At 43.7% G+C, this 225,995-nt stretch overlaps 22 protein-coding genes and 1 non-coding gene across 27 annotated transcripts in view; 14 read left to right on the forward strand and 9 right to left on the reverse strand.

Moving 5' to 3' along the window:
• The window catches only part of LOC6546994 (uncharacterized protein DDB_G0287625), a 12,821-nt gene extending 2,497 nt beyond the window's left edge, over positions 1–10,324 (forward strand). The window contains exons 2-5 of the mRNA XM_001976000.3: positions 5,199–5,244; positions 6,817–6,949; positions 8,087–8,202; positions 8,414–10,324. Coding sequence (XP_001976036.2) covers positions 5,199–5,244; positions 6,817–6,949; positions 8,087–8,202; positions 8,414–10,324 — 2,206 coding nt within the window. The remainder of the gene's footprint in view (positions 1–5,198; positions 5,245–6,816; positions 6,950–8,086; positions 8,203–8,413) is intronic.
• A 32,334-nt stretch (positions 10,325–42,658) lies between these two features.
• LOC6546989 (uncharacterized protein DDB_G0288805) lies at positions 42,659–100,386 on the forward strand. Of its 5 annotated transcripts, none has more exons than XM_026980300.1 (6): positions 42,659–43,818; positions 45,020–45,309; positions 57,293–57,338; positions 79,305–79,428; positions 93,808–93,926; positions 95,818–100,386. In XM_026980300.1, coding segments are annotated over exons 2-6 (2,274 nt in total). In that variant the 5' UTR covers positions 42,659–43,818; positions 45,020–45,307; the 3' UTR covers positions 97,801–100,386. The 5 variants fall into 5 exon arrangements, with proteins under 5 accessions (XP_026836101.1, XP_026836102.1, XP_026836103.1 ...); XM_026980301.1 differs by having other exon boundaries at positions 42,659–43,798; XM_026980302.1 differs by having other exon boundaries at positions 42,871–42,893.
• LOC6546992 lies at positions 64,891–65,561 on the forward strand. Its single transcript, XM_001975998.3, has 3 exons — positions 64,891–65,169; positions 65,236–65,338; positions 65,390–65,561. The coding sequence occupies exons 1-3, from the start codon at positions 64,921–64,923 to the stop codon at positions 65,509–65,511; spliced, it is 474 nt and encodes a 157-aa protein (XP_001976034.1). The 5' UTR covers positions 64,891–64,920; the 3' UTR covers positions 65,512–65,561.
• On the reverse strand, positions 73,914–75,599 carry LOC6546990. The gene has a single exon (XM_001975996.2). The coding sequence runs from the start codon at positions 75,597–75,599 to the stop codon at positions 73,914–73,916; it is 1,686 nt and encodes a 561-aa protein (XP_001976032.2).
• Positions 100,387–110,844: 10,458 nt separating the features above from the next.
• LOC6546988 (guanine nucleotide-binding protein subunit beta-like protein 1) lies at positions 110,845–112,827 on the forward strand. Its single transcript, XM_001975994.3, has 3 exons — positions 110,845–111,087; positions 111,618–112,131; positions 112,196–112,827. The coding sequence occupies exons 1-3, from the start codon at positions 110,950–110,952 to the stop codon at positions 112,513–112,515; spliced, it is 972 nt and encodes a 323-aa protein (XP_001976030.1). The 5' UTR covers positions 110,845–110,949; the 3' UTR covers positions 112,516–112,827.
• Positions 112,828–112,895: 68 nt separating this feature from the next.
• Positions 112,896–127,724, reverse strand: LOC6546960 (sine oculis-binding protein homolog). The gene is made up of 4 exons (XM_001975993.3): positions 127,293–127,724; positions 125,870–126,012; positions 115,703–116,165; positions 112,896–114,855 (listed from the first exon to the last, which is right to left on the reverse strand). The coding sequence occupies exons 1-4, from the start codon at positions 127,372–127,374 to the stop codon at positions 113,084–113,086; spliced, it is 2,460 nt and encodes an 819-aa protein (XP_001976029.1). The 5' UTR covers positions 127,375–127,724; the 3' UTR covers positions 112,896–113,083.
• Positions 127,725–129,504: 1,780 nt separating this feature from the next.
• On the forward strand, positions 129,505–130,129 carry LOC6546959 (LYR motif-containing protein 2). Its single transcript, XM_001975992.3, has 2 exons — positions 129,505–129,707; positions 129,809–130,129. Exons 1-2 carry the CDS (start codon positions 129,669–129,671, stop codon positions 130,040–130,042), a joined length of 273 nt encoding a protein of 90 aa, XP_001976028.1. The 5' UTR covers positions 129,505–129,668; the 3' UTR covers positions 130,043–130,129.
• On the reverse strand, positions 130,066–132,180 carry LOC6546958 (membrane-bound transcription factor site-2 protease). Its single transcript, XM_001975991.3, has 3 exons — positions 131,837–132,180; positions 131,348–131,785; positions 130,066–131,280 (listed from the first exon to the last, which is right to left on the reverse strand). Exons 1-3 carry the CDS (start codon positions 131,909–131,911, stop codon positions 130,267–130,269), a joined length of 1,527 nt encoding a protein of 508 aa, XP_001976027.1. The 5' UTR covers positions 131,912–132,180; the 3' UTR covers positions 130,066–130,266.
• A 185-nt stretch (positions 132,181–132,365) lies between these two features.
• LOC6546957 lies at positions 132,366–132,991 on the forward strand. Its single transcript, XM_001975990.3, has 2 exons — positions 132,366–132,641; positions 132,698–132,991. Exons 1-2 carry the CDS (start codon positions 132,426–132,428, stop codon positions 132,887–132,889), a joined length of 408 nt encoding a protein of 135 aa, XP_001976026.2. The 5' UTR covers positions 132,366–132,425; the 3' UTR covers positions 132,890–132,991.
• Positions 132,992–133,476: 485 nt separating this feature from the next.
• Positions 133,477–140,551, forward strand: LOC6546956. The gene is made up of 6 exons (XM_001975989.3): positions 133,477–134,279; positions 137,146–138,112; positions 138,203–138,655; positions 138,714–139,319; positions 139,382–139,508; positions 139,577–140,551. The coding sequence occupies exons 1-6, from the start codon at positions 134,247–134,249 to the stop codon at positions 139,956–139,958; spliced, it is 2,568 nt and encodes an 855-aa protein (XP_001976025.1). The 5' UTR covers positions 133,477–134,246; the 3' UTR covers positions 139,959–140,551.
• Positions 140,552–140,935: 384 nt separating this feature from the next.
• On the forward strand, positions 140,936–149,898 carry LOC6546955 (nucleoprotein TPR). The gene is made up of 5 exons (XM_001975988.3): positions 140,936–141,251; positions 141,852–147,993; positions 148,048–148,376; positions 148,435–148,568; positions 149,076–149,898. Exons 1-5 carry the CDS (start codon positions 141,101–141,103, stop codon positions 149,361–149,363), a joined length of 7,044 nt encoding a protein of 2,347 aa, XP_001976024.1. The 5' UTR covers positions 140,936–141,100; the 3' UTR covers positions 149,364–149,898.
• A 158-nt stretch (positions 149,899–150,056) lies between these two features.
• Positions 150,057–150,851, forward strand: LOC6546954. The gene is made up of 4 exons (XM_001975987.3): positions 150,057–150,266; positions 150,317–150,402; positions 150,453–150,585; positions 150,640–150,851. The coding sequence occupies exons 1-4, from the start codon at positions 150,158–150,160 to the stop codon at positions 150,699–150,701; spliced, it is 390 nt and encodes a 129-aa protein (XP_001976023.2). The 5' UTR covers positions 150,057–150,157; the 3' UTR covers positions 150,702–150,851.
• A 391-nt stretch (positions 150,852–151,242) lies between these two features.
• LOC6546953 (extensin) lies at positions 151,243–151,927 on the reverse strand. The gene has a single exon (XM_001975986.3). The coding sequence runs from the start codon at positions 151,866–151,868 to the stop codon at positions 151,272–151,274; it is 597 nt and encodes a 198-aa protein (XP_001976022.1). The 5' UTR covers positions 151,869–151,927; the 3' UTR covers positions 151,243–151,271.
• Positions 151,928–152,744: 817 nt separating this feature from the next.
• LOC6547063 lies at positions 152,745–153,443 on the forward strand. Its single transcript, XM_001975985.3, has 4 exons — positions 152,745–152,958; positions 153,026–153,108; positions 153,173–153,311; positions 153,364–153,443. Exons 1-4 carry the CDS (start codon positions 152,856–152,858, stop codon positions 153,441–153,443), a joined length of 405 nt encoding a protein of 134 aa, XP_001976021.2. The 5' UTR covers positions 152,745–152,855.
• Positions 153,444–153,903: 460 nt separating this feature from the next.
• On the reverse strand, positions 153,904–154,941 carry LOC6547062 (caspase-6). Its single transcript, XM_001975984.3, has 5 exons — positions 154,871–154,941; positions 154,770–154,811; positions 154,506–154,710; positions 154,063–154,453; positions 153,904–153,991 (listed from the first exon to the last, which is right to left on the reverse strand). Exons 1-5 carry the CDS (start codon positions 154,901–154,903, stop codon positions 153,913–153,915), a joined length of 750 nt encoding a protein of 249 aa, XP_001976020.1. The 5' UTR covers positions 154,904–154,941; the 3' UTR covers positions 153,904–153,912.
• A 132-nt stretch (positions 154,942–155,073) lies between these two features.
• On the reverse strand, positions 155,074–172,734 carry LOC6547060 (midasin). Its single transcript, XM_001975982.3, has 13 exons — positions 172,469–172,734; positions 172,192–172,412; positions 171,171–172,134; positions 170,950–171,113; positions 165,714–170,892; positions 165,494–165,653; positions 163,622–165,438; positions 157,173–163,559; positions 156,984–157,110; positions 156,446–156,917; positions 156,280–156,385; positions 155,531–156,214; positions 155,074–155,475 (listed from the first exon to the last, which is right to left on the reverse strand). Exons 1-13 carry the CDS (start codon positions 172,583–172,585, stop codon positions 155,299–155,301), a joined length of 16,575 nt encoding a protein of 5,524 aa, XP_001976018.3. The 5' UTR covers positions 172,586–172,734; the 3' UTR covers positions 155,074–155,298.
• Positions 172,735–173,175: 441 nt separating this feature from the next.
• Positions 173,176–174,739, forward strand: LOC6547059 (protein cutoff). The gene is made up of 4 exons (XM_001975981.3): positions 173,176–173,842; positions 173,908–174,040; positions 174,102–174,315; positions 174,449–174,739. Exons 1-4 carry the CDS (start codon positions 173,305–173,307, stop codon positions 174,692–174,694), a joined length of 1,131 nt encoding a protein of 376 aa, XP_001976017.1. The 5' UTR covers positions 173,176–173,304; the 3' UTR covers positions 174,695–174,739.
• A 59-nt stretch (positions 174,740–174,798) lies between these two features.
• On the reverse strand, positions 174,799–178,306 carry LOC6547058 (protein disulfide-isomerase A3). Its single transcript, XM_001975980.3, has 4 exons — positions 177,958–178,306; positions 176,202–176,642; positions 175,794–175,907; positions 174,799–175,732 (listed from the first exon to the last, which is right to left on the reverse strand). The coding sequence occupies exons 1-4, from the start codon at positions 178,104–178,106 to the stop codon at positions 174,967–174,969; spliced, it is 1,470 nt and encodes a 489-aa protein (XP_001976016.1). The 5' UTR covers positions 178,107–178,306; the 3' UTR covers positions 174,799–174,966.
• Positions 178,307–179,370: 1,064 nt separating this feature from the next.
• Positions 179,371–182,812, forward strand: LOC6547056 (elongation factor 1-alpha 1). The gene is made up of 2 exons (XM_001975979.3): positions 179,371–179,477; positions 180,848–182,812. Exon 2 carries the CDS (start codon positions 180,868–180,870, stop codon positions 182,257–182,259), a length of 1,392 nt encoding a protein of 463 aa, XP_001976015.1. The 5' UTR covers positions 179,371–179,477; positions 180,848–180,867; the 3' UTR covers positions 182,260–182,812.
• LOC6547057 lies at positions 180,394–180,468 on the forward strand. The gene has a single exon (XR_046742.2). It is a non-coding gene; the product is annotated as a small nucleolar RNA snR61/Z1/Z11 (small nucleolar RNA).
• A 470-nt stretch (positions 182,813–183,282) lies between the features above and the next one.
• On the reverse strand, positions 183,283–191,183 carry LOC6547035 (microcephalin). Its single transcript, XM_001975976.3, has 9 exons — positions 190,828–191,183; positions 190,400–190,655; positions 189,815–190,036; positions 189,558–189,750; positions 186,155–186,298; positions 185,765–185,856; positions 184,374–185,694; positions 183,867–184,085; positions 183,283–183,805 (listed from the first exon to the last, which is right to left on the reverse strand). The coding sequence occupies exons 1-9, from the start codon at positions 191,018–191,020 to the stop codon at positions 183,392–183,394; spliced, it is 3,054 nt and encodes a 1,017-aa protein (XP_001976012.2). The 5' UTR covers positions 191,021–191,183; the 3' UTR covers positions 183,283–183,391.
• LOC6547036 (zinc transporter ZIP11) lies at positions 186,686–188,618 on the forward strand. Its single transcript, XM_001975977.3, has one exon. It carries the CDS (start codon positions 187,180–187,182, stop codon positions 188,203–188,205), a length of 1,026 nt encoding a protein of 341 aa, XP_001976013.1. The 5' UTR covers positions 186,686–187,179; the 3' UTR covers positions 188,206–188,618.
• A 340-nt stretch (positions 191,184–191,523) lies between the features above and the next one.
• Positions 191,524–200,030, reverse strand: LOC6547034. Its single transcript, XM_001975975.3, has 6 exons — positions 199,622–200,030; positions 193,664–193,802; positions 193,434–193,591; positions 192,595–193,246; positions 192,106–192,478; positions 191,524–192,041 (listed from the first exon to the last, which is right to left on the reverse strand). The coding sequence occupies exons 2-6, from the start codon at positions 193,769–193,771 to the stop codon at positions 192,037–192,039; spliced, it is 1,296 nt and encodes a 431-aa protein (XP_001976011.1). The 5' UTR covers positions 193,772–193,802; positions 199,622–200,030; the 3' UTR covers positions 191,524–192,036.
• Between the last annotated feature and the right edge of the window lie 25,965 nt (positions 200,031–225,995).

Here is a 225,995-nt window from a genome sequence, read left to right on the forward strand (position 1 = left end):
ATCTCAGCCGCCAGCCAAATTCTGGCCAGTTGAAAATACATATGTATAAAGGAAAAAAGCGATAGAAACGAGTGCGTACTATCTTATCAGCAACACGTTCAAAATGTACGCCACGGCGTACTACGCGTTCTACGTTTATACTTAGTGGGCTATATCTTTGCATACTCGTAGGTACATGTATATACCAAATAATAACAATACACCGAAAGCCATGGGGCCGTCATGTGTTTATAGTTTGTTTTGGTTTTCGCATGGTTTTTGAAGACCAACAAGTTCGGCCCCTCCAAGGGCTCTATGAAATTTTACTACGTTTCGCTGGCGCTTTTACAACTCCACGATAAGTTGGCTTTCCTGAAAGGCAACCGAAAATATTTGCTTAGAGCAACAGGGACGGCTGATTAATTGTTCAATTTATGCCAAATATTTGCATTGGGCATCACAGCTGCACACTGCGATAGTCGTTGCACCTGACCCACAATGCTGGCCATTGGTTGTTTTATTGGCGTTGTCATTGTTGGCTCAGTGTTTCGTAAAAGGAAAATAACAACACCAATACAAAGCAGCACAAACACACCCACTTTTGGAGGTCCAATGAAAAATCATCGGAGATAAAACGCATCGAATGTAGTATTTTGATGAATTAGAAAGTTTTGTATTTGCGCCCCAAAGGCATTTCTTTGAATCCCCCAAACGCTAATCAGCTTAGCGATTGATTTATCTTTTCGGTTTATTGTCTTGGTGATTTATTGGCAAGCGACTATCGGCGGTTATCAGATATTTACAGTAATGTAAAACTGGCTTTTATAGAACCATAGCGCCCGATAAGGTGCACCATTTCGATATATCTAGCGATCCGCTTTAAAACCATATCAAATGTATTTGCTTAGCCATTTAAGCTGGCAATTTAGCTGGAATGGAAACCGAAACACGCGTTTTCTCCCCAGTTCAGGTGCAAGGCAATAATTATTTGCTTCCAGAAAAGGTGTCATATTTGAGTAGCCCGCTCAGAGCCCTAGACAAATTCAATGGATGCACTTGCCTCTATGTTTGCCTTCAACTCGCCATCGTCTCATCGATTTCGTCGCCATCTGGCCATCTCTTTCTGCAGCCCTAGCCCCGTCTCTTTCGCTCTGTCTGGGGCGGTGTTGACACTTTGGGAAAGTTGCTGAATGCCTAACAAAGTACATATATATTCGCTGCCACTTAAGTAGCCCGGACTTATCAAAAGGGCTGAGAGCACGACAGAAAGCCGCTTATCACCTCCGACGGTGCAGCTGTCCTGGTGGCGAAAATCGCATTAGATACAACCCTCTATAAAGCGGTATTGTAGTCGGAATAGGGGGAAAAGGGGGTGGTCACACCGAGCAAAAACACGCGATGTTTATAATCATTAATAAAGTTAGCAATACAATACTGCATTCAGTGCGAACCATCAATCAAAACAACTGTCAAACAATTAATGTTTATTAACCGTTCCAACTCACTTGGGGCATAGCTCTTTGCAACAAATTAACTGGTTCTAAACTTTTCTCTCCACAAAGAAGGGCCTTCGCCAACTGAAGAACCCATCACCTGTTTTTCCCAGTGCATCCAGAGGTGAGAAGGGCGGCCTGCTAATGAGGCGAGATTTGTGTGGCGGCACGTCGACTTTTTCAGCATTCCAGCACTTTTCTGCCACCTCCCCCGCAGCCTTGACATCGAATGATTCGTCTCCTATATTGTATATCTACTGAACGGTCTGAAAACAACATTAGCTTATCGCTGGGGTACACTGAACTCTCACGGATTCCCGTTCCCGTTCCCGTTCCCAGTGCTCGGTTGGTGTTGGTGCTCCCTGCCCTATTATATTTGGGGCGTTGCTTTGGTGGCTACAAGTTCAAGAGGTTTCTTGGGCCGAGGGGGCAATAAGCGAGTTGAATGGGTAAGAGCACTCTGGGTGCCAAAAGTATGCAAAGTTTTTGGCTTGCTGCGAGCAATCTCAAGTCTCAACTCTTAATTAAAGTAGTCTGGCAGGGGGGCAGAAAGCAAGTTTGGCTCAAAGCTTGCGCAAAGAGCCTTTAAACAATTAGTGATAATGTTATAGAAATTTTTGCCATTTGCAGCCAAACGCTTATTTATAATCCAAACCAACGCTTGATTTGCATATTGTTCTACATCTCATGTCGCATTGAAATGCATACTTCACATTCCCAATCCCAATCCGAATCCGAATGCGATTCAAATAGCACCTCCCACTGCCTGTTGCAGTTGCAACTGCAGTCGCTGCTGTGCACATGCCACACATAAATATTTTCGAATAATGCCCACCAGCTCGGCGCCCTGCTGCAAAAACAATGGCAACACAAAACTGGCAACTGTCGGAGTCAGTTGAGCACTCGGGGCACAAAGTACGTTGCGTATCCAACCCTTCCAGTTGGAACTTCATTAAGGCGGCACAGAGCAAACACGTAAAAGTTGCAGTTGCAGCCGGAGTAATCAGAGGGGGTTTGAGGGGTTTCGAGGGATGAGGCTCGGGGTTGCTCGGCGAAAAGCGCAAGGTGGATGATGTAAGAGTATTAAGTAACAGCCAGTTCCCCGTTCGAGCCACCCTTAAAACAAAGGAAAAATTGCATTAAGTGCAGCCGGGCAGGCCAAATAAAATAAAAAAAAAAAAAATGAAACAGGGGTGCCCACCATCATCGTCATCACGATCGTTCCCATCGTCATTACAATCGAAATCATACGCACAATTGACAGCATAAAATTTCACACCAGAACACGTGGCAATCGAGAGGGAAAACCAGGCAGTTGCAGGACCATAATTACACGATGGATTACCCACAACACGTGCCCGCAATCAGAGCACCATGCTATCACTTTCCCGCGGTCTATCTGGCAAATCTTTGGGCCAATTCATTTTTGTGTCCAAATACTTTATGGCCTAATCTAATCGGCTGCGCATTCCGCAGATGCCACATGTATTTGGTTTCCATATGTGCACAAGCTACGGGGCACAATTATGCGGCTATAAGTGAGCTGGAAGCAACAAGTGTTAATGTCTAGATGCCAACACGTGCCCCGTTCTCGAGAGTCGGAGATTCGAGGCCCAAACTAGTTTGCATTCGATTCCAATCGAATCCATCGAATGGAAAATAAAGAGACCCGCTGCTTAGCATTTTATCGTTCGATGCGATCGCGGCGAAGCACTTGGAGTTTAATTTTAATTTTAGTTTCCAGATTTATAAGTGTACAGCCGGCGGTGGCCGAAAGTCCATGCAATCGAGTGGACAAACTAATTAAAGGCCTGAAAATGTCGCCGTCGATTAGATTGCACATGTCGAATGTGGTCGCCGTGACGTCGTTGGTATTACGAAAGGAGGCTCCACTGTTTCGATTTCGAGACTTTGTGAATGAAAGCTTCTCGTTGGGGTGGTCCGAGCAAAAGCAAAAACAAAAACAAAAACAAAAAAACAGAAAAGAAATAGAAAAATGTGGGCACGTAGCGAAGGAAAACTCTCAATCCAAAACTATTGCTATTCAGTATTCAGGGCAAGGAAACTGGGCACTAACCAGAACCCTTTTGGCTCTGTTCTGGGCTCCTGTCTGCATACCAAATAAGGTAATTATGAGTCGCAGAAGGGAATAAAAGTGAAGCACAGACAGAGGCGACTGGCCATAGGAGCGATATCGAGTTACATACATGGGAACCGCCGATGCACGGCGAGAAATACATAGCTAGTAGCGGCGATATATTTTTAGCTAGAAAATGGCAATTTACTCCCGACTTCATCACTGCAATACAATTTCATTCTTCGCAGAAAAATATGGTTTATAAAATGGGGGAACTGATATATTATAGCAATCCAGAGCGATTTGCCATTTCTGATTTCACAATTCATCTGGAACTGTTGTCATTGTTAGATAGTCAGCTGTGTTTTTCTCTCTGTAAAACCGCGGTTCATGCGTTCGGTCCTTTTGTCTGGTCTTAGAGAACTTCTGAACTCTGGAAGTTTTGGTTTTGGCTTCGGTTTCAATTTCAGTTTTGGTTTTTATGTGGTGCGGTTGCCAGGCCCCAAAAAAACCTTTTCCTTTTGTCTAACTACCCAGCTAACTGACATTTCGTAAGCTTCTCCTATTGATCTGCATAAATTGCAAAAGCTTCAGCTCCACTTAATTGCCAACAAGCATCAGCGTAAAAAGAATACTAAAAGCATTTGAAAAATGTTGTTCCTTCGGCGGTTATTGTGAAATTTCATTGAGAACGCCCGTGTGTTTTCACATTTCAAATGAACTTTATTGTCTGCTGTGAAATTGAAAAATGATAAGAATCGCACGCCAGCAGGCATTTGATTTGGCAGAGTTCTTTTTGGCTTTATTTTCATTTTCGGGACTGCCCACTGAGAGGGTTAGGGATTGGGATTGGGATTTGGCACTAAGGCCCTTGCAAGTCGCCTCCTCCTGGGGCAGTTTCAACTTTTGACTCTCGTTCGTTGCATATTGATTTCTCGAGCTCGATGCTTTGCGTTTTCACTTTTCAAGCGCAGAACAGAGAGACCTTCGTCCTAAGAAACTACCCTTCTGGGTCTTGAGTTCTTTTCTTGTTCGGTGTTTATTTTTTTGTTTAACTTTTTTTTGCTTTTTTGTAGTTCAGTTCAGTTCAGTGCTAAGCTGAAATCAATGACCTTTTGGGCCCGGGGATTAGTTGGTCGGGAAAGGAAATATGCAGTGGCGGAATATGGCAAGACTTGTTCGGCCGAATCGATAAAATAAAACAAAAAAAAAAAAAAGGGGGGGAAAAAAATAAAGCACATTTTCCTCTGGCGTTTTCCGAGTGGCCACTTGTGGTCACTTGTGCTGGGGTGACATTGAGCCAGAGGCACTGGAAGGGCTCTCCATGGAAATCCGATGGATACGTGCCGCATTTTTTTATTTAAATACATTTTTAGAGATCTCACGATCGGCCGTTAAATGACTTAATTGTTGTTTAAGACGGAAGTTCGTCTCGGAAAGCAAATAAAAAAAAAAACAAAAAACAAAACGAATAAAGCTGAAAACAAATCAATAAAAGCAATAATAATCATTAATAATAATCTGTAAGATTTATGCAAATGTTTTTCCTTTGAGTCACTCAACTCTTTATTTATAGTGGCTAGCGTAATTTTATTGTGAATACTATTGAACTCTGATACTCATCTCGCTTATTTTTCGCATACTTGCAGGTTCCACAAGTTCATGCCCAATGTCAGGACTATTTTTATACTGATGGTGAGTTTTTGTCCCACTGTGACTGCTTTGATTTTGTATTTTTACGACCAACTTTGCTGCATATCTTAGCAATTTAATGGGTTATGAATAACTTTCGCAGGGGATTTCTGCGAGCTAGCATAACTTAATATTTTCCTAGAATAGTTCGGGCAAAGCCTTGATCCAGTTTTGGTTATTGGATGGCCAAAAAACCATCTGGAAATCTTCAATCTCAATCGAAAGCTGCCTTGCTTTCAACACACTCTGTATAATTATCTTGAGAAATGTCAAAATATTTTTATTCATTCAAGAGATTGAGTGTGTGTAATCGAAATCGGAGTGGGGGCGAAGCCATTCGGAGTTTTGATATGGGAAGCGTGTGTACATTGGAGTGGCTCTCGGTTTTGTGGGGTCTCTCCACTTGAGGCGGCCCATAAAAATAATAATTATTATTATTATGATTATGATTGTTACACATACACGCGGGGGGCAACGTCATTGAACTATGGAAAGGTCGCACGGCATTCTCAATTTTTTCCCTTTTAATTTTTTTCTTTTTTTTGAGTAGTGCAAACAGAAGGCCCCGCTCTCCTTCCATCCATCTATCTGAAAAACTGTCAGTCTGTCTGTCAACGATGATGGAAAATATGAGCCGTGTCAACCACTTGCACACCGCGAAACGATAGGTTAAGTCCCGATAAATCGATCGGCACGCGTCGATCTCTGTGCTTAGATCAATTTGTTTTGGATTGTATCCACAACCTCATCGTTCACACACCCAAAAGTCCTACTAAGCCCTCTGCCGAAGTCCAGCGTTATTTTTGGCCATTGCCCCATAAATAGCTAGGAATGGTTCCTGGTCGCTTTTGGTGCCGTGTGGTGAACAGACCTTATAGACGATATGATGATGTATGGGATGGTTCTTTATAAGCCCCGATAAATACTCGAGTTGCACTCGCCACACTTTAAATGTCATATGTCTGGCCCATTCGTTTGCTTTGCTGATTTGCTGATTTGCATATTTCTTTATCTTAGAATGATTGTGATAGCACATGAGCAGTGGGTCGCAATTCGGTGGTCCAAAGGTCGGAAACGTGCCAATAATGATGGACATGCGACATACACGTGTCAGGTGGTGAAATATATAGTTCTGGTAGCTTGCCCTATGGTCAGGTGATTTCGTAAGGTTCCACGAGCCATGCAAATGAATCCAAATCACACGCAGATTCCACAATCATTGTGGCAAATTCCAAGCAATTAAATTCCCTAATAGGACATTTTCTTTCAATTTAAATGCATGGCAACGAACTTGCCGTATCTGCAGAATGTCAAAGCTTAGAACAACATGTCCCATTGGGAAACCAATTACCTGGACTACCATAACACCGCCATAATGGCCAGTTGGCCTGCGGGCCCGGCTTTGAACATAAAAATTTTGTGTCGCATGTGCGGGCTCGTCGTATTAATGGAAATTTATGGGGCAAAAAGGGTTACTCGGGGCGGGATTACGGGATTAGTGGCCAGATGGGGCTGTAATGCAGATGAATCGTCCATTAATCGAGGTCCTCTCCACTCTTCTCTTCCCTCTTGCAGAGTTTTGTGATTGCTACTGCGAGGCCAGCAGGCGCCGCCAAAAATGTTTTAACATTGAGCAAACACAGCGAACTTGCGCTGCACATCAATTCGCACGGCAAAGTGACCGCCGAGAACATTTTGCGGACATATCGTAAGTATTGCTAAAATATGATGTACCACTAAGATATTCCGAGCTGAAAGCGAACTGGGACGGCTCCTACTCTGGCGTCTCGCGTTCATCAATTACCATTGGCATTTAAATTAAATTGGCATTTATACAGTACTTCTATGGATGCGTATGCCTGCAGATAAAGTGCGGCCAGCCTAAAGTGAACCCATGCCTGATGTAAAATAAAAAAATACTTTTTTAAGTCATATAATTAGAGTTTTTTGTTTGACTTTGTAATTTGATGGCACAATGCGGTATTGTGCCATTTGAAAGAGTCAAAGCTAGCCAATCTCGCCGGTACCACAATGTACATATCTTGAACTCTGTCTGGGTCTGGATCTTCGTCTGCGGCTGTGCATATTGTGTGCTTAATTAAATTATTGGTAATTTAATATTTGATTGATGTTATGAACCGCGCCGAACGGCGCCCATTGCGGTTTCGTATTTGTTTTGTTTGTCCGGCCGCTCTTAATTTATACGAAATTCATTTGCTGCGGTTTCCAAGCCCCCGGAGCTCTGAAGTTCAGGAGCATTCATAGTGGGTTGATGACTGACCGAAAGTGACAAGATCAGGCGCCGCCTTGCGTCACTCATGAGTCCCAGGGATTTCCAGCGATCCACTGCCGCAACGCGTAAATGAAATCCCAATCCGGTGAAACGGAAACCAAATGGTCAGCGTGGTATTTTATCTTATCGTGCGGCATGCGCTACTGGTGCAATATGATCGATTTGCTGGGTCTTCGAAGGTCTTTCCCGTGGATCCGAGTCCGAGCCCTAGACCAAGCCAATTCGATCGGAATTATCAGACCTAGCTCAATTTCAGGGTTAAAACCTTTCGCTTGGTGAGAGTTCAACGACTCAGCGCCGGTAATTGACTGGGGCGATCTATTGATTCCATCGAGTCTTCCATCGAAAAGGCACACACTTTCATTCTAATCAAAAGCCCCTTCATAACTTTATCAAAAACCTTTCAGTTAATTGGGTTATCTGAAGGCGCTTCAAGTGGTTCCAGTTCCAGTTCCATTAAATATTTACACAATAGCCACCGCATGTTTGTTTGCCAATAATTAATTAAATTTCGGACTTTGTCCTATCTCTTTTTGTTTTATTTACTCATAGAATACTTCACCATGGAAGCTGTCAACGATGTGTTCAGCTTGGATTTCAAAATCACCATCTATTCGGCGGATGTAGACTACTATCTGTGCTTCCATCACGGCAGACTGGTTGGAAAGGTGAGTTTTCGCAAAATGTTAATAAAAGTTGTACCTTTGCTTGAAGTTGAATAGGTTTCTATGATTATGATAAGTAATGAATTACTTCCTCGCCTTACAAATGTTTAATTTTTTGATATTTCCGTTTTTGGGCTCGGGCGAACTAGTTATTAATTATGTTTTTAAGTCCATACTAAGTCCTCTTTCCCCTCTATTATCTTTTATTCTACAGAGAGACGCCACAAAGGACTGCCACTTTAAGGAGGGAATATTCATGGGCAATCAAAACTTCAGCAGCGCCTATAATCCAGTGCTGCGTGTGGGTTTCAAGGGGAATTTTAAGCCAATTGGCCTAAAGGATTTTTCCAAGCCGAAAGTGATGAAGAAGGCCATACTGTTTTTCTTTCCCTTGAATGAGGAGAAATTCAATTTACATTTGGCAGAAGTGTTGAGCAGCAGCACCACCACCACGACCACAACAACAACTACATCAACCACAACAACACCACCACCACCCAGTACCACAACAACAACAACCACAACAACCACACCAGCCAGCCCAGTGGAGGTCACAAAACGGACGCGCCCCAAATCGCGTCGCCCAACAAGTATTAATAGCAATAGTAGCAAGAGCAATATCCCTGACATAATCAGCAGACACAGCAGCAATAGCCTTAAGTCCTACAACCAAGCCAATAGCAACAACAACAATAATGAGCTGGATCTGCAGCAGCAACAGGTGATCCTGCAGAGGAATCGCAAGCTCCATCGCCGCCGGAAGCTGCAGCAAAAGAAGCGGCAGCTGCAACACCAGCAACAGCAGCAGCAGCAGCAACACCACCGTCGCCATCGGCAATACGGCACAGTGGGTGTGATGGCCAAGCCGCAGCCCAAAAACCTGGATGGGCGTCATCATCATAACAATGCCACCATGATGGAGCGGCGCAGACGTCGTCTCTTGGAGCGGCAGCAGCACAAGTTGCAGCGCGAGCTGTGGGAGCGCGAGCAGCGCGAGGCGGGCGACAGGGAGCGGGAACGCGAGCGGGTGGAGCACCTGCCCAAGGCCACTTCCTCGGCCTCGTCCTCCTCCTCCTCCTCGTCGACGGCCACCTCGACCGCACTGACCGCCACGGCCGCCTCGTTGGCACCCAGCGCCTTCAATCTGGTGGCCATCATGGCGGCCAGTCGTCGCAAGCGGGACAGGCGAAAACGCTCGGCGGGAGCCGCTGCCGCTGCCGCTGCGGGTGCGGGTGCGGGTGCAACAGGTGGAGGTGCAACAAGGGGCGGTGGCAGCAGCAGCAGCAGCAGTCCGCCCGATGCCGACATGCAACTGGTTGAGCTGCCATCGCAGCGACTGCAGCAGCAGGATGAGCAGAGCCCACAAAACGAATACTCAAAACCATATGTTAATAGTAACTTAAACTTAGATGTAGACCTAAACGTAAACGTAAAGCAACTAATTGATAGTAATAGCGTTAGTGTTAATCATGCAATACCTGCCTTGCCAAAAAACTACAACTACTTGTACAGTAACGAGCATTATAATTTGAATACTAAAAGTAGCACGACTGATTCTAGTAGTTTAGACGTTAGCACTAAGTTCGATAGTCCAAATAGCCATAGCCCTAGCCATAGCCACAGCGCGTTCAATCAGAATATTGACAATAATCTTAAGCACTTAACCGATCGAATTGAACTTGCCTCAGCTGAACGCCAAGTTGAGACAACAGTGACCCCCCAAGGTGAGACAGATACAGAAACAGATACAGATACAGATACAGTTACTACCGAAACTGTTGTGCAGAATCGCAATCATATTGATGCTAATAATATAATCGACGATAGCTACCCGAACGACGAGGAGCACGGAGAGCAGATTCTAAAGAAACTTCTTCGTGGCCTCAGGTTGCAACAGCAACATGTGCAGCAGCAGCAACAACCTAATATTGAGAACCCTAACGAAAATATTAACGTTGTTAACAATAATCAGAATCATAACGATGGTGGGCTGCTGACAAACAATAACCATAATAGTAATTACAATGAGCAATTTGCGAATGACGATGAAACGATACGAATTCAAAATAATAAATATGAAACACATATAGTACAATACAAACATGCGGTATTTATTTGGCAATAGTAAGGGGGATTTGGTCAAAATTCTAGCACTTTCAGCATTCAGCATTGAAATTTTGCTAACATAGGCTGTGAATGTGGGTGAGGTAAGTATTTTGTAGCCTCGATTTCATATAGATTTATGGAATACATACAAGGTTTCTGCTTAAGACATGACGTACGTGTTTTTCCCACCATCTCTGGTCTGTGAAAATATTTCCCCAAGATCATCTCGCCATCCGGAAACATCTATGCCAACATATTTGTGGTCACCCAATTCGGCTATTCATATGGGCATTCCAGCAAATCGTACAAAAATCGACGGGGCGATATCAAGACATAATTCGAAAATCGTGTAACAATTGATAAGAATCTACAACAATGCGACAATGTGTAAATCTCCTGACTGCCTGACCTCAATCTGCTCGGATAACGATAAATAATGTGGCGGCCAGAGTCGCCGCAAAGTCGCCGCAAAGTCGCCGCAAAGTCGCCACAAAGTCGCGTGCAAAACGCGTGGGCGATTTTCGAATATTTCCAACACATCTTCTTTTGTGCTGCGATCACCAGCGATCGCTGGAAAATGTTTGATAGATGTTCGGGCCATGTTGACACTGCATAAATCATAAATACAGATTTCATATTAATTTATGCAAAGTACCCGAGATGTATGGCGTGTCTGAAATTAATTAACCAGCGCTTTCTGTGTCGCAGCGACACATGCAAATTCGGCTAGCTTTTCAGGCCTCACATCGGATTTATCAGCAACCTGCGCTTGAGCTGTCCAATCTCCGGCCAGTCCGACAGCTCTGGCCCAAACAAAGATCTCTCTTGGCCAACTGGCGCCGCGTGTCTGTGATCGCGCCCCTAAGCGAAATGTTAAAAAAATTTACAAAAATAAATAAAAAATCGTAAATGTTCACAGCGAAACGCGCCACGCCAACGCCTTAGACCGCAAATGCCGCTAATGAAATTTTATTATACTCTCGCAGCAATAATTTATAAATTTGTTTAACAAAAAATAAATTTGTTAAGCAATAAATTTAAATACGCAAAGCACTTGCCACTTTTCTATGGCGCTATTGAGATACATTTGTGGATGGCGATAGAATCTTCGGTTTTCAAGCTGGGGAATTTGGCATTGGGTATATGGGTTTTTAATCCAAGGCTAGTTCGAATCGAGAATCTTCTATTTATGCTAGAGCTTTGATCTAGCACATGTGTCAGTTAAATATCCTTGAGTTTGTGACCAACTTCGAGTTTATTTGGGCTACTGCTGTTATTTATGTATTACGATTATCTAGTATTGGTTTATGGTTTGCTGTTAATACGGAACTTTTCCTGGATAATAATTCTCACAACACGTTCTATCACACATGTTTTTAGAAACTTAAATAATTGACCAGACCCACCCAACCCATGCTGTTGAGCTTGAAGCTTTGTGCGGCATTTAAATGTTACACCTTCCCAGGCTGGATGAGCAGGTTTTTTTTTATTTTTTGGTTGGAGGGGAAGGAAGTGGAAATATCAAAAACCCAAACAAATAAAAATCAAAATTTGCATTAGAATACGTCTCGGTTTGGCGTCAAAATAACTCAAAAGCAAATAGCTCACTGGTTTTGAGGTGAATTTATGGCCCAAGTCCAAGTGCAAGAACAACATGAGCAAAGTCGGTTAGGAATGTCGGTAGATATCGTATGTATTTGTATACATTGTGTATATTTTATTACTTTCTTGTATACAAATTTGTTGCTTGGGTATTTTCGGCCAGGCGCCTTCGAAATTTCATTCGAATTTTGTGGTTACACTTTTTTCTCAGCCCTGCTTTTTGTTGTCGTATGTTTATTAGCCAAATTAGCGTGTCAGGTGAAATTTAAGCAGATTTTAGTTGAGCATCGCCGGCTGTTTATGGGAAAATGATTAGATCCGCTTATGGCCAGCTATCGGTGAGCTGTTTTTATGCGTTTATTTTTATGACACTTATTCTAATGAAGAAACATTTTAAGCCATGGCTTAAGTGACGGAAATGCCGGCGCATCTGGCCAACTCCATACCCTTCTCTTCACTTTTAGAGACATTCATATTCATGTTGATTTTTTAACCATTTTTCAAGTGCAGCTTACGCGGGTATTAAGCCAACTTTGACGACAGGCGGCAATTAAGTGGGATTAGTTTGCATCTTAATTTAATTGTTGCAAATTAAATGAATTTGCATAAAGGAAAGGTTGCATCTGATGTACATAGCTCATTGATATCACATATATATTTCCTATAACTTGCTATCTTGATGAAAGTAAACACTTCGCAAAATCTGTTTCGCTTTATAGCCATTATAATGATAATGGCAAGGCACTAAATTCGAAAACACATCGTTAATGATGACCAAAAATATATGCGACGCTTTTTAACAATTTGGCGCCATTTAAATATTAACACGATTTTTATAATGCAATAACTAAATTCGAAAAAGTCTGTCATCTGTCTTCTATATATCGACAACAATGTCGGCGATTTTAATAGCATCGTTAAAACGAATATCGAAAGCGAACCATGACGGCATCAAAAAACGCTTTACGACTTCGCGCCTTAGAAGCAGCTCGTTCTTTTTCATTGGCTTTAATCGGGAAACAGTTGAAGGAATTTTTTGTGCATTCTATATACGATCCGATCCGTTGGGTGGGAATTCCGATAATTGCGAGAGAGGGAAGAACAACCGGTTTGTTCGGGCGGTTCGGGGGGTATGGGTTAAAATTAAAATCTGACGCGCACTCAATTAAGTTTATTGCATTGCAAATCATGTCCGTAACCCATTTTTATTACGCTCTGAAGGTGTCAAGATGATTTGTCAATGCTTGGCCACGCCCTCCCACATCTCCACCCCCCAACTCGCCCTCCCCCTCGTCATCAGCACTTGACCATCGTAAAATGCCGCTGAACAGTTAGCCCAGACACTTGGCCATCTGTTGCTGTGCCACTTGCACTGACGGAATGCTAACTGTTGCTCCCACCTCGACATTAACTTCAACTTCGACGTCGCCTTCAACTTCGACTTGGATATAGAATCTGTGGGGGCACTGAGAGAAATTCTCGTGTAGAAACCATTTTTAGGTACACAAAAATGCAAAGTGTTAGCTTTTGATCAAAATGTTTGCTAAACTTGAGACAATCAAGTGTTAGAAGTCAATATGTGATTGATTTGATTGAAGGCTTACTTATTAATCAAGCTAATTTACTTATCATACGAATACAATAGGACTGCCCTTTTTTCAGATACAATTTGACGACAGATCGCGGGTGTTTCAAGTAGATTCGTCTAAATGTGAGTCCAACAGCTTCGTCTGGCTATTAACCGCACACTGACCTTCCCCATTGCAATTGGTAGTTGGTAGTTGGCAGTTGGTAGTAGGCAGTTGGCAGTTGGCAGTTGGCAGAACTTGGCTTTTGGCACCTTTTGCGAAGCCAGTTTTCGCCGGCAGTCCACTTAGTATGTGCCTAGTGCACACAATCATAACTGTGTGGCTCGTCGTCAGTGGCTCATTGTGTTTAAGATAGGTTTTCAGTTTTTTCACATTCTATTTCTATTTCCTATTACTTTTCTTTTTGTTCTTTTCGTTCAGGTACTTAACGCCCCTCTAAAAGTAGGTTAAAGTCTTTAAATATTTTAGTGGCCCAGTTTTTCTCAATTTTAAATGGGTTCTACTTTACTGAAGTGGGACTTATGTAAATGGAAATTCGACACTGTTCCCAAGGAAAGTGTATAGTTGATCAATTAATAAATTGATCAAATGATTCTAATTTTTCTACCAGCTCGCATTGAGCTCTATTGCAATAGATCACATTTTATTAATCCCCTACCCAATATATTTTGTTGTTTGCAAAAACAGAAAAATGAACTCCTTGTCTCGGCAATTTGCCTGTACTTAGCCAAAATATTTCAAATATTTGCCAGCAGCTGGAAAAAGTGTCTGCAGTTGCCGAAACCGCAAAACTAAGCGGCATGTTTACGTGGCAGCCACGTCACAGACATAAAATATTCATACAACATCGTGTAGACTTGGTGTTTTGAGTCGGGCTTTTGCAGTTTGCAGTTTGCAGCCAAGGCAAGGTGGAAGCCAAATTGAAACGGAGGCTAGCCAGCTAGATAGTTAGCCCGCCTGTCAATCCCTCATGGACTAAAGACTTAACTAGTTGACAAATAGCCCAGGTGGCAGCGAAAAAATCTACATAAATTCTCACCTATTGCGGCAAACCCAAATCGAAGGCGATGGGTATGGGTATGGCCACCGATACTTGTATTTGATTTTATTTTTAATTTTTGAAAGTGCTTTCCAACTCCCAGACTTTCAAATGTCCAAGACATACCAGCTCTTTTGTTGGCCGGGCCGAAAAGCTTGGGCTTTTAATGATTCTTCGCGGGGCCTCTTTCCTTTGTCGAACAGCACCTTTTTGTGTCCAACTTTTCATTTTCAATCAGGCCTGTCAAATTTGTCAAGCTCGACGAGTTTTCAAGTGGTAGGAAATGAGCGGGGAAAAGCCGTCGAGAAAAATTACAAAAATGCATTCGAAGATGCGCATTCCCTTCGCTCCTAATCAATGGCATCTAATTAAATGGCGTTGATTGTTGTTGCCACTTTGACAAATTGTTGTTGTTTATTTGTCGGCCTCTTGGTTTTAATGTGTTTTTGATTGGGTCGAGTCGACTTAGAGGTTTCGGCCACAGAGCCCTGCCTTTCCTTAGGTGTGAGGCATTTTGATTTATTCGCCCCCTAATCAGATAAAGTAAAAAGCTTTCAGTTTGAGTTATATGCTGCCTGGTTAACCGTTACGAAGTGTTGTTACCCATTTTGTGTGTTAAGACGGTTACGAACCACATTTCGTTGGTTTGCCAAAAGAAAATCCAGTTTAATCTCTGCGGAGGCTTTAAAAACAACGATTCTCGCAATATTGTTGAGTAAACAAGATTATCTTTGATGGGTTGTGGAAAATACACATAGAGTAGAAAGCGCAGAGAAGAAAATGTGGATTATATTTGACTTATGTTGAATTTATGCTAAAAGATTCAAGCGGAAGCTACCTTCGATATAAATATAATTCTATGAATGAACGAGGATATCACTTTTAAGCCATACTTAAAAATGGCTTGAATAATTTCAAATTAGAGTTTGGAATAAAGTTTAGAAGAATTTACCCACCTAAACATACCAGCTTATCCGAAGTCAGCCATTTTTAATAAGTGCTGAAATAATTGGTGGTATAATTGAGCAGTTTCGAATATGAATTGGTAATTACGTCAGCATATATACCATAAAACCTCGTCTTTCCCCGATCCCCGATTCAGTGAACTGAAAGCATCTCGCATGCGATATTCTTCTCCTCGCACCAAAACTGAGGTGTCAATATGCCGTTCTATTGACGCCCTCGAACAATAACCCGAAACAAACTTCAAAAACTTGTGCCCGGCACTCGACTGAGTGTCACAGAGGTTTCAGATCCAATCGATCGAGGTTTTGTTGTTCGCCGCCCCGCCTGAGAACTTGATTGGGCCGATCAATTTGATGATCGTGATCATGATGCCGATGCTGATGACTTCATGGCAGTCAATCAGGGGACCGGCGCATTTGAATAAGCAAAGAATATTTTTAAATAATTTCTCGCGCCAATATTATTCAAAATTTTATGACTTTTCCAATAAAAAAAATAACTCGCATGTGACTCAACGGGACAGGGATTTTCGAGGGAGGAGCCGATGTGGGAAAGTGTCAAAATGTTTTGTCGCCTCCTGTCAGCCTGTCGACCAGCCCTCTCGGAATTCGCCGACTGGTTTCCCCACATAAAGTATCTGAATTATGCAGCCGTAAATTATGGTTGGGAAATGCAGGAAATTAGCATAAACCTTGACTCACCCACGACCAACTGCTGAGCGGACTTTGTTTTCCCGCGATCCAGTTAGAAAGTAGTAAAAGTTCGTTAGCCAGAACTCTGGTCAGTCGCTACAAAGTTGAAAATGTTAATTTTCCAAATGCGTTTCTGTTGTTGTCATGGGCACTACATGTGCGACATGATTTTGACGATTTGTAAGCTGTGATTCAGTGATCAGCGATCTAATGAGCCCTAATGAGCATTCTGAAGGGTTAGACGGATGCTGAAAAGTTATAGGAATATGAATGTCAAGCCAATTGGCTTTTTTATATTATACAGGCACGCACTAAAATATCTCTAAATAATTGTTGTATGACTTAAATTTAAGGTGGGGACTTAGGAACAATATTTTCAGCACATACATAGAATTGCCACATCACATGCCACCCAAGATTTAACCGATCCCAATCCCAATCCCTTATCAGCGTGGCCAATTACAAGTAAAAAAGCAAAGTGCCAGATAAAACACTTCTGCCCTCGGATAGCACACACCTATCCGGAGCTCAGTAGTTAGTCCAGGGAACTGTTGCGAAAAATGGAGAAGAAATAGCTGTGCACAAAGGGAGCGACAGGGACGAGGTGGGCTGAGGCGATAAGAGGAACAGCCAGGTAGAGTCCGGATTCCAAGCTGGCCCAAATGTCCAACGAATTGACAATTTATGTGACAGACCGTGCATAATTGAGGCCTTTGGCAATTGGCAACTGCTGTTGGCCAGGTACGCCCGCCGTGTAATAGGTATGTAATTTTCTTGGTAAAACTTAATTTCATTGATGTCCTTGCACAGGATCGTCGTGTGCCTTTGGCCGCCGGCTCTTCGGTGGAATATCAAAGAATCGAAACCCATACAATTGCAGTGATTTATATGACCATTGATAGACTGTAGATTTTTATAGACTACAGCCAATTAACAGCTGCCTCCGACTTCCGTTTTGGTTGACGCACTCAATCTATTCCCTCTAATTGTGGATAATTGCGGCTAGCGCCAAGGTCGGATGATTGATTTGTCCGGGCCATAAACTTCTTGAAAGCGGACTGTGCCAGCAATAAGACATAGTCCCGGAAAACGGAACAGACCTCTCTGCGTGAACCCATCTCAAGTGTTATTGCCGCCGGGCACTAAACCGACTTAGTAGCAATTCTCTATTGTTAAGCTCTTGGTTTAGCGATAAGACATCATTTAGCCAAAGTTACCAGTTCTAACCGGCTGTCCACTTATCTACAAAGTATACTTCCCGTTCCAGTTACACCCACTGCCATATAACCAATAGTTTATATAGTCATTTAAACGGACGCACCTCTGATCTATGTTATGGTGCTCCCTGACTCAACTCGAATGATAACTCTAATATAGTTCGCGAATTCTGGGAAATTAAATTGCTGTGGTCAGGGCTAAATCGAATTTGTGATTAGAGACCAATTTAACAATTGCGCAATTGCGGAACTAAATTGGAATTTGCAGCTTTTTGCGCACTTATAAATAGGACGTGTAAAGGGATTCCCCGCATTTAGGGTAAATACTTGTACTAAGTAGATAATACGATGATCTTCGGTGGCTCACGTGTATGATTGATACTCACACTACGTGTATAAGGCGTGCCTCCTGATAGTTCACATATTTTTGGCACCTGACTCAAAAACTGGGCTGTCCAATTGCACATATCTGGATATGCGATAACTTGGCCTTGACCTAGCACCACAAATTGGAATCTAGAGTCTAGCGTGTTGACCACGGCAACAGGATAGCCTTTCGCTACGATAGGTCTGCACCATAAACAAAAAACAGCTAATGGCAAAGGCATTTTTACCATGACCATTCACCAACGATAAACCAGAACCAATAGATGAAAAGCTGACCAAGGGGAGGTCTGTGGGCCAATAAACTGGGCAAGTGGCGTTTGCGTAACGGCCCCATTAATGTCAATAAAGTCGCATTTCCAATCGATAAGTGATAGTCAGACGAAGGTATTTATTTTGGCCAAATTGCGACTTAATATATCACCAATTAGCCACTTTACGTTCAGCTGGCGCCCGCAATGGAAAAATTACCAGATGCCTCTCCGAATCTTGTTGCCAACTTGTTTGTTTCGAAACTAACTTTATCTTGACCACCTAGCAATAAAGGAAGCACATGACGTTCTTCAGATTTTAGCTTTGAGAGATCCATAAACCAAAAATATCGAGTGACTCTTTCTAGTATCATTTAATCGAAACGTGACTGCCCAGCGCAATAATAAACCCCACTAGTTATTTTTCGGCTCGCGTCATAAATACTTTTTTGGAATTGCACGGGAAGCGAACTGAGGCAAACTTTTATCTTCCTCAGGGTTTATTTTGTTTTGGAGAACTCCTAAGACCCGGCTGTAATACCCACTTGACAACCTCGAGACCGCCGGCATGCCTTGAGATCGTGCTGGCTTTTCCTCTCTTAGTCGATATACATATATAATATATATAGGAAGGCATATTATATCTGGCCTGGACTTCGATATGTAAACCTGTGCCGAGGTTTACAGGTTGTTTGCGCGACGCAAAATGGGGGCTTAAATGGGACCTCCAGCGATTGTTGGCCATTAATGCGCCTGGTAAATGCCACAAACGCACCGCTTCTGACCAATTGCACCATACCATGTAGCTCCCAACTTCTGGTTATCGCCGCCGATAATTGGTTATGACAAGTGCGAAATATGGAATATGGAATATGGAATATGGAGGCGTTAGTTCTTCTTGCGGCGATAACCGCGTAGCAAAGTGTAAACATCCGCACTCGACGCGTGATCAGTGATCACAGATCATTCGTACTGGCTAGTTGGGTAATTTCCTTCCAACATTCCACGTAATCTTAGCCAACACAATGCGAAACACCACCTGCGATAAGCTGCGGCCCGAAAATAGGTTGCAAAATGGTCAAATACGTAGGCGTTGAAATTCCAAAAGGGTTGCTCGCCTTTTAACTGATTAGTGCTGGCTGTTGAAATTTTCCCGCATATTTGTAATATGATTTCATTTCGCGAATTTCCTTTTCCAAGAATGTCCTAATCAGATGATTCTAATCGAGGAATGCTTGATACCACGAGGAAATAAATTCCATTGATTGAAGTTTACAGTGCATGAAAAACGTTTATTTCAAGATCTAGGAAAAAAAAAAAAATAAAAAAAAAACTAATTTCTAAATTTGAATGCAGTTTTTTAGAGAATTGCGCCAGAAACATTTAGAGGTATGCCACTTCAAAATCCGATTGAGATAAGTTGAGTTATGGAATTTAGAACTTCAGTCTTGGGACATTTCTTAACATTGTTGAATTTCTACACATCATAACATCAAAAAAATTACAAAAAAATGAAAAAAAAATTAATTTCTAAATTTGAATGCAGTTTTTTAGAGAATTGCGCCAGAAACATATAGAGGTATGCCACCTCAAAATCCGATTAAGATAAGTTGAGTTATGGAGTTTTGAACTTCAGCCTTGGGACATTTCTTACCATTGTTGAGTTTGTACACATCATAACATCAAAAAAATTACAAAAAAATGAAAAAAAAATTAATTTCTAAATTTGAATGCAGTTTTTTAGAGAATTGCGCCAGAAACATTTAGAGGTATGCCACATCAAAATCCGATTAAGATAAGTTGAGTTATGGAGTTTTGAACTTCAGCCTTGGGACATTTCTTAACTTTGTTGAATTTCTACACATCATAACATCAAAAAAATTAAAAAAAAATGAAAAAAAAATTAATTTCTAAATTTGAATGCAGTTTTTTAGAGAATTGCGCCAGAAACATTTAGAGGTATGCCACATCAAAATCCGATTAAGATAAGTTGAGTTATGGAGTTTTGAACTTCAGCCTTGGGACATTTCTTAACATTGTTGAATTTCTACACATCATAACATCAAAAAAATTACAAAAAAATGAAAAAAAAATTAATTTCTAAATTTGAATGCAGTTTTTTAGAGAATTGCGCCAGAAACATTTAGAGGTATGCCACATCAAAATCCGATTAAGATAAGTTGAGTTATGGAGTTTTGAACTTCAGCCTTGGGACATTTCTTAACATTGTTGAATTTCTACACATCATAACATCAAAAAAATTACAAAAAAATGAAAAAAAAATTAATTTCTAAATTTGAATGCAGTTTTTTAGAGAATTGCGCCAGAAACATTTAGAGGTATGCCACATCAAAATCCGATTAAGATAAGTTGAGTTATGGAGTTTTGAACTTCAGCCTTGGGACATTTCTTAACTTTGTTGAATTTCTACACATCATAACATCAAAAAAATTAAAAAAAAATGAAAAAAAAATTACTTTCTAAATTTGAATGCAGTTTTTTAGAGAATTGCGCCAGAAACATTTAGAGGTATGCCACATCAAAATCCGATTAAGATAAGTTGAGTTATGGAGTTTTGAACTTCAGCCTTGGGACATTTCTTAACTTTGTTGAATTTCTACACATCATAACATCAAAAAAATTACAAAAAAATGAAAAAAAAATTAATTTCTAAATTTGAATGCAGTTTTTTTGAGAATTGCGCCAGAAACATTTAGAGGTATGCCACATCAAAATCCGATTAAGATAAGTTGAGTTATGGAGTTTTGAACTTCAGCCTTGGGACATTTCTTAACATTGTTGAATTTCTACACATCATAACATCAAAAAAATTACAAAAAAATGAAAAAAATTTAATTTCTAAATTTGAATGCAGTTTTTTAGAGAATTGCGCCAGAAACATTTAGAGGTATGCCACATCAAAATCCGATTAAGATTAGTTGAGTTATGGAGTTTTGAACTTCAGCCTTGGGACATTTCTTAACATTGTTGAATTTCTACACATCATAACATCAAAAAAATTACAAAAAAATGAAAAAAAAAATAATTTCTAAATTTGAATGCAGTTTTTTAGAGAATTGCGCCAGAAACATTTAGAGGTATGCCACATCAAAATCCGATTAAGATAAGTTGAGTTATGGAGTTTTGAACTTCAGCCTTGGGACATTTCTTAACTTTGTTGAATTTCTACACATCATAACATCAAAAAAATTACAAAAAAATGAAAAAAAAATTAATTTCTAAATTTGAATGCAGTTTTTTAGAGAATTGCGCCAGAAACATTTAGAGGTATGCCACTTCAAAATCCGATGAAGATAGGTTGAGTTATGGAGTTTTGAACTTCAGCCTTTGGTCATTTTTTAATTTCTTTGAATTTCTACAACAAAAAAATTACAAAAAAATTAAAAAAAAATAAATTTCTAAATTTGGATGCAGTTTTTTAGAGAATTGCGGCAGAAACATTTAGAGGTATGCCACTTCAAAATCCGATTAAGATTAGTTGAGTTATGGAGTTTTGAACTTCAGCCTTGGGACATTTCTTAACTTTGTTGAATTTCGACATTACCACATCAGAAAAATTGCAAAAAAATTGAAAAAAAATAAATATCTAAATTTGAATGCAGTTTTTTTTTAGAGAATTGCGCCAGAAACATTTAGAGGTATGCCACTTCAAAATCCGATTAAGATTAGTTGAGTTATGGAGTTTTGAACTTCAGCCTTGGGACATTTCTTAACTTTGTTGAATTTCGACATTACCACATCAGAAAAATTGCAAAAAAATTGAAAAAAAATAAATTTCTAAATTTGAATGCAGTTTTTTAGAGAATTGCGCCAGAAACATTTAGAGGTATGCCACATCAAAATCCGATTAAGATTAGTTGAGTTATGGAGTTTTGAACTTCAGCCTTGGGACATTTCTTAACATTGTTGAATTTCTACACATCATAACATCAAAAAAATTACAAAAAAATGAAAAAAAAAATAATTTCTAAATTTGAATGCAGTTTTTTAGAGAATTGCGCCAGAAACATTTAGAGGTATGCCACATCAAAATCCGATTAAGATAAGTTGAGTTATGGAGTTTTGAACTTCAGCCTTGGAACATCGGTAGAGTGGGTGTGGCAAAAAGTTCTTTGACCAATTAAGACTAATAAGAAAGTAAAAAAATATTACAACATTTACAAAAAATGTGGCCGTGACAGTTTTTGCTGTTTGTGGGCGTTAGAGTGGGCGTGGCAACATTTTGAAATAAACTTGCGCTGCGTCTATGCCTCTGAAAGTTGTATGTTTAATCTTTTTTTTAGATCGAGCCTTACATACGGACAGACGGACATGGTCAGATCGACTCGGCTATTGATCCTTATCAATATTGATCCTGCCTGTTACAAACTTTTCAACGAATCCAGTATACCCTTTTACTCTACGAGTAACGGGTATAAAAAGTAATAATTAATTGTAAAACCGTGAAAACCCGTAATTGCGAATACGCAATAGCTCTTAACTGCCGATTTCCGCTGTATCTATATTTATACTGATAATACTCGAATATGTTTTGTGTTCAATAAATTTATTGTCTTTTTCCTTCCTTAGAGTGTAAATGTTATTTTTAATTTTTCGCAAATTTTTCGAATTTTTTTGTTAGCTGTTGGCTGCAATCTTTATGATATTTTCTGTTCCAATTTCGTTGCCAGAGGGAAGTAAATAATTGCATAGCCTCTATTTAAAACGTGATTCAAACCTAATCGCTTCTGGAATTGCCAATTTCCTTCCGCTTCTCATGTGCAACATTTTCCACTTCCATTGATTTTAAGGGAATGTCAAACCCCTAATGAGGCAGAAATCTTCAGCAAAATGTCACAAAGGGGAAGAAGGCGAAAAACGCCGAGTCACGGGACGAATGCTGTTCCAGTATTTTGCCGGCGGCCAAAAAAGGTGAAAAAGGTGAAAGGTGATGGAGGGGTGACTCGGTGGCAGACGTCGACAGGACATTTGTGGCCTTTCTCTCGACCATTCTGTTGCGTCATGTTAAATAAAAGCCCGCCGACGGAGAACAGGACATTGGACATGGACTTGGCTTCCGGTTAACGGCAACAAAGGATCGCCCTGCAGCAGTTGCGGTTTTTCAATTGAAATCAGCCAGGACGAGACTCAGCACAGGACAGGAACTCAACCCTGACCGCAACGTGCTTGGAAATGAATACACGGCCAGAGAAAATAAACCCAAATGCGGGGAGTTGCCCCGCGGCCAGTTGCAGTCCTCCAAATGCGGCTATATGACTGTATATCCGACAATCCGGCTGGGAGGAAGTATCGCGGCCTTCCTGTCCACCCGAGTGACACCAATATTTAGAGGAAGTCAACGACTAACTGGCCTGCGAGTTATGACAGTGAGGCCTTCAATTGTGGGACATTTATTTGCCTTATTACTAACTAAAACATTAATCTATCAAAGATCACAAATAACTCCCAATCTTAAACTCATATGATATATGCATAACTTTATTTTAATTTTTTGTTTACATATCGAACATCTGAGTTCCGTCTTGCCATTTTTGGTATAGAAATGTTGATGGTATGTGGCAGATGGAGAATCGTCTCATGAAAGTGGCCCTGTATTCATCACGATCGCCGTTCGCATTCCATTCCGAGCGGGAAACGCACACCCAAGAGGGGCCAAAGTTTGGACTGTCCTAAATTAACGTCTGTGTGCTAATTGACTGCCCAAATAGTTGACTCAATTCATTAGCCCTCGACTCTGGCTACGACTTGGGGTTTTGGCAGAGGCACAGGCGGCGGTAGAGTCGGTTCTGTCAAGGGCTCCCAAATGGCATGGATCTGGGCTTAATTGCCGCACCTGCATCGCGTGCCCATAAACAAAAACAAAGGCCTCAAAAGCAAATAAGTGTCAGTCAGATGTGTGTCAATGATACACATATGTCGTGTGCATTTATGGCAAAAGGGACAGCCTTGATATACACTCGTATATCCTTAACTACAAATTGCTGCTGATTCTGATATCGCTTGCAGCACATGCCATGCAATTAGTCTGCTTCAGGATACATTAAGTGCAGCAGAGGTCCTGGAATATCAAATCAATCTCTGAGTGGATATTTGGGCGGAGAATTTCAAATATTTTCAGTAAAATTAAAGCCAAACTCTTAGGTGCAGCGCTGCAAATATTTTTATTGGCCAGTGCACAGACTTGTCAGTGCAATATCGATACTCAATCCGCACTTAACCTCCAGTCAATGACAATTATCAACCGATTTTAGTGATAGTTATCATCCTAACCCACCCTGATCCCATGACCCCCTTGGCGTCCCCCCCACTCCACAACTAATTTGAAGCGTTTTTAAAAAATCTGCATAAATTAGTTGGGTAAATAATTTTGCAGCTGATGACGCGCCGCAGCAATTTGAAATAAATTAAGTCGAATGCGGGGAGCAGGGGGCGAGTGATGGGGGGCCCATTGCCCCGGCCAAGTGACGCTAATGGCCACAACAAACAAACCAAACGATGCAACTCGATGGTTGATAGTCGCTGATGATAGTCGCAGTTGCAGGGCCAAACTGCAGCGGCAGCAACAAATTGATCAATTCATAAATAATGAAAACGTTTAGCCGAAGAAAGTGTTGACGTGGGGTGGCGGCGGTGGGGGGGTGTGGAGGTTGGGGCTTGGCGTTCACAGCTCCACTAACGTCAATTTTAATCGCCTATGATAGGCAGGCCAAGTGCACTGGGCGAAAATGCGCGAGTGCGAGTTTAAAAACATATTCACTTGGTAAGCTGGAAGAGTAATGTGTTTTAGGCGGAATGTACAATCGAATTCAGTTCCTCAAACTTGTTGAACTCTTTTCTGTCAGTGCACGCAGCGATTGGCTAACTGTAGCGCTGCATATCGATCGAGACCCCCCCGATGTGGATCGACACATGAAGTGAAGAGTTTTGCACTTGCGTTGGCGATTGTCACGATCGATGGCGACGGCGACGGCGAAGACAACGTCCCTGCCGCCAGAAATAAATATTCAAATAGGAAATCAAGTTCCCCCCACCAACCAGCCGGCAGCTCTAAGCCCCATACCAATAGCCCGCAACGATGGCCACTTGCATCCGCAATCGGTTGCGCATTCGCTGCTGCTGCTGCTGCTGCTGCGTCCCTGATGCGGCTGCTGCGACTTTGTCGCCGCTGTCAGCGTTTGTCAAATGAATGCACCGCAGAAGCCAATGGACGGCGGCAACATGGGTGGGCACCGCAACTTGGACTTGCACTTGGACTTGGACTTGCACTGGGACTGGGACTGGGACTCTCGGCGTTGACAGTTCCCGTTCCAGGGTCCGATCCCCTGGCCAACAGACTCCCCCTCTTCGATAACGAAAAGCGACCGGATAAGGCGTTTTCTGCATTACTTTGTTCATTGGAATTTTTTGTGATGCCGATGCGATGCGATGCTGCTGGTAGAAATTAGAAAAACGCCCATGAAATGGAATTCTTTTGCGGGCACACAGCATGTGGCATGTGGCATGAGGCATGTGGCATGTAGCCAGCCAGCAGGCCAACTGGCCTCCAATTTTAACATTTTAACCGATTTGGCGCCTAATTTGGTGCAAAATTTGATTTCCGAGGCGGCATCGTTCGGCTTTTTAGAAAGTAATTGTTGCGTGGGTGCTTCTTTCACCACTGCAGCCGAATGTGGCTTAAATAAATGGTCATTTGATTGCCAAACCCGTTTGGAGCCACTGCCAAAAAATTTCAGCTTGCTTGGAATTTAGAAAAGGTTTCCAATGTTAAATAACCAAGTTCCCGTACTTCCTGTTGCAATGACTTTACACATCTTTAAATCTATCGGACTCACTTACCGACTTATCAAATGAAGATTACTATTTCCACTTTTCCGCTCACTGCAAAACTCACTCCTGTGGCGGTCAAGAAATCGTTTGATAATTTCGCAAATAGTTTTGGTCCGCATTTGATCAAGTCGTGGCCTTCTTAAAGTGACTCCTAAGTGGGTCATGAAGTTGGAGCTTGTGGAGTTGGTTAGCCGCACCAACGATAACCAATCCTTGGGGCTGGTAAATCAAGTGCGTGCCTGCCATAAATCAAAAGCGGAGCACAGGATCTGCCCAAGGGTCCATCCACGAAGGCATGTCCGACCACTAATAAGTAAAATGAAAAATGCGCCACGCCCCCGGGCCACTTAATTGTTGGCAAACAAAATGAATGCATAATTAGTTTGCTGCCCAAGATGGCCACGATGGCATAAGGTTAGTTATTTATGTGGGCCAGACCCGTTTGCCCGACCCTTTATGCATATTATGAATATTTCTGGCCGGGGCTTCGAGTTAAATGCATTTTTAATAATTTCATTAGGGCCACGTCGAAGAATTGTTCGTCGGTCAATCGATATGCCATAATTTTAATGATCGCTTTATAGAGACATTGGCCATCAGACCAATCTCACAGAAAAGAGAACCCTAGATACTTTCCCATCCGATAAGCACGTGGAAAATTTATACGTTCGTTTGGCATTGTCAGTGGCGTTTACCGTTGGATCTATCTCACTAGGTTTCCTCTGCTTTCTGATGGCTTAATTGGAATTTATTCTATCATCGCTTTGATCAATGTCTGCTGGACTCTTCCCAGAGTTTGCCGATAGGAATCTGGGTAGCCAGAACTTGGGCAGCATAAATTTTGACTTAATTTATGCAGTAATGCCAAGGTGAGCTTGTAAATGCCATTCCTAAAAGCGCGTTCTAATAGAATGAGAAGTATTTCCCATAAAAGGTAGCTTATTACTGGCTAGAGATAACGTCTCGAATATCTGCCACTTCGACTTATTAATAGTCGCAATTAGCACAGTCTAATAATCCTAATGACTTGGCAACCACTTTGATCGCCTTCGTCCTGCGGCAGCACACGGAATGGGACCATCTTCCAGCGATTATGGACATATCATACCATCTATATTAGGTTGGGCAGGGTGGGCAGAGACCTTATCGCCGGCATCGCCGGATCTCTTAGAGATCCTGCCTCTGCGATAAGCAAACTCTGGAAATCAATTTTGCTGCGTTGTTGTACTTAATTAAAAAAGAAGCGGCGGCCCGAAGGAGCAGAAAAGTGGAGGATGGGGCAGGGAATTCCTTTGCATACAGTTTGTTACCTTCAACTCAGCGGCTGAAAACTTAATTTGCCAGATGTCTGAGTGTGTGTTCAATTAGCAGCGGAGGGCACCTGTTGGATCCTCCTAACCCATCCCCACATTTCTACCTGTGCGATGCCGGGAATTCCTTAACTAATTTCCCTCTATTTCTCCATACGAATGGCCGCCGCCTCTGATAAATCAAAATTCCTTTCAGCATTGTGTGCGGTCCAGCCAATCAATGAAATTTGTTTCTCTCCCTTTTGTTTCACTTTTTATTTGGTTTTTATTTTTTGTTATCCCTCGCAAAGGACTTCTTGGTCGGCTATTAATCAAATCGTTGTATATATATTATTTATTTCGTGACTTGTTTGGTGGCCGCATATCAAAACACTCACCTAAATCATAATTTCAATTGTTGCCAATGGCGATGGGAAAACCAAAGAAAATTATTGTTTTGGTTAAACTAATGAGTCAGCCAATACACATTTTTTCTGGGAAATTTCTTGTTCAGGTGTATCGCTGCTTAAGGTTGAATACAAACGTATTTAATTGTACCTATAGAAAATCAATAGGTGATTTATTAGGGAACGTTTTTGATTTTCCCTAAGCTTAGAGTAACATCTTTCGCGATTTGACCATATTTTTACTGCTCCTTGATCGACCTTACCTTCACCTCAGCACAAAAAGGAATTATAATGAGACCCATTCAGGCAGCCTGGAGATCCTTATTTCCAAGGTTGGCACTGGGAAATTGCCACTAAATCACAACTGTACATGCAAAGTGGCCCGTAAGTATGCAACTCTTGTTGGCTGCAGCCTGGAAAATTGCGGCTGAAATGTGCAGAAAATGTGTAAAAGGTGGCAGAGATTTATGGCCGGGCCCCATTAGCAAATAATTTCCCCATTCAGAGCGTAAGGCCAAGGCGAAATTAAATCAATTTTAAATAGCAGACAAAGTAGGGGGCGTAACGAAACGGCTTTTCCGCCTCCAAATGGTTGGCAATAATTTGGCATGAAATTTCTAGCCGTAATTTATTGTCAACCGCAGTTTGCCTGTATGTTCGTCCTTTCGGCCAACTTTTACCTGAGAGGAGCACGCACAATGGCACACTTTCACCTTTCCCCGAGTTTTCCGACATTTCCCTCTTCGGTCACCGCAATTTGCCGCCTTAATGCAGTTTCCTCCTCCCATTGTCTCCGGCTCTAATTTGTGTGGCATTGTTGCAGGAAAAACAGCTGGTGCTATATGTTATTTGGTACGTATCCTTGGCACGGGTCCAAAGTAGCACGCTTTCCCAATTGATCGGAAAATTGAGGGGGCGTGGGCGGTGCTTTTAATTGCAACGTAGCTGCACTTCTGCATTTTTCTCGTTAATTCCAGTGATTCAACCAACGAAGGTGACTCACCCAAATCGATGGACCAATCTCAGCCAAGACCCGCATTTCCAGCTAAAATAATCAATGAACTATATTTACATATCTTCAACAACCAAGGAAGATGGAAAGCGAGGAGAGCAGCGAACGGGGAAAATGTTCTTTATCTAAAGGCGCCGTTTGAAGTTTATGTTAGACGCATTACCTGGCAATCGACTGAGAAAATTAGCTGGGCACAGAGAAAAACATTTTCAGATCTAAAAGTTGAGCAAAAACCTTATATTTGCTTTACTCTTACTTTACTCGCATTTGTCATTTTAGGCTTACATGTTTTCGCTATGAAATGTCTTTCAGTTCATTGATACCTATTCAGTTGTAGTTTTCTCTCAGTGTGGCCATGCTTGTATTCCAGCTCTTCTTATTCCACATCTTACACTAACGGACGCCAAAAACATTTAGTCAACTGGCTCTGGTTCTGCCTTTGGACCCGGATCCCCAGCCTTATCGCTGGCATTGTGAACCACTTGAAGCCCATGGAGAATTGAGATGGGCATGAGGAGAGGAGGAGATGCATCCACTAAATGTCTGGGCTACCAGACTCCTGGCACGGGCTATATTTTCCCATATTCAGGGTGATTCGATGGGCCATTTATGCAATTGGTTGCTTTACATTTGCATTTATAGTGTTGTGAGTATATTTTTACATTTAATGTAAATGGAAGGTCAGTAATGGGGAGCAATTATTTAAAAGAGAATTTATCACAGAGAATATATGGTATTTTACAGAAAATTTATAATAAGTTATATAATAAGTGCTTCTAAATACGGGTATACTTTATAAGGAATGACCATTCAAAACTGATATATAAATAGATATAGCTCTTTAAAAATAAGTCCGTAAGCATATATTCACTTGTTGAACTGGGCAAAACATTCCCATTAAGCGGCGGAGTATTTACACACTGAAGCACTGAAGCACGCCCTTGGGAGAAGTATCTCCGAATGCTTATTGATTTCCTGGCCCATTCAACTAATTGGATCCTTAGCACTGACACGTTTTGGCCATTGACAAGTGCGCGCTTCAATTTGGCACGAAAATAAATGACTGGCAATTAGACAATTGGCGAATGCAATGGCACTTTCAATTTGCCCGTCAATCGCACGTGACTTTTGCCCGGCAGCATATCTCATATTTATGGAGCTGTCATGGATGAGCATGTGGCTCAAACGGAATTGGGAAATCACAATCACGTGCTGCAGTTGCCCCGTTTGGGTTTCGGTTTCATTTGTCACAAAAGGATATTCTCGTTTTTTGTGTGTCGCGCTGTGTGGCATTGGCATTATAGTTCCAAGTGTCATAATTCATAAGAAATGTATGCCAGCTTTGTTTGTTTGTTTCCCCGCTGTTTTTGTTTCGTAAAAGGTGTCCTGGCTTATTGACTGCGCCAGGACTAAGTGACATTTGTGATTTTGACATGTGGACAGAAAATAGAGGCGAACAAATGGAAGTTCGAGGCACATCAAATATTGCTGGCAGTTTTGTATTATACAAAACTTTTCTCTCTCCGAACTTTGCGTTATCAAAACTTCTTGTCTTAACTTTCACTATCTCTGAAATAACAATGAGCTGAATCGAAACCCTCAGGAAGTTCAAACTCCCTTCAAAACTTTGCTCTTATGCGAAAGGTGGCTTATCTACTTGTTGGCCATCAACTTCCGCAAATGGCTAAAACCTATATTCGAAGGCAAACTTAAACAGCAATCTAAAATCCCCTTACCAGCATTTGAGGCAAGTCAATGAAAGGCGGATAAGTTTCGAGTTTATCAAATCACACACATGACTGTCAAGTGCAGAAAGTTCGCCCAATTTAAAGGCAACTTCAAATTGAATCGTATGGCAAACGATGAGTGAAATTTATTCACCCTTGTTAGATTTTCACACACAACGATTTCCACTCCGCGGCCATTACCATTTTCACTTTAAGAGGGGAAAAGCTCCTAACTCGGAAAATGTCTTCACTGCCACTGGTGGTTGCGAATGAATTGCAATATCGCTTTCTTTCGGGTGAGAGTGAGGAGCTCCTCCTTTGACTTTTCCAGCTCCTCTGGGTGCGATAATTCAATGAAGTTTCAGCAACTTTTTGCACCACATGCACCTCATGTTTTCCCCCAGTTGTTGCATGCTAAAATGTTTTCCCTTTGCATTTGCAGACACTTTTGCTGCGTCTTTGGCTTTTTCTTCGTTTTTCCTCAGGCAAATGCGTCGCCATGAAATTTTAATCAACTTTCTGCTTCCGTTTTCTGCTATTTTGTTCTTTTTTGCACACAAAATAGCAGACATGTCTGCCCCGTCGCATTTCCGCTGTTTTCAGGCGCAATTGGATGGGAAAATTGGGTGGTGCTGAGCCAAAATAAGGTGCAAAGCACACACATAGCTTTGTGGTTTTTCGAAAAAGTTCACTGAACTTTTTATGGCATTTCAGGGACTGCATTATCAAAGGTTGATTTTCATATTTATTTTATTTTTTGGTTGGTTCGAACTTATCCCACAATTGCTCTTTGAGCGCTTTGATAGCAAATATTGTTTTATCGGACCAGTCGCCCATCATGTTGTAATAGAAGCAATCGATTCTATGTGATTGCCTAATGATATGCGCTAACAAGCAATCGCCTTGTTGAAACAATCGAAAATATCACTTAATGTAGCGTAATTCCCAACTAATCTATTGAGTAATTCCCAGGGCTAACAAAGTTGGGCTATGACTACTCAAAGCAGCTAAACTGAAACACTTCGCAAACACTCGTGCCCACTCAACACATGCGGATGATATAAGGCCATTACCAGCTAGCCATCGCATTTCTGGCCACCCGTAACACCAGTCGTTTGCCAATCAATTCCAAGAAGTTGGTTAAAATACCAACACAAGCCAGCCCGTCTAATCTGTGGGACTAACTCTTGAAATCATTCAATTAGGGCTTTGAGTCGCGACAAAGGCTGATGTGCCAACTTTTGGCAGCCAGTTGGCTGCGGGTACCAGTAACTCCAGGCGCATCCAGGACCCAAATCACGGACTCATAAATAATACAATGCCAAAGGGATACGCGACAAATTCGAGGCCTCCGCCGATGCCAACTGCCAGATAATTGCCGGCAATCAAAGCTTATTGAAACGTGACACAGAGCCCTCAGGCTCCCAAATCGTCCACTTCCACAGCAGCTGCCTCATCTGGCATGTGGGAGGCGGGGTGGAGTCCTCATCCTCATCCCCATCATCATGCCAATCCTTATCGCCTTATCCGTACACCCACCCGGCCAGAACGACCTCGATTCCTCCGTCTGCCAGACACCGAGTCGCCTACACTAAAACTTTTCACAATCGTGCAAACAAAAAACCAAGTTGCCGAAATTCTCTGAATGAATGTGGCAGAACCGAAATAAGTTTGTCCTGGACAAAAGTTATATTTTTAGTAGCCAGACTTTTGGTCGGGGGCTGGTCCGAGGAATAAATCTGTCCAGTGAAGCCAAAGTTTGGTCATAATTATACTCTTTATAGGAGGTATAGCGTGTTAGTCGTATCTCCAAGTAAGATGATAATAGTCATTCTTATTGCCACTTAAAACAGTACTTGTAATAGGAAGGTTAAAGCAATATTGGTATATAAAAAGGACGTTAGATACAGGAGCTGCTAAAATTCAATAGGAAATTCATATTTTAAATAGAGCAACCGATGTCTTCTTAGCCTTCTCTTCCCTAACAAGTTGAAAGCCTATTCAGAATGGTAGGCCCAATTATGGCTGGCTTGCGTTTAGGCCTTGACTAAAAATAGCTCGAAAAGCCGTCGAGGGCTCCTGGGCTAAAACTAATAAAACGATGCGAACAGTATTGAATATTTTATGGTGGCGCCGCCTCAAGTTGACCTCAAACATTTCGGATACATAATGCATAGATGGGCAAAGTGTCGCCAGCTTTTGGCTCCGTCAGGACATTTGAATATGACTATGGCTACATCCATGACGTCGTTGTGGGCTGTTGGCGTCAATGGGTTTGTTTGCTGGGTTATTGTTGGCAAGTGCATTGCGTAAGACGTGCTCCAAGTGGTTGCGCTGACGCCATAGAAAAACTACCGGAACCAGAACCCACCTACCAAAAATGCCCGACACTCGAATACCCTGTGCGTCCTTGCGGTGGTTTCCTTGATGGACAGGGGCAGACCAACTGGCGCTGGTTGGACTGAAGCCAATGGGAGTGGTGTTGAGTGGATTGGCCCAGTTGGAGCCGCTCAGTGGGGCAATGGGTTGAACTTTAGGTTTATGGCCATACCTAAAACATGCAGATTGAATTGGGAGTGCTCTGTTAGATATCATAACTATGTGACATGTGCAGTTGGCACAGCTTCTATCTATCTCATATAAATTGAATCCGAAGCGAACTAAGTTACGGTAATAAATAAACAATCCGTTGTATATTAAACTATTGAGGCGTTTCTTGATTGTAACGCTTATTTAAATTCCTCAACTTTTCGGTTAATTGGCTTCAACTAGGCCAGCTTGCGGCATATTTGGACCATAATTGAAGGTTGCCAGCGCGGGCCGGAAAACCCTTTTGATCCATGATCAGGGCCCCGAAACCGAAGTTCCCATTCATTGCCCAATCCGAGCAGTGCAATTAGAGTCTAATAAGACGCAAAACACTAACGCCATGCGATGCATAAAGTACAAGTAGTAATAGCACGAAAAAGAAAAGATCCAGAGATTCCGGAGGGACGTCCAGTGGAGTCGAGGCGGCCCGAGAACAACTACCACAAACTGGGCAGAGATAGCCATCTAGTTAGCCAACAAATTGCATAGACAGTAAAGTGGAAATCTAACACACCCCACCGCCTCACCCCCCAGAATCGGCCATGAAAATGGTGAGAAATTTTCACAAATTGCGCCAGGCGATTCATTTCGCATTGCTGGAGGATGGGGCTGGCTTTCTGGTTGCGTCCGACCATGAGGATGACGATGAGGATGAGGATAAAGTTGGGCCTCGAATGGCCGGCTAATCCAGACGCAGGCGGCGGCCGCTTTGCTGGATATGATTAGGAATTTAAATGCTTTTGAATTATTAAATTAGTAAATATGCAACGCCCGGCGAGAGGCGAGATCCAAGATCCAAGATCCGAGATCCGAGATCCGAGATCCCAGATCTCGAACCAGCTCGCAGTTGCTGGTGCAGGTGCAGCTGGACCCGAAGCTGGGGCCAAAGTCAGGCTTCTGACTCAGGCAGGCTCCAAAACCAGTTAAAAGTCCATTAAAACGCCAGGGAGAAAAAGAGTTTGCCCGCAGCCAAAACTGGCACAGTGGTACGAATTAAATTCGTTACAAGACTGTAACTTAGTGTTGGTTTTATTCAACATTGTTAGTAATTTTTGGTAAATCATTCAATTTGAATAGTAATTATTTACGTTGGACCCGTGTTTCCATTAAATGGCAGATAGGAGCTCATAGACTTTACGATATTACTATTTTAATTAAAGCATTTATGTTTTTTACATTTAATGAAGCGTTGATTAGTCTTATTGATAGTCAGTTAAATGTAGTGAAAATACAGAATGCTTTCTAGATTGTGATGTAATTTTATAGCTGAAGCCAAAGTTGCATTGGCAGAAACATAGAATGAAATAGATACATTTTGAGTACTTTTGAGATGATGAGATATTTACATTTACATTTTTTTAATTTTTAATTTTTTTAATATTTTTTGCTCGCATTTCAGCCCAGCAGCCCCACTGTGCGACGCTCGTGGTCTGCGGCTGGCGGCTGGTGGCTCAGCTCGTTTTGTTCTTGCCTGCTCTGCTCGCTGTTCGACTGTTGCTTTTGTTGTAATTACACGCCCGCCCAGTCGCCGCTGAAGTCGCCGCTACGCTGCGTGTAATCGAATCTATCAATCTATGAGATAAATCTTATTTTCTAATCTTGTTATCGTGCGCGCGCCGCGATCGACGGATCGCTCTGGACTCGGCCAACTTGCACTGGGACTGGGACTGGGTCTTGCCTCACTTTTAAGCCATTGCTGGGGGTTTTCTTTTCTTGTTACTTTGCGCTTTTGCTTTTGTTTTTGTTTTTGTTTCTTTTCGGCTGGTCAGTAAATTTTGCACAGCATTTCCGCCGAGCCACAAAACACTTGTGCATAAATTGACCGAATGGACAGCACTTGTTGGTTGGGGCACTCGAAACTATTGACGCATTTGCCATCTAGCTAACTGTTTTGCTGCAATCTATGTGTATCAAACTAGACACAGGTTGTCTAACTACCTATAATTCATTTTCTTGGTGCCCATTTTTCATACTACCTGCCGCCCTAAATAAGCAATCAAAAGTCAGTTGCTAACTACTTTAAAAGGCCCTCAGGCGGTGCTCTCAACAATGCCAGTTTAAACTAACTGCAACTAAAAATAGTCCACTTGTATTTATAACCACTGAAGGGAAGCGGCTAAGCCAGCAACAAAATATGAAAAGCAATTAACTTCGAGATTAATTTAAGCGCGCTTCAAACATTCAACGAAAGTATTGAGCAACTAAAATAAACGGTAGGAATGGCAGCCAAACAAAACACACACGGGTTAAATGAGAAATAATGCGTACACTGCGAGAACCGGTAGACGAACTGATCCAAACTACTAAAATATAACTTCATGAAAGCTATCTACAAGTGTATTAAAGGATTAGACACCAGGTAATATTTGGTTTATATGTTCTAAAGTATCATAAAAATACTAAATGGGCCTTTTTTTATCAGTGTAAGAAAGTCCAGGAGCGGGGGTTAGCCAGAACTAGCGCCCTCGAAAGGCGAAATACTCTGTTTATCGCAAGGAAGCCGGCTCCTTCGGTGGCTGAGTCCGCTGTCCAGTTTGGGCCAACTCCCTTGGCCAGGTTCTTGATGCCAAAGTGGCAGAGGAGTGGTGTGCACACGGCACATTGATTGAAAAAGATGAAAAGTGCATGAAATGCTATGCACTATTGGCAGCTGGGACTCGACTCAACTCGACTTGGCTCGAATCGCCTCTCCTTCGCCGGACGGACAAACAGACTGCTGGACAAGGGACGTGGGACGTGGGAAGGGGTGCGGGGTGCGGGATGCGGGGTACAGACCGAGTGGAGGTAGGCAATATTTAAACTAAAATGAACAAAAGATGCAAAGCGAAGCCGACACAATCTGTCGATGCTGATGACCAACAACGATGGCGATGATGAAGATCGTAATGAGCCGAAAGAGTGGGGGTCCAAGGAATGGGAATGGAAATGGGTCCACCGATCGGCCAGGTTTTTAGGAACGCGTCGTAGCGTGGCATGTTTACTTAACGAAACCAACCAACCCATTCCATTCCATTCCATTCGATTCCCAGCTCCCAGCTCCCAGCTCCCAGTCCAGTTCCCATCTGCCAGCTACAGCCCAAGACCCAGTCCCATGTAAAAAGCCACTTGAGCATTGGTCAGCCTCCGCAGTGGAAGTGACGGACCAACGGACAGAGCAACGGACAAACGGACAGTCAAACGGACAGATGGACGGACGGATTCGACTGCTGAGGTCAAGTGTAGATTTTAATTTTTTGTTTCAATATGCACATTCCCCCAGCGATTGTTCGCGCTGCTGTTCTTGTCCGCTGATGAATTATGTGAGGAAGTTCCCGCCAAGCCGCCAACCCGCCGGATGCCTCGATTCTGTTGTCTTTAGCTTGAGGGGGCGAGGCGATCGTGGAGCTTAAGTGGAGCTTAAGTTCGAGGTACACTTGATTCAAGGACAACAACAAAGGATATTTTTCAATGACTGCTAAATATTTATTTTATGAAATTTATGTGAGTCTGACAGCGCAGTTAAAAATAGAGTCGAATTTTTGAGTTTGTAGGAACTGCTCTATGTAACTCTGCGCCCGAGTAAATAGGCTTTTATGCACTTTTGTTTTTTCAGAACCTCTCTGTGCGGCTGAGAAAAGCTTCGGTTTTTAGTATGCAAAAAAAAAAGTTTAAGCCAAAAGCAAACAAATCCTCCTCTAAGACATGCACTAAAACATGAAAAACTCAGACAAAATGCGTCGGCCAAACTGTAACATAAATCAAATGTCGCCCATTTGCAAAGGGCAGAGCGCCGTGTGCTGTCAGTTATTTTCGAGAGTTTTGGAGGAGTCAAGGAGTCGTCTGTGGGGCAATAAAAATTGCTTCCTCATAAAAATTCCGCTAAAAATATTTCTGGGTTGGCAGGCAGAGGACCTAAAACCGACACCTTCCAACGGCTGCAAAATGTTGTTAAACAATGAAAATGCCCCGACTGCAGTGGAGCAAAGAGTTACAAGAGTTACGAGAGTTACGAGAGTTACAGGAGGAGTGGGTCCAAAAAGGGGGGGGCCAGAACTCCGTAGAAGGCGGACTGGCAATGCCAATAAACTGTTGTTTATTTTCACTAGCGTCGGCGTCGCCGCAGCAGCGCATAAATATAAAAAAGGGGAAAAAGCACAAAATACATCCATCACGATGGCTCCAAGTCCAAGTGCAAGTACCCAGTCATCGTCGTTGTCGTCGGCAATTTATCTTTGAAATCAGCGCCTGACTTCGCTTATATCTCTGTTTCCATCCTGTTTTTTTTTTTGTTTCTTGTGGCATTTTTCTTTGCTTGTAATTAGATACGCGCTAAAGCAACCCACACAGCACAGAACAGGTGAGCAAAATCTACACAGAGGTGAAAATATCCAGTGGTAACCATCAAGGAAGCCCCAAAAGATATGTTTTAAGATTTGTCTACAAGAAAGTGCACCATGTGTGTATGTATTTAACCAATCAACAATCATAGGACATAAGCATTGCATTTAATAAAGATCCTTTGGCTTTGGGGCCAAATTTTCCTCTCTGTAGGCAATCGCGCTCGTTCTGCTGTGGGCGTGGCCGCGAATTAAGCCATATGCAAAGCCCAGCGACTTTGAGTCGATTGTGGGCTCAGCCACGCGGGTTAGGACCCAGTCCCACTTTCCCGCTTTCGAGCAGACAAAGTCAATGTCCGAATCTGTGACTTTGCATGCGCAATCAGTGCAAACAGCCACCTCAGGTCCCCAAGCCCCACAAGCCCCACCTTCTGTTCTCTTTGGGATCTCGGACCCTGTTGAAGTGCTAAAATGCAAATGCAAATAGTTGGCCTCACCAATGTGCCTGCATCTGCATCTGCATCTGAAGCTGCAACTGCAACTGCATCTGGCAGTCAAATCATTTGACTTGTGGTTCTCGACTGGCTCTTGCACTTGTTGTTATGACTTTGTTATGTGGTGTTACCTGGTTTAGGTGTGTTTGGTTTGGTTTTGGCCGCGTCTTGTGTGCTGCCCCCATTGTTCAGTAGGTCAGTCCTTGGGCCTTAAAGTGCTGAAGTTGTTTTGCGAACTTGGGGTCTACGTAGTTAGCTTGAATGCTCTGCGACTCTTTATTTATTATCAAATTTATAAGTCACATGTATTAAGCAGGCTTTCCTTGTTTTATTGCAGCCATATCTTCGGGCATCTTGTATACGACTTGGTTTAACTATGAAATACACCGGTTGATATGAAACACTCAGTTTTGATTTGTGGTTCTGAGCAAGCAACTGATTGATTGGGTGATCTAGACAGTAAATAACATAAGCACTAATGTGCGAGTAAGCCATTTTTGAAAGTCGAAAGTTTGGCCTTTAAGTTTACAATTACCTGTCAGTTGCAAGTTATCGAATCGACTATACAAATGCTATTAAAAATGTGAGAAAGCCTAATCGCTGCTTAGTTACTATCTAGTTCCCACCAAATTCGCGGAATTTTTTCGCATGGCCATGTGGAAATCTAACGACTCTCGTTGGGTGCTGTAACGCCTTTAAAGGCATTCGATTTTTATGGATTCCCTGCAGCATCCCAGACACTTTTCCTATCCTTTACTAGGCGAATCTTCCCGCCCGGCGATTGACCCCGGAGCACAAAGTTTGCACTTAAAAGTAAAAGCTTTGCCAGCGAAACGGCAAACGAAACCATGTTGGGTCAAGAAAAGCCAATACACGGCTCTATGAAATCTATGCAAATGGAGAGACCTCCGGTAGGAAAATATTTACCTAATTACCAGCCACAACGGATGGACACATAGATACGAGTATATGTGCTGGGTTGACATCCAGCTAGGCAGGCTAAGCGCTACGAAACTCCGCCACTCAGACGGTAGACATATGCGAAAATTGACAGCCAACAGCGGAAAAACAACAAAAGACTGCGACGCGAGTGCTTAAAACAAAAAGTTTCCACTAAAAAGACGCAACAGTAGTGACTGCCAATTGAAGGTGTAATGGAAATGGAACTCTGGCCTGTTGGTCACTGGCACTGAGCGCCCAGTGCCCCTCGTAATACTCCTATACTGAGGACTGTCCAGTCATGCGACGCGTTGTTTACGCGGCATAATGAGTTATTAGAAAACGTTTAATAATTTGCATAAGTCAACAGGCAAGCGATAAAAACTTGTACTGAAAATATGAAAATACAGATGGAGTTGGGAAAAAACGGAAAAAACGTAAGTTAAATACGCTCGGAATTTGACAAAAACAAGACGCACATTCTGCGCCATAGTCGGAGTGGAAATACCCTTCAGATATCCTGCTACTTTACTCAATATTTTCAATATTTTTCAAAAAGCCATGTTATGCATAATGGCATTATCGAAAGTCGCTTTAATCTAACACACTGATCCCAACTTTATGGGGTATTAAAGGAACTTGTTTTCGATTAGCGTACATTAGGCTGCCCCACTAGTTCATGATCTTGCTCCCAGTTTTGTCCAATTTTTGTTTTGGTGGCTTTTTTATCCTCCCATTAAACGACTTTGACATTTTTGGTACGCGCAATTGCCAAAAATAAAAGCAAAATATTGGGTAAAAATGATTGGAGTGCCCGTGGAATTCGCTGTGTAAATAAATAGCAAAGCGTTTTGTAAGCTGTCCATGATAAGTATCATAGCTCTGCCTTTTTTATGAATAATTGTATTTTGCTTTATTTTAGTACCGGATTTGAGGCCAAAGTCTAGTCTGGAATCATGAATAAAGAAATAGTGCTTTAATGATTTGTAATTCAGTAGATAAGATACACCAGAAGTATGGAAGAGAACACGTGTTTCGGGGTTTTGTTAAAGGCAAAGGAATGGTGAGGAAACAAAATTTCATTGTTATCGGTGGCGTTTATCTATGGTCGTAAAACCCAGCCCGAACGACTTTTAAAATGAATTTATTTTATGTCTATCACTTTTGATCATAAATATTATCTATTTTTAGCTTCCGCAGTAAATGCACAACTATAATTAATTTTGACATTACCGTCAAATTTAATTATAGAATTCATGATATTTGCGTAACTGTTCGTTGGATGAATCAACAAGGCTTATATCATTTTAACTTGTAGTATTATAAGCCAAATCGTGTTGGCAAGTTAATTGATACATGCATTTTTTATTGAGTTTGGCCAATCTTCTTATATGCATATAAAGCGGTACCATATTTGCACTTTATAACCAAGTTATTTGTTGTGGCTGGCTGGAGTTTATTCCCTAATTTGCCAAAGGAATCCATGGAATTCCCCGGATATCTTATCTCCTGCGCCATCCCATCTTTCCGCTCTGCAGATAGGCTTTTAACAAGGTGCGATAAACAACAAATTAATGCCCTGGCACGATGACAGTTCCGCACAGTGAGCGCCGGAATTGAATTCCACATAGCGCTCGACGGGCGCCAATGGAAATGCGAAAGGAAAGGAGCTGGCCTGGCCAAAGGGATTTTCGGTTTGGGCCTGGTCCGGGGGAACAATTCATAATTGTCATATATTTATTGCTCAGATGCTGCGCGCTTGATTTTACGGGCGCTTAATAAAATGAATTTTTCAACACACAAGCCATGGGGATAATGATCGTTGGCGGTGTCTGGGGACGCCGACCATCTGATAGGCCATTTGATCGAAAGCTTCGATATGTGAGCGCGCTATCTTCCCTCTCGCCCTGCCCCTGCATCCCTCTCCCTCTCTCTCTCTCGCTCCCGCGCCGGCGCATTTTTATTACAAGCGAGCGCCACCCGCTGCGCAGGCGTGTAACTTTTTTCTCTTTGTTTTTACGATGCTGTTTTCGCCGTTCGCCGTTCGCCTTCTGCCGTTCTTGTTGTTGTTGTTGTGTCCTTCGGATCGCTTTGTCTTTTGTCTAGAGCGGGTGGCTATTGCCCTCCCTTTCTGCTGCGTCCACGCATGCCTTCTCCCTCACTCCATGCACTCTAAAAAACTCTCCTGTTGTGGCATTAAGTCAACAAAGCACATCATAGATCAAAATGTTTATAATAATGCAAAACTATTTTTAACTAAAATGATTTTCGCTTTAGAAATTAAAGTTTTTAAGTTTTAAAAGCTTAAAGTTATAAAGGTTTTAAGCTTTCCTTCAGAATAATACTCGCTGTTGGATTAACTACACATTTTTGTCTTGCAACAATGAATTTCATTTGTTCTCTGTTCTTTGGCACCTTGCACTTTCTCTCAGTGTAGCCAGTTCGCAATTTGTTACTCCTGGCGTGTTCACACCATTAAAGATGGCCCAAAGAGAAGCTGTTTTGTTCCGTGGCGTTCAAATTAATAGGCCTCGGCCCGTAAGGATCTATGATTAATGAAGCGCGACTATCGCTGCCTTAATGCTGTCAATATATCACAATATGCACAAAACACTCGGCTAACCGATTACCGTCCCCGGATCACATAAGGTGTCTATAATCCCAATCCCAATCCCAAACCCAATCCCGATGATATTGCGTGAGCTGGACATCGCGTGAGTAATCAGCCGCATGTGGGTAATGATGATCTCTACTCCCTCCAAAAGATCCTGCCCCAAAAAAAAAAAACAAAGCAAAAATGCTTTCAATGCCAACGACTTGACTCACTGCCACTTTGCAACATGTTGCTTGGATCATGCAACACTCGGCCAAACTCAAACCTGTTGTTGTTTCTTTAATGAACTACCCATGTGTGTGTGCCAAAAGTCGCATGGGAGAGAAGTGCGATGTTTCGATTGGAACTAAGAGGCCCAAACAACCCCCAGAGAAATAATTGGGGTGACCAGTTTTGATTGGCTTTAAATGAGTTTTAAATAGTATGGAAACGCATTTTTAATATATTTATTTAATATTTATTTATTATCAATTAATAATAATTGATTTTTTTGTTATTAATTAATTAACGCTTACAATGTTTTTTTCTAAAGAGTAATAATAAAAGCCTATATAGTATCAATAATTAGATTTATAAGCAGTCATCTATCGACAACGATATTCATTTACAGAGGTGATCTTTTGTATTTTCTAGTCATCTTCTATAACAAGATTTATGATGTTAGTTTTATAAATTTTTTTAAAAAGTGCAATAATAGTTTTGAATCGTAATTTGTATATTAAGTTGATATACTTAAACCTATATAAACTAAGCCGTTTACATATGACTAAAAGTTTCAGGATATATGTACTTGCGAGCTTTCGTAAGCTTTTCAGCGCAGAAAATGGTCACTCCACAACTGCAGGCAACCAAAAAAATGTTTACTGTTCAATCGAAATCCACCCCTAGGAAAAGGACTCTTCTTTCAGTTTCGCAAGCTAAGAGCATGTGACAGAAGGCATAAAATCGCATGCAATTTTTAGCATAGACCGTTAGCTTCTCTCTCCTTGTGCCTTTCTCTCTGTTTGGCTTCCGCAAACTTGAAAGAGCGAAATGTTTTCTCTTCTTTATGGCAAAAAGCAGCACCGCAGTCGACGTCGCTGCCCAAAGCTCCTGTTGCAATCAGCTCGCTCTCGTTGCTGTAGTTGTTGTTGTTGGTGTTCCTCCTCTTCCATCCTCTTCCCCGATTCTTCCTCTTCTTATTAGCCTCAAGTGGTGAGCATACACCCCGCCGCCCAACCCCCCACGCCACCTTTCCCAGGAACTAATAAAAAACTGGCCGGTCTCAAAGTCTCCCGAGTATTTGTTCCAATAAGAAAAGCCAATGCTCTGCTTCAGTCGGCGCTGGCGGCGGCCGCGACGCTGGCAGCGACTGCAGCCGAGACAGCGAAATATTGTTGGCCAGTTTGGCATCGCATTTAGTTGGGTTCGCAACAACAGAACATAACAAACCGCAGTCGCGAATCGTGCGAAATTGGAATCGAAATCAGAAATAACGAACATATCGAGTTAAATTAACTAAATAATAACATTATTAATTAACAAATTAACATTGTGCGTCAACAAAACGTGAAGAAGAGTGAATTATTACTTCAAAAAAAAAACAAATCATAGGAAAACAAATTTAAGTGCTTGTGAGCTTAACACCTTGTTGCCCACCCCACAGTTTTTATTCCGCTTGTTTGTTCTGCGGTCGAAAGGCGGGGGAAAGCGCTTTTCCCTGCGTTCATTTGAGCCCTTTAAGCCGTTTAGCCAGGATCTGAGGGAATAGACGAAAACGAACCCCTTTTTGGCTTAGCTGGCAGGACTTAAAGTATGGTTTTCCGCTCGAAACTTTCGGGGGATGGTAAAGTGATTCATAAATAGGTGGAAAAGTTATGGGCACAGTGAGCCCCCATGCAAGGAAACATCTAATATACGTAGGGCAGTAAATATGCAGAATTGTTTAAAAATGCATATGCGCTTATACATTAATATAAGTAGAGAAGCAGTTTTAGTTGAACAATTTTCATGGAGATTTAAATTTTCTCTGAGCGCTTTTATTACTTTAAAATAATGTTAATTCTGAAATCTGAAACCCTTTCTTAACGTAAGTATTTAAGCTTATTAAAAACGTTTTAAATGAAGCCATCAACAGAGATCTTCAGTTCCACCAATAAATCCAGATAATAGTTCCTTACTTAAGAGAGTTATCCCGACCATCTGATCCTTGTTGCTCAGCAATATTTTAGCAAATATTTCAGAGCTCTTCGCTCTCCACACAAGTAGTGTCTAGGTCCTAGTCCTGTTTCGCAGGACACGCACGTGTTGTGGTCTTTCTCTTAGTCGCTCTCTTTGCGCAGCGGCGCAGCGAGAGGTCGCTCTTTGACCGGCTCTGATTCTCTCGGCCCATCCGTTTCTCTCAGTGTCGCTCTCCAGTGTAAAACTGCTTGTTCTTCCACGCAGTTTTGACACTTGTGACATTTTTGACACACAAATCAATTGTTACGTGAATTTTCAGCGCTGCAGCAGCAGAGGCAGCAGCGCCCATCGACATCGGGTAAACGCTCATAAAATCGGGTAAAAATTTCAACAAAAATCGAATCATTTTTTTCGACATTGCAAGAGTCGAATCAAAATGTGGTTAACCGAAAAATTGTGATTTTCGCCGTGTCATCGAGCCGAAATCGTTGCCTACTTTCGTGCGCTGCGTGTGTGTGACATAATTTGCTGTTCGCCGAGAATTTTAACTTAAGGATTCCCCACAGGAGAGACTCGCTATCGTGACCTCAGAGTGCATAACACACCACTGGCCCGAGCCTCCCCCTTTTTGGGGGCCTTCTTTTCGCTGCAAATCGATTTCTGTTTCCGGCATTTTTCACGTGGCTGCTGCTGTCCGCCTTCACTGGGAGAAAAAAGTCCCTAAAAGAATTCCTTTAATTACTATTTCGATCTTGCTTCGAAGTCATCGCTAAACTCAAATTACTGGCCGCTTGTCAATGCAAACTATGTATTTTGAGTGGTTAGCTTTAAAGTCTACTCATTTTGATTCAAAATCAATCACCAAAAACTGTTGAAGTTAAATAGTAGTTACAACCATTGAGTCCCACTTTTTTAACAAAACTTGTATTTTTTTGTGCTCATTGTTAGAATTGAAATATTCAATATTCCTCGTAGTAAGTTTGGCCAATTTAGAGGGCCTGCTTCGATTCGAGTTTTTTCTTAGTGCCCCATCGTCTGTTTCGTGCAGTTTTGGCATTTTGCTGCCGTTCTGGCTTTCCCGCTGTTGTTGCTGCCGCCTAACGATTTTTCCCGCAAACAACACGGCAAAGTGAAACGTGCCAGGCCAGAGGAAAAGCCAAAATGAAAAGCCCCAAAAGGCGGCGAGAGAAACGAGAGAACATTAACAGCAAGGTGGCCGTAATCGTAAATCGCGAATCGTAAACAGTTTTCTGGGCGCTGCGGGGAACCAGCTGAAAGTAACAGTCAGCCTGGTTTATCGGAATCGTTTTTGATTTCCTGCCTTTGGCCTGTTTTCCTACTTCCTATTTCGTATTTCGTATTCGTTGTCCGTATTCCGTATTCCGTATTTCGTATTCGGTGGTCCGTAGTCCATTTTCCGTGCTCTGCTTCTTGCCACTTGCCACCATTCGCTTTTGGGGGTTTTCCTGCTCGTTTAGTTTCGGTTTCGGTTTCAATTTCAGCCAGTCAGTCAGCTGCTGCTTTTCACGTGGCACGTGTCGTATGAGTAATATTTTTCGGGTGCCCTTTCTCCGCTCAGATAGCCACAATGATCAAAGACTGTTTAATTGATATATCAACTGACACAAGTAAATAAAGTAAAGTGCTTAAGTCAATCGCAATTGCAAGTGTTCAAAATTCAAAAGCCTAACACCAAAATTGCCAATATAACCGCAGAAAAAGACATTGAATAATTGGCTTTAAAATCGATTCTACGAAATCGCATTCTAAATGTTCGACTGGATTAAATTTAACAAAGAAGCGTAGACGAAATACGAATGCAAATTAGATGCAAAATAAATGGGTAAAATGAGGTCAAGTAAATACGATGTAAGTATGCCATCATTTATTATGACTTAAGATAAGTTAGTTGTGTAAGATTCCGAGTTGATAGCTTGATGCAATGGTGATAATAACCATTTTCATTTACCAGACTAACAATTAAGTTACAAGCAGCATAGCCTTTCACTTTCAGCCTGATTATTTATGATATACACTGAGCCAGAACAGACTCTCGCTAACTCCCCCAAATTGGCCATCAATCTTTGCCTTCCCTTCCGCAATTACCAGAAATCTGCCCAAAGCCAATTGAAGGTTATGCCATCGCATTCAGACTCCAGGTGGAGAACTCAGCTGGTCAGCGAACCAAAAATTTACATAATCACTTAACTCATGGCCCACATTTCAGGTGATTATCATCGGGTCGGTGGAGAAACAATGGCCAGGCCAAAGATCTGGACATAAATTAAGTCCAGAAACGGAAAACGGAAAACGGACGAGCTGTCTGCCCTTAATCTTGAATTACAAATCGAGTGCAATTATCCGACGGGACGGCTGCAATGAGTCTCTCGAATTGGTTCTTGGTGCCCCCCTGGCAATTTGTTTTCACACTTTACGATTTGCATGGCCGGATCACTGTTTTCGATAAGCGTCGACAAGGTTTCCCTGGGAGTCGGAACCTGGTTTCGGACTGGCTCCGTTCCATGGAGACCCATTCTCTAGCCCGGGAGTCGCGCATTCCACTTTCCACGTCCAGCGGCATTTGCGTGCCCAGTTTTCCCCTCCTTGACGCTACTGTGTGCGCGCCTTTAAATTTCGCATTTAATTGATTTGTCAACACAAATGTCCGTCGCGGCTTCCTGGCCAACTAAGCGGCTTACTCGCAGCGACTTGGCCTAAACACACGAGTTATGCCGGCATAAATCGCCGACTTTACTCTCTGACTGCCAATCGAGTGCAACTCGAGTGCTGGCCCAGGGCCAGGCGATATGTTATGATTCCAAAGACTTCAAAGCCGCATCGGCGCATCGCTGACTGCAATCATCAATCACATAATAAGGAGCCGGCAAATGTGCATCTCGGCTCACTCAATCCGCTGAAAGTTGCAAACTCATTCGGAATGCCCATTCGAATGCAGCTTCTGTGTGGGCGATGCTTACGTGGTCGGACTCCTGATTCTCGATGGGACGCACTCTGGAAAGGAGCAAGTGGGGATTGGCACAGTGGCGAGCTGCTTTCCAAATGTTTGGACGACTGAGAACTGATTTATGGAAGTTACACGATTTAAGCATATTTCATAAAATTGATCACAGAAAAATATTTCATTAAGTTCGTCACAGAAAAATATTTCATTAAGTTCATCACAGAACAATATTTCATTACATTCGTCACAGAATAATATTTCATTAAATTCATCCCAGAATTATATTTCATTAAATTCATCGCAGAATAATATTTCATTAAATTCATCACAGAATTATATGTATTTCATTAAATTCATCCCAGAATTATATTTCATTAAATTCATCACAGAAAAATATATTATTAAATTCATCACAGAATAATATTTCATAAAGTTCATCACAGAACAATATTTCATTAAATTCGTCACAGAAAATTATTTCATTAAATTCGTCACAGAATAATATTTCATTAAATTCATCACAGAATTATATTTCATTAAATTCATCACAGAATAATATTTCATTAAATTCATCACATATTTCATTAAATTCATCACATAATGGCGATCTTACAAATAGTTGCTAGTTAAAGGACACTTGCGAATGTGTTGCAAGTATCTGCGATTGTGCCACTGTGTTTGTGGCATTGTCTCCTGACACTTGGCGACATTCCTGATTCGCCTTTTATTTTTAGGTAGCGCCAATGCGCCCTCCCTGAATCTGAATTATGTTGTCATGTCCCCCGGCTCTTTGTTTTGCCCCTGCTCCGTGTGGCTTTGTCTTTTGGCTTTGTCAGTTGGCTTTCGATTTTCTGGCTCTCTGGCTTTTTGGCTTTCTGGCTTTCTGGCTTTCTGCAAAATGCGAACACGCGCCCCAGCACGTGGGCGAATAATTTCTGCCGCCGTTTGTGTCTGTTTCCTTTGATATTTTTTGTGTTTGGTTTTGTTTGGGAAGGGGGAGCTCCATCTGTGCGGCGCTTATTAATTGTGTGCGAATGTTTGCACAATTTGTCAATATTATCGCACAAAACATGACCATTGGCAGCCGCCCCCGCACTTCCCCCTCCCCTTCCCCGCTCCCCTCCCGACAGCCTTACATCTTGTTCAGCTACCAAAAATGGTTTGCCTAAGTGATTTGTGATTTATGGGTTCACTCGATTTTCGCTTGCACATTTAATGGGATGTGGCGGGAGTGATTGTCACTCATTTTTCTACACGGCAAAAAAGTGGGTGAGCTTTCTAAGCACTACAAATCACGGCTTAGCTCGCTTAACGTTAAAAAATGGTTCGCCGCATTGAGAGAATATATTTAAATGGCATTGAAATGAACGATTCACTTGCAGCTCCTGCAAGTTGTGCTTTCATTGATGGAATGGATATTTCCCTGCTCTGTATCTGTATCTATCTCTATCTACCCGATATATAGATAGATATATCTGTCTCTGGCTGCAGCTCGGTCTTTGGCCTGGGGGCCTGACTATTTGCCAATTCCCCAGCCCCAACCCGCTCACGTCTGGCAATATGCTTTACGACTTTATAATGCCCGGCTAATTGGGTCAACCAGCTCGTTGGGCAGGGGGGCGGTGCTGGCCGAGGGGGTGGGGCAAGCGGTGGAGAGGGGGAGTCGACGCATGTTTCAAATGTTTGATAAACGCGTTGTGGCATTGCCTCCTGACACCACTCATACATATTAATGCCAGACGACGACAATGTTGAATATTTGCGTCTGGTAGCCAACTGGGTGTTGTTCCCCTGTTGGCCAAAACCCACGGACCAACTAACGGATTGGCCACTGGGATATGCGATCTGGGATCTGGGATCTGGAACCTGAGTTGAGTGGGCGTTTCGGAGCACAAAGGAGCTATGATTAGTGGCAACTGTCCTGGGCTGTCACATCGATAATTTAACTTAATGCACAGGATTTTCGATTCAAAAAAATGGTTGTAGAAATTATGTGTTACCATTCTTGATCTTTTAGAATCGATTCAAATTAAGCACTGAAACTTTATAAAATCGAAATCGCGGAATAACCTCCACTTGACGTAATTAAAAATTTAAGGTATTACCTATTTCTACATAGGCACAATATTTGAACCACTCTTTTCTTACATCTAACTCGGGCGACTCCAAAATGATGTGGCTCATGTAAGGGGCGTCTCCGCTGGGTCGACTTAATAGAAAGCGAAAACTCGACAATTTTCCACGAGTGCCACAACTCGCTGGCCGCTAAGCCGCGAAAGTAAATAATCCAATTATCGCACACATGCGCGCCCATAGCATAAATAAAATCATTTGATAAGACAAGCCGTAGACCACGAAGAGGGGAGAGGGGAGACTAGAGGCCGAAGACTGAAAACTGAAGACTGAAGACGGCAGTCCGAAGACTGAAGACTGCAGACTGCAGACTGCAGACCGAAGACCGGGCGGGGAAATTGCATAAACATGTTTGGGGAGCCGCTCACCGAGGAAGTAAGTCAGTCAGAAGAGAGTCGACTTTGCATTTGAAATACGCTGCATTAATATGTCGATAAATATTTGCCAGCCATCGGGCGACTCTCTTTGGATCCTCGCTATATGTGCAGCTATACAGCGAGATGGCCATATAGCTGGCCAACAACTCAATTAGATGGCAGCCCGGGTTGGCGATGGCTTCGGAGTGCGGGGGTCTGAAATTAAATGGCATAAAATATTTCCGCGAATGATCATCAGCCGATCCTGACTACGATCGTGATCATCATGGGCACACTTGGCGCAACTTTGTCGCCTCTTCAGTGGGCTTCCCTAGAAATTACTCTACTTCGCAGGGTATATTGGACTAAAGCCCTAATGACATATAAAGGTTCGGAACTTTGGCAAGCACCATTTGCTAGTTTTCTTCAGTGCTATTATAGAGTACTATTATATTTCTGGAGCGACTAGGCGCTACTGGGTACTCCCAGTTCGATTCTGCGGCACCAGCCACCCCATCCGCGTGTCCGAGTCCCCCATTCCGCGTGCATTGTGTCAATGTCAGCAATGTCTTTCCATCTTTCCATCTGCGTCTGCGTGGCGTGTCAACAATTTGACAGACATTCATCAGCGTTCGCCACTTTGGAGCTGCCTGTGTCGCATACTCAATCAGCAAGGGGAAGTCGAGTCTGGAGCTGCAGTTGGACTCGGAGCTGGAGTCGGAGCTGGAGTCGGAGCTGGAGTCCCAGTTGTCATTTGTGCGGTGTGGCTTTTGCCTTTGTGCCGCGTGCGCATAATTGATTTTTTCGCGGCGATTCGCTGGTTGTTCGCTGGTCAGCTGCCTGTGTTCTCCTGCTGCCGTTGTCATATTAATGTCAAAAAGATTGCACTTGATCATGAGTTGCATGTTTGCCAATTTGTGCACACAGGCTACGTGGGCTGCTGCTCAGCGGCAATTCTTCGGCAGAAGAATTCGTTCTGTGGCGCAGAATCATGGGAAAGCCGAGTGAAAGGAGTGCGGATGGTTGCACTTGTTCGTGGGCGTTGTTCCAACGCCATGGGAAAATATTTTCTCAACTCTCCGCTCGACTGCCATTTGTAATGGGAATGCACACCGGGTGGCAAAAAAAAATATTGATACTGCCAAATATAAACAATTGGGAGTATTATCGATTAAATATCAAAATACCAGCTGGCCTAGACATACACTAAAAATAAAACGTGCGTCAAGCACTTTATCGTGGGCTTTGCTTTGCATTCCACGGCGCATAACTGACCTAAGCTACCCGAACAATTAATGGGTGTGAATCAGTGACACTTGGCATGGGCGATATAACTTAAGGGCCTGAGCACCATAACTAGTCGGGCTTATGACTTGGTTTCTAATGGCACAGCTGGAGTTATCAGTTCGCACCGAAAGTCACGGGCTCACTGTAATGCAAATAATTGTGCCTTCCGTGAATGTTTCATACATTTCGTTGCCTTTCATCATCGTGGCATTCGGAACCTGTTATTTTCCAGTGCCCCTCTAAACGCTGGTTTCAACCACTTCCTCCGAGCACTTGATGATATGTTCTGCCCAGCTCAATTGCCATTTAATTACTTCATTTAGCAAAACCAATAGCAACGCCACTTCCACGGAGGGCGCCGCACATTGCAGTTGCACATGTTGAATGCAATTACGGGCAAGGCATTTAGACGCCAATAATTATTGGATATTTATATGCCAGCAAGTTTGCCAGACGCTAAAAGCCCATTCGAGTGGCTTCCAAAGGGGGAGTCACCCCGCACATTGCATTGACATTGAATTGCATCTGCTCGAATCTCCAACTGTAAAGTGCCATCAGATTGTTTGCCCACTTCCGCCCCTTCGTTCGTGCCACATGCCCCATTGGAACTTACATGTGTGTATATGTATGGCTAAGTTGTTTTCGCTCTTGGCTCTTAGCACCCACTTTATTAAATGACAATTCGAGCGGCGATGATGTTAATGCTGCTCATGGGGTTGGCACTCAATGAAAATTTGATTTGGTGCTTGAGAGGCGATGGGAATCTAAATATGTTCGGCTCTTTCAAGCAATTAGGGCCCGAGGAGGAATAAATATTTAATTGACTCAAATGCATATATATCATTTTGAATCAGACCGAATCAACTGGGATCATTACGTTTAATTTTATTTAATCGAGTGTTAACTGCACTGCCTTACATACTATTGTGAGTTTTCTCCTATCAGAGTTTGATTTATTTTAAAGTGGCTATAAGACACATTTATTCTGACCATTACGAGCGTAATATTACGTTCTTACTCAGCCAAAGTTGCATTAAGCCCCTTATTCTCAAGACCCCTTAGATCAACACTTGTCGAACGGGTTTCCATCGCCGAAGCCATTAACCCGTTGATGTAATCAATCCGAGGCGCAACATATTATTCAATTAAATCGAACTATTGCATAAATCTTGACCAGCAGTCACCCCGTTGGCTTCCACACCCAAGAGCGGGCCATTCATCAAGCACTGGCTGCGCTTGTCATTATGTCAAGTTCGTTGAGCAATCCGCTAAACCAGAGTTGTAATCAGAAACGGCTATACAGCCACCCCAGCCAAATCCCCATCGCCATCCCCATACCAATTCCACTCAGTGCCACTACCAAGTTGTCGCTGGCTCATAAAAATGGCAATCACATTTGCATTGCATGCTCGACCAATGTAAATCGGACATCATACTGCGCATTTCCAATTCGATCCGATCGTTCAGTATTTATTGCTGGGAATGGGAAGGGCTGAAAGGGCTGAAAGGGCTAAGCTTAAGCCAACAAATCCGCTGGACAGCACGCAGTTTCCCCGGAAATCTGTTTACAAGTGACACGGCCGACTATTTATAGGGTTCTGAAGTTCCCGAGGTTGTGTGTTTGGAGCTTCGAACTCCTTGAGTTGCCAATCAGGCCGGACGAATCTGAATTCTATTGGAACTATTTTCACTTGAGTGGCGGATTTTCCTGAATTACACAGATCTAAAGTTATAGATTATAGATAATGTACCTTCAAAGCAAATGCTCAGCACCCATTGTTTGTGTTTCCTTGCAACTCAGACGGAACCTCTTTTCCTTTGCCCTCGAATTTGATATTCTGGGCTAAGTAGTTTGCGATTATCTTTCACTGGAAAACCACACCCTGACATAAAGTTAATTAAAAGCTTTCAACGCCTTTGACACTTGCCGCAAATGTCGCGGCGCCCAAATGTTGCTCCCGTTGATAATGTTTCCGTTTTTATTAGCTTGCTACCCGGTGTCCTTGTGCCTGGAGTTTTCCACAATTAGTTCAGCCAGCAGCGGGCCATTCTGGCAATTAGGAAATTCCTGGCTACGTTTGCCGGCTGCTCAGTGATTTTTATCACATACATTCTTTATCGCGAATATCACAACTTCATCAGCAATCAATGCGGCCAGCAACATGAGAGGCGGGCAGGCAGACAATTAGCCATAAAATTAGCTGCAAGTTGACTCAAGGAATGCGCTGTCGATGGCCAAGGCGCTTGGCGGTGGCAAATTGAAAACAATTTTAGCTATTTGCATATAAATGCAACCTGAGACGCTGCCAACCAGCAGCAGCCGACCAACAAAAGCTGCCACAACTGCGGCAACCTGCACCTGCAATGTTGCCCACCGATGTTGCCATACATGTTGCAGGCCCACTGTGGAACAAAGTTCCAAGACTCGCAAAAAATATTACATAAAATTGTACTTAGTTAAACAAAATCATTGTTGTTACCAAGCTAAGGTACACAACATATTTAAGCATTGTTACTAGGGACAAGTACAAAAGGATTAAGATTGCTTTAAACACTAATGAGTTTCTTATCTTTTTTACTTATTTCCTGTACCCCATTTATTAAACTGAGCTGTGCCGAGCAAGGCTTATTGAAATTGCATATTAAATTAAATAATTTAGTTGAACGACCATTGCTAATACCATTTGAATTAGCACACAGAAAGATAAAGGAATGTCTTAGGGAAAGTAAGAGAGCTTATTAATGTTTAAGTGATCTTAAATCAAACCTAATTAGGAAATATGTGTCCATGCGTTTTGTTCTTGTGAGATACTTGCTAATGAGTTTTTGATCACCTTATCGCTTACCTGTTACCTGTTACCTGTTTTTGTGCCGTTTCCTGCGGCTAATTTGCTCCACTGTGCCAGGCTGTACAGTTTATTGAAATTGCATTTGCCATATAGTTCATAATGGCATGTTCTCCGACTGTGGTCAGTACTAAAGAGATAAAGATTGCTGAGGGCGATCGGCAACGCTTTTATCAGCTCAGTGGTATAAATATTGATACAGTTTAAGTAGTGGACTTGGCAACAATTCACGTAGCCAGCGATGGATGAACCTCACGTGGTCGTGTATATTTATACATTAACATATGGCTTGGAAAAATGACCAAACACTTGTGGATGTTGTTAAAATACTTCCACAAAAGTTCAAACTACATTTCACGCCTAATTTCATCTGACAACAACAGCGGCGAAAAGTTGGGGCACATTTTTACACATTTTCTTGGTGCTATTTTTTTTTTTGCTTTTTGTGGCTATGGTGGGAACGGGGGGTGCTCTGTGGTGGCTGCTGTGTTAATTTGAGACATAATTGCAAGCTCGCCAGGATGAGTGGGGCGGTGGATAGGGGGGTGGCACGGTGGGGCGGAGGGGACAGCTGCGCCGACTGGTTATGACAGCAATGACAGCTGCGGCAGCGTCGGCATTTGAATAATTTGCAATTAAACGCTCCACGCGGCTCAGCAATTAAGCAAGGAGTCAAGGGAGGGGGCAGGAGAAGCGGCAGCACACAGGGAGAAAAATCAGATCCCGGTTTAGCTCCCAAGATTCCATGCTATGCAAATTCATAAAGTTTCTAGAACATTACATTCTGTTTTGTCATATTGCTATGTAACCAGAATTGTTTTGAACACCCTTAGGTACTATCGATTTCTCATGCTAATTATCCTCACTGTAGTTGTGGGAGTGGGAGCAATGGCAAGCATTTCCCGTGGCCAAAAACGTCACACGGACCACACGACGTATGCGTAATATGTGCATCTGATGCGGCGAGCCGGGCCGGCTTTTGAACGGGTTTATCTGGTAGTGCACAGGAGTTGGCCTGAGAACGAATGCAAATGTCCATGTCCATCAGCTGTCCGCAGCTGCTGAAAGTTGATGGCCCGCGATGAAGACAGCGGACCGGTCAAAACCAACACCCAACTGTGTTTCCAATTAAACGCCGCTTAGCCAAACAACCGAGCAACCAAACAACCAAACAACCGAACAACCGAACAACCCGATCAGCCAAACGTCAGCGCTACTTTCAGTTTGCTTTACGGTTAGTTCGTGAGTTGGTCGCACTGAACTTGAATCCGCTTGTGGCAGACAGTTGGGGCCTGGAGCCCCAAGAGCCCCCAAACACCAAGATCAGATCCAGATCCAGATCCAGATCAGAGCTCTGCGATTCGGACCAAGTGTGATACGGACTGACAGACCGCCTAATTGATGGCCCGCTGATTGATTGATTGATGGACTGCCGATTGATTTATGGCCATCGTGGGGGGCTGAGTTAGATTTCCCGCTGAACTGGAGTATGGCTGCTATAATCAGTGTTAATCCGTGACCATTTAAGGCGCCTGATAATGTGGTGTCCAATTAGAATTACTGCCTACTGTAATGTGCTCTCACAGCATAAAATAATACGGAATAACATTCCATGCTTAAATTGCTTTGGGTAAACAAACAACCATTAGTTATTCACCGGAGTCTGACTAACGACTGCCCCAATTATTTTAAATATGATTCGAACGCACGGAATGCTGCTGTTTGAGTTGTATCCAAAACAGTAGTTGGAAATGTTGTTGTTACTCTTGCTGCTACTGTTGTTTTGCGAATCGTTCAGTAAGCAGTGCACTTCGTCATATTTTCCAAGTAAATGCTACTTTTCCCATTCACAAAAGCTATGCGAAGTAGGTTCACCAACACGAGTGCAGAGTGCAGCAAGGAGTTCTGCTCCAGCATCAGGGGATGGCTGACCGCCAAGGGTGAGCTGAACCTGGACATCCAACTGAACCGCACCTTGAGGAATGGATTGCGGACAACGATTACGCTGCTGCAGCTGATTGATGGCAAGGAGCGGTACCAGACACTCTTCAGCTACGACATGGACACCTGCAAGACGCTGCGGGAACTGCTGCAGTCCAGCTTGATGAAGGTCTGGCTGAGGAACGTGTTCAAGTACGGGAACCTGGCCGAGCGCTGTCCCATCCAGCCAGTGCGTACTGTAGCTCAATTTGTTCGAAGGTCTGGGTCACAAAGTTTCTCCTCTGCAGGCCAGCTACAATGTCCGCAACTTTCAGCTGGAGAACCACAGCATTCCGGCTTACTTGCCAGCGGGATCCTACCGCCTCCACGACACAAATTACTACGGAAAGCCCAAGGGCAGGCACCGCCGTTCGGTGGCCACTTTCATACTGGATATAAAGTTCTATTAAATGGAAATGGAAAATGCGCAAGCGATTGCGAATGCGAATGCGAATGCGAATGCAAGATGCTCAAGTGGGTCACGGGTGGGGCTAACGAGTTTCAACTTTTCAAGGCTGCTTTTGGCCTCCTGTGAGCTGTGGAAAGCCAAGTTCATGCCGATAAAAGTCTGAGAAAACGACAGGGATTGCCCAGCGAAATGCATGCGAAAATCGCACCCAAGGTCTTTCTTTGGGCTGTGAATTCCTGACAGCCCACATGGGCCTGCTCCACTTTCAGCCGGGGACATTTGCCATCTGACAATGCAGGTCTTTAGCTAATTGCATAATAAATTCAAGTGAATTTATGGTGCTGCTCCTGCAACTGTCCTTGCTCATTTGCGATGTCAAAAAGTCGCTCAATCCAAATGATTTATGCATCCATACATTTGGCTCCAGGCTCACGTGTTCGCAGTGTCCTACATAATATTATTTTGCCATAATTTAGTGTGCGTGGGTGTTCCAGTTTGTGGTTTCAATTATCAGTCGAGGCGGCATGAAAAACTTCGGGGAAGTACAGATCAGTCGAGGAAAGTCGATAAAGTTTTGAGTAAATGGTTACTTGTATTTACACAATGTGTTATTTGAAAAAAATTTGCTTGGAAGTTGTAAATAAATCTTAGAATAGATATACTTTCCCAACTTTATGCAGTACGTATAAATCATATGATTTATTTTGCAACCAGTTTCAGAAGAAAGACAAGTTCGAGTTTAAGTGGAAGATAAATCTTAAGATCTTACCTTTCTAAGTTAAATCTGTGGAATTTCTCGACAATTGCTTGGGAAAGATAAAGTAGTTCATAAATCTTCTAATGTGATTCACACTTGGTATTTGGGTATTTCCCTCTGGCGAACTAAAATATGAATGCTACTACCAAGGCAATGACGAAACTCTCAAACCAACATAAGGAGTAACTTAAATTAATTAGAATATAAACAAGATAGAATGCTGTGGTCGAGTTCTCCGACTTTCAGGTACTCGTTACTCAGCTAGTGAAAAGCAAACGAGAAATTTCAACATTTTCTGGAATATCGGTAGAAATTGCGGAAAAACGATAAAAATTACAAAAAAAAAATTCTAAATTCGAAAGCAGATTTTTAGAGAATTGCGCAAGAAGATAAGTTCAGTTTACAACTTCAGCCTTAGGACATTTTTTAATTTTTCAGAATTTCTACAACATCATCACACCAAAAAAATTACAAAAAAATTGAAAAAAAATAATGTTATAAATTTGAGATCAGTTTTTTAGAGAATTGCGCCAGAAACATTTAGAGGTATGCCTCTTCAAAATCCGATGAAGATATGTTGAGTTATGGAGTTTTGAACCTCAGCCTTTGGTAATTTTTTAATTTCTTTGAATTTCTACAACAAAAAAATTACAAAAAAATTGAAAAAAAAAAAATTTTTAAATTTGAATGCAGTTTTTTAGAGAATTGCGCCAGAAACATTTAGTGGTATGCCACATCAAAATCCGATTAAGATAAGTTGAGTGAAATTCAGCCTTGGGACATTTCTTAACATTGTTGAATTTCTACACATCATAACATCAAAAAAATTACAAAAAAATTGAAAAAAAATTAATTTCTAAATTTGAATGCAGTTTTTTAGAGAATTGCGTCAGAAACATTTAGAGGTATGCCACTTCGAAATCCGATTAATATGAGTTGAGTTATAGAGTATGGTAGTATACTTTATATGGTCGGAAACGCTTCCTTCTGCCTGTTACATACATTTCAACGAATCTAGTACACCCTTTAACTCTACGAATAAAGGGTATAGTTAATCCAAGTCTGACTTTTAGAGTTAAGCTTTAATTCTAAATGTTTCTAAGCACCTTTAATTCTTTCCAGGTTACCACAGCTTACGGTCTATGCCAAGATTATTTACCTCCTGATGGTAAGTGGAAACAGGCTTTAAACATTATAGTGTTGATGAATGACACAATCACTACACAATCATCTGGAATCCTTGACTGGCTGGCCAGTTCATCACACGCTTTCAAGTCCATTCAATCCAGCAGATATTCAGATATTTACACCGCCAGCGGGAACTCAAATATTGGCATGGAGTGCCCTTCAGGGCGAATATTGACGCGTGTGCAAATATTCGATAATACTATCAAATGTTGTATCACGTTATATCATCATCATTATGCCAGAGAGCAACAAACTTGGCCAAAGCCAGACCAAGCCCACTTTTCAGACGAAAAATAGTGGGGGGAACCCACCGAAACTATGCCAATTATTTTATCAAAGGGAATTTCCCTGCAAATCAGGGCACACCATCGATTGTTTGCCGTTATCAGCTGCGATTGGGCAAATATTTGCCAGAAAAAAATAAAAACAATAATAATAATCAGACATCTACATTGGAAATGTCGGGTGAATACTTATGAAAATGGCAACAACCAAACGCTAATTAAATAATACTGTTTCTCCAGCCGGTCATGGTTGTTGCTTTGCTTCGCTAACACTTTTAATTTATTTGGCAATCAATTCGAAGTATCGACTGGATGTCGGATGTCGGATGTCCCCATGCCAGTCGGGTTGTTAATGTGCCGAAATAAATAACTGGAATACCTGGCATTCCTGGGCGATGTCTTCGCCAAGTTCCGTTTGCCAAGTATTTACAGCAAGTATTTGCTTATTTGTTCTAAATGAACAACAAAATGATGTTGGCATGAGTTGGCTCGAGGCAGCGACTTCGAGTTGATTGAATCGTTCAACGTTTTGAGTTTCTTTATTTTTTGTTTTTTTTTATCGTACCGCTCAGGTATTTCTCGTGCCCTAGGCATTCCACAAGCCTCCGCCACTGTCTGAACCTCTTCGTAAACTCGAATATGCAAATTGTGACCTGGTGTGATTAATTTTGGCAATAATTAACATCCGAAAAATTCCACTTGCACTTGAGGCGGATGTGAAGATGGCCGAAAGAGAAGTGCTAATATTTTTCCAAATTTAGGTTTGCATATTGTAAGGAACAAAGAACTTTTACAAGGACGAATATATTATTTCTCTAAAATGATCCTTACTTTCAAATTTACGTTCCCATTTTGCACACTTTAATACTTGCCTACTCACTTTAAGTAGTTATTAGATCGGGTAATCACAAAACCTTGGTAAACTTTTACTACTCAATGTAGAACCTTGACTTTTCTGGCCCAGCGCACTCGAAGTACTCCGACTTGGCCAGGATTGAAGCCTTCTTTATAGCTGATGGTCCGAATTTAATACATCTAATGCAAGCTGAGTGCCTAGGGGTTAATATATATTTACTGGGGAATCGCCGTTGGCAATGAACGTGTGCCGAGCAAATAAATGAGCAATCAAGGGCCAAATTAGCGGCGCCTTTAACAGCTAAACTGGGGGCTTTCGATAGCGTTGGTTTTGATTGGCGCCAGGTGGGGCAAGTGTGCATCGAAGAGGTGACTTGCATCGCCATCGAGACCAGACGAAGGTATCAGGTTGCAAACTCAGGAGAGCTCCACTATCAAGGCTTCACTTTAGTAAAAAAAACTAGTCCCTTATCTTGCAGATTCTATTTTCTGGCAATAATCGCCCTCAGTTTTGGCTTTTAAAGCTTAAATTCCAATAGAAATGTTAGGGTTATATAAGGTATATATTTGTGCGCATTAGTTCCCTTCATATGAGCGTGAATTACAAAAACAATCGTTAGGTTTTAATGCAATATTAAAGGTTTTTCTAGAGGGGTTTTACAGTGTAATCAAGCTTGCTTTGTGGTGTTTCCCAGCCATTTAATCTGCTTTACTAACCATTGTTGTGAAGTTCATCAGTGAGAGAAGATAGATAGAGAAGTTTGCACTGAGGTATATAAGGATCATATCACACGACTTACATTTTCTTCATTTCCGCCAAGATTCCCGACTTGGAATGAATGTGTACCTGGAAGTATGAGTTTGGGCTTCATATCAGAAATAAGCGAATATGGATTAAGATTGATCATTGAGGTTGATGCCTACTTTAGCCTTTAGTTGCATTTGTGCCTTAGTGGCCTAGTATTAACACGTTTATGGATCAGACTTGATAACTTGGCTCTGCCAACAACACTGCTCTCCAGTTTGGGTTCTTGCTTTATGGGTAAGTTAACCACTGCCGGGTATTATTGGGTGCTGTTTAATTTCCTTTTTCTTGTTGCGTAGCCCCGAAACAGCAACGCTTATCAGGAAATTATTTCAAAACGTTAATTGAATTGTCAATAGATGGGGAGGCAGAACCGCTTTTGGTGACTGGGGCCTCTGGGGCCTCTGGGGCCTCTGGCAACAGGTGATAGTCGAGAAGGAAAGGTGTACGAAAGATATACGCCCGGAACATATACTTCTTGGTATTGCCTCTATAAATACCAAGAGCCAAATGTATGTAAGTCGGTCTCTAATTGCATTTACCAGATAAGAGTTTTGTGGCGGGTCGAGTTTGGTGGGCTTTCTCGTTATGGAAATTCGTCCAAGGCCACCATAATATCCAAGCCAGCTAACTTGTTATTATTATTCTCAATATCTGGCATTCGTGATCGTTATCTTGATCGCCATTGTTTTGGTCAACAGCGGAAAGTTTCGCTTTTAGAAACGTTTCCAAAAACGTGCTCTGCGATAGGAGAGTGCGAATAAAACGTGTTTCCCATAATCACTCTGACTGGCATTGATAAATCGGGCTACCTCAAGAATGCCACAAATTTTTGGTGGTAGCGGGGTGAATGATAGCTGTCACATGAAATGGGATTCCCCAAAGCTTCAGGGTTACCCAGAGGTCAACTTAGCTTAGGGCGCTCACCATCAAACAGTTTCTTCCATTTGAATTAGAATGCATATTATTAGATGCCAAAATCGAGATACATTCCGAAATCAAGCTGCCAATCTCGAAACATGGATACACAGTGCGTCCCAGACAAATGATTAAACAACTTTGAGATATGAAAAGTGGACATGAGGTCTGAGCTATTTGGACACAATTTGATATGATATGAACTTCATAGTCGTAAATTTTGTTTCGATTCCTCGAAAACAGGCACAGTTGAGACCTCTTGACATTGTCAGTGGTTTTGATTTATGCTACCCGGCAAAACCTTCGAGTGTGGTATCGATTTGCTCTTCAGCCATAAAAGGCTTTCGCTGTAAAATGTTTTTCCGAATTTCCCGCCACGACTTCCGCTTTCAAAGTGGAGTCCTCCCTTTGTTCCACCAATCTGCCGCTGTTGACTTGGCTAATGTGTGGGTAAATATTGCACTTTTCCCGGGATTAAATGCTTCCTCGGACTCGGAGCCTTAATTGATATCCAACAGATAAATTCGACCGAATTTGGCGCTTTGTACTGAGGGTCCTATCCATCGCTATCATATCTCTAGAACGTTACAAATACCAGCAGTAATTGGTCAATCGGCCAATCTTGGCCAAGCTCTTGCTTGGAGCTCTTATCAATGTTCTGGCTGGAACCGATAATCATCTAAACGTGGTGCAAAGCAGCAACCAACGGATGCTCAAGCCCTTATATAAGCTTTCTGTTTTTGTTAGCAATTACTGTGCTGACCAATTAAAATAAATGACACGTTAAGATAGCCTCTTTACTGCGCAGATGTTTTTGCGGGCACTCGCTGTTATTACTTTGAATAACAAATTGGTCTGGCGAATATTTGTTTTTTTATGTAAATATTATTGGCGCACGCGAAATTGAGGGAGCACAGTGGGCCAAGTTAGTTGGCAGCCGGCCAAGAAGTATTGCCCCACTCGGCGAACCTATATAATTTATACATTAATAAATGCTGCACAAACAATGGATTTATCAATTGGCGAGTGCCAGTCGGGAAAGTTATCAAAAGCACTGATAGAAATGAAGTACATGAAGTTGTGGTTCTGCTCACCTTAAATTAATCAATTTCAAAATGTTAAAATATTTGGTAATAATGTTTAATACGCAAATTTAAATGTAACTTAAAAAAATTGCTTTGGAATACCATTGCTCACTTCACTGTAACAGCCATTTGGTTCCCGGGGTGATGGGGTCATAGGGCAGTGCTTGAAGGATGTGCACCCACCCACCTGCCGCCCCAGTCCCCCGGCCACCTGACCCCCGCCCATCAGCCACACTGCCCATCCGATAGCAGCAGCAGACTAAGCTCGCAATCTTATCGGAGCTGCTCTTATTGATTAATATAAAGATACTGACAGCCCAATCGGCGCAGTGCGGTGGGTATCTGTATCTGTATCTGTATCTGTGCCTGTATCTAAATGGGGAAGGCTAAGCACAGGCCCTCCGGAGTTCGTGGAGCACCTTTTCCACCTGGCCGGCGCTTCGAGCTGACATATAGAGCAAACAGAAAGACACAATTATTTTTTCATATTATTGTTATTTGTTATAATGGCAGATAGTGGGCTCCTTTTGGACTGTCCTATCTGACACGCATTTCTCTGCCTTTGGCGCCCTCGCATTGTCGATAAAGGCGGCATTGAATGAGTGACGGTGCACTGAGCGAAATTCCAGCGCCGCGGCTTGCTGCTTAGCCCCAGCTATTTGCGCACTTAGATAAGCGCCTTTTTGGCAGCCCATCAAAAGTGATAATCGATTGCTTCTCAGGTGGTTTTTGTTTGCTGCTTGGCCTTTCGGAAGCTTTGTGTTGGGGAGCGTTTTAATGGGCGGAATTATCGCGAAATGGAATTTTAATGGCTCTTGTTCAATGAAGAGTCTTCCGGTAATATGGCCATACGTAAACACAGCCCCTTGAATATAGAGAATACCATGTTTGCATGATTCAAATTAAAGTTGTATTTTATGCCAGGAATAACTATAACTAATATTCAAGTAAATACATTGAGTTAGAACAGCTAAAACTGTTCAAATGAACCACCTTTTTATGACCAACATCTGAGTAGAATAAGGTGATTGCTTCCGGTATCCCAGCCTTAAATGGGGAACCCCCACGATCACTTTCACTGCTGTGCAACCAGCCCGAGCACTCCCACCTGTCATGGCAATAGCTTATGTCAACTGCAGGTGACCCACTTGTAGATCCCCTGACCCCGCATATAATACCATCCCATAATTCAGCTCATAAATGGCCCCCGCAGGAACCAGGGCTTCATTTTTGGGTTATACGCACAGAGAACTCTCCCTTTTCGACTGGCTTTTATCGCAGTCCAAACTTCCCGTGTATCTCAGTGTATCCCCGCCCCATTTTTATGGAGCGTTCCGCGGCCAGTGGAGCGCCAGGCGGCCTTTTTGTGATTGTGATTGTGCTGACAACAGAACCAGGCGAAGAAAGACAGCCGACGAGCTTTTTATGATGATGATTTGTGCCATGTGCCATATGGCAAATGCCACATGCCATATCCATGCGATACAAGTTACCATGATTCGGTGTTTTGGCTGCGTCTGAGCTGGAAAACCGTTATAAACACCACTGTTTGAGCTGCATAATTACTGCCTGTTGTTTATTTCCTGTAACATGCAAGGCGAAGCCCCACCAGAAACCTCCCATCTCCCCGTCTGAAGACAAACAGAAAATAGGTCTATTCATGGGGCTTATAAAGCTGTTCCGCTCTTGCAAAACGCATTTTGTCTTATCAGTGAGGCAACTGTCGGCTAAAGAACCGAAAAGGCTCTCGGAATATTCCACATTGCGAAGCATGATATTTGTCTATCAACAAGAATGGAACTTGTTTTCAGGTCTAGCGACTCAGGCAGTTTCCCTCACTGAATTTTTGTGCAACTCTGCTTTCCATGGGCCAATATTCAGTCATTTTCTCTGACCTCTTTTAGTTTCCGTGGGTCGAAAATGATAAATATTCCGTTGTGCAAAAACAAAACTAAGTAATAGGGAATTTACATTGCCTTCCAGTGGGCTTAAGTTCTAGAATTGATGACGAAATGGGCTTTGAAATGGGAATGGAGGTCTTAATCGGGGTTTCAAATGTAAATATTTATACCAAAGGAATTCCAAATGCTTGCCATGCAGCCAAAAATATTCCACCAAAGCTTTGGATGGATACGATATTCAACCGACGACGAATTATAATATGCATTGCAAACTATATTAGTAAAATTCGTGATTGATTTCAAATGCTAAAATAAATATACAAGAAGGGGAATTGAATTTAAATTTAAAGTCATGGGGTGCCATGACTTCGATTATGTACGTGGTTTTGCAATCGTCGCATTTCGTTGGCCCAACACAGCGGCACGAGAATCAAATCAATTAGTACGCTTGTCAAATGCCATGTTGTATTTTGGATTAACAACTGAAGCAACATATTCGGCGATATCGATAGAACGATAACAAACGACGCGTGGCGAGCTCAACTGTACTTAAGAGCACTTCAACCTTGTATTTTTGTATTTGCCCCGCTAATATAGTCATACCTGAGGATCAGAGGGGGAAGCGAATAATACCCAGGCTTGACCACATTTTATATTGGCAACTGATGCTATTTTTGGCTATTTCCGCTGGTGGGGAATAAAAAACCGATCCATTTAGCTTGACTCCAATCCAGTTGACCACTACGCAAGGGTCTATTTTCGTGCCTTGGTTCCAAAAAAGAAATGCTGTCCGCGTTTGTTATCGCTGTAACTTAGGTCAGTCCCATTTGGAAACTATTGGAGTACAGTTGCGCCCAATTGGCTAAGACAGTGCGGCCTCGATGATCACGATGATAACGCGGCCTAATTAAAATACCAGCTCGATAATTGGGCTGAAGTACGGGTACTCGAGTACGGGGTCCACTCGATCGCACATTTTGCAGTGCCGAATTCCCTTATCGATCGATCCAGGCGAACGACCTTGGGTTATGCAAGTCCCTGCAGACTTTGGCCAAATATTTTAGCCGTGACTAGGCGAGAGGGCCTGGAATGCTAACTGGTATCTGCTATCAGCTATCAGCTATCTGCGCCGCTTCCGCGTCACTTGATTGATCAAAGAATGTTCAGGCAGGCAAACCCTTTTCGCTTCTTGTCGCTTTTGCGTTGTAAACCAAAACTTGGCGATCTGAAGGCCCGACACTCGAGAGCCCCGGCGGCTGATGTTACGTCTGATTTGGAGCTGATAAAATGCCAGGGCGTTTATTGTATTTGACTTGATTTGTTTGGCATTGTCTCCGTCTATCTAAATGCTGTCTACAGAACTAGAATTCCCGGAATTACCGATGGCCCAATGCTAGAGACGAGTGTGTAGGATTACGGGCTACCACTAACTGAAATTTCAGTTAGCTGGACACTCGTTGCACCGACGGTGATTCAGTTGCAAATGGACTCTTGGCCTCCCATCTATGCGAGTGGCAATTATTCATTCATGGAATTCATGCTGAATGTATTAATATTTGACGGAATTAAGTCTATCACTGACTGGAAAATGCATTTAAAAAGTATGCAACAAAATAGGTGGTGAGTTCAGAAAACCAACAAAAAGGATGATTAGTCAAAAGTATAAACCGAGAGCTCCGTCATTATCTTTCAGTTTTGCCTACTTTGAGGAAACATGGTTTTAAGGAAATTTCTGTACTTTTGGCCCCTGAAATATGGCGTTGTTACAGTGGGCATTGCCTTTGGACTAACGGACTTCATCGTGGGCAGCATTGGGTGGGATATGGTTATCTCAAACAAGTATCCGGATTATGTGGTCGAGTTCTTTAGAACCATGGACACCCGAGTCTGCGTGGCCGGATTTGCAACCGTGTTCTGGTTGATGATGCTCAACCACTTCCTACTGATCTATGCCGTGTTTTACGTGAGTTCGAATGAGTCAGTTCAAAATCTAAGCAAGATCGGTCTCACAAATCCGTCCTAAACTCAGCAAAAACTTCTGTTGATCGGAACTTGGCTGTTGATAAACTACATGGTATTTTTGTTTACCCTCGTCACCGTGTTGTTGGATGGCTTGCTGATCCTCAGGATAAGTATGTTGGCAATCGGATGTGCCTCAACCAACTACAAAGTTGTACTTTAAGTTACCCTCGGATACTGTCTGATCGTGGTGAAGGCCTACTACAGTGAGTTGACTGTGGTTGAGGACGAAGCTTCCGAGTCCAGCGACGGAGCAACTGAAAGTGACAACGACTCAAATGTCTGAATTGTGAAAATTTCCCAATTAAAGCAGCAATAAATTCGATTACGGCAGTATAAGTATACTTCTTATTAAGTGATATCAGGCCAATATACCCAGGTGAACTAACTCGCTTTTTTATGCAGTAAAATCAAATAGAAACCGATAAAACCGATACAATTTTGATATTTTTATCGCCAATCCGAACTCGGTAGTCTGTACACTCCCCTTTTTTTAAACACGCTCGTTGTGTGCATATCTTCCTCCTCCCTGAAAGGCAAACAGGATTAAGCGATAATGAAACTGCACTTTCCGAAAATGCCGTCAAAAGCCCCGCTTCAGACTCATTAAAAATCCATTAAACTCGATAAAAATGAGAGGGAAGCAGGCTCCCCAGAAAGAGCGAGACGGAAGGCGGAATAAGCATTTCTTAATAAGCTTTACACACAAATGTGGAGCACTTGGTGACAGTTCCCAGTGCGTTTTTGGGTTTTTTCCCCCAAAAGGGTGAAGCAGCAAAACAACAAAGCAACAAAACAACAAAAAAGTCGAAAGTCGAGGGCCGGCCACTTAAAAGCTCATTTTGTGAGTGCATTTCGGTGTTGCATTTGCAAATAAATCATTCGGTTTCCAATCCCAATTCCGATTTCATGCTGCTCACGAGATATGCAAAAACTGGACGAGTAAATCAGCTTCCGAAGCGTTTTAACTACAAATGAGCCAAATGAGCGCTGATCACGAGCAGCTTATGGTCACGCATTCATTATGAATTAAATCGCATATCAACGGATAGTCCGGAAATACGGATAGAAATACCTAAACTCAACTGGTAGGATTTTGTATAAGTGGTGTGGCATTTCTAGTGCATGAATCACACCGAAAGCCACTGATAAACGCAAGTAGGGTGATTTAAATATGCACTTCCTTATGAATATGGCTTCACTTTTTTGAGATACATGGATCGTTTTGAAGTGATGACTAATATTTCGAACGTTTGTCAAGCAACTGTTCCGCTCTACAACAGCAATAGCTATTCAAAAGTAAAGTAAACACACATTTCCAATAATACAATATTTATTTAAATTGCATCACTAGCATATAAGTATGACTATAGAGAAGTGACAAATAGAAAGCCCAATTCAGAGCACAATCATAATCCATTTTAATGCCGTGACTCATCGCAAGAGCCCATAACTCATGTTTGTACTAACATGCAGCTGTAATGAGCAGTTATTTAGAGAACCATAAAACCTATTTACCAGATACAGATACGCCTGCCAGATACAGTTGCAGTGAGTTGAATGACACCCTCGAGTGCAGCTCACACTCTGTGTCAAACATTTATCAGGCAATCGATAAGGAAAGGAGCTCGCTACAAAGTTGGGGATAAAGTTATCAACGACATAACTCCCGATACAAAGCGGTTCGGTTTCACAACTTTGTTTAATGATTGGCATAAAATTCACTTTCCGACTGCCTGCCGTGCGTTTTATGCCCTGGATCTGAATCGGGGTCGGAGTCCTAAAACTCCTGATCCAAGCTGCCGACTGCTCCTCTAGAATTTATGCGGTGCCATTAAAGAAGTGTCCATAAAACGCTGAGCTTAATTAAAACGCCACGTAACGCGTATCCACGAGGTTGGCGTCTAAAGTTGAGCTGCAAATCGCGGGCAGGCAAGCTATATTTATGGCTACAAAAATCGGCATCCTTTTTCAGCGCCTAATGAGATTTTCTCAAAAGCAAAAATCATAATTTCCACGCGCAACGAAGCGCAACAAATTGCCCTTTTGCCAGGTGGGCGTGGCACTTGCCACAGTTTCAGACTCAGCTCGCCACACCCATTTCAGAAAATGGGAAAAGAAGGGAAAAGCGGGTAGCTTGATGCAAATAAAATACTAAATATAATTATGCAAGTTTCCTAATAGGATATTTATAAATAGATACAATTATATTTTCTGGGAATTTGCCTTCTTTGGACCTTGACTGCCTTTTCAACTGCTGCTTACCTCATTATCTGATTATTCCGTAGGCAGTTGACAAGAAAATCAGTTCACTCTCACTTTTAACTTCACTTTGAAGGCAGCAGAATGACAAATTTATGGACGCTGCTCAAATGTGGAATTGGAAAGTAAAAATGCTGAAAGTGACGCGTTCAGCCGTAAAAATAAGTGATATTTCATTTCCATTTAAAGGAAGAGTTCATTCGCTAAATATAAAGCATACACAACGGAATTTGTTTTGTCATCGTTAAATAGCAAGTATCTGATCGAATGCAGAAGGAATTTCATTGTTCCATATCAGAATCTTAAATTTGCTCAAGCAAATCTAATCGTGCTGGACAAGTAAAGAAGTCACTTACGAGTATATTGTGATTACACTTCTATTCAATGCCCGAACTGCGAATCTCTTTTATGACGGAGAGCGAATGCAGATTAGGAAATCAATTCCTACAATTTGGCTTCGTTCACAATTTGCCGCCACGATTATCTCTTGAATTTCCACAGGCAAGTTGGCAAATATCAATAATCCGCCGCGTTGTACCGCTTATGCAATGGACCGCGGCAATTACAGCAGATTTCTTTGCGATTGCCCGCCCATCGAGGCGCAAGTAATCCAGGGGCGCTGAAAATCCGATACCCAGTGGATCATTAATATCTGAAATTTTCTGCACACTTAGCAAGCCACGAGATACAGTATCTGCGGCTCCTTGGGACATAGCATATCAATTTCACCCCAGCACGATCTGCACCCCAGGAGCTTGATATCTGGGCGGTCAGGACTTGGGTACTGAACCCTTTCGTCGCATAAGGCAACTTAATTCGCTTCCGTTGGCAATCCAAACAAAAAGGACAAGGAGAACGCTTAGGGATAAGTGCACTGAAAACTGAACAAACAGTTCCTTGTCGCGCATTTAATAAGATGATCAGATTCCTATCTACATCTAACATCTTCAGTACTTGTATTAATATTAACTATGATTAAACTTGTAATTCAGATTTAAAACTGAAAATGCTTCTGCAGCCACTTTGGTTTCAGTGTAGCAGCTACAGCAGGGGAGGATTGGCAGTCCTTCCGACAGCTTCCCTTGCGGTTCCCCTCCCGTCCTGCCCCTCTGCCCCGTATTTGTGTGTCAGTTGCCAGTTTCGCGTCTTTCCGCTTCCGTTTTTTTTTTCTTACATTTTATTTTCTTACTTGCCACTGACGACAGCGACTCGACCGAAAGCGACCCCATAAATCCGCTCACTGTTTGTCTTAGAACGCCCCACGCCCCACTCCCCACTCCCCTTTTCCATCTCCAGCTGTCCTTTCTCGTAACTTTTCCTCGTCGCCAGTTGTCCTACACACATTTATTTTCCTTTTAAATGTGTTTTTGTTGATTTTATTGCATCGCTCAGGCAGTTCAATGAACGCATTTGCCGGCGCCATTTGCCAAGTCATCCGCAGCCCCATCCCCATCCCCATCCCCATCCTCTTGTATATATGCACACCCCCTGCTGTGGGGAAAAGCCCTCCTTGGCACGTTATTTTTCTCAAATTTCGAGTATTCCAACATATTACATTCTCATACTCGTTGGGGGCACGCAAACATTTTGGCGTACATTTCCGCTGGAAAATGGCAGCCGAAATGCCAAAAGGCCAGCGGACCAGGTGCCGAAGGTGGGTGGAAGTGGGTGGAAGTGGGCGCTCTTCGGGCGACCCTTTGCAGCGTGTTCATGCCTCTTAACATGCAACGGGGGCGCAGTGGAGCAGAGTCATGGCTAGACTTGTTACCCAAAGGCCACTTTTTCAGCCACCACAGTGGCGCAAACTTGGAAGAAAACTGCATTCATCCTACAATCAAAACGTATTTAATATATTTTTATGTGATTTACAGCAGTTATTTTATATTCTCCTGTGACTAAGCCCTTTGTATCTGTAAATAAACTCAGCAATAAACTCTGACCCACTGTTGAACCATCCAATTTCGCCTTTCACCGGACTGATCCATTATGCTATTACATTTACTACAATAACCAAATTACACGTCTGTCGAGGGGCGGGCACTTCCGTTCTATTGATTACATTTGCATTTTGATTAACAAATGATTCGACCCCTGCCCTGTTCCCACCCCCACCCCCACCCCCTTTGTGCATTCGGTGGCGCATTATTCACTGGCATTTGAAATGCCTGGGGCAAGTGTTTAGATTTGCTTTAATCACCTTTATTACTTGTCAAACACGATTCGCCCGCAGGCCGCGTTTTCCGTGTGGGCTGGATGTTGGTCTTTTGTTGGTTTTGCGGTTTTTTGTTTACATGTTGGGAACAACAAATGTGTGTAAAATTCAATATGCTGTTGGCTCTGCGGTTGGCCCGAAAAACTTGATACCAGCGGACGACACGTGCCCGAAAACCGAAACCCGAAAGCTGAAAACTGAAAACTAAAAACCAGGAAGCCGCAAGATCCTGTCCAGATAGAAGGGCGTGGTCGTAAACCAATCTGGAAGGGAATCAATTAGAGCTCATTAGCCTGGCCCAAAGCAAAAATAGCCAGGAATCTCGCCCGATAAGTTAGCTGTCCGCCCGTCAAATATAAATACTCGTATGCGGATAATATACGATCCGATAGCAAAGTCCGTCGTGGAGGAGCGGATGCCACTGGAGACGATCCGATAGAGCGGGTGTCATGGCAAGGAATTTCGCAGCGATTTATTTACGATTTATTTTGATTTAGCTATTGACGGAATCTTTATGGGGCTGCCACTAAGCGCACCATAAATCTCCGCCTGCCGTGGCGCTTTAAACCAAATTCGCACGTCATCCGGCCGAGTATGTGATATGACCCAGTTGTCCCGATTGACTGATAAGCGTGGTTTCTGGTAGTCTGGTACTCAGAATACTGCCCGGTCATCAAACACTAATTAATAAGGAATCACACAATTAAATATATTTCTCAAGGACTCTCTAAAAACAGAAATACTTGACATATACTCCCTACAAGCAATCATAACTCAAGAACACTGATTTTTATTTAAGCTTATCTTTTCGCCTTAAAGAGCACCAGAATTCTGTGTAAAGAACTGGCTGCTATAGAAATATTCAATCTTCCAAATAATCCTAATCACAGCAGTAGCGTTCAGGTAAATAGTTGTGTGCAGTAACTCAGTATAATTGCTCTGTTGAAGGTTTTCCAGACCATCTATCTTATGGACTTCCGAAAACAACTTTCACCTGCGCCAACTGTCAAAGATTTCCTTATAACTGCAGGCCACACGATACCCGAGGCGTGACTCATTTCCCAGGCATTTTCGCATTTTCACCTGGCCAAATGGAGGCTCGCCAAAAGCCGAATGGCCAACTAGCGCGTGGACACCGAGTTTAATCGTAATCAGTCATTGATATTGATTGGGCGATACCGCCACCCACCACCCACCGCCTCAAGAAGGCCGCGATGATTGACAGTAAATAGCGGCGCCTAGTGTGTGCGAGTGAGCGGGCTGCTGTGCGAGGGAGAGGGCTGCTTGGGAGCTGGTCAGCAGTTGGCCACAAGGTTCAAGTGGGGCCAACGAGGAGCTGCCAACCCGTTCCACAGCCGCATGGGGCTGTCAACGCGATAATCAAGTGCAAATATTTATTTGCCAGTGCAGCGTTCGAAAGTTAATTAATTGAGTTTGCCACGTTAGGAAAAGGCATTTCCGGCATCATGCCAAAGATACAAAGCACCATTGCGAAACCAAACTTGTTAAGACGAAAAAGCTCAATTAAAACATTGAATAATTAAAAAATTATTTGTACGTAAAGGTCGAGTTTACAATGTTTACCATATATGCTTACCATTTGGAACTAAGAAAAGTCACATTTAAATCTTCAAACCTGCAACTTAGCCACTGTATTTATGTCTTCATTGTATTAATCAAATCTCCCTCGAAATTGAGAAACCAAACGAAACGTAACAAAGCAATTTGTTGCCAAATGGAAAATTAAATTGTTAAGTTTATTAAACGGCATAGTTGGTTGTCACGCCGATGTCAAAAAGGCCAAAACGGTAAACGGCTAGGAAACCAAAAGAAATAAAAATAGCCAAAATGCTTTTGGCCGGGCCTTGAGTTGGCTATGAATCTGGCCAAAACGGCAGCTTGGCTCACCCGTAGCCATTAGGCAGACAATAAGCTGCGTCTTTTTAAATGCCTGTCTGTGGCAGGTTCTCGGCGACCGGCGCATGCAATTAAAGCCAAGCCGAGTAGTTGGCCAAGAGGCTAAAATGACCACCCACGCCGTCGGCTGGCCAATTAGTTTGATGAGCGTTTTCAACTGCCGTTGACGGCAAATGGGTAGAGCAAAAAATTAATTAGCTTTTTGCGGTATCCGCTTGATTGGCCAAATTGACAGTTAGCCCTGCGAAAAGAAGCCAAAATAAAGATTGATTTGAGTTGGGGATTGGCTTTTGTTGTTTCACTGTTATAATGGCCAACGAAAACCTTTTTACTTAACCATTAACGTAATGTTTAAATGAAGATAACAACTCAAAATAATACCAAGTGTCCCAGTGTAATGTGGAAAAACACCTGATCGAATATTCCATAGAATTTCCCCAAAAAACAACTCATTCATCTCAAGAGGCCAGCACTCCAAACTTAAAAAAAACACCAAAATATCTATTAATTGGTGGTTTTGAGTGGGTCCAAAACACATCCCAACTATCTCGATGACAGAACTTTTATTTCGCTAATGAACAGCCCTCGGCTTTCACTTGACAACTTAACAAACTGCGAGTTGTTTGTAAGCGAATCTTATCGGTGGCCATCTCCGTACACATTCCTCGTGACGTCACAGCGATATCAATCCGGTAATCTGCAATGGCCCGTGACTTTGGCCAATATTTTTCACGCAACTTCAGTTGGCTTACTACTTAGTCGCAATGTAGGAGCTGCTGTACGGCTCTGGGCCGTTGGCAACAGCCTGATAACTGGGCCGAAACAAATGAGCAGTAATTGCTTACTACTTTATAGGGGTATGGGCCATGTGCCCTAAAGAGGTCCACTCACAAATGGAATCTGAGTCACGGCAGTGATGAAATTGTGTCTCCAAATTATTCAGGCAACAACCTTTGCACCGAATCGCAGATATCGGCCGACTGATGGGGTGGCAACTCAACCTAATCCCACTTAAGTTTTCTGTTATTTTCACTTCACATTTGGAAAGTGTAATTATCTTTTGAGTACTGAACGTGACTGGAGGAATCGAAATGTCAGCTTCGAGCCCACAGATAATCCTTATTGGTTGACCACATGCTTACTTTCAGTTCAGGGCTACAAGTTCTAACAGTAAAACGATTTAAGCGTCAATTTATTTGATTGTAAACTATAGTGAAAGTCCTATTCGTAAAGGGTTTTTGTCATTGACAATAGTTTTCTATGCTGCTGAATACAATAAGAACCCATTTTTATTCGAACCTTCCCGAAATAGCCCCTTTAAGCCGTCTTATTTCACACCCACTATTCAATTGCCAATCATCTCACTGTCATGCTGCTAATTTCGCCGGACTTTAATGAGCTTAAAGTGCCCCCCAGTGGGGCAATCGAGTCCAATTCAACACAATCCGTGTCTGTGCCAAAGTGCGTCAGCTATCAACCAGCGAACCAAGTGGCTGTCATTGGTCGTCATCGGCAGGCGGCAGGAATCAGAAAGCAGAAATCAGGCGTCCACATCGCACATCGCACATCGATACTGACAATGGCCCATTATCATCGGCGGATTACAAGGATGGCAGGGAGGACACAAAGGAGCGAGGAGGGGACTGCTCACGGTGCACAAATCGTCATTGTCTCGTCGAACAAAGGGAATCACAAGAAGCAGTGGCACTGCCCCATCCACACCCACACTTACAGCCATGTCCATGTCCATGTCCACGTCCTTAGCCAAGTCCATGAATCGATGGCCAGTGGACCGCGCCCCCTGCTTGTGTTTCGCATCCTGGCCGGGAGCCATTGTCAATCAATGTTCAATCAACTGCTGCATTTTTGGCAACTTCCGCTGGGAGAAGTAGAGTAATGCCGTCAATTGACACACTTCTTGTGCACTGAGAACAACGCCAGTCTTAAATGCTAAACGGGTTAGGGTTAACTATTCCGGAATAATTTCTTACAGGTTTCTGACTAATGGGTTAGTGACTAATTACTATAAAAGAAATGTAATCTTCTAGAATGTTTTCCTGCAGGTTTCTGGCTAATATAATATTTAAATTATAAGGATATATTATAGTTTAGCAGTTGGTTTTTTCGAGTGTCCTGGCAACGGATGTCGCATGCGGGTCCCCATTCTGTTGCTTTATTGTGACCCTAATCGCTTTAAATTGTGATACACTTAGGGGTAGTTCCGTTTATTGCGTGGGTGTTAACCGTTTTTACGGCCATCCGAACTATTGCCATTCCCGAGATTGAGAGTAAGCCCATTAGGCGAACAGCTCGACCAGGAAACAGATCCCGGCGAGGGCGTGTCCGCCGCCCAAGACCATGGCAGCCATCACTATGTCCTCGAGTCGCAGTGGTTCGATGGTTTGGGTTTGGGTGGGCAAGAAGTGCAGGAAGCCAGCCTTTACGGCCAACTCGTGCACATCATCCACCAGTTTGTTCTGCAATCCGGTCTCGAACAAGCGCTGCACATGATCATTGTAGTGTTTTTCCAGGACCCAGTTTTGCTTGATGACCTGAACGGCCCAGGTGTAGCCAACGGGATTGGATAACTTCTGCATCCGGCGTCTGCGAAGGAATTTCTGTTGGTATAGGTAGAAATCCATTCTGTCTTCCGAGTCCACATAGGCGTAGCTTGGATCCAAGCCATTTCTCTTCTCCAGGTGTAGGGACTCCTCGACCAGAAGGAATCTCTCCCTCAGCTCCTCCGAGCTTCCGTAAACTGAATTGGGTCTGATATTGTGCGTCTGGAGTAGTATGCTCACATTGGCCGCCTTCAAGTCGGCCACGTTTTCAATGGGTCTCTGGTACAGTTTGGTGGTCAGCATCATGGACAGCAGCGCCACATACAAATTGGACAATACAAATCCAATGGCAAATAGCAGGAGCAGCAACAGCAATTTGGAGCCTCTCGGAGATTGCGGCAAAGATAGTGCCCGGTTCAGCAGAGTTTGCACGGCCAGCAGGAGGTACTGACCCACATCCCATGCCCCGAAATGCAGGCGATGAAGCAAGGAACCCATTAGCGCTATATAGACCACGATTATGCCAGTTCCGATCCAGACGTACAAGTCAAAGGGCCTGAAGAAGTAGTAGAACTTCTCGATGGCGTTGCCAAATGGCGCCATTATAACCACACGATTCAAGCGAACTGGCTGACTGGTGGCGTACATGTAGGTCCTTATGAAGATACTGCCACAGGCGTCGATTTCATCATTGCTGACCATCTGCACACATTGCGCGGTGGAATAGCGTTGAAACCCGCGAAAAGGATTCGCTTGAAAAGTGGCATTGAGCTGATCGGCAAATAGCTTCAACATTGTGACAATACTGCCTTTATAACGACTCGGGGAATTCGGTAGTTCATCTTCATCCACAAAGCAATGAGGCGGATCGTTGGTCACTAAGACACGCAGTGGATAACCCATCAAGTTGCGATTATACCTGTTCTTTATATACTCCTTCAAGTTTGTAGGCCTTATCTGCAAGTAAGGATAGGGATTTATTGACCAAAGTTGGTCCTGCGAATTATAAATAAGCAAGTGTGAAAAGCCTGCATTCCAGTAAGCTTTGCATATATCCATATAACTGTGTACATTTTCTTTATCTTTATCTATCAGTAGTATATCATTGTATTGCCTATCCATGAGATAGGATCTCAGCACATCCAATGTGGCCAAATTCGAATCCAAATCCCTTTCAAGTCGTATTATAAGAAGCACAGGCTCGTCGTGATAGGTTTTAAACTCCTCACTAATGTTCCGAAGTATTACCAGTTTCGGGTAATTGTCATCTGAACCTGGAAAATCATTTGATTCCTTTCCGAAGCCGATGTAAATTTGGATTTTTATATTAAGTTCAGCACTCAATTGTAATATGGTTGTGTCAGGTATACACAAAACTATCCGCATAAGTATGATTATGGGAATGATTCTAAGCAGCGACATCTCGAAAAGCTTGTAAGTTAATAAAAGTTCTTGGAAGGACAGGCTGCGAAGTTAGCTCGCTTGGTTAATTCAATTAAGCCAAATAATTAGTTGGATAAACTTGTTATGAGCAATTAATTACGGACTTGGAAAGGCGTCAAATGCACGTAATTAATCTTCAATTAGGTGATGAATTGGATTCGTTGTTACAGCTTTAAGAAGGGCTTGTCAAAATAAAGTGTAATGTGCTTACATCAAGTTAAAAACTGTTTATTTTAAAAAATGTTTTCTATTAAGCTTTAAGGATACATTTGTCGTAATGTCTTCGTATTTATTAAAAACATGAATATATAATACATTTAATAATTCTAAAAATATATATAAAATCATACCATAAAACAACTATTATTTTAGCATTGTATTTGTTTCTCTTTCTGAGATTCAAGCAGTTAAACACGTTCAAAGATTGACGTTACAGATTTTTAACAGAGCGGCCTGCGTTAACAGTTCGAACCGCTGCCAACAGGTTCGAACGGCAACAGCTGTTAGCTAACATGGCGTGTTGCACGCTGCTCTCTGGCCGAATATCGCATGCAATAAATATCACACTGCAGCAGCAATGGCCGTGCTCACACACACACGCGCAGCGACTTTCACGGGGCGCAACAACAAATGCGCAAGTTTTCAAACTGCTTTTGATGTGTTTGTTGTTGCTGCCGCCGATGCTTGCCGCTGCGCCAACTAATGTTGCTGGTTGCGCTTATGTTGCTGCTATTGCCGTTGCTGTTGCTGCTGCCGCTGTTCATGTTGCTGCTGGCGTCGCTGCTGCTGCTGCTGCTGCTGCTGCTGCTGCTGCTGCTGCTGCTTGTGTGGAAAGGAAGAAAAACACAAAGCCAAAAAATGTCGCACGTTTCGCTTCGGTTTAGTCTCGATAATTCAATCGCCCTGCCAAGACGTTCAACGTCTCGCTGCCGCAACGCCTTTAGCCGACATTTTGGCCAACGTCCCGTGCATTACGCGCTTTACACACCCTCATGTAGCGAGTAATAACGAATAATAAAGAAACGTGCCCCAATAAAATATCGAAACAAGAAATACATATTGTTTTATGATTACTATTTTTGCAAGCGCAAAGCGGAAGTACCTCGCGTGTGTGTGAGTTCGCGAGTGTGCACATGTGTGTGTTCGTTTGTCGGCCAGCAATGAGTTTCGATTTCGACTTCATTTCGCTCTGAATATTTCACATATTACATAGAGGGAAGAGCTATCGGTCAACTGATTACACGGGGCCAACTACGCCGAAACCGCCCAATGTCAGCCACATCGGTTAGCCAGCACGTTATCACCCAGCGACAACTACGACACCTCTGAATTTTAGTTTACTGCTCTGTGCCGGCAGTAAATGGGTTAAAATTATGTACATTAATCGCCGAATGAATGTCGAATCAGTTAGAGAGACTGCTGTTTTTTATTGTGAGTATTGCCAGTGATCGATGGCCGGCCAAGTGAAGGTGAAGTGGTTTTATTTGATTATGCTTGTAATGGGCTTTAAAACGATTTGACTGCTTTTCGGGATACTTCAGTACTTCAGTACTTCAGTACGGGGATCCAACATAACTCTTCCAGAACTAGAATAATCCAGAATCTCCGCCAAGCCGTTAATGATAAATAGAACATAAAGTACTACTAGACTAGACTACTAGACTTTAAAACGAGAATTCGGGTTTTGAAACTTAATTATAAATATGTTTGTAGTAATCATTCCGACTTAGCTTTTGCAAAACCATTTTAAATATATGCTTTTTTGCACTTAAAACATGTGCTAAGTTGGCCAGCCTGCTGTTTGCTATGGCTTCCCTTTGGCAAACTATCTCTCAAAAATGTAATTGATTGATAGGAGGAAAGACACTTGCCAGACAGCGACCCTTGTATTGCCACTCGAGCGGCAAAGCCCTCGAAGACTAAAAACAATAACTATCAAGGCCTCTCGAGTGAAAACCGCAGCCTCAATCACGGCTATCGGACCTCGAGTTAGCCAAGTTACATGGAACTCCCGGGCCAAACACTTCCTCAATACCCAGCATAAGCCCACCAAACACTCCCGCCCTCCAGTTGGTAGCTTCAAAATCTTATCAAGGCGCTCGCTTTGTAATGCTATCGAGCACCTCCTCGCCTCGAATTCCTCGCCCTGGGTAACCTCGTTTCTCCATAGCCAGTGTGCACGCTTATTTTCCCAACCGTTTCTGCACTAAGAAAAATCCAGTATACGTTTCGCAGTAATATTTAGTCGTATTAACGGAAGGATCATGCGCTGTTCACTGTGACATTGCAAGCTTAAGTGTTGCAAAGAACTTTAGTGCACTATGTAACTCATGCGCATTTTGCGACAGTGTATTTTAAGGTGCTCTAGGTGGGTGGCAAAAGGAGGTTGGGCGGGGGCGTGGGAGGTTGGGAACCAAACTAAAGTGAAGTGGTAGAAAGAGCCAAGGGTGGCGGGGCTCTCGACGGGTTAGGGGCAGCCAAACGCATTATTTTGTAATTATCGACAGAGTTCTAATAAATAAAGCGTAGCCAGGCCCCACACAAAAGAGTTTGGTTACTTTTTCTGGGTTGATGAAATTATGAATGGAGATAAGGTGTGGCACATGTGGCAGAGGGCGGGGGCAATAATACTCAGAAAAGTTGTAACTCTCATTCATTCAGATACCTCCGGCAAGGCTGAGCACCTACTAGCTTCAAAATGTATCTGTCGACTGCAGATAGCAAGCCTGGAGTAAACAAAACGTAATTTAGCATTGTAGCCGACTTTTACAATAATTACCCAGATATGCCAGATATAGTTGGTCCCATAAATCTGCAAATAAATCGTATGTGATGGCAATAAAAACTTCGCAGAAATGGTCGAAATTACACGGTCAAAGTCCTATTTACATCAAGCAAGCCCAGAAGCACCTGACTTCCATATATCGAAGGTAGATCTGGGTCCGACATGATTTACAACCTGACCTGGCACAATAACACAAAAGTCGGCGGAAAAAGGGGTAACACACAAGCGCCGCCCGCCTGCGAAACAATAAATTCATTAAACCAAAGCCACGATTATTAATGAATGTAATAAAATACCAAAGAGACAACTAATCAAACATGATAAATTACCGAACAAAGGGGCATTTTTTGGGGGGACAGGTGGGGGTGGGCAATGGCTACCGACATACGCCCCTCCAGGGGCGTCGAAAAGGGGGGCACTCAAAGATGGCAATCGAAGAACAGGCAAACAAACAACATGAAATACTTTTGTGCTCTGTTTGCACTGCGCCGAGGGTATCAAAGTATTTGTCGTGACATCGTGTAAACATTGGTATGCAATTTAGGTGTGATATTTTGTAGTTATTGCTGTTGGTCCCTTTCTGCCGTTTTTATCTGATAGATACAATTATTGATGGCCCGGTTGGCAGATAGTAAAACGATAAGGCGCACACACATGGAAGAAACAAGTGGAAATTGCATGAACCATATGTATCGGGGAAAATGTTAGAATGCAGTGCTAAACAGCTAATAATAAAATAAAAATATACTTTTTAAACTAGACATTATAGCTGGCTTAAAGGCTGGAGAATGTAAACAGTTTCAGGGCGAAGTTACCATATTTCAAGCTTTTAGAATATCCCAGAAACCTCTTTGAACACATTTTGAAAAACTTTATATCCCGCTTTGTATATCTTCCAGGTGGTGATTTCAGGTGCATTATGTACAGTAGAAGATTACGTAATAATGTCACAGTGTGCACACAACAAAGCCATACACCTAGCTGCGGAAGGAACAGTCTCAGTGACAGACACTTCACAGATACGTAAGTATTCCAATAAATTTACTACTTAACCCCCGCGTGCCCCTAACACCTCAAGTGCCCCACTGCAGGTCTCCTGTTCGGATGTGTTTTTTGTTTATTGACACGTCTGCAGGAAATGCCATCACATTGCCATCTAATTTACAATTTTCTACTCTTTCTTTTCGGCCGTGCCCTCGAAACCTTTCACAAAACCATATACGGCATGTATCCCGAGAAATAGAAAATATTTCAACAATTTCCAGTAGTTTGTAGCTGCTGTTTGTTTGCATTCGATTTCCATGACAATGGGTCGGCAAAGGTGGGCGGGGGCATTCCACTTGGCTTGTCCAAATGTCGGTAACAACAATAACAGAAAGTGCTACAGTTGTTGAATATTTTTATACTGATCTATTCATAATGTTGCCAACCGTCATTCGAACGCGTGACGAAATCCACTCGAGATGCTGTAACAGAGGATGGAATGCAAATGCAAAGGGAAAAGTAGTAAGCGTATTAATCTTGTTGAAAGATTGGCGTTCTCTTTGTACCTAGCCCATGAAAATAGCAAATTATAAGTGTGTTATTTTCCACTAACTGTCAGTTAATAAACACTTTACCCACTCCGCTTTGAGCCGCAGCTATATGAAATACACATTTCCAAATGCAACCTTTCTGGGGCACGCATAAAGTGCGTAATTTATTGCAAAAACTGGCAACAAAGCCACTCACACCGGAGAAAAATGTAAAATTTGCTACGCTTTGGGTCAACTTTCACTCGACGCAACAGCAACCTTTTCTTGGGTCTGACCATGGCCAATTAGAGCCGCTGCAGCTGCTGCCTGAAAAGATACAGAGATACAAGGACCAGCACGAGCTACGTAGCCTCACTCAGCAGGATAATAGGGAGAGAAAGGACAGGACAATGGAGGTTCAGAAGAAGCGAGCAAATGCTGGAAAATGCAGCGACAACAGGTGCAAAATTATGTCTCGTTTGTTGCGAGTGCGCGTGAAAATTTCCAGCTGGCCAGGGACAGGGACAGGGACACTTAAGGCCTAATGTGCGAAAAGTTTCTTTGTCAATTTGCACGCCCTCTCACCAAGCGACCCTGAAAACTTCATTCATTTGCATGGCTAAGCTCAGGTAGTCGGGGATTATCCCTCGTTCTACCAAAAACCTCACTGCATGCGGGTTTATCCCACTTGTTTGGCTGGGAATTTCCTCGGCGGATTTACGTTGGTCAGCCAAATCCCCGGTTAGCTGGAAAAATATGGCAGAAATAAGGGAAGGAAGGTATGGCTGCTAATGAATCCTGACATCTCAATCAATTCTGGGGGAATCGCAGCGGCAGGGAGGTGGAACTTTCACCACCCCAAACAAAAAGTGAAAACGCACTCACCCGAAACCACAACATTTCCCATTTTCCCATTTTCCAAAACAGAAGCGTCCAAAACACACGTCAATAAATCACACGATCTCAATTCAGACCAACAGAAGGCGAAAATTGTTGAGGTGGCTGGTGTGGATTGGGATGTGTTCCCTAGGAGCGCAACTGCAACCAGGGACCAAGGCCATAAAACATTTTATAGCTCATCATGTGCGGTCATAAATCTGGGTACGCAATCAGTTCTGGCCAGCTCCCCTATACACACACATATTCCGGCCATTTGTATATCGGATAGCTCAGGGCGTTGCCCAATCAACACCTAACCCTTACCCTTGTCCACGGGGTTGCATGTAACAAGTAACGCAACCGTTAATTTCTTGATCAAATTAAGCCCAGTCCGCGGCGGCCTTTTTGGGAACTCCTACCCGAATTCCACATGAGTGGTCTGCTGGGGGCCAAGCTTCTTGTTTGGCTGGCAGTTCATTACAAATGTTTAGCATTGTTCAGCATCGTTGAAGGCGGCAGCGCCAGTGATCAATCAGATGCTCTCAAGATTCTGTAGCTTCGATTACCCAATGTTTCCAAGTTTCCAACAAGTGAGAGATCGTGGATAATCGCCTTCTTCACCACACAGTACTGATGGGATCTGCAAGAAAAGATGGGATCTTCAAGCTTCAAATAAATACTAAATATTAGTTTGCATATCACTGAGCTTTGTTTATAAATTGTAGTAAATTTGAATGGCTTTGTAGCGATGTTTCACCTTTAAATTCCATTTGCCACTGTTGTGTCTCTTACCTTGCGTACCTCAATCCTTGTTAATCCTTTTGCATCTGCACACAAACTTGAACCCTGTGCACCTCGGCTTACTTTCTACGGCACACACTGCGATCACACACAACTTGTTGTGCTGTTCCCAAAGAAAATCCCTCAATGACTTTGCCGCCCTGAGCCCGAAGACCGAAAAGCGAGACCCAGACGAAGAGGTGCTAATAATGTGGGAAATATTTAGCACCATCATTACAAACATCATTAAAATATAAATAGATGTGTTTAACATGAACACCCAAAAGGGAAAAGCAGGGAAAAGAACGGCCGAAAACATGGAACAGAAAGTTCGACTTGGTCGAAAGGAAATCATGGCCCGAAAGAAATTCCAAGAAATAGCACATGGTGTCGTTTTGGGGGGTATGTGTATGGGTATATTGAACCTAGGGGCTCTTGCTCCGATCGCGCAGATTCATCAATTAACGCCCCTGTGAGGGAGACGGGTGACGGGGACGGAAAGAGACAGATAGCCCCTTCATTTCGGTCCAAGACGTCAGCAAATAAATGCATTTCCGTTGGCCAGTCCACAAACAAATTTCCAAGAGACGCCGCCGCAGCCAAAGAAAATGTTGAAAAATTCCCAAACAGATTCGACTCGATATTCTCTTACCTACCGCGCGACCAGAAAGGCAGAAAACAGAAAGAAGACGAGGAAAAAGGGGCTCAAACGGTTAAGAAAACATGGTCAACAACAAAGGCGAACAAGTGTACCGCTTGCCGATCGGCAGTTCGACAGTTTTTGGTCAATTGCTTCACTCGATCGTTGGGCAGTTTTGGAACAGAGAGATATGCCAAAGGGCCTGCATTGATTTCCACTTAACGCTTCAAAACTCAAGTGGCCACAGTCCAGGCCACATAGTGTTCTCCACATGCACATGCCATTCCTTTTCGAGCCAAGTTTACTGTTGAAATAAACGCGCTTTCGTTCCTGGCTCTCTCTGTTTCAATATTATTGTTTCCCACAGTTGGTCAGAAAATATTTAAGCGCCAATTTGATGTAGTTTTTCTTGTGCCAGTAGTTTTTCCTCTTCATTTCTCCCATTTCCTTCTGGCCCGGTCAAGTGTCCCCCTTGAATTTGAATAACAATGCCGTTCGGCTCGGCTTCAAAGCTGGCTTTCTTTCCCGAATTCCCCCCCCAAACTGTTCCCGGCTTCGATTTTGGTAATGAGCGATTGGGTCGTTTGATCTTCAGTTGGCAGCAAGGAGCCGGGTTGTCAGCAATTACGCACTTGACGGGAAAATCGGGGCTGACAATGGAGCTGGAAGGAGCTGTTCAATGGGGTTCGATAGGGGGCTAGTCAGCCGATCCCTTGGAAATCAAAAGTTCTCGGAATCTGTTGTTGTCTAGCGTGGGAATAGAGTTGTGGCCACAGCGACATCGTTTTGGAGTTGCGAGGCGTTGGGAAACCAGAGATGAATGGGTCTGCATGGGTCATCACATATCAACAGGATCCTAGGACGTGAAATAATGTAGTATGCAACTTAGCATCCGACCATCTCAGTCACCGTTGAAAGTAAAACCCGGCTAGCACTGTTTAGATGCAAACATGCAACCGAATCGTGTTCTAATCAATAAAACCCGCCACATCCGATTATCTGTGAGATAATCGAGTCCAGACCCATCCCAGACTCATAACTGTAGCACACTCCATGCCGCACACCGTTAAACTGAGCATTTTACGAGCCCAAAAGCAATCCAAAACCAAATCCAAAGCCAGAACCGAAAGCCATTAAGGAAATGCCGTCGCGGATAAAACAAAACGCCGCCGATCACCAATCGCTGTTCCCTGATCCCCGATCAGTGTGGCAATAAATTCATCAAACAAATATTGCTAGGCCTGCTGATCGACATGAATATTAAAAAGCACAAAACCATAATCAGGGCATTATGATCAGTCGCTCGGCGATGGTCGTTGGGTCCTGGAAACATATCAATCTCCCCGAGCCAACGTTGTTGCCCTCCTCTTTTTTTCTTTTTTGTGGTGCACCCATTAACTGCCTGCAGACGACCTAATGGACAAGATCTTTCGTCACTCCCCGAAGGGATTTACCTTTTTGTGCCGCGGCGATCGATCGATAGATCTTCGCCTGATCCGCTGTCGCCGATGTGTGGTTGATCCTTAAATACCCTTTAAATTGATCTTAGTTCCCCCAACCGCATTTATCATCACTTATATCGGCGGCCCTTCCGCTTTCCGATGGAGTTTAGCCGGGTCTGAGTGCTCCGATATGCTATCTATCCATCTGTGGATGTAATGGAAGTGGAGGATCATCATGGACTCACAGGACTAGGCTGCTGCTGAATGAAAAATAGCTTTCAAAAAACAAGTCCTTAAAGGTACAGCACATGGAATTAAAATGGTGCACTGGCTCGAAAGGGTTTCCCTCTACATGTTGGCATAAGCCAGTTTATTTTTGGAAACCCCCTTTGGGTTGCATGACTCACAGCCATTCCTCAATCGATAATCTCGAGTGTCTGTTCAATTGATTTAGCCTAATTTATTTTAAGCATTTCCCAGAACAAAATGTTCCGTGTCATTGGGCAGGAAATGTCGCAAGCTCTTGAGGCTTTGTGTATGTATATAAATTGTGGTCAAAGCCAAGACATCTGTCAGTTGATCATTGCGGCAGAACGGAAATGCATTCATTTGTCAGTGGGCTTGTGCTGGCCAAATAAATCAATTCACTTGGCCGGCTGCTCCCTCTTCGAAATTCCTTATTTTCCACCCAGTGCCGCCGCGACTGCCACTTTCCAATTACGTCAAGAGTTTAAAGGAGCAATTCGGATGGAGGTTTTCTGCATCGCGTGCAGCTATGTAAATTCAGCTGGTCCTGCAGTCGGAATCGAATCGAGTCTCACTACCGTTTAATGAGCTCGCGATGGTAATGGTAATGGTGATGGCGATGGTAGTGGTTCACTTTGCATGACTCAAACTTAGAGTCGAACTTCAAACGGCCGTGTTCCTGCTTCGGTTTTTGTTTTGGGCATGCAAATGGGTCTTTTAATCATACGAAACCTGTGTATTTTGGGCAGTTGTTAATGGCAGGAGGAGTTGGCTTGCGTGTCTTTGGCCTGTTCCCATCGACACGCAACGCAAACCCCCAGAAGGCCCCCAACCATCCATTTAATTCAAGTATCTGCTAGATGACAATGCGTGCCTGCCGACACCTTGCCAACTACATTTGTAGTGCTGGTAATTGTCGATTGCGGGGGCAAATTGACTTTCGATTGGCACATAATTTAGCCACTGACGTAACCATGAACTTGGCTTGGCTTCGGGTCTAGACCACACCCAGACATTTTAGCCGGAATGGCGAAACGTAGCTTTTAGCTGGGCCTTTAATAGAGTTATCCTGCTGCCAATCAGGCGGCACATAAAAATGTTCTCTTATCTGCTTATTAAAGGGCCGCTGTGCCGCAAAACAGGATTCGAGTAGCATTTTGGCCACATCAAGAAAACTGAAGACCCAGCGGAAAGGTTCGGCGGACATTGACCAAACGTTTTGGGGCCAAGTTGAGCCCAAATTATGAAATGAGTAGGAAGCGCCATTAAGACAAAAAGTCATTAAAAGAAGCGGGAGAATGGAGTAGATCTTCAAGGAGACGAGAGAAGCCGAAAGATTGAAGAATTTACCAGTTTAGAGATACTTAAAAATGTTGCTTTATTACGAACTTTTTAGTCTTTAGTTTCAAAATGTGAAATCACGATACATTTACACTATTTTTCTTACTTTAGTTACAACATTGCTTATACTTATTTGGGAATTACCAGCCGATTCATAAGTGGCTTTAAAGTAAAATTTCTTTTTAAAGGACTACAGATGGAGCTTCCTTCCAAGATCACTTATGCTTCAAAGTAGAGAGTGTCAAGTTTAAAAAAATGTTTATTTATCAACAAACTTCCAGAAATATGGCACAATGTAACACATTTTCCCATTAACTGATGGCTCCGTCAGTGGAATCTAATGCAATAGAGAAATATTTATGTATGGAACGAGAATCCTCATTGAGTCAAATTTTTCAAAAACTTTCCCATAGCTAAGATTACATGCTTTTCGCCATAAAACATGAAAACGGAGCCCCAGTATCAACAGCTTGGCTAGTGTCTCATAACAGGTTTATTTTCCAACGAATCAATTTGCAGATATTCCCAAGAAGGTGGAAAAATAATTTGAAAAGAGTTGCGATCCCACTTTTTTTACGAGCTCCTTGCACCTGAGGCCTTAATTAAGTCCTGGCCGAAAGAGCCGGCTGTGCCAAGGATCTCCGGAGAACAAACAAACAAAAGTTAAAGTCGAAATAATGACGCGCGAAAAACAATAAAACAAAGGCACTGAGCACAGCGAGCCGAGAAATAATGCTGGCTGGCCAAATGACAGACAATAAAAGTGGGCTAGGACTCGGGGCAAAATCCAGCTGGCCGCACTTGGCACCTTTTTGGCCCGATCCTGTTGGCCACACAGCGTCAAATGGCCAGCCGGGCGGACAAGGACATGACGTTTTTATTATGCCCAGCGTCTGACTTTTGCTCTAGGCCAGCAAAAACAAAAACCTGGGCAAAACCAGGAAAAGATAGACGGCGCCCTGCCGAGTAACCCGTGACCACGTCGACATACATAGATCTCCTCTGGTTCTGGCCCTAAACTTTTGTTTTACGGCCCACGGGTTTAGGGGAGCGTAAATCAAGAGGTGTTATCCTTGACGCTGAGGGGCTCCAGGGTACCAGAACTGCACATGCATTGCTGTTCGAGGTTTCCCAGCTCTTCTGGCAATTTCAGCTAATTAATGGCATCATTATAGCGCTCCGTATCCCTCGGACATGTTAATAGTGCTCTCTGTTTACTTTTTAGCCGTTCGGAGGGATAATTATCTTGTAAGTGGTCCAGACACGCCCAGCCATTTGGATCCTGCGCCAGGGTAAACAGTTCTGCATTAACCAGAAAATTTGGGTGGTCCCGCTGACGACTCTAGTCCTATGGAATTGGTGAAAGAGGCGGGCAGCTTTCGAAAACATTTTCCAGCAAAAAAACCTCAGTACTGTTGAGGATGGAATTTATTTCAAGCGACTACACACCCTATAAATTCCTAAAGATTTTTGCTAGCGGTAACAGCCTAGTTTCAAATGCATAAATTGCACCAATGTCTTTCCATTTTGTTAGGCAATTAGAATACCATTCAAGGAACGCGTTGATAAAGAACCTCCAGTTTTGAGCACTTAATTAAAAGTGCATAAATTTGCCACTCTAATTTCGAACAATAAATTTGCACCACCCCGAAGTGAGCGGAAATTCAATTACAAATCCATTGCGAGACAAAATAGCGGCAAATTAATTCGGTATATTTATGGGGCTGTGCCGAAAATCACCCCATACATAACCATAAAGACGGCTTTATCTGCTGTTAACCCATTAGTTGACAAATTTTCGCGGGACCAGCTCTTCGGTCGACGATCGGCATGAAACCCACGCAGCTTCCTGAAGAATTACGATCATTGGCCAATCGATGGATATTAGCACCTGTCTGCGTAAATCCAGCGACAACTATATCTTTATTTATGGTGACGTAATCAATGCCTTTGCATATATTTTGGGCATAACTCAGATCGTTCGCGTGCGTGCATCCAAATGTTAATGGGCCGGAGTGGCAAAATTCGGCAAAATAGAGAATAAAACTGAAATGGCTGAAGAAGTGATAAAAAGAAGTGAAACAATTCAAATTGTCACAATAACTCAGCGAGTTATGATCAAAAGGAAGCCAGCAAAATTTTACTACACATATACCGGCGACTGTTGCAACTGCAAGCTGCAACTGCAAGCTGCAACTGCCGCAGAGGAGTGTTAACGTATACCCATTAAATGGTATACCGAAAGGCGTAAACAAGTGACGGAGACTGCAGCCGTCGGCAAAATTTATGTGACCGGGTTGACAATTTTTGCAAGTATTTTTTTCTTTTTCTTTACCTTTATTTTTATTTTTTGGGTGGTGCGTTTTTTATGCCTTTTTCTCTGCTTTTTTAATTTTTGGTCAGCTTGTGGCGCATTAGCGGAGCCATTTCAAGTTGGCTAACACAAACACGCAGTTTAAACGGCTTGTAAGTGACCACGTTTGCACTTAATTAATAAAGTCCGCAAATCCATGCCACAACGCTGACTTTGTTGCCATGTTGCAACTTCGATTCGCTGGCGATTCGAATTTGAGTTAGAGTTTGCGTCCTTGCTTAGATAACATTGCAATTAGTGTTGCTCGGTGCAATATATTCTTGTGTTTATTTTAATAAATTGCCATCGAGCCGGGTCGGCTTAACTTAATTAAATGCCAGTTTCAATTTATTTTCCATTTACTCTCCCTGACTGCCTGGCTGCCACAATGAAAGCGAAACCGCAGTAACAACAATATCGCCGCATATCGGCGCGTAAATAAACAAAAGCGGGCTGGGGGGAAAAAAAAAAAAAATTAAAAAAATATATACACATGGAAAAGAAAAATTGCCTCTGTGGCTGATGGAACTATCAATGTAATTTAACATTCATTCGCCGCCAGCAGCAATTAACTGTAAATAACATGCGGAGCGGGCTGCGTGTGTGGTCTGCAAAAATGGTTAAAAAGCAAATAAATAAAGTACCACTCTCCATATCGACTACAAAAGCGGCTTTTTGTGATTGCCCTTGTCATCGAACTTGTCCGCAGGCCATTCGATTGATAAATGCTTCTACTCGTATGCATCCAGGTGTATCGATATCGGCAGCAGGAGGCCTCTGAAATAACAGTATACAGTATCTGTAGGATGAGTAACCTTATAGTTTCAGAAGTTCAGCACTGAGTCACTGCACTGACTTGCAGCAGACAGCCAGTTCATTGAGTTTGCATTAATAAATGGCACTAATTATTGATTCAAAGTGACGTGCTTCCCCAGGAAGTGACTAATCCATTGCGACCACGTAAGACTGTAAGCATTTCAGGAACATAACGAACTCCTAACTTTAGTCGCAAGCTATAAGTTCCACTTTGAGGAAAAATCTAGAGCACATAAAATGGCTATTTTGATAAAATTCAAGAAAAATTCTTGAAATGTCTGCTCTTATAAGTTTTATCTCGCATTTTTCTATAATTTTAATTGCTTTTTCTTGATTTGGTCGACCACAAAATTCAATCAGAGCCACATAAATTATAAGCAAATAAAATTCGGCGTGGAGTCCACAAAATTTGACCCAGAAATGCGTGGCGTTGACTCCAATAAAAGAGATCTTTCCTTCACGATTGTTTCTAGGGGCACCACCCACATAAAGAGCGAAAAGAGAGTGCCTTTTCCTCCCACCTCCCTACGCCTAAGGTACACTGCACAAAATTGTGTTCGTATTTTGTCTAACAATTATCGATAAGTTAGCTTGGTTTCTTGAATATTTGTCTACTAAAAAGAGTGAACATAATTTCTCGGGATTTAAACAGAAACTTTTCCTTGCCATGGATTGTTTTTCTTGTTCTAACAACTTGATTTCAAAAATGGAATTTTGATAAATGACTGTCTTTAAAAGTATGCAATGGTTTATTTTACAAAGAATACAAGCTTACAAGGTTAACTTGGAAGTGAGGATCTCTGTAGAACAGCACTTGTGATTGTGGCCCCGCCTTTTCTCAGTGTACTGTCTGGTATTGTGGGGGCGACAACTCGTGCGCTAATTAACTCATTGACACCGTGCCCCCAGGGACCGTCGCCCCCGATGCACTGCATCCAATGCCCGGGGCAGCGATTCGGGTGGCGTCAGTGGAAAAATCGTGCGTAAAACTTGAGTGCGCTCCACATTAAATGGCGCTAATTTCGTGGCATTCGAGTTGGCTTTGGAGCAGTGGACAGCCGTGGGCAGCTATGGGCTTCCACTGGCCAGTGAAAATGGAGCTGGAGCTGCAGCTGGATATATGTGGAGCTGGAGCTGGAGCTGGGAGTCGAGGTCTGGTCTGCAGGGCGTGCCAATGCAATTAGCATTAGTGCAGTTGCCGCGAGGAGGGGCGCAGTGGAGCAGTGGAGGTCGAAGCTGATAAATGGCTGCAAGTTGAGGTTTGTTTTCCTTTTGCCCAGGCCAGGGCAGTTTGTTTGCCGCTCTCCGCTTACAAAACAAACCGATATGCCAGCCGCGGCACCAGGCGAGCAAATAAAGCGGTTTCTTCCAGGAAACGTGACAAAAACGCCAATAACTGCGAGCTCCAAACGCGTACTATACCGTATGCTATAGCCATATAGCCATATAGTGGCTGCCACTACGGCGATTCCGATGACGATGCCCATAGCAATGCCAAAACCAAAACCAAAACCAATACGAATGATGGCCAGGGCCACTAGTTGCGGCATGTGACAAATCTCACTTGTTTGTTGACTCTGCTGCACATGCAAAATGCAATTACTGGGGGCCGACTGTAATCTAAAACGCTTCACCCAGACCCGACTCAAGACCCCAACCCCAGACTCCAGAGTCCAGGCTCCAGAGCCCAGTGCCCAGTGCCCAGACTCCAGAACCCAGGGAACCCAACTGCAATCGTCAGCGTAAAAGTTCCAGGAATGCAGTCAGCGAAGTGAACGCCTCAGACGACATTCCAGGAACTATTGCAACTCATTGGGGCAATGCTCTTGGGGGAAGTAATGCCCAAGAGCCAAGGATAACCCTTGGTTCCACATCAACAGGATGTGGAGGATTGACATGAATTACCAAACTATAAACTGAAGATCAAGTAAACCACACTCTTAATTAAAGAATAGTTAGGAGCTCTTATGTCAACATAACACTATAAAACATGATACTAAATATATGATACTAAAATATTACTATATATACTTAGTATTACTATATATACTTAGTATTACTATATATACTTAGTATTACTATATATACTTAGTATTACTATATATACTTAGTATTACTATATATACTTAGTATTACTATATATACTTAGTATTAAAAACGAAATGGGAGCACGCTGATTTCCTGCCATTTGTTTGCATTTACCTAAGTCTAAGATGGTGAACCAGGTGCTAGTGAAAGTAGAATCGGGAAAGCAAAATCAAATGCGGCTGGACTCGATAAATAAGCCGGGGAAAGGGCCCGTGATTATCATAGAGATCGATAAGCTGCGAGTTATGCTTATCAGGCCGCAGAGTTGAGAGTCGGCAACGCCCACCGATCTTTCTCGATCTTACGATCCACGGAGATCCCATAACTCAAATCGAAGATGGGGGCCAGTATCATGCTGATGGAATGACAAAGTGATCGCTCCGATGGAACAAACGCGTGATGGTCTGGGGTTTTGGCCATGTCCATATGTACACGGATGGATCGTAAAAAGTGTTTTCAGATTTTCGTTTCGGTTGTTTTTCGTACATGTGCCGCAATTACGAGGCATTTTGACGCCCCAGCTCGTTGTCGAGATATCTGATTTTTGTTTTCTGTTTTTATTTTGATTGGTTTTTGATTTTGGATTTTGTTCATGCTGTGCAGTTTAGCATTTTATGATTTTTTAATTTTATGTTGATGAAGCTCATTGCTTGCATATTTGATTAGCGCTTTGGCCGTTGTTTCTGGTTGTGTTTTTTATGGTTTGTTTGTTGGCCGGGTTCTTTGTTTTCCTGATTATTTTCATCTTAATGCCTGATTCGCCTGCTTAGGCTTCCCTCTGAGTGTGTCATTTGTTACATTTTCGGCTTTTGACATTATATATCAAGATGTGTTTTTACTGTGTCTTTACTGCCCACAAAATAAGGCTGCGCACAGCTGGTGGGCCAGCCCATATAAAGATGGGTATTTATAAAACTGAAAAGTATTAAGAAATGCAGGAAATTATTAACTGCAATTTTGAAAATGCACGTATGAAATTCTTGCCACTTGCTTATGCTTTTTTGCCAGTTAGTGACGCAAATCCTAAGGCGTCGCAGCCTTAAGTTAGTGCCAATTAATTAAATTAAATTAAATTATGGCCAGCAAGCCGCTGTCGTTCAATGCCGCAAATGCTCATAAATTAGAACAACCAGCCCCGCCCGAAATTCTATATCCATCGGTTTAATTCGGAAACAAATCACGCCCACACATATTGAGCACTATCGATTGCATCTCAAACCGCCTTTTCTTGGCTTTATTTTGCCATATTTATGCTGATGCATTTCTCAGTTGAAACGCCCTGTCGAAAACTAAACTAAACGAAACGAAATGAAACGAGACGAGATGGGGCGAACATTCCACTCACCATGACTAATAACTTAATTAGAAACTCGGCAGAAGACGAAGATTTGGTTGTTAAAATCTTAATAACTTGCGGCAAAAATGCGACCCGATCGAAGCTTTTTATTGAGTGAAAAACAAACCCGTAGCGGAGATCTCTGAAATATCCAAAAAGATCGAAGCCCATAAAAATTCCAAGGCCTAAAATGCATTTGATGGCTGTTTCTTGTGAGTGTGTGTTGTGGACACTAAAATAAACATTTGGCTTTTCTAGTTGGGGTCTCAACTTGCTGGAGGGGGCAGACTGAAGCTAGAAGTTGGGCACCGTGGCACTTTCAATGTCAAAGTCATTGGGAGTTCAACGATATCGAGGCTTGGGTCTTCTAATGGATTAAGCCAGCCACAAAGACCACAAAGTAGAATACCGTTGCTCATCTCGATGGACTTGCACTTCCTGCTCGAAGTTGGCATCGCTTCAGAGGGAAAAGGCAAACTGAAACTGACACTGCGAGTGGAAGCTCACTGAGAAAAACAGATCCCTACATTTCCTATTAATTGCATTGTGTGTAGCCGTACGTAAGGGTTTGACAAGTACTTTTGCCAACGGAACCAAAACGTAAGCGACTCATTGATTCTTATTCAAGAAAGTATCGTACTCCGAATTATAGAATATAGAATATAAGGAATATTTTGGAATATGTATTTTTATAAGGAATGTAAGGAATATTTGGAATATGTATTTTTATAAGGAATATAAGGAATATTTGGAATATATATTTTTATAATCAAAAGCCCCGATTTTGGGCCACGTATTTTCTCCCAGCGCAGCACCTAGGCGCACTCACAAGTGCTGGCTGCCAGAGGGTGCTCCACTCGGGGTTTGTGTCACCAAACTAATGAAATCAATAAGCTAGACGAGCGGCTGGCCGGGCGGTGAATCACAAGAGTCCCAGGAATAGGAAAACAAAGGGAGCTCCCTGGGGCAAGAGGCACAAGTGGCTGTCACCGGCGGCCAAAGGTGTGAAGCACAAAGTCACTCAAGCCCGCAGCTCGCCTCGGCTTATGAAATATGAGAGCTAAGAGCCGAGATGCCACAGTTGAGAACTCAGAACCGGGAACCGGGAACCGGGAACCCAGACCGATGCCAAGACCAGGAACGGCTACTCTTGCCAAGAATTTGTGTGCATAAATTTAATTACTAGCAGAACGGCAGAACGGCAGAATGGCAGACGACTGAGACCGGGTCTGAACCCAGTCACCTATCAATCTAACTCGAGTGGCTTTTCTCTGGCTTTTCAAGTGCTTTACTTATTAGTGACTTTTGTGGCCACAGCCCGCCTCCACCCCCACCTCCTCCTGTTCGTCCTCCCCGCTGAAGTTCAATAGCCTGTCGAGGCCAGGTACAGATACAGTATCTGAAATACTGAGCACAGGCGCAGATGCACCGCCGATACTCCAGATACATCAGTTTATAATTAGCGGATACTTGACTTTCCGAGGTTTAATGCATTCGCCGACTATTTTTGGGAATCTGTTTTGGTTCAATATTGATTCCATGTCCTTCTACATATTATTAAGAAGTTGTTTATAGAACATAAGTGTGCAATAGCTAAGAAAATCCAAGTAACTGCCAAATGTAATATTTCGTGAGCTCAAGTGGTAGGCTTACTAGTATTTAATCAAACTATTTGACAACCTCCCATCACTGACGACATCCATTAGGTAGCATCCGCCAAGACGCGTGTTTCGTTTAAGGTCAAAGTTCTAGAGCTACACGAACTTGTATCTCGAAGTTCGAGATAAACCCCTGCCGGCACCCATCGTTACCTTCCGTTTTGGCACGCTTAATCACTTCGACCAGGAGAGCCATGTTTGCCTTTAATTAAAAATGTTTTGCCCGCCAAATATTTACATCAATTAAAAACACTCGCCGGCTGATTAACTGATGGAACTAACGTGTTGTTTTCGATTTTGTATTTTCAGAAAATATAACGATAGTCGGCTTCCCGGATTATCTGAACAACGAATTCAAAATAGCACTGTACGCAAAAGAAACTCAAAGATATTTGTGTTTCAACGACAATTGGAGATTAGTTGGCATGGTGAGTAGAAGTCTTACATTTGGGAAGCCTCCCTCGAGGAAAGAGATCCATATACCCGTGATATATAAAAAGGCATCGCAAAGATGAAAGGCCTCTTCCACACGATTTGTTTATGGTTAGATAAAGTTTATGGCCCTATGGTGCAAGCAAATTGTTGGCAATAGCCACAATTATGTGCTTGACAATATTTATTCTGCCGGTTTACACGGTATATAGATGCTGATATAGCCAAGGCCCGCTGCGGCTATTTTGATTGCATTGCATTCGTACCTCGCATACTTGAATAAAGTACAAAGCGCCAAGTGTGGACAAGTCATTTTCCCATTTTCCGTTTCTCGTCGATTTGTTTTTATGCAAACTAACTGTGCAAACACTGTAATTTATGACATGTTCCACATAATGGTTTTATGCAAAGCGATCGCTTATACGACAATAACCATATTACGGCGACCTGGCCAAATTGTCAGCCACAATGGGTGAAAACCTGTTGCGGTTGCACCAAATCTGTCGGCGGGCTGAGCAAAATATTTATTACAATATCTTTGTAATTTGTTTACGAATTCGAAAATGCGAACAATTTCATATGCAATTACTGCCGAGTGTGGCACAGATTTTGAGATACGATTACGCGGCGTATGCGTGATATCGCACGGAGCAATGATTGGCAACTGTTTGGGCATACGGACGAAATGGAAAATCAAATTTTCGAGACATTGTAACATTTTGCCGGCGGTTTCAATGCCACTAGCTGAAGTGCAGCCACTCGAGCTATGAGATTTTCCATCATAAAAGCCAAACAACTTGTATAGATATGTCTAATCAATCAGACGAATGACGCGGCACTTGATTGCCTCTGTCATGTGGTAATGGCTAAAACATTTCAATGTCCTTTTCGCCACTCACAATACAGTTAGTTAGCTAAACCGCATTCGAGCTGTAGGCAAACAATAGAGCCCCTAAGGCCACAATTCTATTCTACTGCTTTCGATTGCGACTATGACCGCAAAATCCATGTTCAATTAGTGTGCAAATATTTGCCGTGATTTACACTCCATTCGATACCTTAGCTGCTTTTCTCGAGAAGGTTAATGTGTGGGCCGAGGTCGCACAGTCTGAATGTGAATCACATATTGATTACTCGATCACTCCATCCCATCCCTTCTCGAAATAGAACAAATGTGCTCACCCCAAGCACTACGCTCCACTTGACCAGTGGTGAGAAGCTGCTCAAAAATAGCAATTATGAGCTATAAATATGCGAAGAGCCCACGAGTTGTCCGTCGCCAAGTGCGGCACAAGTCTTAATTGCTGGGAAATGTTTCATCTGCGTCGTTTGCAACACTTTGGGCCGCAATCTGACGATCTGTCCGCTGATAGCAGAAATGGCCAACATGGCAGCAACACGCGCTCAACGACTTGGACTTAGCGTATGGTCCATTTGCTACCCTAGAGCTATCATGCTACTGGAAGCAACTCAATGTGCTGGAAAAGATGGCAAACATTCATTTCTTTTTGTAGCCCTACTATAAGACCTTTAGGATAGTTGGAGTAAATACCAAAATAAAAAAATGTTCCAAGGCCTTTAGGCGACGATATCCCCACCGATTGAGCAGGCCAGGGCATTCCAACATCCAAGTCATAAGCCGCGATTCATTTCGTTGTCGTTTTGAGATTTCAAGTACTTTATAAATAAATAAACAGAGGGCAAACTAAACGTTCGCTGTCATCGTTGCCGATACGCATATCACAATATCCACCGCATATAACACCTTAAAACTGTATATGAACGGAAATGCCGCTCATAAATTGCATGTGAAGTGCACGGAAGCCAGATCGCTGTATCGCTATATCGCTATATCTATATATCTATATATTTGTTTTCTGGTTGCAGAGGGAGCTGCGAGATACCTGCTATTTCAACGAGACCATCGTGCACGGTTATTTCGTGTTCCGTTCCGTTGTCGATCTGCAGCGACGAGTCGGGTTCACGCACCGAGGTAAGCCTGTGGGGCCCAAGAAGAGCGTCAACGATGCCTGCTACATGTTCAACAAGATCGAGGCCGAGCAGTTTTTCCGCCATCACCATAACAATGGCAACAGTGGCAACAACAATGGCAATGGCAATGGCAGTGGCAGTGGCAATGGCAATGGCAGCAACAACAGTCGCAAGCCCCCGCGCAACAACAAAAACAATCGCCACAAATCGAATAACCAAAATCAAAAGTTGCAGCAGCAACAGGAGCATCATGGCCATAATAATAATAATAACGTTATTCTTAATAATAGTAATACTAGCTTAAGTAGCACTAACAAAAAGCAACTAGCAATAAACAGGCAGAGGCAGCAACAGCAGCAACATCAGGTGCGACATCACCACAATGATCCATCGCTGCTGCTGCGACGACAGCAGCACGAGAAGAAGCAGAAGCGGCGCAAGCAGCAGAAGCAGCAGCAACACCAACAACGAGTATCAGCTAGTCCAACGAATCCGATGCCTGCAACACCCACAGCAGCAGCAGCAGCAGCAGCACAGGCAGCAACAGCAAACGTGGCAGCCACCTCCCCGGCAACAGCAACACCCTCGACAACGGCAGCATTGAGCAGCAAGCGCAAGGGCCGGCGAAGAAAGGCCAAGGTCAGGCCAAAGGCACCGCAGCAGCAGCTGCAACTGCTTGCCACGGCAGCAACAACGCCCTACACCGACGACACCCTGTACGGCAGCAGCAGTAGCAGCAGCAGCACGGCCTTCGAAGATTTGGACACCTACAATAGCAGCAGCAGCAGCGGCAGCTCGGAGCCCTGGTCCACTTGGTCCACGATCGACAGCTTTAGCGGCAGCAGCACAACAGCAACATCTGACGACAGTATTAGCAGCAGCAGCAGCAACTACGACGCCTGGGCCACCTACATCACCGAAATGGAGGCAGAGGCATCCGCCATGACGCCCGAGATGGGCGGCAACGACACCGAGTTGCTGCAGTACGAGGCCGAGTTGGTGGACGATCCGGAGGCGGCGTCCACGGCGACAATTGAAACCAAAGCAACATCAGCAACATCAGCAATGGCGGCAACGGCGGCCACATCTACCTCGACAGCGGGCTCCCAGCTGGTGATAGAGCAGACGCCGCTGGCCAGGAGCAACATCAGCAGCAGCAGCAGCAGCACCACCACCAGCACCACGAAAGCAACACCAATGGCAACCAGTCAGACTGAAACAGCACAGAGCACGCAACAACCAAGCAGGCATCGCAGCCACAGCAGGGAAGATCGCCCGGATAATTCGGACATGTTGCTGGCGGGCGAGAACGAAGTGAAGCCACAACAGCCACGCAAGTTGCTGTGGACAGTGCAACCACCGCTCGCAACACGTGGCAGCACGCCAGCAACACTGATGGCGACACCAATGCAGCAGCTGACCAGCACGACAGCAACGGCGACCACGACACCGGAGCAACATGTTGCACCTTCGCTCTTCAGCGTGGACAAGAACATCAACAGCAACCTGAACAACACACTAACGGAGGCTTCACCCACGGCAGCGTACACATCCAGCATTACAGCGGCAACAACCATGAAGAGACCCATCCGGAAGTTCACCCAGAAGCTGATGGCCACGCCCTACCACCAGCTGACCTATGTGCGCAACGCGGGCGGGGATATCGACATCGATAATCTGGACAACATCAGCGTGTATCCCGTGCTCTACAATGGCGACCTGGAGGGGAACGGCGGCGGCAACAGCTCCGATGGAGGCTTCAGCGGATTCCTGCCCACCTCGACCACCTCACATCTGACGGAACCGATTCGCATCGGCATGAACAGGATCAGGCCGAATAAGACACTGCATTGGTTCACTCACCAGAGATTTGCGTAGTAGTCAGGGATGGGCGCGCTTTGGCTATTAGATCTTTAAAAGGACTGCTCGAATTGGTACTTTCACAGATACAAGGCCACTACAATTAATAGTGAAGTATTTGAAAAAATTTATCGGCACATAAAAATCTCAAGTCAAAATCAATGCATACAATCAGTTTGACCATCAACTCTGTGAAATGAAATAATAATTTTCAAATTGAAATCTTTTAGATGCATTTTAAAACACGTAATCTTGTGAAGGTGAAAAGTAGAACAGATCCTTTGGAGACAGACATACCTATACTCAGCACTCAGTTTTCAAATGAATTTAGGCAAAAGCAAGAGAAAACCAAGAAAAGTATGGATAAATATTTCAAATTACTAATGAACTGATACATATATATAAACATATATAGAACTCGATATACAAAGGAGTTGCTTACTGTTCAGTACCTCGACTCAGACAGGACTTTGCACTTGCACCACGCCTAAAAGCACACTACAGAAGCGAAACCGGAAGCGGAAGCGGAAGCAGGCGTGGAGCCGATTACGATAACGATAACTCAGGCCGCACTTCATCCAGTAGCGAGTACAGTGAAGACTCCACCAACTGCACTCGGGAGGCCGCAGGCAACGAACTCGCAGAACTGCTACATAGTTATAAATGAAAAGACAATAAGATTTTTATTTACGAGTATGTGCTATATAAACTATCAAATCGATGAACCGAAGCGATAGCGATAATCGAAAAACCAAATGCTAAAATTGTTGAAATGGAAATTATGAAAGCGCGACATTCAAGTGCAAGCAAATAACGTTTCGAATGCACTGAAAAAGCGTAGCGAACTTTTGATTTACTAAATCAATTAAATATATTAGCAATGAGAATTAATAAATACAAATGCAAACAAAAATCGATATATATATATTATATACATATATGCATATATTTTCAAAATTTTATAACGAACCAAAAACCAATTAGCAAACAAATTTAACACGGTGAACGGAACACGAATGAAGAAGTTTTTTAAATTCATACGCAAGCAGAACTAAGAGTCGGTAACGATAACGATAACGATAACAAATTCGCACAGCAAAACACTTCCAAAAATGAAAGGTTAAAACTAAATATTAAACAATTTTACTAGGCACAAGCGAACGAAATTGGGTTAGATGAAACAAAAAGGAAAACTCCATTCAAAATAAACCGAATTTTTTAAGCAAATACAAAAAATTGTTGAAATGGTCAGCATGGTAATTGATTTTAGGACACAGTTTGTGGCCGATATCCAAATCGAGGGAGGATGGAAACAAATTTTGAATAATCGAAAATTTTAAAGAACTACTAACGTATGTATCCAGATATGTACTGCAACCAAACACCAAAATTCACACTGAATAAGCAACGTTATATTTATTAATTGAACAAAACTAAAAACTAAAACTACGAATTGAATCAAAATACAGCAAAAAGAAACCAACTGCTGCTTTTCTACATACGAATATATATAAATATATATATACATATATATAGGCATATGTGGACGAACATGGAAAAAGATAATGCAAAAATTGTTTCTCATATATTTATATTAATATTTAAAATAAATAGTTCAAACATATTAGCAAACCAAATACGCGAAATTAAAACAATTTGAGGGAAAATGCGCAAGCACAGAAACAGAAAACTGAAGCGTCAAGTTTATATGTAGAGATATGTATGAATGTAAATTTAAAGTGAACAAAGAAAACCCAAACAAAATGAAGTTAAAGCAAGATGCTTAGGTGAAAATTTAATTAGTGTGTACTTAAGACAAGAAACCATTTAACAATTGAACGATTAATTATTAACTTAACTAGGCATTGAAGCAGCACTCAACTAAATAAAACCGATACGAAACCGAAAACGAAACCGAAGCGAAACGAAGCCGAAAACACACACAACTCGAATTGAACTACTGTACTTATTCGTATGCGCGTTGCTGTAATATAATAAACAAAAAATTCTTATGTTGAATCGACGTCGATTGGGAGAACTCGATCAATCGATGACTATATCTACCACAGCAGAAATTATTTATTTAACAGTGTATCGGAATAATCGAATCGAGTCTATTGGACTGGAGCGGGGACCGATTGTCATTTGTCATTTGTAAATTCATTTGCACTTTTCTTTCTACTAATTACGTTTAATTAATGGATTAATCATACACCTAAGTTAACACTAAGTTAACACTCATCATTGTACATTGTAATATGTTTTATTCCTAAGCCGAGCATTAAATGTAATTATTTATGTATAAAAGCAAAATGATTCTTTCGCCCATGTATAACACTATCTCCAAATCTGTCCCCCCCATCCTTCCTATCTCTTTTAATATCTATCTTATATATACGAATATATAAACGACTATTTAATTGCATTTCTTTGTATTAAAACGAGTAACAACACACTAGAAATTGAATAAAAAGCCTCAACAAAATATTCAACACTTTTCATTTCTCTTGTATGTAAGTTTGCTTCATTTTCAACTTTTAAATAAATGCTCAGTTGTTTCCTTTTTGTTGGTCTACGAATGTGTGCAGAGAAATCGTATAAATAAAAAATATATATAAATTCAAGCTAATGTGGTATTTTTAATCTGTTTTATTGGATGGACGTAAGTATACGCATTTTTGGACATCTTTGCTATAGTTAAAAAGTAGATTGATATTCCTTTCCCTTTCAGAACCATTACATTTTAATTAATAAAGTATACCTCTTTATTAAAATAAAAATTCTACTTTAGTTTGTATGGCAATTTTGTTCACAGTGCATAGGAATAGATAGATATATCGTAGTCAGACAGTGCCTGATTTCGCAGAATATCAATTGCACATTCCTGGCCATGTCGGAGGAACTTGTAAATTGCGGCCAAGAACGAGATGGGTGGTCCCCGCCTCGGGTGACAAATGTCCGCCGAGGGGACAATGCAAGGGAGTCGACCACCGACGCAGAGTCCTCCGCCGAGCAGGTTCCTCCTGCTGAAGATGACAAATCACAAGTGCTGACATTTGACATCGGTGCTGGGGGATTAACATGTTATGGCCAGGGCCCTCGACTCCTTGGGGCAGTAAAAGTGTTGGCCATCGCCCAAGGCAAACACTGTTGTAATGGGACCTGCGGAGGGGCTCCTCCGCCACTTGGACTCCTGCTTTTCATGGCCAGCAGACCGTGGACAGACCACACAAGTGGCCAAGTGGTGGCTACTGCTTTGCATAAATGTCCCAGGTCCATTGGTGCCCTATCTCCTTGGCGGCAGCCGCCTCATCGGTGGCTTGTTTAATTAAAAAATTAAGTTCCAAATCCCAGACCATTAAAAAGATTTTTATTTATACCTTTTAATTTCATCAATCGTTGCGACGGCAGGTGCCGTCCATATCCACATCCATGTTCCTTCCCCATTTACCCAGTCGCCCGGCGGAGTTTGTTTTCTTGCCTTCTCCTTTTCAGCTTTTAACAGGAAACAATTTCATTTGCGGGCAGAAATTCTTTTCAAATCTGCCGCCGTTGAGCAAAAAGAAAACATGCCAAGAAATAATAATAAAAAAATTGAAAAAAGTAACTATAAGGTGACTGAGAAAAACCAATCGCTGCTCTTACTAAAAGTACGTGCACTTAAAAGAAAGGGTAGCTACATAGCTTGAAATCTGCTTTCACTTTTAACCTAGCATTTGGATAGCTAAAATATTAAAATATATAATCATATTAAGAAAACTTATATTACATTTTGGTTTGTGCTGTTTCAAATATTATCCCATAGCTATGCTATTTACCCTTTAAAAACGTCATATTGCATTTATTTCAGGGCATAACAAGTTCGATTTGGGCAACCCAAATCTTGTGCCCGTTGGTGAGCTCGGTTTCCTTTTTGGCCAGAACGTTTTGTTGGCCGTTCGACATTCGGCCAGCCCGAAAGCCAGGCCAAAACCCACGGGCTGCGAGCCAGTTGCCTTTGGCTTTCAAGGCGACTGTGTGGCTCAGATTTGGTTTATGAATGTCGCCATGTTGCAAGGTGGAGCAAGGCGGTTCAGGGTGGCTCGGGTGGTTCGGGTGCTGCAGAGTGGTGCCGTCGTACATTCCACACACAGAGCGACAGGATGAAACTGTTGCCTGCATACGGCATGCATATTTCGTATTTTTAGTACAGCCATTTAACATCATCAACTTAAATATGCGTGCAAGATTTATGCACACGTCGCTCGGCCAAAAAGGGGCGGCCGTCTGGCCGGGGGCGTGGCCTGGCCAGACCTGGAATGGAATGGCATAAAGAGCCATCGAACTGGGCCCAAAATGAGTGCGGCCAGAACGAGCACGTGATACAAAAGCGTTTGAGAGGCCAGAGTCATGAAGCTTCATATATAATCCGATTGATTCATTAATTCGTATTTCCTATAAAGCCTAGACGGGCAAAGCGAAATGTGTGGTGGAATCTCATTTAGTTACTACGATTTGTCCGTGAAGCACACAAATCCATGCATCTTAAACCAAATAGTTGCATAAGCAGCTGGTAAATTCTCCATAAATCGCAGCGCTTGTCAATTGCACAGACATCCCATCTACCAAACTGACATTTGCATGTGCTCACTATTTATGCATTTCCCAAAGTAATAATCAAGTGATTTCGCGACGGGGGACTTGAACTCGGATTCGAACTCACCCACGCACCGCGCAAAAGTACGAGTATCTGTTCTGTGCAATTGAATATCGTCATTATGCCGCGCTGTCCGATCGAATGACATCTGCAACTTGCACAAGCTCCGCGATACTTTATTGATTTCTGCCGGAGCCGAGCTCTTTGCGCAATTCCGCGCTCGGATCCAAATCCGAATCCGCATCCGAATCTGAATCTGAATAGTGGGTAACTGGGTAAACATCTTCACCTGCTGCGGCGCCGGTGGCGGCCAGTATTTAGTGGCAAATAAAACCAAATATTGAATATGAAAAAGTAAGCGACGTGGAAATAGCCAGTGGCGCCAACGCATTTGTTTATGGCCGCCACATTTCGATGATAAATCGACGATGCCGCGACTAATTACGCACGGAGTACTGGTAGGATTGGGGTCCAGATCGGAGTTCGAGATCGTAGTTAATGCCCCGAATCAGCAACTAAATTTGTCGTGCGCTTACGCTCAGTTTAACCCAGTGATAACCGGTTGCTCTTAACGATTTCCATTTATTTGTACTTGTCAATGGCAACATGAAGACTTTGATTTCAAGATTCATTGCTCGCCGCATACTTTGGATTGGCGTGTGCCTAATTAACTGCAAATGAAAGACCTGGATTACTTGGCCAATGCATTAACTAAGGCTCAAAGACTTGACTTCAGATTTTGTTTGAGCATTTACAACTTTTATTGGGTGTGCCGCTTATGTTGTAGAGTGTTTCATTAACCACTTTTTATCTAAAGTTTTATTAAGAGTTTTCGGTGACACAACCAACTCTTAAAATACACACCATTTTTAACGCATTTTTGTTTTGCAATTTGCGGGCGCTAAAAACGCTGTGATCACTTGTTGGCCATTTTAATAAAAACCGAATAATTTGGCAAGTTTTTCTAAAAAACATTAGATGACTCCAGCCAGTAGCCAAACTCGCGAATAAAAATATAATAACAATTTCCAAATGCTTAATAAAAATATGAGTTTTGGAAACGTTTTCAGTACTAGTAGCAGTCAGTGAAAGAAAAAATATTTTAGTAATGATTTTGAAGAATTCTCAGCTATAGGTTTCTAAATACTCAACCACGGAGGATGCCATGTCCAGTGATCATATTACCCAACCAACACTACCAAATTGAATATCGGAAAAGCCAGGAAAACACATTTTCTTAACGGCCCGGCGTCCCGTGACAATCAGCAGACCATTGGTGGTCACCTGGCGAATGCCAATTGATAAATAACTGTCATTAGAGCCGAAGTGCGGCTCATTTTCTCATTTTCCCATGGCTCGGCTTAGTTGGCCGTAGTCCAGATCATTTTGGCCCGCTGCAGCGGCGAAAACTTAAGCTATAAATAAAAATTAATGCTTTTGAATAAATTGTGCCGGCGAAACGAAGCGATACCCCTACTTAGCATATCGGGTCGGTATCTTTCTGTTCAGTTCGACTCAGTTCCATTCGACGGTGCCTCGGGGTAGGCATTTAGCAAAGTGTCAGTTGCGAACAAGGTTAGGCTTTGGGTATTAGAGGCGTCCCACGTCGCCGTCGGGTGGTTTCACCTAGCTCCAACCTGACTAGCACCACCGCAGAGTGTGGTGGCTCGCTGGCTCGCTGGCCAGCTGGTTGGGTGGGTGGTTGTACTTGCCGCTCGCGGGTTTTAATTAATTTGGTGCAACATTTTGCACTGGGCCGAGCCCAACAGCCCGACTTGGTCAATGGGCGCATATATCAAGACAATCGGCTGATTGGCAGCCGCATACATTACCCGCGTCCAGGTGGCTGAGGAGTGGGGCTGGGACCCACCTGTCAGCGGTGCTTATGATTAACTGTCAGTTGTAACTGGTTGTGATGGATTTATTGCTGTCAATTTGACAAATCAATGCAGCAGTTGGCGTCCATCGAAGGCGTTCATTGGGGCGACGAGTTAATTGGGAAATCACCGAAAGAGGAGGGCGAGGGGAGTGCAGATTAGGCCAGGTGATGATGCACGATTAACTGGCTGGACACTGATCCCCCATGTTAACACACCTTTCAGTTCAGTGGATTACGGGGCATTAGTCTAATAAGAAGTGCACTTCATTCAAAAGGATTTAGTTGTATTTCATATTAAATAACTCAAAACTTTACTTTGAAAAAATTTATATCTTATATGCATAGGATCACAAGCAAAGAGCATTTACCTATTGCACTTATACTAGAAACCCATATTTCTTAGGCAAATATTTCCATTACTTTACATATTTATAGGTAAGTGTTCTGAAATCGGGAAAGAAACTGAATAATTAATTATTTTAATAAAATGTATATGTTTTGCAGACCAAGTTGTGTACTTATATGTATTCTAATTGCCAATATAACTCGTTTAAAAACGATGTTTTCATCTTCACAGGTGCAGTTCAAAGTAAGCGCCTAAATCTTGCATTTCCAAGCGGTTGAAAATCAATCGGGCAATCTAGCAAGTTTGGATTGAATTTTGACTTAACAACAAGCAACTCCTTGTTAACTTCCCTGCTTAAAATGGATGAAATAGAGAGAGAAACTCGAGATCCGAGGAGACCAGTTTGGGCTTTACTACCGTCTGTCACCTGATGGCAGCAAATATTAATTTACCGATATATCTTTTGCCAGTGATTTTGTTTTGCTGCACAGTTGGCTAATGAAATCGTAAGTGCTTTTATCTCGTAAATAGTTGGCTGGCCGGGTTCGGTTTGGGTTTGGGTTTGGATTTTTGGAGTCAATGGTTTTCCATTCCTGTTTGTCTACCGGTTTGATTTGCAAACTGCGGCATTTAATGAGCCACTGGAAGCTGCGGCGGTGGGAAAAGCAGAAGGACCATTTGCACCCAAATGCCCAGCTAGTGGGTCAAACCCAACGAGTTTCACTTTCAAGGAATCGAAAATCAAACTGACAGCTGGCCTGTGAAATATGTTAACGCCATTTATCAAAATGCCAAGCAAAATTGCAGCCCAATTCTGAGTGGCTGGCTGGCTGACTGACTGACTGACTGCAGCTTGAATTTGCTGGGGGCTTGGGGTCTCTGAGGTTGCGGGGTTCTCCAAAGACTCAGACAGCCACTTTGTGTTTGTGTCAGTCAGTCAGCGTCTGTTGGGTCACTCAGGCACAGCTCCAAATGAATTATACGCACTTCAAAGTTTCCACACATGCAGCCCCAACAGCCGCAGCAGCCGCAGCAGCAGCAGCAGCACGCAGCAGCAACAACTGCAAGTTGGTCGCCCACACAGCTGGCAAAATAAATTATCATCGAAGCTCACATGCCCTTAGGCGGTGGCCATCCCAGTGACAGCCGGCTGATAAAGTCATGGTCGTCACTCCGACAGTTACAAATAGTTTCAGAAGTAGGTAGCGCCAGCGGATTGGGTTCTTGTGGAAATTTGAAGTATCACAGCTCTTTGCAGGTCCAGAATGGACTGGGAGGTGTAGGATGCACCACATCCGGAGCACAGATTTCTTGTTTCTTATTGATAATACTTTGACATTTGCACAAGCTTATTATTTAGATTGGCACAAGTACTAAAGCTAAACTTCTTATTTCCTAGCGATTTCCATTACATTATTGTGCATTTTCCGCATGAGAGTATAACTTTCGCTGGTTTAATTTCTTTAACTTATTTTCCGCGTGCGACTGCCGTCAATATTTCATGCAGCAAGTTGTGTGTAACTTTCGGGCTTAGTTGTTTGCACTTTCGGCAGGTGAGCTCAAAGTTTGATGGCCCTGAATAATTGATGTTGCATGCCACGCAAGACAGCTGTCGCATTGGCTACGGAACTGGGTCACCTAATCCTCCGGGGCGCGATGGCAAATGTTGCGATTGTCGTCGCATTTAGTGGCTCATTTCGATTCGGGGGGCTGGCGCAAATTGCAGTAATTAACAGGCTCATATTTGAGGTGTTTATCGGATGGCAAGGAGGTTCCACTTCCAGGTCCCCAATTACCCATGCTCGTATCCACCATGAGATGCTGATGCTGATGCTGGTGGCGATGGCGATGCAGATGGCCTCGCCCCATGATGACGGGCTTTTGGCACCGCAATTTGGTTTGGGGCCACAGATAAATTGATTTCGGTCGGTGAGCCGGCGTTTTAATTAAACGAGCGCCGTTCATTATGCCTCCAAATGGTAATGGAAGCCGCACTTTCATTCATACCCAATGAGTGCATTCATTCGCACTCAAAGTGAGTGCTGATTGAACCATTAACTCTAGCCAGCTGCCCAGTGACACCTCTTGTCATTCAAACTGCGCACTCGCCTGAAGAAGATATTAACTTCATAATTGATAATTGAAAGTAGTTCTTGGCCGCGATAGCCCCACCTCAAACCATCCCAACCCTCCGGTTATGTCAGCCAACAGCCTGGCCAGTAGCAATTTGGGCCGCTCCCGTTTTCCATCCAGCGTTGTCCGCTCGGACATGATTATATGCCCTCGGGGCCAGCTCCGCATTGTGGATGCATTGGGGAACTGGGTGCTGGCAGCTGGGAGCTGAGAACTGAAGCCCGGGACCTGCACTTGCAAATGAGCTGCATTTTGAGACATTAAAGGGCACTTAGCATAATGATTTACAACTTTGATTCACGCAATTAAAGTGGAATTTCTGGACAACTGTGGAGCAAGTATGGTGGTATAAGTGCGGTATCAACTAAATATGAAAAGTAAGGTTCACGTATATCTGGATTTATAAAGCAGCTATCCAAGACTTACATTTATTTATTCACTAAAGAAATGCTGCAATACTGCCTAAATAAGTGCTGCAATTAGTACCTTAGCATAGTGTCACCCAATAAATGAGTGCAACCTTAAACTTTTATTGGCCGGCACACTTGATACCCAAATTGTGGCGTCCACTGTGCCGCTTCTGCCGGTTCAATGGAGCTGAAAACGCATCCACATCATCAATGGCCGCAACAACGACCAGAACGACGACAACAATCATGCCCGGAGGCAGTCACACGGACAATGTTATTGACACCCCAGCGACAAGGTTTCGATTTCAGGCCCTCCAAAGTCCATGTCCAGTGTGCATTGGTAGTGCCCCATCCCAGTGCCTATCTCCTCGGCATTCACACCCAGGATTATGGGCAGACGAGCGCATCCTTTGTCGACGTGTCCTGCGCTTGATTGGCACTTTTGCTGAGTGCGTCTGATTGCCGCTCCGAGAGTCGGAGGCAATCAAGTGGAATGTCCAATGTCGTCGGCGATATGTGGGTGCACCATCGCCAGGTGTCATAACGCACTGTATTTATGGCCATGGTGGGCTAGAGACAAAACGGGCACAAATATGCTATCTAAAGTGGCATTTCATTAGCCAAGCCCTCGTCGGGCTCCATAAATCAGCCGAAGATCAAGTGGCCATCACATTATCGCATCCAATCGGATCTGGCAACCTGCGGGTCTGCCAACTTCTCACTTCTCTGGGCGATCCGTTCCGTTCCGTTCCGATCCGATCCAATTCGATTCGAAGCGATCCGGTCTGGCTGCTCGGCGGAAATTGATCAATTACAGAGAGCACTTCGCCTTGCGTTGCCGTTTTGTGGACCAGTTTTTCCCGTCCGTCCGGCAACGGATAATTTGCATAAATACGAACAAAGTTCAGACGCGAGCTCAAGTGGCCCAAAATGTGACTCCATCTAAGTTTGGCCACCGATCTCGAATCCCATATATCCGAGGCCTTAATCTCGTCGTCGTCGTCGTCGTCGTCGCTGGCCGGCATGAAAAATGGCCGAAACGCCTTTAGTGTCAATTTTATGTTATCGTTTGATTTATAATAACGCTGATAGACGTCGATATTTTAATTGATTGCGCTCGGCCCAAGTTTCCAACTTATTTCGGGGAATCTGTGCTGGTTTCTACACTGATTGCATCAGTCGCGCCAATCACTTTCTATGGGATTATGGCAGAAGACAAAGGAAAGCTGAAGTATATAGTCTAACTAGTCCCGCAGTCTGCTTAAAGATGTTTTGAAAGGCGTGAAGATATTAGCTTACAATTTTATAACAACAAAATGCAATATCCTGTTTGGATGTGTCAACTTTCATTCGCTGGTAATTTGGTCTGTAGACATCGGTTTCATTTTCCTACTGAACCTGGAATTCCTCCGCCCGGCGATCTCAAATCAAAATACCAGCACCTAGACCGCGCTTCCTTTTGCCCACCGAGTGATTCATGGACTTGGCAAAGTAATGCGAAATAAAAACTCAACAGGAGCAGGAGTAGGATCCAGATCGCAGATCGCAGGGGCGAGCCAATCGCGCAGGGGGAGTAGAACAAATCGCGGCCTCCATTTCGAGTAGATGAAGCTCCATTAAGGTAGCACATAAATAAGTCGGGTAGTCATCCAAGTGTCGTCCTCTGTGGCCGGGCCATTTAATTTCCGACTAATAATGACAACCATATAAAGTTATTGGTGGCAGGGGCCGGAGCAGACATTGTTTGTCGCGTGATAACTTCATTTCCATGGCCCGCCTCGCAAATACGCGGAATACTCGCGCAGCGGGGTACATGGTTACCGATACCCTCTTGAACGCTCTGGAATACCCTGGGATGATCACGTATGCGTGTCCTTTTCCGAGAGTGGCGGCCTACACCAGAGACCGACTCTGTCAGCATATATCAGCCTAAGCCTGATTAACTATCGGCCAAACGGACGCGTATGTGTGCCAAAACACTTGGTATACATACGGGTATTCTATCCCGAAATGGAATTCCTTAGAAACCTGTAGCTCGGAGAATCGGGGACTTTGGGCCATCGCTGCCCCAATGTGGAGCTGGGGACTCTCTTTCTTTTTGCTGGCCAAGATGCCCCGAGTGCGATAGCGAAAATTTATGACTTCATTAAGGTAACAAGCCAATATGTTTTCAACTTCGAACTGGGTTGGGTTGGGTTGGCTTATTGGAAACGTTTAAGGAGTTTTATGAGCTCGTTGTTCCCGTTCCCGTTGCCGTTGCCGTTGTTATTGCTATTGTTGGTGTAGTCGTTGACCCATTTCAAATGGATTACCCAACATGCATAAATAGTTTAAACGCCTCACTTCCACCGATTCGTGCCTTCGGTTCTGTGGCGAAAAGATTTATGGACTTGTCGTTCAGCTACCTCTGCCCCCCAGCTCCTCCTTGATCCTGTGGGAGACAAAAAGAATTAACCGAGTCGAAAGCAAATGAGCTGGAATGGTCATACGGGCTTGAACCCTTTTTATGATTGCCTCGGCAGTTAAATGAACTTATAGCCGCATTTTCAACTGGGGCCCAAAAGGGTTGGCTTTTTTTTTTGTTTGCAGGGTAGGGGAAAACGTGTTAACTTGTTGCATCCAAATCGAATTACGGGGTGCGTCTGGTTGTCTAGTCAACTGCGGAAAAGTGCCATCTAAATATGGAAAGTGAGCACATGTGAAAAATATCGAGAGATTGTGGCTTTGTTAAGTAAGCGATTTTCTTCACAAGCAAATAATATTTGGCTTAAAAATAGCTTCACATATTTTTACACTTTCTTCGTTATTGGCACATATTTATAATGTTATATCTTTACTTTTCTTCGGTACGAGATGTTTATAACTGAACACATTTTGCACTACCAAGATGTTAAAAGGAATCCTTGCAATTGAATATATGAACAAACAAATATCTAAGCAAGCTTTAAGTAAGGAATTGGAAACTCCTCAAATTCATATTTTGTGCCGTAACCGAAACTGAAAAATTTCAAATAAATTCTTGCACTCAATTAAAATATAGCGCATTTTTTTGGGACCGTAAATCATTTAGAGCCTGCGGCACAACAGGAGTCTTCGGCTTATTTGCCGTTTGCGCTGGTGTTGGCTCGCTAAAACCACTTAAAACTGTCAACTTAGCATTGATTAACGAGCTTATGGCATGTTTATTTTGCGATCTTTGTTGCGGACGGCCGCCAGAACGGACTCCATATATGTATGTGCACATGTGTATATCATTTTGGGCCCGTTTTCTTCGCTCGCAATCTGGCCAAGTGCGCGCAATCTGGCTGACAAGTCTTTTACGATTCGGGCCTTAGCGTCTAGGCCACATGAGAGACGAGAGACCGCTGACTAAGTCCATTAAAGCCGCGTAAGCCTGCGGTGCACGTTATGTTTTTTAATAGTCCGCGCATTTAGCGACTTAATGATTTTTCGCTGTAAAATTTTAAGCCTGTTTTCTCCGCAGAGGCTACTACTGCTCAATGAAAAAGTGAGATATTCGGCATGGCTTTTGCGTTGCTGCTGTCGAAACGCAAATTTGAACTTGGTGAGAAGCGCGCGCCCAGGGCGCCCTCTGGTGCATTTTTGCGTAACTAGTAATGTGGCAATGGTAATCGGCAATGCGCCCGATTACAAGCCGATAACAGTGATGATATATTTTCGAAAATCCCCACAACGGTCACTCTACCACGAGACCAAACAAAAACAAACGCAAATTAGTTAATTAATTTAAATATCTGCTACTATGGCTGTGCTACCACCAGATCCTGTATTCAGCCTGCGATCCCCCGACATGGGAGCCGTCAATTCCTTGTGTTTCCAGGAGAGCGACCGATTGCTGGCGGGAACCATCAAAGGCAGTGTTTTCCTCTGGGATTTGCAAGTGAGAATCTTTATCGCATTATTCACGTACATATTTATTTACAAGCCAACTTGGCATTAAATATAAAGCAGCACAAATGACACAGCAAGTTAAGATATTGAGCGAAAGTATTTGATTCTTTAAGTAGTGCGAATCATATGAGTTGCTTATATATAGGCGGGACAAAAGTCCGATCTCTGATCCAACTTGTAATATTTATAGCAGTTTCACACTGTCAGGTGCCAAGTTTTAAACAATTAAATTTATAAGCGAGTAACGTATTCTCTCTTTAACAACATATTGCTCTAATGGATATAGCATAATATATAATCTTAAAAGCTACCTGTCAATGGTACTTAGGCAGCTAGAATTGCTCTGTTCAATTTGAAATAATTATCAAATTGTTATCTTATGGCCCCTATGATAAGATTATCCCACTTGTCTTATAAATTTGTTAGTTTTAATTTATTAAAAAAGATTTTTTTTTTTATACTTACCACAAAACATTGTAAATATGCTTTATTTTAATCAAACAACAACTTATTCCGCAGACCAACCGCTCCGCCCTGCACTTTGAGGTGGGATCCGACCCCATAACCAGCCTGCACCACACCCCGGATCGCCTGGTGACCCAGCAAAAGGGTGGAACCATCACCATGTTCTCCATCGGCGGCAGCAGCTACGTTAAGGAGCGCAGTATTCCGGGTAACCACATGGGCTTTTGCAGATCTGCCTTGCACACGAACACCAGCAAGACCAACGAGCAGCTGCTCTTCTATCCCTGCGAGGAATCGTCCATCGGAGTGCTTCACGTTACGGATGCAGCGGCCCCCACGCAAATACTGGTCCCAGACGATCCCCAGCTGCCCAAACTGGGCAGCGTCACCTGCTTCAAGCCCTTCGAGTGCGCCTCGCAACTATTCCTGCTTGCTGGCTACGAATCGGGACACTTTCTCACTTGGGACATTAGCTCGAGCGTTATTTTGGATGTGCTGGAATTGGCCCAAGATGCCACGACTGTGGACTACGACCCAGTCACGAATCGTGGCATTGTGGGTGGCCCAAGTAAGTCTGAGCTTGAGTCCAAATAAATTTACTAGCATATCACAGTCGTGTCCTTCTGTTACAGCGGACAAGCTGATTAGTTTCAGTTATCAGCGCTCATCGATGCAGTTGCAGCGCGGCTCGGAGCTGTGCATCAAAAATCCTGGGGTGAATTGCGTTCGCATTCGACCCGATCAGAAGGTGTTCGCCAGTGCCGGCTGGGACGGCCGCATTCGGATCTTCTCATGGAAAAGCCTGCGACCGCTGGCTGTGCTTACGCAGCACAAGAATGGCGGCGTAATGGACTTGGCCTTTTCCAGCCAACCGGTGGCCATGTGGCGGGCTCCCATCATGGCAGCGGCGGGCATGGACAGCCAGATATCGTTGTGGGACCTCTACAACTGAACTATAACTTAGTCTTAAATGTTACAGTGTCTGTTACAGACTACCACGACTGCAACGGTTTAGCGATCCTCTTGAAATAGCTTTACTTTATAAGTATTTTTTGAATAACCTTTGGATATTTGCTTCGGTTCAGTAATGTTTTGTGAATTTGGCTACTTTTGAAGCCAATTGAAGGGCTTGGCAACATATCTACGTGTCCGAAACTATTTTTGTTACTACGGTGAATTTTGACAACGCTTGAAAAAGAATATTTTATGAAGTGTATCTTATTAAAGTTTATAAAAAATATATATAAATAATATTGGCCATCTAGAATACATTTATTTGCCTTGTGAATGGACCAGGCCTACTTGCAACCAATGATTAAACACATATTATATAATAAGTTATATTTTAGTTTATTAAGAATCAAATCTGAGTACCGCATGCACTTTGTGCCTTTCGCTGCATTTCTCTTCTCCTCTGGACTCTATTTCCGCTTCCGCTTACACAAACACACTGACACACTCACACATACATAGATAAATACATTCTACTACTTTTAAAGGGTAAATCCTAAGGTCTATGTCTACTTTTTAGCTTTAGCACTACCACTGTTGCTGTGGCTGCCGCTCATATTGCACTCTGCTTCCGGGTCCGGATCCGTATCCGCCTCCTTGCTGTTGCTGCCGTTGCTCTGTTCGCCATCGTTGGCCACTTCCGGTTCCTTAAGACCCATTTTCTGGAAATCGCAGTCGATGATCCTCTTGCGCTTGCGCAGCGGTCGACTGCATTCGGCGGCCGCCTCTTTGGTTTGAATCAGTGTCCGTTTGGTCTGCAGCCGCGTAATCTTCAGCTTGGGCAGCTTCTGGTTGTCCGACTCGGGTTCGGATTGCGTAGAATCCCTGACGATGCAGTGCGTCTGTTGCGGTGAAGGCGAAGATTCCTGTGAAATTGATGGCGAAGCCGCGTTTGTGTCTCCATCTGGATTTGTCTTTGGTATGGATTCCTTTTCATCCTCTTCCTGATCGTTGTCCTGCTCCTGGCGAGACTCAACTTGCTGCTCCACATCTGGTTTCTCCTCCTCCAGCTCACTTCTGCTTTTGCTGCAGTCCAGCGGCTGTGGTTGCTCCTGCTCCTCTGGGTTTTCCCCTCTGCTCGGAGCAGACCGCTGCTCATCGAAACGCTTTCTCTCCTCGGGAGTTAGGTGTGCCTTGTAGAAATCTATCACTGGCAGAGGAACGGGTATGGGTATGGGCAGGGGGATGATGATCGGATAGGGCACCATCACGGTCACCGGCGGCACAGCACCCAATAGAGACCCCAACTCGGGCATTTGTGGTGGAAGCGGTGGCCCAAAGGGCGGACCAAATCCACGGGGCATCATGCCGTGCGGAGGCGGATGCATAAAGTGATGCGGAGGCGGCGGTGGACGCCCCGCAAACGGATGTCCCATGGGCACACCATTCGAGGGCGTGGCGAAGTAGCTGGCCGGGATGGCTGTTGCTCCCCGTGGAAGAGCTTGCGGTGGGGGCACCTGAGGAGCCTGCTGCTGTTGTGGTGACTCCTGCATGCTGGGCATGGGCGAGAGCGGAGGCAGAGGTACGCTGGATCCACCAAAGTCAGCCGTTAGAGTGGGCGGTGGCTGATGCGGCTGCGATGCCTGTTGCTGTTGCTGCTGTTGGTGCTGCTGCTGCTGTTTCTGAAGCAGACTGGCCACAGTTTCGGGACCCGAGGAGGAGGAGATACCGCGACGCTTGCGACGACCCAACTTTCCAGCCAAATGTCGCTGGACAGGCGGTGGCGGAGGTGGAGGAACTCCGGCGGGTCCCGGACTCTTCTGGGCCAGCAACTTCGAGACGGGCGCCACTGAGATCAAAGGTTTGCTGGGATGATGACTAGGCGGCGAGTCCGGACAGCGACTGGCAGCCGGAGCAGGTGGCGGACCCGGAGACACCGAAAGCGTGGAGGCAGGCGAGGCCGAGCGGCTTCTGCAGTTGCGTAGCCACAGATCCGGCGTTATCAGCCCAGCCTCGCTGCCCGCATCCATGGCCTGATCCCGCAGGTGCGGATGCATGTCCAGGTGGGCCTGGGTTTCGTGGCAGAAGATCTGCATCTTGTACTGGTTGAGGCACTTCTCCGAGCAGAACTGTAGCTGGGAGGCGCCGTCCTGAAAGTCCACATAGCTCACCGCGTGGCGGACATGCTTGCACCAGTCGCAGGTCTTGGCCTTCTTGAAGGATGCCCTCCGGCTCTGGGCGAAGCAGGACTCGGAGCAGTAGCGCGGTCCGTCGCAGCTGGTCAGGTAGTCCGGCGCATTCTCCGCAATCGGTCGGTGGCACCAGCAGCAGTTGCTGAAGTCTGTTGAAGATGCAACAAATAAGAAACTTAAATGCCATTGAACGTCAAAGTTATTTGGAAATACTAAGTATATGCTAAGTAATACTAAGATATTAAATCTCTCAAGATATTAAATAATAGCTTATTTTGAAATATTTTCTCTTTTCGAAAACTGAAATGGCTAGCCTGCAAGCAACTAATGACTCGAATCAAACAAACCCCATTTTGAAGCAAAAATGTTCTATTAAAAAGGAAATTGATTCCTGCCAAACTGCAAATTTGATTTCCGCAAGCATCCGTACAAACTGAGCTCCAAGTATCCTATTCCTAATATGGCCCGCTTCTTCCTGCTCGGCGCTAGACCAAAATGTGTAAACCATATTTGGGTCTTAATGAATCTGTTATTCGATAACGCAGCAGTTGATGAAAAGTTAGCACAGTTTCGAGCCTGCCCGAGCTCCAAATGCAGGCGGGGATTGGAGGGACTGCAACGGTCCGGGGCACAGCAGGCAAAGTTATCGAGTTCCCTTCAAAAAACAAAACGCACAGGCGGATGATGAGTGCGTCCTGGCTGAGGGTGCGTCCTTGGGTCGGTTACGAAATTTGTGATTTTGACTTTTGCTGTCAATTGTCGGTTGTGCCCGGGTGGAATTATTCATCGCAGGTACCCTGGAAGCTGGGCTATTAACTGTACTTGCAATTGATTTACGAATTGCATTGCTTAGTACACACTGTAAGATCTAAAATATTCAAGCTACGAGTCCCCTAATCTTTAAATTTAATATCACTAATGCATTATACAAGTACCAAACACTGAAAACAAATGCGATGGTTTGGTATTTCCCACTTCTTTGGCATACATACGCACCTATTTTCTCCTCCATGTGCGGAGCTCCCGCTGGTTTCCCGATGGAGTGCGGACTCTTGGAGTCCTCCTCCCGCGAGCTTCGCGTATCGTGGTCCGATGGCGTGGTGGTGGTGCTGCTGCAGTTCAGGAGTCCGCCCTTCCGGCCACTCCCACTCCCACCCCCACTCCCTCCGCCGCCGACTCCGCCGCTGTTCTTGTTGCTGCTGCCATTGTTGTTGTTGTTGTTGTGGTAGGCCGCTGCCAAGGAACTGCGACCACTGCGCAGCAGACTGGCCCGCTTCCGCTCCAGACTCGGATGCGGCTCCATCTGGTGGAGATGGTGGCTCTGCTGATTGGCCACCGCAGCGGCGGCGGCACTTTGGAGCAGGCGCGACGTCTTGGCGGTCAGGTCGAGACGATCCACGTCCACACCCTCGAATCCATACCAGCCGAGCAGCTCGTTCATGGTGTTGTGCGCGAATTCCTGGAAGGGACAGACAGAAACAGAAAGATGAGTGCTGGCAAGCTGGGAATCGCTGACACCGGTTCCCTGGATGCCACTTACATGGCACTTGGGTAACCCGATATTCGGGAGATCGCATCAGTAGTTCACTCCAAAAACTTTTCAGACAAACTCTTATTTAATTAAATGGCGAATATTCCCTAGTGTAATGGCCTTCCTTCATCTGATTACCATAAAACACCTTAATCAATCGAATGGATTAAAAGTAACTAAATTTTTTTTAGTGCATTGCCATTAAAGGGCAGCTGAAACTTCATTTAAGAGTCAGGCAGGTGAAACTTGGTGGTCGACTACTGGAACATAAATGTTTAAGGGGCAGAGTGACGAGGGGTGCAATCCAACCTGGCCGAGCGCAACTTTCACTAATTATTGATTACCTCTGCCCGTTGACCTCTGAACCCAATGTCCAATTATGCGAGCTCTTATCTAACCGTATCAAAGCGTTTCTCCCGAGGCTGGAAAGTTGCAGTGTAATCGATAACCCTGCCGGAATCACCCACGCATCAAACACCTCACACACACTCCGGACTCTCCACAAACATATCAGTGCACAAACGGGTGGCAGATAGCTTCATTACGGCCAGAGGGCCGGACTAGTGGGCTTTTTGGGTGGTGCCGGAGTGGGTGGCATTTGCATACTTGCCTTGGAGGCAGTGGAGGGGCATCCACCCCCTGCCGTGCCCTCTGTTTTGATTATCCCTGCCTCGATATCGATATCCAATTCCTTCGGACATTCCTGTCGCTTTGCGTATGTCTCCTGCCTCATTGTGTTAAATTGAAGCCGAAAAATCGGGCTCAGTCTAAAGTCGAAGATGCAAAAACATTTGTGGCTTTTGAAGTTGGTTTTCTTTTATTTTCATTTTTGTTTTTTGACTGCCTGCTGCATTCCCATTCCCATTTCCATTCGAATCCCAGTCCGAAGGGAGCTACATGTGTGTAGCACACTGGGGATCGGGTTACATTGAATTTCTCATATTCGACGTGGTTTTCACCCAACAAAGTCCTTTGGCAGGGGCGGTGTTTAAGGGGCTCTGCAGATATCTGGTAGGAAATAAGGTTCTCGACAAGCTAAAACCAAACGAGAGTAGGAAAACTTAAAGTTGTCCACCGAATTATCTTTCCTGTGGCATTGAATCTTGGCTGTTGTTGATGATGCTAGCCAATAAGAAGTATTATCTTAACCCTCATTGATCCAGTCAGCTAAATTAGACACATAACTAATTTGCGTTTGCATTCTGTAACCCTTTGGTTTTAATTTTCTGGTAGCTGCTTCTGCGGAATGCCAAATTGCTCATACGCCATGTGGCCGCAAGTGGTGTCCAATGTCGAGTTTCTGGGGAAGTTGGTCCGCGCAAGAGAGCCACAACCACAATTGGCCAATGCTGGACAGATGATTCATCGCCTCCATTGCATCTATCACAAGCTGCAGACAAACTGGATATCCCCGGCGTCATGCGATACTCTTCAAATTAAGCGTTGCTGCCAACTTGCTGACAAATGCAAGTCGTCTAATAAGTTGCCGTCTCCCTCGCACCCCCCTCGAGCGCCCTCTCTTTCGCGCCGCATCGCCCCGTCTCTTTCGCGGCGCAACACCTTTTCCTCTCGCACTCCATGAACAGCGCTCACACGCTCGCTTGGCTATTTTTCCAGCAATTCGCGTATCGGTGACAATCGCATTCGCATTCAGGTTTTACGCTGCTGTCTGTCGCTGCGAAAAGCGAGTAGAGTATCAAGAATTCGCACGATAAAATCTCCGGAGCCGGCTGCCCGAGCCGAGCATATCAATTACACGCCTCAGGTGCGACCTCGTCCAGGTGGGATGGAATGGAATGGAATGGGATGGCGGATAGGGGGCTATGGCGACGCACGCTCGGCTCAAGTTCAGCATCTTGCAGTAAGCGTAACCGGAGGAACGGAGATACATTCGACTCCACTCCCTCCGTCTCGCTCATTGTCGCATGCGCCGTCTCTTTCGGCCGCTCGGTTTTTAGTATCATTTGTCTGTTAATTTATGTTCGGTTTTTAATTTCTGATTTGTGCGTTCGTTCAGTTTTTCAGCTCTTTGCTGCCTGACAGTGGCTCAACGGGTTCGAGGTGGGCAGGGGGAGGCGGGGCAGCGGGTACATGCACTGAACGAAATTGTGCCCCACTAAGCAGAGCTTTTTAAAATTGTAAACTCGTATATAATACAACTCGTATAATGCATACAATTATTTTAATAATGAAACCCACACCTATCACATTTCGTGGTCTTCATTTACCGTTGCAGCTTTGATGGTTGGCATATGCCATTTTCTCCCAGTGCACTTTACGTCAGCGACATTAAAACTCTCGCCCATGCTTGAAACTCTACACCGAAATGCGAATAAAAATCAATTAATTAAAAACTGAAATTTTATGCCGGCTGTTGTTCTTGACGGAGTTGGGATCTGATTCGCTCTGCCCGCCCAGAAATACTTGTGTATGAGTTCGCATGTATTAAGAAAGATACAAACACACGTCTACCTTTACATTTCCAATCGAATTTCCTTTTCCCCCAATCCCAATCCCAATACCAATCCCGCCCAGCAATCAGCAATCAGATCTGTTCGGATTTTTGGCTCGCTTTTCATTTGAATTTTTTCGTAATTATTGCCCAAGAATCCAGTGGATACATTTGCAACACTCATTCTGCTTCTGACGCTTCAAGTTTGTTGTGCTTTCCTTCATTTTGCAAAATCTCAACTTACAAAAACATATCATATTTTCGTTTTTATTGTGAATCGTAATGAACCGGCTTTACGGGTGAGAAGCGGGAACTGGGAACTCCAATCCGATAGTCAAGTTCTTTGTCTGGCATTGAGTGCACTGCAAACAAGCAGAGCTTGGTCTTGGCATACCTATATTCTATATATTCATACGTATTATAAAACTGAGCTGTTTATGCAGTTTTTTACTAAATAGCCAGAGATCTAGATAATCTTCTGGTAATTGCTATAAAGTATAAAATCCAATAAGATCCATGTAAGATCCAACGCCCCTATATCTCCAAACATGTGCCATCCCCCGCCAGTGGATTAAGAGTACTCCCAACCATCGGTCTAAATGGATTTCGGTTTCCTGACCTACATCCAGGCCCATCCGAAGACGTCCAAGGGGCCTATCCCGCTGCAGTGGAGCCGCCTGTTATGCGAGTGGCTCGCATTAAAACACGTCTTGGGTTACCGGCGAGGAAACCTAATAGAATAATGTAAAGTACCCGGCGCGGCACTGCTCGCAGTGCCAGAGCAACGAGACCCAGACTGACTGGCTCACTGGGGGATGAGGAAGGAGGGGCTGGTGGATTGGTGGGTTGGTGGGCAGGAGGAGCGGCTGGAGCGGGACTGGCAACCCAATACGCTTATAATAACTCACCCTGAACCCAGTAAACTGAACTGAGACTAAGGCGAACTAAGGCCGAGCTGCAGTAGAACTGGTGTCCGGACCGAATCCGAATCCGAATCCGAGTCCAATCCCAAGCCCCTCAAACACCACCCCGAAAAAGTATATACCCGTACTAGCACGTGAGTGTATATATGGTCGGCCAGTGGAAATAACACCCAATGGCAACAAATTCTAGAATTACGCTAGTTTTCTCAGACACACGTATGTACATGGCTTTGGGTTTTGGGTTTTGGGTATTGGGTTTGGGCTTGGAATTGGGATTGGGTGTTTGCGAGGCGAGGCGAGCACAAAGTCGGTCGGTTTTGAGTTTGCTGTAATCGAATATCGATAGCTCAGGATTGAATGACGCGCGTCCTTCTTTTGAATTCTTACATGACATACTTGGCCTTTGCCAAGTTGTTTGTTGTGTTTGTTGCTTTTTCTGAGCGAATTTTCAGTTCCCACCGCCCAGCCCCTTCGGCATCGAAATATTCCATTTCATTTTAATGTACACCAGATATGGGTGGCTCACTGCACAGACGGAGATACAAGTATACTCGTAGGTATATGATATGATATATGGGAGCTCAAGGCACCGCATAGAGGGGGTTACGAAATCGGAAACCAAAGAGCTGGATATTAATGTGTGCGGTAGGTCACATACTCGTAGACCAGTCTTTAAAAATATATATACGAGTATACAATTAAATTAACTAGATATCAGTGGCTTACTGAACAATCAAGCGAGTTTCCATTTTTGTTTTTCAACGTCAATGAATCAATCATCAACAAAGTTTAGAGTAAAATGCGTTGCAACTGACACCATTTGTGGCTTTTAGGCAATTAGATAAATCATTGGAAAATCAGGAAATTGAACAGCATTTACTGTTTGTCTTGGGGCGTGTTATAAAAGTTTCATTTAACTGGCATTCATGGAGATTAAGAATATATTAAATGGTTAGAAAACTTGATAGCTGCCACTCTTCACCCGCTGCAATTCGGACTACCTGCCCACCTGGCAGCGTGAAGGGCTTTGGACCACCTGCCACCTGCCACCCGCCACCCATCCACCCGCCATTCACCCGTCATTTACTCCGTCATCCAGCCATCCACATTGCCTCTTGGCCACTCGGGTTCGCTTTCGTAGTGCTGGGCCATCAGCAGTGGCTCGAATTAATTTAACGCTATTTTAATTCGAGCTGCTGTTGCGAGTCGCTGGAAGGGAGTGGGTGGGTGTGGTCGGGGGCGGGGGCGGGGGCGGGGCGTGTTGCATGTGGCAGGCAGCACAGGGTGCCTCACGTTACCGTTGCCAGTGCACTACAGTGTGAACCCCCGAAAACGCCCACCTCCTGGCACCTTTGAGCTCTGGTTCCTGGTGTTTTGTGTAGAATTTATCATATTCTATTTTGTTTGTAACTCAATCTGCGGCGCTGTTATTAAAGTTCTGCTGCTGCGGCAACATTTGAGCCCAGTTGCCACCGTCGCCCCAAGCCGCCTCCATTCCGCCCGTGCTCCTGAGTGGCCGCCTGTCATAGTGTCATCGTCATTGTCATCTGGATCTGGCTCCCCGCCGGCTCCCCCCACGCTCCACATCCCCGCACACCCGCTTGTGCGAGTGTAACCCAATCCCTGCTGCCGGAACCCTGGGTTATGTGCATAGAATGTTGCTTGGAGTCTGCCAACACTCAACTCGGAGGCGATTTGTAGGTGATGAATATTATGTGTGCAACAGAGGCGACAATGTATTAATCACAAATTATGGAACTTCCTGCACAGAAAACAATAAACTAGATAATGATAATGAGGTAAACACAACAGAAAATAGTATAACCCATAACAAATTCCCAGTATAACACAGCATTGAATTTTGTGTTATTTAAGGAGTCAATTGTAATTAAAAAATAGTTGCTTAAGGCCTCCACTTAAACAGGACTTTGTTTACCATGCTTGCCGCACATTCCGCCCACATAGAGTTATTGATTTCAGTCATCAATGGCCACCTTCCCCACTTTGTCACTCTTCCTACTTCGCAGGATAATGCCTAGTGTGTGGCAAAGACATCCTTTTCAGCAGATACGTACATATATATGTGCCTATATAGTGCCCAGCCTCAGCTTTGGCTTGACATCGGTCGCAAAGCGGAAACCTTGAAGGATATCGCCTTTCCATTGTCCTATCAAGTTGCACCCATGAAACGCGCTCATATTCCTCCCCTCCGCCCTTATCCTGTATACCTCCTCCTTCCCCCTCACATACAACCCCATACAACCTCATACAATCTCAACTCAACCGATATATTGTTGTTGTTTAATTACGCTGTGTGCCTTTGCCTTTGGGCCATTAAATATAAAAATTTGTCCTGGCTGCTGTCTTTGCAGCAAATGCAGCTTGTAATTATGGCCAGGAGCTGGCGGAGAGGCCAAAATACTGAAAGCGATACCCAAACTGGGTGAGGTAAGCAAAAATAAAAGGTATGAATTACAATATTTTTAATTGATATTTTCAGTTAGCAAAGTGTTGCACACTGAAAGCAGGTTGGGCGACATTGAAAGCAAATCTCAGCCGAACACGAGAAGAGATGATTGAGCTATGATATAAATTTTCAAAGAGGCTGCTTCCTATGATGGAACTTAATTACAAAACAGGAGAGAATGCTATAATCGAGTACCCTGACTATCAGATACTCGTTACTCAGCTAGAGGAAGTGCAAACGAGAAATTTTTACTTTACGAGTAACGGGTATAATTACAAAAAAATTAAATTAAAAAAATTGTTTATATTTGAAGCAAATTTTTTAGAGAATTGCGCCAGAAACATTTAGAGGTATGCCACTTCAAAATCCGACTAAGATTAGTTGAGTTATGGAGTTTTGAACTTCAACCTTGGGACATTTCTTAACTTTGTTGAATTTCTACACATCATCACATCAGAAATATTACAAAAAAATGAAAAAAAAATAAATTTCTAAATTTGAATGCAGTTTTTTAGAGAATTGCGCCAGAAACATTTAGAGGTATGCCACTTCAAAATCCGATTAAGATAAGTTGAGTTATGGAGTTTTGAACTTCAGCCTTAGGGCATTTTTTAATTTCTTTGAATTTCAACAACATCACATCAAAAAAATTACAAAAAAATTGAAAAAAAATAAATTTCTAAATTTGAATGCAGTTTTTTAGAGAATTGCGCCAGAAACATTTAGAGGTATGCCACTTCAAAATCCGATTAAGATAAGTTGAGTTATGGAGTTTTGAACTTCAGCCTTAGGGCATTTTTTAATTTCTTTGAATTTCAACAACATCACATCAAAAAAATTACAAAAAAATTGAAAAAAAATAAATTTCTAAATTTGAATGCAGTTTTTTAGAGAATTGCGCCAGAAACATTTAGAGGTATGCCACTTCTAAATCCGACTAAGATAAGTTGAGTTATGGAGTTTTGAACTTCAGCCTTGGGACATTTCTTAACATTGTTGAATTTCTACACATCATCACATCAGAAATATTACAAAAAAATGAAAAAAAAATAAATTTCTAAATTTGAATGCAGTTTTTTAGAGAATTGCGCCAGAAACATTTAGAGGTATGCCACTTCAAAATCCGATTAAGATAAGTTGAGTTATGGAGTTTTGAACTTCAGCCTTAGGGCATTTTTTAATTTCTTTGAATTTCAACAACATCACATCAAAAAAATTACAAAAAAATTGAAAAAAAATAAATTTCTAAATTTGAATGCAGTTTTTTAGAGAATTGCGCCAGAAACATTTAGAGGTATGCCACTTCTAAATCCGACTAAGATAAGTTGAGTTATGGAGTTTTGAACTTCAGCCTTGGGACATTTCTTAACATTGTTGAATTTCTACACATCATCACATCAGAAATATTACAAAAAAATGAAAAAAAAATAAATTTCTAAATTTGAATGCAGTTTTTTAGAGAATTGCGCCAGAAACATTTAGAGGTATGCCACTTCAAAATCCGATTAAGATAAGTTGAGTTATGGAGTTTTGAACTTCAGCCTTAGGGCATTTTTTAATTTCTTTGAATTTCAACAACATCACATCAAAAAAATTACAAAAAAATTGAAAAAAAATAAATTTCTAAATTTGAATGCAGTTTTTTAGAGAATTGCGCCAGAAACATTTAGAGGTATGCCACTTCAAAATCCGACTAAGATAAGTTGAGTTATGGAGTTTTGAACTTCAGCCTTGGGGCATTTTTTAATTTCTTTGAATTTCAACAACATCACATCAAAAAAATTACAAAAAAATTGAAAAAAAATAAATTTCTAAATTTGAATGCAGTTTTTTAGAGAATTGCGCCAGAAACATTTAGAGGTATGCCACTTCAAAATCCGACTAAGATAAGTTGAGTTATGGAGTTTTGAACTTCAGCCTTGGGACATTTTGAGCTTCCACAACATCATCACATCAAAAAAATCACACAAAAATTAAAAAAAAAAAAATTTCTAAATTTGAATGCAGTTTTTTAGAGAATTGCGCCAGAAACATTTAGAGGTATGCCACTTCAAAATCCGATTAATATAAGTTGAGTTATGGAGTATAGAACTTCAGCCTTTGGACATTTTTTAATTTGGCCAGTTAGACTCGGCTATTGATCCTGATCAAGAATATATATAATTGATATGGTCGGAAACGCTTCCATCTGCCTGTTACATATTTTTCAACGAATCAGTATACCCTTTTTACTCTACGAGTAACGGGTATAAATATCACAGAATTTATCTTATGTGAGAAGTTATACCAGATATGAGTATATCGGAATTAGGGAGATTTCGTATTTCGTATAGTATGTACTGCGCACTCCTGTAGTAAGTTTACTAGTTTTAAAATACGTGATCTGTTAAATTTAAGGAAGCTACATGCTTATATCAATTTTAGTCTTATAATTGAGTGTGTCAGCAAGCAGCTAAAGCCTAAAGTCACAATTCCATTATAAATATCATTATACAGGCATGAGTAGCCACATAGATATCCGTGTAAAGCCCACGTTTACCTAGAAAAACAGTCGCCAAGCTCAGTTCCCAGCGGATACCCAGTTCCCAAGCCCCTCGGCAGCCCCATTCATTATAATAATTTTGGCTTGGCTTTGTTTTTGTATTCGTTGTTGTTTCCCCTCTTGATGCCCGACAATAAGTATCATTGCGCCCAACTGCAAGTCAGGGGGTATGATTTCAATTCGCCGATCGGGTTACACGTGCTGCAAAAAGTTGCTCTGCGACTCTCTGTCCCTGTCTGTGGCATTAAATTAATTTCGCTCATTTGGCGGATGAAGCACAAGCGAAAGGGGCGTGGTGCGGTACGGATTCCGAATCGGAATCGGACCCGCTCACTCGTTAAAATGATTATAAAAACTTATCAATATAAAATTACCGCCAACTCCCGCTCAACTTACGAGCTCGTCCCGTAATCGCGTAATCACAATGCCAATCGGAATCCGAATCCGAATCTGAATCTGAGTCCGAGTCTATTCAGCTGCAGTGACCGCCAGCAACTCCTCTTTCAAATTCCGGACCCGGATTCAGAAACAAAGTTGCATGGAATTTAATGCAGCACTTTTCTGCGGGGGCGGGTGTTGCATTATCATTGCTCTTGCATAAACATTTCCGAATACCCCAGCAACCAACTGAACTGCACTGAACTGCGCTGAACTGAAAGCCGAAACGATTTTTGGTTCTCTGGCCCCGGGATTTGGAGTCCGATTCTTCGATTTCAGCGCTTAGTTGGAAGTGCTATTTGGCTGGATCCACTAGCTTGTAAGTGGAAACTACGAGTATGTGCAACATGCAGTTTTCCCAAATAATTCTGGGTTCGTTAAGTATGAAAAGGGTGTATCTGTTCTGCGGCATAGGTATGTACTTCGAGGATTGCTTTAAAACGAAAACCCATGATGCGCATTGCTAATGATATTTCGATGGCAACTAAATTATCGCCTGGATGCGAAATACACTTCAAAACTACTCTAACATAAGATATAGACGCGCAACTGGCGAGTGGGTGTTATTCACCTTTCCCCCATCTAAACATTCAAACACAAATAATAATAATTCTGCGTATATGCAAGTCGCAGCTATAGAAGCAAAATGTTTTGCCAAGAGAAAGAAAAACGTTCTTATTTTTAAATTCAACGCAAACTTTGTCAGCATCCTTGTTATTGAATACTCGGCGAAATAAAGCGCAGACAGGGGCAATTAATTAGACAAGTGGGCAAGAAAGTATCTCAAAGTGTTCATTCACATCCACTCACCTTTATCTCATCGCTGGGCAGTTCTTTTTTGATCTGAACGGGAATCGCACTCGAGGATCCCACGTTGGCATCCCGAGAAGTGGACGATGGCGACGTCTTGGCGGACATTTCAGTTGGATGCGGTTTATATCTTTTGGGTGAAACTGGAACACAAGAGAGACCAGGGGTCAGAGTGGAGCCAGCAGATACTTTTTAGGTTGTTTGATTTTTTGTTTTTTTTTTTTTTTTTGGGGGGGGGGTAGTGGGGGGTGTTCGTATTAATAGGGCGCCGAGTCATTGATCTTGCCACTGTAAACAAATGAACTTTGGCTCCATCAATCAATGGATCGAACTGCTCGGCCCACAAAACAATTAATTACAGCGGTTCATAGTTCTTTTTCGGATATTTTCTTGGGCCCCCGCTTTGCAGGCCGATTCGCATCCATTGGATACGCATGCGGCAGAATCGGACTGCGATATATTTATACACCTCGCTGTGCATGTGTGCGTGTGTGTGAGTATCTGTGAGCGAGCGTGTTCGCTTGGCGCGCACTTTGGTGTCTTGTAATTCAATACCCCGTTCGGAACGAAACGTTACCACCTATCGCATGACACAAGACTACAAATTCAAATACAAAATATAAAGGCAGCACAACAAGAACACTGCGGATATATGCATAGTGTGGCCTGTATTTGTTGTTCTTTCGGAGGAAATCAGACAGAAAAAGACGAAAATGTAGTTACACAGAAAAAAATGAATCTCTGTGGATAATGTGGTTTTCAGCGGTGGGAGTTCAAAGCCCAATTCTATATCGAGTTTGTAGAGCTTTATTTACATATCTAATTAGTTCAAGAATGTTAACAAAAATATATTGAATTTTCTGCTGTGCGCTAAAGGAAAACTATTCCGAATCTGAAGGGAATGTTTTTGTGTATCTAAAGTTGGGCAATGGGTATTTCCGGAAATGTGCTTAACATCGATATACACCCTAGTCTTAGCTATAGATCTGAATTCAATCCTTCATCGAGTCCCTTTAAGATCATTAAAAATATCTCCATTGTTCATGCCTCGTTCTGCCAGATATACATACATATATGTATACACCCGATTTCATTATTTTTGATTGCCCATTAAAAACATTTCACTGTGGCTTTTCTCTCGCCTTGGATTCAATTCTATCTTCCTTTTTTCGTACTTTTATTTTTCTGATGGCTTTGTTTTGCTTGCGAGAGCTTTTCGAAAACGAAATGCAAGTGAAATAAAAGCGTACAATATCTCGTATTTTTTAAGCATTATCATTTCTCGAGGTTTTTTGTGTATTGCTTCACTTGGGGTACAAATTTTCCAATGCAGCGTGTGGGAAAAACAAATATATATTCCAAAAATAGCCAGATATTTTCAACATTATATTTTTGGCGTGTGTGCTTTTCAGCTCTCACTCACAATTGGCTTTTCTGCTTTCGCACGCTCTTTTCAGTTTTCTTGCGATGGATTTTCCGAAGCAACAAACGTCAAGGAAACTCATGCACCGTGCTCATTTTCATTCTTCATTCCTCATTCCGTTTTCACTTTCACACATGCACGGCCCGAGAATTCGTTTCGAATCAACCGTTATTAATCCGACCAAACCGAATAAACCGATTCGCATTCACAAACTTTTTTCCGAAGCGGTACCGCGCACAAACACGTCCACACGCGTTCGCGTTTCATGAACATTTGAGCCAGCGCTCCGGTGGCATGTGGATTTTACTTGCTTTTGCTGCTTCTCTGATGCTTTTGCTGCTGCCTCGGTGCCTCGGTGTTGTTGCCTTCGTTCCTTCGTCATCGTTGTGGCGCAGCTGTGGGTCTGATGTGATGACGTAGGGCCCACCCCCAATGAGACCGAAACATCAGCCGCACTGAAAGAAACTATTCTCCGAATTACTGGCAAATCGATGGACTATATGCTGTGGAGCCTAGAAAGAGAGTTTTTAGTTCACTTTAAAACAGTTTAATGTTAAGTTTTAAGATTTTAAGTCAAATATTTTGTAATTAGGATTTTAGAGTGACTCCGTTATTTAAATATGATTTGGTAACATAGAAAGTACACTGAGCTTAGTTTATAACAGAGAAAGGCCAATGAAATCAGTAAATTTTTAATTTAACAATTTTCCTTAAAATTCAATACAGAATTCATAATTCCACGCAAAGCCATGATTTCCTTAAGCCGATCTTCCTTTAGCCGAACAGTTTTAAATAACTTACGCGTATTTTCTCGCAGTCCAATGACTCAAGAGAGCGGCGCAGACGCTGGCATCTCTGGCAGATGAAAACGAAAACGAAATTGCACTCGGCTGCAGCGCGAGATTCTTTTGCATAATTTCCTATATGTATGTAGGAGCATTGGGCAGTTAAAAATAAATCGCACCGCTTCACCTGCCTTCGTTTTGTTCTGCCTCGGATATTTATGTTATGTCCAATTTTTGTTTAATTTGCACAAAATACTTGTGCCGGCGGAGACAAACGCACTTGGGCAGAGATCAGAGGAACGGCTATGGCAAATTAATGGGGAGCATCTTAAGTAATGCGAGGAGAAAATGCATTTTGACAGCCAGAAAGGTCGAATATGGCGTTCCGAGGATAAATAAAATCGATATTGATCATCCGATTGGCTGAATTCCAGCCAAAATGGAACTTACAAATTGCTCAAATATACGAATAGATATTTAAGGGTAATATTATTATTCTGCTCCTTTTAATAGAATTTTAATGCAAGAATCTATACTGAAGCTTCTGTTTTTTGGACTCATAAATATTCTATGTGTAAAAACAGACGGGTTAGTTTTATGTGGACTACTCCTACCACTATAATAATATAATATCTAACCTGGTTGATTCACTTTCTCTATAGGGCCCAACTGCTGGCCAGCAGCGCTATTGGTAACTGGACGTGACCATGGCACTGGGTCTGGAAAACAGTTGGCTATTCTATCAAGAAGCCCGGTACTTGGGGGAGAACTTACCACTAGCCGACGCCAAGTACCAACTATCAGGAGATAGTACCAATCCCTTTGCGAATATGGTACCTGATGGTAGACGAAATGGCCGAAGAAACAATTGAATCGTTTAAGTAGAACAATCAGAGAAGAAACAGAGACGGAGCAGCTGGCGTGCCAATCAAACAATGTGGTCATGTAGATAAATGTGGCATTTAATGTCGAGAATTTCATTTAAATTGAACACGAGCCAGATAAATTTAGAGTTGGATGTCACTTCCTTCGTTCCCACGCCGCATCAATGCGCAAAAACATAATTTTGTTAAGACATTACAACAATTTAGTTTATTTTTGCGACTGACTCATTAGTGGCAGTTGATGAAATGCAATTTTAACATAAATTGCAGTTGACTTTCGCTACAGATTGTTTCGCTACCCCCACAATAGTAGATCACTTTGAAAACAGGTCCATTTTACTAGAAAAGAAAATAATTCTGAATGTATTATTTAAGAAGCTACAAATTCAAACATAATAAGTAAATCTTAGATTGTTAGAATATTTATTATTTATAAAATTTTACATTCATTTATTCAAACTTGCATATTAAAATTTTAAAATGAAACGCTTTTCTTAAACCTATCGAGTCATCGATTGTTCCGAGCAAGCTTTATAAAAATCTGTCCATCTCTATAATTGCAACATCCGACTATCAGCTGTTCTTGTTATGGTTTTTGTTGGATTGATTACAAATGCTGGTTAAAAATGACAGAAAAACTTTAAAACTAAAATAACAACTAATAATAATAATTCAACTAGAGATTCAAAGAAAACATTTAAGCTGAAATGTCCAAGTTACCAAAAGCATCACTTAGTTTGAAGCAGGTAAGCGGATTTCACAGCGATTTTGGATTCAAAATATTAAGTTTTCCAAAACGACGAATTCATCAAATTGATAATAACTTGGTGAATTAAATACATCCCAGTTTATGCTGCGCCAGGAAGTACTGAAGCTCTACCGGGAAATATTTCGAACGATTCGTCAGGTGCCCGATAAAAACAGCCAGCTGGAGCTAAAATCCTGGGCACGTCATGACTTCCAGACGAATCGCCATCAAAGTGACGAGGTGGCCATCAAGATGCTCCTTCAGCACGGCAGACGCAGCCTCACAGAACTGAGGACCAGCCTCCAACTGAGTGGGGTGAGCGAGGGCAAATAGCATCAGGCTCGGAGGCCAATCTTAGCTTAATTTGATTTTATTTTTGAGCTCGACAACCGTACGAAAATAAATACGTGTTAAGACTAAGGACTATGACAAAAAGCTATCGAATCTTTGAGGTGCTATAATTCGCTGTTTTCGTGTGTTCGTAAAGGTGAAATAGCAGTCTAGCGTCTTTGAAGGGAGTTGGACTCCCAGGATCCATATGATTTCCATTTCAGTTCTTAAAGCAATGGTCTCAGAAAGCTCAGCCAGGCCACCTTAAGCAGGGCCAGTGCAAAAAGAATAGAGCCCACACTGGTGATTATTAACGAGATGATATCCCTCTTGGCATGCTGATCCACTCTGCCCACCAGGAAGCTGTGTATCACGGTGCTGGTGATGTGGGCGCCATCGAAACCGAAGCAGGGAATGGCATTGATCAGCGCCAATCCTATGCTGAAGACCACGTTGTACTTGAGGAGCAGCAGCCAAGCATCCGGCCAAGCCGCCTTTAAGAAGGTATATCTCGGCACAAAGGCGGATACCTCCACCGTTCGAGTGACGTCCCACGGATGGCCCACATAGATCACCGGCGGTAATTTTTCTCCACGAGAATTCGTTCGCTTGAACGTCATTATGGCAGTGATATTTCGTATTAGCGGTCGCAGGCAGAATCCTTCGTTGCAGACTCCGGTGGAGCAGTGCTCGGTCACTTCTTCCAAAGTGCGGCGCACATTGAGACATACATGCTGCGGCAGCTCCACAGGCACATCTCCATTGGCGTCCTCCACCACCTCGAAGCAACTCACGTTCGGATTCAGTTCATCACAGCACTGTAGCTGGCCATCAATGCTATGATGTGAGATCGCGCTACTTTCATCGTTAAGCTGCACGAAATCCGCACTCACACAGTATCCCGGCTTGAGCTTCAGGGAGTTCTGAAGGCATGTCACCCAACTCTCCTCGCTGTTGACTGGACAGCCGTTTACTTGGGTAATTTGATTGTCCACCTGTAGGCCGCGCTCTCCCCTAAGCGGAGATTTCCTCGTTAGTTCGGTGACCACCACGTGTTGGTTGTAAGCGTACAATGGTGACATGGTGATGCCCACCATTGAGATTAAGAGATAGCACACGCCGGCAAACACAAAATTATGCCAGATTCCGGCGCACAGAACACGTAGCTTGCGGAACCAACGAAGACTGTTTAAGTGGTCGTGGGAGAGCTCCGTGTATGCCAACGGCAAGCAGAAGATGAACTGAAATAGTAATGTTGACCATATTAGTATACGCATCAAGTTGTAAGGTAAGGTTTTCATTTCGGACCTTTATTCCAAACCCGGTGACAGGCACATCCTCCATCACAGCGGCCAGGGCGTGTCCCATCTCGTGTACCACCAGACAGAGCACAAGGGTTGTGATGTAGTATCCGATCTCCTCCAGCGGCAGGTTGACGCCGGGCAACAGAATCTCCAGCTGCACGGGGACTCCAACGGGCGAGGATACAGAAGAAGAGCTGTCTTGTTCGCCACTGCTAAAGATAGTGGCAATGAGCAGGATCAGGCCGATTGGGAGCAGCGAAAAGGTGACTAGGACTCCCACATTGAAGCTGGTGATCATTACTCTTCGGGTGCAGCTGTTACCGGCAGATCCCCAACGGAGGAGGCTCCTGTTAAAGGCACTCGTGTGCCAGTGGAGGCTCATGAAATTGATACTCAGCCCGGTGTTCTTGAGGAAGGCATCGTACGGGTAGTGCATGCAGCTCTAAGGGATTACATTAACTATCTGGAAGTACTCTGGGTGGATATACTACACCTTAAAGAAGCGGTCGAAAAAGTAAAGAATGCCATAAAGCGATGCCAGCACTATGAAGAACACCAAGGGATCCATGGCTGGTGCGGTTTCAAGAGGTCATTGGTTGATTGGTTCTACAATGGTGATGCGGATTCCTCGGTAGGGAAACCTCCGGTTATTGGACGCCACTTGCGGATGCTAGTAGTCCCCTTCCGGACGGGAATCCTTCCCGAAATCGTACTCCTCCTAGTACTAGCAATACAGTATAGTCCAGACCAGAAATTAGCATTAATCACGTCTGTGAATCTTGTGCGCAAATTAACCTGAATAAAAAATCTAAATACTGAAAGCTAATCGCAATCGATTACATCATTTATCGATGGTCGCTTAATTTATCGATAACACAGCATAGCTTATGTGGGCGCGAAAGGCTTGAACATTTTTGAAATATTCAACGTCAATTCAAGAAAACTATTGAAAAACTAGAAGCAAAATAAAACCGATGAATTAAAAGTTATATTTAATAAGCGGATTCTCTACTAATAAATGCAAATTCAAAATACCTCTTGCTCATTGACTTGAAACACATCACACACATGGTAACTCCCAGATGAGCGAACAGGACTTCTCATATAGGAGACTTTTGCCGACGTGCAGGGTGATCGTCTCTATAATGGCCTGCGTATCCTGTGTATCGGGCGTGGCTGCCGGCTACCTCTTTATGACCAGTTTGTCAGGCGTCTCTGAGGCGGTAAAGATTGTGTGGACCACCGGATCGGCCGTCTATGCTTTTTCCTCGCTCCTGTTGATTATTGCAGTTTGGAAGGTAAACTCCTGTTACTTAACTAAAGGAACATTCTTAAGAATCCTTTGAATTTGCAGTTGATTAAATGGCTGGCCTATCCATACATGTGCATGCTGCTCATGGCCATTGCCGTCTACACGATGATCCTACAGTGGTTATTGAAGAACCTACCGGCTGCCGTTTTCTCATCCGTGGCCATCAGCTTTATATTCCTTGGAGTGGCGTTGAACATGACCAAAAGCCTGGATGACCTACGCATACCTCAATAAAGCGATACAAATTGTACTCGTTCAGTATTGGATTTGTATTCCAAATTTTAAGTGTACTTGTCATGTGGCACGTGTAAAGGAAATACAAATTTGAAAAGTAACATAACCTTCTGTGATGCATATTGGAATATTGGAAGTATAAAAAAACCTTGACAAAATAAAAATATTATAACAAAATAGCACAACATTTTCTGTTTTAATTTGGTAATTTATAAGTAGGGTTCTATAACTTATACTCTGTTATTAAAGTTCTATTAAAATATTTATTAGATTGAACGATTACAAATTTAACATTTGTACATTTCTGTTGTGCTACTTGCATTTGCTAAATTTGTGTGTCTTTAATGTGTAAATTCATTCATCAGCTGTTTCCACAAATAATAAAAATAGGTGGCTTTGGGAAGGTGGCATTGTAGGCAACAAGCGGCCAAAAGAGCCTAGCAAAACAAAACGGATGAAAGGCAATGGGAGGGAAGAGAGGACCTCTCTCTCTGGGTTTAGCTTTCTCCAAACAGAAACTCACCTCCACCAAGCTCACCAAAAGTTGGATTTTCCATGGACCTCCAGAGGACATGAGTTTCATCAGTTTAGTCGTGAGCTTGAGCAGCAGCAGAACAGTCGCATCCGCCGAAAAGGGCAGCAAACGAGGAGTCCCCACGGAAAAAGGCTTTTGCAAAGGGTTTTCCCACTCAGAGAAAGTGTTCAACAGCTTCAGGAGAAATCAGGGCGTACTTTTAACAGATTTAACTCACTGAAAGGATCCAATCCGTCACGCGAGATTGAGTAAACTGAGAACAAAGGACTTCAGCTGGATTCTCGCCCCATATCGATTTGTTCCAAAAACTGCATATTCGCCAGCGAGTGAGTGAGAGAGTGCGCTTGTGCTGAATACGAAAACGGAAGGGGCGACAAGGAAGCGGAAGCGGAAACAGCTGCTGCATAAACAAGAGTGACAGTGGAAACTGTGTGTCCCATCAACGCATCATGACGCCAGAGCAGCAAGGATACTGCCCCTAGGAAAACCCATACAAGTTCCTCAAGGAAGCCCTCAAGAAAAAGCGAACGCATATCGCAATCAATTCGGAGGACGAACCATCAAGACGAACCCGCAAAGGATTCAGTGCCAAAGGAGCCGTTCCGGCAGAAGTCGCAGCAGCAGCAGCAGGAGCAGGAGAGTATCCAAATTGGGCCAACCGGTGAAGGCCCGCGAACGTCAGCTCTTCAGGACTTTAAGGACCCAAAGCAGAGGCAACCCAATGCATTTGGGTGCACAACAACAACGCCCCAAGCAACAACAACAACAGCGCGAGCAACAAGAGAAACATCAAAGGCGTTTCACGTTCAGTAAAGGACGGCAATGTCGTCCCTACAGCGTGACTGGCATTTACAGGTGAGTACAGGTAGTACTACCCAGCATCCCCTTGTCCTGACTTCGGGAAGGTCAGGAACCATCCCCCTGATTCCTCCTCGCTGCGTTTCCTGGAGTGGGCCAATGGCAATCATATTGAGGTAGCTGGAGTTTGGGTTCCTTTGGTGAGCATGCGCACTGGGCACAAGTGTGCTTTACGAGCACGTAAACATTGCCATCGACACGAGAATGGGTCAACGTCACAAGTTGCATTAATCTTAGTCTTAGTCGGGGTCGCAAGGGGACAAGGAAGTAAACAATGCATGCCCCTGACTGCTGATGCAATGCAATTTGGAGGGATTACATTAGGCCATCCTAACAAGCAAGACCAAAAATCCGAACCGAAATTCATGCTATTGTCCTTTCATGACCCCTATCATATCGCATAGTTGTGCTAATTATGTCTAGTAATAAAGGAATTAAATATAACGAATGTATTCTGCTGAATTATTTCTAAAGATTTTGGATGATATTTCCATGACTTCTGTACATTCAATATACAAATTTGTAAAGGACTAGCTAATTTTGAAAAGTAGTACAATCACGTATTTATACCCTTTCATGTTTATACAAAGTAAACCTTAATATTTGAGTACGTGTTTACTCACATAAGAAGATGCCGCATCATTAGATCTAAGCATCAATGTCCTGCTGATTGGGTGAACTAATTGGCCTAGGCCTGAGCAACCGCATAGCTATTATTACAGGGGACTATCAATTACTGGTGGCTCAACAAGTTGTGCGTCAAGTGCCCCCCACTAGATTCCCTCCCCGACCCCATTCCACCCCGACAAGCCGACTTGAGGCCACCCCTTTCACCTTGACCGCTTATCGTTCAGGCCCACACACGAGCGCCAACTCACTTGGCCCCGGGGAAGGTTCTTCCGTTTCATTAGGCGCTGGCAAAGGCCTTGAATTGCTGGGAAATTGAAAACAAGCAGCGATTGCAGAGCTGCCTCAGCGAAAGCTTCCTGACAGCCTAAGCCGGATTCCAGCTGACAGCCGAGGGTAGTCTGGGCGTCCAGGATATCGTATACCATGCCAGGCTGACTTGGGCCTTTGACATTCGACAAGGTCACCGCTCTGGGATGCTGTGACTCATGCTCTTGAGGGGAGTTGCCAAATGCCAAGAGTTGGCCAACGCTCATTAGTCCTGTCGGATGTGTGACTGCATATTGCACTCTTCCAAGGATATTGATACTGCTTGGCTTATTTCTGCCATCAATATGGCTGTCAGTCATAAGCAGCATTTTCACGAAACTCGACACATGTCATGTCAGGTGGACTGGTAAAAGAAGAGAGGTGAAAATTCCATATAATATACATGCCTATCAAATTATATTAAATATATAAATGGGTTATTTATAATATTTACGCTAATCATTACAGTCCAATTGAATTATTTGTTGAACTCCTCAAGAATAGTTAGAAAGAATACTTCAGTAGAAGTAAATAAAAAGGTTAACTAAGGAAAGAGCACTTCAACGGTTATACTGCAAATAGGATTAACCAGCGATGGGCACCAATCCTTCTTTCTAATGGGCACACGCGTCGCATACTTCATATTTGATGCCTAAATGTGTATCATATTACGTATACGTACGTCATTGCAAATACCAGGAAATAGGTGTGAGCGGGCTAGCTAAGTGCGAGAAAGGAAGCTATTAGGAAATGAGTTATGAAAAACTGTTGGTTATTACGATAAGGTTCCGATAGCGCATTGATATTTCATGGCGCAGGTTATGTAAACTAATTAGCAAAAAGTTGCTCAAGATGGCCACAAATATAAACTATATAACTACAAACTTATAAGCTCAATACTACCTAAGATCAGCTTACCGATTTTCGCTTTTGACTACTTTCCAATTGTGTCCTTTCTCGAGGGCTTGGCAAAGTTTGGCGTCTTTCCATTCAACCTTATCAGCACGGGTATTTCCTGGCATTAGCCTTCGATTCGAACATTGCATCGGCCTTGGATTGGAGCAAATACCCACTCCTCCTTTGAGGACAATCGAACCCCCCATCAATTTCCGGCAACAAAGACAGAACCTAAAAAAGCTTAAAGGCAACCGCATGGCAGACCAGCCCCACCCCGCTCTTGACCCTGAGTCGTCGGAAAATGGCAGTTTCGTGGGAGGAAGTGGGTGGAAGTGGGTGGCAGTGGCAGCGGATCCCGCAGACAAATGGAAAATTCCCAGACGTCATGCCAGCCCGCAAGGCACAGCATGCACCTGCAGCCTGGCATCGATTTAACAAGTCCATATAACAGCATGGGCGACAAAGAAAATCCACTCGGTCCGCGGGTAATTACATACCCCAAAGGAGCGGGAATTGGGCAAAAACTGGATGTTAACTCAATTAAACAAAACGTATTGCATACATTAGGGCGCTGCAGCGATGTCGTCTATGAGTCGGCGGATCGCGTGCGCTCCTCGCATTTCGTTTAGCAATGCAAATTGGACTAAGTTGTGGCTTCCTTGACCCGCCTCCAGTCGATTTGTCAACAAACCCGGATTTCTGACGAGTTAACCCATTTTTCAATGGGTAACGCATTCTACGGAGGCGGTATTTCTGATGCACGCCAATTTGCGACATTAACTGTTGATGTTAAGTGCTTGATAAATACTTTCGCAATTAAATAGGCCCATTTGCTGGGATTGCTTTCTTCTTTATATTGTTATTTCATTGTTATTTAGAAAAAACCTCCAACGAGTTCAATCAATATCTTAAAAATACTTTCATACCTTGGTAGTTTAAGATTAAATTCAGAATTAGAAGAGTCTTGAAATATTCCACTGTAAATTTGAATTGTTTCACGTTAAAAAAATATTACCTATATTTGTCGCAGGGTTCCCGGGGATCGGTTTACTGCGCGAGTGAACCGGACCCAACTGGTGGAGTCCAGTACGAGTCGGGAGGGCGCCTTCTCCACACGAATACGGCTGAGGGCTCCGGCGGAGGGGCGGGCGTGGACGGGTCCGGTGGCGGAGTTGGTCTCGAATGCGGCTCCCTGTTCTCGGTGGTATCAGCGCCGCCGGCTCCACTGCCCGACATCGTTGTGCCCACCGAGCTGGATGGCAAGCGCATGGAGTCCGCCGCCTTTCGATCCGGATGCTGTTCACCCAACGCCTCGCCCATGCGACGACCCGCCACCCTCAGCCTGGACACGCAATGCTGCCCGAGGACCCTGCACGCCAGCCTGCTGGAGCATCAGATCTCCGAGCTGGAAGAGGACGACAACGAGAACCTGCTGACCGTGTCCAGCATCACGGCGCGTCCGTTGATTGCCAAATCGCACGAACTTCGCAGCAGCCGCAAGTCAGGTTCGGGTTCCGGATCGGGTTTGAATACGGCCCGGAGCAGGTGCGTCCGCCGGGCCAAGGAGCGCGAGCGGGATCGCGTGACCGTCGCTAGGCGGAGCAAGCCGGTGGTCAAGGATCGGGACTCCTCCACGACCACAACGGAGAGTGGTGGTCCAAATGTTGAGCCACCGGACGGCGGTTACGGTTGGTTCATCGTCTTCGGGGCCTTCTCCGTGCAATTCTGGGTGGCCGGGCTGGTCAAGTCGTACGGCGTGCTGTATGTGGAGATTATGGAGACCTTTCCCAGCTCTACGGCCACTGTGGCCTCCTGGATTCCAGCGATCCTGTCTGCACTCTGTTTGGTCCTGGCGCCCCTGTCGAGTGCTCTTTGTCAGCGATTCTCCTGTCGAACGGTGGTCTTTGTGGGCGGCATCTTCTGCGCAATGGGCATGATACTGAGCTACTTTGCCACCAGTCTGCTGCACCTCCTTCTAACTTTTGGCGTACTCACAGGTGCATAATGTATAATCACTATAAATCTATCCTTATCACATTAGTATTGGTAAAAATGATGGTGATATTAAACTTTTTCTTCACCTTCAGGTATAGGTGGTGGCCTCTCGACTACTCCGGGCATAGTGATAGTGTCGCAATACTTTGATAAGCACCGTGCATTGGCCAATGGAATCTGCGTATCGGGCACTGCCGCCGGCAGCTTCATCCTACCCGTGCTGATAAAGCACCTGGCCGAGAACTGTGGCTTCCACGGCACCATTCTGATCTTGGGCGGCTGCATGCTTCACGTGTGCGTCTCTGCCACCCTTTATCGCCCAATCAGCGCATACACGGATCAGGAGTCGGGACAGGGACAGGAGGAGACGGCAAAGCCCCTCAACGAGGACATCAATCCGAGCACCACGGGCATCCTGACCACATCCACATACCTAGACACCTGCGAAGTGGGTGCGGGCCATGAGCTGAGCGACAAGTTTATCGAGCATCTGTTCCTGGAGGAGTCCAAGAACCACCTAAACTACTATGCCAGTAAGCAGCCAGGTGGGTAGATATTTCTTTAATGAAAATTACAAATAATAAATACCATTTGGGTCCTTAGCCCAGGACAAGTCAGCGCAGGAGAGCGACGACGAGGTGAAGGATATTATCGGCGAGACCACATTCATCAAGCCCATGAAGAAGGTGCGCAGTTCCGGATTGCTGCACTCCGTCGAAGATCTCAGCACGGATTCCACTTGGGTATATCGCAAACACTCCGGTACGGACTCCAATCGAGGAAGTCGTCGTCGGCGCAATGTCTTTGCCAACGACGAGGTGATATCCAAGATCCAAGCGCACTTGGAGAAGCCTCTTTCGCCGCCGAGTGTGGTCAGTCGCGGACTCAGCAAGAGCATGGAGATACCCACTCCGGTGAGCAACCTCAGTGATCTCAAGCAGCAGCCGGTGGAGCAGGCGGAGCTCGGCATTCTCGACTCCCAGCTGGTGGAGTCCATCATCGAAGGCGAATGTCACCTTGCTGCCGATGAGGATGACGACGACGACGAAGAGCAGGGACCACGCACTTGCTGCGAGCGCATCGAGATGTACCTGGACATCAGTCTTCTGCAGGACCCGAGCTTTATCCTGATGTGCCTCTCCGTCACCTTGATGTCCGTCGGCTGTCCCTATATGCTGTACTACCTGCCCGCCCACGTTATTTCAATAGGTATACTCATTGAAGCTTTCAAGACTGTGTTTAAATTAATCTTAAATTTCGTTCACCTTTAGGTTACAATAAGAGTGAGGCGGGATATCTGGTGGCCATCAGCGCGGTCCTGGATTTGATTGGGCGCCTTGGACTCGGCTGGCTGTGCGACCTGCAGCTATTCGATCGCAAGAAGACCTACACCTTGTGGTGAGTAACAGTAAATATATCTTTTTAATTTTTCGATTCAGACTAAGGGGTTTTTCCTATATCAACAGCATTTTGGGCGCCGGATGTGCCGTGCTCACGATTCCCTTCGCCAAGACCCTGGTTTTAGTGGGTCTTTCGGCCGCTGTCTACGGACTGTGCCTGGGTAGCTGGTATGTCCTTATGCCGGTGCTCCTTGCGGACGTCTTTGGAACGGACAGGATCAGTTCGAGCTACGGGCTGGTGAGGATGTTCCAGAGCATCGGGGCCATTTCGGTGCCGCCTCTGGCAGGACTGATGCGGGATCTTTCTGGGGACTACGAGATATGCTTCTACTGCATGGGATCCTGCATGGTGCTCGGGACCACTCCGCTGATCGTGTGGTCCATCCTGGAGGCACGCAACCACCGGTTGTTTGTTCAGCGTGAGGAGGAGGACTGCGAGGAGGCCTAGGAATGTTTCGGATTCGTTGGTTGCCCCACATGTTAATAGAGTTTTAGTAGCGATCAAATACTAGTTGAGTTCCTGAGTTTCAGAGTTCGAATGCCTCACCGATATTGCTGATTCTACCAGTTACTATTAATACTATCCGTACGTTCTCATCCGTATCTAATCAAATCCAATCCATGCCCCCCACTCGCACCCAATCGCTTGTTATCCTTCCGTTGAGCAACAGCAAAAGGATGTGTGAGATGATATTCAGACGAAGAAACCAAACAAACAACCAACCAACAACTGAGCACCAAATGTTGCGCAAAAAGAACTGAGTTTAAAAGACATGAACTACAAATACCCGTATATAACTTTATAATATGATAACTACGATCAATGCCCGACTAGATGGTTATATAGGCCGACTATAGTTGTAGGTTCGCACATCCATATCGGAACGGACTAACTTTGTGCAGGAAATATCAAGTGGCTTTAGACAGAAAGGAGGCTTGAATTGAGAACATCACATTGCATTACCCTAGAATTAAAATAGTTGTTGTGAGACATTTACCCATAAAGACAATTACCGAATAAACACAAAAGCAAAAGGTTAACCGAGTTTTGTGGACTACAAGGGAAAAACATCGTTTGGTGCTAATATTTTGTTAAAATTTCCGGGAAAATGTTTTAAATATTTAAAAAAAAACAGGCGGAAAACAGGTATTTAACTTTAAATTGGTAAAAAGAACGGATTCTTAAACATTTACAAAATTTTCATAAGGCAGGGTCAATCCTGCGCCACTAAAAATAGTTGATGCGAAAATAAGTTAAGCAAGCACAATATATTCAAACGAATTGAATACCTACCAAATACGCTAAACAACAAAAATGTAACGCTTTACCCGTAAAACAAGCCTTTCGTTTTAAGTCACCTGTGTGAATAGGCTGTTATACCGCTGTCGATAAAGTGAGAATGATATAGTAGAATCGATAGCAAAGAAAAATATCGATTCCGTTCCATCACTACTAAATCGACGGTCACTTCGTTTTTCGCGTCTCGAGAGCCGCTGAGTGCAAACTTTGCAAAAAATTTAACATATATTGTATACTTCGCACCGCTCCACATAAATTGTACCACTGCTTGACAAGGATCAACTGCGAAAATGGATCTCAGCGGTCCACAAATTCTGAGCAACATACTTCAGCCAGAGGAGTTGAAACTCGTGCCTGAAGACATCGGGAAGAAATTGTCGGCGTACATTAACAATTTTTCAGATGAGTACTGCAAGAACCGAGCGGCCGCCAATCGGTTGGGTAAGTGTCCTTAGCCTTTATTTGTATATATATTGTGCTCTACAGTTCGCATATAACTTCAATATGCATACGTTTTCCAATCTTCGGCATTTGCCGGCTCAGATCGCACTAATTGTACATCTGTACTTTTAGTTGGCAATCGCAAATGTCGATTCTCATGCTTGATAAACAGTCTTGAGGCATTTATATAGTTTGTATAGACATTTTCAGCTTGCTTGAGGCTCTTGAAAAACAATGGCTGCTCGCGCAAACCTTTTTTCCTTTTTAATTTCCACCTGCCGCCGGGGTGGTAACACTGGGCGTACATTTTCCCACCAAAACAGTTTATAAGCCGAAATTTTAAAATCTCTAGGGATTTGTGGGGCACTTCCGATATGTAACCTTGGCTCTAAATATCGGAAAACATACAGCGTCATACAACTGACAACTGCTCCCAAAAGTCAATCAATTTGAAGATTAATTCAGTTTTGATTTTATAAGGAAATAAAAGCCCTTTTCAGTTGCATTTATTTTGCATTTATTCGCATTGAATAAAATTAAATACTTTTTGGTTAATTATATCCAGTCGAATAGAATATTAATATTTTCGCCTTTTCACAGCCGAAACTGAGCAAAAAAACGAAGAGCTGGAGAACAAAATGGAGGACTATCTAGCCAAATTTAACAATTTTGAGTTAAATGTAACCGAGCTGCGCACCCAGCTAGATCAGGTATCCTCGGAACGAGTTCACCTCGTGGACACGATCGCTAGCTACGAGCAGAATGTAACTCAGTTGCGCAAGGAGAAGGTCTCAGCAGTTGAGGAACGAGATTCGCTGATGAAGGTAATCGAGCGCCAACAGGCGGAGCTGGAGCGCTTGAAGCAGGATCTGCACACCTACCAGCAGCAGCTAAGCAACGCGATTTCCGCCAAATGCGAAGCCATTGCTCGCGTGGACGAGATTCAGAGCAAGGAAGTGGCTCTGGAGCTCAAGGAGAGCCGCATGGAGAGCGAGCGCGATATGCTGCACAAGGAGATTTCGTTAATCAGCGGAGATCTCAGCAGAACCAACGCCGAGTTGCAGAACATCCGGCGGGAGCACTCACTAAACACCATGCAGCTAGAGTCACGCCTTAATGAAAAGACCGATTCCCTACATCTGATGCAGGAGCAGTATGAACAGGCCGTCAAGACCATCGAGGAATTATACCGTAAGGTTGAATCCCAAAACGACGTCACCTACAAGCAGAACCAGGCCACGGAAGAGTATGTGCAGATACTGAAAAAAGAGCTTGATGCCAAGGAGAAGCTGATTGAAATCTTCAAGAGCACCGAATCGGATCATATGGTCCAGCAGGAGGAACTCTTGCAAGGCATCTCGGAAATGAAGCGTATACTAGAGGAGGCTGAGAAGCAGTGTGCCCAGTTGGAGGAGCAAATGGAAACCCTGAAGCAGAAGCACACAGCTGAGTTGGAGGAGCAAAATCAGAAGATTCAGAATATGCAACGGGAGCTAGCCAGTGCCAACGACTTGCTGAAAGAGGCCCAAGCAAGTAATTTAGAAAGCGCCATATGTAAGTTGGCCCCCAGTGCGGCCGTGGCCAGTCGCCTTATGCGCTGCGATCTGTCGCTTACAGAACTTTACTCCATGTACGCCAAAAACAGCGAAGAACTGGAGATGCGCAACCGTGAAATTGAGCAGTTGAAGCTGCAGGTCAAGGCGATCCTTGCTGAGATCTCAGAGACTGCCCCGATTTTGGAAAAACAGAACTCCGATTACCATAAAATAAAGGAGACCAACAGTGAGCTCTTGCGGCAGCATGAAGAATTATTAGAACAGAAGATCAACATTGAGCACGAATTGGACAGGACCATAACCACCCTTAGTCACACCCAAAAGGAGAATAAGAAACTGAAACAGACGCACAGCGATCTCAGCCGACAGGTGTGCATGCTGCTGGACGAATTAAACTGCATTAGGGCTGGAGTGAATCCAGTACGTAACCAACCAACTCGTCAGGCAACCACCAGCGAAAGTGTAATCAACGATAACTTGGTAACTTTCAGTTCTATTGAAGAGTTGGTGGAAAGAAATTCATACCTCCTCAAAATGTCCAGGGACCTCGCAGAAATGTTAGAGGCTAGCGAACAGAACCAAGACAAGTTCTTGCTGGAGCAGTCTGAGAAGAAGATAACTAAGCTCAATGCGCGTTTTGTGGAAATGGAAGAACTATTAACGCAAAAGAACAATACGGTTACTACATTGCTATCCAAGTGCGAACGCTACAAGAAGTTCTACTTCGCGGCTCAAGAGAAGCTTGGTCAGAAGACTGTGGATCTGGACGACTCCAATCTGGAGCTTAACGACTCTGTACTTGAAACTTCAACGCAGTCGGCAGCCAAGGTTGAGGAGAACAGCAAACTGGAAAAGAGGCTGCAACAGCTGGAGCAGCAGTTAGAAGAGGAGGTCAAGAAGTACGCATCCCTGAAAGAGAACTACGACTATTACACTAGCGAAAAGCGTAAAAACGACGCACTGGCCCAAGAACAGTTCGACTCTATGCGTAAGGAAGTGCGGGAGTTAACCAGCTGCAACTGCAAGCTGATGAACGCCACTGAGTTCCAGAAAGAGCAAATCGAACTACTTCACAAAAATATAGGCACCTACAAGCAGCAGGTGGCTACATTGGAAGAGCGTACCAAGAACTACGAGAAGACCATTATTAAACACGAGCAAACCGTACATTTGCTCAAGGATGAAGTTATGGCCGCCCACCGTAAGCACGCAGAGGCCGATTCAGAGGCTCACAGCCTACGTCAAGAGAACCGCATTCTCAGGGACACTTCTGCTCGACTGCAGATCGAGAAGGAGACTTATCACCGGGAGCAACAGAGTCAGTCACTGCTTCTAAACAGTTTGGAATTCATCAAGACGAACCTTGAGCGATCTGAGATGGAGGGCCGTCAGCGTTTAGAGCAGCGCTTAGATGACACTGTGCGGGAAATGGCTGCTCAGCGTCGTCACTTCCAGGAGGAGGAGGAGAAGTTCCGGGAATCAATTAACGAGTTTAAGCGGCAGGCGGAGACGGCCATCAAGTTAAAAGATGAAGAGAAGCAACAGGCAGAGAAGTGGCAAGCGGAGCTAATCAGTGTCCGCGAAGAACTTGCTCAGAAGGTCAACCAAGTCAATGAATTAAGCAAAAAACTTCAGGAAAGCCTGACACCCTCACTAAATGAGAATCCCATCACTGCAGCAAATAAACGAGCCCGGGAGTTCGAGCTTAAGCTCGACCAGGCCACGGTGGAGATCGAGTCACTCACTAAGGAGCTGGCAAAGGCTCGTGAGCATGGTGAGCAGTTCTACAAGATGTCGCAAAGTTCCGAAAGTGAGATTAAGCGTCTGCACGATCTTCACGCCGAGTTGGTGGCCAAGCAGGAGGAGGAAATAAAGAAGCTTCAAAGTTCAGAGGCTGAACTAAAGACCCGTATAAGCGATTTGGAAGCGGAGGCCATGTTGTCCAATGTTACCGAGCAGAGCAAGACTGTCAACCAGTCGGGTCAGTTGAAGTCAGCCCAGGAGGAACTAAAGAGCTTGCTGGAGAAGCTTACGGAAGCTAATAGCAACATTCGAACGCTGCGTACCGAAAACACCAACCTAGCTGAATCTCTTAGTGCTGTGGAGGTGAAGTATGCTAACGGAATGGTACAACATTCTGCGGATATTCAGGAGCTAACCCGTTACAAGGCCGAATTCTTCAAAGCCAACGACGAACTCAGCCAATTAAAGTCCGGTCGGGAATCATTGCAAGCCGCTTACGATGAACTTCTGCGTTCGAATGCCGAGGCTCAAAAGCTGCTGGATAAGGAGAGGGAGGAGTCAGATAAGCGAGTGGCTGATTTGCATGCATTGAACGCCCATTTGCATGATCAAATCGAAGCACTGGCTTCGAAGCTGGCTGTTCTGGCCAGCCATAGCCAAAACCCGAACTCTTCCTTGAATGACTCTGCAATGGATGCAGATCAGAGCCTGAATGCTTCTGGACTTGCCGCTGGCGAAGAGGGAAGGAACAACGAACAGCTACTAAAGATCATAAAGTTTTTGCGCAAGGAGAAGGATCTGTTCGCTGCCAAGCTGGACATTCTCAAGGCGGAAAATGCTCGTCTGATTTCGGAGCACGCCATTCAACAAAAGAAGGTTGACGAACTGAACGGCTATCTAAACCAAGAGCGCGCAAAGAGCCAGACAGACGTGGTGTCGGCCAACAAACACGAGGAGGTGCTACGCAAGATTGAAACTCTGAATGCCATCACCGACAGCAACCGCATTTTGCGAGAGGAGCGTAATGCTTTAACTCTTCGCGTCGCCGAGCTCACCGATCGTATCAGCAGCGTGGAAAAGGAACTGTTCCCGCTGCAGTGCAGCAACAAGGAACTGACATCTAAGATCGAGGAGATTAATGTGGAGAACACCTCGCTCCGCACCGAGGCAATCAAGTGGCGACAGCGTGCCAATGCACTGGTGGAGAAGAGCAATCGCAACCCTGAGGAGTTCAAGCGTCTTCAGGCTGAGCGCGAGCACCTGGCTAAGTTACTAACCACCGAGAAAGAGATAAACAAGAAGCAATCGGATGAGCTGGCTGTGCTGAAGCAGCGTATGGATACAGAGATCCCAACGCTAAACAAACACGTCCAACTTCTCGACGAGGCGCGCAAGAAGCAAGTTGACGAATTCACTAATCTCAAGCAAAATAACACGCGCCAGACGCAGGATATCATGGAATTGAAGAATCGACTACTGCAGAAGGAAGAAGAGCTGTTAAAGGCCAACGAGGAGTTGGAGACGAAGGACAAGACCATAGCGGATAAGGACACCAAGGAACTGCAGCTTCGTAAACTTGCCAAACGCTACAAGGACTTCTATATGGGTCTTCAAGCTCAAGGCGGTGGAGCCGAGTCCGTAGCGGAACTTGAGAAGGTTCGCAGCGAGCTGGAGGAGGTTAATAATCAACTACGGGCGCTGAAAGATGAGCACGAAAAGATTACCAAAGAGTGTGATGAGCTGAAGAAGCGCACAGAACCAGAGACGGATGCCAATGCCGTTCGACAGGATTATAAGGCCAAGTTGGACAAACTAGTAGTGGACCTTACCGTGGCTCGTACTGAATTAGCCAACCAGGAGACTACTTTTGCCGGCACCAAATCCTCATACGACGAGACAATTGGCCGTTTAGAGAAAGAGCTGCAGGAGAACATAGCCGCCAATAAGGACATTAACCAGCGGCTCACCCGTGAGAACGAATCGCTTCACATGCGAATTAACCAGCTTACCCGTCAGCTGGGATCTCAGCAGTCAACCAAGCCCTCGACCAGCTCGGTTGCCGAGAAGGGCAATATCTCGGAGAGCTCTCCACGCACTGCCAACGTGAAGCCAATGTCTGGTTCGGCGACGGTGCAACAATCGGCCACCGTTACCCCCTGGCGTGGAGGGGAGACTCCTTTGGCCAGCATACGACCCATTTCGGTGCAAAACAGCCGCACGGCCGCCATTCTGCCCACGAGTCAACAGCCCCCGGCAGGATCCAGTACGTCCAGCTCCTCATCATCCTCGTCTTCATCCACTTCCACAACATCCGCTGCTGCTAGCGGCGGCAGCTCGGCAGTAGCCCAAACCGCTTTGGTTCCACCACAGCAACAGGTTCACACCACTGGAAGTGCTGCCCTGGAGTCGATGGCCTCCTCCTCACCCACGTCCTCACATACCGATTACATGCCGTCCACTAGCTCTGCATCTGTTGCCGTCGCTGCTATTCCACCGATGGGTGCCTCATCTGCTGCCGAAAGTTCCCAGGAGGCGGAAAGTATCCAGCACCCGCAGCAGAACGATTCGCAGTTGTTTGTAGGAGGAGCCCAACAGCAAGTTGTTGCCCTTGTGTCGCCGCGCGTGGAAGGGTCATCTTCTTCATCCAGTTCTACGTCTGTTCCGACTGCCACTGCGCCCAATGTCCAGGATGGCGGAAGTCAGAGCCAGCAACCCAGCACTTCTGGCAGCAGTAGCAGCTCTTCCACAGTGGTGAGTAGCCATAGCAGGCACACCCCATCCAGCAGCAATGTGACAACCACCCAGGCTGGCTGCTCATCTCAAGGTATTAAGCGACCGCGCGACATTGAGGGTGACTCCTCCACCACCAACGAGGAGGGTGGTCCCGACAAAATGTCAAAAATGACTAAGAGACTTCGCGGCCCCATGCACAGCGGAGAGCTGTCCGCCGGCCACATTGGTGATTCCGGAATGGATGTCGATCAAATGCCAACCTCCTCGCAACGCGATCAGGAGGATGACATTCAAGTGGTTGACTCAGACGACGAAGAGGATGTTCTGGCCGATGCCGACGATGGTCCCATTGACGGAGGCGAAGCCGAACAGGAGGGTTACGAGGATTCGTATGAGCAGGACAACGAGATGGATGACAACGAAGGTGGTGACGATGACAACGATATGGCTGTGGATGCCCAAGACAACAACGAGGTTGACATTGAAGAAGTGCCGGAGCAGCACATGCAGACTCAGGAAGAGAGTCAATCGCTAGACAACCAGGCAATCGCAACCGCATCCGCTTCCACTCAGGAGAACAACCAGAGTCAGGCCATCACCAGTGGCAGTGGAGAGTCCTCGAACCCGGTGAGTCTGCCGCAAGCTGAGGCCTCCAACTGGAAGCAGGCAGCCGCCTCAACATCCACAGCAGCCGCCCGACGCAGCGAAAGGTAGGTTAAATATCTGTCTACGATGAGCTTTACTAATTGAATTAAATCCAACAGCTCAGTGGAGATCGTGAGTTCACCTCAAGTCTCGAATTTTAGTGAGCAGCCTGCCCGCTTGGAGACCGCTGAAGTCGATGGCACTGCCGAGGTGGCCGATGGTGCGGCCCATGAAAGCGCTGGACCCAGCGATACGGGAGCTGCCACAGCCAGTTCTCCACAAAAACAGAGCGAGGCAGGGGAGAGCAGCGGAAGCGACGCCCTCAAAGCGGCTGACGAGGGTGATCATGCTGGAGGAGCAGAAAACGTCAGCGAAGCGGATGAAGCATTCGCCGAGGAGACAATGGCTACTGGCCAAGGAGAAGACTCTCAGCCACTAGGAAATGATAGTAGGTTACAAAAAATAATATAAATGGAACGGAAAAGTAATCAATTCATCTTATCTAGATCCAAATGTGGGCACTAGCCAATCTGAGGTGTCCCACAACCAAGCCAATCTTGCCGAGGCCAACCCCACTGAGGACAACGAGGGAGCCGACGGCGTCTCATCCGAGGGGGAGAAGCAGGCGGTGGGTGTTGAGGTAAGACTCCTTCAGCAAAGTGTAATTTTAATATGTGGCAAGATAGCTTTGAAGAGAAGTGGCTTGGTAACAATAAAACCTTGCATAGAAATAAGTATGTTTAAAATGTGATTAATTCCCATGGGCTATGGCCCATAATTAGTTAAAATGGACATGGCCAGTTCGACTCAGCTATTGATCCTGATCACGAATATAAATACTTTATATGGTCGGAAACGCTTCCTTCTGCCTTTCATACTTTTATATTCATACCTTACATACTTTTCAACGAATCTAGTATATAAAATTAATTTTGGATTCAGTTATTTTAAATTTTGAAAATTTGCAGACCTAGCTGGGTATTTTGAAATTAAGTAAATATTTAATATCATAATTAAACCTATTTTTTTTTTATGTAATATTATTAATACAATTTATTACTTATTGTGGGTTCTGTTAGCCGGGTGTAACCTAGATTAATCACCAACCAACTTAATCCTAAATTAATGGCTGTCCCTTTCTTTTAAGGAGGAGGGTCGGGAGGCGGAGGCCACTTCGCCGTCGGAGAATACGCGATTTCGCACGCTGCGTAGTGCGGTGCCCACGCGACGAGGACATCGCGCCATGAGGGGAGGCAGCCCCAACAACCAAAACCGGCCGCAGCGGATCGTCTGGCAGCGGGACACGTCGCCAGGAAACATGCAGCAAAACCAGATGGCGGCCAACAATAATCGTTTTGCGCAACGGGCTCGCAGCCGGCGTCCTATTCGTCGTCCTTCCCCGAACAACTTCAACAGCGGAGGACGATTCCCCTAGGGCGAGGAGTTCGAGGGACCCCCAGACGAAAGTCCGCTGTAGGCTGACTATAATCATGGCGTTAACTGGGCTAGAAATAAGTCTCCTCGCATTTAATAACGATTAGTCTAAGTCCACAACTAAGCCACAACCAGTTTATTACTGAACATTCTACAGCTTGCGAGTACTGATTTTCTGCAGTTGCCAAGACGCTTCTTGTACATTAACTACTAATAAATATTAATAAACTATGTGTGTAATTTGGTCAATATTTGATGGTCCTATCTGGTCAAGCACTACAAACTGGTGTTTTCCCAGCACTCTGGACTCAGTGGCTTACTGAGACGGAACTACAAAGTGGTTTACTCCTTGCATAAGTTGTGGCTCAGTTTAGTAATGTTAAGAAATAATGTCCCCGCTTCAAACAATATTTTTGTCTTTAAAGTAATTTAAAGATGTTCCACTTCTGATATTCAAATATATGTAAAAGATAATTATTTATATTACTGTACTCAGCTATTCGATAATTAAATTCGATAATGTAGGATTTGAAATGGATAAAATATGGATTTGATGGAATTGCTACATACATTAGAATTAATGTGAAATATAGACCAACGATTGCTAATTACACTGCACTTTGATGGCAATGACCTTAATTGGCCTAAGCCACGCAAGCCGATTAATTATGCAGTACGCAGTGGAACATGAAACGTGATCTGAATTGAAGACTCAAACATAATTACCTGCTGTTGTAAGTCAGTTGGCCAGGCGGCTTATATTGAAATTGGCTTAGAAACCCCAAAAAGCCGAAAATGATCTACTCGGACAATTGCTGTTGCTGCGTGGAGCTCAAGTGCGGATGCATTCTAATAGCCATCGTTGAGGTGCTAATCCGTGGACTGGATCGATTCTTTGTTGATCGTGAGTGGAACTGACTATAGGAATTGAAATGATGCAACTGGTTTTCTTAGGTGACAGCCTGCTGGGACTTATTTCGCTCGTGGTGAGCGGCATCTACGTAATCTGCTGCATCTTCCTACTGCTCGGAGCAGTTCTGGTGGGGATCCAAGATATTTTGAATGGCAATATAAAACTGTCTAATTTCAGGGTCTGAGATATTTTATGTTGCCCTACCTCTCAGTTTCCTGCCTGCGGTTCTTCATTTTAGTTGCCGAGGGCGTGTTTGTGGCCACAGAAGGCATCATGAATGAATATCTGATCTTCGATATTCTCCAATCCCGTAAGTTGCAATCTGCAGTTTGGCCCGTTTCAACTTGGCCAATTCCTTTTCCAGTTCTAGGCTTGTACTTTTGGTTGGTGGTCTACTCCTATTATGATCGGTTAAAGGACGCATGAACTTGTATATTTTCGATTATTTTGTTAAATGCACTTGTTACCCATACAAATCAGGGACAACATTTTTTAAATTTATTAATAAATGTCAGAGAAATCCATGTTGTAATCCATTGTTTGATTGTGGTAGGTCTTGTCTTAGGTAACCAAATGAAAAATTAAATAATGTACTCGACGTTATTAAAAATCGACGTCAATAATAAATTGAGCAATGTAAATTATTGCTTTCCCAATTATCGGTACCCCAATATCTGTGTGGGCACCTCATTAGTATTCAATGAGTGCTTCGTGGTAAATAAAATAAATATCGAGTGCGACTTAATTTCACAGAGCGTTGAATATTGAAGTGCCATTTTTAAGATGCATGGATTGATGTTCGTATCCCAAGACTTCAGGATCCGAAACGAATGGAATGCTTATGACAATAACTCTTCAAGGTAGGAATATGTGTCATCAATATCCCAAGGAATTTAAGATCCGGCTGATTTCGCATTCTTTAAACTCTTTTTTTAATGGCAGCGATCATAAATAATATTTACATTCATGGGCTGTGGACCTAGACGACTCTACAAACTAGAACTGCTCGACAGTGCGGGGGGCAGGTGGTGCTCCGTACTCCTCGGAGGGAACGGACGGTGGTGGGCCGTACTGGGTGGCCGGCTTGGGCTGCTGCTGCTTGTACTTGATGAAGTACACCTCTGGCTTGCTGGGCTCTGTGGGCTCTGGAGCGGGCAGGATGACGGGCTGCTGCTCCTCGGGCTTCTTCACCAGAACATACACAAGAGTCTTGTGCTCATCCTGAACCGGGGGAGGGAGCACCTGGCGCACAGGGGTCGGCGGGTTGGGAGCCTTGATGAAGATGATCTTGTAGTGCTTCTTGGGAACGGCCGTCTGGATGGGCGATGAGGCCGGATAGAATTCTGGCTCCTCTGGCGGCACATGCACGTACACGTTCTTGGTCACGAGGGCCTCCGAGGCAGCTGGTGGTCCGTAGAAGGCGGCTGGTGGTCCGTAAGCGGGAAGAGGCTGTGCTTGCGGAGCCGGAGGACCGTATTCCTTTTGGGGAGCTGGAGGTGGTGGTGGTCCGTAGCGGGATCTAGGTGGTTCCGGACGCGCCACACTTATGGCCAGACTGGCGGCCAAGAGAAGAAGGATACACTGCGTCTGCATGCTGATGTCGATGGTTCGGCTGCGAATGAAGCTACTGCTGCAGGTCAATCGAGCGTTTTATATGAATCCGCCACCTCAGAAATGTGTAGGTCCCCCTCCCTTGCATAATGTTTCCAATGGCTTCCCAATTGCGTTACGCGGAGCTCTTCAATCCCCGCCAGCAATTCGCGATGCATACAAATTAGCTGGCGCATTGTGCCCATTTCGGTTTCGTTTTCGATGCCAGTGGACATGGATTCCGTTTCCGATTCGGATTCGAATCCAAAATTCGGCTGATGGAAACGAAACCGAAAACTGCACAGGCAAACAGATCGAAGGGAGGGGCCGGCCAGTCGTCGTCACGTTCTGTTTTTGGGTCTTCCCGGCCCCTTTTCGGCCAATATTTGCCAAAAGCACTTGCCTTAATGGCCGATTGCGATGCTCACTTGTAATTTATTATATAACTCGCACATTGCGTTGGTGGGCCAGGGACGATCAGTGGGTTCCATGATCTACACGAACTTATTTATGAGGCGCCAGCTTTTCAAGGGGTTACTAACCCGTAAACAAGAAGTATCCAAGTCGGAAATAATGGCAACGGTATTGATTTCGGGCATTATGAATGAATAGAATCAAAAGGCAATTTCGAGATATTTCCTCATTTTAAATATGGCATTTCCAAGTGATATCCGAGTAGTACAAGCACACAATGTCAATACTTACGCTCTTTTAGCTTACTATCCCCAAACTCGAAATGAAAGTCATAATGCACTGAAACCAAAGCGTCTGGAATCTCCGCAATTCTCTATCAATATGTTATGTCTACTACCTACATTTGGTTGTGTTTGATGATACCCATCCAGTACTCTTTCAGATAAGTAGCTTCAATAATTTGATTTCCCTTTTTTTAATTAGGCGGTGCTGGTTGTAAAAAATATCCCGTGGTTCTTTGACAATAGCTCGGCCTCTCCAATCAGTTGAAAGAGTTGAATAGTTAAAAATTGTAAAATGCTCAAAAAATGCTGTTTCTGCATTAAATTGCGCAAGGCCTGCTTCATTATAGCCGTCATGGACCTCATCTTTAATTTAGTGGTGCTCAACTTGGCGGGTCGTAAGTTCGGGGTTCACAGACTCGTTTCAAAGATCCCTCTCATGGTAATGCATCCCCCCTCATTCAGAGGAGTTCATCGCACACATTGAGCAGGCGGTGGCCATCTGCCATTGCATCGGTTGCACATTCCTGCTGGGCGGAGCTCTAATCGTAAGTGCAGCCACTGGGTGGCACCCCCTGCAGCCGATCCCATCTCGAAACTAAACCACCACAGAGATCTACTGTTCTGCTGATGTTCTTCCTCATCACCAGTCTGACCAACTGCATGATCCTGCTCGTGTACTGCATCTACATGCTGATTAAGGAGGAGCGGTACCGTGAAATAATTGTCCCAGGTTCTGCAATATATATATGTAAGTTGTTATTTTTGCGAGTTACTGCATTCTCCAAGAACACCACTTTCAGGCTGTGGCATCTACTTCTGGATTGTTGTCTACTCATATTATGCTGAGGTCAGAAATCCCCATGAGGTCGTGGAAGTTTAATTAGCTACACAGAAATATTAAAATGGCCTTCTGCTCTGGATTGTGTTATCCGTTTTTCCAGGTGCTGGTGATCAATGTTTGTTTGGTAAGCTCAAATGAAATTAGCAATTTAACTACCAAGAAAATATAATTTAATTAATATATATATTTTTTTCAAAGTCTTGGTATGTTTTTTGCGCTACCTTTCAATTTGCAGTCGCACTCTCTTCTTGAGAGTATAGATAGATAGATAGAGCACTGGTATAGATATGTATGTATATATATACGTAATACCTTTAAACGGAAATAGAATGTGAGATAAGTAGCAAGCGTTATATACCAAAACTGTAAATGCAGTTTGGCAAAGATTAAATATATGTAGGTGATATTACTTACAAAAAGTTATCATAGGCAATTGTATGCGTCGTTTTATTTTAGGCTGGACACAAAGAAACTTGGAATTATTTTAAAGTAATGTATTTATCCTTCATTAAGCGTTTTGCACATAATTTCCAAAACAAAAGGGTTCATCAAAATTGTTCGACTCCTCAGAAGGGTTTTGTTGACATCTAAAAGAACAGAGAAAGGCAGAAAGTATATTTAGTAGAAAGTATGTTAATGTATTCAAATAGGATATTACATTCTCTTGACCTCAGCCTTTACTTTCTTAAAGATTGACTGAAAGTCCATTGTAAGACCATATTTATCCATTTCCTTGCACAAGGTTTGTATGAAGACCGAACCCATTTTTTCATCGCGATAGCTCAAATACCCCTCGGAGGTGCTGTAACACTTTATATAGGGGTCGCAGTTCATTTTTTTCGCGTCAGGTACCAGTCCACCCTTGCAGGCTTGAACGATTAAAATTTTTGGCTTGCCAGTTAAGGTTGGATTTCTGAAGAGTGGATAAAGGACGTCATCGTCCAAGTGGTATTCCTTGCCGTCGCACGCGAAAATTTTATTTTTTAGCCAGCCATGGCTCAAGATACAGAGGACAAATCCAGCCTCCTGGTTGAATTGTTTTATAGACCCTTAAGAAGAAATTCGTTAGTAAGAATAATACCGTGTGCTCATATTTCTTACACTCATGAACTTTGAGTTTAACATTCGACAACGCTGGGTTAGAAATTACTTCAACCCTACAATTCAGGCTTTTAAATGTTTTCCGAAGAGCTTCAACATCCCTTGAGCTACCACTTCGATTCAATTTTGGATCAGAGAAATTCTCATGATTGAAAATGTACACCACTGGCGGCGTATGTTTTTTATTGAAATTAAAGCCATTGCCCTTGGGAAAATTCAATTATTAGCTCGAACTTTTATGGATTTTGTTCAATTAATACATACTGGTACTACGTTGCCGTCCTTGCGTTCATAAAGCCTTTCTATCTGTAGTAGTACATTTTAGATAAAGAATTTTGGGTCTACCATCTAGTAACAATACTTACTTTCTGATGTTCTGTTCTATCGGGAAGATACATGTTTCTTGTTCGCCGATCCAAAGTATACTGAGCAATACCCAATAGCCGGTATTATAGAAATGTAGATAGTGTGCAATCAGTCACTATCTGACCAATTTTAAAACAACCACAACATGCGTGAGTTAACGGGCTTGTAAGGAAGTCAAGAACCAGCGCGATAATGAAACGCTTATAATCAAATTTTATGTTTACAAAAGTTTAATTGTAAAAAATAACATTTTCAAGTAAATTAAAGTAAAGACCCTCGGTCTCCTTCTCAGTTTGTACAACTTAATCGTTAAGTGTGCAATAAAACTAAGTGGGCTAAATATTCAAGCCTATACTAATTCTAAGTTAAAGTAACTTTTTTATCTTCAATAGTCATTGTCATATATTATATACGTTTTTCTTTCAGATTACTCGCTGTTTACCAACTCGAACCATTGCCTCATGGCTTCGCTGAGCACCAGCGGCAGTTGGTTAAGGTCCCGCACTATCACATAGTAGGGAAATGGAAAACTGTCCAGGTAGGAATTAATGTTCACAGATCCATCAGCGTTCACCGCCACATGCTGTATGTCCAGAATGGAGTTCTAAAAGCACCCAGTGATTAGTTAAAGTCATTAAATGTTTTCGAAACCCCATTACCTTATTGTCCGGATTGTCGATAATGATGTATACAAGGAATATACGCTGGACCCGCGCCAACTTAATGGCGTTCTTTACGTTCTGTGCACCCTCGCTGAATATATTACGTCCATCGCTAAGAATGAGCAAGAGGTTTTCAAACAGACCATTGTCGCCCCCCAGGCCACTCTCTTCTGCATTTGCCGTGCGTATAAAATTCAGCAGCCCGGCGATCTTCGTCTTGTCTTGGGCGAAGTTCAGAGCATTTACCAAGCGGGGACCGTCAAACTGCTCCGTGTGATTTAGTATGATCTGCGGCGCCTCTCCAAAGGATACAATGCTAAGGCGCCCACTCTCTAGAAGGGTCAATGCCTGTGACACTAGGGAAATTGCCTCCAGAGTCAGCGTCTTGGAGTTGTTGTGGTGCATCGACTTGGAGTCATCAATGGCAATGGTGATCTTATAGTCACGCTGCGCAGGCTTTGTTCGGCGCAACCAGATCTTGTCTTTGCGGAACTGCGATGCTATGTATGGGATAATTTTCTTCATATTAATACGTCTTCCAGTGCGGTAGTCGCCCTTTAATCGTGTGCACTTGGTGGGCTCCAGGATAAGACGCAACTGTTCGCAAAGCTCGCGGGCATTCTGGGTCATTCTATTGGAGATGCCCTGCCATGTTTCGTAATCCTCGTGCTCCGGCTGTGCCTGTCAGTAACAAATAACTTAGTAAGTACGGTCAATATATAAAAGGTATGAAAGGTGCAACTTACCCCTCTGAATGTGGTCAACTGCTGTTGATACTGTTGCCTAAGCTCAATCTGTTCAGCTGAGCTCAGATCCTCCGCGTGCGAGCTCTTGTCCAGAAGGATTTCAGAACTGTTGAATCAGAAGAATATTATAAAAAACAAATTGGAAAAGTAGGATTATATCACTAACTTGCTATGCGCCGTAGTTTCCGAGCTTCGAGGAACTGTCATTGTCGGCACCACCTCCCCTTCTATCTCCATGCCCTCGGGAGTTTCCAGCCGCTCCTTAGACTTTTCTGTTTTAGAGGGTTTGTCTGACTTTTGCTCCGTCTTCTCGGCCCCCAATTGCTCGAGTTGGGCATCATCCTCCGGATCAACGGCTGGCTCTTCGGTCTCCATTAGCTCGTCAACATTTTCCGCCTCTATTTCCTCTTCGTTTGGTGGTTCATCCTCCTGATGCTGGATCTTTTTTGATTGTTCTTCGGTGGCATTATCCAGCGTGGTTTTGTCACTGTTTTTCGGCTCCTTTACATGCTGGTACTCCTCAGCCTCCGCCTGGTCCATGGGTTCCGGTTTCTCCTGCTCGGCATCGTCGGACTCCTTTGAGTCCTTTAGTTGATCGATGGTCTTAAGCTGTTTTAATTTGTTCTGCTCCGCCTCGCCTGCAAATGTATAGAGAGTATGGGAAACTCAGCGAATAGGCTATAAAATTGGCAATGACTACTTACCTAGGGATCGCTCTTCATTGGTTCTTCCCTGCTTGCGCTTCTCCTGCGTTTGCCTTTCGTTTTTACGTTCCTCCTGTGACACAGTTTCCTGAGTTTCCGCAACGCCCTGATGGCCGCCATCATCGGCCTGCCATATTGGTTAAATGAATTAGAAAATAAATATAAAATGCAATGAAAACTAAATCTTACGTCGTTTTCGGCCTGGCCGACTCCATCCTTCTCTTCACCAGTCTCTTGTTCATCAAGCTTCTGGTCTTGCTTAATATCCGGGTCCTGTGGCTGCTGCACCTGGTCGGCCGAACTGCTTTGGTCAGTCTCCGGCATGGACTGGACATTTTCCTCCTTACTGGCTTTATCTTTGGACTGTGAGTGCTCCTCTGGTTTGTCCTCGCGCTTCTCCTCTTCCTCCTTGGAATCCTCAGGAGTATCTTCGGTCTTTGAATCATCTTCGTCCTCTAGCTCGCCGCGTTTCTGTGTTTCGGCCTCATCTTTTTCATCTTCTGGAGTGGCTTCTTCGCCCTCACCATGATCTTCTTCAGCTGGTTTCGCTTCTGTACCCGTCTCATCTTCTTCAGAGTCGCTGCCGTCGCTTTGAGGTTCGCCTTCCTCGTTTGCATCAGGCTCGTCATCCCCGTCTGCCTGGGGCTCCTCAGCAGGTTGCATGTTTTCTTTCATGGCATCAATGTCAAAGGGATTTTCATCTGTGGGCTGCTCATCCTGCTCATCGTGTCCCTCGTCAACATTATTCATATCCCCCAAATCCATTTCCTCTGGCTCTGGCGGCTCCTCAAGCTCATTGTGCATTGCATTTGTTTGCTCCTCATCCACTTCGGGATCCTTCATATCGTCAATATCCTTGGCCTGCTCCTTGCGTTTGTCCTCTCCGCTGGGTTCATTGGTGGCATCCAAGCCGTCCTTTTCGTGCTCATCCTTGCCATCCTCTTTCGCTGCATCGTTCTTAGTATCCAGATCGTTGTGCGCATCTTTCTCATCCTTGCTTCCCTTGCCCTGATCTTCCTCGTTCATATCAGGTTCCTCTTCCTCCTCCGGCTTTTCTTCCTCGTCATCGCCCCAAATTTGATCGTCCAACTTTTCGGCACCTTCCTCCGTTTCGCCCATCTCCTTGTTTAGGTCCTCCTCTTCCTCGGACTCACCGCTGTCATCCTCCTCGGGTTTCTCCACATCCTGCATCTTGGCATCAAAATCGTCACTCATCTCAATGCCTTTCTCTTCCTTGCAGTCTGGCTCCTGTTTGTCGCCCTCGTCCTTCCGATCCTCTGGTCGCTTTGCATCGTCAAGTTGATCCTCCGATTCAATTTTGTCTGATGCGTCGTTCTCACCGGTTCCATCCTCCAGACCGAAGCCCTCACCGTTCTTGGATTCCTGCTTCGACTGTCCGTCCTCATCTTGCATGAGATCCGGAGGTACACAGAAGCCCTTACTGCCAATTTCCACGAAAACGGTCAGCACTATGGACAGCATCTTGGCGGAAACCTTATGGGTGGCCAGTTGTTGGAGGAGCAAATAATCCGCGAGTAATTGGTACTGCTCCAAAATAGGCAAGAGACCGATCGCTCGTCTTACGCACAACAACTTATCCTGGCCTTCGAAACTGGAGTGCTTTAGTACCAGGAGCACGTTGGACAGCTTGCCGAGCACACGTGGCAGGCTTAGCTGTTGCCAATCCAGAGTCAGTTCCCCAGTGAGGCACTTCTTCAGATGCTGTTCCTGCAGTGCCTCCTTGGACTCTTGATCCTGTTCTTTTGCGTCGCCATTTTTGGCACCTTCTTCAGTTATAACGTGATGCTTGTAAATCTTTTGCAGGGACATTAGCACACTGTGGGCAATGTTGGCCAACTCTGTGTCCACGTTGGCCAGATCTATGGTCTCTGGGGTGATTTCGGTGTGGTTTTTCAATCGCACGCTATCCAAAAGCTCAACAATTGGTTGCGACAACGGCAAATAATCGTTATGTCCTGTTCTGAGTATTTCTAGGGTCTTCTTTATATTCTCTAGGATTTCCGCGTAGCTCTTCTGGTAATAATCACACTTTTCGTTAGATAGGTACTCCAGATTAGCGTTGTTCAGCTCGTTTAGCAATTCTTGGCTGCTGCTCAGGATCTGCATACTTAGACTCTGGAGATCCCTTTGGGCCAAGGGAATTGTCCGCACCAGTAAGCGGTTTTCCGATTTTTCATTGAAGGAGCCTGGAGCACAACTTAACAGCAGTTTCCACTGCTTCAGGACGTAGTGAATCTGACGAAGATTTTGCTTTATTTCCATTGCTACATCTGCACTCTTTACGAAATTGAGAGTCGCTGGATTCATGTCGGCCTGGGGAATAATTTCTGCCAATTTACGCAAGCTGTCCAGCGAATTTCTCAGCTCATGAAGCTCTTTGGTGGATCCAGAAAGCTGCTCCCGCTGCTGTTGCACTAATAGGAACAAGTCCACAGCAAAGCCCTTGATGCGTTCGATATTAGGAGGTCCCAGTTCGGACAACGGAGTCAGCATAATGTTTTGCAGGAGCTTCAGCTTGAACACACTCTTCATGTAGTACAAGTCCAGGTGCTCATCCAGCTGCTGGGCAGTGGGGTGGAGTCGCGGCAACATGGATCGAATGGAATAGGGAGGAAGTTGGAAGTCCTCAAACTCGTTGCGCAAAGAAAGCTCCAAAAGACCAGTCTTATAGCTGGCTCCCAGCCGATGAAGCATCTTAAAGAGATCCGTTAGAGCCTTGCGTTTTTGCTGAAGGATCTGCTTGGCCTCCTGCTTCTGTTGAGGTCTCTCCTTGGAACGATCAACGTTCAAGGAACGTAAATGTTCACATCGCTCCAACTGACTGGCCAGCAAGTCATCCAACTCTGTGATCAACTCGCCGTAGGGAACCTGTCCTAACGTTTCCTTAACCACATGACGTGCAGTTCGGAAGTGCTTGTCCAAGCGTTGGAGCAGTGTGTTATCCGACAGGAACTCACCCTGGATGGCAAACTTCTGGAGTAGCTTCTCACTGGCCACGAATTGTTGTCGCTCGGTGTGCAGATACTTTATTTTATTGTAATTTCTTAAGCCCTTACCCTTATCGGTGCCAAATGAGTAGTCCTTGGCAGTGGAATCCTTGGGTTGAAATACCTCACTGATCTTCTCCTGCAGCAAAAGTCGGTATTCCTTTAGGAACTTGTTCAGGTTGCGGTGTACACTGGCCACACTATTGCGCATGCTGAAGTAGCTTAAGTCCTTGCTATAGCTCTGTATCTTCACGAACTCTTTTAGCTTCTTTTCGATGGGCGAACGACGTAATTTCGCGGAGTCTGCAATCTCGCCAGCGAACTGCGAGAAATAGAGCTGGAGATTATGCAATGCTGCAATAAGGGGAGGCAGTCCATTGATTTTTCCGGCTCTCTCGACATTGTGCAAGTACATTTCAAATCCTTGAAGAAGCTGCAGCCGAATATGGAAATCACCATAACAGGAGGCCTCCACAAATTGTCTTAAAATGCGCACCACCTGGGCAAGTTCCAAACGCTGGGACTCGCCCAAATCCTGAGCATCTAACAAATGCTCCTGTGCAAAGCGCTGCTCGGCCAGTTTAATGTCGGTATACGAGTGATCCAGTTGCTTCTGGTGTATGAATTGTTGCAGCAGGTTGTAGATGAAGAACCAGTACCGATAGGCCTGTAACTCTACTTGAGCGGCCGTTTGTCCTAGGCAATTGCGCCAGTGCTGCAGCTCCAATTTAGTCCAGCGTTGGACAAACTCGGCCACCTCGATTTCCTCCGATACCAGATTGTTGTTCCTGTGAGCCACTTCATTCCAGAGGGCCAGTTTCTGTCTGAGCAGCTGGAAGCCCGTATTAAAACGAACCACAGGCGCATGAGCCGGCAGTCGACGAATGCGAGAGATGACCAGCTTGATGTCTGCAAGACCTGCGTGCTCCGGATACTGTTCCAGTTGTTCCAGCACACGCTTCTCTATCCGCTCCATAACATCCAGGCAACTTTGAATTTCACTTATGTTTGAGTCTTTGTAAAAGTCGTAGGGGGAGCTGGATACTCCTTCCTCCAATTCGATATCCCTAAGCTGTTTCTGCTGCAGAGCCAGTCCAAAGGCCAATCCATTGCAAGCCCTTTCCTCTAGACTCGATCCCAAGGCTGTCTTATAGTGACCATGTAAGTTAGCAAACACCTGGAAGCGTGCTTGATAAGGCGTGAGCAAATGGAGTTCTAATTCCTTCGATGACTTGGGTTGCTCTTTATAATAAACCGGAGTATGGCGAGTCATCACGTCTATGAAATTGCGCGCCAGGAAGGCATAATCCTCCTCAACTACAATCTGCGATTGCTTGGCCTTCGCACTGGCCTTTTTGTCTAGTTTCAGTACCTGCTCCAAAGTCGGTTGAGACACGAACTCGGCAAAGTCCTCGTCCAGGTTTGTAGGGAAGTTGTGCTCGATTTCTTGCATCTCAATTAGCTCTTCGCTGTCCACTCCTCCTTTGGTCTTGGTCACATACAGACTTTCTGCTTCCGCTTTCAGTTGACAGCGACGCTGCTCCTCCTGCTGCCAGGTCTGGTTGCATATGCTTAGCGCATCATCGTACGCCGCAAAGGTGGCTTCATCTATTACTCTTCCCAGTGATATATAATTGCTCAGCTCGCTCAACTTGGCTTTCAGCAGACGGAAGTACTCGTATTCACTATGAGGAAGCTCGGCCAATAAGCCGTAAAGCCTGCTATTCCTTATTACCAATGGCTGCTGGGATGGGAATTGAACAATATCCCCGATTGTTTGCTGCAACTGCTCTGCCTGCGATACGCTGCCTGCCTGCTGGACTCTGGAGAAGATTACTTTAAGGGACTCCAATCCGAAACGCAGCTGGTTCACAGAACACTTGATGGGCTCCACAAAATCTTGATAGTATGCAGAGTACCTGGAAAGGGTGTGATGAACGAATCTCTGGGCATTTGCTAGCCACAGATCCAGTTTTCCCAACACTTCAATGCTGCTCTTTAATTGGGCACTTGTGGCGACATCAAGTCCTTGGAAGTTTTCCCATTCCGAGTTAATAAGCTGGAACAGCCTATAAAGCGACTCACAATCGCCATTCGAGTACAGGAAGTGGGTAATATCCTGGACCAGAGACGCATATAGGCACTGTTCCGGACGCAAAGCCAACTTTTGCGAAAGCTGTTGTTGTCGTTGAAGAGCCGTCCTCAATCTTAGCTGCAGTTGACTGTAAATTTCCTCGCCAAAGTGACGATATTTCATTGCAATTTTCATGAAATCATAGGCGGTTTTTAAAGTGCTAATGCAATCAATATCCTCTGCTATGTATTTGTTCTTAAGGCGATTCTTTTCCACGGGATCGATCAGCGGGGTATTTGTGAGTAGACACAACTCGATGGCTCCCACAAGAGCATTAGTGAGCGAAACTACAAATGCTGTTGTCATAGAGGCATTATTGTTATCTTCCTTCTGCAATTTTTCAATCATTTTCTCGAGTTCGCTAGCACAACTTTCAAAACCTTGGTTTGCTTTCTGTTGCTGCTCACTTAAGTTCCTCACATATTCCAGCTCTTTTAGTAGTTGCCCAGCATTTTCCTTGACCTGCAAGAGATTATTGACTGCTCCACTATATCTGGGAGTCAATAAATTAGAATTCTCCCAAATCAGGTGCCGTGTTTGCTGCAAAGCGGATCGCCATTCTTGTAACTCGCTTAGGGGAACCGATCGCAGCTGGCCATTTGGTTGACATATCAGTGATAAAATTACACCTGATAAAGCTGGGCCTTGATAACTAAATCGGCTTGATATATCCGTGCTACCGTCTTCTGAGGGACCTTGAACACAATCCAGTCGGGTGGACAGATTATCCAATTGGTAGCATTGCACCGAATTTCGATACTGCCTTTGATAAGTACGCAGTCCTTTGTAGCTGCTACCAATCTTTTCCAGCAGCACTGCGAACTCCCCCTGATCCTGCAGCTCACTTAATTCCTTCTTGAGTTCAATCCAAGCATTAATGATTTCGGTATGGTTACCACTCTCAAGTGTCTTCAGGCAATGCCAAAGATTGCTGTTTAAAGTAAGCAACTGGTCTGCGTACAGGGGGTTCACTTCCTCGTCGAAGTCGTCGCGAAGAGTTCCAACCAACAGGCGTTCCATGAATAATTCTCTCAAGGCTGCGATTAATAGTTTCGGCGTATTAATAGCTATTTCTTCTGGGTGAATATAAGATCCACTTTCTGCAGTTTCGGCTTCTAAAAGGGTCTTGAGGCTGTTTAAGTCTAATTCCAAATCCATTTCATTCTCTGCGCTGTTTTCTTGAGCTTCCTTCAACGTTGTTTGCAGTTTTTGCAGGTGGGACTGTAGTGTCGCATTCCGCAAGGAACCACTGATTTCGAAAGACTTGAGTTGAAAACCATCAGTGTGCTTACGCAGGAAAGATCGCCACTTGTTTGCGTCATCTGTTTGAAGAAGAAGCCATCTTTTGAGCCAGGAAGAGAACTCCAAGTTGCCATAGCTGGGTACCACTGACAGTAATTTTTCCAATTCAGCTAATTCTCTATGCAGTTTGATCTATGAGAGGAATATTAAATCATTAGAACGAAATTGGCAATTGGCTGCAAAATTTGATTTACCTGTTGATCCTGGTAATATGGCTGGAACTGGCTAAACTGTTTGGAATAAATCTTGCAAGTTACGTTTAGAGGTCGTCTTGTCTCCTCGATGTATTTTTTGATTTTAAGAGTACGGTCTTGAATGGCATGCATCCTTTCACCGCCGTTCTTGGCTGTTAATTTAATTAAAGGAACAAGAAGGTGCTTCTCGAGCCACTGAAAATGGAGTACCAATTTGTGCATCAGCGGCACATGTAGCTCATTGTTGTACAGAAGTTTCTGCTGCGCCGTGGCCAAAATTCGATTGAACCAATGAAAACGTGTAACTAATTGCGCATACTCAGGCAGATCCAAGTCAGCTGTTTCTAAATCCTCCAGCAAACTAGTATGAAGAACACCGAGGAAGCTCGAAAAATTAGTTAGAAAATCATTGGCGTATTTTTCAGTCACTTGCTGCTTACTGAGGGCCTGTGAATACTGCAGTGCATTCATTTGCTGCACTGCAGTAACTGAATTGGCGGGTATGATATCGACCACAAGGCGCGCCAAAAGCAAAGCACTCAGATTTAAAGGCTTTAGTTCAGAATTCGATTCAGCTGTTGAGTAATCACGAAGTCTCGGAATGAGTTTCCGATTCCAAGGTAGATTAACCAAAGTTCCTTTGACAAATTTACTCCTTTTCTGCAAGCAGTTGTAAAGATTCTGGGAAAACTCTTGGAAATCCGTGTTTTGAGACAAGCAAGGTTGAAGGTATAGATGTCTTAATTGCAAGTCTCCGAAGGCCGACGCCTCGTAGAGTATATAAAGAAAATGACGAATGAGCTGGTGGGGATTTTGCTGATCCAATTGAAGGTTCTCCATCTTTTGAAAGAGAGAAGCCAACCGCTGTTGGGGAATTTTGTGTTCTGGATATCCATCCAGTAAAACTTTTAACGCCACAGCCTGAAGTTTAATTAATGTCAACGAGTTAAGGTTTCCAGAATTAAGTATTACATCGCTAAGGAAATCCTCCTGGATAACAGACACTTCCTCAAATGCTTCCGTTTGAGCCAGCACCACCTCGCGCAGTTTATTCTGGTAGTAAGACAATCCATAGCCCATTAAGTCCGTGTTGGCTGAGTATACATAAACCTCCATGGCGGCCACATAAATAGCACGTTTAAGCGCATAACCAATCCTCCTGTAGGCAGCACTTAAAAAGGCAAACTGTGTCAGATGCGATATGGAGTAGTTATTGAACTCTGTCAGCTGACTTAAGCCCTTATGAACTCTCAGTATACAATCGATGGCCTCCATTTCGTGCACACCCTGCTCATGGACAAAGGCACGCAAATCATCTACAGAATAAGTGTCTCTAGATAAGGATAGCTCCACACATCGGTTCCGCATGGCTCGCGATAGCTCTCCATTCTTTGGATCCACGGTTAGGAAAGCACGGAAATTGGTTGATTTGTAAACCACCTCGGCACTGTCCTGTGCACTTATTCCTTTCTCAGCGATTAGCAAGCTTCCGTTTGGCTCAAATACAGGATTAAGACGATCCAGCACGGCCGAGGAGCAAAGATTAACGTGCTCTAGCATGATGTATTGGCCGCATTTTAATGAGGTAACAATTTGAGAGTCCACCCATTCAAAAGATCCTCCCGTGTTGAGGGAATCTGCCGTTTTTATGTACGCTTGAAGTAGCAAAAGCTGGGACTTGGTTTCTGTCAACTGCTGAAGTGCCTTCACTTGGCAGTTCGTTGGTGTGCCCTCCAGAACCTCGATGATCTTACCTAGAGATCCCAGCCGCTCGCTGAACAGTTTTAGCTCGTCTAACACACTGTGTTTTTGGGACTCTGAAAAACATATGATATAGAACATTCTGTTCCATATTTGGAAGTGTACACTTACCGGTTGTAACTTTGGCAAGTTTGTTATAGCTGCTCCAATTGTTCCACAACTTTTCCACAAACTCGGACTGTGTGTGCAGGACATATGCCCGTTGAACGCAAGAAAAAACTAGCATCTCCACTTTCTTGTAAATTACTTCTAGATGTCTATTTAAATCGATCTAGTATGGGAAACAAACAATGAGCAATTGAAAGGTTATACTATTATGGTAAAGTCTTACCTGCTGGAAACTACCAGTTACGGAGTCGTCAATGATATCGGTATTACATAGCCGGTTGGACAGCACACAGAGCGCGTCTATTAACTTCGTCTTGCCACTGTCGGTCGATCCGCACAGCAGTAGAGGCTTCTCCATGTGGACAGCCTCGACGATTTGCTTAAGCTGCTGCCTCTGACTGTCCAGCAGCAATGGAGCCTGCTCCTGTCGGTTTACCAAGTCCAGAACATCCGCTTGCTTGCGGCTCAAGACCACATCGTTAAGATATACTTTATCTGCTGTCCAATAAAGAGCGACATCGTTTGAAACCTGATTGAGCTGTTCAGCATCGCATAGGAATACGGTTGAAAAGACATTTCGAATGTAGGATTTGTCTTGGTCGCAGCGCATCCTTTGGTAGTAGACCAACTGCATCCGTTCGTAGAGGGTGAGCAAGAAATCACTGAATGCGGTTTGGAATGATGACGGCGAAGTTCCCAAAATGTATCCAGTTTGCGGGTTGTGGAGCAGATCACACCAGCGTAGAATATCACGTAGATTGAACTCGTAAGGACCGCCCTTGTAGCCAAACTCCATGGAAGCTACCCCCCGATCCAACTGTTCGGAAAAGCGCACCAAACGAGCAGCCAAATCAAATGTATTCGATTTGCCTAAACCTGCCTGTCCTGAGTATATCTCAAAAAGATTGCCTTCCGGTTTCTGATCTAACAGTTCCAAAAAATGTGCATTCAACTGATCAAAGTACTTTCCATACTTCTCAGTTACCACATGGAGCAGATCCTCAGTGGAGAGCTTGCGCAAATAAACTTTGGTAAAACGATTAAGGAAGGATTGGGGTAATCCCTTACGGCCGCCACCTTGCTTTAAAGGATTCTGGCATGCAAATATGCGCGTCGAGCCAGCTAAATGGAAACTCTTATTTAACTCCGGAATGTACACTTCTCCACGATGATCCAGCACCGCATTGAGACCCTCCAGCACCGATTGAGGAGCTAGATTCAGTTCGTCCAGCAAAATCCAAGTGTTCTTTGCCTTAAGAGCAGCCAGAAGTGGTCCATCGCGCCACACAAAGCTGCCTATTTGACGCTCAGTAGCGGCTGTATTTGATTCTAGTAAGTTGTCCTCAGCAGGTAGGTCGGTTCCAAACAAATCAGCCAAGTCCGTGTGCTCGCAAAGATTAATGCGCACAATTTGGTACCCAATGGCAGATCCTATGCTCTCCACAATGGATGTCTTGCCCACACCAGGTGGGCCCTCCAAGAGCACTGGTTTTTGGAGGGAAAGGGCGGATAATAGACGGAATAAATTCTGCTTGGTAGTGGGGGCATCGAATAAGAAATCTTCTTTGGCCGCCGTCAATCGCTCCTGATTAACGTCTATGAAAAATGGTCGAATGCCAAAGCGGGATTCATTTAGCTCGACTTCAGATCCTCGCTTCTCCTTTAGTTCTTCTAGGGTAAACTTTTCTTGCAGAATAAGACTCGCTTGTTTGATGGCCTGCATAATAATATTGGATTTTAGCCGCTCAACCTGCTCCTGCGATTCATGGGGAAGCATTTCCAAGGCATCAAGGAAAATAGTTTCCAAGCCAAATATTGCCTGCTCTGCAAAACTTAGCTTTACATTGCTAACCATATAATTAGCCCAGGCCAGGATGTCACGTACTGAAAATTTGAACTTGTCGTTGGTGTCGCGGATGTGGAGCACAACATCCACCAGGTACTCAGCCACTTTATGGGTGTCGATCGCTTGGTTCTCATGCTCCTTTTGGCGTCTCATGCAGTTATAGGCAATCTCAATGAGATCCTCCTTGTTGTCTGAGGGCAAGCACCAGACCTCTGTAAATCGATTTCTTAAAGCAGGTGACAACTCCTTTTTACCGAAGTCCCCGCCTGGATTCATAGTGGCAAGGAACTGGAAACCGGACGTGGCCTGCACCACGAAGTCGGGACTTGCATCCAACTCTGAGATGCCACCCTTCTCAGCCAGCAACACAGTCCGTTCTGGTTCCAGTATGCAGTTTAGCCGCTCCAACACGGAATCCTCAGCAAGTGATATCTCATCGGCCATGAAATAAGAGCCCTCTTGCATAGCGTAAATCAATGGCCCATCGGCCCACTCGAAGAGTTGAGTTGATTCCTTTCCTCGACAAGGACGCAATCCTCCCAGAAAATCAGCTCCTTCCGTATGCATGTGACAGTTAAGAATGCGCAGCTGGACATTAGCGATGCTGGCAAGAAGTTGGCACACGGTAGTCTTTCCGCAGCCAGTTGGGCCAACCAATAGTACAGGCTCGTCGAACTCCAAGGCCTTGGCGGTGACCACGGCCATGCGTGTCATATTCCGAGTCCAAACGATGTCGTCGCGCAGCTTAAAGTTTCTTATGGCATCAAGAATCTTTCTACTTACCATAGAGGAGCTTTCCCTCTCGGTTTGGATATCAAACAGCGTCTGGAGATCAACCTTTTTGCGGAAGTTGGCGAAAAGAGTCTTCTCTATGAGCTCGTGCTCCTCCTGTGATCGGACTTTCGAGGACAGTACCAGGTAGCCCTCCTCAACGAGATGCTGATTCCAGTCGTACCTGTTGTCATCATGCAGGGACTTATCCGCATGGGTATATCGATTTCCCCACCGGAAAAGATCGCGCAGGGTGAAGACCAGCTTGGAGGTATTTTTGCGATGTTGCTGCAACTGGGTCATGCATTGCACCATCTTGCGAGCATATGTCGGTGGAATAAAGCAGCGCTTTTCCAGAATGGTTTCCAGCTCTCCACGAGGTATGTCAGCAAAGTGAAGCTCTATAAAACGATTTTTGAAGGCACGAGACAGGGTTTTCCTTCCTCCATAAAGCCCTGGAGGATTCTGTGTAGCAAACAACATAAAGTTGGGATGAGCTTTCACTAGCGTCTGCGTCTCCGCAATATACAGCTCCCTGTTGTCATCCAACACTCGATTTAGAGCCTCCAAAATATCTGTAGACGCAAGATTGAGTTCGTCCAGTATAATCCAGAAGCCGTGGCGCATGGCTTGCACCAGTACTCCCTCCCTGAATGTAAGCTTTCCATCCAAATCCGCTGCGTATGTACCTATATACTCCTGAAGATCCGTGTGCTCATGATTGTTAATGCGGAGACAGCGATTTCCGCTCCTTCTGGCGACATAGTCAATCAAACTGGTTTTACCCGCACTGGTGGGTCCCTGAAGCAGAATCGGTAGTTTCCCAATCGAGATGATTCGAGCCAGATCCTTCAGATTCTTCTTTACGCTCTCCGTGAGAATATAATGGGTGCACGGCTGCGGCTCCAAATTGCCCGGCTGGATCCAGTATCCCTCGAAGTCCAGATAATTCTCTCCCAACTGAGGCAACTGCTTACTCAATATAGCTTTGACATTCGAAAGGAGCGCATTCTGGATGAGTAGAAGCACCACGTGGTGCGAGTCCGGATCCAATTGGGTGAGAAAACTCAAACAGAAACTCTCGTACAAGTTTCGCTCGATGGAGCCGCATAAATTTCTGGCGCAGATGCGCAAGCTACGACACAGCGTACGCAGGGAATAAACCGGTCGATTTCCAAGACCATCGTTTAACTGCAGCTCGGAGAGCTTTCGCAGGGACTTGTATAACTGAACGATGCTGTGCACGGACTTCCTCTGGATACCTGTGTTTGCCAAATAATCGCTCACCAACAAACTCAAATCTGCATCGGTTGTGAGTTCATCCACAAAGAATTCCGTGAACCGATTACGTATGCCCACAGGCAAGTCCTTCTTGCCAATGTCCGTATTGGGATTCATACAGGCAAATATACGGAAATCTGGATGTCGCTTTACGGGAGTGAAATCGCCACGTTCCAAGAGTACCACAGAACCCTCTGGTTCTAGGATGGTTGAGAGGCATTCAAGCGTTTCCGCTGAAGCCAAATTAATTTCATCCAGGAGAACCCAGTCTCCGTTGCTGATACAGTTAACCAGAGAGCCGGGTATAAAGGCGAAGGAGATGTTGATGCTCTTGTCCAGCTGCATTTGAAGCTTCTGAAGCTTTTCTCTCAGCGTCTGCCATCGGGGGATCAACTTATTCGCTTTCAGTTCCGAATTTTTGTCCACCTGTAGACAGATATTGATCATGGTTCGAATGATCACAACATGACGACCACTGTTGTAGTGTGTGGCGAACAAGCGCAGAAACTGCAAGTTCTTCTCCTGATTAAAGGTTTGGCACAGAAGATACTCGAATTCATTTCGCAGTGGTGCCAATACGTAGTTGAGTTCTACGGGCTTAAAGCCACCTACCAAATCCGACACATCTGATTGGTTGTTCATGTTGACCACCACCAATTTATGTTCCGTCCGCTCGGCAAGGTATTGCACTGAAGATGTCTTGCCCACGCCGGTTTCGCCCACCAAAAGAACTGGCTCAGAGTGGGTGACGCACACAGCAATCCGTTCCAAGATGCAGCTGGCGAGCCGAGTGAACGAAAAGGTGGTCCTCTTGTTGCTGAGTTTCCCAATTGCTCTCCTGGTTTGTTGTGATAACTTTTGACGCTTAAGGTCCTGCTCCGAAATATCTTCATTCTCACTATTGTTTAAATCCGATTTAGCCACAAGGCTAGCTCTTCCAATTTTTATGTGCTCGAGTCCAAATTCCACATCAGGCTTGTATTCGTTTGCAAAATGTTCGCAACGAGAACGGATAATCCCCAGTTTGGCTCCAATGCTTGTGATCAAGGTGATCTTTTCCTTACTCTGCGGTAGATATGAACAAAATACGTCCACTGCGTTTTGGAAGACAAAATAAGCACATTCTGAGCTGGTCACTGAAAACTGAGAGTTAGAGCGGTGGCACAGCTTTACCAAATCACGGGTAGAGACCAATCTGCCGGAATTGGGGCTCGAGGTAAGAGATACTTGCTCGAAGGGAAGGGCCACATATTGCTCTGTGTTGTCCGCCTTGTCGCCCGATTCCTGCTGCCTCAAGTTATCCGCAGATGTGTGATTTCCACTGGAGAAGGTGAGGAATACATCGACAATCCTATTGGCCACTGTCGAAAGTTTGGGATAGTTGATACTGACCATTTTGCAAAGCTCATTCCGGGACAGAGGTAGTATATTGATGGTGTATAGATATTTGTCCAAAAGGGAATACAGCGATTTTTGGCTTGAGTTGCTAGCTGATTTGTTGGTTCTAAGAGGTACAAGTAGTCATTAAATACATTCATAAAAACGTTTTTAATATTCTTACCGCACTGTCACAAACAACTGAAAACCGGGCTCTATTTTCACCGAATCACGAAAACCGGGAACACTAAGGCATTGACGTTCTAAAAGACTACTAAGAATAGTGTAGGTGTCTTGCGTAGCAGCATCCAAGTCCTCCAGCAACAACCAATAGCCATGCATCACGGCCTAACAGAATAAATATATGCTAAGAAAAGGTCTTTATAAACGAATTCATTAACTAACCTGTGTCAAAACACCTGGCAACCAAACAAACTCTCCAGGCACATCAGTGCACCGATATTGCCCCAGTAGCATCTTGCTATCAGTCTGATCTCCAAGCTGAATACGTAAGAATCCACTCTTTTTAGTAGTCTCGCCTAGGTCCAGCAATTCCTCCAGAGGCAACTCCTCCAGTTTGCGCTTGCTTCCTGTTGTCTTTGGCTTCTTTTTCGGTGTCAATAATTGTTCCTCCTCTTCAGCTTTCTTTAAAGCCTTCTCCCTTCTTTCAATCTCATTTGGCTTGGGACAAATACGTCCAGTTTTGCGGGCCAGGTACTCAATAAGCGTGGTTTTGCCACAGCCCACAGGTCCAGAAAGGCAGATGGGCTTGGCAGCTGCTACTCCTAGAGCAATGCTTCGCAGATTAACCACAGTTGAATCCACCTTAACAATGCGATCGTAGCATCCATCGGTGCTGGCATAGAACTCTAGATTCTCCTTATTAAATGTGGGCAGTAAAACGCCCTCGATATTGGAGACAGATTGATTGATTCCCTGCAATTGCAGGTTCAGTAGTTGATCGGAGACATCTGGTGTATAGCTGCAGAGGGTGCCCCTAGCTCTGTTCCATGCTTGCTCCCTTTCCTGATCGAACTCCAGACGTGTTTGAGTCGGCATTTTCTCGTTTAAAGCATTTAGCTGAGGGGCACTCATGTTGGTTAGCATAGCCACGATGTAGTTGCAGTAAATCTGTGTCTTCGGGTTGGATGAATTCTGTGTATAGGTTGCTATAAAGCTGGACCAATCCCACAGCTCGCGAAAATAGGTTGTATCACTTTTCAGCAATTGAAAGCAGCATTTGATGAGCTCCAAATCTTCTACATTGGCAGCATGGTTGCCATTTTTAGACTTTTTACTAGGCAGACTGCCATTGCTTTGATTTTTCTCAAAAGGAGCTGGCTTGTCGTGAAAGTAGCTTTTCGCAAATCTGACAGAGAAGTATTTAAAGGTTTATGTTCAAATATGTTTAATCATAAAAACCAACCTTTGCGCATCGAGAGAGAAAGTCATTAGCTTGGACAACGCCACGCACTCCAGCTGATACTGATGAAATCTTTGGCTGGTTGAGTCCCATCGGAGCGCCATAGAGAGCAGCAGGAGAAGCTGCTCCTCAAAACTCGCGGCAATCGGCACCGTGTAAGCGGGCAGAGGCAGTTGCTCACTGAGCGACCGGAACAATCGCTCCACATCCTGAGGCACATATTTCTGAAGTATGAAAAAGATAAAACACTTTACTTCGCAATCCAACAAAGTTAACTCACCTGCTTCTTGATAAACTTCTGTAAACTTTGAGAAAACACGTTGTCTTCAGACTCGTTTGCAGTAAGTTCCAGCAACCGCTGAGCGCCAAGCCGCAGCTTACTGGCATTTACTTCCATCTCAACAGAATCCACTCAATTTATTTGAATTATATTCAACCTTTTCCAGATTAAATTGCAGCACTATGTCCGGGAATGAAGAGCAAAACACATGCGAATTTAAAACACGTGCAACAAACACAACCAGTGGTGCCACCCTGTTCTTTGGCGACCATATGATTGGAACGATGTGGCAGGGCTAGATGTTTGTTTACGTTTTTGCCGGCACGCCACGGAAATCTGGCAGCGCTAAATGCGTGTTTTGCTTAGTGCTTGTTGTTGTGGCTGCTGTTTACATTTTGATCGACAGTGTTCACTCAATAGAGAAAACAGATGCAAACGTAATGTAGATCACGTCAACTGAAAGTAAAATTTTATTTTTTATAAATTCAAATGAACTTTTTTTTTATTTATATCCATTTTAACTTACTATCTTTAATTATTTTTACATATATATATGCTTTATTTTTTATACCCATAGTTAAGGCTGATTTATTTTTTTTAATATAATTTTTGAAATTTTGCTGTAATTATGTAATTATTGAGGAATAGTTTCCTTATTGTATTCTCAATTGTTAATTTTATAATTTTTCAGATAATTCATTACAAAATATTGGCATTAAATTGTTCAATCCACAAACGGCGTTGCCATATGCCCAAGCCAACTGTTCTTTTTGCTAGCGTTAGCCAAAGTTTGACATCCGACTTCCGCGGAGGAGCTTACCAAAATCGTTAATAAGATGATATCTAATTACAAAATATTGAACATCCAGGCACACTCCTGGACGGAGGAGGACATGCTTAAATTTCCAACGATTAGCAAGCCCATTTCGCATGGCGGGTTCATCTGGTCACCCAACGGGCAATTTGAACGGAGTTTTCAAAAAGTGCCATATATTGTGGTGCCGCCACCGAACAAATTTCCGATCTCTCTTCGGCTCAAGGAGCCCCTGCAGAAGCGGGAAAAAATGCCGAAAATCTTTCTGGACAACATGCTCCTATATATAGAATCTTCGTCGTTCTCGTACCTTAAGGTAGGCAACAACCTGAAAGCAGAGCTGAATGTCCATATTGTGTGCACCAGCGAAGTCCTGGAGCTGATGATGTGTGCTCCCTACGAAAAAAAGACTGGATGGTCTCTGGGTGTCACCCGATATCGCAACACAATGTACATCTGTCGCATTGATAGCGAAAAACCCGACCCCTTCGACCAGGACTATCTGAAGAGGATCATGCAAGAGTCATGGCTTAGGATGCTTCGAAGTCATTGTGTATTTGGTACGAAGTCTCTTAAAACATTCATGGGCTTTCAAAACACTCACGTATTTTGTATTTTCTTTTAGAAAACGGCGTTGAGATGCACAATCAATCTGCTGAAGAAGATTGTCGTTTTCATGGCGTTTTTTCCTTTGACTTAAATGGACAGCGAGTGCTATTTGATTCACCAGTACTGGCCGAGATGAATCCCAATGGATCGTAAGTATTTGGTCAAGCTTCCCTTGTGCATTACTAAGCCGATTCACTTTCCGATTATAAGGATTGGGTCTCCCCCAAACTGGGCAGATCTACAGATGCGCCTCTTGCACATGAGCCGATCGGATTGGTCAGTGCACAATCGCACGGAGGCCCTTAAGTGGTGGGTCAAGTGTTTCCTGCTGGGCGTCGAAAGCCTTTATATAGCCCATCGCGATGAGAATGCCTTTGTCCACAACATTAAGAAGACTTCAGTGCGGGATTTATGGAAGGATTGCGTTAGTATATTTCATTAAATCTATGCTAGTATAGAGATTTCTGAATCATTTTTGCAAGTTTATCGCTCGTTTTGGTAACTTTTGACGTAAATTCCTTCTGTTAACATTAAGAAACCCAATTTTTTCTTCACAGGAAAAGGATTGGTCGACCGGAGTGTGCGCCAACTTCATGGTTCGCTTGCTCAATTGTATGTCTCAAGTCATGGCGCCGATCGACTGTCCCAGCACCGTATACCTATTCAAGTTCGACGCGAGCCAAGGAATAGTATCCTACAAAGGCTTGCAAGAGCGCAATGAGTACACTTTCGTTTCGGACTGGTTCCGAATGATGCTAGACGAACACACGAACGATTTGCAAGCCAAGTCTACCAGAGTTTGAAAGGATCTAGTAAATTTAAATTTCAGTTACATTAGGGAGAAATTTCAAAGAAATATGATTTACTTAAGCAGAAGAAAAGTGCACAACTAAAAGTGGTTAACTAATTAAATGAAGATTTAAGTTTATTGCGACATAATCATCAAATTGTGTTCGTACGCGTTTCATCACTATCAAATAATTTAATACATTTTTTGCTCAAGTATTGTGGAGAATGCATTCGATTTTACAAAAATATGGAAATGCTAGTTGGCGGCCAGTTCAACCCGGCGTGCTTAGAGCTCGGTCTTCTTGGGCTTGCCGCTGCGGTCGAAGCCCTTCAGTTCTGTGGTCGCCTCCTTGGCGATGTACTTCAGGAAGTCATCTACCTCGCGACCTCCGTTGTAGCTCACTGGCTTGTTCTTTGCGTCCTTAGGCAGCCAGAAGAGGGTGGGGAAGCCGCGCACGTTGAATTCCGGCGGCACGTCGTTGGCGGTGGCGTCCATCTTGACGATGGCAACTTCTTCGTTCTGCAGCTTCTCGGCCAGCTCCTCGTAGATGGGAGTCAGCTTCTTGCAGTGGCCGCACCATGGGGCGTAGAACTCAATCAGCGTGTCCTTGCCGTTGTTGATAACCAGATCGTCGAAGTTCTTGGCGACGGCCACCTTAACGGGGGCGTCGTTCGACTCGGGAATAGCTTCACTCTTAATGAATGGCTCCAGCTCATTCGCCAGCAGCTTCTCGACAAAGTCCTGCAGGTTCTCCACTGAGAACTCGTCCTTCAGGGCGTATTTGAGATTCTTTTCATCACGAGCCAAAACCACTGGCTTGTCGCCAACGAAATCGTAGCCGTACTCGTTCAACTCGTGCTGGAAGTCATCCTTGGAGGCGATCGCAAAGTTGATTTGACCCACAAACTCCTTGGCTACCTTGAGCACACGGTTGCGCCAGTAGTTGGTTCCCTTGGGGTTCTTCTGGTAGTCCACGCTGTAGTAGGCAGTGATCAAGGGGTTCTGGAAGTCCTTGATCGAATCCTGAGTACGGTGTCCCACAAGACCATGGCTGAAGGAGAGAGCAATAGTAAGGAATTTGCGCCAGAAGGAAACTTCTGCAATCTACTTACAAGTTCTCCTTGACAAAGGTATTCAATTCGGACTCGGAGCTAGCCTCGAACTTAATAGAAGAAGCCTCGAACTTGTTGCTCAAATGGGGGGCACGAATCAGCACAATCTTGTCGCTGGAAGGGATTGTAAAAGCATCGTTTTATTACTTACATTACACATTTATAGATGGAAGGTCTTTAGCCGCAAATCACCAAACAAAACAACTAATTTTAGACTTAACAATTTAAATGAACAATAAAGTGGTAGAGCCTTTGATTACATTTAACCAAATTTGAACTTCCCAATTAGGCTCTAATTGAGAGTTAACTAATTCGAACACGAAGAAGTTTATTAACACTTATAAAATATATAAAACGAAAAAACACTTATGACAAATATATGAATCTTGAATACAGCTTCCCACTTACGTTTCGCCCTGTTTATCGAGGACTTCCTTTTCGCTGGAGTGTCCGAAGCGGTACTTCTCGCGGTTCTTATCGGCGAACTTCAGGAAAACCTTGGCCAGATTGGAGTCGATGTCGCTGAAGTAGCCGAACAGCGTGGTGTCCTTAGTGTCCAGGAACTTGGTCAGCTCGGCAATGGTGCGCACGGTCTTGGAGGCGGGTCCCACCTGGGCGCGCATGTACTTGGCAATGCCGCTAGCTTCACGCGGTCCATTGTAGTCCTGCGACACCTCATCCTGACGGAAGATCTTCAGCGTTGGGTAGCCGCTGACAGAGTACTTGCTGCAGGTTTCCTTTCCAGCTTCCGTACAGTCAACCTTGGCCAATTTGATTGGCGGATCATCGTCTTTCACAAGCTCCGCCGCCTTCGCGTACTCGGGCTTCAATCGCTTGCAATGGCCGCACCTTAAACATGAAAAACAACTCTGTTAGGACACGTCACTGGAACATTTTGAGAGCTATGCTGTCTAATTCATCATTTGTTATCAAGGCAACGGAAAGACAAGTTCTTAAGAAAACTAGCTTGTAATTAAAGTTAGGGTGCGGGAATAATCAAATGCCTTATCACACAAGTACAAGTACCATAGACCTACAGAGAGAAAAACGACTTGGTTCTTATTTCAAACAGTAGAGTATAGTCGTAATAAATCATTTTTGGTAAAGATAAGTGTAAGTGTACAGGTTTTATGGTGCCTTTAAAATGAATTATGTTTTAATTAAAAGAGCAATTTAATTAAATTGTACACCATTTTCAACTTCTTCCCTGTGTATTTATACTAGAATGCTGATAAGGTTCGTGTTGAGGGAATTAAGTTTTCATGCCAAGTAGTTCAACAGCTCTTTGGGGATTTCGAAAGCCGGCCGGCAAAAAAAGACAAATAGTTTACTTAGTTCATTGTTTAAGTGTGAGTTTATAGTTTACCCCTGATAATGGGCAAACAAATGTCTCAAAGGCGGAGTAAATAGGCACAGTAAATATGTATAATGCACCATGTACCTAAAGCTAAACAAAAACATATTGAACTTTGAAGATGAAGATTCAAAGTGTATTCAATAGTTAAATAGTTTAAGCTAAAATGGAATATTTATGGCACAATCAGCATCACTTTCTGAGTAGGTAAGCAATTGAAATTGAGATTTAAGTATTCTTACACATTATGTGAAACTGTTGGGAAAGTACATTTAACTGAGAACTGTGAGTTTCTACTATGCTAATTAGTTTTGAGCAATATCCATTTCAGCTATAGAACTACATATATACTCCTGGGACTATGGGTATAAGTTGAGATTTTACTCCTCGAATTATAAGGAACTATGCATAGATAGCAAAATTTGAGGAGTATGTCACTGGGCTCAATGCCTGTTCACTATCATTATCCAGTGGATAAGTGGAGCGGCAATTGCACGCAGATTGTACCAACTTGGCACCTTGGCACCCCGCGCTTAAAATGGCCGACGGCACCAATACTGGCATGTCATCATTGCCCCTTTCTTCGCGTTTCGTTTCGTTCCGTCTCTCGTTCCTTCTTTATTGCCGGCAAAGCAAACGCTGACGTGTACTTTGCGGTTGTGCGAGAGCCGGAAAATCGGGGATCGGGCAGCGGGCATTGGGCATCGGGAGAATCGAATTAGGTTGCGGACGCAACAAGCTGATTAGCCGCAAATCGCACATGCAATGCATTTGGCATAGAATGGCGCTCGACCACGCCCACTCACTCACCAGGGGGCGTAGAACATAACCAGTGTCGTCTCGTGTTGTTTTAGGGTGGTGGCGAAGTCGTCGTCCCCCAATTCCAGGACATCCTGCTCCGCTGCGGATGAGATGGCGATGAAGCCCAGTAGGAGCACTCCAGCGACGCGCCACATCATTATTGGGGTTCACTTGGAGCGATATCGGTGAATAATTCAAGTTCAACTGGGCCGTCGACCGCCTACTGCTACAACAAAAACTGAGTACCGGACCGGTTCGGTTTTTTTCAACGATTGAATTCGCTTTTCGTCTCTTTCGCCACGTCGCTTCGCATTTTGCTTCGTCGCAGTGTGACCAGGCGTGGCTAGGCCGAAAATACTTAACTATACACGAAAAATACACGAAATACACGAAAATACACGAAAAAGCTTTAAGTTCATAAATTGAAAGCTTTCCTGACATCAACAATAAATAGAGCGAGCATACGCGCAGTTATTAATTGCTTAATGTTTATGTATGTAGATTTTTTATATTTAATCTCGAATGCTTTTCAATCAGAAGGAGAGCGTTCTAAAATGAATTATTTAATTAATTAACTTAAATAATACCGATGTATAACACAATTTCATCAAATCATTAATTCACAACATTTAGTTCTTAATAGTATTAATTGATAACTAATTCGCTAGCACCACCAGCTAACTAATAATTATGACTAGCTAACTAGCTAATTATAATTATAAATTACTATTTAATTAATTTCACAAAATTTGGAAACACTTAAGAGCTTTTATCGGGGGCCTCTATATAAAGGGGTAAGCTCATCAGCTCATGTTTTATTCACAATATAAGAATTTGGTGAGTCAAAGTGAAAGTATAGTCTAACAAAAAAAATATTAAGCAGTATATAAAAAAGTCAATTCATTTTGAATATTCTTAAGATATCCGAAAGAAAAAAGTATTTAAGGTGACATCTTAACTTTTAAATTGTTTACAAATATGGAAGTGTAAAGTGCCTGTGATTATTCTAAAGCTTAATAATCAAACATTTCTTTTATAAACTTACCCAAACCTCAGTTTTATTAAATTAAATGTGACATATATGGATAAAAAATTTCGACTCTAGTCTGGGTATATATAAGAAATTCCAATTCTAGGTCGGAATCGTGCGTTACAAATTCTTACCATCATTTTAATATTTTCCAAATCAAATTTTATTCAAAAAATTATAAACTTATTTATCAATCTATTTAAAACAAATAATTTCTTGCTTTCAATACAATTGAAAAAAATCAAAATCTACCTATTTTTGGACGCATGCAATCGTAATATTTTTATATTTAAGTGGAGCGCCTCGTTTGAGTGCAGTGGAAACACCGCAGTCGGAACACTGTTTCTGCGATAGTATCGCTTTTCTGACAGCTGCGCAGCTGCGGTCACACCGCGTGTCAAACGAGGCTTCCTGCGCTCAGCTCAGCCGAACGCTCGTTCACTTTGTTCGAATCCGTCGCCGCTTAGACTTCGTGATTTCTCATTCAGCTTATTCGAGAGTAAGTTTTACCTGTGAGGCTATAATTAAGTGATTTCTGCAACGGGACTGCAGCCAGCGAACAATTGATAAACAAATATGCAACTGAGACGGCGAACTTGTGCATATTTCTAGTGTTTTTCCTGTGTGTGTGTTAATCTCGGAGATAACCTCTAACTGCGATTTTCCAAAGTGAAAGGTGGCCATAGAAGCAAACACGTGGCAAGTCTGCAAAGCCGAAAATTTTAATTGGCGTGGATGGTTTTAGCAACCCCGCATTCGCTAGTAATTTTTCGGCTTCGTGGGCCGCATTTTCGCCCTGCAATACGGTGCAATTAGTGTGTAATTAATTTGCCACGCCCACACCGGACAAAGAGGTCATCCACCAGATGTGCCGAGTAGCACGGGAGAAAAACGTGGTTTCTTCCTTGCCTTTGTCACAGCCTATAGATTTTTTTTAATTTTTCCATTTTGCGGCATAGCAGTTTAAAATGGCGACTCAGTGGCGTGAGTCAAGTGGTGAAAAACCTCGCCTAGCAACAAGCGAAAAAATGTGATTCTTTCGATTAAAATATCTGGTGAAATGGCACTCGCATCGGCTATTTCGTCATTTCTTACCGACTCCATAATTGGTTTTGGTAAAATGGCTGCAGCTGCACTTTAGGTTCTTGATTAATTCGCAGTGCCCCTCTCTTTTCCATTTCTTTCCAATTCCAATTGTGCCACCGCGGCGAGATCGCTTGCATTGTACAAGTCACACGCATACTAGTCCACATCCGCCATTTTGGTCGCTCTCTCTCTCTTTGTCTTTTACTTTTCCTCCGGCCGGCAACAGCGTCACACTCATACACAGGCATAGATACACACACGCATAGGCAGATAAGCACATGTGTATTTGCAAATTAAATTTGCTGGAATTTTCCTATGGACTCTTCGATTTGACATGATGATGATTTTTCAGTTCTGCTACTGAAGACAGTTGACGAAAGCAAAAATACCAAAATCACTGAACGAAATCGAGTTTCCATCTGGATTTTTATTTGCACGCTCTTTTCTGTAGTTGCGCCGCCCCCCTCTCTTTTACCCAATCCCATACATGCGGGCACTCGACCTAACCTCAAAAAACACGTTTTGTACGGCTGCCAGAGTTTGAGGTTAGGTTGTGCTCGGGCATGCAAACAAAAGTTGAACGTACGCAAGGGGAATGAGAAAATGTTATACCCACTAATAATTGTAGTATGTTCAGAGTTGTAATCCCACCGAATGCTAACGAATTGTTTTACCCTTTGTTTATTCCAACCTCTCTTGCTCGCCAACCCACCGAACCCTGCAACCTTCCAATGTTCCAACGTTCCGTCACTCCGTCACACACTTGAATACATACAACAACAGCCATCGTGTAATCATCCAACATGGGCAAGGAAAAGATTCACATTAACATTGTCGTGATCGGACACGTCGATTCCGGCAAGTCGACCACCACCGGACACTTGATCTACAAGTGCGGTGGTATCGACAAGCGTACCATCGAGAAGTTCGAGAAGGAGGCCCAGGAGATGGGCAAGGGATCCTTCAAGTACGCATGGGTTTTGGATAAGTTGAAGGCCGAGCGCGAGCGTGGTATCACCATCGATATCGCTCTGTGGAAGTTCGAGACTGCCAAGTACTACGTGACCATCATTGATGCCCCCGGACACAGGGATTTCATCAAGAACATGATCACTGGTACCTCGCAGGCCGATTGCGCCGTGCTTATTGTCGCCGCCGGAACCGGAGAATTCGAGGCCGGTATCTCGAAGAACGGCCAGACCCGCGAGCACGCCCTGCTCGCCTTCACCCTGGGTGTGAAGCAGCTGATCGTTGGTGTGAACAAGATGGACTCGTCCGAGCCCCCATACAGCGAGGCCCGTTATGAGGAAATCAAGAAGGAAGTGTCCTCTTACATCAAGAAGATCGGCTACAACCCAGCCGCCGTTGCCTTCGTGCCCATTTCCGGATGGCACGGCGACAACATGTTGGAACCCTCTACCAACATGCCCTGGTTCAAGGGATGGAAGGTGGAGCGCAAGGAGGGTAACGCTGACGGCAAGACTCTGATCGATGCCCTCGATGCCATCCTTCCCCCAGCCCGTCCCACCGACAAGGCCCTGCGTCTGCCCCTGCAGGATGTGTACAAAATTGGCGGTATTGGAACAGTACCCGTGGGCCGTGTGGAGACTGGTGTGCTGAAGCCCGGTACCGTTGTTGTCTTCGCCCCTGCTAACATCACCACTGAGGTCAAGTCCGTGGAGATGCACCACGAGGCCCTGCAGGAGGCCGTTCCCGGAGACAACGTTGGCTTCAACGTCAAGAACGTTTCCGTGAAGGAGCTGCGTCGTGGCTACGTTGCCGGTGACTCCAAGGCTAACCCCCCCAAGGGCGCCGCCGACTTCACCGCCCAGGTCATCGTGCTGAACCACCCCGGTCAGATCGCCAACGGCTACACCCCCGTGCTGGATTGCCACACCGCTCACATTGCTTGCAAGTTCGCTGAGATCAAGGAGAAGGTCGACCGTCGTTCCGGCAAGACCACTGAGGAGAACCCCAAGTTCATCAAGTCTGGCGATGCTGCCATCGTCAACCTGGTGCCCTCCAAGCCCCTGTGCGTGGAGGCCTTCCAGGAGTTCCCCCCTCTGGGTCGCTTCGCTGTGCGTGACATGAGGCAGACCGTGGCTGTCGGTGTCATCAAGGCTGTCAACTTCAAGGATGCCTCCGGTGGCAAGGTCACCAAGGCCGCCGAGAAGGCCACCAAGGGCAAGAAGTAGCTGGTTTGCTTCCACTCAACAACAACAAGCAGTAGCAGCAGCATCAAGCAAATAACCAACATCATAATGCAGCCAACAACACCACTCAGCAATACCAGCGACAGCAGCAGCGAGCACAATAGTAGTTTAACACCAACACCTGTCCTGCGCAAGATGACCGATAAGATGATGTTCCAGCAGAAGCAAAAGTTTAATTTCTTCCATCGAAAGGAATTTCGACGGATACGAATGCTAAATGCAGTCGAGGCCGCCTAAATTGGGAAACGGTGGATCCCAAGGAAGAGTGCACACTGGGAAAAACACTTGCATTTATGCATCCACTCCTCCTCCATCTCCCCGTCGATCTTTAGTTTACTACATATGATATGATAAGGAGTTGACTTCGTTATGGTATCATATATAGATATCCTCTGTAGCATTTATAATCGTTTAAATTAACCTTTTTACTTTGATATGTATCAATTATCTTTTTCCTAATTTTGCACACACTACTTTGTACACAAGAAAAGAACCAGAATAGAAGCGATAACTTTATTTACAAAAAAAATAAAAACCCTATTTTTGTATTTCTTCTGTTTTTACCACCCAGCCACTAAAAGCACCATTTTTTTGGTTGTTGCCTCCTGATTTTCAGCGCCATGATCGATCATCATCCCCCCAACTCCAAGTTCACTTATCGTCGATGCCACAAAGTACAAACAAGAGCTAATTGAAGAGTACAACAGCAGTTGAATCTGACAACAAATACCTCAATCGTTTTAATAAAGCGAGCAATTGCATATGAAGAATTTGAAAACTTATTGCGTTTGGGGGCTTATAATTCTCATTGCAAATAGAGAGCAATTTAGATTTTGCATTTGGAGAAAATGAGCAAAATTTATATATATTTGCAACGGGATTATGATGAAGAGATTCATTTAAAAGTGCGTTTTTTTTATTCAAGTTATATAGTTCCATAAAAAATACAAATTAAAAAATCTGCTAAGAAATAAATATGAGGAACCTAAAAGTTCGTAAAATGTATAGGATTCAATATAACTATATATTTACATTAGCGGATTTTGCACAAAGAGGTGGAACGGGTGTGATTTGGCTAAAATATATGGTGTAAAGTGGATGCATCCGCTGATCTCTATTTGTCCAGCACAAGCGGCGGATCGACGAAGTCGTGAAGGTGTCTTCTCTGTGACTCGGTCTCGTCATCATCGCGCTCCCTAGGATCCTCGTATCGGATGCCCTCGGCCGAGATAATGGCGCTCTTCATAAGGTATTTGCCGAACCGCTGTATTTGCATATTCGTGATGCTGTCCAGCACCCAGTAGGGGTCGAGATAGATGCGGTCGTCCACGGCGCGCCGCTTGTCCCCTATGACGTACTTGGCCTTGAAGCGGTTCTCGGTGAGGGTGGCGCCGCCCAGCAGAAGCAGCTCCTTCATATTGTTGAACTGCACCGGTCGGCAGAGGGAGGACACATAAAAGGGCTCCATGAAGCGAAACAACTCACAATGGTAGTGGACGCCAAAGGCCTGCCTTTCTGTACGGCAAATCTGAAGGATATGAACGGAATTGAGTTTATAAGTGGGCTACTGGTGGGCGCATTGGTCTTACCTCGATTGCACGCGAAAACCTGGTCAGTTCATAGGGCTCTTCACTGATCCACTTGCCTGCTCGTATGGATGCCAACACCCACTGGTAACTGACAATCCACACGCCGCGCATCAAACCGCGCAGGAGATTTAGGGTTCGACGCGGCTCCAGGCTTACCAGGTGAGTGGTGTGCTGTGTCACGGTGGGATCCAGCCGCATGCCGCGTAACTTGCGCAGGGCCTGGGATTGAAGGCGGTTTTCGATTAGGATTTATAACCGCCACGGATATTATTTATTCAACTGTGCGGGAGGCTTTACAAATGGGGACTACTTGTTCAATCTACCGAGTGTTGTTTATGCTTAATCAATAATTAATATGGGCCATTAACGAGTTGCGAATATGCTAATTTACAAACTAGTACGGTTTACTAACTAATCCATTAGTGGAATTGCCAAAACTGGGTGAACAATGGTTACAATCAGAGGGAGATGTGAATGGTGCATCGGTCACTCCTTCGTGTTACCAACCTTGTTGATGACGTTTATTTGCTCCTGGTGCATGTTGGTGTGGACTAGCGTGCGAATCCGTGAACGTGATTTGCCCTTCGGCTTGTCCACTTCTTCCCCTGTGATTGAAATGGATTCCTCCACTTCAGGAACGGTATTCAACGAAGCCCCAATTGTCTCTTCATTGTTCTTGGACTTTTCTTCCTGCGTGGTTGTGACGGCTTTGGGAAGAGCAACTGGGGCACACAACTCTGATGATGAAGACTTTGCAGGAGTGGCTAGCGAGCGTCGACGCTTCTGCACGGAGCTCGAGGACCCAGTTAAGCTCAAACGACTCTTTCTATTACTTTTCGGTGGCGAAATAACCACTTCGTCGTTTGGATTGAAAAGTCTTCGCCTTTTGGGCGCTGTTTGCGGTAGTTCTTGTTCAGTGACTTGGCGAGACTCGCCCAACTCCGCCTCATTAGCCAAGGCTAGCGACATTCGATGCGATGCATTCATTCTTTCGATGCTTTCGTTAATCACGTCCATGTCCATGTTGAAAATGGTTCGCCTGCGATTTCCCCCCGTGGACTGACCACTGGGCAGTCGTGTGGAGCTGAACAGCGGCGTCACTGGCTCCTCGACGACAGAGTTGGACCTTTGAGTAGACATGTGGCTGAGCGACTGCCTCAGATCGGAGCTGGATTTGGCCACGCTGTGCCGACGAGGGGAACTTATGTTCATCCATTCTGAGGCATAGAGCGTGCCACGTCTGTCCGCTTTATAAGAAGCTTCTGCCTCAACAGCGGTTATCTCTATTGACTGCTCAACACAATCAGTTTGGTTGATTATATTGGTCTGGACCGAACCTATTGAATTTCTTTCCTCTTGAACTGGAGCCAGCTCCTCATTTATTGTTTGAATGGTTTTCCTCTGGGCTGTTTCTTCTGATTGTTTAGCAATTGCAAGCAATGAGCTTCTGCGACGAGTCATTCTGGGTTCTGCAACTGCGGTTTGAGCTGGATCAAGCTCTTGAATGACCGTGGAAGTCAGTAGCGAACTCCTCCGGCGGGTCATTCTGGTATCCGTTGCAAGGGGACTGCAGATTTCCGCTACGCAGCTTCGACGGCGAGTGGTGCGCGCTGGTGGCGTCATTACCGGTGGCGGATCCACTGTACTCCGCCGTGGACGTGAAGTGGACGATGGTTTTGGCTGGAGGGTATTGCTGACCGTCTGCTCTCCAAATTGCAAATTCTTTTGGGCCTGCACTTTTTCGGCCACCGCATCTCCACTGCCATTAGTTCCCAACAGCTGGGGAGTAGCCATTGCTGGCGCAGGAGTAAAGCAGCCACTGCTTATTCTATGGTTAAATAATTTGTTTATTTAGTTGACAAGACTCGTACACCTGTACGCAGCATTGAAAAACACACCTGTTGAGTAGTTTGGTGGCTGGAGATTCGATTGCCTCATCATCCAAAGGTTTTTTGTTATTGATGGCTCTAAAAAAGCGACTGATGTCATTCTGGAAAAATTATAAAATGTAAAACTTTAATGAAAGGAAATAACATTGTTAAATAGTGTGGATTAATAGTGATCATGACGACTACTAATCAAATTTCCAACAAATCAGTACATACATTTCTGTTAATATTAATTTGTGATTATTTGAATTCAATGGTAGGGAAATATTTTAAATCCCAATCTTCAAAAATATCTACGCTCTTGTAGCGTAAAAAGTTTTAATCATATTATTTATATTTGTTTGTTACAATATGGTGGTATCATTTAACTATAAAATACACAACACTGAGCTTATTTACCTTTGGTTTGGTGGTTGTTGGAGTGCCGGGCAGGGCTTGTTTGTTAGCCGATCCTGCCTCATTGTCCTTGGAGGATGTGGGTGTTCCTTGTCGTTTACGGGGTCGCTGATTCAATTCGGAGTCCGGCTGCATGAACTTAACGCGCTGTGAGTTAAAGGGATTTAAAAATTATTTAAGGCTACGTAGATGCAATTTTCGTGAGCAGCTTTTGCCCTTTGGTGTTATTGTTAATGCTGCGGATGCTGCCGACTTTTTGCCCGACTCTGTCAGTCATGTTGACTAGAAAACACTGTTTTATTTGTTCATAACTACGTGATATCTGGCCCGTTGTATAAATAGAAAACGTTCTTATCTACAATGAGACCATCTCGCTGCCTGAGAAGATGGTTCCATTAAGCCGTAATCGATGGTACTAGCTCATGTGTTAAAGAGGTTCTTTGATAAAATGCAAGTTAAATATAATTTGATATACAAAGATTTAGTCGCAGTTAGGTTGTGGTTTTTGAATAGAGGCGCCTAGCAAGTGCCATCCCTAGCGCCCGCCGTCTATCGATAGGCGCCAGCGATAGCACTATCGATTGCCGCGGCACACAGCCAGCGGCCCTATAAAAGTTGCTTTTTGTGGGGCTGTCAGCTCAGTCAGCGGCTCATTCATCACTTTCCGACGCGCTCTAGTAGAGCTAGTAGACCTTTTTTATCAACCCGTCAGTATTACGCGTCTCCCCAAAAAGCCCCCGCCGCCGGAAACCCATTAGCATTCCGTAGAAACAACACGATAAGCAGCAACAAGTGTTCCAGAGATTCCCTTGAAACATACAGAATCTAAAACTCCATTGAAATTGGTTCTTAGTTGTTTTGTTTACCTTGCAATCACTGCCCAAGAACGTGGCACATTCCCAACTGTGGGTAAACAATCGCTGCGCAACAATTAAAAAACTTGTTCTCCCTGTGCACGCGAATAAATCTTTGGAGCACAATTCCATACCAGCCGGTGACGGGCACGGAAGAGCAGCTCCAACTACAAGATGATTCCAGGCTATGGACCCGTCACGCAGGCCCTGCTGGGCACCCTGCTTACCTGGGGTCTCACCGCCGCTGGCGCCGCTCTAGTCATCTTTGTTCGGGGTAACCAGCGGAGGTCTCTGGACGCCGCCCTAGGATTCGCAGCTGGCGTGATGATAGCAGCCTCGTTTTGGTCACTGCTCAAGCCGGCCATCGAAATGGCCGAGAGTTCCCATTTGTACGGAGTATACGCCTTTCTGCCCGTCTCTGGAGGCTTTCTCTTGGGATCCATCTTCGTCTATGGATGCGACAAACTGATGTCATATCTGGGCCTGAACAGCACCAACATGATGATCCAGATGACGCAGTCGAAAGACAAGGCGGACATAGCCATCGAGGACTCTAAGCGCAATGGAGTACCCTCCGATAGATTGGCCTCCAAGAGTCTGGACAGCTTCTCCGACTGCCTCAGCGTGCAGCACAGCGGCGAATCGAGGCGCCGAAAGAAGGGTGCTAGCATCAACGAGATGGAGCAATGCACATACACCACACCTGAGGAGCAACAGCGCGCCGAGGAGGCCCTGTCCCAGTGGAAGAGGATTATGCTCTTGGTCGTGGCCATCACGGTCCACAATATTCCCGAAGGACTGGCTGTGGGCGTAAGCTTCGGCGCCATTGGCTCCACGAACTCTTCGACATTTGAGAGCGCCCGCAATTTGGCCATTGGCATTGGCATTCAGAACTTCCCCGAGGGATTGGCCGTCAGCTTGCCGCTACATGCCGCAGGATTCAGCGTGAAGCGGGCTCTTTGGTACGGACAACTGTCCGGAATGGTGGAGCCTATTTTTGGAGTGCTAGGCGCCGTGGCTGTGACCTTTGCGAACCTGATTCTGCCCTACGCCTTGTCTTTTGCGGCCGGAGCCATGATCTACATTGTGTCGGATGATATCCTGCCCGAGGCTCATGCCAGCGGAAATGGAACAATCGCCACGTGGGGCACTGTGTCCGGCTTCCTGATCATGATGTGTCTGGAGGTGGCACTGTCGTGAGAAACCAACGGCTCGCCTACGCCCGCCTCGCAGATTTCATAAGCTATGTGCTAAACTCAAAGATTCCACTGTACTTAACGCAAGATTCTGCTTGCTTGTAAATAGAAGCATGCTTTGTACAAATCTCAGAACTAGCCCCAAACGAGAATCTAATAATCTAACGTAGAGTGTAAGTTATGTAGAAAGAAGCTTGACAACCAGCGATGAAGCAGCGACATCCGTGCAATTGTGTATCTGTGTATCTGTGAACAGTACAGCATTCCCAGCGAGTTATGTAAATGAACTGTTTCTAGGAAAAATTGTAAGCAAACGTGCATGTGAATTAGGTTTTAAATTGTCACCGGTACACTAGTAGCTTGTGTCTTTTTTAACCGTCTAAAGTTTAAGTAATAAACTAAATGAATTAAAATGAACATCTCAGTTGCACCCCGCTCCAGTGTATATGTGTCCGTCCGGACAACTTCCTGGCCGTTTCTGGGGCCACACGATAGCTGATAAGAGCAAGTAAATTCAATTAGATAACCCGGAGAACCAACAACACAGCTGGTTGACTCGCTGTCAGCCAGTGAATAGTGATAAGAATCTGCCCGACACGAAGAGTTCCCAATATTGCGCGTATTCCGTGTTTGAGATACGTGCAGTTTCAGACGGCCCATGGCCCTGCGCTTCTGCTCGCCATCTGGATTTACTTATCATTTCAGATATGTATGTACTCGCACAAGTGCCGCGGGCCACAGTCCACCCACTGTGATCGTGGTCATAAGCAAAAGTGGTCGATAAGCACTCTTGCAGGCTATCTATTGTACAATTTTCATACAGTTGTTTATATGCGCCATAAAACTATAAACTCCTCAAGAATAGACCATTAGTTGGGGGCATATCTCAAGTGGAGTTAATGCTTCTGTGTCCGCAGTGCCATAAATTGATAGTGTCACCGATTAGACTAATTAAAGGCCTATTTCTTTTGTAAACTGAGGTGTAAGTAGAAGCTGCTATTTCCAACCAGAAACTATTGCAGAGTTGTTGATTTCGTACGTATGTACATTGTTGTCTCAGATCTGATAAAGCCTTTGAGACATTGTTAGCCCCAACAAATTTGAATGATAAGAATATTTAAAGTAGTTTGAATACCTTGATAAGTAAATATACCAACATCTACATACAAACTTTCTGTGAAGTATTATTGGGTACTTTGCAGTGAGCTATGCATTATTTTGAATAAGTCAAGGAACACCCATTAATAAAATCGATTGGCGGCAATTAAAAGCTAGCTTATTAATACCTATTTATCAACCAGTTTTGATCGAACCAGATCGATGGTATAACAAAAGCAACAATTCTTAATAACTTACCGGCATTTTGCCGTAGAGTTCGGGGTACTCGTACATGCGTATATTGCTGATGGGAAATTCCTTGGGATCACATATTTTGCGCTGCACCTTGCAAGCTTCAATCCACAGAATCGAAACGACTGGTATCTTCCACTCGGCGGCCTTTTTATAGGTGGAGAGCAGGCCATCCTTGAAGACAACGTGTGTGGTGGACCTGCAAGCCAACCAAAAAATGTTTTAATAGATTTTAGTCCAACTATTGTAATCCCTTAACTTACCGCGTTAGGCGGTCCTTGACCTGGGCTCCCATCTTGGCAATAATTGTTTTTACGCCCTCAGAGCGATTGTCGTTTCCAGTTCGCACCTCCACATACACGACAATATCCTTGAGCAACTCGGGGAGGGAGGGCGGCTCCGGAGGATTGCGCTCTTCCATTGTGATGATGCTTTGTTCGGCTAGAGGCACATCAAAGGTATTGTACGCCGACTTGGTGGGGCTTCTAAAAATATATGAAATGTTAAAACGAATGCATCTATTCAATATGATCAGTTTCTTTTTAAAGGCATTGGAGATTTATAAATCAAATTGAAACAATAAACATTCTTTGGATAACTGTTATAAATTAATATTTGGCTTTGGTATAGTATTAACACTTGGTTTTGGTCGATTCAATAGTAATTTAAATAGTTGATGGATGAAGAAGGCTTTGATTCAACTGTAGCATTGAAACTGATGGTATATAATCAAATGGCTTTAAGAGGGGCGATTAGTCGAGAAACCAGAAATGGTGCGGATTTTACTAATTGACCAATTGTCAATGTTGTCCCTATTATTAATTATAGTAACCTCTTTTTGTTCTTACGTTAACGCACGAATGGCGCGCAGTCGAAGTGACGCGCTGGGGCTATTGAGATCTTGCTGCAGTCGGGGCCAGTGTCCTTCCTGCCTGGTTGGCGTGGCAGCTCCGATGGTTTGAGCAGGTGTTGCTCCAGCTCTCTCCGCTCCCACCTGGTTTCGGTTCTGGTCCTGATGATGGAATTCGGAGCGGTTCTGGCTGATCGCTTTGGAGACCGCCAATGCCGGGTTGAGCATCAGCCGATCCCTGGCCACCTGGTCATCTAGCAGGAGGGAACGCAGCTTGTTAGTTATGCTCGGGTCGTTTGTCCACATGGTAATCTGTTATTTTTTTTTAATATCTTTTACAACTACGAATTTTGGGTGAGCTACGTATCCGGAATTAAAACTACTGGGGTGGGTGTTCAAATTCTAAAATAGGCATGCACAGCCAACCTGCCGGGGCCTGGGATAGAGATTTGGGAGCCAGTGCCGTTGGTTTGGACCTGGAGTCGCACGGATTTGAATCCTGCAACGGTCGGCGTATCGGTGACGCCGCTGATTTCTTGGCGGCTGCGGTGGAACTGGCCACGACCGATCCATACGTCTTCGTCTTCCATGTGGGATTGCGCAGCAGAATCTTGTCCATGGTCACGGGCTAGGTGCTCCGCACTCTTCCGCTCCTTATTGCACTGCAGTCGGTCCCAAAACTCTGCAAAAGACGCGCCAATAGTTTTCTAATCCAAACCTCACAAAAAGTGCAACACAATGTGACAGTGTGACCGGGTTTCACCAATGTAAGAAGATCATTCACTCGAAATCGGTTATCGATCTAAGCGATCTAAGCGAAAATCGATAATATGGTCTCCAATTTTAGCATTGTAGGTTTTAGTTCGATAACAAATATGGCGGCACTTTATTTCGTATTTAAAATATGAGACACAATAATCTTGGGGTTTCGCTGATGCACTTACTGTTTCTCTTATGAAAATTATTATATTATATATGATTTAAAACCAAAGCAGTTTGACAATAGAGGTAGTAAGACCCAAATGGTAAGCTACAGCCATACATTTCTTTGAAAATTGGAAAAATGTCGAAAAATTTTAAAAATAGCTTTAATCCACTTAAAGTAAAACGCTCATCTTGACTTTTATAATTCTCTTTTAATGCATACTAATATCGATTACATGTTTTTAATTTGAACTTATTTACATATGAATTGTATGTACAGAAAAATAATAAGAAAACAATAAATCGAACTTGCTTAAAGTAGCAATTCATTTTCATATGACATTATCTGCCCCCATCCTGAATCTCCGCCAAACTCTCCTTGCGCTTTTCGTGGGCTCTAGGACATTCTCTCAGTCTTAAACGATTTAAGAAACTATGGCAAAATTTTAATTACTCATTACAAATTGCATAATCATTAAATCTCTCTGCTTGACTTAAAGTTAACTGCGGTTAATTAGAGTTAGTGCGTATTAAGTGGTGTACGCTAAATGGCTGCATTTCGCTGCATTTATCACAAAACTGAGCGAAATGCACTCCACAGTGATCCAGTGAACCGATGATCCTCCACTGACCAGACTTAATCGTAGGCTTTGACTAAATAATTGTAGAATTAACGCTAGACGATGAATAAATTAGGGCCAGCCAAAGTGATCATTCTGAAAAGGGAAAATGTTCTAATTAAAAGAGATGATAAACTTAAGGAAATAAGTGGTCACATACCATGTGCGCTGATCAGACTACGTGCATCCCAGAGGGACATTTGCGACTGGGAGAGACGGTGCTGCGGAGGATACAGTTTGTACGGGAAGTACGAGTGGTGGAAGGTGGCGATGGGAATGGGTTGCGCCGGCTGCAGGAACTGCTGGTGCTGGTGCTGGGCTGAGATCTTCCGCGAGATCTTCGGCTCCTTCTTGGGCTTGCTGGCTCCTCCGGGGCACGGCTGCTTGGAGGACTTGATGAAGTTGGGAATCCGCGCCAGGAGGCCGCAGTAGTACGGATCATCCTGCTTCTTTCGCTGCTGCGAGCCGCTGCTCTTCTGTCGCTTCTTGTCCGCATAGATGGGCGTCAAGGACCCGCCAGATTCGTAGTCAGGCTGAAAGCATATAAAGCATACAAATATTATAATGCTAAATCTTTTCCCAAAAAGCGTTAAAGAGTGTGCATTTTAAAATCCAAAAGGTGTATAAGTGTATCTAAGTTGAAACCCACCTTGGGCACATATGGACCCTCGTTGAGGAAGGCGGCACTGAAGATGCTGCGACGTCCCTTGCTGGAGTTGCTCGAGTGCTGGGAGTTCTGGGAATCATCCGAAGCGGCGGGCGTGGGATAGATCAATCCCACCTGGCTTTCGATGGTTGAGTAGGGATCCTCGCTGCTGTTCGTCAGCGGCACTCGCATGCCCATTGCATCCAGTGACTTGGGAATCGTTTGAAGGCGACTCCTCAGCATGTCCATGGCCACCACGTTGACCACCAGTATCCAGACCGGCGAATTGATTAGATTGTTGTTCGACTTGACCAGCGATACGGCGGACAGGCACTGCCGTTCCAGCCTGCCGCGCTCCGGATAAGTGCGCGCAAACTCGCGGTTTATGTTGGTCTGGAACTTCTTCATGTCGAAGAGTCGAGCGGAGGTTCCCGCGGTGAGGGACATCTGCGGCATTTGGATAATGTCGCCGCCGATCACCGTCTCCTCGTTTCCTTGCGATGTGCTGTTCACGTAGATGCTGCTCTTGCCATATCGCTTGATGAATATGTTGCCGGTGTCGTCCATTTTGATTTTGAATCCATCACCGATGGACTTTTTGATCACCTTCGTCTCCGCATCGCGCATGGGGTTATCGAATCCATTCAAGCCAATACTGTGGATTTAGGGTGATTAAATAGTTGGTTTTCAAATGACTTCTTGTACAGTCAAATTTTACAAATAAATAATAGAAAAGTATTTAAGTATTGTAAATATAACATTGTTAAATTAACAATGTAATATTTGTATTTCCAAAAATTGAAACCTGATAAATTTGATTGTATAATGAAATATTATCTCACCGAACTCCATCGAATCCATTCTTGGATCCGTTTATGGTTATCACAGAGGAGCGAGCGTAGGCCTTAGCCACGCGGCGATTCTTTTCAAAGACAATTATCTTGGCCCAGATCTCGTCGTCGATTTGCTCCCACTTGGACAGAACCTCGTTGATGTGATCCTGCGTGGGGTCAATAAGTACGGATAATGATGAGCTAGAGATCAAATGAGTTTTAATGGACAGGAAACGCACCCTGAAGAGCTTTTCGCGATCGTGCCAGACGTCTTCCTCCTGTTCTTCCTGCCCGATGGCATCCAAATTGTCCAGGGAGCGCGATATAATCTTGCGGCGAGAAATCATCTTGTCGGTCTGCTCGCTTGATTCGTTTCCTCTGCAACGGTAGAACATTTTCCGAAATTATTATAAATAATTATGAGACAATTAACCTGCGCCACCAGCGGGTGCGAATGACTTTGATTGGATCTGGCTAGCAGTCGAAATTAAATCCCCGACGAATGGGACACGCACTGAAAAGATTATTAGGCAATCAGTCCAATCAATCTGCAAGCCAATGAACTCTGCGCACGGATGGGAACAATGGGTGTTTTTGGGCTTGGACTTTTTGTTAGATAGCTCCTTGGGTCGATCCATCGAATCACCAATGTCACCGCCTCTAATTGAACGATGGAGATGCCTTGACAATTGTTTGGTGTTAAACACTTTGTCGAACACTACTCGCATTTTGCATTTATATCGTTGTTGCTGGTTGCTGGTTTTTTGTGTTTGGGTCAGGCCAACTGGCCTGGCATTTCAATTGGCCATTTGGGGTTTTCCTTCAAAGTCAGTGTGATTTGCTTATGCATCGCACTGCCGTCAGCGTTTTGTGACAAAATCCAGTAGTGGTAGCCACTTTCAGGTGGATTGGCGGTCAGCCACGTGATTGGCATTAATTGCGAACCAAATGCGATTTACCAATATATGAGTGTCACATATTCCCGCGGCCAGTGGCAATGAAAGTGAGTCTGTCTCGTGGAACGTAGCTTCCCATTCCCAATTCAAAATATGTGGCATTTCTAAGCGTGGTCAAATTAAGGGCACTACATGCCCTGCATTTTCATGACAACCCAACTCCTTTCGTGCCCTAATTTAAATGTTTTTCAAATTACCCAGAACTGCACTCTGTGCGCTTTAATAGCCACCGAGCGAGTTTCCCATCGAGCATTAACAAACATGGATTCCAACCCATTGAAGCCGCCGACTTGGGCTTTCTATTTGGGTAAGCGTTGGCGTTCGTTCTTTAATTAACGGACAGAATGGCCATAAAACCTGATAAGTGTCACGCACTTTTCTGTCTCCAAAAACTTTGTGCTCGAAGATCCGTTTTGGCCAGAAGAAATTTCAAATTAAAACTGGTTTTCTTTTTGGCAAACGCTAAGATTTATGGCGAATAATATTCTGTAAGACCATGTAGACACGCCCACGAGCCGAAGATTTTGACACTATTTGGCACTGAGAAATCTATAAGAAATTTAGGGAAAAGTTCTAGGAAAGATTGAGTTATATACAACTAAAGATTCTATCTAATTACTTACACACTCCGTAACCTTTTGAGACCTCAAGAATTCCGATGAATTGACCAACTTTTTGCTTAATTAGAACCCACTCCACTTTCATTCATGAATCAGAGGCCCTGCTGTTAATGATGGCCAAATATCGCAAACGTATCATTGCCTAGCCACGACTTGACCTCTTCTCGACTGGAAGTCAAAACCCCAAGAGCAACATTCAGTTGCGTCTGCTTCATCTTCTATTTTAGAGTGATATGATTAAGTTCTTGGGGTTCCTACGTCAATGGGGTTCTGGTTTTTCTGTATTGTCTTCTCTCGTCCGATTGTTTTATATTGTATAATATATACGCATAACATTTCGTTCTTTTTTCCATCGCCGGCGATGTTCGGCTCGGTTTGCTTCGAACTTTTTTGCTAATAAGTATATAAAATCTTTTTGTATGGCGAACGTGATGTTGATTTTTTGGCGATGATCGCATTGAACAAAAAGAACAACACTCACCCGAAACATCTGTATACGAGTATAAAGACAGGGGTATGAAATTTAATTATCTAGCTGGCCTTTGGTTATGAAAAGTTTAAACTGCATTAAATTATTAAATCTTCTTACATGGTCAGCAGATGATTTATCTTGTTGGCTGATTTATTAATTCACAACTTGGTATGTTTGTTTGGTTTTTTGGTGCTAGTTGAATTGATCAACAAAGCGGTCTCTTAAAAGCTGAGTTGCCCTTTGGGAGCAGCAGCAAGTCCTGAGCGGGTTCGTCTCTAGAGTCTTTCGATGCGCGTCAAGTTCGTGCCTTGAGTCTTTCGATTCAGCACACTTTCCGCATACCACAACCCGCTTGCAATTAATTATGTAAGCCCGTCAAGGTCGATGCGAGTGTATTTTTAGCAACGCGGCAACTGTTCTGTGCGTGAGTACGCAGTTTATCAGTTTATAGAACCATATATTATTTAGCCCCGTACCAGTTCCCCAAGGCCGTGGCGCAGAAGGAAGTCTTTCGTCGCGAGCTGCGGACTCCTTTGTCCGCTGGCTAAGCCGCTTAGCACTCGGTTAATTGGCAACTTTGGATACTGTGAGTCAGTTGCAATTGCGCAATTGTGTGGCTTGTGCCATGCATTTCTGGGGCCGTTGCCTTTCAAATGGGAGCGCGTGTGGCAGAGACTTGTCATCTAGAGACCCACACCCAAATGTAAGGCACCCAAAGGCAAACATAGCTGCAGCTCGCCTTTCAGCTGCTGCTGTTACGGTTTCTGCAAGTTCTTGACGCCCCAGCCAACCTTGAAAGTGAACCGAACCGAACTGAACCGAAACTGGAGTTCGCATACTTGTCCCATGCACTTACAAGTCCGGCTAAAACACGTTTAGGGGATTTTATGCGACCATTTATCATCGAAAGCAATATTTCTGCTCTGACTTTCGCAACTCGAAGGGAACTGCAATGAAATGTATATTTCGGACTTAAATCAGCGGAAGTTATGGGCACTCAGCGACCAATCAAAATGAGACATTTCAATTTAGCATTTCTTTTAATTTGCCACCGCTCGAGATTGTCTTTTAATGGCATAATGATTTTAATTCAAAACAAACAAGAAATCGTACAAAATAGTATGAATTGTTTGCACAATGTCGCGGGCGGCTGTGCACTTGTTACTTTTTCGAAGCAACGCAACAAAAGTCAGTCAACAAACAACACCATTAACAACAAAAACAGCGCGGGCATCTGTGGCTTACATTATTATGAGTTGGCACTTTATGGAGACGAACTCCATGTGAGCAAGGCGACAAAACAAAACAAGCACCACCAGCAACAGCAGCAAGAAAATGAAAATTAAATCGCATATTGTTACTGAGGAAGATGATGATGATGAAAAAAGATGTTATATATATAAGTATATATGTATGGAGGCGCACGCAACATGCAAGAAAATCCGAGTCAGGAACTCATGGATGAAGAGTAGTCTGTCTTGGTCGCCCGAGACGCTGGGCACGTGTGAGTGTCATAATCATCAAGGGGTCTTCAAAAATATGTAGTGGCTTATATTAGAAAAGTCGAGTATGCCTAGGTTATTACGAAATCTGTTACTCTTATCCGATTCAAGCTTTGAATTTTAAGAATCAAAACTTATTTTTATTAAATTCTAACTTTTTTTTATACTCATACTTCGATTTTCTTGTATATTATCTTAATCTATCACTAAATAAATTAGGTATATCAATAACATTATTCTTTTAGAGATTGATAAATGTGGAGTTTATAAACTGACTGTAAATGTGCCATTTTTCTCTGCAATCATTGTATCTCAACTCATCTATCGAAGCTTGTCTCTAAGAACTCATCTTTAAGATCGCGGAGCTTGAAAAATGTATATGCTAATATCTAAATGCCTCGGCACCTATCTTCGCATCTGAACCCGTTCGCGGGATTTATGGATGGAAAGTTAGGGCATTGGGGCTGCGCCATTGTGTCGGCCTGTTCACTTGCTCCAATTCTGGTTCGGATTTGGATTCGTATTCAGACTCAGATGCGGAGATGCTCCACTAGCGGGCCAGCAACTCCCCAGTCGGCTTTCATCTTTGTGGGGCTCTGCACAATGCGGCGTATGCGCAATGTCTGCTCTGTCACTCGATGTGCATGTCAAGCCGATGATTGCATCACCATTGCAGCAAATGCTGCCGCAGCAACAGCAGCAGCAAAAGTGGCAGTGGCAGCTGCTCGGGGCAGCGTTTTTGCGGTTGGAAAATCGGCACACGAAAATTATAAATTCCGATTTTCACTTGCCTCGGCGCCTTTCATAATATTTTCACTTATTTCTCTCCCATTGCAGTGCTGAGAATTTGCAATTCTCACCAAAGTATTTCGTGCCAGGAAGGCGTCCAAAAAGATATAATAAAAGAAAAGACAAAAAAAGGAGCGTAAAATTAAAGAAATCAAACTGTTGCACAGCACTTTCGTGTGGCTTTGACTTCCGCTTTTGTTGCTGTTGCCATTGAGTGATTATTATAACCCGACATTGTTTTTAATGTTCAAATTACTTGCAAAAATTCGGCTTTTATTTGGCCAAGCACGTTTTGGGCCTTGGCATCTGTCTATTCTTAGGCCTGAACAAGTGGCGCACAAAATTCTTGCCTCCAAAGAAAATAGTGCCAGGCTCAAGATGACTTGCCTTGTCGTTTTCGGCTAATTTAAATCTGACTTGTTATGTTCTCTGGCACTCGTTCGCTTTGATTAGTCATCGATTTGATTTGTTTATGCTAATACCTTTGGCAGTCAGTACTGCAGTTGGTAAGTGACAGTCGCTCATGATTCATGACAAGCATTCAGCACCGAATTACATCATGGAAATGAAAACTCTTCAAACCGATTTATGCCAATCAATAGAGTCGTCGGCGACTACAATGCAGCTGAAATACAATTAAAGAGCAGGAAAAGACTCCACTCATAAGCACTTCAACAAAGGCCGTTCGTATTTCTTGTATTTTTATTTCCCATACATATTTTTTTCACCCCGCTTAATTAGAGTTCATTAATTTCGGCTCCCAATTGAAATTGAGCCGTCGCCGCGGCACAATAAAATGCGTAATTAACAATTGCGTGGATAATTGGGTGTAAAATTCTAGCTAAAGTGGACATAATTCAGGGGCGACCAAGCGACTTGAGTGCTTGGGCCAAATGGCCCTCGAATGTGGGCCAGGCCAAAAGAATCATCGGCTGGCCTAATTAGTCTTTCGTTTGGCATGCAAATAAGTCTTTCTGTTTACATAGATCTCCAGATGCGGGAATAGCGAATCCATAACAAAAGCCGAGGAAAAATAAACGGCGAATAGGCCAAAGACCCCCGGAAGATGGAAGAGATGCTATACTATATAGTTGGCTGAATCACTTGCCGAGATCGCCAAGATTTCGGCTGCCTTCCTTATTTTCGGGAATTTTGTATGCATTGAATGTTTCGGCCGAAGTGGAGATTACATCGCTCATAAATTCTGGCCAAGGCAAGCGGCCAAAACCGCACTGGGCTGACATTTTTCGGTTAATAAAAATATGAAATTATATCAACGTTAATGCTAATCTTCGTGTAAATTAAGCACACGCATTTCGAATGCGAACGGGTTTTCCCAGGGCCAGTGAAGGTTGTTGAACAGTTTTCCAGTGCAGTGCAGTGCCGACTTTGGTTTTGACTTGGTTTCCATTCCATGTCCGAGCCATAGAACCTTTTGTGCAGCCCAAACAAAAGACTCAGGCAACGAACTTGATTTTGTAATTTACATGCTAACACACATTTGGCCCAGTATGTACTATACAGCACGGTTTTAGCTTTGCTTAGCTTATAGCTTTTATTTCACACTCATGGACAGCGTGTTTCAGTGGCCTTTGGCGTTTAGCACATCCACCATAAAACCATGTTTATTTATAAGACACCGCAGAATGCTAATTAAAAACTGTGCCTCCGCGTTTGTCGGTCCGAACATCTTGTCTTGGACAATTTTGCAGCCAGATGATTGTACAACACAATTTAAGTGCCAATCAAACGATCTTCTCTGCTGTGCGATCAATCGTGCATTCATTTCAATTAGCAACGAACGACAAAATCAATTTCATCAAATGTCAAGGTCGCAAAGGGGGATGAGATGACTTACCCTGCTTCCAAGTGCAATGCGACGTTTGGTTATCCGTAAGTTTACTGATCGGTACTGGATTTATTCCCGAGTGCGAATCAGAATGGTGCTTGCAACGCCTACAATCGAACAACCAGCTAGGTTTCTCCTCAATTATGTACTGTTTTTTGCTCTTTAAATATTATACACCTTTCGGGTTTTACATTTGTCTTTCAATCTCTACGGGCACAACACTCTCAGAACTCTGCGTTCGCGACGATTTTAACGACTTCGATGCGATAACGACTTCTACTGAGCGTCTGCTGTGGGTTAGTAGCTGCTCGCTGTTAAAGAGTTAGGTAGTTAGGCGGTTTGGAAGCGCGCGCAAGAACCGCTCGCCTCAAGCTGCGTGTTTCGACTGCTCGGCTAACGGTGAGCCCCACAGCAAGACAGCCCCAACTTGTTGGCCCAAACTGGCCCGAAGTTTCCCCAGCCGAAGGCCCAAGCGAAGCTCGCTCGCTGAGTAAACGCCACTGCAGTCACGATCGCGAAGAGGCACTCTGAAATCCCGCTTTGCTCAACGCTCGCAGACGCCTGTCGACTGCCCAACAAGAAGGTTCTTAGAAAGATTCATTATGTACTATAGCTTCTCAAAAAAAAGCGGGGATGCCGAGTCTGTAAAAGCTTCTTCGCAAAACAAGATCTGAATTTTATAACGCTTGTTTAATTTAAATAACTTGTTTTTAAAAAGTCTCATTGTACTTCACAGTTCATATTTCAGAGTTTAATATATTCAAATTAGGAATGTCTATAAAATAAAATGCCATGTTGCTCAATATAAAGGTGAAAGTTAATTATTCGCGACTGTAGAAACATATAAATAAAAATGTTATTTGTAATGTTCTGTTACTATTTATAATTTACGAGTATCTTACGATATCTTACACACTTGGTATGTTCATTAAATATTTGAATTTTGAAATAAACTCACTGTTGAATAAAAGAACTCGTTCTCCTTTTTCAGTGCTTTGAAATTAACATTTCGGTAATTCTTTATTATTTTCGCATGTTGAGCGTGTGAATTACTTTTGATTTGTTTGGGCTCGCTCCCGTCGCGGATGTATCTGCCTCAAGTCCCCTGGGTAATTCCCCCGATCCGCGAGCTTCTCTATTTGGCTCTGGTTTTTGTTTTTGACTAACCCGACCGGCGACATAATTCAGAACGAGATTCGTCCGTTTATGGCAATTGGCTTATTTGGTTGGGCAGCATTAAATGCAATTTATGTGCTTAAAGTTGTGAATCATGGAGGAGGGTGTGGCGGTCACTTAGCATAGAATGGTCATGGTTCCATCCCAGAGCAGCTCTGGATTTCCCTTTCACAAGTCAATTATCGGGGTCTGCCAAATTGCCGTTGAGCTGAGCTCACACAGATGGAATGCCCAGAGATCGGAGTGCTTTAAATAGAACTTCTCGAGTGTCCGGCTGTCATAATCACAATGCTCTTGGCTATTCAATCACCGGTTGAATACGTATCGAAAGGCTGCGTTGTGCGGCAATAATTGCCCAAGAACTTCATATACTCAATGTACAAGGTACGATATATTCGCAGCTCTGCTGACCGTGTTGTAATCCAAATATAATTTTTAGCCACTGCCTTGTTACTGTTTTTTTTGTCTTTTGTTTTTCGCTATTTCAATTAAAAGCCAACGCCAAACGGCAAATGGCAACAGCTACGGCAGCAGGTACAGTAAACAATGGCAGTTGTGGGCCGGGTGAAGGGGAGGGCTCTGTTTGGAGCATGCCAAGCAGGTCGTTGTTTTAATAATCATTACAAATTGCTTTTGGCGTCGCGGACCAACGAACGACCTTGCTACATTAAAAACGGAAAATAAAACGAAACCAAAAAAAAATGAAAAAAAAACAGAAACGTTGGTTGGGAGAAAATGGCTAGGCAAATATGTACATAGGGTTTTTTATTTTTGGCAACAAATTGAGAAATTTTCAGGCACTCCATATTTGCTAATTGAAATCAAGGTTGGCTAAGCAGAGATACGGTTTTAAATTCTGATTTTACACACTGTTTTATGCACAATTTTTTGGCTGCTCATCGCACTAAAATAACAATAATAGTAATGAATTGTTTTGGCGCCTTTGTTTTAGCTATGTTGTACAAACAATTTCCGCATCGTGTTGTTTGTTTTGGCTTCTTGGTGCGATTTAAATCGCCAGCCGTAATTCGTGCTGACACACAAAGAAAAAGAGCTGGCTAAAAATAATGGCAAATTCTTGATCTTGCGCCTCAAGTGGCTTGGTATATTGTGTGGGCTGATGGCGCTTAACGTGGCGTATGATTGATAAGCGAGTGGCTCTAGCCCACGGCTGGATTAAGCATACGCCCTTTGCCGATCACAGCCAATCGATCAAGGGAAATCCTTCACAGAACGCAACTATGATTCAGCCGAGAAGTAGCTGTGACGTCACTCGAATTATAGCTAATTCATTAACTTGATACGAAAACCAGGTGTCAACGACTCGAAGAAACCAAAAGTTAAGGTCGCTGCTGCAGCCTTCAGACTGTAATTTCACAAGATTGCGAGTCTTTTTGGCATGCAGGAGACGCGGTGCAATTTAAGAGCTTTTTAACGCCTGGCGAACACCGATCGAATTCAATACCCGAAAATAAGGAAAACCGACACAGATCGAAAAAACCGAAACACGAAGCCAACATCAAAATCAAAACAGTGGGAAAAGGTTTCGCTCTGGGTGTGTTAATTGAACCGTCAGCAGTTTCCGCATACGCAGCCTTGAAGCCTGGGAAACTGCTCAGCAAACCCATTTGGCCGCCTCATGTAAGTAAATTTGTGGTCATAATTTGGCACTCAATCCGTTCGAGGCGTTAACAATTATGTTAAGAACTTGTTGGCGATGACGCGGTCCAAATCTGAAAGTCTCATAAAATGGCTGCCCTGAGTGTGGCCAATTTGAGGCTAATTGCCATAGCGGTAATTGGTTTTGGGAACAGGCAAGCTTCTATAACTAACTCTTGTGTTTTTTCAAACTCCATTATTGTACAAATAAATACTAGTGTAAGTATCTTATTTAAGAATACAAAAGTAGTGTGGACAAACATAATTAAAAATTACACAATACCGCAATAATACCAAACATGTTTCATTTACATATGTATATAATTAAAAAAAATTTAATATTTATGGGTATATAAAATGTAATGTAATATTACAAAAATGTAAGTATTTGTTTTTCGTGAAAAAAAGTCCATAAAAATTCTGAAAAACAGTAAAGCAACAGTACAATGCGAACTATGCTAGCAAAAGTTCTAAAATATTTTTCAATGAGGTTGCCTAAAGTTATTTCCATACATGTTGTCTTGTTATTTCAGTTTTGACTTTTCGGCGGCCTTGCCCGCGGCAACCTGAGTTTCTTGTGCGCCGGTGACTCAGATGAAGACTTTTCACACGTCAAGAGACGAAATGCTGAAATACGATGGCTATCACAGGGCCTCGAATCGGGGAGAGATGCGTATTTTGCTAGCTGCCGTGTTCGATGCTATCGGAAACATGCGCCATTCATTTCACACGCTGCAACGTGCCGAGGTGCAGGTACAAACTGCATCTGTGCAGTGTACACCATGACTGTATCGCCAGGAGGATCGGCAACACGCTGACTTGCAACACGGCCAACAAGGTGTAATTAACAGCCGGCACCAGCTGAATCCGAGAGGCGCCATTAGAAAGAAGCCAGCGAGTGGCAAGTGGCAAGTGGCACAATTCCCCAATCGCACCCGTCAACTTGCACTTTTCTTGGCCAGCCATTAGATGCGGCGCCGAGTGCTCAGAACTAGAAACCGAAGCAGAACCATGAGAAGAGCCCTCCAGTTCTTGCAGCACGAGCACGACAACTGCAAAGAGTAATTGTGCACATTATTCATGCCTCAAGGCCATGCCGCAGCAAATGTATTTCGTTTTCAGCACCTCGCTGGAAGGATGGGTGCCTCCGATCTCCCTGAAATGGGGCTTCTTTGTCCCGAAGATGGATGGACTGGGCTTGCGGCTGCTGTACTGTGATAGTCGCGTTATGGCAGCTTATTTATCAAGTTGCTGGGCGAAATTAGCACAAGCAACTGAAACTGAAAGCTGAGCGGCCGAAAGACAACCAGTTTGGCAGCGAATGCCGTCTGCAATAGGCGATGTAAGTTTAATTATAATAAATGTCGGCTTTAAATATGCAATTAAGGCAAGTGTAGAATGCTGCCAGCGATGGGGTATTTTATAAGAGAGCCAGAGACACTTGTAAATTAAATTAATTTAAATCTCTCAGGCAATGAAATAAATCGTTGTTTTATCTGCGGTAAGTGGTTAAAAAAGTGTTTTTATTGACGATCAGTAAGCTGTGAATAAATCAAAATGTAATAAAAAATGAGAAATATCTAAAAAATATCAAGGATGATCTACCGCTTATAAAGCTACATTTTGGAATCATGTTTTTTATCAACTTTTAAATTTATTAAAAATTTGCTGACATAAAAGCTAAAAGCTAGTTATTTGGAGGTAATATTAGAGTCATCTGATAAAGTGTCAAACAGCCGCGTAAGTGCAATACTTAGATCCATTTCTTATTTGGCTTCATAAATCACCTGCCTATAAATAAGTCTAACTTAATGGAATAACCAAATGCCAGTGGCAGAAGTCCCGGCGATAACGCGCCACAATCCCTCACCCAACTATTTATAGATCGGCAGTTTGAGAAAGGCTGGGAATTCCCCGATCATAATTCTCGGCGTCCAAAGGGATCGGGATAGGCCAAGAGGTTTTGGCCCTGTTGATGCTGCATATTTATCGCCTGCTACTTGTAATTGGCACAAATTGTATGACGTTTTTATGCTATTTGCCTGCTGGGGCATGAATAATTGATTTACATGGTGTTTGTGTATTTGGCCTGGCCTTCTCGTAAATCTATTCGCCAGTAGCCATCGCCATCGCCATCGCCATTCTTATCGTTTTCGCTTTCTGGCCTCCAAGTGGGCCCATTAATCAGAGGCCCCCACATACGGGGATATATCATGGGCAGGCGCCCACGCTTTGGGATACCATTGGGATGCACTCTAATGATTTTATGGCAATGCTCGCCATAAATCATACCAGTCGAACTGGAAGATCTCACTCCCGCGACTTCGATGGCAATCGCGACACGCGTTGAAGCTGCAATTAACACAATCTCGCGGCCTAATCTTAGAACATTAATTAGTTTATTTCAAGCGACTCGTAGTTGAGTCGCTCTCGACGTCTATTGCATATGGACGACAACTTAATTGCGCTAATTATGCATTAGCTCACATTGGAATCATACGGGTATAGCTGCTCAAGAGATGACCTTGTCGAGATCTTATCGAGCGGCGACTTCAGGGGGTGATGCTAATGCAGACTTGGGTGTTACAAGTCGCTGGGCTAATTGAAATTCCCTGTCGTTTACAGTCGATTGCTCGCTATGCAAAACTTTGCTCATTCTGTGATGTCTAGATTTTGTTATAGAAGTAACATTTTACATAGTAGTCAAAATTAAATATAAAATTATTTTCAGTGGTTTTCGGATGCTTAGTTATCAGCCATTCCAAAGAAGTTAATGCGGTCTATAGCGTTTTTACTACTTATAATATTCCTTTTGGGTACCAATCCGCTCAGGATGCATATTAATGGCTGTCAGGACTGGCTGCTTTTTAGGATCGTTCTCTTTCTTCGGGACGGCATAAATATATATATATTGAAAAATATTTTATATACAAGTACTATTGTCAAGGTGTCCAAAAACAAGAATGTGTATAATATCCCAATGAATATATAACAAGTTTCAAAGCACACTTACTTTCCCGACTATCTTTTCAAAGTAGTATCACGCGATCAACGAGCATATTCTTGGCCCAATCTGCATACTGGTTGCTAAATGGGATCTATAAGACATACTAAGCCCGACTAACTACACACACATAAGGTGTAAGTCGGACTAAGCTGCCATATGAGTATGCAAATTCTGCTGCTGTCCTTGAATAATCATCGCTGAGACATTTGATACAATACAAACCGTCTTGTGATCAGAGGCAAACTGTTGTATTTTATGATATCCAGCAGCCAAAAATCATTTGGCTGGGCTCTTTTGTAACCTGTTCTCAGAATTAATTCACATTTCGGCTTGCGTCAAGAGCAGAATCGGCAGTATCTAACATCGGGCGGTGATATCAATCTTTATAGTTCATACAAAGTTAGTTGGCCCGCCCGCAGAAAGAAACCGAAAGGCTATGCTTACTCTTGGTTTCAATGGATCCCAGTTCCAGCCTCGGCATCATCGGCTTGGGATTGGTTCGGTTAAAATGAAATCTTTTAATGCCTTAGTGCCTTCTAGCTGCGTGTGTAGTTGGCAACTGAAAATAAGAGTGATTCGTTTCCAGCTTTAATCGGTATGTTTGTTTTTACTACTCCGATGGCACTACCATATCATTGGCTTAAACACGTTTGGCGCGTCTGATGAATGCTCAACTGTTGCCGCCTTAATTGTTATTAATCTGTTACTCTTTAATGGCATAATTAAATAAAAATAAAACGCCAATATGTAAAGCAGGCCCACGCCTCCTAGTTTTACGGCTCGTCTGAGTTGAGGCGCAGACGTGCTCATGACCACTGTCCATCAAAATCGATATCTACATACAATGATCGATTTGCAGATTGAAAACGAGAGGTGGGCGTGCGCGCTGGGAACCTAGTTTGCTGAAACAAAATTTGTATTTTGGAAATCGAAGCTATATGAGGGGGAAAAGGCGAATACACTTTAAGAAACAAGTGTAGCTTTTTAAGCAAAAGGTATTTGAATTTCTCACTCAAGCAAATAAAACTTCGGGCTGCATTTCCCAACAATTAATGTGCATAACAATCTATTCGTTAGATAGTATTTTTAAATATCATTCATAGTACGCCTTTTCGGACGATACTCTTTCCAACAGTAACTAATGTTTTGTTACCAATTTAATGTTATTTATGATTTCCCTAATGCGAACCAATAAATTAAACATAACGCAAAGCAATTAGTGTGATTTCCTATTTGGTTAACTTGCAGAAAATTAAAACGGGTGTGCTATGGCATTCTGCCATTTGATTCCGTTTATATGTTTGCGGGACTTGTGCCAAATCGAGCAGCAACCACAAATGCCAAAATGGCAGCAAACACGAAACGGAAGATTAATGAAACTCGAGTACAAGAAATCAATGGATCTGCAGCTATATGGCAAATCCAATGTTAATGGCGCTCTAACCCGCCCAAACCGAAGTCAAAAATGGCTCGATTCTGCTGCAGTGGAACTTTTACTTCCGCCAGCGAGAAATATTCATCTTTTGTGTTCCTCTGAATGGTTTAATTGATTTTCTGCACAACGCACTCGAGGCGACATTAATTGCTCGTCGTAGGCCCGAACAAGTAGCTTTTGATGTCCGTGGAAATATGTACCGTATTCTGTTGGCGAAATAAATTGTTGGCGAGTGAAACAAGAGATTAAAATAACGCATAATTGAACAAAGGGGCCAACAAAGAACGTGTGATGCCAAATGGATTCGGCGCCCAGGGCGAAGCTAGAACGCCATGTTAATTGAATTAACCGAATGGATTATGCTGCATTTAGCAAAATTAATTTCCATAAATGCCCAATCGATCATTATTATCGTTAAGCGATTCTCAGCGAGTGAATTTCACTTTTTGGTTTCACTTTTATTATTATTATCTGCGCAAACGTGTTTCGGTCTTATGACATAATACACCGTCTAGTGAGTGAGTTACCCTAACGCAACCCCCATATATCCGGTTCAGTTCTAGCATTTGAAAACTGTTCGGCGAAAAAACAAAAACTGGCACTTATAATTATTAAGTTTTATGCCAGCTGCCGCAGTGCTTAGTGTTTTATTTATTCTACCAGGGGGGTAAACTAGTTTTTCGTGAATTGTGAAATGTCCGTAAAACCGACGACGAAATTTCCACAGTTTAGTAGGTGCTAGATGTATCAATATAAAAAGCTGTCGCCGTTCTTTAATATCTTATTTTATTAACTTGCTGGGGGTTCAAAAGTTTAAGCTCTAACACAAGCCACTCTGATTTCCAGAGTTCAATAAACGATGAGCCGCCAGAAATCATGTTACCGAACTTATTCGTTCAAGTTTAAGCCATCTGCTTGATCTGCTCGAGTGTTTGCTTTTCTCTATTTGAGTATTTGTAAATATATGTTTAAGCCACTAAATGCCTAAATATATTCACTTGTTTTTTGGCAACTTGCAAACTGGTTCATTTCAATTTTATAATTTGCATGAAGTATTTAACATTTACCGTTATGCATTCATAATGAAATAAATCGAGAGAAATTGAAAAAAAAACAGGCAAAATCTCTTAACTGAAAACGAAAACGAGTTAAACCAGAACAAGTCAATTAATATCGATATATAAATACATATGTAGATCTCTAGCCAAAAAAGTTGCCTCAAGCTGGCTCGCCACTTGGCAACCGCAAGTGCAATAAAACCCGATCGAATATTTTTGTATACACGTATATTCACATTTTATACACCCCTATGAGATGTGGCTTTCTGTTCTTTTTTACAGGAATTTCCACTGAATGGCAATGCCAAGCAATGACCTTGCGGTGGCATTGCTACTGCACGGAAAAAAATAAAATAGTTGTTTAATCCATAATAGATGCACAGGTGAAAACAAGAGTGAATGCTTTAATCGAAATTCGAGATACAGTTTGTGTTCTGGAACTTGAGGAGTTATATTGCACTGAAGGATGCCTCCTAATTCTTACTGCTGCCGCATATTTCTTTCAGTGTGATGATGCTGTTTCCGTGACGTCACACTTAATGGTAACAACATTTCATAATCAGAAAAGAGTGGGTTTTTCGGCCACGTATTACCTGTTCTCCAGCATGCGGGCCTCTCATCTCGCCGGATACTGATGATTCACCCCGGTAGTTTATCGCACCAAATCATATTTGTTCCGTCCAATAATGATGGGGCTTCTCCAAGGACTTCCCACTCGCTGGAACGCCCAAACGCTTCTGGGCCTTGCGCCGCGCGCCTAAGTTGTTTATGGGCCTGGTCAGAACCGAAGTCTGGAAAGTCTGGACCACGGCTCGTTTACATTGTTGATGGGATGGATGCCCGCGAGTTGGCGTTTTCTTGGCCGCCTTGTTAACATGATGGGCAGCAGGCAGCAGAAAGTGAAACTGAAATCGAAAACTATTGGCGAAAATAGAGCAATAAGTTGGTAAGGCATTGGGTCCAAGTCTAGTCCATGTCCTGGCCAGAAGTACAGTCGGTGTCGCCTCCACCTCTGGCCGAGATGCGTCGGCCACGATAGCCGGACAAAGTTATTAGGGACTGACTGGCGAGCGTGAGTCTGGCAACTCGGGGACAACGTGGCGCATTATTTTATTTCGGATTTAATGATGGCCAGAACAGAAAAGAACTGAACAGAACAGAACAGAACGGAGGAGAACCTCTGTCGCCGTCTGATTGGAACGACGACGTGCAACAAATTTGAGCCTGTCTCTTGGTCTATTGTCGTGTTTCTCGCTGGATTTCTTGGGGGTGTTGCTGTGGTCTTTGTCGCCGATGTTGCTGCTGTCAGTTGCGTGTTGTTGCTGCTGCCGCTGGTTGATGACGTCGTAGACGGAGGCGTTGCCGCCCAATCACCAAAAGTGATCGCGATTGTGCCGCAAGTCAAAGGCCCAAAAAGAAAACGACCAGCGATACATATGTACATATGCTCGAGCAGTTGTTAGTTAACAAGGTTGCAAACTAAGTTGAAGGTCAGCTCCGTCCACATGGGTCTGTCTACTATATGGCGCATATATATCTACTTGTACTCACATATATATCTGGGCGAGTGTGACTGATCGGGGCTTAGCGTATCGATATCGGTCGAAGTTGCAGTCGCAGTCGCAGTCGCAGTCACAGTCTCTTTACATGTAATAAGTAACAAATGCCGCACGACATTCGACAGTTTTATGCCGAGACATTTGGGTGGGCGGGGGTGCTAGCTGGTACCGCCTTATCTTGGTAATTGAAGCAGTTGCTTTGTCCATAAATTCCTGGCCAACTACGTGGGCTGTCCACTGGATGCGGCCGCTTTGGACTTGGCTTACGCAGAACTATGCGGCGTGTAATTAAAAGGCGGCCGAAGGAATTCTAATGTGTGTATGACACTGGGCTTCCGAAATAGGAAGAGGCATTTCATACACAACTTTTGACTTTATCAATGTACTACACTATTGTGTAAGGAACAGCATTTTATTAATGAATATCTATTTTCTTTTCCCTAAATTTTATTTCTTAAATAACTTCAGCTGTCTTTATATTAGAGATCATTGATTAATTGAATTGAAACATATTTATGTACATTTATAAGTAAGACTATTATATAAAGATGTTGTTCCTTTATTTTCTTATTAAGTCTGTATGTGTGGACTGTATTTGTGCCCCTTGTAAAGCTTTTGTGCCACATGGACCCAGTGAAGAGTAAGCAACCCAACTTTGGCCCAACCCGCTGGCCGGAAGAGGCCAACAAATCAAGCCAGGAACATTGACAACGACAGCCACTAATGACCAAGTCAAAGTCAGAGTTAGAACCATACTCAAACTCAAAGTCAAAGTCAGAGCCTGTCTAACATCAAACAAATGCAGTTGTTCTTTCTGCCGGTCCAGCCGCATGGAAATGGCAATGTCTATGGAAATGGAAATGGAAATGGACAATGACGGGGGAAAATGCAGATGGCTACTGCTGATGTGAAATTTACTTGCACTTAAGTGAAAACATTGATTGCCCTGGCATTGGCTTAATTAACCAACTGAAACTGAAGCCGCCCGGCCGTCATGGACAATGAAATGGAAAACTATCAGCGCTATCAGCGCCTCCTGCTCCTAATCCTGCTGCAGTGGCTCCCCCATAGAACACTTTCAGCGATGGAACTCGTTACCCGGTCGAATCCGAGCAGCCGCCTATCGTCACGCATGGATCGCAAATTTATTTGTCAATCAGGCAAAAGTATGAAGCCAGCCCGAGCATAAAATACACATAATTGCATTTGGCCTCCGCCTGCGCCTGCGCCCATCTGCTCTGCTCAGCTCCCAGGGATCACTGCCTCCGATAAGCCTGGTTCTTAACTCCCAGTCAAGCCCCGACTCCATCTCCATCTCCAACTCAACTTCAACCTTGCCTGTGAGTTTGAAATGCTCTCGTAATAAATTGAATTCACCTTTTGTGTCCGTTTGTGTTTGCTTTAAAATAACAACGGCAGAAACACGGCCCTTTTCTTGATCCCTACACGAAAAGAAAATTCTTTTTGATTATATGCATTAGTAATAAAGCTCATTCGAGAAACTAAACAGATAGTTAATATCTAAACTGATAAATAAGAGTTTGTCGCTTGCTATTTATCAGAATAAGAGGCGTACTTCCTTAAAGGGTTTTACTTCTAAAACTCAATATAACTTTCTTTCAAGTATTTGATAACTATTACAAATGAATTGTCATAACACTAGACTCCACCTTTTTTTTCCGTACATCCCTAGCTCCAATCCAGACCAATCCCAATCCCATTTCCATTTCCATTTCCATGACCATCTACATCTACTGGCACTTCTAAGACCCACACACGCATGTACCACTGGCCAGCAATTGGCATAAATATCACTTTGCTCCCTTGAGCGTGTGGCAGCCGGAGGCAGGAGGTAGGAGGCAGGAGGTAGGAGGCAGGAGGCAGGAGGCAGGAGGCAGGAGGCAGGAGGAGCTGCCTGGATGGGGAGACCCACGTCCGAGTTCAGAACCCTTTGCCCAGCCCAAAGTAGCTGCGGATGGAGTGTAATGGAGCCGAGGAAACGGCAGCAGCGGCAGCTTGATAAATTTTATACAAGTTATTCTAACATTTTTACTATTCGCCGGCCGACACCCGAGCAGGGCCCTTGGCCACTCCGTGATTGAGTTAACTTCATTTGCTTGACTTGGCCAAGACAAGACGCGTGCTGCCTGCTTGGCACTCCAACCTCGCCCCTCGCCCGCCCCTCTGGAATTTATTTTATGGCTCCTTGGCCAAACATGTCAGTTATGCCCGCGAAAGTACATATCATCAGAGGCACTGGACATGCGTGTAGGTTTCCAGCTTAGATCCAGCCTCCAAGGCGACGCGGATCAGAACTGCTGGCCTCGCATATGTTCTGGGCCCAGAAATCTTAGGATCGCTGACATTACATTACTTTGCTTAATAATACTTATAATAAATGATTTATTAATTTAACTTGTATTTCTTGTTTGGCCAATCTTGCTTTTATCAGCTACAATATATCAGAATAAAATGTTTTTAAAAAGGTTGTATAACATGAAAGGTAATTTTTAAACAAATCTCAAAACAATTTTATATATGGGCATCACTAGCTAGAATGCAGTTGGGGAAACTCTATAAGAACTGGAGGAAACGGGTGTTATGGGGGAGCAGGGAATTGAAGGTGGACTACCATGAAATGGATGTGGTGGTGGAGGAGGAGGAGGGGAATTCCGGCCAAAGACACAACAAAAGCGGTGCGCTAACAAATTTATGGCAAATTTTTATAGTAAAATCTCGGAAGTGTCGAAATTGTACGAGAACGAGAAGCAAACTCGCAGCCAACTTGTGTTCCCGCCCAATTGCACCCCACCAATTTCCACTCCCCTCCCCGCCATCCGTTCGTGGCTCTTACTTCTGTGGGGTCAGAACCTGGACCTGCCCATGTACCATGCCATGGCAATCGTGCCGCCCTGGGTTTCGTGGCATCGACATGGGGCTTTTGGTCGGCAGTTGGACCTCCTTGTACTTGATAATGTGGTAATTTAGGGCCTTTCTGCACGCCTCCCATTTCCAAGACCGAGTGGCGGAGGCAATGGAATACTGCTGTTTAGGTCTGTCGTTTTTAGATGTGTTTCGGTGAAATAAAATGTGCATTTATACCCGGTGCTCGTAGATTCATTAAAAGAGCATGTAAGTTAGTAGGTAGAAAGCGTTTCCTTGGTTAGGATCACTAGCCCAGTCGTTCTGGCCAACACAACAAAGTTATGCAATATATTTCTTATATGATTAGCTATAAATATGATTAAGATATCTCAGATAAACAATATGACAGCTGTTTCGGTAGCGTTTTCATATTCATTTAGAACGTATGGATTTTGCCAAGACCCAAGAATTCGCTGTTACATTTTCAGATCGTTTAGCATTGTGTGCACAACGGGCTCATATTTTAGCACCTTGGCTCACACATCTGGCCAACTGCATGGTGTCCACAGCTTCTGGTACCGACTTGGAGTCCGAATCGGATTCCCGGGCCGCAGCTCGTGCCGATGCTGTCAAAGCTTGTCGAATGACTCGGCGGGTCCTCCTCCACAGATTCGCTTTATTGTTTGCATATTCGCACATATCGGGCGTACAATTGACGTCTGTGACAGCGGTGACCCAGTTCCCCAAGAGAACTCTCTGGGCGGCTTAAGTACTTTGGCCAAGTTTCTCCGCCAAGGATTTGGAGCAGTCTCCTCCGCCACGAGGGTGTGGCGCTGGTGATATTGAACTTTGCTTGGTCAAGTCGCAGTTGCAGTTGCAGATGCAGATGGAGATGGAGATGGAGATGCAGTTGCTAATTGCATTGCAGCCGCTGACGGCTATCGTCATGTCGCTCTGGCATGTGGACCGGGAAGTGGGCGGAATGTAGGCGTGGGCGTGGGCGTGGATGGAAGCGGTCGGTCGGCTGTCACAATTTTGATTTTGAGCGGGACTGACAGGTGGAACGGCGACTAGGCAGCGGCATTAATTACGCTGCATTTGCTGACCGAGCATTCTAATTCGCATTCACATTTGCCAGCACAATGCGGATATCTGTTCCTTTGCAAGCCATCAAAAAAGACGAAAACACAAACAAAAATTTTAAAAAGTGTCAGATGAAATAAACTCGTATTAAACATTCTTATTAGCAAGTTAAAAAATATGCCCAGTTTCCAGCAACCAATCTTCTTTACATAAGCAAATAGGCTCACGCAGAACTGCTAAATTCGTGAGCTAATTTATCAGTTTTTTATGACCCCTAAAATTATAAAATCGTAACATAGCCCTACCATTAAATTAACTAGCGAGTCGATGAAAAGTATAATATTAGACAGCCCTCCTACTTATTAGTTTCCGTGTGATGTCTTGTATTCGTGGGCCACAAAATTGGCTGAGTGCAACAGAAGAAGCTTCAGATGAAGCGGCAGTTGCATTCCCTTATCTTGTGTAATATTTTCATGTACGTGCCAGAGATTCACCTGAGACTGAGGCAGGTTACACGTGTTCCCCCGCCCCAAGAATCCCCCCGATACGTGTACTGCGGGCACACGTTGTTGTGTCCTTAGATTGCACTTAACATCGATGTAGACACTTCCTGGCTGGAGGCGGGCCAAGATAGACTCCAGGTCCAGGAGGCAGGTGCCCGAGGAGTAATGCAGATTCGCGGGAAACGCCGATCGCAACTTGAGTAGCCAAGGGTTTAATTGATTTATTTAAATGCCAGCCATCGGACACATATTTATGATGGGAACTGCAGTTCAGGAGTCTTCGATTTCGAGCTACCTCGGTCATGATCCTGGAGCTTCGGTCCGCACTCCTCGCTGATTGGTATTGAAATGGAAAAATTAGAACAAGTGCCACTCGAAGCGGCTGGAAAAATCAACAATGAAAACATTCTCCTCCCCCCAACGTAGTCGCAATCGGCGTCAGCAATAAATTATAGGCAATTTTGGCAAAATAAAATGTTAACGGTCTCCTCTCGGCCGGTGGACACAGTGAACCATCTGTACAGCGACCACGGTCGGCATGGCATGGCTTGCCCTTTTTCAACTCGGGCTCTGTGCACCGACCTAGGCGGACCTGATATGATGGACAATGTTGTTGCCGGAGCTGCTAACACAAACATTTGGCCAGGCTTGGAGCACTGCGAAGAAAGTCGGGGACTAGAAGTTTGGGAACATACACTTCAGCTAAAAGCATTAGTAAATTATTCACAATGCATTCAGTTGTATCTTCCGGTAAATATATCTACACTTTGATTTACTAACACTTATATTAATACAACATATGTGAAACTATTAAGTTTTTTTTATCGTTTCTGTTTTATTTCTCAGTGCAGCTGCAGACGGCTTCGCATGGCTTTCGGTATTTGTCACGTTCATCCATTTTGAGAGGACCACGTACATGCTGAGGCATTGTTAATAACTTTATTCGTCGACGTCGTTGTCCTACTTGTTGCTGTTACCGCCACTGCAAACTGCGAGGGCTTCTTTTGGGGATGATTGAGGTGGAAGCAGAGGCAGGGCCAGAAGTGGAGGCGCAGCTAGGATGGATCCGATGAGGTGGAGCGACGGAGACACACACCACCGTTATTTATGAGGCACGCTCAATTATTGGCAGTGACTTGGGCCTCGTGGCGCCCGCATCCGCGGATTCAGCTCCATGTTCGCCCAATAGACCGCAGCATAATCAGGCGAATCAGCTGAGTCTGGACCAGAGAGACCAAAACTTGAGCTTGAACCTCCCAAATCGCTTGGCGGCGGCGGCGGCGGCGGCGGCCGGCAATTAAGTCACCGTTTTGCCGTTATGCAAACAGCAACAAGGTCAGACAGCCAACAGGTATTGGGTGGATTTGGGGGATCTGGGGATCTGAGGGATCTGGGGTCTTTGGGACCTGGACTTGGAATGCGCTGCATCATCCATCGCCACAGCCCAATGGGGTTTCCTGTTTTGTATTGGCTTACCGCGGAATTAGAACAAATTGTCCATGATCAATGCGGGGTCATTGTTGTTGTGGATTTGCCAAAAGTGTTCGCCATTATGCCATCCGATTCGACCTGATTATGGAGCAGATTCTGACAAGGCAGCAGCCCTGGGAAGTCCGCACAATGTGGTCATGGAGTTCTCTAACCGCACCGTTTTGTTGCCCGTGAATACCCATTTAATTATGAGTTACTTTCCGATCTGAATCACCAGTGGTTCGATTGCGGTGAAAGTTCTGGCAAATATTTACTTGGCGATAAAAGAACTTACGAATTGGGGGAATCTTTGAACAAGGTTCTCAAAAAAGCGACTTGTTGGTGGGTGATTTCAAATACATATCCGATAAATGCTTGTTATGGAATTCCAAAAGCCATTTAAGTACTGAGATCATAGTTGTGTATTCACCAAAGTATGCATTCTATAAATAAATCTTCTTCATCTACTACTAAAGAATATTCTATAGATTTCAAGAAAACATCTTGCCTTAGTGAATGTATCTTGTACCTGAAGGACGTTCATTGTGCTGAATGACTCCTTCGCAAAGGAACTACTCTGTCATAACTAAAAAGGGCTTTAAAAATATTCCTATTATACTTCAGGGTTTCAATGTTCGCCTGCGGGAATTTCAACTGTTTTTCAGCCTTCGGAGGTCGATTGTCAGCAGAAATCGCGACCAATGAGCCGTGGAGCATAAGATATAATATATATCTGGCTGTGACGCATTGACGCGTCCTTGGATGGTGATGCAGAATCGGACTGCTGAACAATGAAATATGAAAAATTAAACCATTATTAACGAAGCGGGGGAACAGTGCACAAAAGATCACACAAAGCCAGATATCGGGCAACAACAACAAAATAATAGCAAATAACTTCGTCTTGGACAAGCTGTTGTCTTTGGTACAAGTGCAGCACAAAAGCAAGCAACTTAAACAGTAATTATTATTATTTTGATATATATATAGTGTTTTGCCGAGCTATTCCATTATTTCGCGCATGACTAACCAAATGCAATTCGAGATTCCATTCTTTTTCGGTTTTTCCTTTTTCTTTTCCACCTCACTGTGCCATTGAATTCCTTTTGTTCCACTTGGTGGCTGTTGCAATAAAACTGGCGTTCAAAAACTGGCCAACGCGAAAAAAAAACTAACAAAAAATCGACAGTAATCGTAAATTTGTAAATCAGTTACAAGAACATGTGTTTACACAGTCAGTGGGCCTCATCGGCTCCGATCATCTCGGATGCAGGTCATGAGCTAATTGAAACGTTCCTAAGTGCCCTCTGTTTTTAAAAATAATCTGACACACTTCCCAGTTTACTGATCTTTTGATTTCTTGTCGCCTTTCGCCCTCGGCGATATTCTTAGCCGATCTTGAATCTTGGATATGCAGATTGCAGTGAAGCATCGAAAGCGAAATGGAGGGCAGCTCTGGCTCGTTTGAGGCGGATGAGTCCGATTCTGAGGATGAAACTGAGTCTGAGAAGTGATTCCAGGCAGATCGACCTGCAGCAACAGGTCGTAAAAAATAATCTTAAATTTATCGTGAGAGAAATCGACTCAAGTCAATTCTGCTTAAAAAGAAATCAATGTGTTCTCAACTGACATATTCAGCACTAAGATCAAGGTCTTAAAAATCATTTCTTATATTCTAAGCAAAAAGATTTTTTTTAAAATAAAATATGTGCAAGGTAAAACCTCTTATTACTATTTAAGTTTGTCTTGATACACATTTTCTTGATCTTAATCTAATATGAGATAAAAGTCTGCCTTTAGCTTTCATATGTACGCTTTTAAGTGTTTCTATATTTAAAATATCTCATTAGAGGTAATAATAATTGTTTCCCAACGGAAATGTTTTCCTTCAGTCAAAATTAAATGCCGCCTAAAACTATGCAACGTCTGGTCAATAAGACCAAGCCACAGCAGTTAATTTTGAATGCAGCAATTAAGAAAAATTTACACACGAACTATGCAAGCGCTCGGAAACTTAAGAGAAAAAAGCTCGACCACTCTCACTTTTGCAGAGTGGTTAGTGAAATAGTATGGCATAAGATATAGAGACTTAAAGAGTCCGAAATCCGCGCTTTGCCTTTATAGTCGAAGCTTTTTTTCCCGTTGGCTCTTCGCTCTAGTAAACTCCACTTTGCGCCAAGAGCAGCGAATGTATCGCAGCTTAGCAGCTCGTTTTACCTGTTTGGGTTTTCTGCTCTGGGCCTTAACATTATCGATTTGATATTAATTTGTTCGTTTTACTTGCCTTTTTTTGCCATTTCATGTTTGCTATTTTGCAATGCACATGCCAGCGAAACCAAGTCGGCCAAGAATTTATACGCGGTGCAATTTCGCCTCGGCTGAGATCGCTAATTAAATGCCAAAACAAAGGCGAGTGCAACGATTAATTGCCGCCCCGCGATTATAACGTTGTCGCTGCCACAAAGATATGCAGATTGTAGTCCGCCGATTATATAGACATCGCCATGGTTTCAGCACCGATTAATATGCCTTGAACTTAGCTATGTTTTATGGGGCTCTGAGCCAGTTTTCCTCGAAGGTTTGCACCTCGTTTTTATTTAGTCATCTGCTTTGCTTGAGATTTTATGATTAATCTGTTTCAAGAACTAGCTGAAAATATGCGCTTATGCTTTGAGCTCAGAAATGAGATCATAATTTTAACAATATAGTGTGCTATAGTCGAGGACATATTTTTTAATTTTTTCGAATTTGTACAACATTATACAACAGAAAAATTACAAAAAAATTAGATTACAAACATTTTCTAAATTTTAATGCAGATTTTTAGAGAATTACGGTAGAAATATTTAGACGTATTCCACTTCAAATTCCGATTAAAATAAGTTGAGTTACTCCATAACTCTTCAGCCCTGGGACATAATTTGAATTTCTACAATATCATTACATCAAAAAAATTACAAAAAAATTAAAAAAAAAACATTTTTCTAAATTTGAATGCAGCTTCTTAGAGAATTGCGCCAGAAACATTTAGAGGTATGCCACATAAAAATCCGATTAAAATAAGTTGAGTTATGGAGTATAGAACTTCAGCCTTGGGACATTTTTTGAATTTCTACAATATTATCACATCAAAAAAACTACAAAAAAAATACAAAAAAATTAAAAAAAAATAATTTTCTAAATTTGAATGCAGATTTTTAGAGAATTGCGCCAGAAACATTTAGAGGTATGTCACTTCAAAATCCGATAAAGATAAGTTTAGTTATGAAGTTTAGAACTTCAACCCTGGGAAATATTTCATTAGAAAAATTACAAAAAAAAATTATAAAAAACAAATTTCTAAAGTTTTGATTATTGCCTTATTTTGGGTTTTTGGGTTAACCGAAATTCAATTATAAATGCCAATCAACATGAGATTATTGAACTTCAAAGTCTGAAAAATGTATCTAAGCTTCAGCAGTATATGAAACTTGTAATTACTCGCCCTCAATGAAGATTAGCTGCAAGTTTTCATTCTTCGTTCAGTTAAGCATTAGAAGGAACTAGTTCCATTACCACATCAAATACTCAGATCCAATGCAGCCCGATCTCCGTTCAAGTCATTGGACAGGGGTTGACATGGGCTGACAGCTCGACGGGGAATCAGCGAGTGTGTTGTGACTCGCTGGCCACATCCGATTGACGTCCATTGATGATGGCAGGTCATGACGATGATAAAGTCGGCCCACGCTTATTGTTGCTTTCAGCCCAATCTCCATTCCCGGGACGAATTACCGGTAGCTGAATGCATCTCGAACTGACCACGTCGGTGGCATCAGATTAATTTGACATTAGCGAGCGATTAATCAAGCCAGAAAGGTACAATCAAATTCCTGGGAAGATCCTCAGGACTCTGTCAACCTACAGAAACATTGCGGACTTGTTCCAAGGTCATCCCTGCGGTTATTTATGAGCTAAGAGGCACATGCAAACTGGTTTGCCTGACTGCAGGTTCTCCGCAATCTTATATCTTTACTCTTCATTTTGCTTTCGGTTTCGGCTGCGACGACCCGTTTATCGGCAATAATTAAACTTGTATACACGGACTTGATTAGTTCCAAATAGCAACTAGCTAATTCACCATTTATCTTCATTAGGACTCTATTCTGTGGCCATGTGCATCCAGACAAATGGCGAAGCGTGCTGCAAGTCGATCTAATTAGTTAATTTGCTCGCGCAAAAACAAAAGACTTAAGCAGCGAACTTGCTCCGACAACAAAAGACAGCAAACTTGACTATTGGATACGGGTTGAAAAAGCAAAAATGTGATCACACTCTAAATTCAAAGCATCCATCAAGTTGTGTGAAATGAACACATCAATGGCCATTTTCGGACCAAACTCTGATGAGTCGGCCTAAAAGTCACACCGAACAAGACCTTAGGCCGGACGGCATAAATTTATGCTGCGGCTGCGAACGCAATCCCCCACATAAATTAGGCGACTATTTAGCTCGGATCTAAGCAAACCCGTCCGGTCCAAGTCTAATCAGAGCCAAAATCAAGCGTGGCAAATTGGAGCAGACACAAGTGCCGATCGCTGTTAGCCAGCCAACAGATACCACCAACCAGTAACCAGCAACCAGCAACCACCGAAAAGACAGATAAGCCGCCAAGACAGCAGTTAGCTTTTAGAAGCGAAAGCAAAAGTTTTTTGCAGCAGTTTTGCACCACAGAAGAAACCGCAGGAAGGTGGGGAACGGCGCAGGGGTAGGGCATACTAACCGCCAGCTGCCGGACAACTTTTGCACATGCTTTTTGTGTCTCTTTAAGGGGGCTATAATTGCGCAAAAATAACTGAATAAGGCGATCGCCAGCACATTATATAGACCAGCCAGTCCCGCTCTAGCCAAACCGAACTGGACTCGGCCGAACCCCCGATCAGTAATCAATTCAATTCGCCATAACCATTTCTGTGGGCCACACAATAGAGTGGGTACCCAAAAATAGTTTAAAAACTTGTTCGGATACTAGGATCGATGTTGGGAATACACTTGCTTATCCAGAAATCCAGAAGTATACTTACATACTTGAATTTAAGTATTTAAATCAAGAGTGCTTGATATGTGTATGGGAAAACAATTATTACTTATTAAGACTATTTTGTTATTATATGACGTTTAAGCCGTAGGCCATTACGGCCAGAATTACCATTTAAATGAACCCTACAATTACGAATACCCTCTGCAAGGGCATGCAAAGAGTTTCCAACTTGATTGAGCAAAATTTGTTTGACTTTGGGGCTTTGAACCGACGGTTCACTGGGGTCAGCGGGTTAAATTCGATATGAATTGATTGTTGGTAGAGGAAACGGAAAAGTCAACAGTAAGGTCATTCATAACCATGTGGATTTACTTTCTAATTACTGGTAAACTTGCGCACTTAGGAGCTGGGAGTTTTTGCGGCTGGCTAATTTACGGCACGTCCGAATCCAAAGTGCCCGAAAATAAGTCGGGGCAGCTGCCCCACAGCCAACTCAATTTCAAATTAAATTTGTATTCAAATAGACCGCAGACGGCAGACGGCTGCCGTTGGATGGAGCTGCAAAGGTGCTACAGTGGTGCCATAGTGGTGCTATTGGTGGTGCTGCTCAACCACTCAACTGGGCAATGACAAGCAAATTAACCGCAACTGCCGCCACCGCCTGCCGCTGGATGTTGCACCATCGCACTCCGTCCAACAATCAGCAAACTGTCGGCTCCTACTGCTCACTGATCCCCCAATCTAAGTATCAATCCCCTTCTGCTTCTGCTTCTGGCGCCCCTGCTGTTTCTACTGCTGCTGCTGGTTAACTACTTCTCTCGCCCAACCCAACTTCTGCTTGCTGTCCAGGCATATAATTTTCCACACATAACCTTGAGCAAAAAGAAAAATACGTGGCTGCTATGAAACAGATTCAAATGAATTTATCAGCGCTTGGCTGGTCTTTTGTCTTTGAATTACTTTGTGTAAATGTATCACAAGTGGCGGTACAGTGAAGCCTGACATATCATTACAAAAAAACATTTTTTAAAGCCAATATAATTTTATACATTTTTTCCAAGTGTCTATAGAAACAGAAACTTCAACTGTATTAACATTATTCCAATATGTCATAACTCTCGAGCATAAACATACTAAAATACATAAAAAATATAATTGCAATTTGGCATTTTTATATGTCTATACATACATTAAAAATATGTGTTTTGAACACTTAAATTCTGATTGCTGGAGAGGACAATTTGGTGGTACTCAAATTTGTACCTATAAATTTTCTGATGACTTCAAATAGTTTATAGAACATTTAATCGTTGATCTTGCATTGGCAAGGCACTTAAATCGAACATGAATATTCAATCGAGTTGGGCCTGTAATTACACTCATAAAACTGCAAATACCGCCTCTTGATCCATTCACCTGCTGGGGCATCTAATGAGTTTCTTTTTCTTTTACAGCGCAATTGGTGCTACATAATTATTATTAAAAGCCATATTCGGTCGATTATGGGCAAATTAATTGGCTTCGAAATTGGAGCGCAAAATGCAGCTGCAGTTGGCCATTGTCCGTTGGGTTTGTATTTATGTTACTTGTGGCCTGTGTGGCACCCGCACAAAAGTTGGGCCCCAATAACAATTTGTAGAGGAGTCTGAATTTTTTTTTACTTGTGGCGAGTGCCCGAGATATTTCCCCCGGATTTCGTAATGGCCACAGCCGAGAGTCGCCTTTCACTACCACCGAGCAGACAAAAGGCAGCAGCAGCCGACTCATTTCGGCCGTAATTTATTTGTATATGCCATAGAAATTAGTTCACCCCAGAAAAAAGGCCAAGTAATTCACGCCCACTGCCAAAATGTAAGTGCCAGCACTTGACTCTCAGGTTTTTAGGTATCCGAACTCCCTCGATCCCCCGATCCAGAAGTTATGCAACAATTAGTGCAACAGACAACGAATGCAGGTGAAAGGCTGCTGGCCAAAAGCAATTGGGCTCAAATTCCATTCGGACCCAACAAATCCTGGCCAAAAAGCACGCGCTACAGATATAACCCTCCCATTCCGATCCAAAACCCCTCCGATATAGCGGCTCAAATCTATTGAATATCACTTAACAAGGCGCAGCTGTCAGCGGTTACCATAATGAATTGTTTACGGCACATTGTCTCAAATTACATGATATCATTCTCCAAACGCAGTTCCTCAAAATCCCACAACCGGCTGCTGCACGTGACACAGCTTCGATCAGATAGGAATGTACTCTATATGTACATTGTTCATACGGAGATATATATGTACCGCTCATAGGGTCAAGCGCTGCTGTTTTCGGCTGCTGTCCAAAATCAGTAGCCGCCGAGCAGGAACTGAACTCGTTAGATTATCGTGCACACACTTTCGGGTACCCAGTGTTCAGTATTCGGTACCCGGTAGCCGGAGATCTGGAGATCGGTTGTGACTAGGCAAAAGTCATGGGGAAGTGGACATTCAAATTTATGACATTAAAATGCTTGTACTACTATAATGCCAAGGCAATGCCAGCACATCTTGGCCGAAGTCTTCTGGTTGTCTTTAAAATACCTCCGCTCTAATAGTACACTGAAATAGTTTCTGTTTTTTAGGCCAACAAACTGATGAAAAGCAAAGATAAGGGCAAAATGAAACTGCAATTAAATTCACGATAGCAAAGAAAGCATCGCAGCAATTAGAGAAATAATGAAACGTTAAATGTCAGGTAGACAGAAAAGGAAAAAATTCAAAGATTGTTAAACCAACGACACCATTTAATTTAAAAAAGTGAAATTTAAAGAAACCGAAACTGCTGCGAAAAATTGAGTATTGCATGCTCTCCGATTTTAATGAACTATTTTTAAACTCATGATTAGGATTTTATACATTAAATATAAAAATATACAATAAAATACAAATTAAACAAGAATTTAGTATTTACTTTGCAGATATATATCAAAAACATGCCTTAGGGGACAATACTAGTTAACACAAATTTTCTAAGGCGTGAATCTTCTACCAGTTCGGTTACAAATATAATATACTCTCCTTGAGGATAACAAAAATTCTCTTAACTCTACTTATTCTCTTATGCTACTTGTGGTGCCCCAAGTTGCACTTACTTGGTCAAAGGTCGCGGCAAGCGAAAGTGACTTTGTGCGTCCCCTGTTTTCAGGTTTTTTTTATTATAGACTGTTTTTTGCAATTGCCAAACCCGTTTCCTGCGGTTGCGGCATGCCACAACTCAGAAGTCAGCTGCACCCGAGAGAAAGAAAGAGAAAGAGATGCGGTGGCATCGCACTGACCTACATCCTCCGTGAGCCTCCGGGGGCACTGATAGCTCCAACTCCCAGTTCCATGTTGCGCAATCCGCGCGAGGAGTATAAAAAAGCACTTAGTGCTAACCTTCGCACTAGAGTTTCGACTGAGAAGAGGGAGAGCCAATGACATGGGGTACAAAATAGCGCACAATCATTTCGTTAAATGATTTAATTAAGCTAAACAGTTGAACAACATTTGTCCAATCCCAGAAACGAAAAATACAATTCCACAACCATTCGCTTTGATTCGGCACTCGATGCTTTTCAAGTGTGTGACACATTGGCGTCAAGTTCATAATTCACAATTTATATTACTCCGATTCCGGACAAAAGGCGACCAAGTGGCGCTGATCGGGCGACATTGATTGCGATGATCTGGAGCCGAGAGACTTATGGCCGTAAACGTGAAAGAACCCAGCTCCACGGCCGATTCAATCACAGATCTTGGCCCAATCGGTTCTGCAGAACTGGTCTATTCCATTGGCTTCCATTGCGGACTGTTTCCGTTTTGTTTCTCAAGTTTTTTGTTTGTTTTGGTCCGAAAGAATAAAGGAATTTTTTGCCAATTGAATGATTATGGCAAGTTGGGCTTGAATGGCCATCGAATGAGTCAACAATTGCTGGGGCGTGTGTTTTCTAAAGACCAAGGGGATACCCAGTTATCCTAAATTTCTGGACAATAGCTTGTTATTTTTCTTTTGTATTGGGAGTGGGGAAGAATAATCACTTGACTATCAATGGAATATAATTTTTACTGCGAAAACATATTTATTCAGAGCAGAATTTGTGTGCCTAATTCAAACCCCTTTCATGCCTCGTTTTAAATATAATAATTACCGTTTCAAATTTGCAGTTTTCTCAGTTTTGATATTTGCTTTCTACACAATCGATTATAATAAATGATGTATCATTTTAGGTATTTTAGTTACCAATTTAAGTAAAAGCGTTCGTATGCACTTTTTCTATCAAAATAATGATTTGTTGATCACTATGAAATCGTTTTAAAAATATAATTGTAACTTTATCAAATTAAACGTTAAATTAATTAAATTAATTATTAAACATAGTAAGACAGCAAATAGCAATCAGTCTTTATATTTGAGCTCTCAAATACCAGTCTTTATTTTGCCCTGCATTTATACAACTTGTTTTGCGTTGTCTGCATTTTATTTGGCTCTTCCCCGTGGCGTTGCCTGTGTGTATCTTCAGTTGCCACTAGTTGGACTTGAACTTTGTGCGTGTGTTTTGGTTTTCTCAGCGTTTTGTTTTCGACTTCGAGCCGCTTGTTTGTCAAGGCTCTGGTTTAGCCCAGTAACTCGTAACGATTGTGACTACAGTGAAACCTAGCACCCCCATATGGAGCCCGAAATTAAAAATATGTTGACCTCAAGGCGTTTATTTTGTTTAGCAAATTGGCAACGCTCGATCGGAGGCCCAGCCGCAGACTTTTAATAAATACCAGAGGTGCGGCCACTTGAACTTGACTTTAATTGGCTAGAGATAAAGTAACAACAATACCAGCACCTGTGGGTTCTCTCCCTTTTTTCGGGTGTCTTTCACTTTGGTCTTTCACTTTTCATTAACGCGACCAATTGGTTTGTAAGCCGTTTCGAATGTTATGTAACCCCCGCATACCAGCGATTTCCGATGCCTGAGTTGTCTCATGGCAATTGAATATGGATTACCAAAGTGTAACAAGTGCAAAGCCTTGCGGGCTGCATATTAAGATGTATGAAATGAACAATAACGGGGGAAACTACTTCGCATTAACAGCATATGCAAAACGACAGCTACGCCCACACTTTGCAGTTTCATCAGCTTTTATGATGCCATCCGCGTGACTCGGACTGCCATTCCTACGAATGCTACTCCTCTTCAAACGCACTGGAAATGCTCATAATTTGATAATAGCATCAATTAAACTTGATTGCGGGCCGAGTCTCTATGCTGGCTCCCATTGTTGTTGGCCGTAATTAGCACCCAAGCGAAATGTTTATACGCTAGTAGTCAAAACTTCTTATTGCCCGGCTGTACTGAAGTCATATTTGCTTAGACAAATTAAATGGGAAACTCTGGGCGCTTCTTATCGATAAACAAGCGCAAGAAGAAGCAGCAAGCAGTCGTATCAAAACAAAAGACTTAGGCAACGAACTTGGGCTTGCGTCGACATGAATTTATAATTTTACGCGCTGCGGATTTCAAGACAGCATTCCCAGCATTGTTGCTGTGCC

Source organism: Drosophila erecta, unplaced genomic scaffold, assembly GCF_003286155.1.
Source record: "Drosophila erecta strain 14021-0224.00,06,07 unplaced genomic scaffold, DereRS2 tig00000092-arrow-pilon, whole genome shotgun sequence".
NCBI classification, from domain to species: domain Eukaryota; kingdom Metazoa; phylum Arthropoda; class Insecta; order Diptera; family Drosophilidae; genus Drosophila; species Drosophila erecta.

Excerpts from the sequence above, each read along its gene's own strand:
- LOC6546989 (XM_026980300.1), top strand. Across the intron at positions 57,339-79,304 it reads AGATTATTTACCTCCTGATG|GTGGTGATTTCAGGTGCATT; the intron begins GTAAGTGGAAAC and ends TATATCTTCCAG. Across the intron at positions 79,429-93,807 it reads GACAGACACTTCACAGATAC|AAAATATAACGATAGTCGGC; the intron begins GTAAGTATTCCA and ends TTGTATTTTCAG.
- LOC6546992 (XM_001975998.3), top strand. The coding sequence starts at position 64,921 with ATGGTTTTAAGGAAATTTCTGTACTTTTGGCCCCTGAAATATGGCGTT. Across the intron at positions 65,170-65,235 it reads TGATCTATGCCGTGTTTTAC|CAAAAACTTCTGTTGATCGG; the intron begins GTGAGTTCGAAT and ends TCCTAAACTCAG. Across the intron at positions 65,339-65,389 it reads CTTGCTGATCCTCAGGATAA|TTACCCTCGGATACTGTCTG; the intron begins GTATGTTGGCAA and ends TTGTACTTTAAG.
- LOC6546990 (XM_001975996.2), bottom strand. The coding sequence starts at position 75,599 with ATGTCGCTGCTTAGAATCATTCCCATAATCATACTTATGCGGATAGTT.
- LOC6546988 (XM_001975994.3), top strand. The coding sequence starts at position 110,950 with ATGGCTGTGCTACCACCAGATCCTGTATTCAGCCTGCGATCCCCCGAC. Across the intron at positions 111,088-111,617 it reads TTTTCCTCTGGGATTTGCAA|ACCAACCGCTCCGCCCTGCA; the intron begins GTGAGAATCTTT and ends CTTATTCCGCAG. Across the intron at positions 112,132-112,195 it reads TGGCATTGTGGGTGGCCCAA|CGGACAAGCTGATTAGTTTC; the intron begins GTAAGTCTGAGC and ends CTTCTGTTACAG.
- LOC6546960 (XM_001975993.3), bottom strand. The coding sequence starts at position 127,374 with ATGAGTTTCCTTGACGTTTGTTGCTTCGGAAAATCCATCGCAAGAAAA. Across the intron at positions 116,166-125,869 it reads TGCCCAGCGATGAGATAAAG|GAATTCGCGCACAACACCAT; the intron begins GTGAGTGGATGT and ends TGTCCCTTCCAG. Across the intron at positions 114,856-115,702 it reads GCACATGGAGGAGAAAATAG|ACTTCAGCAACTGCTGCTGG; the intron begins GTGCGTATGTAT and ends CATCTTCAACAG.
- LOC6546959 (XM_001975992.3), top strand. The coding sequence starts at position 129,669 with ATGTCCAAGTTACCAAAAGCATCACTTAGTTTGAAGCAG. Across the intron at positions 129,708-129,808 it reads CATCACTTAGTTTGAAGCAG|TTTATGCTGCGCCAGGAAGT; the intron begins GTAAGCGGATTT and ends AATACATCCCAG.
- LOC6546958 (XM_001975991.3), bottom strand. The coding sequence starts at position 131,911 with ATGGATCCCTTGGTGTTCTTCATAGTGCTGGCATCGCTTTATGGCATT. Across the intron at positions 131,786-131,836 it reads TTTTCGACCGCTTCTTTAAG|AGCTGCATGCACTACCCGTA; the intron begins GTGTAGTATATC and ends GTAATCCCTTAG. Across the intron at positions 131,281-131,347 it reads TCACCGGGTTTGGAATAAAG|TTCATCTTCTGCTTGCCGTT; the intron begins GTCCGAAATGAA and ends TTACTATTTCAG.
- LOC6546957 (XM_001975990.3), top strand. The coding sequence starts at position 132,426 with ATGAGCGAACAGGACTTCTCATATAGGAGACTTTTGCCGACGTGCAGG. Across the intron at positions 132,642-132,697 it reads TGATTATTGCAGTTTGGAAG|TTGATTAAATGGCTGGCCTA; the intron begins GTAAACTCCTGT and ends TTGAATTTGCAG.
- LOC6546956 (XM_001975989.3), top strand. The coding sequence starts at position 134,247 with ATGTCGTCCCTACAGCGTGACTGGCATTTACAG. Across the intron at positions 134,280-137,145 it reads AGCGTGACTGGCATTTACAG|GGTTCCCGGGGATCGGTTTA; the intron begins GTGAGTACAGGT and ends TATTTGTCGCAG. Across the intron at positions 138,113-138,202 it reads AACTTTTGGCGTACTCACAG|GTATAGGTGGTGGCCTCTCG; the intron begins GTGCATAATGTA and ends CTTCACCTTCAG.
- LOC6546955 (XM_001975988.3), top strand. The coding sequence starts at position 141,101 with ATGGATCTCAGCGGTCCACAAATTCTGAGCAACATACTTCAGCCAGAG. Across the intron at positions 147,994-148,047 it reads GCCGCCCGACGCAGCGAAAG|CTCAGTGGAGATCGTGAGTT; the intron begins GTAGGTTAAATA and ends TAAATCCAACAG. Across the intron at positions 148,377-148,434 it reads TCAGCCACTAGGAAATGATA|ATCCAAATGTGGGCACTAGC; the intron begins GTAGGTTACAAA and ends CATCTTATCTAG.
- LOC6546954 (XM_001975987.3), top strand. The coding sequence starts at position 150,158 with ATGATCTACTCGGACAATTGCTGTTGCTGCGTGGAGCTCAAGTGCGGA. Across the intron at positions 150,267-150,316 it reads GGATCGATTCTTTGTTGATC|GTGACAGCCTGCTGGGACTT; the intron begins GTGAGTGGAACT and ends TGGTTTTCTTAG. Across the intron at positions 150,403-150,452 it reads TACTGCTCGGAGCAGTTCTG|GGTCTGAGATATTTTATGTT; the intron begins GTGGGGATCCAA and ends GTCTAATTTCAG.
- LOC6546953 (XM_001975986.3), bottom strand. The coding sequence starts at position 151,868 with ATGCAGACGCAGTGTATCCTTCTTCTCTTGGCCGCCAGTCTGGCCATA.
- LOC6547063 (XM_001975985.3), top strand. The coding sequence starts at position 152,856 with ATGCTCAAAAAATGCTGTTTCTGCATTAAATTGCGCAAGGCCTGCTTC. Across the intron at positions 152,959-153,025 it reads GGTGCTCAACTTGGCGGGTC|AGGAGTTCATCGCACACATT; the intron begins GTAAGTTCGGGG and ends CCCCTCATTCAG. Across the intron at positions 153,312-153,363 it reads AGGTTCTGCAATATATATAT|GCTGTGGCATCTACTTCTGG; the intron begins GTAAGTTGTTAT and ends CACCACTTTCAG.
- LOC6547062 (XM_001975984.3), bottom strand. The coding sequence starts at position 154,903 with ATGTATCTTCCCGATAGAACAGAACATCAGAAA. Across the intron at positions 154,812-154,870 it reads ATAGAACAGAACATCAGAAA|ATAGAAAGGCTTTATGAACG; the intron begins GTAAGTATTGTT and ends GTACTACTACAG. Across the intron at positions 153,992-154,062 it reads AAGGCTGAGGTCAAGAGAAT|ATGTCAACAAAACCCTTCTG; the intron begins GTAATATCCTAT and ends CTGTTCTTTTAG.
- LOC6547060 (XM_001975982.3), bottom strand. The coding sequence starts at position 172,585 with ATGGAAGTAAATGCCAGTAAGCTGCGGCTTGGCGCTCAGCGGTTGCTG. Across the intron at positions 172,413-172,468 it reads AGAAGTTTATCAAGAAGCAG|AAATATGTGCCTCAGGATGT; the intron begins GTGAGTTAACTT and ends TTCATACTTCAG. Across the intron at positions 155,476-155,530 it reads TCGACAATCCGGACAATAAG|AACTCCATTCTGGACATACA; the intron begins GTAATGGGGTTT and ends GGGTGCTTTTAG.
- LOC6547059 (XM_001975981.3), top strand. The coding sequence starts at position 173,305 with ATGATATCTAATTACAAAATATTGAACATCCAGGCACACTCCTGGACG. Across the intron at positions 174,041-174,101 it reads GAGATGAATCCCAATGGATC|GATTGGGTCTCCCCCAAACT; the intron begins GTAAGTATTTGG and ends TCCGATTATAAG. Across the intron at positions 174,316-174,448 it reads GGGATTTATGGAAGGATTGC|GAAAAGGATTGGTCGACCGG; the intron begins GTTAGTATATTT and ends TTTTCTTCACAG.
- LOC6547058 (XM_001975980.3), bottom strand. The coding sequence starts at position 178,106 with ATGATGTGGCGCGTCGCTGGAGTGCTCCTACTGGGCTTCATCGCCATC. Across the intron at positions 176,643-177,957 it reads GTTATGTTCTACGCCCCCTG|GTGCGGCCATTGCAAGCGAT; the intron begins GTGAGTGAGTGG and ends TTCATGTTTAAG. Across the intron at positions 175,733-175,793 it reads ACCTTTGTCAAGGAGAACTT|CCATGGTCTTGTGGGACACC; the intron begins GTAAGTAGATTG and ends TCTCTCCTTCAG.
- LOC6547056 (XM_001975979.3), top strand. The coding sequence starts at position 180,868 with ATGGGCAAGGAAAAGATTCACATTAACATTGTCGTGATCGGACACGTC.
- LOC6547036 (XM_001975977.3), top strand. The coding sequence starts at position 187,180 with ATGATTCCAGGCTATGGACCCGTCACGCAGGCCCTGCTGGGCACCCTG.
- LOC6547035 (XM_001975976.3), bottom strand. The coding sequence starts at position 191,020 with ATGGACAAGATTCTGCTGCGCAATCCCACATGGAAGACGAAGACGTAT. Across the intron at positions 185,695-185,764 it reads GCCACCAAACTACTCAACAG|AATAAGCAGTGGCTGCTTTA; the intron begins GTGTGTTTTTCA and ends ATTTAACCATAG. Across the intron at positions 184,086-184,373 it reads AAATAAACGTCATCAACAAG|GCCCTGCGCAAGTTACGCGG; the intron begins GTTGGTAACACG and ends CTTCAATCCCAG.
- LOC6547034 (XM_001975975.3), bottom strand. The coding sequence starts at position 193,771 with ATGATTTCTCGCCGCAAGATTATATCGCGCTCCCTGGACAATTTGGAT. Across the intron at positions 193,592-193,663 it reads ATCGCGAAAAGCTCTTCAGG|GATCACATCAACGAGGTTCT; the intron begins GTGCGTTTCCTG and ends GACCCCACGCAG. Across the intron at positions 192,479-192,594 it reads AGGGTCCATATGTGCCCAAG|CCTGACTACGAATCTGGCGG; the intron begins GTGGGTTTCAAC and ends ATATGCTTTCAG.